This window comes from Lonchura striata, chromosome Z (assembly GCF_046129695.1).
Source record: "Lonchura striata isolate bLonStr1 chromosome Z, bLonStr1.mat, whole genome shotgun sequence".
Taxonomy (NCBI): Eukaryota; Metazoa; Chordata; class Aves; order Passeriformes; family Estrildidae; genus Lonchura; species Lonchura striata.
This window is the reverse complement of record NC_134642.1, coordinates 62,087,374-62,375,731: the sequence shown is the minus strand read 5'-3', so window position 1 is coordinate 62,375,731 and position 288,358 is coordinate 62,087,374. Positions and strand designations below refer to the sequence as shown.

The 288,358-nt window shown below is 41.0% G+C and overlaps 2 protein-coding genes across 5 annotated transcripts; both read left to right on the top strand.

Moving 5' to 3' along the window:
• The first annotated feature begins 62,677 nt into the window (after positions 1-62,677).
• LOC110467765 (paralemmin-1) lies at positions 62,678-149,348 on the top strand. 2 transcript variants are annotated; one of them, XM_021525040.3, is made up of 7 exons: positions 62,679-62,905; positions 63,091-63,171; positions 78,866-78,996; positions 125,150-125,264; positions 125,858-125,879; positions 133,629-133,730; positions 140,496-149,348. In XM_021525040.3, exons 1-7 carry the CDS (start codon positions 62,702-62,704, stop codon positions 141,242-141,244), a joined length of 1,404 nt encoding a protein of 467 aa, XP_021380715.3. In that variant the 5' UTR covers positions 62,679-62,701; the 3' UTR covers positions 141,245-149,348. The 2 variants fall into 2 exon arrangements, with proteins under 2 accessions (XP_031363372.1, XP_021380715.3); XM_031507512.2 differs by lacking the exon at positions 133,629-133,730 and having other exon boundaries at positions 62,678-62,905.
• Positions 141,184-287,768, top strand: LOC144245852 (PALM2-AKAP2 fusion protein-like). 3 transcript variants are annotated; one of them, XM_031507511.2, is made up of 6 exons: positions 141,184-141,200; positions 176,506-176,588; positions 265,900-268,294; positions 274,958-275,136; positions 278,282-278,320; positions 284,220-287,768. In XM_031507511.2, the coding sequence occupies exons 3-6, from the start codon at positions 266,008-266,010 to the stop codon at positions 284,310-284,312; spliced, it is 2,598 nt and encodes an 865-aa protein (XP_031363371.2). In that variant the 5' UTR covers positions 141,184-141,200; positions 176,506-176,588; positions 265,900-266,007; the 3' UTR covers positions 284,313-287,768. The 3 variants fall into 3 exon arrangements, with proteins under 3 accessions (XP_031363371.2, XP_021380721.2, XP_077646345.1); XM_021525046.3 differs by lacking the exons at positions 141,184-141,200; positions 176,506-176,588 and adding an exon at positions 189,454-189,581; XM_077790219.1 differs by lacking the exons at positions 141,184-141,200; positions 176,506-176,588; positions 278,282-278,320 and adding an exon at positions 189,454-189,581.
• Positions 287,769-288,358: the final 590 nt, after the last annotated feature.

The following is a 288,358-nucleotide window of genomic DNA, read 5'->3' as shown; positions in this document are numbered from 1 at the left end:
AGTAAATATTTTTGCGTTTTTCAAAGGAATATAATTTCAGCTATATGCTATATGTTGCGAATGATCAGAAAGCACAAGAACAGAAATAAGTATCACTAAAAGCAGTTTTCCTGTTGCAGTCTGAGTTGTTTGAAGAGACAGAAATGCCAGAACCTACAGGAACCAGTTTTTGGTTTTAAAATCTAAAGTGAAAAAATGCACACTTTTCCCTCTTTTTCTTGGCAGAATGAATAGCCAAGTCAGTTTTAAGGGACTGGAAGGGCAAGAGCCTCCTCTGTACCAGCATTACAGTTGTCAGGAACAATGAAACACAGTGCCACAAAAAGTTTCAAATGTGGTGGATACACAAAATTCTCAGCTCATTAACAGCTACAGAGAGATGCACAACTAAGGGGTGGTGACCTATTTCAGTGGCATAATTTTGCTGATAGAATTGAAATTCAACAAAAATTCCCTTTTTAGTGAAAAGAGTTGTCCTATTTACAGATATGTCTCTGTCCTGCACTGTAATGCTAGCAGTATTACTTGTTCTCATCATTTCTCTCTGCCTCAGGTGGATGTTGAATGTCAAGGGAGGCACTGAGAATATAAAGTGGAAGGTAAGGACAAATCAGGATTTTTTTTTTTTTTGGTCTAATTCAGAGACTACAGGAATTTGGGAAAAGTTGTCTAACATTTCTCCTCTGCAGGTCATCCAGTCCCACTCTGCTCCCCAGGAGCTGTCACTGGGCCAGTGAAAGAATCACAGAACCATCTAGGCTGGAAAAGATGTTTGAGGTCATCTAGTCCAACCTATTACTCTGTCAACTAAACCATGCCAGTATCTTTTTGGAATATCCAGTCTTTTCTTTAAGACCTTCAGGAAAGGCCTTCACCTCCTAGGGCAGTCCATTCCCATGTCCAGTCATTCTTTCTGTGAAGAACTTGTTCCAAATGTCCAGCCTAAACCTCCTCTGGCACAGTTTAAGAGACTCTGTCCTCTCATCCTGCCACTGGTCGCCTGGGAGAAGAGGTGATCCCTGCCTGGCTACAGCCTCTTTTCAGGAAATTGTTGAGAGTGATGAGGTCTCCCTTGAGCTTCCTTTTTTCCAAGCTAAACAACCCCAGCTCCCTCAGCTGCTCCTCACAGGGTTTGTGTTCCAAGCCCTTCACCAGCCTTGCTGCCCTTCTCTGGACATGCTCCAGCATCTCAATGTCCGTCCTGAATCAGAGTGCTCAGCATAGCACACAGCACTCAAGTTGTGGACTCACCAGTGCTGAGTACAGGGGAAGGGTGACCTCCCTGCTCCTGCTGGCCACGCTATTCCCGACACAGGCCAGGATGCCACTGGCCTTCTTGACCACCAGGGCACACTGCTGGCTCATGCTCAGCTGGCTGTCAGTACCCCCAGGTCCTTTTCTGCCTGGGCACTGTCCAGCCATTCTGTCCCAGCCTGTAGTGCTGCAGGGGTTATTTTGGCCAAAGTGTGAGACGTGGCATTTGGTCTTGTTAAATTTCATGTTGTTGGACTCAGCCGATCTACCCAGCCTGTCCAGCTCTTTCTGCAGAGCCCTTCTGCTCTCCAGCAGATCAACATTCCTGCCCAGCTCAGTATCATCTGCAAATTTGCTGATGGTGGACTCCATCCCCTCATCCAGATCATCAGTGAAGATGTTAAACAGAGCTGGCCCCAGCACAGACCCCTGAAGGACACCACTGGTGAGCAGCCCCAGCTGGATGCAGCACCCTTCACCATCACTCTGGGCCAGGCCATGCAGCCAGTTCCTAACCCAGCACAGAGCGCTCCTGTCCCAGCCGTGGGCTGCAGATTTTCCAAGAGTGTGCTGTGGGAAATGGTGTCCAAGGCTCTGCTGAAGTCCAGGCAGACACATCCACAGACTTCCCTGCATCCAGGTGGGTCAACTGGTCACAAAAGGAGGTCAGGTTGGTCAGGCAGGACCCGCTCCTCCTAAACCCATGTGGCTGGATCTGATCTCCTGTCTGTCCTGTACATCCCATTTGATCACATTCAAGACAATCTGTTCCATAACCTTGCCAGGCACTGAGGGCAGACTGACAGGTCTGTAGTTTCCCAGATCCTGCAGCTGGGTAAGCAAGTTGCAGTGTTAGCAGCCAGCACTGAAATCCCAAGAGGAGACAGACTGCTTCCTCCACCTGGGAATCTTCAAATAACCCAGCTACCTGATAAGGAAAAAAGGGAGAAAAGAGAAGTCCATACATAATTTCTTCTTCTTCCCTACTTCAAGGAAAGTCACAGAAAACAGCATCTTCAGGGCTGCTTATCTGAAGGCTTTGGCAAGGAATGCTCTGTGGCTCACTCCTTAAGTTACTGCCAAGGACATTAGTAGCTGCCAAGATACCACAAGGTGTTGAATAAACCTCAGGCTAGCATGAGGCTGTTTTAGTATGGTAGTGGGGTTGGCAAAACAACAGGTCTCAGAAAAACAATTGCTTCTAACTCTCATTCCAGCCAAATTACCTACAAGCAACTGTTTGTGGACAATAAACAATATTTGGCCAGATTTCTGGTCTGTGGAATCTCTCAAGGCCCCTTACCACTCCCAGCATCTGCTGATCTGTTGAGAAGAGGTATCATGAAGCTGCCATGACTAAATGGAGATCCTCTAGTCAGAGGACTTCTTAATGCTATCTTTGCATGGCTTCAGAATGAAACCAAGCAAATGTGGAAAACTTCATAGACTGCATTTATTAATAATTTATGGCTTACCCATTCATAAGCCTGCTGTCTTGGGAAGGTTTAAAATAAAGCCCTGTGCTCTAGCTTTTTGTTTTTTAAACAATACTGTCTCCTGCTGTATATGTTCCAACTCCGTGTCTTGATAGCAAGTTGCAAACAGAAAAAAAGAATAAAAGGGAAAAGGGAAGAAGAAATAATTTTGGTTACTCTAAGTTTGATTAAAAAAATATTTTCTATGAAGAAAGAATGATCTTGTGTGCTTATAAAACTGGACTCAGAGAGATAGGTTGAACTCTGCCACTGCTCTCTTGTTCAGCTTCAGACATGTAATTAATAGTTTCACCATCTGCATTTTCTAGGTATAAAGTGCTGTGAGGGATGGAGGGGAGATTTCCAAGCCTTTGCTTGTCCTCTCTCACAGACATGTTTTCCCACCACCCCAAACTGCTTGGGGTCTGTGTCCATGAAAACCCATGCAAGGGGGAATGGAGAATGAAGGAAGTATACTGGTGGTAGTGTCTGCTACTCTGCAGAAGGGTGAGGGCACATATCTGCGTGCTCAGCTGTTTACTTTCACCATTGCAAGTCATGTGTGACAACATATTGGGCACCTCCCTCCACCAGCCACACTGAGTGGGTGTGAAGGGCCTGGAGAACAGTCCCCATCATACAGCCACCACTTACTGGGTTAAAGTGTCCAGGCAGGGTGAAGACAAATGCCCTGGAGTGATGTCTCACTGGGGTGAGTGTCTCTGCAGCTCACAGGTGTGAATTCTAAGAGGCCCAAGCACAATCCTGGTGTTGTAGGCACTCCACACCCTCAGCACTCTGTCTGGGTAGAGGCAAGAGAAGGACAGGAAGAGGCTTTGGTGTGGTGAGGCAGAGAGCTACAATTAAAACTGCAGATGGAGTAGTCTCTCCTGGAAGTTTTGGATGGTGACACTGCCAGAAACTTTGAAGGGAATGTAGTGTGAGGCACAGTGTTTGAGGAAGTACAAAAAATGAGCATAGGTGATGAGTTCAGGTATCTAAAAGTTTATATTACCAGAGTAATAGTAATATTACTATTATATTTTAATATAGCCAGACCAGAGTCTGGCTATATTAAAATGTAAGGAAGGTAAAGAAAGATTAATCAAACCTCAGAATTTTGTCTTATAAAAAAAAAATATGGTTCAAACATGCTGTAGGCATGGATGCTTGACAATACTGAGGATGCCAGAGCAGTGTTAGTGCAGCACAATGCAACATGTTGGCGTGTGGTAATTTTAAGAGCCAGAAGTATCACCTCTTAAACAATCTGAAACGCTAATATGAAGCCTGTTTTTCCTCCTTGCTCTGTATTTTCCTGACAGCCACTTCCAGGATCCAACAAGTAACTTGTCACATCAAAAACACATTGATGCATTTGCAATGGCTGAGGTATTAATCCTGACTTTCATGTGTATGCACATGCCTTCCTTACGCAGTATTTAGGACAAACTCTGGTTTCTTAGACTAAATCAGTCTACCAACAGCCAGGAGGATGGAAAGCCAAAGGCTTCCTAAGGACAAGACTCCTATCATCATGGAGAAGGGTTCTTATAGTAAGCAGCACAATGGCAAAAAACAACCTGCTTGGCTTGACCAAAAACAGACACAAGCGATTTAAACTAGAACCTTTCCTAATCCAGTTCAGCTGCTTGGCAAGGACAAGAACCTGATTTTCACCACATAACTAACCTGTCTCGTTTAAATCAGGCTACACATAGCTCACAGTACTTTCAGGATCTTCTCCAGCACTGAACAGAGTATACAGATTGTTTCCTACACTCTTTCCCAAAGAAACAAAAATAAAAATCTGTTTTGCATGGAAATGGAATGCAATTCACACATTATTAGGATTTAGCAGTTCTTGCTCTTTTAAAAATTGCTGTGAAAAGAACAGCTTTTGAACTGACATTTGAAAAAATAAAAGGGACATTTTTTTCTTTCTTTCCATTTTTAGCTACTGAAAAAAGTATATTAAACCTGCTCTTATGTACTCTTCTGGAATCTCCTTTCTCCTACCTACACACTCCATTCTCTCTTTTTTTACTAGTGTCTTAAAATTTTGGAAATACTGCCCTGGTTTCATGCCTGAAAAGTATGAAGAAAATTGTTTAGAATTTAACAAAATTTCTTAATTTTTGAATTCAGGTCCCTTACCAAACTAGCAAAACATTTTGGAAACAAAATCTTAACCAATATGGATGAAATACATTTAAAAATGGACTGGGTAGATGCTTTGTTTTACTTAAAATGCTTTCACTAATTAAATGTCTTATAGGGGCTGTCTGCTGCAGACTCCATCACGGTGTAGTAAGTCACCTCATAGAGGTCATTTCAGCTCGGTGTGCTCTGTGAAATGCCTCGGTAAAGGATTTCAACCTCCTTGCATCACAGGCTTCAAGCTGTATGAGAGAAAGCTATATGTAGAGAAAAGTATAACTACATGTGGAGAAACTAGTGGCTTTTACTATTGCATGACTTGAAGCCTTTCCTCACTGCACATCAAGAGCAAAAAACTGCTCTGCTGCAGTTGCAGATGCAACCTCTATAATTCCTGTACAGTCACAAAGAGTCAGCAGACCTGATCCATGTTTCCTTGGCAAATTAAACTGAAGGTGTACACAGCCCTGCAGCATGTTTTATTGGGACCAGGAAGGCTGCAGCACTCACTAGGGATGCACCCTGCTTATCTTCTGCTGGCAACAAGCATTGCAGTTAAATTGGAGACAGGATAAATGAAGGGGGGGGGGGGGGAAGGGGGAGGGAGGGGGGGGGGGGTGTGAAGAGGATACAGAATACAGTGTCCAGCTCTGTACCAAAATTGGAATACATCCATTTTTATATATGACTGTCTGGAATGCACTTAAATATATGCTTAAATGTCTCCTTGACATGTCATGTCATATGAATGTGCATGCCATTTGGAAGGAAAGATGGAACAGCCTGAAGTGAAGGATGTTGCACACAACATTGGCAACATGTAATGCCACTACAGGTTGTAGCATGAACAGGCTGCCCATTCCAGCTTCAGTAAGCACTGGGGCATAACCCTTGTCTTTGCTGGATATAGCAGAATTCTTCCCCTAGGCAAGGCTTAACAGCAAAACATGAGAAGGGTATTGAAGGGATTTAATTGCATAGCTATCAAGCCTTAGTAGCAGTTGCCCATATATGTTCTCAGAGCACATGTGGGAGTAGAGATGTCTGGATCCTGTGTTGGGATGTTCCAAAACCAGCTGTAGTAATACAAGTAGCAATTCCTGGACCTTTACATGGTAATGAAAAATTAAAAAGAAAGATTTTGAAGAACAACAACAAGAGAGAGAGATCAAACAGGCCAGAGGGCAGCTGCTATTCCATAAATTACTCGAAGCTGGAAGACTGAAAGAGTATCCCAATACGAAGCCAAAATTGTTGCATTTTCCTTTGCTGTGTTCCCCCCATCGCCAACTTACTCATATTGCCTCACTTGAGAGATGGCAATAAAACTGCCTTTTGGCCACAGTGACTACTGGAATTATACAAGATTCTGTGAGTTTTCAGATGGAAAAGGACCTATTTCATGGAAGTCAAGCTAAGCAAGAAGTCACTTTGACATTCTGTCACAAGACAAGGAGAATGTACACCAGTAAAAAATGGGACCAGGAAGTGAAAACACCTGACAGAGCAGCTGCCTTGAAAAACAGCCTGCAGCAAGTAGCATGTTCTGGAACTGGAACAGGGATGGAGGTGGAGGTTGTCTGAGCAAGGAGACTGGGATGTGGAAAACTAAAATGCCAGGGTAGGTGGCCTTTGAAAGGGCAGGCACATGGGAAATAGGGTGACTTCCAGATTACTTCCTCTCAAGATAATGGAGTTTCCCTGTCTTAGCAGCAAGAGATTATCACATCAAGATTATATGCTGCAAAATGGACTTCTGCATGGCAGGAGATATGCAGAAGTGCATTCTGCAGCATATAATGCTCATGGCAGGACAGCCCCACAATGTCATGGTCAGCCCACCCACCATCTTGCATGGTGGTTGCCCTGGCTCAGACACCTTTCTTCCAGGGCAGCTCCATGTTTACCCGTGCAGTGGCACCATATGGGACAGAACTGCAAGGGAATGGGCGGGGGTGAGGGGGGGGGGGGGGGAGGGGAGGCTTCATTGCTGTCTTTGAAAAAAGGAAGCAGACAGACAATCATACAAGTAAAAATAAAAGTTTGAGGAGTTTGCATTCAAAACCAAAGCCAAGCTTGGAATCACGGGTACCCTTGTAATACTGGCTCAGGTGTCCCCTCTCTTCCTCACTTGCCTCCTTCTCCTCTATTTAGAACATTGGATTCCTCAGTGAAACTGTTTGTACACACAGCTTTATCACTTTCAATGTTTGATGTCAATACATACAATGCATGCAGGATGTGTGGACATCTTACTTATCCCTCCCCATCCAGATGCTCTTCATCACTTCTATTAAGGGCTGCCCTGCAGCAGCAGCATTTTGCAACGTGCCGTGTTACCACTGAACTCACAAGTGTCTGTGCAGCTCCCCCAGAGGCTGCGCTCTCCCTCCTCCTAGCAGCCCTGTCCTTTTCCTTATCCAAGCCTGCTTCAGCTGGGGCTGCAGCCGCCTGCGTGTCTGCCGCAGCTCCCCTCCCTGCGCCATGTGCAGCCACCGTCCTTCTCTGCGCGCTGCGCTGCTCACTAAGGACATGCTGTGGCACAGCTGTCTGCCTCCTCTGCTGCAGCCAGCCAGGTTTATATTACTGTGCACGCTGCTGATGTCGAGCTCCTGTCGTGACCCAGTACCCCATAGGAGGAGCAAATGAGCTGAGACGTCAACGCAAAAAATTATAGCCATGCGAGCTATCCCTTTGCTCTGCTGCTTGGAGAGTGCCTACATGGTTTGTGTGACAGCACCAGCACACAGAAGCAGCACTGAAATGCAGCTAGCAATACAGCTGGGAGACAGGCAGCCAGGCAGGCACTGGTCCAGTGACTAAAATGATCGTACCGTGAGCCAGCCTGCAGTGCCTCCAAAAGTGGCTGACTGCTACACAGGAGCTCGGTTTTCTTTGCCATCACTCCAGTTTCCCCCCGCTGACTGCAGTGTGCGCTCCGTTTCGGTTTTGTTTGCCTTTTTGTTTCTCCCTCCCACCCACCGGTCTCCCTCTCTCTTCTCCCGTGTCCTTCTCTCCAGGATGGCGGAAGCAGAGTTGCACAAGGAAAGGCTCCAAGCAATAGCAGTAAGTCAGTTTGCTTTTACTTGCTCTTTTGTCCTTAGCTGTGGGTTGTTGGACGGAAGGGGGGATTCCAGCACAGTGGCTGGGAAGCACACGGAGAGCCTGGCTTGTGCAAAGTTGTGTGTGGAATTCCCTGTTCGGGAAATGAGTGGTTAAAGCTTTGCAGGATTTGGCGGAGAAAGAGGGCTCTGAGGAAGAGCGTTGAGCTGACACGTGCAGAAAGAAAAATGTGAACGCACAGTGGCATGCTTAAAAGATTGATGATAGAGAAGAAAAGAAGGAATAAATAGGGAGGAGAGGAGGTTGCAGGAGAAAATCAGTACTCTGCTGAATATATTTTTTTTTCACAGCTGGAGGTTTTGCTTAGCTGATGAAGTCAAGCAAAATTATCTGCTTCAGGATGGCTTTTAGTGCAGAAAATAATTGTGATATTGCTAGTTTTAAGACAATGGAACACAAACACTGCATTGTCAAAACTGTGTAATTGTTTGATCTACTAGTTAAACTGTCATCTCAGCTCCATAGCTGAGCACATGATTTCAGAAAAATTTCCTGCTGAGCTGCATTGCACCAGGAAAAAATATAGGCAGGATTGAGCCCCATTTTAGTGATAATTTTTGTTTTCATATTTAGTAGAGTATTAGGATTGAGCAATGAGCTCAGCTGGTGCAGACCTTGGAAGAACGTGTGTAGTGACACCTGGTGAGGAAGGGTGTTTAGGATCCACCATCATTTTGGCATACAGAAACTGCCAGCTCATCTTCTAGCATGTCACAGGCACTGTGTCAAAAGGCCTGTGTTTCCATGGGCACTGCCTGTCGGACAGCCCCACACAGCCTGCCCTTGTTCAAGTGACACCCAGCTCTTCTTCCCCATGGCTGAGATGTGGATGCAGCTGTGCAGTCCCAGATGGATGGCATGGCCCATGCCGGGGACTGCACACCTGGAGGTCTGAAGGGAAACAGAAGATGGTAGAGTCCACATGGATTTCAGTTCTCTTCCCCAGTTCCCCTAGTGATCAACAGATGCTACATTTCCTGTAGTCGACACAGGTTACAGATTTCTTTTGTAGTGTAACAGGAATGGCTGCTGCTGCTTCTGCTGCTGCTGCTTCTGCTACTGCTGTTGTTCCAAGATACTTTTCTTTAGTCCACTACTCTGCTGATAGATCAATGAAAAGTTAAAATAACTATATTTAAAAGAAATAGATAGGGAATTTTCTCTCTAAAATATTAACCATAAAAGTGCAAGTGGTATAATTTGATAGGGGAGGGGGGAAGTTGTAACCACTTAGTTTTCAGGCAATGGAAAGCAGATGCACATTTTTAAGATGGTTCTCAGTTTTCTGTCAATATAGACATTGCCATATCTCAAGTGGAAACATCAGGAATATTCCCCTAGAGGCAAACCTCACCAAAGCCAGTGATTTGGGACTCCTTTAAGGCTGAACTGTACTGCAGAGCTGTTATGTGCTATGCTGCAGTACATAGCTCTGAAACACTTATGTCTCCACATTAAAAAAAAAAAAAAAAAAAAAGTTTACATTATTGTTGCTTCTTTCAACTGCTATATAACAGAACATCAGACAACACTCATTTTCACATGATGTACTGAAAGCTTTCACCAAAATAGATTGAGTCTTCTTCTTAGTGCCCTGCATCTCAACCAATGAGGCCATTATGGATTTAATATTATCACTTGGTGTATTGCAGCTTTTAGAGTAGGTTTATGCTGGCATAATAGAAGGCCTTGAGAGTCTGAACCTTCACTTGCTATACATATTTCCTTTTTGGTTTCTATTTCTGGTAATTCATAAAACATAGTAAGCAATGTATACAGTTAATTAGATTGAAAGATTTTTACTTCCACATAAAAAAATATTCCATATTTTAAGTGTTAGTGTGGGTCCATGATCCAGCTTGCTTGCTTAGCACTCTGCAGAGCAACAGGTTTTCCATATAAGCTTGTTAGCTGATTTTTCTCCTATGCTTGGTGTGCTGCGAATGCTTGTCAGAATGCAGAGGAGTTAATTTCTAGCTTTGCTCCATCTGAATGAATGACATGACACAAGTTAGGCATTTCCCACCTGCCACTAATAAGATCAATTCTCAAATGCTGTATGGCCTTGTCAGATGAAGAAAGAGATGTCGTTTCAGGTCAGCTTGGTGTTTCATCTGTTTGAACCTGCTGCAGTATCTCTCTGAGATGAGCAGAAGCTTACTCCAGCATTCTGCAATCACACTGGTTGAATGCTAGACTTAAAGAAAGAAATCCAGTCACCAATGGGTCCTCTACACACTGTTCTCTGTACATTTGCTTCTATCACCATGGTAAATGAGTTTACAGGGAAATTTGCAGAGTAAATTTTACATGTGCATCACTGAATATGTAAAGAAAACAAATAAAAAAACAGAAATAAGAACTTTGACCAGAAAGCTGACTGGTTTTGAAACATTTGATTTTATACTTTGTTGCCTTGACTTATAACAGTTTTAATATATACTTCTCTGGCAGAGAGCCAAGTGTCATAGGAAGATGAAAAGAAGCAGTCTACTGTTAGGACATTATTCTAAACCTCAGTGAATGTGATTTAGCCACTTGTTTTGTCTGCAGCAAATATGTAGCTTTTCTGTGCATTAATGTTCTATCTGTAAACTGTAAATAATAGACTTTGCCCTTGTCTTAAAGAGGTCTTAGGGATGCATGCAAGATTGAGCTGTACTCAGATGCCATGGTTTACTTGGGCAAGAAATATCTAAACACATCTTTAAAATAGAATTTGTGATTCTAAAACTAGATGTCATTGAAATGTTTAAACTGTGACTTTCAGATCTTTCTGAAGTCCATAAAATTCACACACTGACTATATCAAGACTCAGAGCACTGTGCAAATCTGGTTTGAGAAGCAGAAAGATGTGAGACAGGTACTAAAAAGTGGAACCCAGTTCTCCCTGCCTGGGAGGAAAACAAACTCTGTATCATAGAACCTCTGGAGATGTTCTATGATGACTAGGAGCGATTGGTTTTCTGATCCTTACTTGAGTACATCACATCCTCCAACTTGGATGTCATGTGTGCTATAGACAGATAGTGCTAAAGTTTTCTGGCCTGAGCCTGAACCTGATTCACCACAGCATCCATCTGCTGCCCTACCAGCAATGGAGCTGAGTGGTGCTGCTCTTAATACTGTAGCAAGAGGCCTTCAGCAGGCATGCAGGAGGTTAAAAGAGGAGGTCAGAAGCCATCGTCTCTCTGGACTTGTTCCTGTATAGAGCACTTCAGTGTTTGCATCTGCTTATTTCCCAAAGGAGATTGGTGGCTAAAATTTTGGGTGAAAAAGGAAGAATTTTTGCGGCTTTTAAAAATATGCTGGCTTCAAGTTGCTCAGGAGTTGGGAATGTAAATAGTATCAGACTCAGTGGCCTGGGGACAGGTGAGCTGACTTAATTTATCTTATTTTGGGTAAATAATGTGTGTGGCCCCAAAATTTGTTATAGGGCCCCTCCTCTATGACTGTAGGGAACCTCAGAAAATAGCGATCTTAATACAGACAAGCATTTACAAAACCTAAGTCTTTTCTGTCCCTTCCCTAGCAATCACAAAGCTGGGAAGTGGGGTGTTGGTTATCAGTTTGTACATCTGGGATATGAATGCACATATGATACAGTGAACATGTGTTATCCATACATCAAGTGAATTAAAAACAATAATTGAGGGGCAGCACTGAGAAGAAATTGTCAATTAAAGCAACAACCAGTGTAAGAGTTGGAGAAGGTTTCCAGGTTGAAGAGATGTCCAGCCTACAGATTCAAGTGGGGAGTTACTACACTGATTCCTTAGCAAATAAAAACAACAACGATGGTCCCTTACTTACAAGTGTCCAGCTCAGAGACCCAGTAACTCAAAGTGTCACTGACATTCAATTAGCCACACCAAAAATACCTCCTGTCAAGCAAGACCATTCTTGCTTTTTGTATGAGATGATGAATTCAGTGAGCTGAATCCAGCATTACCTGATGTCATCAGGGGGCTGACCTAATATGGCAGGATAGTGGTGTTTAAAAATAGCCCCCTCCTGTATCAGTGTGGCCTTACATGAATTAAGCACTGGCTTTCTGACAGGTCTCAAAAAGTTGCTATTTGTGAGGGAGACTGCTGTTCCTTGAGAGGAAAGGCAGGGGAGAACTTACAGGAAGCAGCTTTTCAAGATTTGAAGGCATTCCCAAGTTGTAATTTGATGTAAATTGAGATTGCTGGTGTACAGGTAATGAGTGGCAGAGGAGTTGGATATACTACATAAAGAGAGCAAGTTGGATTATTTGGTAAACTGGATCTTCCATTTAAAGAAATACTTCCTGTGTACACCTGTTTGCAGCTGGCATTGAGAGAGGACAGTATTGGTTTGTGCATGCGGATTTAAGGTCGTATAGGGTTAGCACCACAGAACAGGGCTCTGCAGTCTGAGCAACTGACTTTGAAAGGAACAAGAACTAATTTGGGAAGTAATTCAACAGGGACAAAGAGAAGGTCCTTGTCCTGCACAGGAGATTAATTTCTTACCAGTTAAACCTTCACCAGGTGAGATTTTAAAGTCCTCCCAAACAGGAGCTATGTGCGTTCATGTTTACATGTAGCACTGCGCTGATTTTTCAATAGGTGTTTGATAACACTAATGCAATAGTTGTTACTCCACAAAATGAAAACCCATGACTAGTACATTGTATCCAGGATCATTTTACTATAACACTGCTCTACAATTTTTTGTGAATCCTTCCAGAGGTCATTGTAATGAAAATTATGTGAGCAATTAGTTGTTGAGAACAATTTAGAAAGATGTGGCAAATTGATTTAATCAACAGTTTACTATTGTTGTGATGGCTTAATACATTTGTTTCCAATGCCTTAATTTAGGAAATAATGCTTTTGTCCTTCAAGTTAAGCATGGGATCAAATCCATCTGAATCTAGCTGTCTTCAGACCTAAAGACTACAGGGAAAAACAAAAATTAAGGAAGGTATGGGAAAAAAAGTCAGCTTTCTCCTTGGAAAACAGGTGAATGAGAAGAATCTGCAGAAGGAAGCAGTGTTGTGGAAAGAGAGGATAAATACTACTTACATGTTTTGGCACAAGGATTAGTAGGTATCTAAGGAAGGTAATAGTTGTGGACAAAACAAACACAAAAAAATGTTCTCCCTGTAATGAGTTGTTAAACTGTAGAGCCCAGCTCTCCAGGACGTGTTGGATGCTGAAGAGTGCACTTGGGCTTGAGAACAAACCAGGTATGCTCATAGAAGTGGAATCCATAAAGGACTTTCTCATTAGAAGCAATTTTTGAGTTGCAAATTACTAGAGGCTGGCAGAGAAGTTTTTTATCTGTTTGCCATGCTCCTAGTTCTTCTTTAAGAACTATGAAGCATGACCTAGATGTCCTGATGAAGTGCAGCCATAATGTGTACTTAAACAATTCAAATTTCTGGAATAGCCTAATCTGGAAGTTTTGACACTAAAGAAAGCCCCCGTTGCAATACTTACTTGTATTCAAACCTATTTGAATATTGCTATGTAGTTTAATCCAATTTTCCCTTTCCCATTTCCCCCTCATTATCTTATTCGCTCATCATATTTATCATATTTAACATAGCTTACTTATCATATTGATGGCTCTGATTAATCACAACCATTCCTCTGCCATCACATTCCAACATCCAATCACCTGAAATAGAAAAAAGACTTCTGTAGCCCTCCTCTTTTTACATTCTGAGCTAAAAGACTTGAGGGCTAGTGAGACCTTGTCATAATTCCAGAGTACTCTGGTGAGGAAGACCTGGCAGAGTTGAGTCTGCATCCTGCTGCAAATATTTCCAGGGGTGGATTCAGCAGGCATAAACTAGGGGTTAGCACAGACTAAATCTAAATTAGATCTACAGTGTGAGCATGACATGAATCTGTGAGATTCCTGTGAACTTCAGTGCAAATCAGCCAGAGGAGAGAAATTATATTTACATTGCTGTAAAGGATGAAGAGAGGTTTCCCTGCACACAGATCTGCAGCCCTACCCTGGACTGCAGCAATACCATGAGTCAGCTTCATGGCAGACCTTACACAGAGAAATACATGCAAGAAAGATTTGAATCTTTCATTTACTTCTGGAACATATAAAGCACTTAGAGATCATGTATGAAATGTTGGTCTTTGCCCATACTAAGACAAAAATCAAGCAAAAGTGCCTAAAATACCTGAAAACTAAAATTACCTTCTTAAGTTTTATTTGTATTTTTGCTTTAGGAATGTTTAGATGACAGCAAGAGAAGCAAAAATATGAGAAAAAAAAATTCTGTCAAAGTATCTGTGAAAACTAGGTAAAAAAACTAGAGAAACAGAAACCAATTTGCTCTTGAGAAATTTCTAGATAGTTTCCAGACTTACCCAAACTCAACTGTTTAAATTTAGAATTGTTTCCACAGCACATTCCTAGCCCTTAACACATCACCAACATCTCTTGAGCACAGACAAGAAGCCTGAGATACTGGATTTTACTTTGTGCCTTTCAAATTATATTTCTAAAAAGAAGCTGAAAATGGGTGAAAAGGTTTTGTGATTTTTTTTGTTTTGAAGACTCTGGTTAAATAAAAGAGTTGTGAAAGATCTACATTTTTGGAAACTATTGAACAGCTCCAGGCTGGAATGTAACTTTAAGGACAGATTTCCTATACTGTGGCATTAACGGGGTAGCTGTTAGTCTGAGGTCAGACTGTGGGATTTACATGCCATGCTTAAAGCAATGGCTAGCTGGATAGCTAGGCTGAAGGTGGGATAGGTCTGAAAGGGGTTCCACAGTCATATTCAGCCTCTCCTGGAGCAGTCCTACTCTTTTCAGGAAACACTTCTTTTATATATATCTAACTCCTTACCTGCTTCACGTATACTGTTTTATTCTTGCACAGAATGAAGTGTATCCTTCTTACAAAGTACTGTCACCAGCAAGATGGTTCATCTGCTAAGTGTATTTGGTAAAGTATAGGACTATGCACCTCTAGTAAATTATTAATTATTACCTTGCCCTCTCTCAAATGGCACAGGAGCATGTGATGATCCTGTGTGTGCTGAGGCACTGGTTGGATTGAGGATGCCTTTCAGAAGCAGGACTCAGGATCAAAGGGATGCTACACCTGCCCCTGGCCCTAATTTCCTAGAGTTAAAAAGCATTTTCTGTTGCAAATTCTGATCAGAGAAAGCCACATGGTTGCAAGAGTTAACATCACCCAACAAGTCGGGTGGCAGTGAAATGGGTATGGCCTATTGGCAGTTGCGCACCAGACCTGTGTAGTTCTTGACACACAGATGCTTTTTGTTACTTAGTTGACTTCCAGTGAGCTTAGATGCTGGAGGCGTGTAAAGCTTTCTTCCTCTTTGCCAGTAAAAACAAATACTCTCTGTGCACAAAAAAAGGCCAGCAACCAGTGCAGTTCAGAAAGCTCTTTTTGGAAGGAAACAGACCTGCCCTCATCTATGAGTTGCTGCCCCTTCCAGACAGCATATGGCTCAGGTTGTTGATTTAGGCAGCTCTCAGACTGCTTTAATTTGAGCTGCTAGCCTAATTTGTCAGGATCCAGAGACAACATCAGGGTGGTGTTCAAACCCTCTGCAGTTCCTAATAATAGCAGTCACTGGCAATCAACTGGAGATTTGGGACAGCAGAGATGTGTTCAGATATTTCAAACAAATCACAAACCTTGAAAGACGGCCCTCAATTTACCATTAGAGAACTTAATAAGAGGTGCTTTCCAGTTTTTTGAGGCTATGTCATTGTCAGCTCCTCAGCTTCAGCCATGATTCCTTTGCCATGCAGAGTTGCAAGCAGCACTGAAGTAGAGGGAAGTAACCTGGATAAGTGATGGCTGAGGAGACCCTTTTAAGAGGCTGAATATTGCAGACAGAAATTAGAAGCCAGGTTGCCGTGTAATTTACTGCTCGAGGAGGCAGCCCTGAGCAGCCTCACCCAGCTGCAGTCTCCCTATGGCATGGCCACAGCAGGAACGAGCACAGGGCTGAGATATTGGAGCGGGTGCGAACACCTGGCCATTAATTAACCAGATGAGTGCCACTGTGGAATGACTGGCCTTTCCCAAAAGGAAAGAGTATACAAGCACATACACAACCACTTCTTGTTAACCTCTCAAGAAACAGCTCTGTTCTCCACCACATGCCAGGTCCTTGGAAGAGCTCCTGCTGACAACGTTTTTTTTAAGGATCCCTAGTCATCCAACTGTTTCCCATTTGGAGCATAAAGCAAGCATTTGGTATTCAAGGTGTCACTAAATTTATGATAACTGCAGTACAGGGGACTGGATTGTCTCATGTGCTGGCATTGGTACAAAATTGCTATCATGAGTGTGTTGGCCAATCCTGGCAGCTCTGTGCAGGCAATATTTGAGAGTTAATCCCTTATCTCTTGAATCCTTAACTACATTGAAATAGAAGGTAAGGCTCAGTTGTTAGTCATGTATTTTTTCTTAATAAATATCAGCATGTGCAAGCACTTGCAGCATGTCAGAGAAATAGGCTCCAACAGAAGTCTGATTCAGCACTGAAAGCTGCATCTTTAAGATTGCTCTTTGTGGTAGGGATACCTGCTGTATTAGGAATGTACATAAACTCATCCTAGCATCACCAAGATCTTAGCAAATTGTTCTGGTTAAGGAAGTAACTTCTAATCAGACAGTAAAAGAACCGCTAGTTAAAAAAAAAATAAAATCCAGAATAGCCTAAATGTAACACTTTTAAGAACTGTGTCCCTGCATCAATAACACACTGAGAAGTACCAGTTCTTTGTGCTAAATTTATGGTTGTTATTGCTCAAGTTTCAAAATGTACAAGATTTAGACTAAAATACAATGTAGACTATAGGATGTGGACTATACAGGATGTCTGAAACTCATCTGTGAAACAGAGACCTGTTCACACTTTTCATGCTTTAACTTTAGATTATCAGATTGCCAACTTCCTGGTTTCTTCAGGAAAAATAATAGATTTGAAGTGGTTTATGCGTATTCTTTTCCTTAGCATGTGTGGCATTGCTTATGATGCTGATGTAAGACTTTGGTGAGACTAATGTGTCACAGATCTCCTCCTCACTTCACACTGTTCCAGAGTTGTTCCAGGATCAATAAGGCTTAAAACACAGGCAACTCTTTACTTTTTTTCCCCCTGGGATTTTAATATAATATAATAATTCATAATTCCGAAAGCAAGATGTTTTCAAAGATTATTCCACTTTTGAGAAGAAGCAGATGGAAAATCCTGCTGAACTGGAGAAAGCTGGTAGGAGTCTAATTTTACAACTCTGCTGCAAATCTCAGAGCTTCAGGGGTAAATTCCCTTCTGGATTTGGCTCCTGTATCTCTGCCTGCAAGCTTGCTGCCCATGAAAGCAGCCCTGAAAAACAGATCTAAGGAAAAAAACAGGTATTTTGGTGGTCCAAGTAGCTCCAGCTACAGTTCCTGCTAGGTTTTTGGTCTGTGACACTTAGGGGAAGCCACTGTCCTGTCTTAGACATATAAGTAAACAAAATAGTCTTTTGGTCCCTGTTAGTTTGAAAACACATGCTCATTGGTAAAATAAATCCAATTTACCTTGAACTGAATAACAGTAACAATGAGACTCTGGGCAAGTCATAGATGACTTGTGGCAAGGTGGCTATTTACTTTTACTATCTGTATGGATTGGAGAGTGGTTTTACCAGGCTCCTCATCCGTGTGCCACTGAAGTGAAAAAGAGTTTAAAATGATACTGACATATTACTGGCCTTTTTCACATGGTGATTGTGTCTTCAATACAAGAACCTAGTACTTACCAACAGCTGTATAGCAGTTCTGAAGAAAGAGTGATAGTGGATAATGCTGTGAACATTACACAGTAGTCTCATCTCAGTCTCACATATTGTAGAAAAGGCATTGTGAGTGTATATATGTGTGTATGTGTGTGTGTGTATATATATATATATATATATATATATATATATATATATATATATATGTGTGTGTGTGTGTGTGTGTGGTGATAGATTAGACAGATAGATAGATAGATAGATAGATAGATAGATAGATAGATAGATAGACAGACACACACGGACACACACAAACATAAAAGTTTAGTATATATTCTGGAATGCTGTCTGTTAGGCACGTGGAATGCTGTTTCAGTTGGACCCATGATGGGTGTTAGTCTCCAAGAAATCCATGGACACAATGGAGAAGAATCTAAGACAGTCAGGAATGTTCAAAAGTGGAAGAAAAGTACTGCTGAGGCAAGACAAAATTGTCTGGCCCAGTGAAGAAAGTACAAATGTTTAGCTGATCTTGTAGAAAAATTTTCAGTATTCTTTCTAGGTTGTATCACCAGTATTTTTGCCTGTTCTTAGATGCTTCTCAGTCAGCCACTGGTAACTAGTCTGCATATAAAGGGTTCTTCTGCAGCCAGTCAGTTTCTTTGCAATGCCAAGCACACTCCTTCCCAGAGATTTGGCAGCTGACGTATGGATGCATGCAGACCCAGAAGAACAATTTAACCCAATTGCAGTGACAGAAATCTGAAGTTGGGTTGGTTTATTTTGCGTTTTGAATAGGGTAAGTGTGTGAGTAATCAAGCACTGTAATTCAGATATGTTGGGCAACCTGATCATGTTTGAGAACATAAAATTACCTTTCTTCCTGTAGGAGAACTACCAGTCCCTATTCTCTTCTTCAGCAGGACCCTCTTCTAATCGAGTTTATAGGAATTCTGCTTCTAGTTTCTGTGGTGAGCAGGAACAGATCCATAGTATCCCCATAAATATTCATACCATTTCAAACTCTATCACCACAAAAAAAAAAAAAAAAAAAAAAAAAAAAATTTCTTCAGATCTGTGCCAAATCAGACCTATAAATCAGACTTTCCAGGAGGAAGTATAAGGATGAGGATGAATACAGAAATTCAGATTCACTATTTGTCTAACCTTGAGAATTGCATGCTTTGCCATTTGTCAAATGCTCTTATCAGCTGTACAGAGGAACAGTTAGAAAGTGCCAACACTCAATTATCAAAAGTTCAGGTCTTTATGTAAAAAAAATTACTGGATTTTAAACTCCACATGTTCTTGTTCACCCACAGGAGAAAGCCAGTTTTGACAGCTTGGTTCTCATAATGCCTACCCACTTCTCTTGACTTCTTCCCTTTTATGTGTACAGATATACCTTAGGTGGAAAAAGCTTCCCATGCTTTAACTGAGCTTCACAAGGATCTACTTTTTCAGTACAATTTTTTTCAACAGTTTTTTTCTCTTGGTGGAAATGTTATAAAGGAGAGCAGGGGACAAAGGGATTTGGAATAAAGAAAAAAAATGGGAATTATAGTACCATCTCTTTTTTCTGTTCAGGCAGGAGGTAGAGAAAAAATTTTCAAAGAAGATATATTTTCAGTTTCAATGAAACCAGGTTTGTGCTTTCTTTGTTAATCCAGGAAGGTGTAAAAATGTGAAGGCTCAGCAAACTGAAATTTCCTTAAGGCTCTATCCAAAAATCAAAGGGGGATGAGAACCCTACACTTCAGGCTGTGCAAACAAAATTAAAGCATCAATACTGTGATTGAAATTCATTGTTTTTCTTTTTATCCAACACAAGTTGGTTTTGAGTTGCCTTTGCAAAACAACACAAAACTTTGCATTGAAACTTTGAAGTCAGTCTTTAGGACCTGTGTGGGGACTAGAAAACAAATAGTGCATAATCTGTAGGGCAAATAAATTGTCAAAGGCCTCCAGAAAGCTCAATTTCAGGCAGATTTCTTTGCAGCTACATCTTAACCGATATGTACTGAAAGCCTCACAGCATGCATTAAGGTAAAGCAGATTATAACAGATTATATTCTCAGATTATAACATCCTTACAGACATATCTTTCTCTACTCTGATATTTTAAGACAGCTCATGTCATATTTAAGAAACTGATTAGAGAGAGCCTTCACAGTTGATGTTCCATTAATATTGCTCTCCATTTGTCTTGGTTTGAAAAACAGGTGTCTGCTAAGGAAGGCAGGAGCTTCCCTTGGAAGGGAAAATGCAGCCCGTCCTGTGCCAAGGCTGCACTGGTGCAGTGCAGGGGCTGTCAGTGAAAATACAGCTCTCCTGTGCCAAGGCTGCACTGGTGCCGTTCCGGCGCTGTCAGTGCAAATGCAGCTCTCCTGTGCCAAGGCTGCACTGGTGCCGTGCAGGGGCTGTCAGTGCACATGCAGCTATCCTGTGCCAAGGCTGCACTGGTGCCGTGCAGGGGCTGTCAGTGCAAATGCAGCTCTCCTGTGCCAAGGCTGCACTGGTGCCGTGCAGGGGCTGTCAGTGCAAATGCAGCTCTCCTGTGCCAAGGCTGCACTGGTGCCGTGCAGGGGCTGTCAGTGCACATGCAGCTATCCTGTGCCAAGGCTGCACTGGTGCCGTGCAGGGGCTGTCAGTGCACATGCAGCTCTCCTGTTCAAAGGCTGCACTGGAGCCGTGCAGGGGCTGTCAGTGCAAATGCAGCTCTCCTGTGCCAAGGCTGCACTGGTGCCGTGCAGGGGCTGTCAGTGCACATGCAGCTCTCCTGTGCCAAGGCTGCACTGGTGCTGTGCAGGGGCTGTCAGTGCACATGCAGCTCTCCTGTGCCAAGGCTGCACTGGTGCCGTGCAGGGGCTGTCAGTGCACATGCAGCTCTCCTGTGCCAAGGCTGCACTGGTGCCGTGCCGGCGCTATCAGTGCACATGCAGCTCTCCTGTGCCGAGGCTGCACTGGTGGCTCCGGCGTTGTCAGTGCAAATGCAGCTCTCCTGTGCAAAGGCTGCACTGGTGCCGTGCAGGGGCTGTCAGTGCACATGCAGCTCTCCTGTGCCAAGGCTGCACTGGTGCCGTGCAGGGGCTGTCAGTGCAAATGCAGCTCTCCTGATCAAAGGCTGCACTGGTGCCGTGCAGAGGCTGTCAGTGCAAATGCAGCTCTCCTGTGCCAAGGCTGCACTGGTGCCGTGCAGGGGCTGTCAGTACAAATGCAGCTCTCCTGATCAAAGGCTGCACTGGTGCCGTGCAGGGGCTGTCAGTGCACATGCAGCTCTCCTGTGCCAAGGCTGCACTGGTGCCGTGCAGGGGCTGTCAGTGCAAATGCAGCTCTCCTGTGCCAAGGCTGCACAGGTGGCTCCGGCGCTGTCAGTGCACATGCAGCTCTCCTGTGCCGAGGATGCACTGGTGCCGTGCAGGGGCTGTCAGTGCACATGCAGCTCTCCTGATCAAAGGCTGCACTGGTGCCGTGCAGGGGCTGTCAGTGCACATGCAGCTCTCCTGTGCCAAGGCTGCACTGGTGCCGTGCAGGGGCTGTCAGTGCACATGCAGCTCTCCTGTGCCAAGGCTGCACTGGTGCCGTGCAGGGGCTGTCAGTGCACATGCAGCTCTCCTGTGCCGAGGCTGCACTGGTGGCTCCGGCGCTGTCAGTGCAAATGCAGCTCTCCTGTGCCAAGGCTGCACTGGTGCCGTGCAGGGGCTGTCAGTGCAAATGCAGCTCTCCTGTGCCAAGGCTGCACTGGTGCCATGCCGGCGCTGTAAGTGCACATGCAGATCTCCTGTGCAAAGGCTGCACTGGTGCCGTGCAGGGGCTGTCAGTGCACATGCAGCTCTCCTGTGCCAAGGCTGCACTGGTGGCTCCGGCGCTGTCAGTGCACATGCAGCTCTCCTGTGCCGAGGCTGCACTGGTGCCGTGCAGGGGCTGTCAGTGCACATGCAGCTCTCCTGTGCCAAGGCTGCACTGGTGCCGTGCTGGCGCTGTCAGTGCACATGCAGCTCTCCTGTGCCAAGGCTGCACTGGTGCCGTGCAGGGGCTGTCAGTGCACATGCAGCTCTCCTGTGCCAAGGCTGCACTGGTGCCGTGCAGGGGCTGTCAGTGCACATGCAGCTCTCCTGTGCCAAGGCTGCACTGGTGCCGTGCAGGGGCTGTCAGTGCACATGCAGCTCTCCTGTGCCAAGGCTGCACTGGTGCCGTGCCGGCGCTGTCAGTGCACATGCAGATCTCCTGTGAAAAGGCTGCACTGGTGCCGTGCAGGGGCTGTCAGTGCACATGCAGCTCTCCTGTGCCAAGGCTGCACTGGTGCCGTGCAGGGGCTGTCAGTGCACATGCAGCTCTCCTGTGCAAAGGCTGCACTGGTGCCGTGCAGGGGCTGTCAGTGCACATGCAGCTCTCCTGTGCCAAGGCTGCACTGGTGCCGTGCAGGGGCTGTCAGTGCACATGCAGCTCTCCTGTGCCAAGGCTGCACTGGTGGCTCCGGCGCTGTCAGTGCACATGCAGCTCTCCTGTGCCAAGGCTGCACTGGTGCCGTGCAGGCGCTGTCAGTGCACATGCAGCTCTCCTGTGCCAAGGCTGCACTGGTGCCGTGCAGGGGCTGTCAGTGCACATGCAGCTCTCCTGTGCCAAGGCTGCACTGGTGCCGTGCAGGCGCTGTCAGTGCACATGCAGCTCTCCTGTGCCAAGGCTGCACTGGTGCCGTGCAGGGGCTGTCAGTGCACATGCAGCTCTCCTGTGCCAAGGCTGCACTGGTGGCTCCGGCGCTGTCAGTGCACATGCAGCTCTCCTGTGCCAAGGCTGCACTGGTGGCTCTGGCGCTGTCAGTGCACATGCAGCTCTCCTGTGCCAAGGCTGCACTGGTGGCTCCGGCGCTGTCAGTGCACATGCAGCTCTCCTGTGCCAAGGCTGCACTGGTGCCGTGCAGGGGCTGTCAGTGCACATGCAGCTCTCCTGATCAAAGGCTGCACTGGTGCCGTGCAGGGGCTGTCAGTGCACATGCAGCTCTCCTGTGCCAAGGCTGCACTGGTGGCTCCGGCGCTGTCAGTGCACATGCAGCTCTCCTGTGCCAAGGCTGCACTGGTGCCGTGCAGGGGCTGTCAGTGCACATGCAGCTCTCCTGTGCCAAGGCTGCACTGGTGCCGTGCAGGGGCTGTCAGTGCACATGCAGCTCCCCTGTGCCAAGGCTGCACTGGTGCCGTGCAGGGGCTGTCAGTGCACATGCAGCTCTCCTGTGCCAAGGCTGCACTGGTGCCGTGCAGGGGCTGTCAGTGCACATGCAGCTCTCCTGTGCCAAGGCTGCACTGGTGGCTCCGGCGCTGGGCCCGAGCAGGGCCCGGGCCGGGCCCGGCCTCCCTCCGCTGCAGCGCCGGGCGCGGCCGGCAGGGGCGCTGCTGTCGCGGCGGGCGGGGCCGCCCCGCGGCCGCAGGGGGCGCTGCGGGCGGGCGCGGCAGCGCGCGGCGATGGCGGCGATGGCGGCGCGGCCCTCACGGGCGGGGGCGGAGGAGAGGCTGCGCCTCACAAACCCCGGGGCAGCCGGCCCGCTGCCGGGCAGCGCCCTCGGGATCACCACGCTGGGCTGGCAGGGATGAGCAAAATTCTCAGGGCAGTGGACGGGATGTATCAAACTCCACAGCTGTAGCAGGAACCACAGGAATTCTGGGCAGGCAGGGTGTGCGGGTACATGTGCAAAACCTTGGAGCAGAGGCAAAGGAGCGGCGGGGATGAGGCAGCAGCGTCCTGGCTCTGAACTGAACGCGGAATAAATAAATAGACTCCACAACTTGGGGTAGTTATGAAGTGGGTATGTATTGTCAGTGCTCGACACAAGTGAGATCGCTCTCCAAGACTTGTGCACTGAGCTTTGGTCTGACCCACACCTTTATTCACAAAGGTGTTCCACATGTAATAAATACACTGCACAACTTTTCTGTGCATATTCAACCCCTGGCCCCGCCTGTCTTCGCCTCTCATGCTAAATAGGTCCATGCCTTTCTGGGCATGCGTGGCTTGCCCTGGTGGTCCTGCGGGGGTCTCTGGTGGTCTCTTGAGGCTGAAGATTGTGGTCTTCTTCCTGGTTGAACTTTGGAACTTTTCTCCTGTGCGCGTGCGCTTTCAGTCCTTCGGTGCATGTCTGTCAGTTTTGATAGGCTTGGAGACAGGAGCTTCTTTTTCTGGGTTCTTTGTGTCCCTTAATATTGTTTTTTATGCAAGAAGCTTCAGAAATTTTCATTTTTTTATGCCCCTTGTACCATGGCAGAGGTTTCTTAAGTAAAAGGTTAAAATTCAACACATAATTTTACAAGCTAAAATTTAAATGCTTAATTCATTTTGTTAACTTAAGTGAACTCCAAAAATCTCTATTTCAGAGCAAGGCAGGGAAAGGTGGGCTCAGGATCCTGAGGTTTTTGCCCTGAGGCACCCAAGCAGATGGTGAAATGTCAGACTCTGTGGTATTGATGATTATGAGACTGTAAAAAGTCTCTGTCTTTCAGCCCTGTTGCCAAATAAGAAGTCATAATTCGTCTTTGCTGGTTTCAAGGTTGTTTATTCTTGCTTATCTATAACATGTTCTGCTGCCCTGCTGCAGGTTTGTCCTGCAGGACAGCATTTGGGGCTCTGCCCTCAGTGGGATGTTACAAACATTAAATACCAGAAACTACGTGTCCTATATTTACAATAATGTGCCAATATCTATTATCTACGTTGAACAGTGTGTCCCCAGTCTAAAACAACAGAAAAACGCCAACACTACAGTGAAACATGGAGGGCATGAAGAAGAAGCAAAAGGACAAGACACACCCAATTTCCTGCATCTTCTCCCCTTTGAACCCCTAATCTAGAATCCTAAAATTTTACTTTTGCACCTGTGCCACTCTTAATTATTACTTATATCAAACACTCAGAGCTTGTAATTAATCCTGAAATTAACAGGGTCTATGCCTTTATTAATGTTCAGCTCTTTATTAAAAAGATCAGCTGGGCAGGGCACTCGACACGGAGCTCGCCCCCGCTGTTGCAGCTTTCCCGGTAGCCGAAGGGTGAGAAGGGGTGCAGAGTCTGTCCCTGGAGACTACGTGGCACACTGGTAGCTGGAGGTGAAGAGGTGTCCAGTCTGTATCTGAAGTCCCAGCAGACCATCCTCTCTCCTGTCCTCTCTCCTGTCCTCCTGGCACACTGGTAGCCAAAGGGTGAGGGGATATGCAGTGCCTGCTGCCAAAGTCAAGCAGCAGCTACCCCTCTCCTTCCCTCCTGCTAACACCAGGAAGAGTATCTGTTCCTTTGTGCCTGCCTCCCACAGCCCCGTCCAGTCTGGTCCTCTGCAGGTTATGGTGACAGGTCAAACCCCTTTGTGGTTCCCCTTTCTCCAACCAGCACACCCATCCAGCCCCCTCCACTGTGCCCAGCCTTCCATTTAGGGGTGTTTTCATCCCCAAAACCCCCTCCCATGATTCCACTGGTCTCCCTATTTTGCATCCCAGTCCTAGAATGGTAGTGAGGGTGGGGCGGTAGGTGATTCCAGGAGCAATTAGCTAATTAACATTTCAATGTCAGTACTTAGTTTGAGCCAAGTGTCCCAGGCAGGCTGTTTTGTTCATAACAATCCTGTAAGATTGAAAACTCTTTTCCATGGACAGAGATCCTGACCCCCTGCCAGGGTCCCAGACCTTCCAGGGCAGCCAGAGGGAAGCCCTGGATTCCTACAGTGCAAAGTCCCTTTTTTAGTGAGTTAGGGTTTTAATAAAGTCCCAGTGCAGTGGCTGCTCTGATGAGCGGAGCTCACTCACGGTAGAAGAGAAGCAGCAGAAGACAGAACCTCACAGTGGTGATGTATTCTCCCCAGAGCAACCTCAGCCTCTCTCCCCTCCGAATGCTGACAGCACAAGAGAGATATGGACTGCACCGAAATCTGTTTTCCCAGTCCAAATCTCCACAGTATCTCTGCCCTCTACCAAACCTCAGGTAAAGACAGTAGCCAGCTGCACCCCTCCCCTTAGCTGTGATAACTTCTTTTGTCTCTCTTAAATATCCCGTTATTGTCTCCTAGCAACACACATGGGGAAATATGAGAGATATATTTAAGAGACCAAAAAACCCCCAAAAAACCCAAAAGGAGAATTCCCAAATCCCAACACCATTTCAACACACATGGGGAAATATTCCTTAAGAGACAAAAAAACCCCAAAAAAACCCCAAAAGGAGAATTCCTAAATCCCAAAACCATTTCAAGCTGTTTGTCCTTTTTTAGCAGAATTTTTAAATCTTAATAAAGCCCCACTTAAATCATGAACAATAAGCAATTGGTTTATGTGTGGATATATTGCTGAAGCATGTTTCCAGGTGCAATTCAGAATTGCAGCTATTCAGTACTTAAAAGAGACTAAAGGTGGCAAAGCTGGTGACAGCCTCTTACTCTGTTGTAGTAGAAATTTCCACCTGAGTTTTACAGTGTTACAACTATCCCATTGGTGTGTGACTTGGAAACTCTACTCCATCTTTACACACCAGTTCTTCTCACTTTAACAAACTGAACGAAACATTCTTTTGGGTACCTGAGAAATAGCAACAGTGGGTTTGGCTGGTCCAAGATTTGGGCTTTTTTTTACTGTGAAGAACATAACTTTCCAAAAAGTCACTAAGTGGCATTCAGCTTTCAAATTATATTGTTTTTCAAAAGTTAATATAGAGTATCTCATCTACAAAATGTTGGAAATATTTTCCTTGCTGAAAGACATCAAAAGAATAATTATGATCATTTGCAGCATATCTAAGTTATACACTGCAGTACCTACATTTGTACAAAGATGCACATCTGGCTTTTAGGTCTGCTAGGTATCCAAAACCTGTCCTCTTAATAACAAATCAGATTACTGGAATGGATGTACAACAGATATCAAGGGTAATGGAAACAAGCTGGTAACTTGCTCCAAGATCAGCAGTTGAGAGAAGCAGAGAGCACTTAGGATGAGCACAGCTGCCTCTGCACTGTAATGTGGTGTATGGCATCCATTATCTCCCCATCTGACTCAAAAATATGTGCCAATGAGTAAACTCAGCATGAAGTCTAAACTTTTGTTTCAGAAAAGAGGCAATACAGTCATTTATTATTCTTCTTAGTGTCCTTACTCAGACATCTTTTTCCAACCAACCACCATCACAAACTTGAGTTATTACTTTTTTTCCCTGTTGTACAGACAAGGACTAGCTATTTACCCTCTTTTTTCCTGACATATGAGTAAGAGCAATATTGTCAAAAGTATTCAGTGACTCTTGACTCAGCCTGAGACTTTTCAAAGCCTGCATTTTTCAGAAGGTAGGTTGTTATGTAATGCTTCATATACTCATAATATTGTTGTATTGATCTGAGAGACATTGTGGGACTTTAGTGCATCTGACTTTCGCATCTGCTAGAAATCCAAAGTAAATCTTTATTCTGACAATTTCACAAGTGGCAAATTGAACAGCAGCACACAGTGATAGGAAAACCTCAAGCTTGCTTAGCCTTTTTACATTGATTGCATCCTTGGTCTTGACTTTTAAAACAATATTTATTTGTTTCACCTTCTCCTTCTTCAGGTAAAAGGAAGGAGAGAAACTAACTTTACTAACTAGTAAGGAATAAAAGGTATGCCATTGGAGGTAACAGCATTGCTGCAAAAAACAAAAACAAAAACAAACAAAAAAAACCCCTATCAAAATCCCCTTTCAAATAGTTTTGGTTTGTTACAGAGTTACAGGTTTTTTCATGCCACCTGAACTTGTGACCCCATCCTTCCCTACACAATGTGGGTTGTGATACTTACTATCGCACAGAAGTAGTGCAAAAACCATTTACATAAGTCTTAAAAGTCTCATCTTTGAAGATGGAACTTCAGGCACAATTGCTTCCCAGACCTTTATTATTCTGTATCCAGCAGCTGATGAAGCTTGATGCTATAAAGGAGGCCAACAAAATGCCATTGAACACCTCCTGAATAGTTTCAGAGTAGTTTTCTTTCTGTTTTGGAATGTAGAAGATGAATCTCTCTTGTTCATTACTGGCATTAGAGCAATCTGGTCTACAGCTCAGGTCTACACCCCATCATGCCAGCAAAACAGCAAACATGCCCAGTGTCAACCTCCAACAGAGCATAGAGCAGGGAAGATGAGAAATGAGCACAAAAAGGTGAAATCATTTACCCAAGACATTCAAGAAGCAGCTGAACTCTCTTTTCACTCATCTAGTAGCAGGCTCCACACTGAGCTCCACTGCCCATGTCCATGTTAACTACTGTGGTCAAAGGTTCCCATCCTACACTGAAAGACACAGTCCATTGACCTGCTTCTATTTAGGGTGCTGAAAGATCCTATGTGGGCACAGGCATCTTGTCTGCAGGATGCTCTGATCCTTTAGTGCCCAAGATCTGCACCACCTCCATAGGCCATGCCTGCAAGGCCTTCAGCAGAGCTGTTTCTGTAGAGCCTTCATGCATTTTAAATAGCTGGCATCAATGGACTGAACCTTCCTACATGCACTGCACTGCTGCCATGTGATGTGTATTCTGTGACTACAGCATGTGTGATCAATTAACCCATCAGTTTTCTTCCTTACTCTTACCATGCATGTGAGTAGCCATACCAATAACACACTTTCAGAGATCCTTCAGAGATGTCTGAGGACCAGAATTTTGCATTAAATGTCTGCCTGGTGGCTTCAGTACAGAGACACCTGGTGGAAAGAGGAAACCTTGATCCAGCCTACTGACGTGGATTTTCTCCCTCTTGTTGATGTTTATGATCACTATAATTGTTTGCCTACTCTAATTTGGTGGGCCTAGGGGCAGGTTTTGTTAGTATCTCTGCAATAAGGGATGGAGTTAAGAAGCTGATAAGTCCTCATAAAATATGTATTACATAGCATTGGCTATGACCTACTGTCCTAATTTAGGGCAAATCTGGGAGAAAAGCCTCTGGAAAGAGCCCCCAGAAAACAAACTCCCATGGCCCCTCCCCACCCACCTGGTTCAGGAAGAATTTTCTCAGAGACAAGTGGTTAAGAACCTGTTTATTTAACAAACAAAACACTCCTCAGGACCAAAAAAAATTGACAACACCAGATGACAACAAAACTCTTTCACCACTCTGAAGAGATGACAAATCCAGAAAGTCTTTCCTGGGAGTGGTCACTCAGGTTTGGTTGCTGGGGATTGCTCTCTGGCACTGGGAATGGCTGCTGCAGATCACAAAGCGCAGGTTCTCGGTGCTCCTCGGTGTTTCCCAGGTCCCAGTCTGGAGCAGGTTGGAGTGATATTCAAGAAAGGAAAAGGAAAAAAAAACAGTCCAGGGAAAAAATTTACTGCTTAGCTAAACTGACTAACACGCAAAAGCAAAGGCAAAAGCAGAAGCAAGCAAGCAAAGCAAGCAAGTGAAAGCCAGCAAGCAAAGCAAAGCAAGCCAGCCAGCACTAGCCTCTTCTAGGCAACAGACCATGGAGAGAGGTGAACCAGCTGATAACAAGGCAAAACAAACCTTCGCTTTCAGAGTCAGTTCTGAAAGCACAGAACAGAATATCAAACATAAACAGAACATATGATTGGGGATACCAGCATCATAACGTCACCCCATGAACCTGCACATGTGTTGGAACAATCCCAAGGACAAGTACAGGCTGGGCAGAGGATGGATTGAGAGCAGTCTCTGTGAGAAGGACTTGGCAGTGCTGGTGGGTCAGAGGCTGGACATGATCTGTCAATGTGCACTCAGAGCCAGAAAGCCACATGTGGCCTGGGCTGCATCTAAAACAGCAAGGCCAGCAAAGTGAGGGAAGGCATTCTGCCTCTCTCCTCCTCTCTGATGAGCCCATGTGGAGTGCTGCATCCAGCCCTGGGGCCCCCAACATAAAAAAGACATGAAACAAATTGTTAGATTGAGTCCAGGGGAAGCCATGAAGAGGGCTGAAGCACCATGGAGACTGAAGCACCTCTCCCATAAAGACAGGTAAGAGAGAATTCAGGGTGTTCAGCCAGGAGAAAGAGACTTTGTAGCACCTTCCAGTACCTAACAGGGAAGAGAGATGGGGAGGGAGTTTTTACCAAGGTATGTAGTGATAGGACAAGTATAGCTTTGAACTGAAAGAGGGTAGGTTTAGATTAGATATAAGGAATAGATTCTTTACTGTGAGAGTGGTAACACACCCACACAGGTTGCCCCAAGAAAATGATGGATGTGCCATTCCCGGTGTATTCAAGGCCAAGTTGGGTGAGCAGCCTGGTGTAGTGAAAGATGCCCTTGCACTTGGTGCAGCGATTGGAGTTAGATCATCTAAAAGGTCCCTTCCAACCCAAACAGTTTCTATGATTCTCTTAATACCATGTTTCTTTATTTTTAGGGAAGCAAAGCAAGGACATCCCCACTCAGTGTAACATGACCTAGGAAACTTGCCTTTCCATCTGTGCAGCAGCAGCAGCTATGGATCTAGCTTGATTTCTGTCTTTTTCTATTTTGGTTTACAGACATAATCAAAGGTACTGCCCCACGGCAAGTAATCACCCTTTGAAAGAAAAAAAAATCATTTTGGCTCTGAGTAAAGAATGACTTTAGGAAGGAAAAGAAGAGGCAGAAATATTTTCAGCTGTATAGAACTGTTCTGTCCAAGTCATTACAATGACATAACTGTGGCATATATTTTCAAAAATCTTAGCAGTGGAATGGATAACTTTTGCCTCTGGCTTTCAAGCTGTGATCTTGGACAGGTGGGAGATTTTGAGGGTTTTGAGGTTGTTAAGATTCAGAGAGGAAAACCAAAAAACCAAAAAGGTGAAAGTGTTGGCACTAGTTTCCTTGCAGTCGTCATGGCAGGAAGAGAGTGTTTTCAAGCACCTACATTTATCAGGACTGCCAGCCAGCTAGCTGCTCAACAAGGATGCAACCTTATGATAAGCAGTGGTAAAAGAATCTTATTTTATTAATATGTGTATCTTCTCTGAATGCCAATTGTTCAGCACAGGACAGCAGAAAAGATCATTGCAGCAGAGTTTTACTTGGCAAAAGTTGCATCAGAAAATAAGATTTTTTTTCTGTATCTCTTTCTGTTACAGAGAATTTTTTATAAATGGAAGAGAGAAGTATTACTGCCACTCCCACTGAATACTCCCTGTGGGCTAAGACGTGCTCTTAACAGTTTGTTTAGAAAAGTATTTCTAAATCTTCTTCCTTTTCAATTAATCCATACAGATTTAGTCTTTGTTCTCTACTTGATATATCATTGCCAGGCACCAGAGATTTAACTGTTTGCAGATTTGACTGAACTTGTGTTTTTTCATTATCAAACTGACTTCATCCAATTTTTTTCTGCTTATCTTCTTTACTTTTGACATTGTCATGTTTTTGAACTAAGCACTGTAGTTGTCCAGTGGCATGCCCTAGTATGGCAACTGACTGTAATGGAGACAAATCATCTTTTGCAAGTATTACTTTGATAGTTCAAGCCTTGTCCTGTTTGGATGGCAATCAAGACCCAGCTTGATGAAGGAACAAAAAAAAAAAAAAAACCAGCCAGTAGCAATGTACACTGGTCAAAAGATACCTTATCATAGAAAAAATCCATTGTTTAGAGCCATGCTTTCTTTAAGGGTTTTTTCCTTCCCCTTGATAGAGAACTGAAGAGCTTGTATAGCTCCTGTTTCATCCTCTCTATGGCTGTACTTGCACATTTCTAACATCCTTACTGTTTGTCATGTTTCTTTTATTCCCCCATAATCAATGTGAACTGAATAATTTTATTCACCTATGATCAACCTGAATTGAAGTTTTTCTGCAGAATGCAAATTCTTGACCAGATTAGCAGAAGAATTCAGCATTCAGCATACAATAGGAAAGGGTTTAAATTAAAGATACAACTTCGAAAATACAGACTCTATTGTGCCCCCACTCCTTTATATTTCTCTATCGGATGGGTTATATTTTCATAATATATCTCTAAATGTAGTGAACATGGCTACATAAACTCCTGGTGGGTGGATCCCATCTGTTTCCACACTATAAGAAAATGTTTTAGAAACCTAAAGGAAAGGAAAGTTATAAATGTACCCATCCTTACAACCTATCCCAGCTTCTAATTTTCTTGTTCTCTTTGATGTCTGTCTATGCAAATGCCAAGACTGAAATTCAGCTCTTTTCCTAAATCTTTAACTCAAAACCTAACTTTCTTATTTCTCTTACCAGCATTTGAAACTTTGTCTCTCAGTTTTCCTTTGGAAGAGAGTAAATGAGATGCATTGGTTATGTACTTACTTGCCATTAAAATTTTTACCCCCAGTAATTCAGTCTCTTCAGATTACTCTGTTTCTGAACAATCAGCTACAAGACACAAGAACCATCTATAGCAATTACCAGATAAATCTTCCTCATACCACACTTTAGAGGAAATTATTCCAAAAGGAAATTCTTGGCAAGCTCACGATTTTATAAGTACTACTTAAAGTTATAGGGAAAAGAGAGGGGAGAGAAAGCTTTGTAGGAACTACTGTTTTTTCCACCTTTAGATTGTAAAATGATGCAGAGGACTTGTAAAAATTCTATGGACGTTTGAAAATCATGTATATCTGAGCAAGAGTTAAGATTTAATTTGCATTCAGTCACTTCCTTGGCAATTCTATTGCTTTAAACTTATCATCCTTGTTTCCTGATGACAATGTGTTACTGACATCAACTTAAGCTGATGGCAAATATATTTAAAAAATGAAGTGTCATCTTATCAAAATGATCTGCCTGTGACACTGTGATGCACACCAAGGCGCTCAGCTGGAGCTGTGGAGTCATAACATTACCATTACATAGGGGAACAAAAGGATCACAGTGCAGTAAAAGAAGGATGTTCATTCTTACTAGTTTGCATGGAAGAATATGGTTATATGTTGACTCCATAATGAAGTGGAGATACGGCTTGTAAAATACAGATAATAAAAAAATTCCAAAATTTATATAGTTTTAAAATTGTTTTCCACAGTTCAATCATACTTCCATCTCTTCTTCTCTGCATTCATAAGGACTCCCAAATTCCTTTTGAAATATGAAAGCTAAAATTCCCACATGGTCATATAACTGTACAGCTAAGGTTTAAGGAAAAATAAGAAATTTTTTTGAAACTTGTTACAAAATCACAAGAGTTGGCAAAACAAGTTTTGAATATGGTTTTGATATTCCCCCTTTGCATAGGCCACAGTGACATTTAAGACTTTTACTAGTAGATCTACAGAGGATGTGATCTGCTTTTAGCAAGGAGAAGTTTTACTTTAGTTAAGTATCAGGAACTTACCCTTTGAGACCTAAACTGAGAGCAGAGGCAAAGTTAAGATGGAGAGCCTATAACTGCAATTAACTAAAGACTCCTTTCATAGTGACCACACCTTAAAAAATAACTTTTGCAGGATAAAATACAATTGAATTGCAGAATGATGGAGGTTACATATGAGTAAAGATTGCTGTATGTTTTCAGGTGGAAATCTGATAGTTGCTATAATTTAATCTGGAGTTTTATCTCCTCATCTGGGGCTTCTTGGTATTACTGTAGTGCAGATGGAAGTATGTAATACTCCTAAGCTTAATTGTTGCTTTAGAGTAATTCAGAATTTCAAGATGCAAAATAAAAAATTTGTTTCTCTTCTATAGCAACTAAAAGACAATAAGTGATGATAAGTTTGATTATAAAAATTAGCAGTGCCCTATTAAGCTAATATATCTGCCCTTTGCTCCCTGCTCCAATTTGTCATCTCATAACAGGTTAAATTCACTGTTCTTTATTTAGCATAAAAAAGTATGATTTTGCTCGCACTATGAGTTGGAAAATAGCTGTTGTGATGCCACATTACATGTGAGACTCTTCACAGGGGACTTCAGGAACATGCATAGGATAAAGAAGAACTGGAGAATTGATATCTACCTACAAAAAATCAGATAGCTTTGTGTGTCTGCAGACCGAACGCAGAGTAGTGACTACTTTTCATGTGTGATGCAGGAAGAATTTACTCTTTCCTGGTGTAGCACATGATTGTTCCCCATGAAAAGTCACAAAAATGTTGTTTGAATATTGAGATAGGAAGGTTTTCCAAGTTTGCATCTGTGACAATACCATTTGACATCTCTTTATTCAAGAAGGGAGATCAAGGCGGTAGGAATAAACATTGTCTTTTCACCCGTCCCATAAAAAAATCACAACTCTCCTTTCTAAAACCAGAACAAATTTTGGTCTAAATGCTCTTCGACATTGCAAATATTGCTTCATTGCTTTTAGGGGGCCTCTAGAAAAGTACAATGTGCTGTCTGTATGAAATTTTAGGTAACTAGGCCGTTTTGTTTTCTGGTTTTGAGATTCCTCTGACCATTGCTGTAATGCAGAATGGTGAAATATAAAAACTGCGACAACTTCTAACCAAAGAGTGTTTCAGAGCTTTCCTGTGGAGACTGGTACCATCTCCAGTCTCCAGGATTTGACAGAACAGAGGGCACAGTACAGAGACAGGCAGAAATTGTGATATTTTGATTTATCCAAGATAAAAAGGAGGGAGATGGTATAGAGGAAATGCTCAGGTATAAATTTTACGTGAAGCACCAGTGGTCAAAGAGGTAACATTCTTTGTTGGGCAACATATTACTCAAGTCAAAGACAACTGTGTTAGGGAGGTGTTATCTAAGATTTCAAGTGAGTTTTGCTATCCTCAGTGTTCCCCTCCCTGTCTGAGTTTGGTAGCACTAGGTCAGTGACATCAAGATTGTAGGTACACTGTGTTGGAAGGAGAGATTCTCAAGATTTGGAAATTGCTGGGCATTAAGAGCAACTCACCCTTGTGTGTATGCATTCATATAAATTCATATCCAGCTCCACAAAGGACTCATGGCTGTTCCTACTGGAAATGGTGGGCACCAGCACTTAACTTCCTGTGCAGAACGTAAGACCCTGTTGCTTAAAGGCTAGACCATTCTTATGAACTATCTGTCACACAAAATTGAAGTGACCGACTGCTCATCTACCCTGAGAATACTCAAAGGACAGCCTAAAAATCCTCTAGGAGCACTTCTTTTGACTGGCTACTAGTACAGAGCCAAGGTGGGCTGCTCCTTCAGTAAAAAACCTCATTGTGCCAAATGCAAGAGATCGACCACTTGTGCTGATTTGGACACATCCTAGGTTTTTATAGCAGGGTAAAGCCACAGAAATGGATTGTGTGAGAAACTGATGGGAACATTCATCAAGTCCAGCAAAGCTGATCTCTTATAGGTCTGAAGATGGACATGCCATGGCCCAATTAGAGAGGTTGGTAGCGCCTCTGTGATGACATATGTAAGAAGGAAATCAAGACAACATGCAGTGAGTTTTTCCAGGAGTGGTGAGCTGTTGCCACCATTTTGGCATGGCCTGTGGTGATCTTTACCTGCTTGGCCACCTCTAGCCAACTGTGCTGCAGGTAGGAGGGCAGGGATGCTGGCCATGGCTTGTCCTTCTGGGCACCCCACATGAAGACTGGCATTAAATAGCACCAGCATGACTCATGAAGTGGTGTGGGAGGCCACGTGGCTAGTGGCAGAAGCATGGTGAGAAATTTCCTGGCACAGACCCTGGATGAGATTGACCTCTCAGCACTGCGAGACATTGCAAGAATCTTTTAATTGGTGAAACTTGTTGACAATGGTACCTATGAGCAGCAATTTTTCTTTTAGTCAGAGAAAGAGGAGAAAGTGAGAATATGTGGAGAAAGACAGCATGGCAGCATGAAGGTTCAGTGAAAAGAAAGAGGCAGAGGAGGTCCTCTGAACGTCAGAGTCAAAATTCTTCTGCAAGACCTGATGAGGACAGTAGTGAAACAAACCCTCCCCCTGTTATCCATGAAGTCCACAGGGAGTGCAGAAGTCCACTTGCAGCCCATGGGAAAGTTGCCGATGCCAGAGCGAGTGGAGGTCAAAAAGAGCTGTAATTGGAAATTGCTGTACACTGGGAGACCGGAAGAGAGAGAGAAGGCCCCAGCCCCTTCTTCCAGAAACAGAGAAAAAGGGCCCTTGCTGTTCCTTTTTGCCCATGTGAGGTACTCCCAGCATAGTAAAGAGAAGCCTTCTCTCCCTGAACAAACTGAATAGATATGGGGTAATGAGCTGATCAACCCCCTTCTTCCCCACATCCTGTCTCCCTTTGCAGTGGGTAGGAAGAAGGGAGGCACTGGGCAAAAAAGGTGTTTTAAAGGCTTATTTTATTCCTCATTATCCTCCTCTGACTCTGTTAATAATAAATTTGCTTTACACCTTTAAATTTGAGCCTATTTTGCCCTTAAAATGTTTTCTCCCAGTCTTTATCTTAGTTCACAATCCCTTTGGTTTATTTCTCCCTCCTCTGCTTAACTATAGTAGAGGAGAATGAGTGAACAGTTTTCATGAGTGCCCAGTATTTGGCCAGTGTCAAACTATGGCACCACTGCAAACTGACTCTTGGCTGAGGAATCCTGCCATCAGCAACCTCTTCCAGCCACCTTTGTTGTCATCCCCATCATACGACTCCTGCAAGTACCAAGGAGTTTTGCTAAGGTATCTGTGCTGGGCATGGACGTCTTGCAAAGCCTGAGGGACTATTACAAGGGCATGCAGTCATGGCACAAAAATATGTAACATGTAGTTCAGAAAATTTGACTGTTGGGGTTGTTTTGTTTTTTGTTGAACCAGTTAAGTCACTACCATTCACAGCTGGCTGACTAGGTTTTAGAAGCCGCCATAAGAAAATATTAGCAATGCACAAACAGCCAAGTTATCTGTTAGAAGGCAAAGAAAGGTTTCTGTGGAGAAGAATGTAAAAAAGAAAAAAATTTCTAATTTGTTGGGGGAAAAAAAATTAGTGCATTCTGAGAATCTGTAGAAAAATGAATTAATTATTCTTTGCAGTTCATTTTATTATTCTGTGCAGTTGCAGGAAAGAGCTGTGTAATTTAAATGCCTTCTTGAACTAAACTGTGTGGTCTGGTGACTAGACATGGTAAGACAACAAGAATTCCTCTCACTCCACAGGATTTCAAAAACTTTGCAGTGTCCTTTAAAAAATGAAGAAGAAACATTTTATCCAAAAACTAAAAGTTCATCATTCTTTTTAATCTGATGAAATATTTTACTATTTCAATAATTTCATTATTTCTAATTAATATTTGAGCAGTGTTCATTATATGTGAAACACAAACATGCCTTATGGAATAGCATAAAAATTAAAATGTTAAAGTTCCTACAGTGGTCCCCACCTAGGTCATACTGTGTGTTCATTAATAGCTCTTCACTGCCAGCCTATCTTATAAAATGGACACAAAGGTAATTGCCCTACTGTGAAAGAACCCTATGATGAAATGGAAGATTGGATTTGTAGGCTGCATATCACCCACAGATCATTTTGTTTTGCAGGTCTGCTGTAGCAGGTGTCCCTTAAAGGAGACACAGATTCTAAAACAGACCTTAAAAGTAGCATGTAGCTGCACATAACTATCTCATAGCCCAATGAGATCCATCATGTATGATGAAGAAGTTGCTCATCATGACTCTGGCCAGTCGTGAGCAATGATGGGTCAGAATGGCATAGGAACCCCTCAACGAATGATGTTTCATATACCAGTGACATTGTAGGTCCGAAACTGTCCTTTTCCAATGTAATTTTGCTTTCCTGATAGACAGGAACTGGCAGTTGCAAAAAAAGCATGGCAGACAGGAAAGAGCCTTTTATGAATCCCACACCATAATAAAGATAAAATTTGCTTCATTTTTGATAGGATCAGACTGGAATGCTAATAGAGGAAAGCCCAATTATTTTAAGTCTGGAGTATTCATTAAGAAATAACAGACTTGCCATTTTATGGTATCCGAGGGTCTGTTGTCTGAAAATGTATTTAGAGATCTCATCTGCATTTTGGCTAGCCAGAAGCTGTGCAGTGTATGCCCACACCCTGCTACTGCTGGAGCTGCTGACACACATGGTGTCAGATCTCCAGTTTGTTTCAGAAGGCTTCTGCAAGACACCAGGAGCAGGCACCTGTTGGCTGGCCAGCTGTTATTTTCGTGATTAGTTGAGTACACTATGCAAACACTCAAAAGGGACAGTGAGGACAGGGAAACAGCAAGCCTCTTTTGTACACTGGAAAACCATGCCTTGAACAGTGGTACACTTCTGTGCTGTAAAGGAGACTCTAATATTGCTTAGTTACTGATTGAAGATCATATTTTCTGTGCTCATATTGCACTGTAGAAGAGTTAATTAGAAAAACTTAATGCAGATTAAGATCTTTATGGCTGAATGAAATTGGAGAAAATTCATACATAAGTAGTAGGTCCAGCAGACCCACAAAGAGACGTGAGGACTGGATTAAGATCAACAATTTCAAGAATGCCTCATGTACTGCTTCTATATCATGTTACACAAATGCAACTGAAGTGTTTAGGAGTGGAAACATATAGTCAGGTGCTCCAGGACCAGCTGAAGCCCTGAGGAAGTGGCAGCAGCCACTGTTCTGGACAGTATTTTGCAAGAGCCTCCCCAGGTGGTGGAATGAGAAAGCCATCTTCTCCATTTATAACAAGGAGGCTGAGTTTCCACAGAAAAAGACACCTCAGAGCAGATGCACAACTGCAGATCAAAGAAGGCAGTTGCAAGCAGCTGGAAAGCAGTAATTGTTGCAACAGTGAAGTCCTTTGGAAAGCAAATACATGTCTGTGCTTACATTCACTTAGTTTTTAAGTGATCATTGCTTTGGAAGGTGAGAACTGAGATTCCAGGCAAAATGTATCTGGAATATTCTGTATTTACTGCATAAATTTTCATAAAATCTTCTGACAAATTTCATTTTTAAAAAGTAAACTCTTTGATAGGTAACATTTGTTCCTATATAACAAATTGAAAAGAAGGAGATGATAAACTTGATGATAACTGTAAGATAACTACATATAGGAAAGAAGTATTTTTCTTTTCTGTGGGATACTATCAGTATATCTGTGAATAAAATAGAGTTCAAATGATTGCTGAAGGTTTTGTGGATCCATCATCCCTCTTCATGACTGCTTTTACCCAACATAACACGAATAACAAAACTTAATAGGAGAATAGGAAGTGGACAAATTAAAGTGTTAATTTGACTAGAAACATCTGGAAAACAGAAGGTAGTGTTCCACAGACTTGTCTTTTGATTGATTGCTGGAAATTACTTGCAAAGCTAAACCAGTGCAAGAAGTTTGATACAGAAGATAAAAAAATATCCTTTCTTTGCAGTAGCTGCACTAATTTGTTGTCATTTTTAAGATCTGGGACTTAGGTTGAATAGCAGAAAGAGCTTTGTGGTTTTCATTATGCATAGAGAAATGTGCTTCATGCACAGATAGGTGTTAGACATCTTTGGTATATGTGGAAAAACTATTGGTCTGTCAGCCTACTGTCTAGTTCAAGGCTTTCTGATTCCACATGGCTGCCCCTGATCACAGAATCATAGAATGAATAAAAATGAAAGGGACCACTGGAGGTCATCTAGTCCTGCCTTCCTGCTTAAGAAGGGTCCACTTGAGCAAATTGCACAAGATTGCGTCCAGATAACACTTGAGTGTTTCCAGTGTGGGAGACTCAACAACCTCTCTGGACAACCTATTCCAAGTCTCAGTCACCCACACAGTAAAGGGGTTCTTCTGCATGTTCTTCCTCTTTTTGCCTCTCACCCTATTGCATGGCATCACTGAGCAGAGCCTGGCTCCATCCTCTTGACATCCTGCCCTCAGATATTTATAGATGTTGGTGAGATCCTTTCTGGGTTGGCTCTTCTCCAAGCAGGAGAGGCCTCATTCTCTCTGCATTTCTGCATAAGAGAAATACTCCAATCCTCTCACCATCTTTGTAACTTTATGCTGGATTCACTCCAGGAACATCACATGTAATAACTCTGTTTAGCTCATCTGTACATCCCCTTATGCAAAAACCTCCAAGTCTGTGTCAGTTAATTCCTAGTCACAGAGAAATTAAGTTAAAAGAAATCTCTTTATATGTTTTCATTTGTGAAGCAACTAAAAAGAAGGGTCTGGGGTTTTTATTATTCCAAAATCAATGAATATATTTTAAAAGGTCTATTTTCAGAAAAGTCTTCAAACCTGGCTGTGGTAAAAAGCACAAGGCCTATCTGCAAAGTTTTGCTGTCACATGTTGGGATGTACAAACAGCTATAGCAGTGTGTGAAAGGCACAGAGGAAAAAGCCTTCAAGTTCATCTTTAGGTATGTAACCTACTAGCACATGTGTAACTTCTTGTTGGAAGATAAACCAGTTATATCCCTCATGAGCTTAGTGGGGCATAGAGATGGATATCCTGTTTTGGGAAATGACCAGAAAGCAGTTGTTTATCTTCGGAGTAAAATATGAGCTTCCCTTGGCACTACAACATTCTAAGTTAGATTTTGGGTTTGTGCCACATCTACAGCACATGCCTGTGACAGTAATCCCAAAGCTGAATTTCTGTCTGGACCCTTCCAGCAGAGATGGCAATGGCTCGGCTGCCTTAAGGAAACCCTTAGCTGACCTTAATGTGGGGAATGAATGTTCCTTGGAATAAACAGTTTGCAAAAGGAGGATGATAATAGCAAAACCTCAAAGGCTTTTGCACAACTTCAGAAGGAGGAAGCTGGTGCTTTTGATTTTTCCCAACTTTGAGTCTTCTGTGAGAAATTCAATAAAGAACCTGTTGACATCTACACTCAGAGTGGCTCATGACGTACTCCTGGTGGGAAAAAATTACATTCTTGGTTTCATAGTCACTTCTAGAAGCTTTTTATAGTTGGTAGAATTTGTCTTACGTGATTCTAGTTAGAAGTAGACTACTGTATCACATCAGGAATAGAGCTAAGGTCTTAAGAGCTCAAAGGAGGAGCCTCCAGCCTTCAATCTGATGCAGAAGTTTAAAATGCTCTGTTTTCTCCACTGCACAAGCAATGACTTTTGTGTCTGAGGCACAGTTACTGTTCTCTGTTACTATTTTTCATTTATCATCTCAGACAACAAATGCAAACACAGGGAGCTTGCTTTTGGATTTGGTGCCACTGTATTTTATAGACAATGTCCCCATTTTTTGCAGCAGCCAGATACCTATCTCAGGGAGACAAGAGGGACTCAGTGTCTTGGTTTCAAAAGACAGATGTCTGCTAAGGAAGGTAGAACACCCCTCCCCCTCTTAAATGGGAAATGTAATCCCCCTCCCTCCAAATTGTTGTAATTTTGAAATTAAGGGGGGTTCTCAGGCAAAGATATGGGAGCAGGAATAACAGTTCTTTATTAGGGAAGAAAATAAAAATAAAATAAACAATTCTGTAATACAAAACGACACTGACAGAGTCAGAATACAGCCTGACACCCTGTGGGTCAGGGTGTTGGTAGCAGTCCAATTGAAATGGTGGCTGCAGTCCTCCTGGAGTGGCAGATGTGGTTCTGTTGAAGCAGTGATCCTGTAGAAGGGTGTGGTCTTCCTCTGAAGGTCCAGTGGTGGTGTAGATGGGCCTGGTCTTCCTCTGGGAATCCAATGGCAAAAGGTTCTCTGGTGTTCCAAGCTTCAGATTATATCCAGGTAGGAATGCTTGGCTTCTCCCTCTGGATGGAGCATCTCACAATGGGATGATGTAATTTTGATCAGTCCTGCATTGACACTCAATGGCCCAGGAACAGCAGATGTCTCCCCAGGAGGGAGGACTGGTTTGTGGAAGAAATAAAGAAAACTGCCCAATTAATAGAAGATAACTGCTACACCTCTAACAGATGACAAATAGAATACACACATTGCCTTGCAATCTCGGACACTGACACAAATGCACAAGAGCTTCCTCAAGTGGGGCACAAACAGCAGGGTACTTTTTGTTAAGAGCTTTTGAACTCATAATCATGCCATCTTATCTCAGTACATTTCAATTATAATCACAGGAAGGACGAAATAAGAAACAGAGATATTGACATGAATGTGTGGGCCAAGAAAAGTGTGAGAAAGTTGTAATGATGTTAATTGTGTGTGGTTTTCAGGAGGTTATACAATAATTCATCAGGTGGGTAGGGAAGGAAGAGACAGAAAACTATATAGAACCAGGTTTGAAACTGTGAGCTTAAGAAAATGACAGGCAGAGTGGGCTCAAGCCCACTGATGTTAAAGTGTTAAAGGTTGTCAATCGTTCCAGCTTATTTTCCAGACAGCTTTAATACTCTCATCTTTGCTTTCAATTTCCTGCCTGAAATGTTTCTGGTCTGTCCTCAAAATCAGATTTTGGGGTGTTACTCCAAGACTTTTTCCTGTTAATCCCTTGAAAACAGAGCAGCTGAGTCTGCCTACTGTATTACGCATGACAGCCTGTCTCAGGACGCACGAGGCTGCAGGGAACTAATGGATTTTTTATGATCATTTTTACGGGCATCAGAGAAAAGGGCCATTCAGTCCATCCAGTCTGTTGTACCATCCTGATAGTAACAAAAGCATTACGGCATTTCCCCAGTGCCCTACCTTCTAGGGGAATACAGTGCAGCTGTAAACCAGCTGTGCTTCATTTGCACTCTGCAACAGAGCCCTTTTGTCTATTTTAACTGCTATTTACCATCTTCTCTTTCACCATTCCTTCTGCCCCTACGTTTCACTCTTTATAGGCAAAGTGGTTCCTGAAAGACAATTTAAATCTGTTTGAAATATAGCAATTTCTGTATTTAGCATCAATTTTGATAATATTAAATCTAAGACAACTTTCCCTACTTGTGATATGAAGGAAAATGAAGAATGACTCCTGTTGAGTGAGTACAAAAGGATGGCATATTGCTGCCCTGGCTCCTGTTTCATTGGAAATAATGGATTTCTCACAGAGCTTTAAGAACTTGACACATGCCCTGATCTGTTGACATACTGAAGCAAGTTTTCCATTCAGCCACGGCTGCTTTGCAGACACCACATTTTAAATTGTTTCTATTTGTTGGTCCTTGAAAAGAGATGTTCCAGTTGTAGTGTCTCCAGTGTGTCTCCAGTGTTGCAGGGTATAAAACAAATTTGAAAATCCATTTCCCATTTTATGTCTAAATTGATGGCAAAGATGAGTCAGACAACAAGCACCTTTCCTAAGCCAAAATACTGAAATGAAAGTATAAATACCTCATTCTTCAAATCCAAGTGAGAGTTTGCTCTAAGCACCTCCATCAACATCACTGAGACCATGGGCAGCATCAGGCTGCTTGTCTTACTTTAGTCCAACATAATTTCATCACATTCCAATGTCATCCTTGCTTACAAAAAAACTCCACAGGATTTGATCTAAGCACGAATATAGCAGTAGCATGTAGACCATGTCTATTGTATGTATAAAAAGAAGAAAGTGACATGTTACTTTCATTTATTCCCTGCTCTCCTAACTCAGTGCACAGGGAGTTACATGTATCCAACATCTAAGCAGAATTAATCAATTTCTTAATAAGTTTACAAGTATAGCAGTATGATCAGAAAGATTTTTTGCAGCTCAAATTTCTGCTGTGCAGCTGTGGCAAACAATGGAGTGACATATTTTGCAGTGGTTTACATCACTTTTCCTGTGACCTGTGCAATTTCAGCAGACATAGATGTAGTGTTGCCAGGTGCCAAGGGACTGTTGTTTCAACTGTTTTGGTTTTTAAAAGTCAATGTCTTGGTTTTGGTGAAACAAAGGGTGGGCTGGCAGTGGTATTTTGGATACTAGTGCCATCCAGCGGCCCACAAAGAATGCCATAATACCGTTCAGTGTCCTCAAGGAACACTAACACATTGCATTTTCAGCCAAAGTAGGGCTATGATGAAAATACATGACAGAAAAAGTAAAAGCCTTGAGTTTTAGAGCTCCATATTTTATTATTTCACGTACTGTGGGTGCAAGCTTATTTGCAAAAAAGGGATGAAGTCTTTGGCTGTGTTTGGTTCAATTCAGAGGTCTCTGAGCAAAGGTGGGTACTCAGAAGTCAGCACACTTATTTTCTATTGCAGACTGTTAATCATGCTTCTCAGCATTTAAAGTGGATTATCAGGGATTAATACTGTTCATATGAAAAATGGAAAGAAGAGCTGATATTATGGTGTGGTATAGGTGGACAATAGTTCTACAATTTAGCAAAAGGACTTTTGTGACATCTGCATATTGGTTCATAAACATATATACATCCATATGACAGTAGGAAATGAGGCAAAGTTTATTAGACCTGTTCATGCTTCTGGGGACAAAATAAGCAAACAAGAAAAAATACAGGCAAGACCTTATTCAGGTAAAAGGAGAAGGAAGGAAAAGGAAGTGGTAAGCTTCAGGCTACACAGGAACCATTACCCTGAATTGTGTTACTGAGATAAACACCGAAAAGGAATTTTAGTTTAAAGAAAGGAATTATAGCATGGGCCAATGGAAAAATTGAAGGGTACTGTGAAATCTGCCATGTCTTGATCAGTTCTTCATGCAGTGTTCTTGCATCCTGCTCTTCAAAGCCAGTATGGCTTTGTCCATGGTAATTTTTCTTCAATTAGTAAGCTTTATTAGGGAAAGAGATTTCCTGAAGAGTAGGAGGAGGTATAGACTGAGGAAAAATATTATTTTGATATGTGAGTTATAAAGCAGATGTTTGTTATCCAAGAGTATTTGACAGTCTTTTTTGTCTATACTGACTCTTTTGTTTTTGAAATTGCTTTAATATTCACCATCTTACCATTTGCAAAATTTGAAGGCCCTCAAACACAAAAAAACATAAAATAGACATCTACTAAGATAAGCAGAGCAGGACCAAGATTTTTTTGCCTAAGAAAATTTTTATTTGAGATTGCTGCTGAAAATTGCAGCTCACAAAATGACTTCCAGGAGGAATGTGAGCCACATGATCTATAGAATAACCAAGCTCTGACCACAGCTAGTTACAGGAAAACAAACAAGCATCTACCAGCAAAGTACATACTTGAGGCATAAACCTTGGCAACAGAATTAAAATGTGATATGCATGGTCTAAGAGTCTAGCCTGATCCCTTAAATGTCTCACACAAATAGATTAAATTGTTGATAACAAACAGAAAACATGCATTGCAGAGAACTTTGCCTCATACTGGCTTGGATGTGGTCATTCTTGTGACATTAATATGACTAGACTGATTCACTATTTGTATCCCTGCCTAGAAGATGGTATCTTTATCAAAACATATTTCCAGTAGTCAGAATAGTGTTAAAAAATAGAATTGATAAACCAACAGCAGGAACCAGACTCTATGGATCATCATTTACTCTAACCTATTTAATTACGTTGGTTTCTAAAAAATAATAATATGGGGAAGGACTGAAAAGAAATTATGCTTGGTTTTTTTCTGGATGTATTATGTTTGTTAACATACAACCTTATAATGCAAGAAACAGCATAGCATTGTGCAGCTCCCAAGGCAGACCAGAAAAGAAGTCATGACCCCAGGAATCAGAATTTTCTTTTAAAAAAATTTTAGGGGATCAAATGCAGCCAGTGATTCCCCTTCATAGTTAAAATTCTCTTTAGTGTTGAAAGGATATTTTCCTTCAGCCTTGCTGCTCTATGATGAAAAGGTTTCAGCAAGGTCCTCAGCAGCTCTTCTCACTGTTTGCAACTTCCCAATAAAAGAATAACTTGTGCAAAAAAGCAGAGAACCCTTAATCTCTTACTTCTTCGCTTTCAATGTGATGGCAGCCTGGCAAGGTATTAGCTAGAACTAAATGACCAGTTGTGCTATGGGGTACATTCCTGCTCCAGAGAAGGGACATGGGATTGAGCTGCTGCTACCAGCTACCATGCCAGAAAAATTTTCTGTAATTCATGCCTGAAAGACTGGAGCAAAGGTGTGATTTATGAAAAACAATTCCTCTGTATTCTCCCTTGGCTATTTGCCATTGAAGTAGAAGTTCCTGAAGAAAAGGAGTAGATTATGGCAAGCAAACTATATATTCTGTGAGTGGCGAACAAGATTGTGTTGTGTTCCAGCTGCCTGATACTCTTCTACACAGTTGTTAGGGACAAATGACTGACTTACTACATGCTTTGCAGAGTTATGATGAATAAGTACCTTTCCTTTGTAAGTAAGGGTCGTGACAACCATTTCTAACAAGTTCTGGAGGAAGAGGTCCTGTAAGAGAGCCTGTGTGGCTGTGTAGCATTGCTTTGGCAGAAAGAAATATACAAGGAAAGGTCTTGCTTTTTTTCATGCTTACCACAGTACAGAACAGAGCAAATCTTGGGCCTGGGGCCACCTGGTGAAAAATTGCTGGTTTCCTAGCCTTTGGTTGAAAATCTTCCTTCTATGACATGTACCTTTTTTTCTGGCATTTGGTGGTTTTTCCATTCTTTCCACAAAAGTGCTTTATCAATGGTGGTTTTGGGTGCTTTTGCTCACCATAAGGGTGAGCAGGCTTATATAAAGTTGTAGAACCACAAACCAGATTTTGTGTAGAAATACCTTGAAATAGCTTCTTGATATTATGATGCTTTCTATGATGTCTGGCAAAAGTAGACTCAAAGATATTTTTCTCTTCAGACTCTTCCTTCAGGTCATACTTAGTACAAGCCTAAATTACAAATTGCATTTTGCCTACATAGCACAATAATTAAGTGGAATATGATTATTTATGTTTTGTTTTCACTAGCAAAAGCTACATAGAAGGTAGTTTGTTTGGATTGTTTGGAGAGTGGCAAGATATTGGGTGTTCTTCTTCCCACCAAACCCAGACACAGAAAATGTAGCCATCTGCAGACAAAACACATTATCCTCTAGTGGAGCCCACTAGAGTTTGCCACTTCAGACATTAGAATACTGAAAGAGCTTGTAATGCTACTGATTGTTACCACCACATCCTACCCCCAGTCATGCTTGTAGAATCAAAGAGTCATAGAATGACTTCGTTTGGAAGAGACCTTAAAGACCATCTCATCCCAACCACCATGACAGGGCACTTTTCACCAAACCAGGTTTCTCAGAGCCCCATCCAGCCTGACCTTGGACACTCCCAGGGATGGGACATCCAGAACTTCAAGACAGCCTCTCACAGTAAAGAATATCTTCCTAACATCTAATCTAAAGCTACTCTCTTTTGGTTTGAAATAATTCCCTCTTGTCCTGTCTCTACATGCTTTTGTCAGAAGTTGCTCTCAGTGGTTCTTGTAGAGTTCCATAAGGTACAGGTAGGCTGTGATTAGGTCACCCTGCAGCCTTCTCTTTTCCGAGGTGAACAATCCCAATTGCCTCAGCCTTTTCCTATAAGAGAGGTGCTCCATCCCTCTCAACATCTTGGTGGCGTCCTCTGGAGTCAGTCTAACAGGTCCATGTCCTTCCTGTGCTGGGATCCCAAAGCTGGATGCAGGGTTTCAGGTGGAGCAGAATCTCCTTCCTCCCTGTCCTGCTGTCCATGCTGCTTTGGATGCAGCCCAGGACACGTTTGGCTTTCTGGGTTGTGACTGCTCATGGCTGGGTCACATCCAGCCTCCCAGCCACCAGCTTCCAGCAGGTCTGCTCTCAATCCATTCATCCCCCACCTTGTATTGATACTGGGAATGTCCTGACCCATATGCAGCACTTTCAATGTGGTGTTGTTAAACCTCATGAGATTCTCATGGGCCCACTTTTTGAGCTTATCAAGGTCCCTCTGGATGGCATCCTGACCTTCAGGTGTCCATGTTGCAAGCTCTTATAGGCTCTCTGCTAAGCAAAAAAGGGCCCAGGTCTCCCTCTTCCCATCTCTCCTTGGCAGTAGGCAGTTTCGTACATTTGATTTTCAGAGGACTGTGGAGAGCACATGTAGAGTGGCTCGTACTGATCAGTAACACCTCCCCGTCAGGCTGCATATTTCACTTCGCAGAGCAACCTGCTTGGCTGTGAATTCACTGTAATCTACAGGCTGGAGAATTTCTGTCAATTCATCCTTCCTTGACTGGAGGGGTGCCTAAGGAACACTCAGCATTTCAGGGACAGGAGTTTCAATAGTGTCACTACTAGCTGGCTTGCTGTGATCTGATTTTAGTGGCACTGTGCATGCTATGTCAAGCAAAACTCAGCTTGCTGTAAGACCTTAGTGTTGTGCCTTCTTTTCTTTGTGGTATGTATCCAATCTTGCAGTTTGTCATCTTTAACATTTTGGTTGCTATGATGGGGAAAATCTGTTATTTCTAGGGCTATCCAGAGCAGTGATTTTGCAGGCAAGCTGACCCTTGTCAAAAGTAGATTACAGATTATTTCAGTGGTACAGGAGACAGATGCTTGACAGATCAGTGTAGGCTGTAAAGTTTATTCTGATGCACTGGAAGAGCATGAACTAGGGATGTGCATATAGTGACCTCATTCTGTTCATATTAGAAGTAATGGGTGAAGCCATTTGAAAATCCTGGTAATAATATTCTCAAAGTTTTCTTTTTCTTTAGCAGTTATACTGAGAGTTTGGTAGTGTGTCAAACTCATGTCTTTCAACAGAGAAAAAAACAAACAAACAAAAACAAACAAACAAACAAACACAAACTTGAATCATTTGAACAAGTTATAAATACTGAGTAGCCCTTTGTGGAAAGTCATTTGTCCTTGCCAAGAAGCTTTATGCCTGACAGTTACAAAGCATACTGAATTTGTGTGTTCATCTATAGAACAGTTGAATACAGTTTGTGCTTAATGACAAGCATTATGTGCTCTTCCTTGAGTTTCCAGTGCACTTGTACTTACATAGTGAAAGGTGACAGGAGGCAAAGTTGAGGTAAGTTCCATTTGTTCCTGCCTAGAGAAGCATGACACTGCATCTGTGCAACATGCCTGTCAGAGGATCTGAGGTACAAAAATTCACAAAATGCAAGTTTTCAATATGTCCAGACTCAGGATTTGGAAATCTATATAGTTTGCACAGAATTCCTGTACACGGTGCTTACATCTGTCTGTGAGACTGTTTCTGTCATAACATAACAATCCCAGGCAGGTATGAGTACCTCTTTCTGTTAGATTTTGTGCAATTACAGAACAGAGGGACTGTATTTGCCACAAAGAGCTTGCAGTCTAAATAACGTTTCCTGTCTCTGGTGGCAGACCAGTTGGAAGCTCAGTCAATATACAGTGGGTTGTGTTGCCTTGCCATGGACTGAGAGATTAAGAGAGACCACCAAACAAACAGTAGTGATCATCAGGAGTGGTCAAGGATGGAGATGCTTCTCTTGTTAAATGATCTTACAAAAAGTGAATATTTTAATATTTTTCTGGAGCCAAATCCTGATTTGCCAAGCTGTGAGCAAAAACTAAAATGTCTTTCTGACCAGACTTTACTGAGGCTTCCAAGTCCTTTCTTCATTTTAACTATTTGGTCCCTTCATGTTGGAGATTTGCAGCCAAATGTGGTGCTGACTTGAGCTATGGGAAATGGATTTTGTATAGAACTCTGCAGCTACTGTCTCTGCAGGATGACTGGTACACTAACATCCAGGCCATGATAAACTTCTCTTGAACTTCTTTATAGTGAGGGGTTACTGATTATATATCACATAAGTGCTAATGTGCAGAGGAGAGGGATTTCTCAACATCTCTTGTGTACCAGGAAATAAATTTCAAGCACTCCTTCTAGACTCTCCTTCCATCCCTGGAAAGGTCTTGTGTATGTCTTATTGGACCTTGGGTGTTAGCTTTACATGCTCTACTGCAGGTCCCTGCAAGGACAAGTGACTCAGTTGTGTGCTGCATCATACCCAAGCCTGTAATTGTATCCCATCTGGGCTCTGCAGTGGTCCAGTTTTTCAGGTAGCAGCACAACCATTAAGGTGAAAACAGATTTGTGTGGAAGGTGTTAGTAGTTGAATGGAGAGCGAGTTGTTCTCTTTAAAAAGTGAAGAAAGGTTTAAAAAGCTAATTTTAGCTTGGTTTGAAACAAATAAAAATAGGAGGTTTAGTTTTACCTTACTCTGGAAAATTCCTTCACAATCCAGGTGGGGAGCTGTTGTCTCTTGATTTCTCTCCTTTTCACTTTACTTCTAGGCAAAAAATGAGACACTATAATCACTCTATCAGTGAAATACAGAATCTCTGACCACCTTTGCCAGTACCATATCCAGAAGTTACATGTCTCTGTACATAACCTGTTAGAGTTATTTCTGGTAGGGCAAAGACAGCATCACCTCAGAAACCATGGAGCAGTCTGGTCAGGAAGGGCAGAACCTATTAATCATAATTTATAGAACAAGAAAGCTTTTTACTTCCAGATGTAATATAGAGAGAGTACAGAGAATGGTTGTTGATATAGTTTAGTGCAAGCATGGAGCAAATATTCTGCTGAATTCTCACGATGTAGCAGTACACTGTGCCATGAGAGGCAGGTGCTTCAATTTAAGTTGTGCATTGCATCACTTTTGGCCAATGTACTTTTGCCTTTTGAGCACTTTTCTTAAGGCCTTTCCATATGAAAGGTCAGAGATCTCACTTCTGGTGCCTTCCAGGTAGAAGAGAGTCTACAGGCCAAGGTAGAGGTGTACACTCCTTGAAACCTGCTGCTCTGCTGAAAGCTGTCATGGCTTCTATCATGGTTTCAACAATGCAGCCAGCTTGGAAATTGAGACAAGCTTTTTTCCTACAAGCTCCTGCAGGAAATCAGAGTTTACAAACTATAACAACTTGCTATATTTTTCACCTTTATCCAGTTACTGAGTAAAGAGAAACATACATTTCACATAGACCTGAATTAAGGAAGATCCTTCAACAGGGACACCTACAGGGATGTGCACAGCCATGTGTTGAAGACTGCAGCAGGTGACGACTATTCACTGGCTTTGTTGTCTGAATCCCTGGAGGTGACTAAGCTACCCATTTTAAAAAGACAAAGCTTTAAGGAAGTGAGCTAAGCCTTCTGAGGCAGCTGCAGAGAAGGATCTGACCTTCCTCAAGGAAGAATAACCTGACCTTCCTTAAGGACGTTCATGTGTGCAAAATTATGTGTTCTACTATGTCTGGATGGAGCAATGGTAGAAGGAATAAGGAATATAACTTTTGGGAAGAGATGTGCCTGCAGTTGCATCTTCTCCTACCTCTAGCTTCATAGAAAGACTTGCTGCAGAGATGCATTTTCAAGTTAACAGAAAAACAAAACTGACAGAAATGCTCCATGGAACAAGGAGAAGGAATGATTTCAAATTCTAATGTTATAGAATAGTAAGGTCTCCTTTATGCAGAGGTCTGCAGAACACCCAGATAAAGACAGAGGAGTTGCACAGGAGTAGTTAAGCAGGACCTGCATGACATCTTGTGGATGTCATTCAGTAGAAGAAGCCACATTACTCTGACTGGAGGAAGCAGGCAGGAAGAGGCAGGAATCCTGCCTGAAGCTTCTTCCATCCCTGAAGCTTCTTCTGTTAGTTGCATGGGTTTTTTGGTACACTCATTGCTATTTAATAAGCTGTTCAATTGGTTTACAGTTTTATAAACCTGTTATGTGTGTGTGTCAGATAAGTGTGAAATTCCTCTAAATTATACAGGCTCTGCTGTTTCAGATCTCCACAAACCATGAGTATCTGGACATACAAACCTGCACAAACTACACAGCAGGGCATATGGGTCACTGAGATGACCTTGGAGCTGTGAATTCCCAGGTACACTTCACAGCAGAGATGCAAGTCACAGGAAAATGCAGGCAGTTTTCTGAAGGAGATAAACCTTTGATGGCACAGCAAAAATTTGCCATCTCTACCTGGATTTGGGTTCTGGAGCCAAGCATCAAGGGAGTGAGATCCAGGCTGTGTTTTCCTGTTGCTGTGCCTAGGGTCTCCCCCATCAGTACAGCAGGATGACACTGTGTACTCCTCTGCAGCCTGCCAGTGGCCTGCAGTCATGAGCATCCTACCTTGAGGATCTCCAGCTAATCCGCTCCTGGAGAGCAGTCAGGCACTTGTCACAGGTTTTGTGTGCTTACCAGTTCCTCCTTACTTGATGTGACCAGATGGTGATGAAAAGCTGCATTGGAGGTCTCTTTGTATTGCCAGGATCAGGGTGGTCTTTGCCTTTGATGGTGAAGAGAGAAGGCCAGCAGATGAATTTGTTGGGCAATATGTAGTGTAATGTCCCAGCTGTTCCTATTCACATAGAGAGCATTGAGATGCCTGACCTAAAGGAATGACATAGCAGTAATTCCTCCCACATACTGCTTAAGGTTCATTGTTGAGGCATGTGATCTTACACCTGTCAGACTAAATAAGCTTTCCAGAAGTAATCTGGCTGGAGATGAAGCCAGTTCTTTTATGTGTTACAAAGGCAAGATGCCAAGGCCTAGGCTGGGTAGGATTTTTAGCATACTTGGATTACAGCATGCTTTTCTACCAAGCACATGCATGTATCTACTCTCCCAGTCATGATTGAGTTCTTCATTTATGGTCAATGGTGTCTCTGTGTTGTCTGTTGGAGTAATGTGACTCCCCTGACTGGCTGTGGAAAGGAGGCAGAATGTCCATCAGCTCCACCAGTCTCTGTGACAGCCATGGAGTTACCCTCTAAGTGAAGAGGGACACACGTGCCTTCTCAGACCTGTGTGGGTCTGCACAAGGTGCAAATGTATAAGGTCTCCAGAGCTGGTCAAAAAGCAAGAGGAAGCCAACCCTCCACAGTTGCTTCAGGAAGAAAGGAAAACTTAGCCAGAATGTTGGTTTGTGAACTGGTGTGTTTTCTCATTAGCATCACCAGGTGATTGGAAGGGTACTGGCAGACAAAAGGTGACAAGTCCCAGACTTGGAATTGCATCACACTGTGTTCATAAGGAAGGTTCTCTCCCTCTTTCCTTTCTGTGTAAAACCAGGCATGAATGTAGAATTACATTGCTCCTGAATGTAGAAGTTAGGACTCAAAGTAGTTATGACACTAACAAATGCCATGTATATTAGCAGATCTCTGAGCATCAGACAATCTAAGTACCCTTAGCTAATGATCTGGATTGGACAAAAGCTTAAAGAAAGGGGTTTGAGCTAATAATTTTATCTCACAAATGAGAAGTGCTTTTCAGCAGCAGAGGATCCCTGCACAGTACAACTGCCAAGGATAGACCTGTGACATGAGGAGATGGGGTAGGATGCCACATAGGTCAGTGATGAAAGCCTTGGGGCCAGCAGGCAAGCTGCCACACAGAGGAAGCCTCAGTAAGAATATTTTGATGTGAGGCATTGAGACTCTGAAACAATTTTCCAATCCAGCCAGAATGCAAGGACAAAGCCCAGCTCTATGTATTAATTCTTTCATTTGGGTCTTTTCTACCAGTGCTTTGAAAATAACAAGCAAAAAGCTGGATATTATTCAAGTACCAGAATTAGCACTGGTAGCCCTGTGGATCCTGGCCATTGCTCCATGCTAACCAGCCAGACCAGTTCATTCTCTTTCCACCGCAGAAAATCCAATCTCCTCTTCCCACTTCATATGCTATGTCTTGGGGAAGTTTTATATATCTTGAGGTGAACTTGCCTGTCATATCTGCAATTAAAATGTATAAAGAGGGAAAACAAATTCTGCTGAAATCCCAGTCTTGGTAATTCTAATCTAAGTTCTTACCAAGTGAAAAACAATGCATGGAGATCCTTAACAGACATTTGCTTATGGGGAAACCAGCATTAGAAGCCATAGCTTCAGCTTGGATGCCTTAAAATCTTTGTGATTTATTTTTCATTTCTAGATAAACCTTGTATAGGTGTTTCTCTGCACATTCAGCTGTGATCAGAGGTGTTTCCACCTTTACAGTGAGGCTTTACAACAGCCTTGTTGGCAGTATAAAGAGGTATTTAAGGAGTGTATGGGGCATGAGGGTAAACAAGAGACTTTTTTTTGAAGCTGTGGAAATGTAATTAAATTATGCCCACAGACCAAATCCTGGCTTTCTTTTTTTCAGCAGCAGACAGTGAAAAACATTGAATGGCATGGATTTAAACCAAAGCCAGTTAGTATCAACATGAGAGTAGGGAAAGTTAATGAACTGATTTTCTACAAATAGTCTACTTGGGCTAAAGAAACTCCCTAGTGTATACTTTTTTGAATGAGAATTTCTTATCCAAAATATATTTTTAATAAAAAATACAGAGAAAAAATACTTTATTAAAACATAGCTTATTTAAGAATTTTGCTGGTTGTCTAGAGAAAATAGAAGTTTCAGAATTTCTTCTGTGTGGCATAATCTAGAAAATTCACCTTATTTTTAGACAGAAAGGCATTTTGCTAGATGAAGACAGGTCAGTGCTAGAAAGCTATACATATAATCTTGGAGGTTAGCTGTAGTAGGCACTAGGTGGTGAAGTGCAGTTGCCTGTCATTTTTATAATTTCTATTAAGGATTATGTAGAATAATGGATAAATAATTTCATTATTTACATTAATAGGCTTTATACATTTTTTTTGAGCACTTTCCAGAAATAATTGGTGTTGAAGAGAAGGTTGCTTCTGTACTCAGTTGACCCTGAGCTCTTACCCATTTTCAGGGTTAGTGTAAAAACTTCAAAGTTCTGGAAGATATGCTGAAGTGAAATTAATAGAGGGTGAGAATCTGAGATTTATATGGTAACTGTTTGCTTCATTGTTGCATCTCAAAGAAAAGATCCTCAGACCCCAAATGACCCTGGTCACCTCTCAGCAGCCATTAAAGAGCCTGATACTCACAATCAAATTGTAAATGCATAAGAAAGTGAGACTATTTTTTTCCTGTCAGCAACTGAAGGGAAGCACCATCTGTGGATGTCAGCCCATGTTCACTTCATAAGTGGGAAGAAAGAAAGGAAGTTCACTAAAACTTTTCTTACTTCAAGGATTCATTATGGTGGTGGCCCAGTTAAAAATGCTCATGGATTGCATTAGACTGAGGCTGCTTCTACTGACCCAGTAGCATTCAGTGAAAGGAAGATTTGCACATAATATCCGAGTTGCATGAAAGTGGGAGTTACTGCTCCATCAAAGTGGGGATTTCCCTATGAGATACCAGAGGAATGATGTTTTGTCCTCAAATAACTTTACTTCATCCTTTCAATGAGACATTTTTCCATTATGTCCCCTTTCAAAATTGCTAATGAGGGAATTTTTGAAAACGAAATTCCTTCTTGTGTTCATCAGTTTTTGGTAAGGGCTGTTGTTCTGGGAGCAGTGCCATCCTTTTATTTGTTGTTTGAGATGCATGATGATTTTAATTAAGCAGTCATTTGTCTGTGTGCATCAAAGTGGCTGCCTTCAGTGACCAGAGAGCTATAATTACAAGCCCACAGGGCAGCTGAAATATTTGTTGCAGCCCTTTAGAGATTTGTGGGAATTTCTGTCTTCACCAAAGATGATCCCTTCTCCTCCTGGACAGTATTGACTTGGATGATCTCAGCTATTACATTGGCAGTGGGTTTGTGGCGGTCAGGAAATGTTCATCATTCAGAAGCCCTGAGCCGCAGTTAGTGTTACAGGTTTACAAATTCCTCCTCTGATATCCCAAACATACCAGTTGATTATTTCAGGTCTCCTGCTCATACACTGTGTTGAGGGCAATACACATGTGGAAGCAGAGCTATTCTATGTGCTTTAGCAAGTCAGCACAGGAGAGCCCCATCCTTTGACACAGTGCAAGAGCAGCCTAACTCTTAGATGAAACGGACCAAATAAATTTTACAAGAACTGTTATTCTGCATGCAGGTGACAAAAATCATCAATAAAGGGGGCTGCAGACCAGAAATATTTGTTCTTTTACTGGGAGAGCATTTAGGATGGTTTCTGGGACCCATGTCTCTTTACCTCCCAAACCACCCTTGCATTGTGCATAAGCAAGTAACTTCTCTGACTCTCACTAGTAGGGAAAAGAGATGCAAAGTTGCAGTGAAAGCCAGTGTATTCCCACCTGACAACACGTTATTTCTTCACTTTGAGGATCACCTTATTGCAAGTAATTGTGCCTTACCTTTAGCAAATTCAGTATATACTTCCTGTTCAATGTATGAAAAACAAAGCATTTCCATAACTTCCAGACTCTTCTAGTTACTCCCTTACCCACTTCTGACTCAGTGAATTAAATTAATTCTGTTTCCAATACAAACATGCCAAGTCATTTTGTGCATGCTGTGGCAAGCTGTCTGGGTAATGGGAATCAACCCTTGCGACAATAATCTCCATTTTATACCAGTTTCACAAGAGAGGAGGTGAAGGGCATAGCTGATCATGAATTGTTCACCTTGTGTCCAATCTCAGCTTTGCTTCCTGCTGTGTATACAACCATGGAAAGAGCAGGCATGAGGAAGGCAGCTAAACACAGCCCTTACCTTTTAAGTGGATTTCACTTGCTCCCCTCAGGCATTTATCTGCTGCAACTGTGCAGTTGGGAACTCCTGTTGTGTATTCCTCGATAACCCATCTGCTTCTTGCTTGGAGTAATGGAAATGGACACAGCTTTATCATAAATTATGTGGGTATGTGGAAGATAATGAAAATCATTGCAGCAGCAGGCTGTACTCCTGCTATCCCTGCATCCCATCTAGAACTTTCCAACATACAACTTGCTTCTATTATGCATCAAGGAGGTCCAGTAAGGTGGGCTACCAAGGTCTTAGACACCTAGGACACTTGAAATAATGACTCTGTGTTTTCAGAAATAAGCCTTCTGAACAGGAGAACTGTGAGTGAAGAAGGTTGTCAGTCTCTTAGATGCTACATAGAAGCAGAGAGTGCACTTGTCTTAAGTTCAGAAGCTGTATTCCAGTATACATGTGCAGGGAAGTTGTCCCTTGCTCATGTTGTGAGTGAAACAAAACTTAGGGAGGTAGCCATGGGATTTCAAGGAACTGGGGCAGAGGGTCTTGCAGGAAAATGCCTAAGGGAGTAAAGCCAGTAGCATAGATTTATGTCTTATTGATGGTGTAATTGCACAGAAAAAAATGGATCTCAAGAGAAGCATAGGCTTGACTGTGCTTGGAGCATGGTAAGAGAGGAGCTGCAGGAAGAGTCATTTCCCTTAAGTGGAAACAAAATATTTTTTTTTCCCAGTGCTCAAAACTGGAGACTAGACAAGTGCCGAGCTTGCAATTACAGAGTCTGCATGGCTACCCAAAACAACAGGATTTTCACCAAGAATAGTAATGCAAGACAATTGGCAGCAAGTAATGAAAGTGGGCATTGATGATCCAAAAGGAGCAGGCATCTTGCCACCATCCTTAAAGGTGTGTTTATTCTGATGTAAGGATGTCACTGCTTCAGTTCTGCATCCTGCTTGTTCTGGTGCTATGATTTGTGCTGCCTGCTGTTCACAACAGCAGATAACATTCAGAGCTGGAGTCTGCAAAGTGCTGCCAATACTGGGCTGCATCATTGCAACTGCTAGGAATGGCTGGTCTCAAGAGAGTTTCCTGCTTTCAGACGCAAGAGGAAAATAAAGAGGTGACCTGACCTGAATGAAGAAGGACGAGGGGGAGGGGGAGGGGGACAAACAGAAGAGAAAAAGAGAGGAAAGTAGCCTGTCTCTCTCAATATTTTCTTTTCTGTGAACCATTGCTCCAAACAGCAAAAGAGGAAACAAATATACAGATTTGATTTCACATATGAGAGACATGTAGTCACCACAGTGAAAATTGTCATTTAAAAAACCACTCTGTGAAAGTTTCAGTTTCCCTGAGGCCTGGATATTTGGGATTATGAGAACTGTGGGTTGAAATTTTTTACAGAACCCAGAGTGTTCTGCCAAATGTTTGGGTGTCTCTGAAATGGCAAGAGAAAAATGAGAGATCAGGAGCTCTTTTTCTTGGTTGTTTTTTTTTTTTTCCTTCACTTCCTGCCCTAAAAATATCTGAGTTTTAAATACAGGGGGAATAATATATACCGACTGGGTAGAGTTCCTTGCTTTGAAGCAGACTATAGTTCTCCTCCAGTTGTGCCATTTTTAGGTGTGCTTATTTTGCATTGTTACAACAGGCAAACACTGTCACAACGTTTGCATTGTCACAGCCTTTGTGTCAAGCTGGACACTTGCTTGGCATGCAGGACGATTTTAATGGGAAAGCTGTGACATTACTGATGGTAGCCCCTCCAGTGATGTGCCACCCTTCTCCTCAAGGTTCACATAACCTATGCTGGATTTTCTGTTGAGTTTGGGATGTTTGCTATTATCCCAGCATGTTCTTTTGGATACTTGTACCATGAGCCTGACATCAATTTCAAGCATGTATTTTCACAGTGAGGTCAATCAAATAGTGCTTAGCTTCTGTGCTGCTTCATGGTGTACTTTCTCCACAGGTCTGAGCTGGCTTTAAAGCAAAGAAATCAGATTATTCTGCCAGAGCAAGTAGATCAAAGGATTTTACCAGCTCTTTCCTGCCCAAGTATTGGTAGAGGTGCATGTTTCTCCACAGACAGCTATGGCTTGATGAGCTGAGTCATCTCTGTATCACTTCCCCGCGCTCTGCAGGCAGATTTCTAAACAAGAACAAAAATTATTTTGTAATGGAAAAATTCTCTGACTATAGTATCACAGGGATTAGTTTTGGTATAACTTGTTTTCTTCAAGTTATACTTGCTTTGGGTTTGAGTTTTTTGTAATTGATGGCAGTGGTTTGTGGTTGCTGGAGTTGTTTTGACTGGAACAGTTTGACAAGCGTGATACTAAACTCTAGGTTGTTTTGACCAATGTAACACACTACTCAGACAAAAAAGTCAGTAGTTGTTAAGAAATAACAATACAAGAAATACAAAATCATTACAAAACTTAGCAGAAGACCTTAAAATCATGTGGTTCAGGGGCTTCCTGAACCAGACATATTTCAGCTTCTGTAGTAACTGTCCCCACAATATTCCTTCTCTTTGACTGTCCCCTGGCTCCCCTGGAACATCCATCACATTCTAGAACCCACAGCATCCTGAGACATGGATTTCCACAGCAGACCATTGCATTGGCTTCAAACCTGTCCTATCCCATTTCACACAATGGCTCTTTTTTTCCTTCCTGTGGAAAACAGAGTGAGCAGAGACATCCACTGGCTATTTCCATGATTTTACAGACCTCTATTTGATCCTCCCAATGCCTCTTGTTCTTCCAAGTGGTTTTTACTGAGTATCTGATATATTTTGTTTTTAGCATTAAGAAGATGGCACTGACCAGCTTTAGTGCTAAGAATTTCATCCTTTCCAAATCTAGTTTCTTGCAAATAAATTTATGGCTAACATGTTGTACATCCACGTATGAATGCCTGAATACAAATCGCATTTTTCCACAACATGAGTCACCTTCCTGTTTGATCTATATTCTTTTCCCATCCTGTAGAACTGAGTGAAAAAAAAAAATTATTTTAACTTTCCCATTTTCCTTGTAATTTGTTGAAGGGAGAGATGCAAAGGTTAAATCCTGCTTAGCTCATTAATATCTCAAATATTCAGAGTACCTTGAGACTACCTCCCAAATGGAACTCCTCTACTATTTTGGAAGGGTAACTATCTGTGATTATCTGAATTCTTACAAAAGCAGCACAGATAGATAGACAAAAAAATCTTAGAAAGACAAAAAAGTTTTCCTTTAGACATGCTACAATCACAATAAAACTAGTTCTAGTCTTTTCCACCTCTCTTCAATCCAGTTTCTGGAGTAAACTTCTTTGTTTAAAGCAAGCACTTTATTTTCTTTGTACCAGGACCGTTAGAAATTTGTTGTTTAGCAGGAATACTTGGAAAAAAGTAGATTAACATAGTAATGAGGAAGATTTATTAGCTTACACGTAAAAAGTGCCTTAACAAATGCTCAAGTTAAGCATGCGCTTCAAATCCCATGTTTTCAGTAAAGTACTGAATTAGAGAATTGTTTAAGTGGAGAATGGCATGATGTCTAAAAACCTTGACATGATGGTTTTGGTAGGATTTTTGTCATCCAGTCCTGTCTTCTACTGTACCAAAACCTGCTTACATAAATCAGGTACACATATAGCCCTAAACTTCAGCAGGTTCAATATATACTTCCTGTACAATATATGAAAAATAAAGCATTTCCATAACTTCCAGGCTCTTCTAGTTACTCCCTTACCCACTTCTGACTCAGTGAATTAATTTTATTCTCTTTCCAGTACAAACATGCGAAGTCATTGTGACTAGGATAAACCTAAATGGAATGTGATATAGTGACCTGAAGGCAGATTGTGCTGATAGCTGATTCGCACAGTCTTTAGGAAAAAAAAAGAAAAAGAGTACTTTTGTTATCATTTTCCTCAGCCATAGGTTATACAAAATCTGATGGTAAAGGCATACACACTTAGGCTGCCTGAATGCCAGTGAAATGGAAACATGAGCAATATTCCAATTTAACTCCACAGAAATCCACTAGTTAGTAAGTAGTTCAAGTATTTTAGTGTCTGCTGTATTGCTGCCTACAGGGAAAATACTCTTAAGTGCTTTCTTTTTCTCAAAAAGAAAAGGAGTTTTCATGTATCTTTTATAAGGCTTTCTTGTCGCATCCATTATACAGCATGACACAAACAGTCAAAGGATATATTGTGGTGGTTTCTATTACGTGTTTTAGTGACAAGGTTTTTGTGGATGGTAGAATATATGCATATATACATGTTTGTGTGTATATATATGTATATATATGTATATATATGTGTGTATGTGTGTGTGTGCATACAAACATATATAAACATATGTATATATATATATGTAGATGCATTTATCAATCTAGATCACTTAGCAGTGAAGATGTATATCCCTTATGTTGGCCTATGAAGTGTCAAATGTGGGGTGTTAATGCATACATATATGAAATCCAACATTTTTTCACCTGGCCAGCTTGACACAAACAGGCAGAATTATTCTAAGAATATTAAGCCATTAACTGGAACAGCTTTCAGAACTACTTTATTCTTGTCCATGTCTGACCAGCTATTTGAGAACAAAACAAAAAACAAATTCTGGTTTTATACAGAGTCCATGTACACTGTTAGTATCACAAATGGAAAAAAAAGGCAAGAGATGTCCCTGAATAATATTTGGGTTTTAACCCTATAATCATATAATACCCTATTCACTTCAAGAATGGAAAGGGCTAATGCACATTGGAGGATAGGAGTGATGATGCACAGATCATAGTTCTATATCAGAAGGATTTCTAAAGATGCACACAAATTCTGTATGCCGGTATGTTTGTAAATGAAAACTTCTGTGTGCGGAGACCAGTGAGACATCAAGATAGGCACTGTTTGTGACATTTTAGTTACTGGAAATTTAGATTTTCTTACTCCGTAACAACTTCAGCAGACCTGTTGGAGCAAGAGGAGAATGATTAGAGAAATGGAGTACCTCTCCTAGGAAATGGCTGAGAGATTTGGGATTGCTCAGCTTGAAAAAGAGAAGGGGTGACCTGATTGTAGGGTACCTGAAGGGATCCTACAAGAAACACAGAGAGAGAATTTTGACAAGAGCATGCAGATACAGGACAAGGGGGAATGGCTTCAAACTGAAAGAAAGTAGCTTTAGATTAGATGTTAGGAAGAAATTCTTTACTGTGGGGGTGGTGAGGCACTAGAACAGGTTGCCTGAAAGGTTTGGATGTCCTGGGAATGTTCAAGGTCAGGCTGAATGGGGCCCTGAGCAACCTGTTCTGGTGAAAAGTGACCTTGCCCTTGGCAGGTTTTTTGGAACAAGATGGTCTTATAGGTCCCTTCCAACCCAGACCATTCAGTGATTCTAGGATTCTATTCTCTGAGGATATATTTGTTCAGCAGTAGTCTTACATATTGCAGACAATGGGGACTGTGTGTAAATGTAGATGTATGTGAATAATCAGCACATAAGAGTGCAAAACATTACAGAACTGCTTGATGTATGCAACATATAGCTACTTTGCTTCTTCTAGGTCCACTACTCCAGCTTTTCCATCACAATTCTGACATCTAGCTCTTCAGCAGAAGTGGTTCAAGCAGTTTTCTACCTCCATGTTTTGTTTTGTTTTCAGTGAGCTTGACATTAACTAATAATTTTTTTAGAGTTTCCCGATCTTCCTTGTAAACTGTAAATGCAATGTTTTCCTCCCAAAATGCCTTGTTTGATGATTAATTCTGCATAGGCAGAATCTTATCATATACTCTTAAGGATGAGGCATGAAAGTTTGAAATCCTTGGAAAGCAGAGAATTCCCAGAGCATCAGTAAGGCACCTAGAAATAGGTAAGAAAAACTATTTTGTGGATGTAAAGAATCCCCAAATATCTTCAAACTCAACCTTACAGCTACTTATATTTAATATTTAAATAGAAAAAAAAAAGAAGAAAAAAAAAGTTTTGCAGATAAGAAATAAAAACCATTGTTCCAGTAAAAACAGAGGCTGACTGCCTTCATTTATTACTCATTATTTCTGTCTTGGCTACAAAAATGAGAGGGAACCTGGTCCAGGATGGTGATGGATGGATGGATGGATGGATGGATGGATGGATGGATGGATGGATGGACGGATGGATGAGGAGAAATGCTCCCAAGAAGGTGCAGAAGGCTGACAAAGGCAAACAGTTTACCTGCTTAAGAAGAAGGTGTTGCACGGGGAAAAGCAGGTCATTCTCCTCTTGAAACACCTGAGAGAGTCTGCTGCCTGCTGAAGGGAGCAGCCTGGGCACAGGCGAGCAGCAATGAACGGGACTGTAGCAACTCAGCTGTGGAAGGGACTGTGCTGTCCTTGCCACCACTTGGTCACTCCAGCTTCAGGGACCTGGTAAGGGCCAGCTGCTGGCATATGCTGGTTACTTGAATGTTAAACACAGATAGCTGGATGTTGCCAATCCCATTTACTTTGTATGTAAATCCCATGCAATCTCGCTGGAACATCTTCTCCCCATTGAGCCCAGGGAAAACCTTACCACCAACCCTGCTGGAGGAAAAAGAGGTCTGCAGTCTGCTCTCTTCCTCCCTGCTTTTGTGACACTTTGCTGTCACACGACTGCACCACACTATCCATGGGTTTGGTGCCAGCATCTCAAATGCAAAATCACATCTTTGTCCCTTTAACTTCTCTCTCAACTGTTATGCCTGTTTTCTCCCCTCCTCTGGGACTGTGCACTGTTGCTGCTCCGGCTGCTGGGAGCAACCGAGGAGAATTTCTCCTACTGGCAAGTAACCAGCCAGTCTGGGGCTGGCATCTTCCCAGGACAGTGCCGTTTGCATACCAGCAGGCAGAGGAGCAGGTGAAATGGGACTGGTGTAATCTGTACAGATGTGTTTGACTGCTTACATGCTGTTACGAATCTGCTACCCTTAAAGCCTCCATTTCTCTGACGAGATCTCTCTCTCTCTCTCTCTCTCTCTTCCCCCATCTCTCCCTCTCTCTCTCTCTCTCTCTCTCTCTTTCTCTCAAAATTATTTTTCCAAGGAGAAAAGGAAAAGGCAGACAGAAATAGAAGGCAAGAGACAACAGCTTGAGGACCAGATACTTCAGCTGCAGCATTTCAAGGTAAGGGACTGATGCCAGAAATGATGGATTGACTAAATCTGTTCATTATTAGACATGCAGATCACACATCTGAAAGCTGGGAAAAGCCCACTCTGACATGAAGCAGCTTTCACTGCCGGAGCCTGTCTCTTGCAGTGATCATGTCCTGCCTGCTTTTCATTCCATGTGTTTCATGCACAGGACCATGTTTAAACAGTTTAGGAGCATGGAGCAGGAGGGTGTGAGTGCAGGCAGAAGAGCAGTGCTGTTATTATTAAATGTTGTTATTTATTATACATAATGATGAGACACCAATCGCTGCAGCTTGGGTGTGCACTGCATGGCTTCAGCCAGCACTTTCTGCCTGCAGAGCTGCGTTGGATTTCTCTGGTGCTGTCATTAGGTTTTGTGTGTGTGCATTGCAGAAGGAGTGTTAGCATGCATCTGTGTATGTGTGTAAAGATTTTGTTGTAGAATGAAGTTATTAGGTGTGCATGGCATAATAAAATGGGCATGTATGTACATGCAGGGAAGGTGTTGATGCATATGTGTGTGTCTACATGGAGAAACGCCTTGATATTTAACAGGGTGCCGAGCAATCCCAGTCCCTGTTGGTCTCCATGACAGCTGCAGATAGCATCATTTGAAAGCCATCCTTGCTGTTTCTGTTGCTTATTCCTCCTGTCAGGAGCATATTTGTGCATAGCAAAGATAAGAACAAAAACATAAATGTGATCTTTTTGTAACTGGTGAGAATTTATGGGTCAGATCTTGCTATATTAATTCAGTTGGGGAGTCTGAGGAATTACAGTGATTAAAATATTGGAGAAAGATTATTAGAACTGGGCAGTTTATCCTCACAGCAAGTGAGCTGAGCTGTATTTTTAAAATTAAGATATTTAGGTTGCTTGTGGAATAAGTGTGTGTGTGTGTGTGTGTGTGTGTGTGTGTGTTTGAACAGTGCACCTGCATCAGGCGATGATGTGCAGAATATCTCTGTGCACACATGCACTTGTAGACCACAATGCAAGTTATGCTATAGGCAGGATCTTTCTCCTGCCTTTCCAAGACCCTGCAGTCATGTTCTGCAAATTATTCCTCTTTTTCTGGTAAACACAATGCAGTTAAGTCCAAGTAATTGATATCAGCCTACACAAATGCCCCAATCAAGTTTACGACCAATCTGTGGATGTCAAACATTGGTGTTTCCAGTCAAATATGTAATTGCATTTCTGTGGGGCAACAGAAATTGCCATTTTGTTCAGGCTTCCACTGAGTATAGGCAGGGGAGTATTTCTTTTGATAACTATAGGTGCTGCAGCAGAGCAGTAAGGTACTGTTCCAGCACCTTCATGATGCTTGTTTTTTTCCTTTTTGCTACCATGCTGATGACTCCTTTTAGCATGTTAACTGTTTCCAAGCTAACTACATTACGATTCTTCAAGAAATTCTTTTAAGTAGAGCCTTTTGGATAGATTATTCTGTCAATTTTATGCTTCACCTGTTTTACTTTGATATAGCTGTTGCTATGTTTTATCATCACCCATAGGAAAAGCAAAACCCCTTAAGGTGGTGCAGTGGGATCAGCCCCTCAGCTGATGTAGACTGGCTATGCTATGTTGATTGCCACTAGAGGAGATTCAGTTTTGCTGCATGGATTTTTTCAGAGCACACATGAAAAATAGCTGTGTTCTTTTTTTTTTTAACCCACAGGCTGGAGTAAGAGCAGTAATCATGCAGGAAGCTAACAGGAGATGAGGGCACAGAAATTTAATGGCAGAGACATTTAAAATGGCAGCTTTTTCAGCTAAAATCACAGTCAGACTTAAGGTCTGCAATGCTGTGTGCAAGGGTGAGCATCAGGAGATGATAAAATCTTCACTACCTCTCCATTCAGTGTCATCACTTGTCACCAGAGGAAAACTGTGCTGCTTTTATAGGAGTGGTCATGGTGACTGCTGCTCTATGAGATGCCTGTACCACCAAGCAACTGTGTGCTGGGAGACCTGAATGAGGTGATAGCAGAGGTCTAAGTGAGGTTGCATATTTCATCCCCATTGCTGCTAGAATCTTCCTAAAATTAAAATAATAAACATGTTTAAAAATGGACAGAGAGGCAGTGGCTGGTAGTGTTTCTGTTTCTCTTTGGAGACAGATGAAGAAAAGTGCATTTTTGTTTCATACATCATTCAGTGTTCTGGTTGCTTAGTGAAGTGCTGACCAACATTTCATTTCTCCTGCCAGTTTGATTTGCTCATTTGCAAAAATGCGCATCCCCCTGCCACCTCCTTAGTGCTTTCCCTCACCTCATCCTGCTTGTCCTCAGCCTCTCCAAGTCAGGGGCTCCAAGTCTGATATGAATAGAGTCCCACAGTCTGAGATGGCTCCCCAGTCTGACACACCAGACCAAAATAAGTGCATCTATTTTCCCTTGGAGTGCTAAGTAGAACATGATTCATATCCTGAATTATGTGGATTTTATCTAATTCTGTGCAAGGCATACATCCAGGTTAAAAGACCAGACTTCCCTGAGAAGCTCTTGCATTTACTCAAAATTCTGTGTGGCTGTTGATGTCCATATACAGTGTAAGAATTTCATATCAGTGTTCATTAAAATCTGCTGTGAAGAAACCTTTGAAAGTGAAATCTGGGTTAATCCTGTGTCTGCAGTATCTGGGCTGATCCCACAAGCATAACAGCTTGAATTCACACAAAGACATTCATGCCAGTATTCAATGGGTTTGCTTCATTTTTGTGCAATGTCAGAGTAATTTTCTTTTTAAAATGCACTGTGTAAAATAGCATGTTTGGTTACCTAATAAAGGTTCTGGAAGCTACAGGGTTTCTGTTAATTTCAGAAAATTTTATTCACATTGGAAAAATATCTAATAGAAATAATTTATTGCAAATGTTTGTGCTGATTACCTGCAGTTTTCAAGTTGCTGATGCCAATTAGACCCCTGAAAAAATTACTTTACTACCAGTTCATTCATTTTTTTGCTTTTTACACATCTGGCTGAAAATAAGGCAGCAGCAGGTGCTGTCCCACTGCTTTAGGCAGAGCAACCCTGCAAACACCAGATCTAGTGAAAGTCAGCACTGAATGTAAACTAGGGTTAGCAACACATTTTACAAAGACTCCTGAGTATGAGGCCAGTGCTGAGGACACTGGAGCAAAGGTGTAGCTCAGCTATTAATGGTCTATATGAGATTCAGTGTTAATCAAGTGAAACCTTTCAAATGTGAAAATCTGAAGCAGTAGATAATCTAGAGAGGTATAGGCTCTAAAAGCTGAATTCCCTTTTGCTGACAGTGAAACCATATCCTCTCTTCTGTGAATCACTGCAAAGTAAGGACATTGGTGGGGACAGATTCTCTGTGTAGTACCTCAGGGGCATTGGGGCTCTCTGTTGAAGGCAGGAGGTGTATTTGTCTACATTAAAATCAGATGTCTTCATTGGAAAGGACCTAGGTGTTGGAACAGATATAAAGATGCTTTGAAGCCCCATTTTTTGAGGTTGAACATGCTCTTTTGCTCTAATAAGAGTCAATTTACAACAGGTCTCCTAACTTCATTCCAGTCCTTAATATGAAAATATTAAAATAGGAAAATATGAAAATATTAAAATAATTTTTTTCTTCCATATAACACAAGACTGACAGAGAGAGTTGTAATTTTGTTGTTATTTTTTAATGATAGATAGAGTTTAAACTTCATACCTCAGCAACTTCTTGGCCATACACCTACAAAAGGGGCATCCTCATCCATGGGAACTGGAGGTGTTACCAGGTTCTATCTTTTAAAATTGGAGAAGTGGTCAAAATTTGCCTTACATCAAACATATTCTTTGCAGTATCTATCAAAATTATTTGGTTTCTGGAGAAAGACTGAGATTTATTTTGATTGATTAGTTGAACTGTGGAATACAACCTACAAGCAACAAATCATTGTTTTAAGAACTTGTCCAGCTAGGCAGCAATTGGGCAGACCTGTTTTAAAAAGATTTACTATTTTGAATAAACTCCAGAATAGCAATATTTCTTCCCAAATCCGCCTGCCTCTGTAATTAGTTGAAAAGAATTTCTGTTATTGTTCAATGAGCTCTGTTTGGTGGCCAAGGGTAATAAAATAAACAGAATAAACAAAACCTCCTCATTGAATATAAAAATACTATGCTGTTATTTCAAGTATTACAATTAAAATAAATCCATTTTCCACAGTTATATTAGTTCTGGAGTGGTATAAATATTAGGGACCTATTTCTTTTAACATCTGATTCTTAAAGACTGCAGTTCATGAGCACAATCTAAAGCATAATTACATCTTTACTCTCAAGAAAAGGAAAATCTTTTCACATTCCTATAGAGATTTTGTTAGGGTATGATTTTAGCTGAAACTATCTTATCTATAAATAAATTTTAATTTTATAGTTCCAGTTATATCACTGTCCCAAATTTAATCTATTCTTAAAAGAATTGCTGTCGGAAAATATAAATAGATATGTCTGTCTCTCTCTCAATATATGTACAACATTGTGGGAAAAAAAAAAGATAACTTTTGCAAATGAAGGAACTTTTTTATTTCTTTATAGTGAAACCCTTTATGATTTTCAAGTAAATTAATCCTTAAACCAAATGGCATCTCAGCCAAGCACACAAAAAATGTTTGATGGTGTCATACAGTCTCCATTCCCTACACAGTCAGTGCAATATTCTCCAAAACCTAGTTCAGAGATAAGGATGTCATGTAGAACAGTGTTAAACGCCTTGCACAAGCCCAGGAAGATGACATCAGTTGCTCTTCCCTTATCCACCAATGATTTATGGCTTCATCGTACAAGGCCACCAAATCTGTCAGGTATTATTTGCCCTTAATGAGGCCATGTTAGCTGTCACAAATCATTTTATTTTTTATGTGGCTTCACATAATTTCCAGAAGGATCCTGTTCCATGATTTTGCCAGGCACTGAGGTAGATGGGGCTGATTGGCCTGTCATTGCACAGGCCTTCCTTTTTTTCCTTTTAAAAGGCAGAGGATATCTTCCCACTTTTCCAGTCACTGGCAACTACCAGTCTTCCATAATTTCTCAAGTAAAATTAATAACAACTTACCCCCCTCTTCAACCAGCTCTCTCATCGGGTCCCGTGGACTTGTGCATCTTCAAATTCCTTAGATGGTCTTGAACTTCATGTTCTACTACAGAGAGTAGTTCTACATTCTCCCAGTCCCTGCCTTTGCCTTCTGCATCTCAGGCAGTCTGCTTGGAGCACTTGCTGGTGAAGGCTGAGGCAAAAAAGTCATCAAGTACTTCAGCCTTCTCCATGTCCTAAGTAACCATGTGTCCTTTTTCTTTCCCTAATTTTGCGTTTATCACCAATATATCTCTAGAAGCGTTTTTTGTCACCTCTGATATCTCTGCCCATATTTAAGCCCATTAGGGCTTTAGCTTTCCTGACCTGATCCCTGCCTGCTTGAACAATCCCTTTGTATTCCTCACCTTGAGGAATTGCTTTCACTTGTCCTTGCTTTCACCCTCCACAGGCTTTCTTTTCATGTCTTACTTTGTCCAGGAGATCTCTGTTCATCCACACAGACCTCCTGGTATATTTGACAAGCTTCCTCCTCATAGGGATAATCACTCCTGAGCTTGGAGAAGGCGATCCTTGAATACCAACCAGCTTTTCTGGGCACCTCTACCCTGCAGGGTTTTATTCTATAGTACTCAACCAAGCAGATCCCTGAGGACGCCAAAGTCTGCTTTCCTGAAGTCCAGGGTAGTGAGCTTTCTGTGCACCTTCCTTGCTGCCCTAAGGATCTCAAACTCCATTTCATGGCCCTTGCAGTCCAAGCTGCCCTTGAGCTTCACATCTCCCACCACCTCCTCCTTGCTGGCAAGCACAAGATCTAGCACACCACCTCTTCTCCTTGGGTCCTCTATCACTTGAAGAGGAAGTGATCATCACTGCATTCCAGGAACCTCCTGGACTGGTTATGCCCTGCTGTTGTCCCTCCAAAAGGTGTTGGGGTTGTTGAAGTCCCCCATGAGGAACAGGGCTTGTGAGCATAAATTCATTTTTAACTGTCTGTAAAAAGCCTCATCAGCACTTTTGGGACATGGAGAGGTTAAGAACTAATTCAGAGAGAAATTTCCAATTTGAGAGCACAGGGCACACAGGCCCCTCTTTGTCCCATTCTGTGTACTAGCACCTTTGGGCCAATGTCCACCTTGTCCTGAGAAGTTTGTCTCACACCAGGATTTAAACTGAGAATTAAGAGGCTCTCTTCCAGATCATAAAACTAAGTAACTATCCCCATTTAAAATCTTTCAGTAATAAAAAAATAGAATTTTAAAAATATAATCATTTATCCAGGCCAGCTACACATATTGTTTACCATAGAGAGATGAGAGCTTTAGTCCTTTAACTCATGTTCCTTATCTGCTTGCATGCCATTGAAACACAGACATAATTATTCTGTATGATCCCTCTATGACTTGTGCTTTTATTTAGGAGAAATATTGTGTGTGAGTTGTTCTTTGAACTGGGGCAGAATTCTCCTGGGATGATCATGTAAATAAACATACCATATAGGCAGGACTTCCTTGAAATGCGTTGAAATTAGCAGTCAGGTTTCAAGCAATAGCAAGGTCCTTTGAGCACCTCATGGCTACTCCAGCAGATTTTGTTTTAGCCAGCCTATGTTGATGTAGCTCTCTGCAACCTCAGCTCCTCCTGATGGCCTGAAACATGTTCAAAATCAAATTTACATCACATGAATCTATCTTTTTAAAATAATGAGTATAAGAAATTTTAAGACTAGAAAAGAGTCTCTGAAACATAACTTTTCCTTTTGCCTCTTTTGACTGATGTGTGTATGTGTGAAGGAGTAATAAACTGAAGCCAAGGAGAGACTAAATATAGAGGGAAAATATTCTTTTGGGAGACAAAAACAACTGTGGCTCTCTAGAAATGATAATTTGCAAAACTTATTTGTTTTGAGGGGAGAGGTTTGAAGATTTTTGAAATCTCAGATGGTAAGCTATTCTAAAAAAGTTTATCTTTTTATTAATTTTTACTCGTCTCACAACTACACTTTACTTCCTTTGTAAACATGGAGTGAGTACCCACAGGGAAAAACAAAGCATACCTAAATTTCTGGCGCCAGGAGGCAAAACCGTGGTCCTTCTTTTCACATGTGTATCTTTAAGAAGGTGTCTTATTCAGTCTTCAGCCCAACCACATGAAGGCCAGAAACTTCAGATAGTTTGCCAGTGTTTTTTATTCTAGCTCCAAAATTCCCTGGGAATCAGATATGTTCTCATGGAGTTAAAAAGCAATTTATGTGCCAACAGGAGCACGTTCATCTCATGCAAAACTTCATCCCAATATACTTGGATTCTTGACAGGACAGAATCCTATGACACACCCCCAGGACACTTTCTCCCAAGCTGGTTCATATGGGACCTCATTGTAGCATCCCCTTTTGCAAGCTGTGTCCCTGAGGGTGCCTGCCTGCTGGGGCAGCCAAGTCTCCTCATCCCTTCCCTCACCTCTGCTGCAGCCACTGGCACTTGTTTATAGTTTATTCTCATTATGGTGCTTAACCTTGCCACAAGTGAAATATTAAACAATTGAACAGAACCATCATTATCATCCTGCAATGAAAAATCTGAAATTTTACACAGAGTTCCTAAGGAGAGACACAGAAAAATAAACCCTAACTCTCCAACATAAAACACAACTCTTCAGAAGGGGTATCTTCCGGTTACTTCAGGCAGAACTTTCTGATAGACCGGATGTTTAGGAAATAAATGTAGAAAAGAAGCTGTGTTTGACTTAACTGTAATCTTAGTGTTTGTTTTGTTTCATCTCCATGTCATCTAAAGTCTTTAACAAATGTTAGAAACACTTACCTTGTATTGGGCCATACCTGTGATCTCGGTCAGTGAAACTAATCTATACAGGAAAGCTCTCTGTAGCTGATGAATGATCTGAATGAGAGAGATACAAACTTTGTGTCTGCTCTTGTAGAGTCTTGACAATGTCTCTTGCTGTGGTGGGTTTCCTTTGAAGCTAAAAGAGCTTAGGTTTTAATTTGTCCTCTTCATCTTTGACTGGAAACAACTGTCTACTTGATTGACAATGTTAAATAAATGGGACCTGAACAATTTAAAAACAATATACTCAGAAAGTTTACACTGGTGATTTTGCTAATGAATGGGAAGAGGATATAAACCAGTTGTTTATGTCAGGTCATTTGCTGGAAACAACTGTCTACTTGATTGACAATGTTAAATAAATGGGACCTGAACAATTTAAAAACAATATACTCAGAAAGTTTACACTGGTGATTTTGCTAATGAATGGGAAGAGGATATAAACCAGTTGTTTATGTCAGGTCATTTGCCATAGATATTCCTTCTCCTTGCATCCGCAGCTCCAGCTGCACGTGGCTCACACTGAGGACGTACCTTGTCATGCAGGCACCCAGCTAAGATGCAGCCCTTCCCAAAGTGAGCACAAATCATGCCAGTTATGTCAGTCTTCCTTCACATGTTTCTGCAGACATGTGGCACTGTGTTACATGTTCCTGATTGCTCTGTTGCTGTGTTGAATCTTTGCTTTGAGAAAAAGCAGTGACTATGTAAATACTCAGAAGAGCTGAAGGGCATCCAAATGGACCTGCTACAGCAAGAAAACAAGGGGGAAAGATAATCTCTGCAAAGTCTTTTGGCTGTCATGATTCCAGGTGGGGTTTATAATAGTGTCCATTGTTTATTTTTATTTCTTTATTTACTTTCTTCTTTTATTATTTATTTTTTCATCTCCTCACATGTACCCCCATTATGCCCACAGCCTGGTGCCTCACTGGTGCTGTATCAAAATTCTGTTACTCCAGGAGTTGTAGGGAAAGAGGAGACATGCTTTTTGGAGACAGGCAGAACACTGGTCCCTTTGGTGACCCAACTGCCCTCGAGATCCTGGCCTCAGTAGTCCACTGCAGTAAGGATTTTTATGAAAAGGAGAAACTCAGGTAAATTACCCATACCTGTGTGGCTGAGAAGAAACATAAGAAGAGGTTATTCCATCAGTCTCCAATGCCTCATCACAAAAGGTTGTCAATTACAGTGGACAGGTCTAAAAGTGATGGGAAAAGTTAAGTTAATGTGTTTTAATGTTCTGTGTCATGAATACACATTAACTGACTTCTATACACCTTTGCAACTCTTGGACTAAACGTAACCTCCTTAAAAAAATTTGAAGACATCACTTCCTTAAGATATTTCTAAGAAATGTTTTGCTCATTTCCTGAACAAAGAATAACAGCAACAAACTGGCAACTCTAAAGTATAATGTTTACTCTTTATAAACATGCTGTTTGCTCTTGAGCTGGCTAAGCTTCACCAAGTAGGACATTTTTGGGGGCTTTTTTGTTGCATCATACATATGAAAGCTATGACAATGTGATTCAAGTAAAGACTACAATAAAGCTGCAAGTTTTTCAGCTTGGCTTAATTCTCTAGTCTGAGCAATGCTTGAATCATATCCATCTATCATGCAGACATGCTCCTTGGACTAAAGCAAGTGTCTTAGATGGAAAGGCAACAAAAGGTTTTGCTATTATATAAAACCAGATCACTTGCTTGTCCGGTCCAGGGACAGTCATACCATACAAGGCCACATCCATCTTGAGCAGAACAGAGTAGAAGCTCCTGTGTTTGCTGAGGACCACACCTCTCCTTTGTTCTGCAAGATTCTCACACAGTGAAAACCCACATAGGAAAATTCTGCATCACTCTGAGCATAGGCAGATTGTTTCATTTGCCTAATGGAAAATTAAATACTACAGCATCACTCAGGAATACCTTCTGGGAAGCTGCTGATTTCCAGATGGACTTACCTATCATACAGCTCGTGTCTATAGCCCCTCTCTGTATTTGCATATTTATGCACAAATGGTTAAGGGCATCTAACATGAACATGCCTACTCACACTACAGCCATGTATTTTTTCCATTTTTTTTTAAAGGCAAGAGAAGGCCTGCTGGCAAAGGAACAAGTCTTTCTAGAATCTCAGTACCTCATGTCCCAGTGACCTCTTTGCTAATGCTGGCAACAGGGCTGTGCATCAGAAGGCCAAACCCTGACATGCTGGGTGGCCTGTACTAGGTGGGTTAGAGCCAGGTGGATGCTTGAGAAGTGGCACAAGGATACAACAGCAAGAAATGCAGAAATGCTGTGTTTGGGGAGAAAAAAGGGTAGACAGGACAAAGGAGCAATTCCAGAGCATTTTTGACAACAGCCGTTCTTGCACTTGTGTCCCTTACAAACTCAATTTTATCAACCCAGGCAGATGCTTGGGAGCATGCACAAACAGAACAGGCTTTGCTGCTCTGGGAAGCTTTCCCTCTTGTAGCTGGTCCACTGGGTGATGGGGGGGGGGCTCCAGGTAGCTGCCAAACAGCAAACTTAGACTCATTGCTGCCTCCAGAGCTCCACACCAGCCTAAAAACCACACCCTTTTTGTACCAAAGTAACTTTTTGCAATGCAGAGAATGAATCTGAAATGCAGCCAGTTACGCTAGCATCCCAGTGGGAGAGTTTGGGGGTAACATCTGATTCACAGATGTGGTGCACAAAAAATGTTCATTGCACTCTTTTAGTAGTCATGGACTGGTTATATGTAGATTTAAAGAGCCAACCTTTTGTGTGCCATGGCACAAATATTGAATGGATAAAGGGAGAAAATAATTTCATATTAATAAACAACTTCATCTCTAAAATGTTAATGTCTCATAGTCTTCAAGCCTCAAAATGCAAAGACTTCTGGCAAAAAACTTCAATTTGACAAAGTTACTTGATTTCAGTGGAATTACACCAGGGATCATTAGTGGCTGTTTTCTAGGGCACAGAAGACCAAAATTACCCAGAACAGTCCATATCCAGAAGTGTTTCACAAGAACAGGCATATTTTACTGGAGGCTGTCTTGGGTCAACTTTTGACCTTTGTTTCTTCTCAGGATTATCATCTTCCTGAACTCTGGAGACAGAGGAGTGCTCCACTTCAGCAAGCACTGCTTTTAAGGAGAGATAGTACTGATTGCCCCCTAAACATCTGCAAGTACGAAAAACACACGAAGGCTTAAGGGACTACCTCAAGGGTAGCAGCACAGCAAGGACTGGGTCTCTTCTCTTGTCATAAAAAATCATAACAAGTCTGGAAAATGCATGTGGGCCTCAGATTAAGACACTGTCACACGGGTATGTAGGACTGCAAATTATTATTCTTCTGAAAAAAGTCTATGGAATTTGTTTCAAAATTGGCAGGACTCATGGTTAGAAATAATTGACTTTCACAAAGCAGGGAGTGCAGAGGTGGCATGGAACAGGCATAATGATTTATGAAAAGGATGCTAAAAGGTTTATTTGCTGTAATAAAATATCCTCTGGTACTTAAACTTTTGATGCAACATTAAAGCAAAATGAGCACTAACAGTAAAGGTTTTCTTTGCATATACAGTATTAATTCTACTGTGTGCATTTGAGAAGCTATGCATTATTTCCTTGCTAGCACTAAATGTAAACAACTTAAAACCCTCAGGCTTCACTGTCCTGAAGCATGCAAGTGGAATAAATGGAAGCATGTAATAAATGTTAGCATGTAAGTTTGCAGTGCACCACTGCATTGGCCATCACTGTGTCTGCTTCATTCAGACATTTGGCACAATTTCTTTCTGTCCTGTCCAACAGTTGTTCACTTACTTATGTCCTCACTATCGTCTGTTCACATAACTGTGACCTGTTTTTTTCAGTTTTTGCATGGTGCAGATGTCAGTTGGATTTCCTATGCTTGAACAAACTAAGCAAAGTGAAGCTGCAAGTTATTTCTACAATCCCAATCCTCAATTCTGTGCAGACAAGCAAAATCACCTGAGAGCAGTGGCAACCTAGAGAATCCCAAGCCCAGTGTCCTTTCTACTTCAGTAACAGGAAACCTTTCTAATGATATAATCTAATTTCTGCTGAAGGATTTAGCCCTGAAGAAACTATTCTCCTGCCATAAATGAAGGAATGCTTATACCAGACAGTACATAGCATAGCTGCTGCTCTGTCAGTAAAGGGTTTCCTTCTGAAAGTACAGCATATTCACAATATTCTCATATTCCAGTATGGTAATGAGGAGTACAAATACCCATATATTTACAGTAGTTATGTGGCCACTCTCAGAGCTCTTTATCATTTGGACAATATCTAATAATACAGCACAACTGTAGTGCATAAAGGAGATTTAAAATGCAGAGAAGAGTTAAAGCTCATAGCAGATAATGAAGGAGAATGCTGAAATACTATTTTATGGCTGTTTTAATCACAGCCTGTTAAGCAAATGCACAATATTTTTGAACAGATATGTATTTTTGGGTTCTATCCTCATGCAAACCTTATTTTAGCACACTTGGGAAACACCTCCTATTCTTCCTGGGATAAGATTTTGCAAGATTTTTTTAAGAAGCATAACTCAAATTTCATATCTATGGAGGACAGATGACAGCAAACTCTCTTTTGTTTCCAGTCTGCATCTGGCTCTGTTTTGCATCTGTTTGGGTTGCTTTGGTGTGGGCTGTCTTATATCCAGGAGCTGTGCCTGAGTACCCAGCACAGCTCTACCACTGCCTCATTACCCACCCTTGGTTTCTTCATATGAACCAAGGCCTTCCCCACGTGTTTGTGATGAAAATGCCTCCTCGGGAAATGTTTGCTCAAAGCAGGTGAGAGATTTTTCCATCCCTGCCCACTCCTACACCAGGTACCTGGCCGGGGAGAAAATGCTTCCTGCACAGCAGATGTGTGACCAGCATCCCCTGGTGTATGCCTGCCTGTAAGCCTATTGCATCTGCAGTGAGTGCATAAATACACACAACCTCAGCAGCTTGGCAAATAGACTCTTTGCAGTTTAAGAAAAACACTTATAAATGTTTCCATTTCTTATCCCTCTTGTCTGAATTCCTCAGCATAGTATTTAACAAATGTCTTAATTTTCATCTGAAAAAGAGAGCCAGAAACATCAAAGCTTTCAGTTTTCCTGTTTCAGATAAAATATGCTGACATTTCACCAAAGAGGGGGGATTTTTAGTAGATCATAGCATTCTTGTCTCTAAATATGTCTTTTTAAAAGCCCATTGGTGCTTTCCAGTTTCAAATTCATGCTATTAATAGGTTTAAAATAATAAAAAAAAAGGTTTTAGGGGAAAAGAAACCATGTGATCTTGTAGCTTAAGTGTTTCATATAAGCAAAGATCAAAACAAAGGCTGTACAAAATACCTTAATTTTAGTGTACAGTAGTTGTACAGAAGGGACTGGCTTCTCCTTGTGTGAGCATCAGCATGGAGGCTCTGTAAAAGCACATTGTGAAAAGCTTCAATTTTATCTGTCCTCCTGGAGTAGGAGAAAAGCAACTGTTAATGTCTTCAGTGCCAGTGCTGTCCAAGCAGCACTTTGTCAAAGCTTTTATTTTTTTTTTTTTTTTTTGCTGGAACCATATCTGAACCAGGTTTAAAGCAGAGAAGTCTGTCTTCATGTTTAGAATTTGGTCTTTAGAAGCTTAGGGTTTTTTTCCCAAGTGAGTGTCATTCAAGACTTCAAATTCAAGAGCACAGCTGAGTAAGATGCGTGCAACATAGTTCCTTGTGCAGCTGGTCCACATTTGAAAGATAAGGCAACAATTTGCTAGAAAGAAGTCAGCCCTCGCTAGGCTTTTTGCTGGATCTAGCCCAGCAGGTACCCACTGAGCTGTGCTATTGAGACTTTAAAGGCCAAAGCACAGGTTGTTAAATTTTAGCCCCTCAAGACCTGTAAATCCATCTTTGTCTCACTTTGTTTCTTTGTACACATGATGACAAGAGAGTCCTCTGCTGAAGGGACATTTCTGTACGATGGTGAGTCTGAATGAGGTGATGGAAATTCTTGCTGGTAATCAGCTTGGCTGATCACAATAATTTCACTACCAGTACATGAAGTGTGGCAGAAAGCACTAATAGATGGTAGTGTCAGGACAAGGAGTAGCAAACTGCAGAAACTGTGTCTGAAGATAGCCACTTATACTGTTTTGGCAACTAACAACTTGGAAGCCATGAGCAAAGCTGAGTTCATTGAGATAAAGTATGTCACCAGCATCAGCAAGTCTAACTTTTAAACATGGCTGCATAAGGCAAGAGCATGAGACCTTTTCTGTTATGCAGAAGTCCTAATTCACATAGAAATCACTTTAAATCCACCTAGACATCCTCTCATGCACAGCACAGTTAGGACCAGTGAAAGCTTGAGTAACTTATAAAGTATAATTCTTGTGTACATTTTGTGTTGCTTTATGTCTGCTGCCTCACTAAAATCTAATTGCCTGACATCAAATAGGTCATGGAGTAACAAAAATAGTTTGTGCATAGATACTATGTCTATATATATACACAAGGCAAGAAAGCCTTGTCTGTCATGTCAAAAATGTTTCTATTTTGGGCAAGGTTTGAAGCTTGCTGTTGGTGGTAAATGTTTTCCCTTTATATTTAGTTTGCACAAGTCAGATTTCATTCCAGCAGCAAGCATGGCATTTATAAGACACATATGGTATGTTTGGGCTGCCTCTGGAATCCAGTTTCCTTGAACTGATGGTTTCCTGATTAACTCCTCTTTGCAGAAAGGAGCTGGTTCCTTGAACTAGCATTGCCAATAACTTTGCAACTCTGCCCTTTACCGATCAATGCAAGGGAAAGTTGGGTTAGTCTTCTGGCTGACCATTTTTTTCCACCAGCTCAATTTCCTTCTTGCCAAGGGGCAAAGTCCTGTTTAGCTTTGAGCTCCTGGTGTTCCTCATCCTATCTGCTGCATCCCTCTGTTGGATTTGGACCAGACAAGGAATATAGGCGTGTATGCTGTGTAAAGAATGGCTTTCAACCAGTCCACCTCCACTGGTGAATTACTCTGGATAAGCTGCAGCTGCATTAAACAGGAACAAGTGAGGTTGTAGCCACATTTTCAGTGTAGATAACACAACAATACTCCCAGGAATAATTCTGTTGGTGAAGGATATTGATGATTTTTGCAACAGTGTTGCTGTGTCCTGGCAACCCTTCCACATCTTCTGGAAGAATTTTGTTAATTTGTTCTAATTTGTGTATGCCCACAAGATGATTTGCATGTTCATGTTTATGTATACTTGTGTCTGTCTGCCTGTAAATATGTGAAAACATATCTGTTTTATAAACAAAAACATCTTTGATTGATTTAATAGGAGATTAATTTTACACTCCATGAAAAACATTACATTTAGAGTACACAGATCTTTTGTTTTTGAAGCTTTAAAAAGTTTATAACTTTAGTCCTTCTAGCACATGCCTTATTAGTTACAAGAAATACACACTTCAAAAATTTCAGTTCTTACAGGACTTGATAATTTGCTAATTTTAAACTCTTGGTTTTATTAGGAACCAGAAAGAACTTCATATTAAGGCATTGATGGTAAATAAACTGTATACTGTGAAACTGACACTCCTCGATGTGAAAGACCTGACATCTAAATAAACAGCTGATTGTTTGGCTGTTAGCAACTGCCTGAAGCAGTAAGCAGAAATTCAGTGGGGACAAGCAAAGACAGCTTCTTCTCAATCTTCAGATCATTTTTGTTCAGTCTATACCTAAGATATGGGATTTTTTTACATTGCAGTCAAAAGCTCTTCGGGAAAAATGGCTGCTACAGGGAATTCCTGCTGGCTCTGCAGAAGAGGAAGAAGCCAGAAGGAAGCAGTCAGAAGAGGATGATCTGAAGGTGAAAAAGCTGGAAGAAAACATACACAGGTAGGGACAGCTTCTTTTAGCTCTGCCTAAGAACAGTCACTCCCATGAAGGCTGGAGGTTTTCCTTGCCCAGGTCCCCATCTCTGGCAGCAGCTGATGGCAGCTGCCCAGGCAAGACTGTAAAAGGCAGTCACGCATACAGCCAAATTCACCCAGCACTTGTCTTTTAAATGTCCATGTTGTTCAAGATAGAGACACTGTGTTATCTTTGTGTTTAATGGACTTTTATGGATTTCTTTCATGAGATAGCTAAACCGAAGGCCAAGTTCCCTCTTCAGATGCATGTGTATGACTTGATCAACACCCAAGAGATTCTCCATTCCTTTACACCTCCTACAGCCAAAATGAGTTCAAAGACGGAGAGCATCCTTTTGCACTCACTTCACTGGTGCAAATGACTTTTTGAAATGCAACAGCCAATGCCACCACCAGATCAAATACTTACTGCTTTCAGAAGCGAGGTTTGGGTGTCAGAGTGATTTCCTTTTATCAGTTTCCCATTGCAGTCTGAGTTGACATTTGTCCTCTTTTTTGTGTTTTTCCTTGTTTTGTTGCAAACTAAGGGCTCTAAAGGAATAAAAGGTTCATAAGGAAAGTGCTTTTAATCCTCATAGGGCAAATTCCAGAGCTTCTTCTACCATTTAGGTTATGTAAATTTAGATTTTTTTCAGCTCGCAAAAGCTGGTGAAACTTGGCAACACAAGTTTTACAAATATGTCAGCTGAGGCTACAACAGGAAAAGGGAATAGGACCAGTAGTCCAAAGGTTGAGGTATTAACTTAGCATCTGGTGCACTCAATTTGCCTTATGGCAGGTTTCTTGAGAAATTTCTTGGAGAAGTCAATGAAAATGTTTCTTTGGGGATACAGACAAGCAGACCTACCCTAAGCCTGGACAATGTTAAATAACTACTATGTGAAAGATATTGATCAGCATGAATGTATGAGTTACCTCATGCTACTAGTCTTTGTCCTGATTCATGTTAATTGAAACTTTTTATATTTCATATGATATCTGATGTTTTACTTCATAAATTAATATTGTATATGGAAAGAATACATGGACTGTGCTTCAGAAACATGTACTGTAATACGTATTTCATCTAGTGCTGAAAGATGTTAAGAGCCCTGACCCCATCCAGCAAAACATGTCAGAGAGTGGCTAATTTCAGCTATATGAGTTCCACCACTGAAGGGAGTGAAACCTCTTTGTTTTATTAGTTCAAAGTGTAGGATGAAGGAAGGACTGTGTAAAACCTTTGCTCCTATGATTTGCTTTTCTGCTTCCTTAACTGCAGCCATGAAATCAAAAATTGGATATTCGAAAGTAACGGAACTCTCTTCTTCTGTGACCACTTATCTGTCAAATGACAGGTTAGCTGCTTTCTCCCAAATTGAGGTGGCATTTGTGTCAAAATCTTACTAACATACTTAATTTCCCTGTTGTCTTTCTAAGGGAATTCCAAAACCAGTAAAAAAGTAATTTAATTTAAATGAGAAAATATTATATGAGACAATATTACATCTGAACTGTAGAGATTAGACAGCAGAGGTTGAGGTCATTAGTCTAATTACTATTTACATCCATGACAATATGACATATCCAGAGCCCATCAAGATAGGCTAAGAAGGTAAATGGCTGTAGAAGGGGCAAGAAGAAAGGAGGCATCAAGCACATTATCCTGAGGAATGGAGTAGCATGGATTTATTGTGAAAGTATTTTTATTGCTGTCTATGCACTACATTTTCCTTCCAAATTCCCAGGAACGACTCAAAGGGGAGAATTACAGGGAGATTGTTCATCTGTTCATGTTTGCAGGGAATCAATGGCCCTTTGAAAGTCCACTCTGTACTGTTCAGGGGAACCCTGGGAAAAAAACCTCTCAACAAAGGTAACAGAGGACAGACTAAGCTGATTCATTAGGAGGATAGAAAATTACCTCAAAACCAGCCCTAAGGCTGATACCACAGGACCCTAAAACCACTGTGCCATGCATCTTGCATATTCATTATTGTCGCACTGCATCATATGTGCAAGCATAGAGCAGTTGCAGTATCAATATATCTGTGAAAAAGTATTGGGACATACATGCTGGAAAAAAATATATAAAAATACATAATATATTATTAAAAATTAATGCTCTGCATTTTTTCTCGGGTTAGGGTGGAGCTTACGTGTGAGGAACAATGTCCAATGCCTGCTGGTAGCCAGTACCCATGACCCTGCTTTAAGGATGGGAAGTCATCCCTTTTCTCTTGCAGCAGAGCATCCCATCATCATGACAGAGAGCACCATTCCTTCTACACACACTGAAGCACTCAAAAAGGTTCCTTTCTCATATCCCTGCTTTTACTACATGAACAACTACGGTACAAAAGAAGTATCCATCGCTATTTACAGGCCAGCTGTAACCAGTAGGTCTGAGAAGCTCAGTGAACTGTGGCCCTTAGAACAGAAAACTGAGAATGTTTGAGGCCAGACTAGCATTCCTAAATAAGGATGTAGCCTCATGTAAGTGGGTTCATGTAGCTCATAAGGATGTGTGCTATCCAGAAAAGACCAATACCTTTGAAAATACCTTGAGAAACAGTAAAGTTAGCACTGGGTTTGAGGATGGTCTTTAAGGCCTTTCACATCACACAAATTCTTTGGTTGGGTATTGCTCGCTCTAGTTCAGTTTTAAGTTACTTTCTTACTAAAAAAATACATTTCATAAGATGTAAACATGGTTCTAATGCTTATTCTTAAGCTAGTGTAACCAGATCTCCTTTGTGTGGGAAGTGCTTAATTTCAGCTAAGGCAGTAAAAATACATAAGAGTACAGACTGATTCTTATTTATTAGACTTCTGTATTATTTTATCATGATACAGGAAATCATATATTCAGCTTGTAGCTTGTAAGCATATGTGCATGACTCAGCTTAGACATGTGTAAATGTAATGATTTAATGAGCTTCCTCATGTGCAAAAGCATTTCGAAGACAAATGCCTACATTACTCAGCATTTTTGTGCAATTAATGAGGAAAATATCAGCATCAAAAAAAGAGGAATAAAGCAGAAAAAATAATGCAATGCAAATAATTTAATGCTATTATAATGCTAGTTTCCATCAGGAGGGTATAGAACTACATGATGTACATAGATAAAAAACAAGGAATGTAAGATTAGGACAAGATGCAGGCATATGAATGGTGTAATTCTGTGGATTCTGTAAAATTCTGCAAAAACTGTGGATTACAGGCAGAATAGTGATTTGATAACTGGGATTAGTTTAATATGTTTAGAACCCTTGTAAACCAAGAATGCAAAATGAAAATCAAGCAGTTAAAAGAGCTGAATTATTTTGGTCCTGGATTTCCAGCACTCTTGCTTGCCTGACTTCAGTCTTCAAAATAACACAAGATGCCTCATGTAAAAATCCTTTTCCTCTTGCATTTCTTTTAAAAAAGTGGTTGGTCCAATGGACTTAACAGAATTTAGGAAGACTGAATCCCTTATTCAACATTCATGGAGTCTTTAGTGGATTGGTTGTCTGTCAGTAGTGGAATAATCTTGTTAAATGTTTGAAACCTGGCTGGAAGACTAGTGCAGCATTGTGTCACTGTCAGAGTGAAGCCAGACATAGATATCTCTTCACACAAACTTTAAATAACTTAGGTTTTTTATGTTCATGTAAAGATCCTGAGTCAGTGGTAGAGGAAGGCAGACATTTCTGAGTATCTTTCCCATTGTTACAAAGTACAAAAGTGATTTCCTGTTTTTTGCAGCTACCTTAAATTTGAGTAAATTATAATAAAGGAGTCAAAAATGAATGAAAAGCATTTCCCCTCCCCTAAACTTGTTCTCCAAATCACAGACCTGAAAGAAATTATTTGGGATAGCATTGATAGAGATTCCCAATCAACTTCCACAGACATAGTTGTGACAGTGTGTTGTAGGTGAAACAAATGCTGCAATGTGTTGCATGCCTCCCATGGTTGTGTTTTTGTTGTTGGTTTTTTTTTGTTTTTTTTTTACCACATGGTAGTCTGGGTGTTTTGCAGCAATGAATGAAAAGTTGGCATTTGACATCTAAATATGATACAGGTAATATTCACAGAACAGAGCTGCCCACCCAAAGCCTGCTAATCTTCCACAGCATTTCAAATGCTCCCAAAATTATTGTGTTATATTAAATTAAATTATAGTTCATAGATGGTGGCTTCTGTTTTCTACAAAAAGTGAAGGGTTTTTGTTGTTCTGAAACTTTTGGTTAGCACAGAAACAAAAAATATTCTATATCTCCCTGCTTGATGATGAACACCTGCCCAAAGTACCAGGACTGGACTTATTGTAATTCCTGGAGTAAAGAAAACCAGTGAAATAAATGTTCAGCAAAGTGGCATATCCCTCCAGTAATCAACATATCCAATCAGTAATCAAGGTGAATTTGTTCACCTTGGATGAGGACGTGCCAAACAACTCCAAGGAGTGACTAATTATTATTTTAGCCATTTTGGACATGTGGACTAGGCAGACAATTTAAACCAGTGGATTCTGGATCCCCAAAATGTACACGCAAGAGCCACTAGTGGCACTTCAGCACTGTGATGGCTCTTGCAGGTGAAGCAGTGCAGGACACAGGCCGAGGAGTAAGTGCTCTTTGCTCTTTGCTCAGGACTACTCAGCTGTCAGCACATCCAAGGTACTAATGCTTGCTAAAGCCCTTTGGGGTTGTGAAATGCTTCACCTTTCTGCATGCTGGTGATAAGCCTTTGCTGTATCACCTCTAAGAGAAAACTTTTCCATTGTGGTCCAGCATGGAGGGAGAGCTCCAGTGTTAAAAATGGGAAGGTCTGTGCTTTGGCCCATAGGGCATGAGCTCTTTCCTGGGGCAAGCACATCCTTGATGGTTATTGCTGTCTTGCTGATGTGGGCAGTATCACTTGCCAGGGGTCTATGTACAAATCATGAATGGGACGGGACTGCTGAGGAACATGTCTTGAGCTATTTTATTTTATAGCATCAGTCTCATTACATGCTTATGACAATGGGAAGATGCCAGCAGCTCACATCCCCTGCAGCAGACAAAGAACTTAATGTTACAATTTACTTTAAATTTTTTTGACCAATCACACAAAGCAAAAGTATCTTGACAATAGTTCCTTCCAACCACTACAAACACATGTACCTTTTGTTAAAGCAATGCTTGCTTATTTAGAATACAATACCTGCTTGTAAGCCTTAAAACACAATGCACAGAGCTCCATTATTAAGCTTATAACTTCCTAATACCTTGCTAGATATACTTTTCTGTAGCTTAGGGAGTTATTCTGTCCAAGCATTAATAGACAGACCATTGTTCTATTTGTCCTTACTTTTCTACTTCTTATATAACTTTTCTGCTGACAAATCTTATGGCTACTGCTTAGCTCTAACCACAGTTCTGCTGCCTCTGAGGCCTGCCTTTTGCAGCTTTCCCAAAAAGCTCTGATTTTAAGGGTTCGCCTTCTCGGTTCAACTAAAAAGAAACTGTCATAACTGTGTCATTTATTAACTAGCCTGCTTTACTACAACATATTTGTTTATTTCTTGCTTCAAGCATGCTTTTTTCTTGCATTAAGCATTGCTATATTACAACACAGAAATTTTAATGCTGTGAAACTTTATTGAGTTTAAAGGGCATAAGTCATTCGATATTAATTAAAAGTTGTTGTTCGAAAGTCTTGCTAGTTCTAAGGTCTTAATTCAAAACCTTCTTCCATGTCTATACATTCATCCACTATCTCTGTAAGATTTAGAGAAGTCTCTGTGACTCCATGTTCTACCTCTCTGTTGTATAATAAACACTTCTTTGATAGTTTTGTCCATCATTTGTTGTACAAACCGAAGTATGCAAGGTATCACTACTTGTATCACCACTAAAACACCCAATACATATAAACCTATTTTAAAAAGTTCCCTTAGCTAAGGTACAAAGCTTCATTCTTTTCAGGAGCTAATTTTTGGCAAAAGATCCTCTCATATATATAATTTTAAAAACTTTTCTTTTGACCTTTAATAAAAATTTCACCTTTGAAAATCCAATAGAGGATTTCTATAACATAACAAAACAAAAAGCACACTTTTGCCAAAAATTAGCTCTACAAAAGCAACAATTGACATATTTATAAATATCATAAAATCAGAGCTTGCAGGTTCCACCGATGAACAAGGAGCATCAGGCGTGACCTGTGATCTCTCACATCTGCATACTTGCTGCTACAGTCTCAGACTCTTCAACACGTTCTTGGGTGTGATATGCTGTGAAGATTTTTGCTGGGACCCACTTAATTCCTGCACCTGTAGAGACAGAAACTAACCTTTGCCCCAAGTGAAGAATTGGAATAGACCTTCCATTTGTCCTGTCTCAGGGTTTCTAATTAAAACAGGGGGGGTTTCTTTCAGTTTTGCCTGTGTGCTCTTTGAAAAATGCCTAAAAAATGGTGGATCTGGTTCTGCAACAGAGCTGTTCAAGAAATTAAAAACATATAAAGCTTTGTTCAACCTCATCTGTAGTGTGACCTCTACTCATAGAACAAACCATTGTTCTATTTGTCCTTACTTTCTACTTCTTATGTAATGTTTCTACTAATAAATCTTATGGCCACCACTTAGCTCTAATCTCAGTTCTTCTGTCTCTGAGGCCTGCCTTTTACAGCTTTCCCAAAAACTCTCTAATTGTAAAGATTCCCACAGGCAGTTAGAAAATGTACGCAAAAAATCTCTCCCTCCCAGCAATTCCCATCTCAGAGTGCTGAACTGAAAGATGCCTAATAAAATGAAGTGCAGAAGAAGCACAGCTTCCAAGAAAAACACTTAACCTGAGAGACCAAAACAGATGCTGACTGTAAGCTTACATGATGCAAAATAGATGGTGAATGTAAGCTCAATATAAGCTTATCACCTCTCCCAAGAAAAAGGTGCCTTAGTTGTGCACTCTGTTGTTATACTGTCTTTCATCTCTGCTTACTGGTATTAGACATAAGTCCAAATCTAAGTGGAAGCAGATGCAAAATATGGTAGAACACCTTCAAATTTGACAGAAATACTGTCTTCTACCATTACTGCAATTGAATTTTACAGGTAAATGCTTAGATTTGAGTTCTCTCAGAGAAGCTGGGCTAGGCCATGAGAAGAAAACCCTCCCCAGGCTGATTTGATAAGGAGAAAATTAAATATATATTTCTACATCCTATTAATAGACTATGAATTCCTCACAGACCTGTGATGCTAGATGGGGTCTGTGCTAAAATCTCTTCTCACTGAAGAGTCCAGCATGGTTCATCTAAGGTTGTTGCAGCTGCTGCACCTTCAGCATTTTCTCTTCTTCAGGCATCCATTTTTTCATTTCTTTCTGATGCCAGTGTTTGTTTCCTGCATCATCTTTCCATGATAAAAACCTAGTATGTTTCAGACTGTGAACTTTGATTCTAATTTAGTCTATCTTGCACTGTCACCTACAGTTTTTGCATGACAGAGAGTGAGAGAGAGCTTAGATAGATGCAACTGCACTCCTTCAAGAGAAGGATCATCTGATGTCAAAACCAGCTCCCCAAACCTCTCCCTTGTAGCAGACAGTATAAGCTGGGACCAGAGATGCCATAAATTTCTCCCAGGTCTGAGCCATTTTCCTTCAGTCTTAACCTCCAGAGAGATATAAGCAGTTCCTGAAATTATGCTAGTGCAGAGAACAGTGTGTCTTATTTTGCAACTTCACACTGATAGCAGATGGAGAAAATTATCAGGAACATTGCTTATTCAGTGTGTTGGGCTTTAACCTGGAATGCCAGATGCAGATGCAGGCAAGCCTTCATTTGCTTCCCATCTGACCAGTTCTGTTGGGTGAGCTCTGTAAGAGTGAACTTGCAGGAATGTCTCCTCATGGCCATGCAGTCTTCAAATTCTGCTCACCTAGTGAGGGAATATCAAGCTTTCTTCACAGGAACAGCTGTTCATCCCCAACCCTTTTGTCTAGTTCTCCACTACGACTGATCAACACCAGTTCTCATGTGCTGCAGGTCTGCAGATTCAAATGTCAGCAATCCCTTGGAACAGTGGTTTACAAAAGAGCACAACCTTCACCTCCCAATATGCTCTTGATGGGGCTTATTTATTATATGTGATATATTTCTTAGAAAAACAGAGACCAAAACAAAACCAGACAAAAAGCCAGGAAACTACAGATTTTCAAAGGAACCTGCTCTGCAGTGTGATTAGAGAATTTCTTAGAACTTGCATGATGATGTAAGAAAAGCAATGAGCTAGGGGTTGCTGGGTGGCAATGGATTTGAAGTTTTTTCATATGGTATAATATATTCAGACATAACACTTAAAAAAGAGAAACAAGAAGCCAACACTAAAAATAAAAACAGAGCTTCCTACTTCAGCTCTGAAACTCAACTCAAAATAGCAGGATGACATGCCAGTGCCTTAATAGTTGCTTGAATGCTGGTGTTCTTGGTTTAATAGTAGCAGTCTCTGGCTCTTCCACAACTCCTAGGCATTGCTAGCTTGTAATAATGTAATTATTCTTATGCATCTTACAGAATGGAAAAAAGGATAGACTCTTCAACTGGAGTACAGATTCCCTCCACATCACCTATGTCTGCTCTCCTTAAATATGTGTAACATATATGGACCTTGATAAAGACATACATTTGCCTAATTTGAGAGCCAGACATAAAAGAAATCACAAAACTCTGCCTGTACATAGCAAAGCATTTTCCTCCTCTAGTGCCTCTGACACTTCCACCCATGTCAGTGTGCTATAGATTAAGAGATATTTTCCTTGAGAATAGAAGCAGGTTGCAAAGGTGTCCTGGCTTCAGTTAGGGTGGAGTTAATTTCTTCCTATAGTGTTTCATCTCCAGCTGGGCTAAAACCATCACACAAGGATGCATCTCTTAGGCAAGATAAGACTTGTAAAATGCCATCAGTTTCTATATCAGTTAATACATGCTTCACGCTCTTGTGAAAGGGGCAATACCTCTAGGTCAGGTTCAGCAAGAAAAATGCAATTTCAATAACTGCAGCCTTTGCAATAAAATGGACCTTTTGTGCAAGGCTGGGTTTCTGCTGCCATACTAGATGAGATTTAGTGAAATATTATCCAATTAAAAACTCCTGAGTCTCCTTAGCTTTAACACTTCAAAGTTAAAAAGTACACATCTCTTAGTATGATGGGGTTAGCCAGATGGGGAATCTCTTCCTTACATATGTATTATCTTATGCATTGAATCACCACCAGTGCAAAGCCATCTAGGATCCTCACACCTCTTTTAAGCCTAGTAGAATTGACAGGGGTTTCCTGAAGCAGTGAACTGTATTATAACACAATGTGTGGGAAACTGTTGAACTTCATTACGTCCAAATTAAATATTAATCACCATCCAAATGAGATAGTTGCCTGGAATAAAACAAAACTGACTGGAGTCCATTCCGTTCCTTGTTATGCTTACTTTTGTTGGGGTTGTCTTGTTGGTTTGCTTTCCGTGCATGCCAGCCCTAACACAGGGTAGTACAGGTGAAACAGCTCCTTACAGCACTTGGTAGATGACAAAAAATAAAGTAGTGGAAAATCTATAACAGGAAGACACGTTTGTGTGAAAGTAACCTACATGTGCACAATCTTGTGTGAAAGTAACCTACATGTGCACAATCTTGAAAGACATGAGTGTATTTAGAAAGAGAAGGCAGAGCATTAGGCAACAACATGAATTTGTTTTATTGCTTACAGAATTAGCCTCTCTCCAAATAAAATCTGAGGACTTCTCTCTTCCCTGCCAAACCACTCTTTATGTGCTGAACATAGAGTCCAGAACATGCAGGGAGTGGGGGGTGTGTGTATGCAGATAAAATTCTGAGGTCGGGACATGCAGTGTACATGCACACATGCTCACATGCATGGTCACAGAGCCAGGGAAGACACAGCTGCAATTCTGGTCCTCAATATTCCCTTCTCCCAATGGGTCAGATTCATCCTGTTGAGACGTGGGAGCTTAAATAAGTCACCTACATCGAATCATCATCTCATTTGGTTCCCCCCATGCAGCCGGTGAGGGAGCAGCATCACCTTTGTGGCCTATGTAAGCCTCTCTCTCTCTTGACTTCAGGCACTTCGGTTAAGTGCCTCAAGGGCAATGTGTGGAATTTAAGCCTTGATGTTTCTTCCTGCACAGGCACAGTTTACTGTGCCTCTGGGCACTACCGTGATGCAAATATTCATCAATAACGATTACTTATGTGTCTGATGCACCAACTGCTTATGACCCCAGGCTCTGCCCTGTCACTCTTGCTGATCTCCAGCACTGACACGTTCTTCTGCAGAGCTGGGCTGGCACTGAGTAGGTGGAGATGGGGCAAGGTGCAGTGTCTGGAGCCACCCAGTGGGCACTGGCAGGCTGAGCCTCGATTTTTAAAAATCCACAGTCTGAAAAGCATGTCACCTTCCCTGTAGGCTATTTTAACTTCTGCAGTACTTGAATCCTAAGACAAAAAATAAAGCAAATCCCCCTCGATGGTGTATTGACGGTAAAGAAGGACCGGATGTGCAGTAAGGAATCCTAATTGATAAGAACAGAACACATGTAATGAATTCAAATGAGAATTTGCAGTTAAAGAAAAAAATCCCAAGGCATGTTCACACACGTTCAGGAACAGACAGTAACCTGCTTGCACATGTATCATGGTCTCACTTCAGAAATGCCAACAACCTGTAACAGAGAAGCTCAATGCATTCAGAAAAAACTATAGACATCCAAGAATACAATTGATGTGGTCAAAGTAACAACAGGGGCCATTCAGAGCACTTGGACCAGCATGTTACAAAGGTAAAACATGCTCATTGCCATGTACAAACACAGGCTTGTAGGCTGAAATGGTATATGGCTCTCTGGTGAAAGATACTGAGGAATCAGGCCCCAGCACCAGATTGCTATAAGAAGTCAAAGTACAGAACTGACTTGGTATAACATGTGCACAGAGGCAGCAAAACCTATTGAGGAGAGATAAGGACTAATAAGTGGAGGCAGTAAGAGACTTTATACAACATATCCACATGAATTAAAATAATTTCAAAGTAAGACTTGCATGGCATTTGCTGTGACTTATTGTGGCCACAGGGGAAAAAGGACTTAACAAAGGTGTCAGGAGAACTTTCAAGCAACAGAGGCAGGGGAAGATAGGGAGGAAAGAAGGAAAACTCAAGAATTGGTTTATGTTGCAAAGCCAACAACATAAAACATTAGTTCAAGGTCAGATAAAGCAGAGCTTTTCCAGGGATTTCCATGTAATCAATACCCAGATCTGCAGTTAAGATTTCTGAACAAACCATATTGTGTGGTGCAAAGTTTGGTCAGCAAGGTCGAGCAACTGGAGTAGTGCATTATGACTTTAGAACATCACTAATGTCTTAAAAGACTATTTGGAGTGAAAGGTAAATTCCAGTTTACCAGTCAGGCTTGGACAGTGTTCATGCTTCTTTTTTGAAGTCCTTCAGCCAGTGAATACTAATTGATATGCAAGGAGTTGTAGCTATGAGACAGTGGAAGAGAGGTATATACTGAAATTGTTCCTTCTAGGTGCTACCCGTGTAAAAGAATCTGTGGACAAGGATCTCATATGCTCTAGGTGCCAGCAGAGCACCTTCTGGACCTTCTGGGGCTTAAATGGGGATCTGTTCTCCCCTCTCTGTAGCTGTCAGTCTACCTCAGGACAAATTCACCTAAATACAGAGTCTAAAGAAGGCAAGTAAATTCAAAAACAAAATGCCTGCCGAGGAAAAGGCTATCTGAAACAGATGAAGATGATTCTGAATAACTGGATCACTGGTGAAACTTTAAAAAAGCTGTAAAAATATTTTTTAGATTGTAAATAATCTGAAAGATCTGGCAGAGCAATATCATGTTCATGCTTTCCATTCCTAGGTAAATACAGTTAGTCTTCCATGTGAAAGTTTGTTAAATTATTCTAACTCTATACTAGAATATTTTTACTAATGCAGCTAAGCAAGCAAAGCTTCCCTTTGTGGACTAATGTTTTTACCAGCAAAAAGTATGGCCACTTAAATAGAGTGGCTTCTGTAGGCAGAGGTTATTGTACCCATGTACTTACCTGTCTACTAGAATACATACTGAAATAAAATGTTTTTAATAATAACCTACTCTCTAGGCAAAACCAGCACATAAATGGGAAAGTTTGCAGTCATTGCTAGTGGAGAGAGTCACAGGGACTTTGTATCCTGTATTTGTCGAGACAATGTAGGTGCTGCAGAATATTTCTCTGGAAATTGCCTCTAGGAAAGAAATCACCCATGAGAGGTTGAAGTGCAGAAGTACCCCTGGGCTAAACCCTTACCTCTACCAAAGATTTCTTGCATTATTTGAAGTAAGAGACTTTAGCAGTTCCTCCACATCTTGTATTCCAAGTTCACTTGTGCAATTATCTTTCTCACACATTCAGTATGATGTGGACTGAGCTCTTTGGTACAGGAATGAATGAAGAGAATTTCATTGGTGCCCCTTAGAATACCAAGTGAAATTTTGCTGTTCAGAATTCTGCACGTTTTTCTCCTATTTTGCAGTGGCAGCTGAGATATCGTGTTTCTGAAGACATAAGATGTCTCAGGCCCATGCTGTGACACCTGCATAATTTAAATAGCTTTTGTTGGTAATTCTTAAAGGAATTCTATTTTCTATTAGAAATTCTAATTCCTAAAGGAGTTATATTTTTTAATTCAGCTGTCAAAATCCAGTTCCCAGCAACTGATGAATTTCTTTAACATGATAGTGGTTTTATCTTTGCCCATTAACCACTGGGCTTGTTTTATTTCTTCTTTTTCTCCTGCTGTCATTCTATATGCAGTGAGTCAGGAATCCAGGATTCCTACTGGATCTCTGGGGGGTTGCATGACCCCACCCCATTTTATTGCTCTGTGCTGTGCACAGTAGTAAATACTCTCTGCTGCAAAGATTTTAGATGCATGCCATCAAGGCAAGCAATGACTAGAAAAGGAAATGGGGACCACAAGCCTGGACTACAACCTGGATTTCCCAAGCCTGAGTGATCTCTCAAGCAGATAAGTAAGTCTATAACCAACTGATGGACTCAAATTGTAACACAGATCTTTAACACCAGAAGAAATGTTTGTTGTCTGCAGATACCAGAGAGAGAAAGCAATCCTGGCTCAGACCCTGACATCTTTCATTGTAGGTCAGGGAAATTTTCCTAAATGGTGGAGTCCTTGCTGGGTTATTTAAAGAAATTTTTGTTTTTAGGAAACCCACTTGGAAAACATGAACTTGCCTACAGAACCTTAACTGCACAAAGTGTGAATAAATGGATATTCCCAGTAATCATGGATTACTGGTAATATGTAAGCATATGATAAGGGAGCACATAACACTCATGTGAAATAAGTGACAGAGAAAATAACTTATAATTAAATCTTGGAGCCCTAGGCATACATTAGAAGTTTTCAATTCAGTTTTAATCTTGTACATATTAAAAAACATACTTAGAAAACTGTAAGTACTGTTTCCTAGTATGAGTCCATTTTTGGCCTCATTTCTGCTTTTTACATGTAAGGTACTCATTAATCAGAATAGTGAATTTCATACAAGTGATCCTTCCAAGAATCCATACTGCAATCAGGATGTGGGCGGAAAGTCTGGTTTTCAGAAAGATGTTTTTCTGTAGGACCATTAGATAAAGGAGCAGTCTTAGTAACCCAGGTAATGTTTGTTGAGACTTTCAGTTGAACATAAAGCTCTTAGCTCCAAAGAATAGAAGGGCAATATGAAATACTACTAAATTACAGCAAAATATTAAATATTTTCTGACTTGTCTGATGACCTCTGAGCCCTGTGATTCGGCACACCTGGAATAATCCCATATAGGGTTCCTAAATTTAGAAATGCATTCCAACATCAGCTGCTGCAGAGCAACAATGTGTCACCAGAAAAACAGGGTATGTAAATCTCATCTTGCTTACCGCACCCAGGTGGGGAAACCAAAGTAGCCTGTTCACCCTCCAAACATTATTCCAGAGGGTTTGTACAGGACTAGCCACAGATTTTGTCCTGCAAGACAGCCCAGCTCACTGTCAGAAGTTACACCCAGCAATAAGACATCACTTCTGATATGGGGGAGTGGTTCATATTTGTTAAACTGGTAGTCCAGTTTTGATGCCATAGGATTTTCAGCCAAGAAAATAAATAAAAGGCAAAATAGCATCATTCTGAATTCAGGAAATGTTGCAGCAGGAGAAAACAATGAAAATGCCACAGGATTTACATGTGTACCCTGTTTATGCCCCAGAACATGCAAGGGAAATGCCTCATGCCTTTGAGCTGTTACCCCATTGATATCACCTTTTGTGGAGAGCTGTGGAGAACTGCAGGGTGTCATCATGCCAAGAACACAATGATCCTAAGCTCTGTTTTCTTCTTGTGAAATCACTTACTTTTTGTACTTTCACTTAGGCACAATCTAAAATTTCCTGCCTGCCAAAGGCTGGAAGTAACCACCACATCAGATGTAACTGGCTGTGTCACACATATGGTCATTGAAAACCCAGCTTTCAGGCTGTGGGCAGTGTTTTGTAATCTTCCAGACAGGCAAGCCAACTCTCCCTTTATCATCTTTTAGACAAGTAATTTCAGAAGCAACCACCCTACATTCAAAACCCCCATGTTATTCTCTGCTCTTTGCTACTTAAAAGCAGCTTTACAATTATATTGAGGCTATGTCACAGAAAAATCATCCTGTTTTCCTAGCCCTGTTAGGGCTGCTGGGGAGATTATTTCATGGATGTCTAATATCAGAGGTCAGGTCTTCAGTCCAGCCTGGTCTGGACAGCAGTCACTGAAAATGGTGTTGATTCTCTGGAAGAATAAATTGAAAACAAGTTCCAGTAATTGAAGTCTTCTTTGCACAAACAAGTTTTGAGAACTTGTTTTCTTCTTACCAGCTATTTTTTTCCTAAATGTTTGTAGTACATTGTTTCTACCCAGAGACCTTCAATTATCAGGGATTGGTACAGTCAAAATGATACTACCTAAGGCAATACACCTCAGTTGTAGCATAGAGATGCTATGTTACTCTGGTTTGTTAAATGCTTTTATTTAAAATTTACAGTACATGAACAGAAAATATGAACAAATCAGACCAATGTCCACCATGTAAACTTTTCATACATGCCTCAACTTTTTCCTCTCTACAGAATGGGAATGTAATAGCTAACAAACACTTTGATAACCTGCAAACAATTAGCAGAACGCATGAGAGCTACATCCTGATGTCCTGGCTTATAGTGTCCAAGGCAACTGTGGATCCCAGGACCAAACAGATTTCTTGCCTGCAGTATAAGTGGCTACACATTACTTTTTGCAAGGCTGCTATTGCATGGTGTTTCGTAGGCACTCATTCCACTCTTCAGGCATTTCAAAGAAGAAAGGAGAATGTAACATCTACAATTCCTCCCTCTTGAATTCATATGGAGGCCAGAAGAATGCACTGTGGTTCTTGGGAAGTGAAAACTCCTGTTTAAATGGAGTGTGTGACGAATGGAGACATTTAATGCACAGGATGACTCTTACAGGTGGCTCCTTAGTGGAGCTGTGCTTTGTCAGGACTTCCACCAAGCACCACCAGAACTCTCTTGGGCACCAGGTTCGCTTTATGTGGCACTGGAGTGCTGTTGGATTTGCACAGTTAAATCACAAATTTGCTTACTTCAGTGGAGTTGTTCTTGACTCGCCTCAATTGCAAACAAGAAAATACAGCTTTTCTTTTGGAAGATTACCAGATCAGCAATGTCTGTGAAACATGATGCAAGCAAAGCAGGGTGTCTGACATTCCTTCCTTATTTCCAGTGCTTATTTTGTCATATGAAATGTGTGTAGGGCAAATTTGCAAAATTAATTATCCTGACAATGTCTTTTTTCTTGTTAAGAGTGCTGCTATTTAATAATTTCCCAACTTCACTAGGTGGCTTTTCTTACCATTTACTGCATCAGTACAGACTGCATCATACTGGCATCTTGAATAAGATGAGTAATACATTGATATTTTTCCATCTTAGCAGCCCCCGCTGAGCCACCTCATCTCCCAAAAGAGAAGACATTTGAAAAACCTGATGCAATGACCCAGCATTTCTGAAAGGTGATTCCTTCCTCATTAGTCTTTGCTTACCTGCTGCTGAGCAGAGAAGGATTCAGTGCAATAAGGGAAAGAAATACTGATAGCTTGTGTTTGGTTAGAGAAGAGGTGGATTGTGCTTAGTGATCTCTGACTGTACTGCTTGTAGCTTTGTTAGTTATACACATACCTGAAAGTACTGTGCATGAACAAAGGTGAAAATGGGTTGCAAGTGGGTTTTCACATTCCTTTCTCTAAATATGAATAAACTTTGTTAAAAAAACAATCCTTATGGAAGCGACATATACTACAGATACATGAAATTTTTCATTCAGAAATTAAATATGTTACTTTTTTTGTTGACACAAAAATTATATGGAGATATTTTTAGAAGCTGTGGTAGCCTGTAATTTTGCCCCTAGATATTTGGGACAAGTTAACCATAATACAAATCTATGTTGGATTAATCTGATAATTTTTTTTTTAATTTGTAATTGAAGCTTTTCTAGATAGCAACTAGACACTAAAACAGGATATGGAACATCTTGGTTTTACCTAATTTTCTTGTGTAACGATTTTACTGGCAGAATGTTCATGCTGTTCTATGTACTGAGAACAATTTGTAGTGGTGAATATTTATGAAGGAATGATTTCTTTAATCTGACCCACATGTCTTTTGAAAATAGTCCAATCTTATGTAATTTTTTGAAGGATTTCCTTCATAGGAAAGTGTCTTCCAAAAAAAATAGTAGTGTTTTATGTCTACCATGGGAGGAATGATATCTGGGAAATAGCCCAGAGTGTACAAAATGTGTTAATGTGCCTGTTTGCCCCCAGGATGCTGAATCATGTGTTTGTGAGAGTATTCTGAGAGGGTATGCATAATAAGGGGTTTGAAAGATCCATTTTCTCCGGCTTTTCATGTAGAACAAGGGTCCAGTTTTTGCTGGATGAAAACTTTAATAAAGAGCTGGGAAAACTTGGCAGGCAGAGAAGATAGCTTCCCAAGGAGAATCAAGGTGAAACGATAAAGCATCACCTTCAAAATCACCAAAAGTACTCCAGCAGCTCTCATTGCTGTTGTTTTTTTGTTTTTTTTTTTTTAATAAAGTAGCTCCTTTCTAGTGGTTAGCTGAACTTTTAATTTCATACAGCATATATTGTTTGTGAGAAATATTAGCCTAAGGACCATGCACTAGTTATTCATTTGATGATAAAATATTAATTGTGCCTCTTGTCCCCCATCAGCTAGAACAAATGAAAGGGAGGGGAACCAACAGAGAAGCATACGTTTTCTGCTGCAGCTAGGTGGACTTTGTTGATAGAATGACTTGTAAGGATTTAAAACTGTCATGGCTATTAAAGTTGCTGGAGTTTAACTGTTCCCACAGTTTTCTCTTAAATGCTGTTCATATCTATCTTTTCCTTCTGCCAAGCCTCTAGTTTTATTTAATTGTTTTATTCTTAAGAATTTGTTAACTTCTTCAACATGGTTTCCAGGAAACAACAATTTTCTGCAAATTCCTCTCCTGTCGCATCTCAGTAAAGTGACCTACCTTACAGACAGTCTTCAGGGCAGGCAGCCAGGTCTATAGGCAACATTTGGGTTCCCATTCTCCTCTTTTGTCACCAAATTCCCTTTCAACTCTGAACAGCAATGTGGGGTGTCTCCATGATGAAACTGTCTTTTCCTCTGCACTCATCAGTGGTATGGTCCTTACTACCTGCTTCTCTCTAGGGCAGTGACAGGAATGCTGTTACCACTCCAGCACAGAGGGAGCTGGGGAGTACCAAAAACTTTTCCACACTTTAGCCTTCGTTTCTTTGCCTCCTTTCATCCTAGGGGCTGCAAATGGGAGGATTTGCAAACCCACACATTTTTACTCAGTGGTATCATGGACCCCTGTCAGCTGTGCCATCCATGCTCAGTGAGCAGGGGCCCTGATGGTCCTCCAGCATTGCTCAGCCTGTGTGAACACAGCTAGAGAGGGCTGGTCAATCCTACCAACCCGGAAAAAATAGGTTATAGTGTGATGGTGTGATTATTTAATTCCAGAAGGAATCAGGAAATGTCAAAATTATGCCTTCTGTTTCAGTACAGGTTCTCCTCTGATTCTCACTACTTCTGCTGCCTGGTTTTCTCTTTTTCCTCATTATTCTCCTAGGAAGACTATTTTTTAATTAAGTAGGAGGGTAGATTTGCAGAAGAGAGGGATAATGTTTGTTCTTTGTGTCCCACATTGATTATCATTCCTGTAGCTTCACTGTTTGCTTAGCTAAAAAAACCCTGTGATTTGACTGAAGGAAAAATAGCTTGTGCATATTAATTTTCTCCTAAGCAAGAGCATCTAGGTTATCCTAATGATACTGGGAAAATTCTAAGATTCAATCACCACTCTCAGATTCATTTAACTAGTAGCATTCCCTGACAAGTTCAGCAGAAGAAACAAGAGAAAGTCATTTAAAAACTACACTTATTTTAAAAATAGTATTAATCATATTAACCTCATCTGCACAGGGAAGCAAATCTTTGGAGCATGAATACCTCTTCCAGCTAATTGTTCAGAATGAGAAATTTCTGTAAAGTGGTTAGTCTGTGTTGAGACCCCTCAAAATATAAAGGTTAGGGACAAGGATGACCATGAAATTGTGAAGTCTGTGACTTACAAATGGAAAAGTAAATTAAAAATAATGGATTTGGGGTAGGCAGATTACAATAAACTCAAGATTTCATAACTGAAAGCTTTGATGGTTAGAGGAGTTACACAGAGTGAATGACCATAAAAGCACCAACTATCCAGGGAAAAGATAGGAGGTGTAGGACTAGACTCACTATACTAAATCATTGGCTTTTCCCTGGCATTAGGCAAAGACAAAAGGTCACAGAAAATGGAAATCAGTTCAGATTGCTAAGCATAACTTGAAAGACTTGCAAAATCAGGTGAGAACAAAAGCCAAAAAGGCAGAGACATAATGTGATCTGTACCATAATAGGAAATTATTCTGTGGTAGTGCTACTGGTAGACAGAAAGCAAAGGAAAATGCTTATCTCCTGTTTCACAGAGAGGAAAAATGACATTGTGAGTCTTATTTTGTTCTTCAGTCTTCACTGAAAAGGTGTGCTGGAACTGGGCTAGATGTGCATTTGCACCAGGAACTTATCTGAAGCAGAATCAGGAAAAACAAGTTGAAGACTACTGAGGCAAATCAGGCTGGTTTCAGATCATCTGAGCATGGTGAAATTTATCCCTGAACTGGACATCTGGCTGAAACCATCTCAGAGTCCTGTCCCTTTGATGTCTTCAAGGGAGGCATTCATAAGAAAATCAAATACCATGCTTAACTCTACCAAGTGGGCAGAGAAAAGAAGAGTTAGGGGATAACAACCTAATTGCATTCCTTAGAGGAGTACATGTGGTTGTCTAGGAGAAGATACAGTGATTCATAAACAACTTTAATTTATCAAATATGGCCTGCCAAGGTACCCAGCTTACTTGACAGGCATCTAGCAGACCATGTCAGCTGGGGATGCCATTTACCTTAACAGTAAAGGATCTTTGATAATTTTATAATTCAGTAGGTAGAAATATGATTTGGACAAAACTTGTCGAAGACAGAGAAAATACTAGTAAGAAACTATTCCATCCAAATTGAAGGGAAAAGTTTTTATGGACTCTATGCTGGTTCTTAGATTATTTCATCTTCTCATAATACCATAGATTATGAGAATGTTTATGAGTAGATGGTCTATTTATTAAACTTGAGGACAACATCAAACATGGGGGCACATGGTGAAAAACAGTATGGTAATTGCAAATCAGAGATGATCCTAAAAATGCAATAGAAGGAAATTGCAAAATTTTATCTTTGGGCATGCATAGCCAACTGTGCAGCCAGCCAGCTGTGGCTGTCAGCCCAGGTCTCTCAAAAGCATGTGTGAACTAGGGTGAATAAGAAGCTGGACATGAGTCAAGGATTTTGGGCTGTAAGGACGTTTTGGTATGTAGTAATGAAACATAAATAATATTCTCTGATCGTTAGCAAGGCCTCACTTGGGTTAATGTGCAGTTGAAAGTACAATTGCACAGAAAGTAAAGTTCAGGTTACCAGAAAGGAGGGGAAGATGCAAGTGGTTGGGGTATATGGTCTTCAAGGAAAGAGTGCTCAGTCTAATGCAGAGAGTAGGTGTTCAAAAATGTCATCAGCCACTGCAATGGCAAGAAATAATGGGTTCTTTGTGTATGTGGTAGAAGGGACCACAACTACTGAAATTAAATATTGGCAATGGAAATTCATTAGGGAAATCCTTCCATCAATCAAGGACAGTGAAACACTAGAGAGGCCATGGAGGGACCATCATTTCAGGTCTGTGAGATGAGGTCAGAGACAATCAGCAGGAGCAATGTTAGTTCAGCCAACACAGTCTGCAATCAAGAACCTTCCTGGACCCCTTCCCCTGGTCCACTGGGGTTCAGTGCTTGCTTCCAGCCAGTCAGAGACTTATACCCCTCTTCCTCATAAAAAAAATCCAAAACTTGCAGAAGAAAACTATTTTGGGAAAAGAAAGTTGAACAGGGATGTGATAATGTCTTCAACTAGTCTGAAAATAGCTATAAAGATGAGGGAAATAAATTTCAAACACAAGAGAAATGGGATTAATATTCCAGAAAGCCAGACCTTGAAGAAAATAATCAAATATTTCTCCTGCAGATCTTTTTCAAGAGTGAGCATGTTGAAATACTGAAGTAGATTGTCAGTTGCTACTGGGTATCTCTGCTCCTGCACAGTTTTAGGATGAAGCTTGACCAGTTTGTTGAGATACTCAGTGTAAGAGGGAGGGCTGCACTATTTATGTTTCTGTAATTCTCTTGGAAAAGGGAAGTATTAAGTATGTATGGAAATGAAACAGAGAAGTGAGATCAGAAACTGCTTTTCACCAGAGCAAATGACAGATTGTGAAACCCAAACCAAGAAATTAAAAATGTGGATATGGGGGAACCCAAGATTTTTTTGCATTATGAACAGTCATCTTGTTGCACTTGTAAACACATACAGTGGTGTATTTTGGAAAATACTGTAATGAGTCCCCAGAGATTCACAGACTAAGTTGGTGCTTAGGACAGGCCATTGGCTCTTGCAGTGTATAACAGAGCCAGCTTCTTGCATTTTGAATAAGAAAGAAACATTCCTATATGCAAGTCAACACTGAATTTTTGGTCTGTTTCCATGAAATATCTAGAAACAGCTAATGCCAGGCACAGAACTGGATAGACTGTCATTGCAAAGCAGCCAGCCAACTCCCAGTACAAATGCTTGAAATCATGATTGAATTTTCTTTCCACTCTTCTTCTTCTCACTAGCTGGCAAAATATTTCTCTGTTGGAGTCACTTGTTTCAGAGTTTTTTTTGAAGGCATAAATATATCTTCTGGTTTGAATTCAGAGTTTCAGTTTTGCTCTCCGAATAATTTAACATTGTTTCACTAGTCTGAAATAGACTCTGTATTTTCATACTTTGTTATTAGAGTCGGAATAGGCATCTGTGAAGAGGAACAGAAGGCATAAATTTTATACTCTGTGCACCCTGGAGAACAGGATTATGAGAATCTGAAGCTATAAAAGAAGCTGTAGCATAAAGGGATGACTTGAATGGCTCATAACTAGAAATTTCTATCATAGACAAAATTCTGAGACTTTGAAATTTCAGCAGTGCCTCAAAGACAGAGAAAAAAATAAGTTTATCAAAAATGTTAGGAAAGAGAGGAAATATTATTTGTCTGACCTCCTGAAAACATCTATTTTGATAAGACTAAAACATTCTCAACACTGAGATTGTAACACTTTTATCTGTTTTTTATCTGTCGACTGATAAAAAGCAAATATTTCTGTTTTATGGAAACAAAATATTGAGATAATTTCTCATCAGATTTATTATGAAATAGATAAAATCCTGAAAATATTTTATATTTAATTAAGTCAGTGTTCTCTAGAGGAGTAATACTTCTCAGAGAAATCATCAACCATATGCCATAATTTTTGAGTGTCCTTTAACCCCCACAAATGTCAAAATGGTATATACTTCTAAGCAAAGACAGAAAAATAATCTATGGTTGGAGAAATAAAAGGTCATCACAAGGGGGAAACAAAACAAATGCTCAATACTGCATATAAATACTTCATAATTGCCTAACAATTATTTACCATATTGTATCTACAAGGAGAATCAAACATATATCACAGCAGTTGCTCAATACAAGGGGGTCTTAAGAGTATTGTACTTCCCTTCAGTGGTCTGTTACATCTCTTTATTTCATATCTTCCAGATTTCTGCTAAGAATTGCTAAAAGCATCTAACAATCTCTGCTACTGATACAGTATGTTAAACATCTGAGGCAACAGGGAACTCATTAAACTACCTTCCAAGCTTATAAGACATCACTAATCTTGTCACAGGGAACCTGTGGTTCCCTTCCTTCCCTGCTTTGTGCTGTCACACAGCTGTGCTGCTGTACCCATCCTCTAGGCATGCAGCACCGTGGTCCCGCCCTGGGGCCTTTCACTGGTGCACACAGCACAGCCACCTGGTGGAAAGGGACCAGGAGGCATCAGTACTGGAGCCAGGAGGGGAGTCCTGCCCTCCTGCTGCTGCTGTTGCCACAGACCATGGTGGTTCTTTGCTGGTCTGTTCTCTGTCCTTTTAGCAATAGTGTGGCTGTGATTGATCTCATCAATCATCAGCAGCATGGAGACATGAAACTGCCTTCTCTGCTCCTGTTCCTTCTTGCCCTTATTCATTCCCTCACTAGGCTGCCTTCCAGTTCCCAAACAGATGTTTGGCATTCCCAGCTTGGTAGTGTGACAGCACTGTGGTCTCCAGAAGCACACAGGATCACTCAGCAGCTACTCAAGCAAGGCAAGGCTTTGTTCCTCCAGAGAAGTCATCTTCATTGGATTGGTCTTCAGCAATTTCTGCTTCCTGTTGTGTCCTGTCTCAAAAGCAGAACATAGAACTCTCCTGCCATGTTGCATGTTCAGCATGAGGAGAAGCAGTGTGAGAATGTGTAGTGTCCCAGACAGGAAAAAAGGAGGTGCTGATTTTCAAGGCTGTGTCCCACCATCTGCAAGCCAGCAGGCGAGAATGCTGGCAAGACTGGGCATTTACTCTGCTGGGATGGTGTCGGCTTTCTCTAGAGGCCTCTGTCCTAAGTGTTAGGTCACCTTTCCTCTGAGCACCACTGCCTGACTCTGTCTTACATATCTTTATTTATTTCTGCATAGTGGTTTTCTATCTAAATGCATCACCCTCCATCCCCGCTCATTTTAAGTCAAGAGCATTTCTTGTATGGAACACCAGGTTTCTCACTACAGCCCTTCTGAGGACATGTGGAAAGGGCCAGCATCAGCCTGACTGCTTCCCAATAGAAATGTATTCATAAGGTCCAAGCATATATTCTTTGCATGATTTTTTATATTTGTTTTTTTTTTTTTTAATATGATACCCTGAACTGTCCAAAATAGAAACAGCTAACTAAAATACTTAGGCTTATATGACCAAGTCTTCATGAAATAATGTCAAGATCCCATCCCACCCAGAGAGTGGACAGCTGTTTACAGCCATTAGGAATTATCCCTGGGAAGGCTCAATTTTACCACAGAAAATGAGTTTTACATCCCTCTCTTCCTCAGTCAGAACTGGAAACAGCTTGTATATTGCATCTATTTTTGAATGTGGGACACACAGGTCAGCTACTGGTCAGTGTGGCATGGGAAAAGCTGCAGTGATATGCTGAGCATCCAAACTCACCCAAAACCACTTCTGGTCCCTCCCTGAGGGAGAAGACAGTGCCCTGGTGACACACCCCACTTCCTGGCAGCCAGCAGGGACCACACCAGCCTGGAGTGCTGCACATGGCCCCAGGTCAAGAGGCAACATCAGCACAAGTTTCTGCCAGGCTTAAACATATTTTAAATTCATCCCTTAATTTAAAATGTTCTTAATGATCCAAGACAACATGACTAGTCCACAACTAAAATTGCCTGTATTAAGGTACTTCCTTAAGCTATCCAGAATCACATCCATCTTTAAAAATAGTGTAACTATACTCAAGATAAAAGTGGTGGAAATCAGGGACCAGAATGTCAACAAACATTGCACTGAAATGTGTTCAACAGAGCTCTTTTTGGCAGACTGCTAGAAATGTGTTGTATTCAATGTATCCCTTTAAAATTCTCATTAATAAACATTTCCTTCCATCCGCTGGGGAATCACCATGACCCCACAATTCATCAGCCCTGCAGCAGGCTAGGGTTTCACATCATCACTGTAACCTTCTTCTTAATGTCTCTGCCTTAACACGAGCTCTCTGCCTACTGTGCATCATACCCAGTGGTCTTGACCCTCACAGCCCAAGGCTGTCTCCTAGATGACTGACCGTGGGAGAGTTAACTCCCAGAAGGCACAGATTGCCAGCTCAGAGGCTAACTCCATCCACATCTGGAACAGCTTCTTCCCTATGCTAACATTTACAGCTGCAAGGGTCATTGTCATATTTTAGACTGCGTGATTAGCTTTGATGGGAGTTATTATAGCTACCTGTTTGCCATAGGATACCAATGTATGATCTGTCTAGTTGTTTTTAAACCAAGGAGAGATTGGTAAGAACTGGAAGTACAAGAGATGTAAAAATTGCCATTTTCATCATATTTTCCATGGCATCATGTGAGAAGTCATCCCAACTGAGGTTGTCCTGATGCCACACTCAGTGGAAATATTTTAGTTTTGTAACCTGCAGAAGTCATAAGGATGATCTGCTAGCTGGATAGTAAAGAAAGCTCTACTGACCTTGTCAGGCATATTCAGCTGCACCACAAAGTGAGGGCTTAGTGTCTTCTCTTCAGTTTGGTGAAACACAAAGGCAGCTGGCATCTCACTAAGATTATAGAAGATGCCATTAGTTTATCAAGTAATTTATATTTTCATATTTCCAAAGTATCCACAAAGAGGTACTTCAGGGGAGAAAGTTCAGGGGTTGTAACTTGGAAAGTGAAACCATGGACTTTCTCTTTTTGCCATATTTTAAAGGAAAATGTCTTCTTTGACAGGCAAAAGCTGATGTATGCATGGACTGCAGGAGAAAGCTTTGGGTGGATACATGTTAAAGGTTATTTGTTGAACAGTGCAAATATATGACCCTAAAGACCACATTTTATGCATCCTTTGTTTCTGGAGTGATAGCAAAGTGGCTTGCGCTTGTTTATCTTACAATAAATAATAGCAAGAGAAGTATTAAGAAGACATACTTATCTGGAATAAAAAATAATTTTCTTAAAATTACAGTAGCGTTGCCAAAGAGATCTGTATTCCTAAAATCTGCCACCAAGTTTTTATGTCCATGTGTGTCCATTTATTGGGGGTTATTGTCAGATGTGTATGATAATAGTATCCCAGACATTTATATTCAGGAATTGTGGGCATTCAGACTCCTAAAGAAGCAGAAAACTTTTTTCTGCTTAAGGAACTGACACATTGCCTGGAAGATTTTAAGCAATAAAGCATTCTGAGTGAAAAAAAAAAATAAAAAGTGAAAGAAGAAGAAAATAATTTTGAGGAAAAAATATGGATTTTATTTACATGGAAATATTACTACTGTTATATCATAGTTTCCAGTCTTTTATCTTGAAACAAGATATATCCATCTTTCATTGAAATAACCCAAAGACTGGCAGTGTTACAAAGGATACATTCTTTTGTATACTAGAAATGTTTGAATGAATGAAGTACTAGAATGTTGCTTTCATGTAACAAATGCTACCATAATAACAAGCACAGAACAGTGAATCATTATGTAAGGAAAACCTCCATAAGAAATTTTTGGTGCATCCATATGTTGCCTTAGGTTTTTGAAATATCAGCCTGATGTTGACATGTGACTAGCCTTTTTGTATGAGTTGGCACACCTGAAAGTCTCACATTTGTGTAACATGCTCCCTAGGCTGAGGATGCTGTAAGGAGTAGGAAATGAGATCTTTAATTCAAGCCAAGCCATTGTTTTCCATAATATGAAAAACAGTACAGCAAAACCATCTGCTGAATTCAATAGACAGAAAAATATAGACTTTTTCAGGACTCTGAGATGTTATATTTTAACACTTAACTTTGCAATTTCAAAATACCTTGTTTTTCTAAAAAATTATGGTAATTTTGGAAGTGAAAGTGCAGGGAACCATAATTTTAAAAGAATAGAATCTATTAAATAAAACAAGCATTTTTAAGTGAACTATAGCTAAAAAGCTGTATTTTGCCTCTCTCCTGAAAGGCTTTCTATTTCTTTATGTAATGCCCTCTAGTTTCCTCCTCCCCTACCCACTGGCGCTTTCCTCCATCTATTCCCTAGTACTCTGGTTTAGACCTAGACACAGCATCACAGTGTTCAGGTTGGTCTGCTCTTTCTCCTGTAGGCTGAAAAAATGTGTGCTGCCACATTCAGTGCATTAAACTCATACAAGCTGTTGTATTGTTATAGCATTTGGGATTTTTTTAAAAATCTGGGGCTTAGAAAATTATTTCTGTCCTTAAATTAGGATATATTAGCTCTTGAAAATAAATTCTTTCAAAATATGCTACCCAAAGTTCCATCTAATCAAAGAAAAGGAAAACAAAAACAAAAATTAAACCAAAACAAAAACAGAACAACAAAATAAGACCACAGAAAAGACAGTATAGTGCACAAATCACTGAGCTGGGAAATAGCTAGGCATCCATTTCCCATCTACAGTGTGATGAAGTTGCAATTAATTAATTGTCAGGAGGAAAAATAAGCAGACTTCTTATCCAAAGCAAAAACTTTGTTGTTAAGGTAAAAAAAAATCTTACCAATATAATTACTGACTTGTTTTTAGTATCAGTCAAAATATTATAGGAGGAGAAAGAAGAACAGTATTATATAAAAAGTCTGCAGAGTAATAGTTACAACTGTTATGTGTCCTATCACTTGCCCTTTTCTGTGTTCTTAGAGTTACTCTTCCACAACCTCTCTGGATCCATCCCAGGCATAGTTAAAATATATGTCAAGTTATCAGCATCTCAAACTCTTCATTAAGGTGAACATTTTGAGGGTTTCTTCCATTTTCCAAGGCAAATGTGATGTAGACATTGGTGGTTTACTTCTCCTCAACTTGGAGTACACTTGGAACAATTCTTATTTTTTTTCTAAGAGCGTTTATACCTTGGTCCTTCTTCATGGGTCTGTAATTCCATGTCAAATTTGCTATATATGTATTGCATATTTTAAACAATCATGGAAGCACAGAATAATTTGGGTTGAAAGGGACCTTTGAAATTCATCCAGTCCAAACCCCCTGCAATAAGAAGTGACATCTTCAGCTTAGGTCAGGTTGCTCAGACCTCAATCCAGCCTGGCTTTGAACAATTAGAATGATGAGGCATCCACAGATTATCTTGGAAATCTATTCCAGTTTCTCTCTAACCACACCATAACAAAAAATTCTTCCTTATATCTATATTAAATCTACCCTCTTCTAGTTTGGCCCCTGTCCTATGGATATAAGGACTTTGAAAAAAAGTCTGTCCCCATCTTTCTGATAAACCTCCCTTAGGAATTTAGCAACGTCTCCGAGAGCCTTCTCTTTTCCAGGCTGAGCAACCATAGCTCTCTTAGCTTTTCCTTACAGGACTGATGTTCCATCCCACTGATGATTTCCATGGCCCTCCACTAGACTTGCTCCAGCAGGTACACATCTTTTTGAAGCTGCAGCCCACAGAGCTGGATGTGGTGCTCAGGTGCAGATGAGTGGTCACCTGCCTTGATCTGCTGGCTGGGCTTCTTTTGATACTTGTTCTCTTCTTGGCTTGCTGCTTCTAGAGTTGTTTTATCCTGTTCTTTGTCTTTATCTGACCATTGTGAAATTGCTCATTGCTCATTGCCTGTGTCATCATCCCACCTCATCCTCCTGCTCACAGTACACTGCACCTCTCTTTCCAGCCTTCAGCTGTGGCATCAAGACCATCTTTGTCTGCATGGAATGACTGCAGTGGGTTCATATGCATTTCCTTCCACGGAACAAACTACTTGGTATTGCTGTCTGTAGATCACAGCTATACCATACAGTTATATAGACATGCAGAAGACAAAAAGGGCATGTACAGCGGGACCGTGACAAGTTCTAAAGTCCTTACAAAGCTTGGGATCTGTAACTAGCAATGGTGCTACTGTATATTCTGGGTGACACTGCAACAAAATTAATTATATTTTGTTTCTCCCAGCTATAGCCTATGTAGATACATACAAACTTATTGAAATAGCAAAGGTTTCCAGTTGTGAAGGCTTATTTGCACTGGGACTAACAATTTCATACTTAAAGTTAATTTGGTGTCCTAAAATTTGCAGATCAAGGCTTCAGTGACAATTCAAAAGAATGTGGAACAATTTGTAATTATTACAATTACCAAGCTCCAGATTTATAGCTCTTCCAGAGATAGACTGGTGAGCATGAAGAGTTCCCCACTGAGGAAGGTCCAAGCAGGTCAAACAATTTTTCAAGAGATGAGCAAGTGAATGTATTCAGTCAGCTGAAGACAGAAAAACTGGTGAACTGTGTGCTCACCTGCTCCCAACATTTCATGAGATTAAACTAATGTTTACTAGGTGAGGATCTTCCAGTCTTTTCCTTCCAGTTTTCTGAGGTACTTCTAATGCAACAGAGCAAACTTGCTATGAACACTTGTGCCTATGCTAAAAGTGGAAAATGTCACCACGGAGGCAGGAATCACATGCTGGCACTTGAAATGTTGAAATACCATCCTGTGCTCACATCCTCCAGCACTGTACCCCGGGTTGAGCAATCATAGTTTGTACCAGGACAGTGTGACAATGGCTGTGGGTTTTGGAGTCAGACATGGATTCAGGTATGTTCAAGGGCTCTCTGAGCAGCCACAAAAAGCTATCAAAATCCCAGATATTTATTGTTGTTCTCATAACCTGGCAACCTCATGTGGAATGCAGAGGAGTGGATGGGCAGTGAATTTGTTCATGTGTTCAACCCCAGGCAACCAGTGGTCTGCTCAGAGGCAAACACCAGGACAGGACTCAGAGGTATGATTCTTTACAATGCTGCAGTTTCCCTTCCAGGACTGCCAGTTTAGTATCCTATAAAATACAAGTATCAACTCTCTGAGAACTTGAAATTATTGTAGCACATCACTTTCCCATTTCCTTGACTCTTAGCAGTTTTTTCAGGGAAGACATCCCATAATACTGAGCAGCCTATATCTTACAGCTCCTGGCAAAGTTTTCTCAGCACTCCAGTTGCTGTGGTGCCCTCCAGCTGAGCACTTCCCTTTGTCATCCTCAGCTGTGCAGCTGAGGACAGGATTCAGTGGAAAGTTGCACACAACGTTGTCCTTCCACTGCCGGTGTGACTGGATTTCTAACTTTCCATAAAAACCTACATGCCAAGCTTCCTGACATCTGCCACATCCTTTCTATTGTCACACTCTTCTCCTGCAGAGGTTTTTCTCCTTTCACCTTGCTGTGAAGAATATTGTTGAATATCTGTGTGCATACCTGGCTGACAGCTGGCATGTGAAGTGTTCTGGACAGGGATCAGGACAAAATGCCATGAAAAAAGCTGAGCTGTTACAATGCCTGAGCTCACTAGATGGCCTCATACACTGCAGAGAAGCTCTTCCTCCAGCAATCCCCTCTTGTAAATTCTGTTTATACATGCAGCAATAGGGACATTTTAATTATTATTTTCCCATCTTTTTCATTTACTATCTGGACCTGGATCCCTCTTCTTGATTCTTGCTGCTTTCATAGACCTTTTTCTGTCTCCTGGGCCATGGCAGTCAGTTTGTAGAGCAATTTCCAATTATCAAAGCAAGCCACACAGCATGCAGCAGGAATGGGAAACAGAAAAGAAAGTTAATATGTGACCTTCATAATAATAATAAACCACAATAGTACAAGGTGGTGAAGGTTCATAAGCATTAAGTTTAGCATTTGGTGCCTTTCTGCAGTGCTTCCTGGGTCCATAGATGTATATTTAGCACATCTCTCATATTTAGCATGAAGGTTTGTTGTATTATACATATTAGGTGCACTTTCAACTGCCAAACAAGCATTTCCTACATGGTGATGTGTGACTCCACAGCCTTATTATGGGAAGAGCATGAGGGAGGGATAAGGGGAAATGAGAAAAGATAAATAGGTGTGCAAAAGGCACTGGATATTTTGCAACGTGTAAAAAAACTTGCATTTTTCTGCAATATTCTCTTGGTCTCCCTGGCCACAGTTTTTGAGAGCACTACTATTGAGCAGATATTTACCAAAACACTAATTTCAGCAGTGGGCATTGGAAACAAAAAGAAAAGAAGGGCTCAAACTCACAGTCAGATCAGCAGATTGCATCACCTAGATGAGCTGTGATAATGGACTACCATCCACCAGCAGCCCTCTGCAAATGTGGAGTAAAGCACAGCTTCAGCCACTTTCACTAGGATATTTAGTGACCATATTCATCTGCTGGTTCTTGGCTGAGAGGTTGGCTGGACAAGATCCAACAGCTAAACTTAGTTTTGGGTGAAAATTACCTATCCATGATTACCTACATCACATGCACAGACATAATAAACTGAACATAGCTCTTTCCAACTTTTGCTGATGTGCTGTTGGCAAAAACCATTCTGATCCTTTGTCCTGCATCTTTTTTCTACTTAATGTTGGGCATTTTGATATTTGCAATTGTACTGCCCAAAAGCAGTAGGACCCCTCTACTTTCTTTCCCAGCAGACTGTAGGACCAAGAAAACAGTGGCAAGGCAGTCTACCTGGTACCTTTGAAAACAGTTTCTACTTTCTGTCTCAATGACACCCACCTGAGACAGTCATAGACAGAATGACAGCGAAAGCTGTGCTTGTGCTTCAGGGCCAGGCAGGAACCATCCTCTGCAAGACCTTGGGTTCAAATGTCAAGCAATCCAAAAGTGGCCCAAATCAGGCAGCTCCAGTTTCACCTTCTAAACTGAGGTTTGTGTCTTTTACAAAACAATCTGTGCTGAACGTTTTGAACTCAGCATAAAGTCATTTGCTTATTTCCCAGCAGTTTTTTAAAGACTTCTTGGCCTCAAGACTTTGGTACTTCCCAAAGACATGTCAGTGAAGAGGACAGAAGCATGTAAATGTAGGACAACTTTCAACTAAGATTTCTTGGTTTTGGTGCTGTAAGTCCCAAACACATAGCAGGAGGCACACATGGGGTGATGAGCAGAGACCAGAGGAGTTCTGTAGCCAGAAGGCCACAAGACCACTCAGTGTGGATTTGGATCACGAGGGAGAAGCCAGAGGTGCTTAAAAGCACAGCTGCTTTGGGCACAAAGTGGCATCTCTACATGGTCCTATTTGCCATTCTTAAAATAGCATAATGTGGAAAATACCAGCAGTCCTGTACCAATATCAGAAAATGTCTCTTTGTAAGTTATTGCAATAGCTGGCATGAAAATGAGAAGTGGGCGGGAAAAAAAAAAGTAAAGGAGGGTGGAATGAAATGGTGATGTGGATGTTCCACAGCACAAATGAAGCAAAATTTGTTGGAGGAGGGCATGACCAGAAAACCCACAGCTCCTTCAGGGACTGTCGTGCTGAGAGGAGCTTGCATGCTGCCTGCAGGGTGTATACCAAGGCGGCTGCCAACACCAGACCTGAGAACTGCAGGCAGAGCCAGGGAGCTCAGCCACAACTGAGGCCAATTACAAATGCGGGAGAAATCATTTAGACAGTTGGTTTTGTCCATCTGGCACTTAGTGACTAACCAGCCAGCCCTTTAGCCAGTCATCTTGACAGCCTTTCCAACTGCCCTTGTGTGATGGTAGACATAATGTATTCGATGGCATTCCAGCACCCAGAATATTGTTGTTGTTCTCAATTTTTATGCCAGATTTCAAATAAGACCTTTTTAGTTTGATTTTATTTTCAGTCTGCCCATTTCAAAGCACTGGGAAAATTTTTCCTGATTTTGAGCTATCACATTAATGTGATTACTCTTTAAGTATTGAGTTAGAGATACACTTCAACATTGGCTGATATCCAAGTGTTCATCTATTCAAAGCGCTGGAACCACATACATGCCTACAGTTTGAGACCTGTTTATTTCTCTTGTTTAAATTCAAGGCTTTGAGTACTGGTCTTTCATCTACTGCATGATTACTTCAACTATAAATGTTCATAGATGAAGAACCTGTAGGGAAGGCTGTGCTCCAGGATGGCTTTGATGAATGGAGATGAGAGATCTCTGAAGGCTGGTCTTAGGATATCAGGTTTATTAGGGATGGTGAGAGGTCTTGTTTGGAGCTGCAAAACACAGCATGTGGTGAGGCCTGAGGGGATGGGGGAGGGGAGAGACAAGGAGTAGGAGAGGGTGGAAGTTCTAAGAGAGCAGGGATTCCAAGAGAGGGGAAGATCCAAGAGGGCATCTGGCCCCTCGGAGACCCCTTATCAGGGGGCTTCAAGGTGGGCTGGAACAAGGCTTGGGCCAATGGGGTTACAGGCACTTGATGTTTTAGGGGAGGGTGAACCATACATTTTGGGGGTTGAGATGGAACAGTCCATTTGACTTTTGGACCTATCTGTAGGTAAGGGCATTGTCCAGCCAGTGGGGGGATTGTTTTCATCCTGGCTGTACTATTGTGAATCTTTTGCCAGGCAATTATATTTATCCATCCTTTCCAACAGAACCTTCAAGCAATAAAGCTGGAAAAGTGTTCACAACTATACATCAATTGGCATGGATATCGCAGGAGACAAGCTTTCAAAAGTACCTGCCTCCCATTTTCAAGCGCATCTTTACTACTTCTAAGCTGTTTTTGTACATCTCAGATGGCACCTACAGATATCTCCTGCAACCTGCAACTGGCCAGTAATTTCTTAACTTCCCATGTCCTTAACGTGTGCACACTTGCTTATATGAAGTAAACTGAGAAATGGCCTCCAGCCTTCCAAATAGTATGGACATCTGTGAAGTCTTTGCCCTTGATCTCATGTTTTAGAACGAAGCAAATTAAAATGATCCGTTAGTGTTGTAAATCAGATTTTTGCAATGGTCTCATGTTTATTATTACTCATTCTAACAAGAACTTACTTTGAGTGCCTTGTTCAAATACCAACATAAAAAGCATAGTAGGCACAGAAAAGAGACAAAGGGGTCAATTGTACATATAAGACCAAGAATATTCATGGTTTTGCCAAAACTCAGCAGAGGTTTTCTCTCATCCAGGATCCCTGAGCATTAGGAAGACCATAAGACTCAAAACCAGAAAAAATTAACCACTTAGACTTTAGGAAATCTCTGCAAAACTTTAGCCTTTTTTCTCAAGTTACATAGCAGAAATTTCCAGAGATGTGACATGGACCATCTCCCCTTGCTAGCCAATCCCTCAATACCATCATTCCAGGTATAGAGATGGTTTGCACAGTCAAGCAGACCTGTATGAGGGAGGTTCATCATAACCCTGGGATTCACTGAAACCACAGGAAGTGGACTAGCTTTTCATGACCAGCTAGCCCTGGGATCACAACCAGGAGCCCATCAGGCTATATTTGGCTTTCTTCAGCTCACTGCAGAAAGGATAATGAACCAGCTGCCAAGTCATTTATTAGGAAGTAGGGGGTTACCTCACTGCTAGATGCTTAGAGGTTCTCCTCTTTGATATTTATCCTTAGAAAGGCAGCCCTGTGCCATCTCCCTGCTATGATCAGCTTGAGGTCAGCCATCAAAACACAGACTCTGGCACAGTTTTAGAAGTTCTCTTAAAAAGATTTATAATCCTTTTAAAACCCATCTCATTCTACAGATACTCTACTGGCTGCTTTTAGTGCCACTGAACCAAATCAATCCCAATGTCTGCATTATCCTGATTCTGAAACTCTGCAGCTCTTGGGAAGTCCAGGGTCAAGAATTTCACCCCTCTGAGACCCACGCAGGCAGGAAGTCATCAGCTGACTCCTACCACAAACATGCAGCACAAAGTCAAGGCAAACTTTGCAGCATTCCACTGTTAAAACTGTATTTCATTCCAAGTTTTCATGAGCCAGCAAGGCGGACTAGAAAGGCATTGTCACATTATTAAACATGATCTACTGTTTTTTTTATTTTGAGTTCCAGCACTGTGAAAGTTCAGATAGCAACAGCTCAGATCTGGCTGATCTGGGTTAGGAAATGTGGAGCAAAGGGCTGGAAAACGGAGCCTCAAGTAATATCAAAGCAATTATGCCCACTCATTTCTTCATTCACACAGCTCTGTAGTTGACTCTATTCACCAATATAGTAAAGCAATAACATTACACTTCCAGGGATCTCTCTACAGATTTATAGATGCTGTCCAAGAACAAACTTAATTTTACAATCTGTCCACAGCACAGAAAGTTGTTTTAGACTGTACATGAAATCCAAAGATGTGCTCATGATTGCCTGAGCAGCCGGGATGGTCTAGTTACTGGTAAGCTGTGATTTCCAGTTAAGACTGAAACAGCACCTAAAGGAGTGAAGCATCCAGGTCTTTTGTCCTTCATGCTGCTGGTAGATACTTGTGAGAGGCGTCTGAAATAAAAAAAAATAATAATGAAATTCAGAGAGTTAAAAAATGAGATACAGGCATTGTGTGTGGAAGGCCTGGATAGTTATAGCTCTTCTGGTCCTCTAGTGGTGTGGTGGCGTTAGATCATTGCAGATGAAATCCTGTACCCTTGGAAAGTGAAAGCCAGGCTTTGCATAACAGAGATAAAACTAGAGCCATTCATGTTTAGCATACAGTCAGTATTTCCTCAGCTCTCTACATTGATCCCAGGATGCTGTGGACTTGCTGCTTTCACCTGCTCACCCACCTTCTCCTTCTCCAGGGGCAGTAAGCAACGTCTTGAGCTGGAATTCATTTATTAATATGGTGTGATTTCATTCTTACCCAACTGAAAACAGACAGTGGGAAAAGGAACTGTGCTTTGCACATTGAGATGTAGTCACTGCCACAGGACCACCTTCCCTGAACTTATATGCCAGAAATTAGTGCTGGGAGTGTGTGAAAGGAATGGCACAGAGCTCTCCATGTGCCCAAGAGGACCAGAGGCCTCCCCTGCCAGTAGCAGCAGCACCACCCACCAGCCCAGTGAACACTCAAAGAAAATGACAAGAACAATAGCAGGAAATGTCTAAGGGTGGAAACAACAAACCGAACACGGCCCAAGTTTCTGGGGGCTTCCTGATTGGCTTGATTTGCCTCAGCAGGAGCACTTGGATAACCTTGGAGCTACCTCACCAGGGCAAAACCAGTGAAGCTGTGTTTGTTCCAGTGGCTTTCTGGGACACGGGGATGTTTGGTGCCCAGCACTAACTAATAAACACTATACAAAAGCACTAAGGTAGATCAGATGGAGGAAGCAGGATCAAGACACTGCAGTCATCATACTCAGGGTGGCAGCAGCTTGATACATCTCTCATTGCTCCCAGTGTGAAATCCCTCTGTTCCCATGGGGCATGTTCCTTGCCTTGCGTCAGCCTTCACTGTGGAAAAATGAACTGTGAGTTCCTGCAAGTGAATGACAGCAGAGGACAGATTTGCAAAGCTCAGATCCAAGAAATTGTTTGTATCAAGAAACAAACAAAACAAGTTATGTATCCTACTGGGTGTTCCCCTTCCTGCTGCTCTTTTTCTGTCCTTATTGGCAAGCAGTGCAGGAGAATGGATCTGTGTATTTTTGAGGGTCATGTAATATGGGGATTTTTTAAAGGGACCTAATAAAGTTCAGTGCCTGATGCATACAGACTGTCAGCTGCACATACCATCTAGTTCCTTTGTCAAGGACTGCTGAGGGCATTTACAAGTTTAGACATTCATGACAAAAGCACAACACAAAAGGCCAGGAAAAGTATGTTCAAAAATGTCGAAGGGAGGCAGATGGGATCCCCGTCAGTCGCAGCTTTTTATAGTGGTTATGCTTTAAAAGCCACAGGAGAGTAGAATAATCCCACCATTATAAAACTTTGATTGGGTTTTTATGAATTTTCTGGGGTTCATTTTCATTTCTGTTCTCAGACTAAATTCAGCTAATCACATGGTGTACCTCAGGTCAGAATGCTAGATGCTGGGCAATGCTTTTTGCACAAACAAGTAAGCTTATAAGCCCCATTTTCCTTGATACAGCCCTTTTAAGCCACCACAACAGGAAGCAAATTGATAATCCCTTGTTTGCACCAGAAGTCTATTACAAAGTTCCATGCAGTTCTTAGTAGCAAATATGAGTCAAGTCAAACCAAAACCATGGAAATCTCACATGTACAGTGAGTATAATTAACAATACCAGCTAAGGCATCTATTAGGGATAAACATGGACTGAAGTATAATTGGACTCTATAGGCTTGGCTGAATGTATTGGATCAAGATAGGGGAATAGAGGCAAAATTATTTGCTGGACATGACAGCAAGGATGCAAATAGATAGCTATGGCCCATAATTGCTGTTTTTGCCAATCCTGCTTTCCTAGTTAATAACTGCAACATCTTTTCATTGCCATATGAAAGACTCATTTGCATGTGCTTCTGTACTGTTAAATGTTAAACATGGTGGGGGCAGGGAGGGATTCCAAACAGCCCAATGGGAATTCTTCTAGGAGTGTAGTCCTGATTCCCAGCAACAGAAAACACACTGCCACTGACTTTGGATGGAGGTAGTGCTCTGTCTAAACACAAAAAAAAAGATTCAGCAGAAGTTTGAGTGGAAATAACCTCTGCAGGAATTTAAGGAAGAAAAGGAGGGGAAGGGAGAGAAAGGGAAGGAGCCTGTACTAGGAAAAGGTTTGTCTTTTGCTCTAGGTGTGCTCTTGAGTTCTGCCAGGCACAACTCTTGAACTGTGCTCTTTGCCCCTGCCCTTCACTGCAGCAGCCCATGGGTGACTGAGAAGCATGACTCTCTGCAAGAATTGCTGTGCATGACCCTCATGAGCTCCCTGCAAAGAACAGATGGGAGCACAGAGAGCACCTCTCCAAGTCTCACAGGCAGACAAGACAGATAGTTGAGGAAAAAGTTGCAGGGACCTGAGGTCGAGACAGAAGACAACATACCATCTTCAGTCCTAGCTAACAATGTTTCCTTTAAAACCAGTCTCCCATGTGTTTTGCTTTTCAATACAGCACTACCTGCACTCTGAGCTTGCAGAATTTTATGACATTTCTGCTGTAGCCTCTTCAGGAGAATGTCCCTAAGCACCATAGCTACATGTCTTTTGAACTCTTGCAGGAGCAGTGCATGCAGCACTTCTGTGGTCAGCCTGTTCCAAGGCTTGGCAGCCCTTTTGGTGAAGAATGTTCTCCCTAATATTTCTCCTAATAAGGATAAAAATATGTTAAGAATAAAATATTTTGACAATATTTTCCCTAATCCTCTGGCACAATATGGGGACATTTCTTGCCTTGTAACTTGCTACCTGGAAGAAAAACTGATCTCTAACATCCCTTCAGGTAGTTGTGTAGAGCAGTGAGATCTCCCCTGAGCCTCCTTCTAGAGTCTTCCCCAGCTTTGTTGCCCTTCTCTGGACGTGCTCCAGAAACTGGATGCCTTTCTTGGAGTGAGAGGCTCAAAACTCAGCACAAGACTCGATGTGTGGCCTTATCAGTGTCAACGAGAAGGGGAGAGCCACTGCCCTGGGCCTGCTGGCCATGCTATTCTTGATACAGGCCAGGATGCCATTAGCAGCCTTGGCTCTCTGGGCACACCACTGGCTCATGTTCAGGTGGCTGTTGACCAGGTGGGCTCTGATGGGAGGTTGACCAGCACTCCCAGTTAATTTTATGCAGGGCATCTTTGTCTTGCTTGTGTTCTGTTGTGAGCACCCCATGAGCCCTAGCAGCTCATTTCTCATCTGATACTGTAAATCAGAGACAAAAGGCATATCCCCAGTTTGTACATAGGAGGCTGGAATCTCTTCAGAGAAAATACTCTAAGTCTAGTTTTTCTGTTTAGTTTCCCTTCACTTAAAAAGCTGATGGAGATTTTCCAGGCCTCCTGCCTGTCCTATAAATGCTTCTAGGTAACTCAGTGTGTATCTCCAGTATACCAGTATGTATAAGATTTGCAGAAAAATATCCTCCTTCCTTGGCAGCTTGTAGTGTGGGTACTGCATTAAGGTCATGCATTCATTTTGGTTGTACGTCTGCACTAACCTTGGGTAACTGCAGCAGCTAGCACTGCTGCATGATGGAAGAATGAGCACTCAGCCATCATCCCCCAATTGCTCTCCCTCTATTTCTTGGATCTCTCCCAAGATATAAATAACACAATCGACTGTACAGCTGAACTGCTGGCATCTGTTGCTAAACCGAAATGAATTTCATGTGCATAGCTGCTACAAGCCAACAAGCTGTTTTTCACAGGGCTGGCCACACCTGTGTCACTTTTTAAGTTTCTGGGTGCGTGCTGCTGTGTACAGGGATTCTGTGCTGGGGAAAATTGTGCTTGCAACCCTCCTTCACCCAGACCACATCTTGCAACACAAAAAAATTTTATGATCAAAACCCACACTGGTGTGATAGCCCCTTGCACTCTTGTGTGTTCTTGGACATCCCAGGATATCTGTCCTGGTGCTCATCCTGCCAATTTTACTTAAAGCCATGGGAAACCAAGCAGGTTTCTGCAGGACTCAGTGTCTTTTCTGAGTCATGGTACTTTCACCTTTCAATTGCAAAGTACAGCACGTATCATCTCTCAAATGGCTGTTTTATCTTCCTTGCCTTTCTTCTGCCATCCCAGTGAGTACCAAACAATGAACCACAGAATGAACTTCTGTACTTGCAGTGTAAGTCCTATCTGTTTTCTGATGTGACAACCTGTCTGCCTAGACACAAAGATTTGCATGTCTGGTTCTATGCAGGCCAAGCATTTTATATCAGTTGTGGCTCTCACTTCGTTTGCCTTAATATTTTGTACACTGGCCTGTGAAGCTCCAGAGGCAGGAGGCCTGGATCTGGGAGGAAAGAAGAAAATGAAAGTAATGATAAAGAAGAGAGAGAAAACCTAGATTCACCAGGAAGAGCCTAAATAACCATTTTCATCTTACCAGGCTGGGCCAAGAAACCAGAACATTTCTGCCATTTGTTTAAATACAAGTGGTCCAGAGGCTGGATGAATCAGGAGCTAAATGCTACCAGGGCAGGTTAAGGTATCAGGGTGTTTACTTGACTGATCAGGGACTTGGTCAGATCTGCCAGGTTCTGTCTGGAGCCAGTTAAGGATCACAAACAGGAGCTTCCTGATACAAACAGTGTTATAAGCACACAGAGAAAATAAGTAGACTCTGCTCTTTCACCTCTTTGATCACTGGCCACTGGACTGGGTTCAGAACAGATCTTTTTTTAAACTTTTTTCCCCCTCCATTCCCAAAGGAAGGTCTAGCCATGTACTCCTCTGCTCTAAGGGCAAGCATCCAAGGCATAGTGATTCACTGATTTCCAGGCAGTGGTCTGCCATCTCCTGAGCCAGTTGGAAGCTTTTAAGGTTGCAGTCTCACCCAGGCTGGAGACATCTCCCATTTGAAGAATACTGGAAGAACTGTGCTTAGAAAGATTTACACAAGTAAAAGTCCAAAAACAAATGTGGGCTATAAGTGCCATGAGGGCAAAAATTTTGTGTTACAGTGATATAAGGAAATATCTAGGCTGAGGTAATATTTTAAGAAGAGAAAACACAGCTCATGAAAAAGTAGTTTCAGTTAGAGGAAGAGTCACAACAGAGTGCTGAAGGCTCCCATATTTGAGAGATTTAATGCTTTATCAGGCAAACCTGATAGGCAAAACTTAATATGCAAACATTGTTGATTTGGCAAGGATAGGGCTCCATTGTTTAACTTCTTCAATTCCAGGCCAAAAATTTACATTATATTAGGTCTTCTACATCCAGAGCAGGCAACACTGTAGTAGTTAAATCAAAGTAATGGTTGTTGTGTTTTCCACCTCATCCTGCTTAGCTCAAGAAGTCCTGTGGCCAATTCTTGACTTGGTCACCTTGGTTTGTCTAGCATGAATTAACCTCATCCTACACCAAGCAGATGCAGAATATCATTATCCTGCTCTTTCTGTGTATGTCTGTATACACATTTACTTCAGATAGCAAAGTGAATTGTGGAGTTCTACTTCTCAAGTTCCTCAGACAGTAGTGGGATGCAGCTTTTTCTGTGTGGAGGGTTTCTCTTCTCATGTGTCCAGAAAAATTGATGTGGACTACCAGAGCCTGAATCTCATGCCTGAATCATGCCTGAATCTCATATCCAAGCACTGGATGGCAATGAGGGATTCCCAGTTTTTCAAGTCATGGAGGTTTTGCCTTTTCAAAGATATTAATTAAGTTTGCAGCTCTTGAATTTCAACTGTACTCTGTAAACAACAGTCTGTTCAAAACGTACAGAGAGAGTGTAGAGATCAGTTTCTTCCATGAAGCACTGTTATCCATAAACTTGGTGTTTAATTCTCTATTCAGTAAATATCAGGGGTTTGTTGCAATGTACTACTTGTAACTCTGCCATTTTAATAGCACCTGTAACACCTCACGATGCTCAGCTCTGAGAGACCTGATACTGATTACTGTCTTATTTGTGGGCTTTATATCAATTTGATTTATAGTATCAGTCAAGCAGTAGCAAAACAATCAGTTAAAGCTGAACCATCCCCCACTCCACGTATGCATCCGTCACCTTTCCCCTTCAAGTGTTTACTGTGATTAGGTCTTTCCTGTTTTTCTCTTCAGTTCTGAATACTCATATACTTCCCTTGTTAGTCCTGAAGAATGTTCTTTTTTCCCACTGACATGCCAGTGTGTATGCTGCAGACATATTTTTTATTACATTTCTGTTTTCACTGCAGAAATTGCATTATTTCTCAGGTACAACCCCATATGCACAATTCACACGGGTTAAAGAAACTGATCCGTAAACGTGCAGCTGTTCTCCCTGTTTATAATGATGTTACCTTCCTACCCTGAAAAACAAAACACTGCTAAGCCAAATGTAGTTATCTCTAGAAGTCTGCTAGAGTTAATTAGCTGGATAGAGAAGGCTGTTTTCTTCAGACGTAGTTCTGCTGACTTAGGATTTGTGTGTTCAAACCAGTGTGACTGTACTTCAGCATCTGCATTCACTCTGTGAATGCCCTGCAGGACCCTACTCAGGGTCTCTCCTAGGGATGAGGAAAGGCATCTTGGGCCAAAACAGCCTCTCCTTTTAAGTGAAGAGGAAAATGATAGGCCAAGTTTGTGGATTTCAGCATCTCAGTGGGGGAAACAGAAGAAACAGAGGAAATCCTTCACCTGAGAAAGTACATTCAGCACCTTCAGAGCACAAAGCAGAATCCTGTATCCAAGTACAATATTTGCTGGGGTACCGAGTGCTAAATGTAAATGCACATGTACACATACCACAGTTCCAAACCTTGCTTTCTGCCTCTTCACCTCTTAGATCTCCCTGCTTAACTCCCCTTATTATCACCTAAAACACAGTATTCTGTCCTACCTAACAGCTCCTGTGGTCCATATCCCTGCATCTCTTCAGGAGAATTCATGTGCTGTTTCTGCCTCTGGTCTTCTCAGAAGCTTCACTGTCTGCCTTGTCCGCACTCATATAGTGCCCAGTTAGGTCAAAATCCCACCAAAACCACAGAGCAGGCTTCCTTTATCAGGTCTGGTACATCTCCTTCCCCTGCAGTACTGTAAGGTTCTGGCCTGAATTTTGTAGGTCTTGGCAGCAACAGGGTCTAAAAGAAAAGGCCTGTAAGTAGCTTTATAATATATTTTCCCCCCATCATTCAGGAGTTTCAAGACCCAACTGGAAGAAGCCATGATCACTGGCCTGATCACAGCTGGCTCTGTTGTGAACAGGAGGTTGGGCTAGAGACATCCCAAAGTCATTTCCAGCTGTTATTATCCTAGAAGCCTGTATTCTTACTAACTGAGGAATCTGGGTCACCCAAATGACAACAAAATGCTGTCCAAAATACAGCATCCTTTTAGCTGTGTATGGTTCCTTCCTCTTCAAAGCAGGGCAGCACTGTTAGTATGAGATGGAAAGTCACTCGGCTCCTAGCTTATACAAACAGCCTACCCTGAAAATCCTCTTACACTCTTGGATGCTTATAGCAGCCATCCATTAGAGAAAGCTGCAGGACAGACAAGCAGCAAGGCAGGTTTGGCTTTCTGAGTGACAAAATTTCCCATCTGTTTTTGTGGTATTTAGGAAAATAGGACTTTAATACAATCACAGAAACAAAACCCTTGTCCATGCCACAGCAACCCAAGATCCTCTGAGCCTGTTTTCTTCTTATAGAAACAGTTTAGCAAATCTCAATGATCAAGTAGTTGCCTGGGCCAGTGAAGCAGAAATAGTAACAGTCTGCTTTATCTTCTGCCTTATCTGAATCTGCATTTTCTCTCTTACTTTTCTTCCCTAAAACACTTCAGATATTGTAGTTGTTTATATAACTGACTATCTTTCAAAGGCCAGCCCAAAATCTGCTAAGAAGTCTGCTGAGGAAGAAGGGAATTACAGGGTTTCCTTGCCAGGTGTCAAATGACTTTTCAAACTGGGCTAGAAGAAAAGGACATTCTTTGATATTTAACGGGTTGACACAGAAATAATGTAAGGCCTTTGTATATATATGTATGTGTACATGTGCACTCTGAATGAACTTATTACTGTTTAAGAGATTATACATGTTGCTCAAAACAGATGCTAGTGCATTTATTTTTCAGACCAAATTTACATGACTCTTTTGTGTGTTGCTATCAAAAAATCAGGCACTTCTCTTTACCATTGAGCAATTCTGATTATGTGAAACAAACTAACTCATGCAAAAGAACCTTCAATTTGCATGATTTAAATTTTTGCATTGCTGAACCATAAGTAAAAAGACAGCCCAAATAAGTGGTGAGGGTTCTACATCCAAATTTTCCAGAGAGACCTGTGGTACCCAAGTGGTTTACTAAAGAATATACACAACAGTTCACGCAGAAACTCTGATCTGAGTATTTACACTGCCTCAGCAGAGGTGCCTCAACCCTTAGGCCGAGAGAGCACAAATTAGAGTGATATAAATTTAGCAGCAATGTAAAAAGCAACCTCCTGTGGATATCGATGTCTGGTATATGACCCCTGAGCTATGTAACAGGTATATTCTAGTGAATGATCTGCATTTTTCCTACCATTTTTCTGCATTGTATGTAGAGCCTGGGGTGACTCTCAGTCTACCTATACTGATTTCAGTGAGGAAAAGGCAACTGCCTCGATACGATGAGTTTTGTGCATCCTTCAGTGTCACACAGAAGTTCTCTAACTACTTCATCCATGTTTCTAAATCCTGGTGGCTCTGTCTCCATCCTTATCATCTTCAGCAAATTGTTGTCAGTATCACTTCTAAAAGAAAGTAAAGAAGGGATTCAGAAGAAAAAAACAAAAACACTGAGAACAAAAATCAGAACAACTAGATATCTTGTCAAAACAGTGTAATGTAATATCTCATCTGCCCAGCTCATGTTAATGGTGAGGGTTGGCTGGCACAAAGCAACTGAGGAAGTGAACCAGGAGGTGTAAAACCAAAAGAGCAAGCAGTCAGAAAGTAAGGAAATATAGATCGAATCAGTTGCTATCTGTGCATGTCCAAGTGCACATGTGCATTTGTTAGAAGCAAACTTTCTCTGCAAGACCAAACAATTAATGACCTTCTCCAATCTGAGCTGGTATATGAAACATAAGTGACTTGTGATGACCCCCAAAGGGCAGGGAATTTACTTGCTTATAGCCATGCATCAAACGAGTTGCCTCATATACTCAGTTATCATTGTCATAAACTACTAACTAATGTCCAGTTCATTTAAAAAAAAAAAAAAAAAGGCTTCTTTCCTCTCCCTATATTTCATTATTGCTGACTTCTACACACTCCCATTTTTCAGTTTCTTTCCACATAAAATAGCAAGCAAAATGTACTAGTTTACAGATATATGCATCCTGAAAATATCAGTCCTGAATATGCTTAGAGACTCACTGGGAAAGAAGTGAAATATACCAGTAAACCCTGACTTACCCAGCCACACAATATATTTTCACCAGACAGCACAGCAGAATATTTCAGATGTCTTTTGTACCTTTACAAATGTATGTGAATCTACAAATCATTCCAAGGGATAGAGAAGGAAAAAGTGTTGCCTAGCTGGGGATTTCTAAGTTCTTTAATTTATCAAGAGTGTGGCAAATGCCTGACCTGAGTGACAAATTAATTTTTCACATCACTAGTCATTTTTTAAAATTGAGATAGAAAAGTCAATATAGAAGAGGATATTTTGAAAAATTTCTTCCTGAATTACATCATGAGGGGGAATAGTCATCTTGGATCAAACTGTTCCATTGCAGTAGAACAAAAAACTTAGTTATTTTTTTTTATCTATTATGTTTTGTATTATTTTGGAGGAAAGAGTAAATGGATTGAAGCATTACTTTCCAACAGTTCATTTTAAAATTATTGCAATTAATCCTTTCAACTTAGTGATTGAGGGTATTACCTTCAATGGCAGTTCAACAAATCACCATGAATCCGCGACTATTAAGTATTCACACACTTTAGGAGAGTAAAATCTGTTTTTTTCCATCTGCAACAACTTAAGCCTCTAATACTTTTCCCTCCCTCTAATGAAAAGCATTATCAGTAAGGGCCACAAATCTTTCATCATCATACAATTAAAAAGTGGGGAAAAATTTGCCAGGTGGGTGCCTAAAGTTAGACTCTTGCATCTATATTTGAACACAAGAATTTCATAAGAAACTCAGCTTGTCAGATCTGTCAAAGAAGCAGTTCCTCCTTAACTCCTCCCTACATCACCTTGTCCCTGCTCTCTGCCTTGTGATTCAGCAAGCATTAGTGGAGTCCTGAGCTGATCAAGGCTGGAAAGGAGCAAAAATGTTAAAATTGAACCACCAGCATGTGGATCAGTGTCCTTATCCTTCATTTGACAAGTGACAGAAAGGCAGTGGTCACATTCAAGGAAATATGGTTCAGCAAGCTATGAGCAGCTGCAGATTGTTTGGTAGACAAAGGAAGTTTTAGGTAACTGCCCCTGTCCAAATGTATTAATCTTGGCTTATTTTACAGATCTTTTTTTTCAAAAGTGAGAAAACAAACACAGTGGTGCACATAAAAGGAGGAGAATGGGGAGAAAGAGGGAATATTCCTGCATTTGCATAAATCCTGTCAATTAAAGGAGGTTTGAGTTAAAGTAATGGAGAATCTAAGCTCTATAAAAGTGTGTTCCAAATCATAAATCAACTCATCTTAAGGTGTGAGATCTCAGCCATTAGGTCTTGACAAGACAAATGAGAGTGCTGAGTGTTTACTGCCTAGTAGAGTAAATTTATTTTCTAAACAGTCTATGTATTTTATTAGCCAAAGTCTCTGGGGACCCCAGTGTCACGCAGTAACAGTAGAAAGCACAGATAACTATCCCAAAGGAGAGTGGGAAATGTATGGGTTCAAGAGAAGCTTCTATCACAACTGGTTGACTGCCATCTTTCTAAAACTATTTCCAGTTTTATTGTCTGAAGTATAGAAACATTAGAATACATTTGTTACTTACTACATATTCATAGTTACATCCTGCACTGTGATTTCTAAAATGAAAGAAAAAATCAGAGATGTTATAGAATTGGAATGAAGTGATACTGAAGTATATTTTTAGTTAATCTGTATATGCTTTTGCAGAAGTGTAAATAAATGTTTGTTTCACAAATAATTCATGGGCCCTCCACGTATTAGGAAATCAGTTGTGAATAATAAAAGACAAAATTGTTTCTGATGACATTTGAAATTCTAGGAAATACATTTGTATATCTAGGAAATGCTCTCTCATTGAACTGATTTTTACATTTTATTTTTGTGTGTATGTGCATTTCTGTATGTCTTCCACAGACTGGAACAAGAAATACAGAAATTAGAAAGTGAAGAATCACAAATATCTGCCAAAGAACAAATAATTTTGGAGAAACTAAAGGAGACTGAGAAATCCTTTGACAACTTGCAAAAGGTATTAAAAAAAAAGAAGACACTTGGGTGCAGATTGAAACCAAAGTGTACTCTTAGCTCCATTTGGGAGGTCACGCACTTAAGGAAAGAGTGAGGGTAGTTTCAGAGCACCTAGCTTAAACCAGTATAAGCAAGACTAGAAAAGACACAGTGGCATCAGGTCTATTCTGGTTGGGTTTGTTGGGTTTTCCCTTCCATCCCAGCCTTTTTTGGAGAGGGATTTCAGAGGCTATCTCCTATTGGCAGGGGGAAAGCACACAAGGTTTAAGGGGGCTTTCAGCCCCCCTTAAGGATCCTGAGAGTATGTAAAACTTCCCTGCTCTCATGCCATCCTTACGTAGTAGCATTTGTTACAAATGCCACTTCATAACATTACAACCTGCAACAAAAAGCAGAGCTCTTAATCTAGTTGCACCATGTCCCACTCCCCCAGTCTATGATGGCACCTAAATCCAAGGAGCAACAATCACAGACACCCATTAACATTTCCAAAGAACCATAAAAGCAAGTCTAGCATAAATATCAAGATGTAAAACAAATTAAACCTGAAATATTAAAGGTTTAACCAATCATTTTATTTTTTTCCCTTCACAGAGTTTCTCCCACCAGGATGGTGGTAAGTGCCTTTTTATTATTGTATAACTTTGGGTTTAATATGAGTTGTTACTATAGTTTTGTTGCAAAGGGTTAAAAAGTGGGTTTCTTTCCTTCATTGTGTGTTTCTGATTTCTTGCTAGAACCATTACCTTTTTCTTTGATATTTCTATAATCCAAGCACAAATGTCACTGTTGTGGTAAAACAGTATTGCATTGGCAGAGTTCCACCTCTTATACTCACACAAAGGGAAAGAACAGCATGAATAACTTAAAGCAGACATCATACAATTTCTGTGTTATTGACCCCTTTCACCATGTAATAGCTCTGCACTGCAGACTCCTTCTCACCTCTCTGTGGTCAGTCTTCTCCGTTGTATGTGCTCATGCTCTGTTCATAACCAGCTAAGTTCTATGAGGACTATTCCTAATACAGAGGAACAACTATTAAAAACAGATTTCACTGATGAACAATATTCTCCATATGATGATTCTTGCAGAAGGAAAACCTCACTTGGTTGGAGGAGGATGTAGTGATCCCTAGCTTATTAACTCAACGTCATGCAAAGTGTGATCTATACAAAGTGTGAGCTTTAGGTGTCTGAATGAATAAATAATATGCACAATTCCAGGAAGCTGGAGAGACCCTTGTAGGGTCCTTAGGCTCCTTAGGACCCTGGAAGGATGTCATGCTAAGGCACTTGCAGATAAATGTGAGTACCAAATACTCATTCTCAGTACATGTCTTTGAAGTGACAAAATAATGAGGTTAAGACTACCTCCTCCAGCTGCTGTCACTGTGTTGTGACTGTAGATGAGGAACATGTAGGATGATCCCAACATGAAAACAATGGGATCCAATGGAAGTTACTATGTAGCATTTGAGTTGACTTGGACCTGTCTTTTCCAGGTGATTAAAATTACTAACTAAAAAGGGCATTTTTTAAGTCAAATACCTAGTTCAGAATTTTTCATTCCTACTAAGAATATAATCCAAGTTTTTTATTAAATGCTATTGTCAAAAAAAAAAAAAAAAAAAAAAAAAAATCCCAGATAGTATGGTCCTTTGTACGGACTTAGTCTTCCTTCTCTCTGGAGGATTTGAATTTGGTTACTGCAAAGTGGTAATTGAAAATATTTTGTACCTATGCAGAGTTATTAGTTTCTTAAGTAGGAACTGTGCCTCCTCTCCTCTCCTCTCCTCTCCTCTCCTCTCCTCTCCTCTCCTCTCCTCTCCTCTCCTCTCCTCTCCTCTCCTCTCCTCTCCTCTCCTCTCCTCTCCTCTCCTCTCCTCTCCTCTCCTCTCCTCTCCTCTCCTCTCCTCTCCTCTCCTCTCCTCTCCTCTCCTCTCCTCTCCTCTCCTCTCCTCTCCTCTCCTCTCCTCTCCTCTCCTCTCCTCTCCTCTCCTCTCCTCTCCTCTCCTCTCCTCTCCTCTCCTCTCCTCTCCTCTCCTCTGAAAAAAGGTAGGAGCCACTGGACAACACAGGAATGCCGCATAAAACACGGACACAAACCAACAACAACCTGTCTGGGCAATTTCTTCAGCTGCTGTCACTTCATGAATGACTCCCATGTCCATACATCCCATGTTTCTTTGTTCTTTGTCCCTTTTTTGTAAATGCAGTGACAGTACAAAAATTTTTTAATCTCACCTTTGTGTTCCTGTGCATAATTATGTGGTGACAGATATTTTGAGTGTGCAGGAAGCACTACTAGAAGATGTTCAGAGCCCAGAGGGGTCCAAGCAAAGGCTATAAGGAAAGGGGAGAATGAGAAGTGCTGGTGAGCACCAGTGACTAATCAGATGATGCTCTGTGTCCTTCAATGTTTTCATAAAAAATAAAAAAATAAAAAAAAAAATTTAAAAAAGCTATGTTTGGCAGTGAGAATCTCTGAGCTTGAAATTATCCAGGCACAATTAACACAAATTCCACATTTTTCAGGGTACAAACACACTGCCTTCATAAATCACTGTGTAAGAGAAAGTAGAGCAGAAATGCTGAGGCTAGGAGCTGCGGCCCTGTCACCTTCAGTTGTGACTGCCATCTCTGTGGTGGCTTACAGCTCTATTAAAAAAAGTCTGAGATTATGCCAGGCATTGCATCATTTGTTGGTTCTCATGTCGGAAGTCAAAACCAAGCATGCTGCAGTGCTATGCTGCATGCACATCATGAACAAATGGAGAGAGCTCTTGCTCCATGTGTGTATGTTTATTTCTCAATGTATATATAAAATAAAAGGCACATGAAGATCTGATGTAACTCCCTTATCTGACGAATTTGCCTCAGAGGTAAGTGCATCCCCTGCAATATTTGGCGGTTTGTGTGCAAATTATTTGCTACCACTTCAGCCAACATACAGATGCCACAATTACAGTAATTGGACAGTTTGCACAAACCTCTGTTTGAATTTTGCATGTATTAGCATATATTTGGCCAAGAAGTGGTCTAGAAAATATGACCTGAATTATTTAGTACCCAGAATATTGTTTAGAGACTCTTCTGGATTTCTGTCCTCTGATCTTGACAAACTGTGCGACCCAAGAGCAAAACAAACAAGTATGCCCTCAGAGGAGTCAAGTATAGCTCTTTAAAGAATTCTTCCCACATGTCCGGTAAAAATTCATCAGAAATTGACTTTCAGTTGTAGGCTTTTGATAACTTTTAAATTCAGTCTCCATCTAGAGCTGCCACAATTACAGCACCTCTAGCTACCTGAGTAAAACCCATTTATCACCACCCTTGGAGTGTGACATGAGTCAGCTTCCTACCTATCATACACATAAATCTTGGCCAGGAGAATAGTGTGGGAAACAGTGCCAAAAGCTTTGCTGAAGTCTAAATAAACATCATCCACTGCTGTCCCCATGTCAATGGAAGATGTTTTTACTGTATTTTACTGTAGAAGGTGATTAATTTAATCTGACATTATTTGTCCTTGGTAAATCCATGATGGCTTGTCCCAGTCATCTGTATTGTTTGGTTTGTAATGGTTTCTAGAAGGACTCATTCTGTCACTTGCCATGGGGACAAAGTAAGACCATTGTGCCTCCAGTTTCCTGGGTCCTCTTTTGGTCCATTCCTGTGGTATGACATTTTTGCCTCTTCTAGTCATCAAGGACATCCACTGAACAGTGTATATTTCAAATATTAGAGACAGTCTCCTTACAAAAATGTCAGGCATTTTCTTAATGCTCTAGGATGTGGACGTATGCATTTATGGACAAAAAAGGAGAAAACTGCCTTGTTACCATTGTTAGTGAGTAGCTTTCCTGAACTACTTAAGCAGTGGTCTTGTGTCTTTCCTTCTGCTTACTGCTCACAAATACTGAAGAACCCTTTCTTCCTGACATGTTTTGCCAACTTTAGTCCTAGCTCATCCTTAGCCTTCCTGACTGCATCTCCGCATGCCCCTAGCAAGGTGCTTGTAGTGCCCAGTGGCTAACTGGCTGCCTTTCCACAACCAGTACGTTACCTTTTCTTCTTTTAATTACACCTAACACTTCATTGTTATGCCAGGGAAATCTTTTGTTTAGATTTCTTCCTTTGCTTTTGTAAAGAATAGATCATTCTTGTGATTTCAGTAGGCACTTTCAAATAGCACTCACAAACTCCTTTGACTTTCTTGGATGTTTAGAATGGAAACTCCCAAAGCTAGGCTCTTGGCATATTAAAAATGTCTCTTCCAGAGTTTAAGGTCTTCCTACTACTGTCTTCAGTGTTCTAAGCAGAACCTTAAACTCCACAATGTTTGCTCACTGTATCCAAAGTGTCTTTTGTTACCAGTGGAAGTCAAATAAATATTCTTGGTTTGCAAGCAGTAAATCCAGCAATGTGCTACTCCTAGTCAGCATGTCCAGCATCTATGGGAACAGGGAGTCCCTAAGACATTCCACAGACCTGACGGATGGCATGTGCAGTTTTGGTTGTTTTTTTTCCCAACCAGTATGGGGGTAATTGAAGCCACTCATGAAGACTGGGCTCAGTTGGCCCAAGACTTCACTGGGTAGCCACAGTAAGGTTTTGTTGGCTTCATCCTGACAGGAAGGTCAGTGCATAACACCCTCCTTAGTGATGAGCCCACTAATCATGATCCTAAGGCATTAGTTAAATAGAAATGGCATGTTTTCCACAGCTCTCCTCTATATATACAAATATCTGTAACATAAAGTGCAACTCCACTTCCTCTTCTTCCTTTCTTATCTTTCTGAAAATATTTGTAGCCATCCATTGTAATCTCCTCATCACGTGAGTTTTCCCACCAAGTTTCTGTGATTCTTCAGGTATCTCTCACACTCTCACACATGGTTCTAGTTCCTCCTGCTTGTTACATATATTGGTATACATGCACTTGAGATGGCTCCCTGTAGGCATCTTGCCTTCAGAAAGGGCTGGTTCAGCATTTCTCACTGCTCTGATAGATGAACTCATCCACCATGTTGTTTATGGATGTACAAGTGTCAGCTGTGGACCCTAACCCCCAAGCTTGTTTAAGGCACGATTCAGTAAGTCAGAGCCAGACTATTCAACTTCCAGCAAAAGCCTCCACTGATGTTCTTACAAACATGGTGGGAGGGCCAAAACCACTGTTCTTCTTGATGCAGTCCCATGCAGTCCCAAAGAGCTTTGTAGGTGGAAAAGCCCTGCCCTGGGAGTCAGTATTTGCAGAAGACCTGCCATTAATTTTAGTGGTATGGGACTTTTTAAAGAGACTCCATCCCTTGAAAAATTAGCTCTCCATGTGGGAGCTATTCTGCGCAGCTCTGAAGGTTTAGCTTTGTGTTAGCACCCTTGAAGGATCACCTTGCCCCATATGTTTTGCCAAGCACTTGTCTGTCTGTTAATCCAGAAGAGTGCCATACTTCTAAAATGCATTTTGAGGCAAGTAGTAAAAAAGACACAGAACTAGTTTTATGTCATCCTTAGATATTAGTAACTTATCAAAGACTGAGGTTAAGATATTGATGGCAGTCTGTTTAAATGTTATTTACGTTCTGTCTTCTCATGTGAACAAAGTGCTAATTTGTGTCTCATCCATTCCTTGTAAAATTATCTCTTATATCCTTCTAAAGATGCTAAATGAAAGAGAGATAAAGGGAAATGGCAGTGAGATAAAGGGAAATGAGCATATTTGCTTTGTTTGGAGTCTGGGTGGGGAAGGCAGCAACACAAGACAGGATCTGGCAGAAACAACCAACCCCAACTTGTATCCAAATATCCTATTTCTGACATGTGGCACCACCACTAGCTTCAGAAGGAAGTATAGGAGAATTGCACTGCCCTCTCAGCATTCCCTGCTCACGACAAGGACAGACTGGAGCCCTGAATCTAATTTTGAAAACATTTTATTATAATTAACATACAGAGAAGTTTCTAAACTAATTCAATACTAGCAGCATCTAACACTTACTGTCTCCTAAAGCAGGAGGCAAGGGGAAAAAGTAAACTAAGAGCTTACTAAGGTCCACAGACATCTACCACATCAAAGTGAGAGTTTCACCATCAAGCTGTACAACTGACTTTCCCTACTGCTAGATGTCAGCAATACTCAGTTCCCCTATAAGCACGGGGGTAAAAATAAAAATTTGAAAATAATTTTGCCTCCTGCAAATGCCCTTGCAGTGAGAACTGTACCCTAGCCACGCCTATTGATCCTCATGAACTGCAAAAGGAGTAAGGATGATTAGTTAAGGAGTTCAAGTCTCCATTGATTATGACATGCAACACATGTGACACATCTGTCACTCAGTCACTGGATAAGTGTGTACTGAAACTACTGTTCTGAAAGGACACTCTGTGGGATGAATAATTATTAAGCTTGTGCTATTTCCAGAAAAAAAGTGCCTTCTTTTCCTGGACCAGAAACACAGTCCCCACTTCTTTGTTCTGAGAAATTACTTCAGTTTTCAATAACAGCATACTCATTTGCTGGTGATATTTCCCAAAGCAACAGCACCAAGCATTGTACTAATTTCTCATTAGTGGCAAGTGACCCTGCAAAAGAAGGCAGCTGTTGCTGGCCAGTGCTCAGTCAGCTGTGTGTCTTAAACAATTATTTTTCCTAGGTTCTACTGCTAAAAATACAAAACTTGAGATACAGTATGCAATGAAATTATAAAAGTCCATTTGCCAAGTCTGCCATTGAAATATGAAAAAATTTACCATTTGCCTGTACAGGCTTGGGGAGTTTTTCCAATTCATCTGATACAAACTGAACGCATTTATATACTAAATTTGTGGGGGGTTTAAATGAATTTGCACTGTGCCTCTGTGCCTTACTTTTCTGACACCAGAAGGGAGGAAAGAGGACTCCTTACCTGAATTACCTACAGTGGTCTGCAGAGAGATGGAGTTTTATCCTGGGGTCTTATTTTTCTCCGTCCAGTGTCAATGGTGGCCACCACTGACTGTTATGGGAGTAAAACCATTTCAGTAATATCAGGCTCAGTTTTCCTGCCCAAAAAGCTTTGTATTAGAGGTGGCATATCATGTCCTTCCTGAGGACACTACCAGGCATAGGTATTTTTTCTGGGATGGGTGTTAGCTCATAGGGAATATGATGAAAGTATCTCCCTTAACCAGATGCAGTTAAGCACACATTTCATTTTCTCTCTCATTTCACCAGTTCCCTTTTATGGTTTTCACTGGTCAACCTCTCTCAGCTGCTTGCTGGTCAAAATCTCCCACCTTGAAGCAACAAGAGGCTTCAAGGAAGGGAGATTTTGTCTCCTACCCTCATACATGGACTAGGCACTACCAAGGCCTTGACAAATTTTACATTGAACTGGCAAAATACCCTTGGAGGAAAAAGAATGGTCTGTTTCAGACCAAATAGTATTTTATATTTAAACATAAATTTAGCCATTTCCAAACACAGCTGAAAACATTTCCAGTTGATAGGAAAGAATATAATTTTAATTATATTTTTCTTTTTTGTCTTGGTCTGGTGCCTGAACCTTAAATCAGTTATTGCACATCTCTCCTCTGAACTCTGCTCTTAGCTCAGCCACTAAATTCAAGCAGAACAATAAATGTTAGTTATATTTAACCCAGCCACAAAATATATCCAAAGAAATACTTTTTAATTTATTAATAAATCTTTTAAAGTACAGATTTAGCTTATGATAAGCAGCCATAATCTCAAATGTAAAACACGTCAATCATTTAAGATAGCTTTCTGCTAATTCAGGATTTATTCATGACTGATGGTATTGCAGCACTGACAGGAGCATAATACTTACTGAGGACAAAACCAGGTATCCTATCAATATCTATATGAGATTTCATAATTAGCTAAATTTCAGCTTTAAGAACAAAGAGTCAAATTCTGATTCAACAATATTGGAAACAACTGGTACAAAAGAGCTCATTTCTTATCCTATTCAGTCAACACTAGCATTTTTAAGCTTTTATACTTCTATTTGAAATGTCATGTATTCTAGGTATTGCATTGGGTTTGGTTCTCACCTTTCCCACCCCACTCCCCATTTTAAAGCTCACTGACTTGATAAATCCAGAACCTCCTGACACATAATTTTATGTGTTCATCTAACATAAGGTTTGAGTCATCTGGACCCATTCCCTCCTGCCTCAGCTAGTCTATTGAACACCAATCACAGGACAGTGACTTTGCACTTTGTTTGCTTTGATCCAATTATCTAGTACAAAGCTCCAGTGACTATTGTCAGGGCTGACAACACTCTGCTGTCTAAGCAATGAAGGCACTGGGGCTCATAGCACAAATCTAACTGTTTCCTGTTCTCTGACACCAGATGCAGTAAATTACATTTACTCCCAGATCCCTGAACTCCCAACCCTCTATTCACGAACAGCAGAGCCAGTTCCTGGGTGGGACGGATCAAGCAGAGTAGCTGGTAAGTCTCAAGGAACAAAGTATTATAATACCAGTCCAATAGCCATGAACTCTTTTTGTTATATTACTTTAATGACTCTGGTGTTCTGATATCATTTAAATGCCAGGAAATACTGATTGGTGTATATTCTTGAAAATAAGTCAAGGCTTTTTGAGCTGCAGTGAGTATTCTCTGAACAAGGTAGCTGAACTATATAAAAGTACCATAGGAAACACCCTTTTTTTTTTTTTTTTTAAACATGGAAACATTCAGTTCTTTCCATTTCTGCTGGTACAAATACAAGGCCAAGATTTTGTGTCCTCTCTTGTACCCATGCAACTCCAGACAGGCACTCACAAGACCACATAAATTCTTCAAATATTTATGTCATTTATACTTCTTTGTATGCCATTCTTTCTTTTTGGGAAAAGATGGGCTTGTTTTGTGTTTGACGTCATACAGAGAATTTTCTAACACTTATTTTTCAGATTACGTGTGTGTCTTAAATGTAACAATAAAATTATTAGAAGCTGTACATTTCTATTGTTTTCAAAATTCTTGTTTTCTAAACAATGTACTCCCTATGTCAAGACTGAATTGCTGGTGGCTATTTAATTGGTGTCCCAAGGAAAGGGGTAAAAGGTGGCTTACTTGAGAAATGGATTAACCAGCATAGCAAAGCAAGGTCTGCAGCTAAGGCACTGTGCACAGCTATGAAATGTGTAATTTTTTCCATAAGTTCTGTTGCAAGCCATTCCAAAATCTTGCCTTCCACCAGTGCTTACCCTGATATGTCTTTAAAGCAAGCTCTTCTGTGTGTTTTGTGCCATTTTGTTGACAACAAGAAAGTAATAATTTCTTTCATATTTTGGATAACTCAGAAGCATTATTAATGTAGTCCTTGATAAATGTATTGTGTGTGTGCAATAGGTGTTCTTAAAGGTCAGCTGTAACCATCCATCTTAAAACAGGCTCAAAGTGTAAGCGAATTTTTTTTTAAAGAAAAGCCTCTGAATCCACAAAACAGTCAGAATCTAGATTCTTCTGTTGGCACATTGGTCTCTTGTCTTGAAGTGCTGCATCATGCTTCACTGTAATTAAGACTTCTGCAGAAACTTGTGAATACTGGTTGTCATCTTCAAGTACTGTTTTCAATTCCAACTCTATTGTCACGTAGTTTTATATTCTCTTGGTAGATCACATATTGCAGTAAATATGCTTTGGTTAAATACATTTTAGCATCAACATTAGTTCATTTTGCAACTACTTTGACAAGCTGGGCTGCTAGGTTTTCTCACAGAGAGCAAGTATTATGCACACAGGCAGATAAGCAAGACTCTGTTATTCACTTCTCTCATGGCAGTGCCTTTTACTGTTCTAAGAAATTCACGTATATTTATGCATTTACTTAGCCAAGCACCTGTAATATGGTCCCTGAGCTGGTCATAAACCACACGTTATGCCAATATCTAAAAACACTGCAGTACAATCACAGTAGAAGACATGAAAATAAAATGTTGACAGAGTCAAAAGCTTAAGCAAATTAGTCAGGGTTGAAATACAAAAGGATCACTCCTGTTAACTTTCTAGGACATCATCCTTGAAGGAGTGCTATTACTTGTTGCAGAAGTCTCCCTAATTAATGGGACATTTTTACATTACATTACTCCATACCATAGATAAAAATATGTATCTTGCAACCTTCTTAAATATAGAACCATATAATTTTAGATTTTGGTTGGAAGGAACTTTAAAGATAATCTAATTCCAACTGCCCTGCCATGGCCAGGGATGCCATTCACTAGATCAGGTTGCTCAGGGCACCATCCAGCCTGGCCTTCAAAACCTTGCTGGGATGGGGCATCAACAGCTTCTCTGGGCAACCTGTTCCATGCCTCACCACCCATGAATATGTCCTCTTTCAGTTTGGATCATTGCCCCTTGTCCTGTCTCTAGCTGCCCTTATAAAGTCACTCTCCCTCATTTTTATAAGCCTCCTAATGGTACTGGAAGGCTGCAATAAGGTGACCACAAAGTTTTCTGTTCTCCAGGCTGGACAATCTCTGTCTTCACAAGAGAGGTGCTCCATCCCTCTGATGATCTTCATGGCTCTCCTCTGAATCTGCTCCAAAAATGCTCATGTCTGTCTTGTGCTGAGAATCACAGACCTGGATGCAGTGCTCCAGGAGGATAGAGTAAGGGCAGAGTAGAGGGGGATAATCTCCTCCCTCAGGCTGCTGGCCACAGTTCTTTAGATGCAGCCCAGGATACAACTGGCTCTCTGGGCTGCCAGGGCACACTGCTGCCCCATATCCAGCTTTTCATCCCTGAGAACCCGCAAGTCCTTCCCCTCAGGGCTGCTCTCAAAGGCTCCTTCTCCCAGCCTGTCCTCACGTTTGGAATTGCCTCGATCCAGGTGCAGCTCTGCACTTTCACTTGCTGGACTTCATAAGATTCTCATGGGCCCACTTCTCTGGTTTGTCCAGGTTCCCCCTGGATGTCATCCCTTCCATCTTTTGTGCCATCTGCACTGCTCAGCTTTGTGCCATCTGCAGATTTGCTGAGGGTGCCCTGGATCTCACTGTCCATGTCATTTATAATGATACTGAAGAGCACCAGTCCCAGGAGAGAGCCCTGAGGAAAACCACTCATTCCTGGCCTTCACCTGGATAAAGAGCCATTGACTACAACTCTGTGGCTCAAACGAGCCAGCCAATTCTTTATCTAACAAATAATCCATCAATTTAATCTATTTCTCTCCAATTTGGAGACAAGGATGTCATGGGGGACTGTATCAATGGCCTTACAGAAGTCTGGATAGATGATGTCTGTTGGTCTTCCTTTGGTGACCATTGCCATTATTCCATCACAGAAGACCCCCAGATTAGTCAAGCATGATTTTCCATTAGCAAAGCCATGATAGCTGCCTCAGATAACCTCCTTATCTTTTATGTGCCTTAGCATATTGTCTAGGACCATCTTCTCCATGATCTTCCTAGGCACAAAGGTGAAGCTCACTGGTCAATAGTTTCCCAATTCTTCCTTTCTACCCTTTTAAAAAATGTGGGCACTGTTCCCCTTTTTTAAATCAATGGGGACTTCACTCGACTGCTATGACTTTTCAAATATGATGGAGAGTAGCTTGGCAACAGCACAGCATTAAAGAATCATTGACTAGTTTGGGTTGGAAGGGAACTTAAAGATCATCTCATTCCCTCAACCTGTCTGCTAGGGGCAGGGATACCTTCCACTAGACCAGGTTGCTCAGACCTCCATCCAGCTTGGCCGTGAATATCAGATAGTTCCCTTGGGACTCTGGGATGCATATCATCCAGTCCCATGGACTTGTGGCTATTCAGCTTCATCAAGGGATCCCAGACATGTTTTTTACTTGCAGTGGGAGGATATTCACTTCCCCTACGCATACCCAGAGGATCAGGTACTTCAGAGAATTGGGAAGTCTGACTCCAGTGAAGATTGAGGAAAAATAACTCATTGAGTACTTCAGCCTCCTCTATATCAGTTATCACCAGTTCTCCCTTCTTGTTTGCAAGGAGATACAAGTAGGTAGATTTTCCTTGGCCTTTTTTTTCTAACCTGTGTACTTACAGAATTCCTTGTTGCTCTTCATGTGCCTTGCCAAGTCCTATTCCAGCTTAACCTTGGCTTTCCTGACCCCTGACCCTATATTACTGTACTCTCCCCAGGTCACTGTCTCTGCTTCCACTGGAAGATGTCGCTTTCTTACTCCTTGATTTGAGGAGGTGCTTTAGCTCAGCCCTGTGCTGGTTTCCAGCCTACCTTGTTTATTTCCTACACACAGGGACAGAGAGCTCTTCGATGCCAGGAAAAGTGGTCTCAAAGCCTTGTCAGCTCTGGTCAGCCCCTCAGTTCTTAAGGACAATTTCCCAGGGGGTCTCATTCACCAACTCCTTGAACAGTTGAAAGTTCTCTCTTGTAAAGTTCAGGAGTTTGTCTTTGCTTCTTGTCAGGATCATGCTGCTCAAGGTCACAAACACAAATACAGTCAGGCCCACATAATTTAACTATCAGATTTTTGCTATCTGCTTTGCAATTCATTCCCACTGTACAAGTCTTCTTTTAATGAACAATACTGACCTAAATTTGTGCATCACAGCAGGGAGGGTCTGGGAGATTGCATGCTCTTCTGCACTGCAAATACATGGTACTCAGCTATTTCACATGAAAATCACCAGTCTGTAATGAAAAGCCATGCATCAGATAATATTTTTAATTTTCAAAGAAAAAGCACAGGAGCTCTAGGGGAGCTCAAGGTGCTGCTTCTCTCTAAGAAGGTAACAGGCAGGCAGTTGACAAGCAGGTGGTGCCCTCTCTTTTAAGTTGTGGTGCTCAGGACAAATCAGGAACTTCTGCCCATCAGAGATGATTTTCTGAATGTGCTGTTGCTGCCTCATGGTTCAGCTTAGCTTCAGTTCAGCTGGCCACTCAGAAACCCGACAGTTTTAGGATCTTCACCACAGACAAGCCAGCCTCTATTTTTACCTTTGTAATGTTGAAAGTTATTGAACAATATCTGCCTGAGCAGATCTGGTGAGGTCAAACGATATTCAGAGCCCACTTCCCCAAGCCCTAGGCACCAAGCCAATAAAAAAAATTCTTCTTCCTTTCTTCTTCCCCCTCAAGAAACTGCACCTAGAAAATTCTAGAGTGTTAGTGTTGGAACCTGCAACTCTTTGTTCAGTTATCACTATAAATTGGATTAAAGGCTTCACAGCAGAGGCACTTGGGTAAGACATAAAGGGCACTTGCACACCAGTTCCTGGGCTTGGGACAGTCCAGAGCAAGTGATCCATTCTAAGTGGTCTCTGAGGTTCAATATGCTGCTGTCTGCCACAGTTTCTCAGAGTAATTGCTTTGTAGCTTAATTGCTACCAGCCCTGGGGCAATAGTTTCTTCTTTATTTCCAGCCTTAATTTCCTGTTTTCAGCCATGCCAGCTGCCTCGCAGTCTCCACCTGCACACCTCAGAGCTCAGCTCTCAGCCTTGCAGCTTTCTTCTGGCTTTCCAGGCTGCTGTGGGATGACCAGGCATGAAAATGCCAGCACAGGAGGGATATGAAAAAACTATAAGCCCTACTTTAGCATGGAAATGGGCATCCTGTGCCTAGGGTCATAACAGCTATGGACACAACTAGTCCAAAAACCTCCTGAAGCAGTGGTAAAACACAATCCTTAGGGATAGTCTGCTAGGTTGCAATGATCGAGGGGAGAATGGTGCTTCTGCATAGCATGATGAACAGACCCAACCATTTTGCTCACCAGACTGCACTCCTGGGGACAAAGGAGATCATGTCATGAACAGCATGCACATGGTCACCAACACATTAGTTTTCTATCTAGCACTATAGGCAGTGTAATGATGCATGTCATGACAAATTTCCAATTGATGATTAAATACTTTGCTTTAAGGTTACAGGAAAAGTAGTTCTACTGTGTGTGAATAAAAAGACTGGGAAAATATATTAAAGTGACAATAAATTTTTATTTTAATTTTTTTTTTAAATACAAACATACCAAGCTGCATTTATTCTTGGGGCAAGGATATTCTGTACTCACTTGAAAGTAAGTCAGGTAAAAAAGCAAACATTCCAGTTTGTGATATTCCCAGGAAAGATAAATTATGTTTATACCATTGAGGTTCGTTGTTGAAAGTGATCATAGAAAGTTTCACAAACACTTGTCACTGCCTGTGGTAATTTGTAATTAAGTGTCTGTGGATGTCTGTCCAGGAGCCAAATGTCTTCATATGCATAACAAGGAATGCTTAAACAAATGAACACTTTGGAAAGTCTGAGATGTCTTTGCACGTTTTTTCTTTTAAAAGCTGTCTAGTGGTATGTCATCATATCTCAGAATGGGTGTAGGAGCAGAGTAGACTGCTCATCTATTCCTACTATGTGGTTTACACTTTTCATCTCATTACTACATCCTTAACTGCTAGAAAACCTTTGCTATTCTAAAGCAACAGCCCTCACACATGTTTTTACCTGTTGTTTCATGACTTTGAAAATCAGTTTTTTCTTCAACTTTCACAATGGTGCTTAATGCTTATTTCACATAAACGAAGGAGCACTTTTGGCTATTAGTGCATTCTCTTAACCTGGAAGCAGAGGTCACAGTTGTTGTTGGTGTGGAAGCTGAGAGAGCTGCCCTGCCACAAACCTGTGGGAGAAGTTGTCCCATTCCCATGTGATTTTGTTTTCCCACATGCAGAACAGAGATAAATAATATTTCTTCACCCTTCTAAAATGTTTTGAGTGCTATGAATGGAAGAATTAATCAAGGATAAGTATTGATAATTAAATGGTCTGGGTGTTGCAGCAAACAAAACTTGTTACCAACTAACTGGCAGTTTGATGGCAGAAAAGAGAGTAGAAGAGTCTCTCTGAATTTGGAGGCAAGTTCAGAATGAAAAGTTAGAGGGAAACCTGCATGCTATCACCTTCCCTTGCCTAAATTACACCTAACCTCTTGGCGCTCCTAGTTGACCAAAGACAGCTCCATGTGTCGTGAGCTGGAAGAGAAGGTCTGTTTGCCGCAGATACGCCCAGCCTCCACCGACATAAAAGCCATAGTGTAACAGTGTCCAAAGCGTTACACCCCACCGCTAACGTAGAACGCTTAGCTCTTTAGAAGCAGGAGATAGGAAAAAGGGGCACCATAGTTTTCTTTGTCTGTTTGGCAATTAACCATTCACTGGCTTTTTTTGTTGTAACATGCACTTCCTCTCTTGTTTTCATTCAAGCTTTGTGCACCATGGAAATTAATGTGGAGAAAGACAAACAGACAGGAGAGACCAAGATTGTCTCTGCTTCACCTGTTGGCCCAGATGAGGCCCATCAAAGAGGATTCAAAGTCTATGATGATGGTTCCAAGGTAGTCTATGAGGTTCACTGTGGTGGCACAGTGGTAGAAAATGGAGTACATAAATTAAGCTCAAAGGACGTAGATGAACTTATGCAAAAAGCTGGACAATCAAGTGTAAAAGGAGGGTATGAAACAATGACTGTGTCAGACAAAAATGTGGTAGTCGATGGAAACCTTAGCCATATGAAGGAGCAAATGCTCTTCAAAGAGGCAAAGCTAGAAATGGTACATAAATCCAGCAAAGGACGTGCTGTGAACCCTCAGACACAAGACAAACCCTGTGGTGGTGAAACCCCAGAGCCCAGTGCAGATCAGCCAGTGACAATGATATTTATGGGCTACCAGAACATCGATGATGAAGAGGAGACAAAGAAAGTGCTGGGCTACGATGAGACCATCAAGGCAGAGCTTGTGCTGATCGATGAAGACGACGAGAAGTCACTGCGGGAGAAGACAGTGACTGATGTTTCCACCATGGATGGGAACGCTGCAGAGTTGGTCTCTGGCAGGCCCCTGTCGGACACGACAGAGCCCTCCTCTCCTGAGGGGAAGGAAGAGAGCCTGCCCTTGGAAGCTGCCCCAGGTACACAAAAGAAAAAGCGCTGTCAATGCTGTATTGTCATGTGAACACCTCCTCCTTCCCTGCTCCAGGCAGCTCCTGCTCCATCACTTACCTAGACCTCACTGTACTTCTAACTGCAATACTGTGAACTGGAAGTGAATGCCTCCATTGCCTTGCAGTTGGGTTGCTTTTCTTTCTAGTTCTTCCAGAAGAGGAACGCATGGTTATTTTCCCATCAGGCATACTATTTGGTGTTGGGGAGGGGTTGGGAGCTTTTGGCTTCTTTTTTTCTTTGTGTTGTTGGTGGTGGTGTTTTGTTTTGTTTTTTTTTTCCTTAATACTGCAGAGTGAGAGATAAATGAGAAATGGAACATATGTTTTCATATTTATTTGATTTTTATATATATTTTTATATATATAATGAAAGCACTTTTTATGTTTTTTTTTAAGTATCTGGCAGGCTTGATCAGATTCCTAGGATTTTGTGGGAGTCTGAATTTCATAGCCACCAGATATGACAGCCTTAAAAAAATGTTACTTCTCCATTTTAAGAAAAATCACATTAAGCATTATTTTATGTATCATATTTTTTATTTCTTGGTGGAAGGCTCAGATCACTTTACTGGTTTGATTTGCTAAAATCAGACAAGCCTTTCCCAAAAAATGGCATAATTTTCATTTTAGTAGCTTTCCAGTTTAGTTTGCAGTGTCAGAAAAACCCATTAGCCATTTCCACTTATTGGTGATACCAGAAGTGGACCTTAATTATTCTTTCTAGAAAATGTATGAATGATCATTTTGCCTTATATAAATCTTCCAGATTACAGTATTGTATATGCATTTCAACTCCCCAAATTACAGTTGAAATTGACATGAAAAAAAATGCAGCTGTCACATCAACAGAAATGGAGTCACTCATCAGAGTTACTTTTAGTGACTCTGACAAAGTTTATACATTAAATTTTCCTGCTGAACTCCAGTAGAAGAGGGATGCTGCTTTCTATTTCCCTAGAATATAAATGAACTTTTCTGACAGTCTGACCCTGTTCCTACTGGGTTCAGTGGCAAAATTCTCAGTACTGGGAATGGGGGCAGGGTCAGAGTTTTCTTTTGTAGTTCTTACAGAAATGTAATTTCTCAGAGTGTACCTCCAGTGCACCTACACAGTGACAGGCAGTTTGGTCTGATGCTGCCCTGCTTGTCCAGGTAAAACTCGTGTGGAAGCCCACTGGAGTTTTGTCAGAGCAGCTGTTTTGGGAGATCCTGTTGCCACAAGACTAATATTTTCAAAAACTGCTGGTGGTTTTGGATGCTTCAATTTCTAACATGGGGCACTAAAAGATGCCTGATTTCCAGTGCATTTTTCTTCATCTGACCTCTAAAAGTCAGGCCTCTTAAAAACAACTCAAGATGAAAATGTAAAAATGTGAAGGCATCCAAAATCAATAGGTCTTTCTTTTTTTCTTGTTCCTTGATTCTTCTAAATGAGAAAGCAGCTGGCTTTTTCATGGTGAGTTATTATGAGCCTAATTCTTGTATCACACTGGTTTGGCTTAAGTTTAATTTCACTCACTGTAGTGGAGTTACTCTGGCATTGTAACTACATGAGTGAGATTAAAAATCAGGTTTTATATTTTCTGATAGTGTGAACAAGTACTCAAGATTATTTTGAAGTGTCTTTGAAACTATCAGACTTTAAAAATTAATAACAGCAACTGAGAAAAAAGTAAAAAAAAAAAAAAAAAAAAAAAACAAAACAAAACAAAAGCCTCTTTTCAGTCTGAGGTGGTTCCTGTGATATTTATCTTCTTTCTTGGATGGTGCTTTTACTGCATTAATTGTTAGTCCAGAGCATCTGATTGAACACAGTTCTTGCTCTGTACTCTTTTCTTTCTGTGCCAGTAAAAAAAGACACTTGTCCAGTGGCAGTGATATGAGGCACACTGAAAATCTACATATACAAGAAAGCAAAAGGTAATTCCCATGTTAGGTCATTCAGCTGTCACTATGGAACTGGTCAATGAAACTTCTCACTACTGCCCAGGTGACTGTCAGACAAAAAACCCAAAAAAGTAGTAAAAAACCAAGAGTAGTAAAAGACGGTCTCACCTCTTTGACACCTGCAGAAATTTTGCTGACCTCCATATCAGCTGGAGTGGCAGAAATGAATAGACTTCCACATGCTCCCTTTGCCTCACCTGGGGGCTTTTCGTTGGGAGAAGGACCAAACTCACCCAGAGGAAGCTCTGCATATCATTCTTTGACTCAGGCTTAGGTGGTTAAGTTTTATCACAGTGTGGAAGGGCCACAGAGCCTCCCTCATATTGCAACAAAAGGTCTGGTGGCTGCTTGTTAGAAACTAGCAGCCTGTGTGTGGTTTTGACTGAGTTGTATGGAATTTTGGGATTTTTATGGTTAGTGGTTGGTGGTGGTTGGGTGTTGTTTTTTTTTCCCTTTCTCTCTTTTCCCAGAAATGCTGAGCATTTACAAACTTACACATTTCTTAAAACAAGAGACTAAGTTGCGATCCCAATATGGCAGGTGAGGCTGTCCCCAGGCATGTTTAGGAGCACTGCAACACAAAGGGTGAAGCCCTTTCTGTTTTGCAGCTACCTGTGAAAGATGTGGGAGCCCAGCATGCTGTGCAATAGTTCTGTCACGCTGGGGCCTGCTTACCTCACCAGTAATACTCGGAAAAAGATCTCCCAGCCAACTCTTCCTGGCCTGGCCAGCCATCTTGTTGCTCACCATCTTTTCCTCTCTAGGTGTGATGCCGCCTTCAAAGCCACTCTGGCCTCATGGTGTCTTCACAGTCTAATCTTTTTTCCCCTGCCACTCTTGTCCTCATATGAACATTTTTTTTTCAAAACTCCCAAACTGAAAAATTTGGGGTATCATACTAATCTAACCCATTCTGTCTCTGCATCTCTTGAGCCATGTGCTCCCCTGTCAGACAACCTTCTGGTTCAGCACCAACTCAGCATTTTGGGGATGACTCCCTTAGCAGCCAGCTTTGGGAGATGCTTGCTGATGCTGGGACCAGAACATGTCTGAGACCACTGCACCATCTGAGGCACAGTACGGTGGGAAGATGGTGGCACACCACAGTCCAGAAGTGGCCCTTTAGTGGTTAGAAGTAGAGCACAAGCCTTAAACCTTAAACCTCTCAAATACCTACTGCTCAGTACTTGTAGCTAACATTGAGTGCCTAGGAAGGCCAGTAGTTTTTATCTGTTCACATTAACTCCATGGTTAACAGGACCCAGGAGCTCCAGGAAAGCTAAAGGTTCACCTGCATAGGGTTGGTCTTTTAAGGTCAAAGGCAGTTCCCCATGTGAGGTCAGGAAAAACATGAAATAGAAGCTAATGAGTCTGAAATCACAGGGGCTTAGCTGAAACACACTCCAATCATCCTCCTCCATAAGGGCAGCAGCCGTGCCTGGACATTGCCTTGTCCCTTCTAGCCATTAGCCTGAAGCCAAGTTACAGGGAAATTCAGATGCATTAGGCCAGGCTGATGAATGTAAACTGGTTTTTCAGGGATGGTTTGGGCTTTGAAAAGGTTGGTTTTCCCCTTACCCTTGGATAGGAGGCTGCCTGTGATAATCCATACATAATCGGCACAAGGAAAGCAGCCTGCTCTGTGGTCAAGCAGAGAGAGACTTTTATAAGGATCACTATGGTATGTTTTTTTTAATATTGTTTTAAGCAAAATCCCTGTCTGTTTAACTTATGCCATCACATGTACATTTTCAGTTTCAGCATGAGGGGATACAAAAAGTAGAGTCAGAAACTGGTTCAGTAATAGCATTTTGCAACAACAAACTGCTTGCCTTAATTTTTGTAAGAAAAACAAAGAAAAACCTCTTTTCAGTGTATTTTTTCCTAGACTGGGAAAAAAGTAAACTAGGAAACTTTTTTATATTTTGTATTTTCTAAGTTTCTATAAACCCACTCTCCATGTCGTCCCTTGTCTGCATTCAGGGACCATTTCTTTTGCAAACCACTGCATTTAACTTCCATTCTTTTTTTTTTTTTTTACAGAAAAACATACAAATCAAAACCCACAGCACTATGATTAGTGGCTAGGCAATCTATTTCAATTACTAGAATATCAATACAGAAAGAAAAGAATTACAGGGTTGTTTTCTTTTTTTAATTTCTTGTGGCTGATGTACTGTATGGTATATGTTTACAGAACTCCTCTGGTCTGCCTTTGTGATGTTATCTAAATGAATTACAAAGTAGGTATGATGTGCCATTTGACAGTTTGCCTTAGCACTCTTGGGTTTCCTTCTTCTTTTTTGTATCTTTCGTTTCCTTTTTTTTTTTTTTTTTCCAAAAAGTGCAGGCTGTATTCCAAAGCTGTATAAACACAACATTATCTTTCAATCCCCAGCAAGAGAAGTGTGCATAAGCCCTTCTCTGAGAAGTGTACCTCTACCAGTGCAGTAGGAGACTTCAGTTCTGCAAACAAAAACATGCATGCCTAATTCTGCTGTGTGTAAACCTGTTTCAGTCAACAGGACTCCTCAAAGGAAGAACATTGTAGGAGTCTGCAAGATCCGGGCATGAATGACCGATACAGAGTTTGGGTGTTCCTTATGTTCCTATACAGATTTTATACACTGCTGAGTTTGCTCAAGGTGGTGTGGTCAGAGAGGCTAACTCTAAGCATTGTACTTCTACTGAGAAAAATACAAAACTAAATGGTGCTTAGCATCCGGTAGGATCAGGTCCTGAGTCAGCATTGCTACCATCCATGAACAAAAAATTCAGAGGGGCTTCCCTGACACCTAACATATTAGTCCCCTGCCATTGTACCTAACTTCACTACTGATTCTTCACTCTCCAATTATTAAGATTCCACAGACTAATCTGAGCAAAAAGATAGCATAGAGAGTTGCTAGAGAAATAAAAGGTATTCTACCTTTTAATTTAGTCAAACATCCAAATGGCATACTTGGAAAGTAAGCGGGGATATAATAGAAAAGGTAGTATTTTACATTTGTGTATTTTTTTAAGGAATAAATATTTTTGTAATGAGATACAAACCCTAGATGGGTATTGAGTTTTGGAATATCATCCTTCCCATGACATTGAGCCTTTCAACATTTTCATACATTTATGACAATGCCCAAATTCTTGGGATTTTTTGTAGACCTAACCAAATTTTTTTCCAGGAAGAAGGATCACAATACTTTTTAAAGAGCCAAGTTAGAAGAGTAGAATCCAATATAACTGCTATAGACACAGCTAAATAATTAAACATGTTTCACAGAAAAAGGTGGACCTACACCTTCTATAGCTAGACAAATTTCTTTACCTAGAAAGCCAACATAGTAGGCAAAAGCTAACTACTTTCGGCAGAGTGGTATGGCTAATAGGGGAAATACATGTTTTGTCATATTTTATCCAGCAATAGATTTCAAAGTGCAAGAGATGGTGCCACTGGAAAGAGTTGAACAAAATATTTTAGACAATATTTTGAGTTGAACAAAATATTTTAGGCAAATATTTCCACATGCTGAGGCATGGGCGCTTTCTTTTTTCTAAATTCACTAAGTTTTGACCAGTTCTTGCTGTCTGTTGGAAAGTTTAGGATTTGCTCAGATTGTGTTTCTTGAGCCTTCTGAGCAGCAAGAGTAAATTTTCGTTCTGAGCTTAATAACTGCAGACTATGACAATATTCAAAAAAAATATAGACTGTAATGTTTGTATGTAAAAAAATAAATTCTATAAAATGGCTGAATTTATTCAGTTTAGAATATAAATGGATTGTCACCTAGTCCAAACAATATAAATCAAACTTGTAATATAAACCTCTATTAACTTTGCTTGTAAATAGTGACAAGGGTGCATGAAGTTCTTTAAAATGTCCCACTTGTATTTAAAATTAAACAATTATGAAACAGAGCCTTTTTCCTTGTGGGTTCAAAGAGTCTTGCAAAATCTATAGCTTTTTTACCTGTGATGGTTCCACTTAGGCTGTTCAGTGGATTAAGAATAGGCCACTTCTCTTAAAGGCAAACTGGTGAAGAATTCTGAGCCCCTTCCTTCAGTTTGCAAAAGCTTCTCTTACTTTGCAGGGCTTTGCTGCTATTGTATTTCAAGTCTTTCCTGCAATTGTTTCCCAAATTCTTCTCAAAGGTATATTTAGGGATTTGTTCTAAGAATTAATATAATTCAGAAATTGAATTTAAAAACCCTTAATTAATTTTTTAGAATTAGCTAAGTAACTCAAGCTCACCAGTTTTGGTATATTTATACATTTTTAACTTGCACTGATATGTTAGTGACTTGTACCAAAATTTAGACCTTGCATATGTATTCATAGGGTCTGTAAGACCTAAAGATTTGACCATAAGCATAAAATCAAGCATTCAAGTAGTCCTTTTTAATAGGATGATCCAGACAAGTAAAATTAAACACATGCACAAATATGTAGAGGATCTGGTCTTTAAGCAATATGCTGCAGGCAAGGTTTATGCTGCTTTAACTGTGTCTTCTTATTAGTTTAATTAGAATTTTAAATGGTGTTGTGAAACTGGTGCACTTTTCTACAGAGGGTTTTAGAGCATGATCTCCTTGCTGACTGTGTTTGAGGAGATAAACACCCTCCAAGAACTCTCAAAATCCCACTTCCTGGAGACACAGAGGACAGAGGGGTAAACTTTACACCTCCACATAAACACAACAGAAAAGAGGCAGTGTAACTTTTATTTTCAGATTTCCCTCTCTGCACATCTCTGCCCCAGATTCTGTCTGTCCTCTCTCTCTGTGCCTGTTCTCATTCTGGACACTGTGGCTCAAATGATCCCTTTCTCTTCATCCATCTGCTTCCCTTTTTGTGGTGTCCTAGAAAAAAGAGGGGCAAGAAAGGAGAGACCAGATTTATAAAACTCACCCTAGGCCTGCTGGTGTCAGTTCTAAGAAATTATGATATCTTGTCCTCACTATTTGGACATTTTCCCTTATTTTCTTAGATTCTTCAGACATATTTGATATTAGAGGAGCACTCTCCCTCTCTATTCATCTGGCATCCTATGGGTTGCCCAAACAGCAAGTTCCATTAAAATCTCACTATTTAGGTAAATCTGCTGTCTCTCTTACTATTCCTTTGGAACACACTATGCCCCTTGAACTCACATGAGCCAGATGTGTCCAGGTACATAAAATAATGGCATCTAGAAAGCAGTTCTTACAGCAACAGAAGGCAATCCACTCCTCTGTATGTCAGGTTGCTATTAGCAGGGATAAAAAAGCCTGGAGAAAATATGAACTTCCCCATAGACTGATCCAGCATGCAAAGGCTTTCTCAGTAAAATTAGCTGCCAAGAATCTACTGGTATCCCTCCAAGATAATATGCCTGTTAAAGAGAGGCAAACTCCAAAATTAAGATGGTTTTGTGCAACCATATGATGTCCCAGTTGAATATGGTGCTTGAGCAACACTAACTTTAAGCACACAATTGAAGTGTAACACATACTATGCAGGTTAGGGATAGCCTTGAGGATGTGTGAAGATCAGCCAGTACTTAGGATTAAGGTCTCACTGATGATGGTCTCAAATGTTGTACCTGTTATTCCTGTTATTTTGCAAGGAACTACTTAGAGGCAGATACAAGAGAAATAATCAGTCTGAAAGCTTTTTCTTTTCCATTGACCAATGGAATCTGACTGCAGCAAAGGTAGCCAAGAAAGAGCAGGTCAGAACAAATGCAAAGAACACACTTCTGAAGGTCTTCTGCCCCTCCCACCTACATTCACTCTAGGCAAAGAATGAGTCTTTTTAGGGGTTCAAGAAAATGTTGTGTAAAATGCAGCTTTTACGGTGAATGTAGATTGTGGTTGAGATTTATTTTAAGCTTTAGTCTCCCACTTTCTTTGTGAGCTAATGTAAATAAAATCCCATTTTGTTGGGGAAAATCTGCTGTGCTAACACTGGATTAGAATTGCTGGGGATAGCTGCTGTACTTTGTAACCTGAAGTGTACTTTTTTGACTGTTATGTTTTTTTCTTCAGATTAAAAAAATGAGTATGAAAAAAAAAACCAAAATAAAAAAACCAAGAACACTGCCAGCAACAGCCATGCTGTAACTGTGGCTTCTCTTTCTTTTTCCCTGTACAGTATTACTAGTAAATAAATCTGCCTTTTCACTGCGCCTATTTCTGTGTCTTTTTAGTGTGTTTCTCTTTATCTACCACTGTTCAAGATATGCTGTGATCTCAAGGACATACTGCACTGGAGCTACCTCTCTCACTAAAAGAATTAAAGTACTAATTCCAGAGTTTTGGGGTTTTTTTCCCCTTTCCTCCACTGCTATGCCCTGTTGCTGTTATTTTTATTAAATCCTTCATACATATTAACTCATCGTACCTGTTACTGTCTCGTTTCCTTTTTCCTTTCCTTCTTCTGTGATACTTTGCCAAGCATATTATGGACCCTGTTGCTCTAAGATCACATGGCACATTTTCATATTTGCAGAAGAAAAAAAGGATTTGGTTTAGCTAGCAAAGCAGTATGTTCTGCATGAACTTATTTCCTGACTGAGGGAAGTATTCCCTACAGCATATAGATTTTGTGAGAAAAGAGCACTGAATTATTTGAGGACCAATAAAGTAAATAGTATGCAATTTTCTTTCAGGGTTTATCACAGATAATATCCTCTCTATGTCAGGACTGGAAGAACTTCACCATAGTCTGACTTGCAAGGGAAAAAAAAAAAGAAAAAACCCTCAAGTAGTTTTGTTTGTTGTTGTTGTTTTTGGGGTTTTTTTTGCCTGAAATGCTGTGTTTACCTAAGGTTAGAACTATGATAGGATGGATAACATAGCTAGGCATCCCATGCCTCCTTCTCTGAAATTTAAAAATTCATCTTAAACTCTGACATTTAAGAAATGCACCACAAATTGCCCATTGCTACTCAAGTACCCACCTTCTTCTCCTTTCATCCAGAAACCATACAGATAAAATGTATATGCATACACACACACAGAGACCTTTGCAATATGGTACATTTTAGCATCACAGAAGGGAAAATGACCCTGCATTTCTGTTTTATAATTTAGTCCTGAAAGTTTTACAGTAGGCGGGCCTTCAAATTGATTATTTTCCTACTTGTTGTGTTCACTGAGAGGAAGTCAATTTGGCTGTCCAAGAAAGTGAATGCTGGGAGAACTGGCATGGCTTTGTCATCAAAGGACTAAAATTGACTCAGCTGAGAGAAATTATTATAATTGTCTCAATCTCTTTGATTTTGCAAATACCTTCCTAATCCAGAATGTGTGTCAAAATGACAAAAGGAGGGATCATGAACTTGAGTTAGCAGTAGTGTCTGTGAGAAGACCATGAATTGACAAGGGCCTTATGTGCAACTAACTTAGTTCTTGGATGCTTGGATCAGGTACATATTACGTCTCTTAGTGCATACCATGGCCTGTGATATACTCTTTTTTTCATTCCACCTCACTTAATTCCATAGCCAGGAGAAAACTTTCAACTGATAATTCCTCTGCTGTACAGAACTGAGTCATCCAAGTAAACACCGAAAACAGACTAGACAATTTTAATATTTCTGCTGTTACTAAGGTTTCAGAAACAAGGTATTTCTGTGCATTTCCCCTTTTAAAATTTCCAAGAAAAAAAAGGGGGGTTGTAATATCTTTAATAAAATATTTTACAGCTGGTCAGATAGCATGACACTCCCCTGAAGCTCATCTGGAGCAGTTCGAAGGTAGTGACTTCACAGAGTAAGGGCATATTCAGCATGCAGGAGGCCTCTCAGGTTTTCTTTCCTTTTCACTTATTTTAATATCTCTGTATCCCTCTGGTAGCAGAAGGAAAATAGGTGCTTACTCTCAGAGTTCGATACTTGAGGTGTTTCAGTAATTGGACGGGTGGTGGGAAGGAAATGGAGTAGCACATTTCCAGAGAGCCTCTTGCTTTTCTGCAAGACCCTCACCACTTGCCCAACTCATACCAGCCCTGCAATTATTCTTACTTCACACTATAATATTTTCAAGGTTACATGAAGAAAGCTTTAAGGCTAGTAACTGTAAGAATGAATAATAAAAAAGGGTCAAGAAATTAATTACAGTTTTTGCTGTTCCAAGACCTCCATTTGCAGTTCTCATGTGCTACTCAGATGTCCATTACACTATGCATGAATTTGCTGTAACTGCTCTGGGGAAATCCAGGTTGGTCTCTGGAGCAGTTTGCAGAACACAGCATTTTGCACAGCCATGCAGAACATCCTCCATATTTACCTGTAACAGAAAAAAACACCTGCTTTATTGTCACAAGAGTCTAGTTGACACAGATCACCTTCTCAGATGAAACAAGGAAGGAGATACTTGTATAGAAAATAGAGTTTGCTATAACAGACTTGGAGGAGGCCATTTCCTAAAATATAACTCAAAATAAGAATTAAGGGGAAAATTAGCTGGCTGAGAGAGATTGGGTCACTCCAAATATGGGCAGGGAGGCGTTGTGTCGGTGTACAGACACTGGCATGCAAACCTACAAACTTGGTTGCCACAGAAAGAAGGGAATTTGCACCTGTTTTTATATACAGCAATTCTTCCTGGTGTAAGGAAGTAAGGTCTCTGGACTCACTGAGCATTAATAAAGATGCTGGCTCAGTTCTTGGCAAACATCATTTCCAATTGCTGCTGTTCTGAGTGGCTCAGCATGACCTCACAAAAAGTCTCTCATCTGCAGAGCTACAAAGGTATGTAGAGACAACATCATCTGCTTAATTTAGATGGGAAGAGCAGGTACCTAATATCCTCTGTGAGCCCTAAGTTTTACGTGTTTTACATCTGCAATTTAGGATGTTTAGCACTATCCTGCCTTGTGCAGCTGTGGTGATGTGGCTGTTGGTATCTGTCACAAGACTACAGGAATATGGGGCATGCAGTAGGCACACTGGCTCAGAAGGTATCTTCTCACTGCTACAGTTTTGGGGTGGTTCTGCTTCTTACAGCATTGTCAAATCAGAAAAAAATATAGGTTGTATTATAATCAAACCCAGACAGTATGTGCTGGGAAAGATTGATTTCCATGAATTACGAGAAAAAGGATAGAACTGTAGCACATTTGGTGGCTTGTAGGTAGGAAAACAAAGGGAAAAGAATAGGTGAAGGGAAAAAAGGAGACATGCACAAATGGGTCACTTTCTCAGACACGACAAATCAGTTCAGCTTCCTTTTTGAGTATTTCCACAGTATGTAATGCATCACTGGCTACACAATCCCTCTGGCTATGGGTGAGTCTGCTCCAGCAATGTCAGCAATATGGTAGCTCTTCTGGGCAGGGAGGGGGGCAGATGAGCTAATCAGCCCTGCTGTAAAAGTGGTTATCTATTCACTTGAGCTAAAATGACTGTACAGTGGTTACCTCTAGACATCATTTCATTGTGGTTTGTAAGCATCCTGTGGCTTAAAAGGAAGGTACTTCTTAGTACCATCAGGTTTTGATCATTGTATTTCACTAAAGTGATTTATCATTTATCATTAATTTTAAAGCAAATGAGATCACTTAGCCCTGACAAATTTTTAAGTAGATTGTTGCTGCTCATTTTTTTGTTGCATTGTAAGATGTTTTTTCTTAACATGCTGTGCTAAATTATAGAAGCATCTTTATTGCTTCAGAAATAAGGGTTTATAGACAAATGTGGGGTGCTTCCTTCTATTGACCAACTTAGGCAATTTTATATTGTTTATGGTTGAGTTACCAGATGAGATGGGGTAAAGTGATGAATCTGTTGAATACCACATGCAGTTGCACACTGAGAACAGGGCTGACATCTGGAAAGTCTCCACTGCTGCTATTTCAGACTGCAACTTTTTTTTACAGAAACTGGAGGTCACCAAGGGGTTAGTAAACTGGGAGAGTTAACTAAGACAGATACCACCCTGGGATGAAAACAGCCCTTCACTTAACAGGAGAGAAGTAATTTCTGGTTTTACTTCTACAATTTATGCTGAAATTCTAGTGCTTTTTTTCTGAATCTCCAGCTCATGGAGTCAAATAATTCGAGGTGAGTCTTTGCTGCAATTTAAAAAAACAAAACAAAAAAACAAAAACAAACTAAAAGCCACAAAAACAACACAAAACAAAACAAAGAAAACACAAAAAAAAAACCAAAACCAAAACAAACAAACAACCCCCCCAAAAAAAAAAAAAAAAAAAAAAAAAAAAAAAAAAAAACCCTACACACATACGAAAAAGAAACAGTAGTTTCTGGATTCCCAGCTAAGGATGAAAACTGGAAAATACTTGCTCTAGCTGAATGTACAAGTTCTGCAGGTCTGTGATACTCTATTTTCTGAGCCCTTTTCTGTGGCATTTATGAGACCACAATATTCTTAAGTGCTCTTGAATGCAATGAGGAAATGAGACTACAACAAATGGGCAAGCTACTGAAATAGTACACACAGTTTAGTTTCTTCACTGATTTTATACATCAGGATTTTGAATTCACAGAGCTGGAAATACCGAGATTAATTTATTGATATATCTTTACAATGTCCTAAACATTTGCTAAATATGAGCATATCCAGGACCTGTCATGGAGGCTGTTACCTGCCTGTCTCCATTTTCTTCATACATTTTAAGTCCTGCAGAGGAAACACTGGGGCTTAAAGCTGTAAACAGTGTTGGCAGTATTTAAAAGTTTTAATTGAAAGTGAAAATAAAAGGAAACAAGTTATTTTTCTCTCATCCAGCACCAAAAAGAGTTTTCCTCTAATCCATAGACTAAAAAGTAGTAAACCCAGTTTGATATAAAAGGACAGCTTTCACAATTTAACAGCTGCAAATATTAGCAGCAGGGCCATCAAGTCCCTTAGAAGAAAGTCTACATGTGATTTCTGGGTCAGAACCTTATCACAAGCCCAGCCAGTGAACTCAGAGTGCCTATGTGGGAAGTCAAAGCAGACTTTTGTCACAGAGCACTAGAAATAAAAGAAAGTATTGAAATTGGTTTGGAAAACCCTCTCTGGTGCAATAATATTTTTAGAGCTAGGTTCCTGAGAGATTGCAAGATTTTAATAACCAGTTCCAGAAAACAAAATTCAGGGAGGGGAACACAGGCTTCAATTGCATACCCAGCTTACTGTGAAGAAGTGCACTACCTGTCACCATCAGCACCTGAGAAGCAACTGTTTTTTCTTTTATAAAGAAAATAAGTGGCACAAAATCAAAGTGTTTTCACAAAGGGCTCTGCTGTGTGCAGAATTTAAAAAAGCAGATCTCTTTACAGCAGCAAAGCAGGGTTGACCCTGCAGTTACACTGCCTGGAGTTCCTGGTATAGTCCAATATTACCCACTATAAAAGCACATGACTCACTGCCTAAGTTACAGCCTTAATTTTCATCCGATGTGTTTAGCCATTTTCCATTATGTACAATTATGTTAAGAAAAGTTTGCCCAGAAGAGTTTATAGAAAAGCTATAAGGTTTTTAATAGTAAGCAGTCAGGTTAGTACGTTACTGTGATACAGGCTGCTGAAAGCCATGTTATTCAAATAGGTAATTAAAAAAAATGTCCAACAGGAAATCAAATAAACTACTTTTAGAGAACAGACCTGTAAAAGATATGTTGGAGAATAATTTAACCCTCCTACTAGTCTTTGAATCCTCACAAATGTTTTTTGTCAAAACAGAAAATGTAGCCATGTACTTGAATTTAATAACATGGGTAGCCAAATTTATTTCCATGGATCTGCTTGTACCACCTCATTTCATTAGAGACTTCATCACAAAACAAAGATAATTGGAAGCAACAGAAGATATGAACCACCTGTAAAGAACACCTTTTTTTGGAGAACAGGATTGTTAAATAGTGCTGGGCAGGAGAGTGAGATAATTATGGAATAGGTTCAAGTTGAAAGCCAAAAATTTTAGGTTAGATATACAGAAGAAATTCTTTGCTGTGAGGATGGTAAGGTTGTGACACAACTCCACAGTAAAGCACTGGAACAGCTTGCTTGGAGAGAAGTTGTAGACGTCCAGTCCTAGTCATTGTTCCAAGCAACGTTGGATGGGGCTTTGAGAAACCAGATCTAGTTGGAGTCATAGCAGGGGAGTTGGAACTAAGTAACCTTTAAGGTTCTTTCCCAGCCAAACTGTTCTATGGACTGCAATTAAGTGCCTTAAATGAACTGGTCTGTCTCAACCTGAAGTCATGAAGGTCTTGCCTTCTGTGTACTAACCCCCTTTTCTTTTAAGATCTCTGTTTTGCAGAAATACCTTCTTGATTCTCCACTGCTAGTGGGCATGGAAGCCCACCACATATGGTCTCTACAAAGAATGGGCTGCAGGGATGGTGCTGAGCAGAGAATGAGGAGGCAGAAACTTGTTGTGTGGTGTTCTGTTTTAAGGAGGCTGAGAACACTCTCAGCATTGGAGAAGAATAAATAATGCTGTTTCATTTCAGTAGTGAAAACTAACAAATAAAAACAGATTAAAAGGGAATTCTACCAGGCTGATCTCAAAGTGAAACTTTGAGAAATGACCAGTTGTTAAAAAACACAGTTTGAAGGAAGGGAAAAAAAAAAGTAATAATATCTCCAATGGAGTAAAATTATTGCTATGACATTACCAGAACATTCCCTTCAGATTTTCCATCCAAAATTATTATTAGTGATTTTAATTATTATTAGTGAATTCTGTGTGATTTTGCTCTTTCAGAGATCTATTTTTTCCCAGAAACTTTGTTGTTCAGAGTCAAAGGGAATATTTTCTTGGCTTCTATGTGAAGCCTGCAGGGCTGACATTACAATTTCAAGTCAAGTGTGTCTAATAAGGAAGCTAGCTATGGGCAAGAGACCCACAGCTGTACATTGTCTTCCTTTTCCTGCTGACTGTGGCCAGCTCTCTGATTTTCCCTTCCCTCCTGAGTGCTACCTTTTCCCCCTCAGCTGCCTGCACATTTGCACAGCACTCATTTGCGCACTGATGCACCACATGGATGTCTCTGAAACAGAGACACAGTTTGATACTGCTGTCAGAAAGGAAGACTCTGGTCTAGTCATGTTTTGTCATGCATATGAAGGCTAGCACACCTGTTTGACAGATGCTAAAGTTTGTTTCCAAGAACAAAGATGGGGAGTGATTGCTTTTCCTGGATTCATCATCCCCTGTACACAAATCTTCCAGTGTCATTTGCATCTTGAAACCCTTAGACAATACTGATGTTTGTAGGACTTACATCCAGATATAATGTCCGATCCCAAAACAAATCTTCCCTTTCTCACTTCCACTACATAAAATAAACAAAACTCAAATCAGGTAGTAAAGGTTGGGGCAAGAATATAACATGTTTTTGCCAGAAAGATCTGAGAAAAAAAATGTCTTGTAGACTCCCTAGCTCTTCAGAAAAGTCTCAGAACTGGGAAGCAATAAGCAAGTAAAACACAACCTTGAAGCCAGAAGGTTGCAAACTCTACAAATCTGGTCACTGCTCAAAGCCATGGTCTCTGCATTCCTTACTCAAGTCACCTGAGCTCTCTACCTCAGCCTATCTGCTTTCTAATTTTTCAGATGAAGACACTTTTCATCTTAAGATGAAATGTGAGTGCTAATTAGTGATTATAGGGACTATCACCATTAGGCTGTACAGCAGTTTTGGTGGCTTCTGCCTGTTTCAGTAGCAATAATTAACATTAATTATAACTGAGTCACCAAGACAAAATTGCTAGCTCCATTCAGTTAATTTTGTCTTTAAAAGTAATCCTCTCTTGAATAAAATCTATGTGTTTTGGTAGAGGTAAACTGGCATTCTGTCCATATAATCACATGGTGGTTTTTAAGTGTCAATATTAGTGCAAGCTAGTTCAGGATGCTAGTGTATTAAGAGGATAGATTGGAAAATTGCCCCAGCACAGTCAGGGAACAGGAATTCCCTCTCTATTGAAGCAAATTGGCACCAGTACTCCCAAGCAGGTGGTCGGATGAGTGAGTTTTTTGTAGTTCAGCATATATTCCCACTCTGACTCTTGAAGTGGGTGTCAGACAAAGACAGACAAGTGCCTAACTGGACAAGCCATGGAAGATCTCCCAGCTGAGTTGAAGGGAAGCTGATCAAGGAAAAAAGAGACTTCTAGACTTCTGGTGCAAGGGAGTCCTGTGAAAAGAGAATAAGATGAATACTTGCAGGTTTTCTCAGTCTGAGGAGATACAGGGAAGCACTACAAAGCACAATAAATTGCATGTGGACAAAACATCAGTTTTTCACAGCACTCATGCTGAACATGAGGTTTAGGCTCCAGTCTGCTTAGTGGTCCACCAGGGAGTCTTCATACTAGTTACAAGTCAGTGTCTTTATTTCCCGGAAGCAACCAACATGTCACCTAGTCTATAATTAAAGAAAAACTCAACAGGCAAGAGTAAACTTGGACAGCACTTTTGATAGTTTTCTGAGGTTTGCTGCAGCCCACAGAAAGCATTCCAAGTCAGAACTACCACATCCAAAGATGTCCCTGTAATTCAGAACAGAGAGGATCATAGGCCTCAAAGATCAGAAGCTAGGCAAACTTCAGGGCTAGGCAAAGTACAAGTTTTACACAAGGGTGACAGACAGCCATATGATTTAGAGATGGACAGAGGTCCAGGCTTTCCCAGAAAATAGATGAGCCAGCACCTGTGGTTTGATGTCCATCCATTAATGTCATTTGTGCAGAGATCTGCTGTACAGGGCATTATGTCCACATCAGACCATACCAGACCTGAAGACAAATCTGAAATGTCTCCCTAATACTAACCTCAAAGACAATCCAACCTCAACCTTGACAAATTCTCAGACCTGAAAGATCAGCTTCAGCCAGAAAAAATAAGCATGTTCAGGCCTCCAAACATTAACTTCCCTTTCATTTTCTATTTAGATTTTCAAAAAAGTTCTCTGTGGAGAATGGTTGCTGTAGCAGCCCTTGTCAGTTCTGTCTTGAAGAGTTTAGTCAGTCTCAAAGATTACATTGGCTTTATGCCGGACTTGGAACTGGCCTGAGCTTGACCAAGGCTTCATAGTCATTAACAGTTTTATACGTCAAGAAATGAATGGGGTAGGGGCTTATGTGTGTTCATGTATGTGCTGAAAACATACCCTGACACAACAAATATAGGCTTAAGTTTATGAAAAATATTTGGTATTAATTCTAAACAGTGTATCCTTTCCTTATTATTTGCCGTTGGGTTTTTCAATTTTATCAAATCTCAAGTTCACTGAGACAGGACTCACCTTTTTTGGTGGTGGTGTTGCTGTCAATGTAACACAAGTATCCTAGAACATGGCAAGAACAGGGCAAAGGTGAAATATTTCTGATGTCTTATGTCAAAAAACTGGGCTCACACCCTATATTTTACAAAATATGATAAACCTTCAGCTGTGCAATACTGCCTGCTCTGAAAGCAACAGCTGGAGTCCTGGCTCCACTGCAATCAAAGGGAGTCTTGTTTCTGATTTCCTGGGACCAGAATACACAATGAATTTCTGTGTGTAAATCTTTGCAGGCCTGATTGTAAAAAAATTACGTGAAAGGATGTACTACTTTCCATAAGCCATAAATTTAGATCAATATATTAATATTAAAAATACCAGTTTTCCATGCAGTTAAGTTTAAAGAAAAAGCATTCTACTGCCAGAAAGTCCAGAATGTATCGTAAAGCTTCCCACTGTAAAAAAAAAATATTTATAATTGTGTTATTACTGTCACTGTAATCAATCCCATCTATTTCCTTTAGTAAAGAGATGTAAGACTTCAGTCTGGATATCAAATATTTATGAAAGACATATTAAAAGAAAGATCTTCTAACTGAGCCATGAGGGACATCGTACTGAAGTTATGCAGAAAAGATTACTTGGTATTTGTTTACATCTTAAAACTCTGCTTACACATACTTCAGCCTGTGTGACTCCTTGACTCACCTTCAAGATTTTGCACAGCCCACTGTGAATACCTAGCTTTGATATTAGCAAGCTCACACTCCAAAGTTTTTGAAAATACAAATCATCCAAAGAAAATTTACACCGACATTTGGATTAGTTAGTATTACCAGCAAAGCTATGTGGCTCAGTTTAAGTAGTTCTTCTTTTATAGTTCATCTTTTCGATTTCTACCTGAGTCAAAACTGTCATTTGTACAGTACTGCAAGTTAATGTAGATAGAGGGTAATGTAGTCTGAACTGTAAGGTATATAGATCATAAGTTAAAGATTTACATCTAGCAAAATAGGTGATTGATGTATTACACAAAGTGGAGCTGCTGGTAGAAGTGCACTTAAGGGGCTATAGGGTAAATAAAAATACCAGAACTGTTCCCAGAAATTGTTTAATCAAAAACTATTACTATCATGAAAATGGCCATATTTTTGAAATAATATGTATGTCCATGAGACTATATGTTTTGTTTTCAGATAACGTGATAAATCCAATGTGGTTGCACACATGAGCCTTGGCTTGGCAGCTGACATAATGTAAAGTTAGGCCCCCCTCAAGAATCATAACTAGTTTCATGGCAACATGATTATGCTAATAGCAAAGTGATAGCATGTGTGGCTTGTGCAACTGACTTGGTACACTAGGTTTTACTGAAGTACCAAATATCCTAAGTATTTGTGGAATATCTTTTATTATTTCCAGGCAGTAAGTGAAGAATTTAATGGAAGTGGTCTTTAGCAATTGAAGTGCAAAAGATGCTGTAAGCTATATTTTGGCATTTATTGTGTATTTTAAAATGTCAGCATCCTATTAAGGCAGAGAAGCGCTATTGTTATTATATGAAAAATGAGGAACTAAGACAGGAGATAATTAAGTGACTGCCTACAATGTGGTAGCTCAGCCATTTCCTCAGAAAAAAGATTTTTCTGATGCCAGTATGTTTCTTCACTGTTACTATGCATGCACATTTGATCTGCACAGAGGATAAGTCATAAACTGAAGAGCTACCAGGCAGGTAAATCTGTTTCACAGCAGCAAGGAGCCCTGTTAGAAACCCTTCAGGGTGCTTCAGCGCCCAAGGTTGGGAATGATTACAGCCCCTGTACGTACAGTTATTGCTGATGTATCCCATCAGCTAATGTTCTGTGCACAACATGCTGGCAACCATCATAAGGAAAGCTTCTGCTGCCCTTGGAGGTGTGCATCATTGGCATGGAGAGCTGTTAGCTACAGAGCCAGGTCTTGTTATGTATTAGACCAGACTGTTTTGCAGGGTGTGCTAAAGGCAAGGAAAGATTACCTGCCCTTGCTTTATGTCAATGCAGTGGTACAGGAAATGCCATGGCATTACATAGGACAAACAGGACTGCTTCCATCATGGGTGCATCTTTTGCTGCTTCCTTGTATAACCAGTGCTCTGACAATGTTCTTGGAGGGCAGAAAAATATCTCTACAAGAAGAGAAATGTTTTGTTTTCCTTTCTCTTTTGCCTTGCTTTTCCAAATTTCTGCAGCATTCTGGTTTCTCAGTCTCAACTAAGCTACAATTTTCTAGTAAGGATTTCCCAAATCACTGATTTTTAATAAGAGCAGCCTGAAAAAAAGTGGGTGGGGTAGACAGATGTAATTACATAGCAGCAAATGCAAAATAATATCCCATTTTACTAGGATAAGATATATCTTCTAATTTTATAGCCAAAATAAAATAAATAAGTATAAATCAGAAGCTCTTGGTACTGGTTTATTGAAAAGGAGAAGACAAAGGGAGACTAATGTTAACCAGTTAGTCTCTCAGCATTGTTTCTGAGATTGCCCAGAGCTAAACTGAAGCCAAAAGACACCTAGACAGAAGGAAATGCAGAAATGGTAAACTGCTAGAGTCCAGTGCTCCTTCTGAAATATTCACTTACACAATGAATATGCTTCCCATTCTAACTCTAAGAAGAGTTGGGTACCCTGTAGCAACTCTTGTAGAAACTCAAAAAGAGACCAACCTGAGAGTGAGGGAAGGATTCATAGTCCCATTTAAGTTAGGCTGCACAGAGCAAGCCTCTGCTTGTGTCTCCATCTGTTTGCTTCTATTACATATATACAAAGCCTTAGGCCAGACACTGTCTTTCAACTACATTTGCATTATGCAGGAAACATCTCTGCTCATTAAATCTATTGGGTTTTAAAGTGCAAGCTTTGGGATAGCACCAAAATATTTGTATGATCATTAGCTTAAAAAAACCCCAAATTTTAGAAAACCCCTCAAACACCTATTTGAAGTCAACTAATTCACCTCCTTCTGCAAAATACAGGGAAACAAATTCAGCCCTGATACAAATATGTAAACATCTCACTGACTTCATTGGCCATTCAGCTTAGCTGTGTCAAATCTGAATTAGGCCTTAGGTCCCAAACTGTCTTGTCTGCTCTTGCCATCTGTCTTCCTTTGCTAACCTAATTCCTTATTAAATAGTGTGTCCTTACTGAGTGTGAACCTATTCTGCTGATCCTTTCTATGCAACAAACACTGCTAGAGGCTAAAATTCCTGAAAGTTATGACTACTTTGACTGCCTCTGCCTCTAGATACTATGAGAGCTTCCTTTAAGGTGGTCTGAAATTCAGATGGTGAATTAAAAATTCCTGAGCATTCAATCTTTTTGCTGTTATATCTTAGATATTTAAACTTACTAAGCTGTTTAACAAGCCATAATTTATAACAGTTCAGTTCTTGGGCTCTCTGTCATGGTAGTTCACACATGTGCAGATGATGAAGGTGTTACACAGAAGAAAAAAAATAAACAAACAAGACCAACAAAAAAAAAAAAAAAAAAAAAAAAAAAAAAAAAAAAAACAAAACCAGACAGACAAATGTCTCCATGTTAACAAACCAATGGATAATAGATTTAGAAAATATATTAAAGGGACAAGGCAGAGGCACATTAAGTGACATCCCTGATCTAGTAATTGTGATACTGGAGGAACTACAGGGGATACAGACTGCTACAGCCATCCTCCCTATGTGAAGCTTTTCCCTGCTGCTGTCAAAAAGTTTTTCCAGTCCAGTAGGGCATTTCTTGTGTTCTTAGAAACTGTCTTTTACTCATGATATTCTCAGAAAATAATTGTGGATAATCCAAACAACCTACATGTAACTGTTAAAATAAATTAAGCATGACAGTTATTTTTATCTGTTTCTTGGTACACATTGTGAAGAGACTATTTGAATAGCCTGAATAAGGGAAGAGGCAGTCAGTCACAAAGTTCCTTTATATTCAGGCTGAACTATTCACAAATTGAGAGCTGAGGATCAAGTAATTTGATTGTTATTTAAAGAGGAAGAAAAATAAAAAAAAGAGAAAAAGCAACCAACAAACAAAACCCAAAATCATCAAGCATCATCTCTTTTCTTTATTCTTTATGCTGCACAATATCATGTTCCATGCAAGACTTAATATTAAAGTACAGTGGTTCTTTCAAAAAGAGGCTTTCTAACACACTTCTAATTTCTAAAATCTCACAAGAAATGTAGGTTGCTACATTTCAGCAGGAATGGTTTAAATAAGCAGCCTGACATTTGGGGGCTTACCCTGAAACCTTCTGAAATTTCCTGCTCTTTGTTTGTTTTCAGAGCTGGATTTTCTGTCTACAGGGCAGGCTGCCTCTTTAAGGTGTTATTTTTAAATTCTTATAAAAGTAAGTAATAACTCTAGCACTGAAGCAATAAGTATTTGAGTTACAGGTAATACAAAAGGTAATTGAAACCCTGATGTAATTTTATGCCTTCTTCATGCTCTATTCCACTGCTATTACAGGTTTATTGTCAAGATGGGAGCTGCACAAAATTATTATTGCTACTCTAGTACAGGCTTTATGCTGCTTTTTCCTCAAGATGATAGCTAATTCACTTAGGAAGCCACTTTACTCAATCAACACTATTTGGTGTTCATGCTAAGGAAGAAGGGAGGGAACAAAAGGAACAGGACAGGTAAAGAGACATGAAATTACAGTACAAAATCTACATTTTAAAAGAAGGTGAGTTTTGCTCATTACAACCCTTGAATACCCCCAGCTAGGCTCAGGGCTTGAGCTCTGGAAAAACTCCATAGTTGCATATATTGTTCATGCATCAGTTTCCAGTTTGGTGCAGCCTGCACAGATGGACTGCCTCATTATGCAGGGAAACCTCTCACACCATGGACCTGCCTTGCATGTGACTTCTGGGCCAGCAGGCAATGTGGGTGCTGTAAATTAATGTGACTCTAAAAACATTAAAACCAAGCATAGCTATCCATAGTGAAGCATCAGCCTTTACTGTGTTTTGATATACTCTTGAATGCAAGTGCTTAAAGACTTTCATTACCTTAGAAATATTTTTAATTTTGAATTTAGACAATGCATGTCATAGGACAGATAAACAGCTGAGAGGGAATAAGTAGAACTGAGCTGATCATTTCCACAGGCCTGCAGAAGAAAACCAGATTTTTCCTACTGACTTTGGATTGTGCCGTAGCTGTTTCTTCTACGCTTGACAAGCTATGTTTAGCATACCACAGTCACAAGAGTCAGAGTTTTTGAATTGCATCAGCAGGGCACATTTTAAGGAGCACATGTTGTGACTTTGAAGAAGTGAGAGAGGACAAAGCCCATCTGGAATACATGGCTGGCCTATGCACCTTTAGGAAGTGCAGAAAGAAAGCACCCATTTAATCTCCCGTATGTTTGCTTATCTGGAGGCTTAAAGGTTTGACTAATGTGCAGGGCTTCTGTTTCTGGATGATGCCTTTGCATAAGTTCTCTAAGCATGGGACAATCTGGAAAGTTATATCAAGTTAGCCCATCTGTCTGCAAAGGGACTTAAAGTAACAGGAGGGTTAGAATGTATGGAGCTCACAGTTGGTAATGGCCCAGCTGACAGCCTCTGGATGAGAACAAAGGGACAGACAAATAATGTGGATGTCAATGTGGGAATCTTCTATAGACCTCCTAGCCAGGACAATAATGCAACAAATTATTTGAGGAACTAAGGGACAATTCCAAGTCAACTGCTTTTGTTCTTTCATGGCAACTTCAATTTGCCAAAAGTTAACTGAGAGCTTCATACAGGTTGTACAACTCAGGCTGGAGGATTCCTAGAAAACCTAGATAACAACTATATGGAGCAGATCCTAAGGGAAGTAACTCAAAGATGCCTTCCTGCGTCTGCTGCTTGTCAACAGAGGGGATCTCATGAGCAAAGTGGAGTTGAGTGGCCGTCTTGGCCACAATGATTATGAAGCATCTAGTTGCTGTCATGAGGAAAAGTGCCAGCAAAACCTCAGCTCTGGACATGAGGAGAACAAACTTCAGGCTGCTTAGGGCACTAGTGGATAAAGTCCCCAGGGAAAATGCTTTTGCTGGTGCCCGGGTCTATCAGTACTGATGACTTTTCAAACATCACCCCCTAAGGGCATAAAAGAGGCAATTCCCAAATGCTGGAAGTCAAGCAGAAAAGGCAGAAGGCCAGCTTGCCTGAACAGGTATCTTTTGAAAATAAGGCAAAAGAAGAATGTATATACACAGTGGAAGCAAAGTCAGGTGATATGAGAACAGAGGTGTGTTGTTTGCCACTGTAGGGACAAAATTTGTATGGCCAAAGCCCAAATGGAGTTGAATCTGGCCAGAAATGTGGGTAGGAATAAAAAGAGTTTTAACAAATATATTAATGGCAAAAGGCAGTGTAGAAATAACATTGCCCCTTTACAGAATGAGAATGGTCACCTCATCAGTGTCAACAGTGACATAGACAAGGCAGAGGTGTTTAATGCATTCTTTGCTTCTGTCTTCAACATGTGAAGGACCAAGAGGGTCTCAATGCCTGGAGGACCATAACTGAGAGAATGTTCAACTCCCAGTCAAACCTGAAATTGTGCAGGATCTGCTGCTCCAGCTGAATCCCTACAAATCAACGGGGCCTGACGACATTCATCCAAGAATCCTCAGAGTACTGGCTGATGTAATTTCAAAAACTTTCTTGTTGATTTTTGAGCAGTCTTGGGAATCCAGAAAGATTCCAGCTGACTGGAGTTGATGAATGTTGTTCGAATTATCAAGAAAAAGGACCCCCAAAACTACAGACTTGTCAGTCTCACTTCAATGCCTGGTAAAGTTGTGGAAAAGATTGTTCTGGGAAGTATTGAAAAAAATACCTGAAGAACAGTGCAGTCACTGGTCACAGCCAGTATGGCTTCATGAGGGGAAAGTCCTGCTTCTAAAACCTGATTTCCTTTCATGACAAGATAACCCAACTAGCTGATCAAGGGAAGCCAGCTGATGTAATCTCTCTGGATTTCAGTAAAGCCTTTGATGCTGCCTCTCCCAGGATCCTTCTGCCCAAACTGTCCAGCTCGTGGCTGGATAAACAAATTATGTGGTGGGTGAGCAGCTGGCTCAGGGGTCAGGCACAAAGGGTTACAGTGAATGGGGGGACATCAGACTGGTGACCTGTCACTGGGGGGATTCCACAGGGCTCCATCCTCAGCCCTGTGCTCTTTGTCTTCATAAATGGCTTGGACTCAGGACTGGAAGGGATACTGAGTTCACAGATGATACAAAACTGGGAGGAGCAGCTGACTCCCTCAAAGGCAGGCAGGCCCTGCAGAGACACCTTGACAAATGAGGGGACTGGGCAGGCACCAGCTCTATGAAATTCAACAAGGGAAAGTGCTGGATTCTGTATCTGGGATGGGGCAACCCTGGGTGTACAGACAGACAAACAAACGACAGGCTGGAAAGCAGAAATGAGTGCAGGAAAGGAACCTGGGGTCCTGGTAGAAGCTGAACATGAGCCAGCAGTGCCCTGGCAGCCAAGAAGCCCAAACATGTCCTGGGGTGCATCAGGCACAGCATCACAGCCAGGAAAGGGAGGGATTGTCCTGCTCTGCTCTGCACTGGGGCAGCCTCACCTCCAGTGCTGGGGGCAGTTCTGGGTGCCACAACACAAAAAAGACATTGATCTGTTCCAGAGTGACTCTAGGAGGGTCACAAGGATGGTGAAGGGTCTGGAGGTGAAGCCGTGTGAGGAGTGACTGAGGTCACTTGGTCTGTTCAGCCTGGAGAAGAGGAGACTTAAGGGAGACCTCACTGCAGATACAGCTTCTTGTGAGGGTAAGAGGAGAGGCAGCACTGATCTCTTCTCTGTGGTGACAGTGACAGGACCCAAGGGAATGGCCTGAATCTGTGTTAGGGGAGGTTTGGGTTGGATATTAGGATAAGGTTCATCACCAGGGTGTTAGGGCACTGGAAGAGGCTCCCCAGGAAACTGGTCACAGTCCAGCCTGACAGAGCTCAAGAAGTTTGGACAATGCTCTCAGGCATGTGATATGACTCTTGGGAAGGGAGCTGTGCAGGGCCAGGAGTTGGAGTCAATGACCCTTGTGGATCTCTGTCGTCCAGCTTTTTTGAACATTTTAAAGTTCTTCTAAAAGTTTTCTATGCCTTCTTACATTTGCATATTTCTACAAGAGTACTCATGCACTATCATAGAAATAATGATTGGTTTGTATTCTTCTTTGTGGGAGGAGAGAATTGATAGACTGTTGGTTTGACCAGTGTGCTTGGAGAGGTAGCAATTTCATCCTCCAATCCACTGTCATTTTTGGAATTCTATATATTGTGGAGTCAGACATAAACTTCCTCTTTTTTCCCTCTTTTGCATCTAGTGTGCATGCTTGAGTTATTTCGTGTTGTAGTGTGACAGATCCCTTCCAACTCAGCTTATTCTGTGATTCTGTGAAGTGTTGGTTATTGCATATTTCTCATAATGCCCTAAGTATTATCTGGAAGGTGATGGATATGACATACTTTGACATAACACATTAAATTATGCTCAGTCCTGAAATATTAAAACTTCTACATGAAAATCCTAGCCCAATATCATGAAACCAAAATCATAATTTATTTTCTTTTTAGTTTGTCTTTTGCTTTTAAAGCACTTGATCTCTTCCTTTAGTAGAGAGTCAAGAAATCCTTTACTGAACTCTCTAAAAGCGTATGGCTTTAATAAGAAACATGACTGGAGTTTTGACCAGCAAGTCATGCCTCTTTTGAATGCTGTGGCTGGGAAATTAAACATTTCACTAGCTATTTTAACTGGGGAGTTGATCTGTGAATAACTGAGAAGGATATACCATATCTGGGTATTATGTTTACTAGTGAAAACAAGTAGTACTTTGAAAGCAAACATTATAATTTTTTCTAATTATATATAATTTTCTAAGATTATCCACAGAGGCCAGATGTTGTGCATCTTCTCTAATTGAGTAGTAACTTACTCTGTAAGTACCCCCTCTGAAATCACTGAAACTGATTACCACGTGGCACAGCTAAGCTTAGGTGAAGACATGTATCTTCGTCCTTTTATGTCTGGATCTTATCTCTGATGCCCTTTTGTCAAAAGTCAGATTATATTAACCTTACATCATCAGTGATTTTAGTTTGATTACACATTTACTAATTCTGTTCAGTGCTCTGGATCTCTTCTTGTAGATAGTAGATCTACCCTCAAATTTGGGCGAACAAATACATGGCCTGAAAGGGTACACTCTCCTGGACTTCATGGCTTTCCAGCACTGTTATGGCTCATGCCATGATGACACCAATTCACCTGCACCTTTCAACTCTCATGTGCCAGGTCTAGCAAGATTTGACTCTACCATTGCAGAATTTACAGGTTTTGCATTAACATGTGTGCCTAGTACAAATGTGGGATTGGATGGGATTCTTTCGTATCTTCACCACAAAAGAAGACAGTGACAAGGCATTAATTAATACCATTTCCTATCAAGCAAAACTGGTAGTTTGACTTTGCCATAAGCTATGGATACAAACTTTTCTATCAGAAAAAATGCACATTTCTTCAAAACAACTGACAGTACAATCTTAACTCAAAAGTATGCAAAACTGGAGATCAAACATTAGACCACTCCAGATAGTCTGGGCTACATCTGCCTCACTGCAGTCTGGCCCTTAACCACCACAAAATAATTGGGCATATAAACCCACTCTCAGTGTTCTCAGGGGTTTTCCTATTGCTTTGTCAAAAACTGAACTAGTTCTTCATGGTTTTATGCTATAAACCTCCTTGTTTTACTAGTTTAACTCATGGATAACTGTGAAAATCTGGGAATATGACATTTTTTTTACCAGCATGGAACAGGGCTGCTCAGAATAAGTTATACCTGTTTATTCCTAAATCCACAGGTGGATGCATGCAGTTCAATCACTTGTAGTCACCTTAAGAGAGCCTGACATTTTTACAAGATCTCCAAATGCAAACCAGATTCAAAATGTCACCTCCTAGGAGACCATGAGGTGTGAAAGGGAAATTGATGGCAGTAGTCTCTCTCATATACACTCTATTAGCTGCAGCTAAATGTCAGCAGAGTATGTTTGTCCCATCCCCTCTGCAGTTATGCCATCTGATATATATAAGGTTTACCCTCTTGAGTCAAACTGGTTTTTCACAGGAAAAAGTAGATAAGCATAATTGGAAAATAATCTAAAGACATAGTTAGCTGAAAAATGGAGATTGCTTTCCTGCCCTTCCCAGGAGGTGCACTGCAAAGACACAGATATTTACTTCAGAAGTACTATCCGATACTAGTGGGGAATGTCCTGTCTGTTGCTAAAAGTCAGCAAAGAGAAAAGTAGGTTTAACTGCACATGTCATTTTTGACTATTGCAGATGCATCCACAACATCTTTTGCAAACATATGAAGCATTCCCAACCACTGGTAGATACAACTACAGATCTAATTAAGGAAATCTAAAAAATAATCACAAAAATATGCCTTGTCTACATCAGAAGAATGCAAGCTAATCATTTATATGACAGTGCATGAGAACTCCAGCAGAAATATATAAACATAAGTAGGCAAGGTCAGGATGAGGAAAAGAGGAGATAAGCTGTCTGACTTAGCAGCTAAAGGAATTTGACATAGCTTCTGCAGTCCTTTCTGTTGGCTATGATGAGAAGATTAGAACCTTGTCTTCATGGTTATTTACACACATGCATTTCTTGGGGCTAAGAAGTCCTTTATACAGGTGCAGCAAGGTTAGCATCACAAGCTTTCTCCTCCCCTGCACTACAGATGCTCTTTCAGTGCTGTTTCTGTAAGTGGTGGCTTTTCTTTCTCCTCATAGGGAATGGTTATCAATAGCGGATAATCTTTCTGCTACCTTCTGCTTTCTTTCTGTGGTTAGCTTTAAGATATCATGATTAAAAAGAACTTGCATTACATCACTTGTGCTTCCTTGCTTCATATCATTCAAGGAGTTCTCTGCTAATTTTAAACTCTTGTACAAGGCAATGAATTCATCATTTGGCTGCACTTCTGTCACACACAGGAACTAACTCTAAACAAAGCTGGGAGCCTATCTGTTCTTTTAATGATAGAATATCACTCTTCTTACCTGGTAATTCCAAAGAAAGGAATGCATTCCAAGGTAAATTATTACAAGCAAGAGAAACAGAATTCACAGTTTTTTCCCCCTTATCCATGCTTCCAAATTCATATCAGAGTTTTAGCCTGTGTTTTGCAGACATTTTCTCTGTCAAAAATTTTAGTGGTTCTCAGTCACTTCCATCAAAAGTTCTTCATGGTGATCAAGATTGCTGGGACTGGGAGCTATTTTCTAAGCAACATTACAATCTTATTCTCCTAGAATAGCTTTAAATTTAGAGCTGGTCTATACTTAAGGTTTCTTTTCAAAATATATGTAGATTATGGTTCTGAGGGCATTTTGATTGCTTCGTAGCAGAAATTATGAACTTCATTGCACACTTGCAGCTATTTTGTGGTGCTAGAACTATTAAATGTTTTTTTCCCACAGAGCTAAATCTATGAGAAAATGCACACAAGATCTGAACCAACAGTAGTCCATCACAGTTGGTCACTAGAAACTATGTTTGTAGGTAGAAAATCCTTGTTAAAAGAAGTAAGGGACAGGTATTGAGACTGGTATTGCATGACCTTGTAGTGAATAGCTGAAGATATAACTGGTCTTCCAAGCCACCATCACTTCCCCCACAACTGAAACATGCAAAAACCATGTCAAGAGTATGGTGAGGCTGGGCTAGTTCAAATCACTCCTGAAACCCTGAGTTGAAGGGAGCTAATCCATCTCAGTGATGGAGATCTGTGCAATAGCTTTAATTGCTCAGCCGGATGAAAGTCTTCTTAGGTGTTTTCTAAAATGGTGCCAGACATCTGCATCTAAAACATGCGCCTGAATTTTGCAGATTGAGACTTTGACATTTATTCTTAGTACAGATGCAGCACAGTGTTTCCGGAATGGTCACAAACCAACCAGCAATCTGGTGGATGGATGTCACTCTGGAAGGATGTCACCAGCCAAGGCTCCTTTTTCTTGGTGCATAAGTAACTGTGATTTCCCTCCTCCTAGTACAAGTAGGGAGATTTTTGTCTTATTTGCATTTAAGTACAAAATACATCACAGTGTAAAAGCTGAAAAAAGGGAAACCATTTAGAAAGGAAAAGCAAATCAGCAAAAAAGAATTATGTTATTAGCTCTATAACCTGGGCATTCAACCCAGTTAATAAAATGACAATCAGATACAGAAAAACACATTACGTGAGCTAGTATGCTTCAGACAATTGCTATGAGACACGTCAAAAAGAAGTGGTACCTACAGCACTCTCTGCAATAGTTTTTCTAAGACTGAAGTTTTTGTGAAATAGAGTATAAATTTTTTTCTTAACTCTTAGAGCCCTCAAAACATGATTAAACGGGTAAGAAATTTTCCCTACTATTGTTTCAAAATATAGCAAGCATGCAATGACTCAACATAGCATTAATTGAAGTGCAAAAAACAGATAAATGAGTGGTTTTCTTCACCACTGACGTTGTGCCTTTTTCTTCCTGTGACCTCTCACAATCTGAACGCCAGGAAACCACCAAGCCATTTAGTGGTTTAATAAATAAACATGTCAGCACTCTTGCTAAAAGATTTTTCCTAGACTGCCTTTTTTTCTCTCCCTCTTCTTTTTTGAGGATTTTATTTTTCTGAAGACCTATTAATCACAGGAATCAATGGTGACAAACTCTGCTTTGTAGTGCAACATGGCATCTTCCTGCTGGCTGAGCTGGGCACTGCCAAGACATCAACATGAGAATATAGTCAATCATTCATCTTAAATGACAAGTCCTTGGTAGCTGAAAGAAAGCAGACTGAGATACAGTAGGAATTCCTGTGATCCAAGTCAAATGAAAATAGTTGCTCTAATAAATTGCCTCCCTGACCTGTTCAAAACCAAGTTAAATGTTGATCCAGGACTTATGCAGTTTGAGCTAATCTGTTCCCTTCCAGTCTGAACAGTGCAGGAGAAACTCTGGTGAACAGCAGATTGGCCAGTAGATCTGGGATACAAGCACCCTGTAAAGGGGAGAAAAGAACAATCTAGGAGTAATAGCTTTTGCTTTTGGGACACGTATACGATGTTCCTTAGCTTTGAAAATTACTAGAAATGTTCCCACAAGCAAACTGTCTCAGTGAAAAAGAATAAACTGATTCATCTGCATGCAAGCAGATGATTTATTTGGTCAGACAAAAATTACTATACTGGGAGAAATGAAGAAAGCTTGATTTCATTTTCCTGGTGAATATTCTTAAGTACTTTATCTGCCTTTCCTTGGAGGAGACGCATATTTGCACTAAAACTGTTCTCTGATTCAGCTTCTGTTACACTACAACCTGTTGTGGCGCGGCATGCGCTCCTCTCGCCGCGGCACTCCGAGCCGTGCCGGGCTGGGCGGTGAGGGAAGAGAACGGGCAGCCGCTTCCCCCTGCAAGCTCTGCAGTTCAGTTCGTGGCGCGCGGGGACAGACGAGGGCGGCACGGGACTTGGGGGTGAACGGGATGGTTTTATTCAGTGAGCCCCAAGACCCCCTCGGGGGCGGGAGCAGAGGTTTTATACAGAACTCAGGAGGACGGGTGTAGGAACAGCAACCACTAAGGGAATAGCAGGGGAGGAGTTTAGGGCAGAACTAACATATCACAAACCTATCAGGGGAAACAGGGGAGTGGAATAGTACAAATGGATCAATAGAGTGTTGAGCCTCACTAAATAGACAGGGAAAGGTCTGGAAGCTGAGGAGGGGGCTAGGATGAATGACAGGGAAGGTTCCAGGGAAAGGGGCAGGGAAAGGGAGGATTGACCACTTGGAGATGAGGGGGTTAGGGGAGAGCTAGGGAAGACTGACACTGGGGAGAGGAGGAGATTGGGGGGTTGGGGGGGGGGAACAAATATTAAACAAATATTAAATGAAAGAAAAACACACCACCGCAACAACCTGCTCCTTTACTGAATCAATTCCTTTGACAGGAGAATGTAGTCTGCCAGATTTTGGATGGATAGAGACTGCATCAGTGTTAATGGCTGTATGGCATAGATTTGGAGTTGTTTCCTGACAGTTTGACAACACAGCAATGGAGTCTGTATGCTGAAAACACAGAGCTCTCTGTCACTAAAACAAATACCAAAACTAAAATCCTAAGTCTGTAGTTCCTGGATTTTCTAAGAGTTTTGGGTCACTGCAGAAGTTTACATACTTTAGTAGCTGAATTGCACCTTAAAGTTTCCCTTCTCTTCTATCTTCTGTGGAAGTAGAACAGAAACTCAAAGTGCTTGGGAGACTGAGACTCTGGAGCAAGGATCCTTGAGATGAGTGTGGTGCCCCCAAGCAAAAGCTAGCCCAATCAGAGTTGCTTCCCTGTAGTCACAGTGCTAACCATCAAGAACTGTGATTCAGGAGCAGGCAGATAAAATGTTCCCTTTTTTGTTGAGAGCAATGAGTGAGTGTGCACAGCAGTTTTCCAGAATCCTCATCAGTTCCTTTCTTTTCCATCCATATTTTGCACATTCACTGCCAAATAATCATCAGGAATTACTGGACTTTTTCACAAATTTCATCCATCCTGTCTTGACTATATCTGTTCCTTTCTCTACTAGCTGATGCTATTAATTTGAGAGCCCAAATTAATTCTAATTATCCTCACCTTGATTTCTCTCCCAAATCTGCAGGAATATATCACTTAAGGAAAAACTTTTAGCTCAGCTTCATTCCTGTAGTATTATTTGGTCCTCTTTATCGCAAAACTCCTGTCATCTATCAAACCCTATTCACAGTTGAAATTAACAGCAAATAAAAGGAAACAAAGAAGTCAGCACAGTGCTGCACAGAAGTGGAACTAACATGTGCAGAGATGGATGAAAAGCCACTGAGCCCCAGGAGTGCTGATGGAGCTGCCCTGCAGCTGTTCTGGTTGAGTTACTTCATCACTGTTGTACAGATGATTACAAATGTAAAGACTTAGCTGTGCTAATGGCAGCAAGGAACTGGTACTATCTAGGCTTTTATAACGTATCCATGGATGTGAACAAGCCTGGATATTTATTTTTTTAATCCAAGGGTGATTATGAAGTTGCTATGTCCTTCACGTAAATCAAGTCTGAAGTCAATGCTGTAGCAGATATGGCCTGTCACCAAAAACAGTGAGGGATGAAGTCTATTCATGATACTTATTTCTTTTATGAGATGTGTAGGAACTATGTAATTTCCCTATACATGTTAATTTCTCAGACTTTCATGACTTTTTTCTAGCAAGGTACATTTATTACCACTGTAATACTCTCTCCTTAATCTTTCAAGTGTGCTACATTAATGGGGAATATGTCTTACAAGTGGAGAACTTGAGACAATACCAGTGCTTTCCAAGGGGCATGCAGAATGCTAGTTGTGGCACAAGTGTGAAATTAGGTAACCCACATTTCCACTGAGCATCCTAGTCACGAGGCTACACTTTCTTGCTGGGCTTAGGCTGCACATACATCAGCATTTCATTACAAAGGAGTAGTATGGTTTTTAGTGAACTCTTCCCTCTCTCCTCTACCACATTTGCAGTTGGTTCAGATACAGAGTGATTCACACTACAGATGTACTGTTGACTCACATTCAAGAGTGCTTTTGGAGGAAACCAAACCAGAAACTTTGCTGCAGGGTCATATTAAATACTTTTCAAACCATAGTGTAAACATAAATATTCAAATTAAGTAGTATTCCTTATGACAGTATGGTAACATTCACTCCAAGGAATTGGACTAAATCTAGCCTGACATTAAATCCTGGAAGTATTTATAGTATAGACTTAGATATTTCAGCACCAACTGCTCCCATCCTCTGATCCAGTCTGACAGCTACAAGGTAATGTGGAGGCATCTATTCAAGGAAACGTGAAAGGGTTTCACAATTCCAAATACATTGCAGAAAAAGATTCACAGAAGCTTGGATATGAAGGGAAGTTTTAGTGAAACAATAAAAAAAGGTACACAGATCTCTTTCACATCTGGTTTTGGAAACCAGGAGAGCATACAGTTATCGGCAGACAATCAAAAACCCATTATGCTGTAATGTTATATATAGATATATAAAAAGGAGGCTCTGTTTGGCCTGAGATTAACATGAATTAAGCTGTCAAAGAGAACTGGAAAGAAAAAAAATCAGAAAAATATAGCTCAGAGCAGAATAAACTAGTTGCTTTTTCTGCAGCCTCATTTCCAAAGCAGCAGTGTTCTATGGGAACCCCTTAGAGGACAGAGATGAATGAAAGAAGGGATCAACCCTGTGGTAAAGTCAAAGGATTAGAGTTCTGGCTTTTTTGATTGTTTCAGAGTGTAGGGAACACAAGAAAAAAGATCTCAATTCCATTACCACTCACATTGGTTTTAATGCAGTTCTCAAGCCTTCCTGAGTGCTGTCTATTGGCTCTGTGGACTACATGGTAAACATAGCTCAGCAGATAGGAAGAGGAAGGGTCAGCTCCAGAGAACCTGTGCTGGAAAAAGTTAAAAGCATTTTCAGGATTTTTTTTGGCACTTAAGTTCCACTGGCACTTTTTAATATTCTTCTCCCAGAGCAAAAGAAGTCTAACTGAAGCTGCAACCAGCCAATATTGTTAGAAGAAAAGATGAAGGTCTGTAGTGAAAGTCTCTCTCAACTACAGCTCAAGCTAACACTGTTAACATGTGTCACTGTCCACTGGAGCAACAAATAGGCAAAGGGTTATCTCTGAAACACAGATCCTTTTTGCATAAGTAATCATAACACAACGGTGGTGTATACACAAACAGTAGTGAGTTGAAGACACACACTCAAAATTATAGACTCAAGTAGCAGTAGAGGACAGGAATAACTATCCTTGTATTAACCAAGGGCTACAGAGCCATTTCAAGATGTATAAGTACATGAGAGACCTATTTCAAATTTAGTAGGCATGCACTGTGCTGTGGTAGCATAAGGAACTTTATTCGATGTACTCTCTGTGTAAATGTGTACCTTCAGCAGAGCTACTGGATATGATACAGAAATCCTTACACATCTTGCTTCTCTATGAAGGAGATCATGTAACCTCTATAATTTAATTTCACAACTTAGAAAATATTCACTGACTTAATCTAACTCTAACCCAACATTATTTAATTATTGTGATTGCTATGGAAATTCTGAAAGCAATCAAGCATCTATCTGTAGCTAGCTATGCTTAAACAAGATTGTCCCTGAAAGTGAGATCAGTGGATATGTTCTTACTTTCTTCAAGGTCTAGGCTTGAAGCAGAAATAAAAGTGCAGAGGTTCTCCCAGAAAGGCTGCCCACACCACACACTGTGAGCTGTGCTTGTGACCTGACATGACCCAATAAGCAGTGGTAACTACTGTCTGCATGACAAAACAGCATTCTCTAATGACATACTCTTAGTTAGGGGTCCAGATGCTCTTATTTGTCCTGCCCTTTGGATGCACAGAAGTGATGAAAAGTTCTCTGGCTTCTCCTAGAGACAGGACAAGCTCATACAGGGTGCGAGCACAGGCACACCTTCAGCTCAGCAACACGGGTGAGCACAGAGCAACCCGTGTCTAGGGAGCTGCCTGGGGGTGGAAAGACTGGAGCTCCCTGGGTGTGACAAGGGCCATCCCACCACCCCACCAGGAACCAGGGCAACAGTGCCACTGGGAAAAACCCTAGAGAGAGGATGGCCACTGAGTGGTCTGAAATAGAGTATGTTCTTCCTGAACCATGGCACACTGTGTCAACACTAAGCACCCATTGCATTTTCCCCAAAGAGGCAGCTGCCTCTATGCAGCACACAGAGCTGTCTCCAGCTGGCAAAGATATTTGTCAGTCACAGTTTTTGTAGCCTTTCTATGTTTCATTAGCAACAATAACAAAACACCAGGCTGGTGACAGAGCGTGCTGGGCAGGAATGGATCCAATCAAAGCAAAGCAACCTCTCAGCCATGCGTTTTCTCCCATGGACAATAAATGTCTTTGGTTTTGTAGGTGCAGGAGGATTGGCTGTGCTGCTGAGGGACCCATCGGGACCATGCTCCTGTGAAAGTTCTGAAGCCAAGGAGGGTGCAGGGGTAAGTCTCCTCTCACCATGACCTTGTGGGAGGCACAGGGATCTGCACAGTACTCAAATATAATTCTTGATGGACCCCACACTCAGTGGAATGTAACACATCTTCAGCTGCAAGGACCTTGTCATGCTGGGAATAGTTTTCCACAGAAGTCCCCATTGGTGTAAACTGTATTCACTTGGCTTCCACGGGGCCTCTTTCGAGATATTTACAAGTCTGGTGCAAATGTTAGGTTTAGGAGGATTTTCAACAAAAGTGAATCTATTGAAAAGTTTGGTTAAATAATCCTGGTGGTTCATGGAAGATGGTGTCAAACCAATGCTCTATCCTTCCTCACTGACAGTCAGTCTCCCACACATCTTCCCTTGCAGGTTCTATTCTTTTCTTTCTCAGGCTCCCCTGCAAATACTGTTACCCCACCTCCTTTTTGTTCAGGGCAGCTTCCTGTGAGCAGCCTGTCAGCATGAGGAGGGCAAGTGTCTGAGAGTCTTTGCCAAGTGTCTTTCCTGGTAGCCTGGCGTAGTGGGGTGCTACATGGAAACTGTTTTGCTGGAAAAGCCATGACAGGAATACTCATTTGTCTTTGTCATTCTCACTGTGGTCATGCGCAGTCATGTGTTTTCAACAGCAGCAAACAAAATTGTCAGTAAGATAAAAAGTGGAAAGGCAGTGAATGAACAGTGAATTACTGCAGGGCCATGATATTAATCTTCAGGGTGGCTAACATTGCTGAAGAAGTTTTTGTCTAAAGTCAAAAACAACCATGTTAAAAACTAGAGAGAGGTGTCTCCAAAAATTTTACACTGTAGACTAGACATTTTTTAAAAATACAAACTTGAGTATACATCGGCCATATCAATACCTGAGTTTATTTTAATATTTCACATGCTTTAAATTAAACAGCAGTCTAGGCTCTTAAATAGGTTCATATGAGACTGATTAAGCATATTTCATACATGTGCTATAAAAGTAGATTTGAATTGGGATTTTTTAATGACAGTTAGTTAAATATCTTTAGAGAAGCATTTATAGATAAAATGCAGCACATTTGTGTCTTCTAGTCTGTGAGTGAAAACCAGTGTGAGAAGCTCGCATCAGCTACCTTTAAGATCTTAAAGACCATGGTGAATAATCAGCTCAAGCCAGCATCTGCATAACTTCTTTTTTTGAATTAGGAAAATGTAAACACAAAACACATTTTGATTTTTCTTACAATATTTACTTCTTTCTTTTATTAGTGATAAAAAAAAAATCTCAAAATCCAGATTTCCTACAGGCTTTATTTTTTTTATTTTCTACAGTGCTGATAAAATCCAAATGGTGCTTGAACAAGATTATGATTAAAAAATACCAAAACCAAACAGATCTACTAATAACAAATACGAATCTGACTACATGTACTAAATTCTAAATTAACAATTTAGAACAGACAACATAACACAGAATTTCCCAATCCTGGGTATCAAAAACAATGACCAAATATAAGGTTAAATCTATGTAAAGCAGCAAGTCAATGCAACCTCAGAGATACCAGTCAATAATAAACTACTTTTCATTAGGAAAATAATTTATAACGCAAGCAATAAAAGTAAGGTCTAAATTGATAATGCAAATAAGTAAAAATTAAACCCCTTCATGTTTTGGTTAAATCAGATATTAAAATTATTCTGATTGGAGCTGGAGCATGGACTTGGACAGGCATTCCCAGACATTGTGCCCTGGCTGCTCTCAGTGCTCTGCTCAGTGGAGCTGCTTTGTGGCAGCTCTAATGTCACAAGAAGGACCTCTAGGGCTGCTGGGAAAGCCCTCGGCTGGAGTTTAATCAGCTTGTAACATTCTCTAGCTTAAGTTAAGGTCATACTTAAGAAAGAGGGGGAAAATGTTCAGTGATAGTGGAATGCAATTTGTTTTAAAGTACAGTACCTCCAATGCTTGGAGGTGTAGCATCACACAGAACAAAATCTGACTTAGCATTGCTTCCTCCTTGCTTTTGAAAAAGAGGTGTCGCTTTTTCAATAAAGATCCTCTGCTGGAGGAAGAGGTTTAATGGCATAATTTTGCAAAAGGGAGGCTGACTCAGTGTTGCTAGTAATATAGTGTGAGCAGAATCAGCAAAATGCTAGCACAGGAAAGTCAATAAAGTCCACAAGAGTATCCTTATCAACATGGAAAAAAGATTAATTTAGTAATAGAAAATGACAAAGAGCTAAATTTTCCTTAATAAATTGATAACAATTTGTGGAAGGGACAATCCTGTGTTTGAGGCAAAGATTGAATAGAGCAGTTGGTTATAAACTCTTCCAAGTTTGCCAAGAGAGGTATCTAAAATTATAGTCCTTTCTGTTGTTAAAATGTCAAATGGCCAATGCTATTTTCATATAAGAAAACTCTCAGTTCTAGATCCGCTCCAAAAATAATCTATGCAGACATAGTTGCAGTATTGTTTCAATAATATTTTCAATTAATAGAAACAAGAAAGTGAAATCCTCATATCTGTGTTATTTTCAACAAACAACTCACTCCAAGCAGAGGCCTGGGCCACCATGAAGTTCCCTTCCCTTTAGGGAACTATTAACAAAGAAGCAACAAGCTGCACTTAGGTCCTGACTGTGCTATTGGCTGTACAGTTCAAGGAAATGGTAATTAGTATAGCTTTCAATTAAGTGTAGAAAATTCTTACATCAAATAGTATTTGAGTTACCAATATAGGGAACGGGACATGCGTTGGCTTGTCTGGCCCCTGCTGCTGGACCAAATGGTGGCCACCGTGGTGTTCCATCCCAGGACACTTTTGGCTGGCTGGATGTTGCAGCTGGGCACATGGGGACAACCCAGGCAAGGCGGGGCTCAGGTGGCAGCGGGATGGAGCTTCCCCCGCAGGGGCTGCGCTCCTCAGGTTTCCCTCTGGTGGAGAAGCCTTTAAGGCTATGGTGAAGGACAGGAGTCGGTTCTGATGGAGGGTTTGATCCAGAGTTCTTATTCTGGCCCCCAGGCCTCTGAATGTAGCAGCAGCTCCAAGCAGAACTCTCAGACCATGTGGTTCCCTCTCTTTTACCTGGGTGAGGGGAGGGGGGAAGGGACAGGGAGCCACCAACCAGGTATGGGAGAGGAGGTCTCAGGGGACAAAGGACACCTGGATGGCCCAATGGCCCCGGGGGTGGAGGGCATCTTTTGAACCTGCCCAATCACTCAATGCCCTTCTGGAATGCCAGGAGTGACAGACAGTGCTGGCAGGGGTCAGGGTGGGCAAAGGAGGAGTGATGGACACACCTGGGAGGACACCTTCAGGGGAGGAACCAGGGTTCGGGGGTCAACCATGAAATCACAGTGCAACAAAATAGATAATGATGTTTATAACCAGTGAAGACAGGATATGGATCAGTAAACAAGTGCTGCACTTGGAATACTCTCCCTCACCAGAAGGGGAATTTGTAGTCTTCCCTAAGAGCCATATAACATGTTCTGAACAAGCCCAATTAGACCTGTTGTTGAACAAGACAAAGTTTGTGAGTAATCTTGGAGGTCTTTTTTGTTTTTTCTCACATTTCTAAATAGCAAAATCCTGCCTCTTCATTGTTGCATTGTTGCATCCCATTATGCCTCCAGCTCTCTTTAGAGTGTAAGTTCAGTTCTTTATTACTGAACCATTCTTGCAGCTTTTGCTCAAAAAATATGTGTATGTGGGAGTAACATAAACTGTAGCTGGTTGTCTTTATTTATTATTTATTTATTTATTATCACCATTATTGATGCTGACTGATATCAAGGAAGAAGATGTACATGAACAACATTTGTTTTTTCTGTAATACTGCTGTACAGGAGATTGAGAGGTTATCTTAGTGGAAAACTTCTAATTCCAACAAAACTTTTAGGACCATGGAAAAGATCAGCAGTAAGCTGAATTTATCTTTCAGTGCTAATATTTTGGAGTCATATTTTATCAGAAATAGAACACTAATTTTCTTTTTCATTGGTGTTATAAAATACTATATCAGCAAAGAACCTGAGTCCAGAAGTTTATGGAAAACATAATTAATTTCATTATGCAGCTGCTTAAAAAGAAACAAACAATGCAAGTAGATGTAGGATATGCCCCTTCCCTCATCCTCCTTCTTGTCCTGCTGCCATAAATGCGTTGTGGATGAAAGCTTTCCACAGAACTCAAAATGGGAGAAACTTTGATATTTTCAGTACTCTGGATCACTTTATAATGGAAATGCTTTTTCTGCACAGTACAAGTATCTGAAGATTGTGAGCCCAAACAGCAAAAATCCCTGTCATCTGGCATGACTGGGATTTTTCAAAGCATAAGCCTGCATGGCCTTATATCCCCTTCTTCCTGACTCTTCAGGCAGTTTCAGGTATATCTCGCTTCTATGCCCACCATGATCAGGTACTTCTGAAATTCAGTCATAGTATGCAGCAAAACACCAAGGCAAGGTACCAGCCAACTTCAAAGAGCAAAGTAGTTTATTTTCTGCAACTGGTACTTTTCCCAGCTGTCTCTCACCTGCCCTCATCATTGCTTTCCCAGGCAGCACTGTCCATCTCTGGTCCTGTCCAAAGCTTACCTCAGCACAGCACAGCTAGGCAGTGTGATGGAGAAGAGAATTCATCTGAGTTACTGAACTGCATTTCACAGCACACATCTAAGAGTTCACTCCCAGTTATTTCTGCTAATTGCTCTCGAGTGCATCTTTGTATCATCATGGAGGCAGGAAACAGTGCTTAGGGAAACCAGGGACTTAGCAGTCATTCAAAGTGATCAAACATTATGTTTGACCCCCGGCATTGTAATTTTGTTTTTGTGACTCTGCATGAAAACTGTCTAAGCTGAGAAACAACACTGTCAAGCTGTGGCACTTATGTAAAACATGCCCCCCTACCTCCATATCCAAAGACAAGTAAGATTGCTTGCTCCAACAGTGAGTTAGACATTAAAATGCATATCCGTTTTGTAGTGCAGAGCTTGATTTCATAATGCAGAGTGTGTATTTAATCAGCAGACCTATTATCAGGCTATTATCAGGTTCTCATATCATCTATAATAATAGCTCATATCAGCTATAATAATAGCTTCATTTTGCCTGATTGCACTTCTGATGATTGGAAAACACAGTGAAGTTAAGACCTCAGCTTAATGCAGGACAGCCAATCTTTCAGCTGACCATAGGTTTGGTCACTGTGCCTGTTTCCTTTCTAATTCAAGAAATTTATTTGAGGGGAAAATCATATTCTTAGTTATGAGACAAAAATGTCTTCTTTGAAACTATTATCCACTTGTCTCTGATTTTCTGAGAACCTCTAGCTAGTCTTGGTTTTCTGTCATTTCTAGTGTTGCCATCCACTCTGCAGCAGACTACACGTTCCAGTTGGAGGCATTTAACACCATTTCAGAAGGAATAAGCATCCAGCTTTTCTCTTTCAAGGGCCTGGTAAAGTGTGTTGAAAAGGCAGCTTAACTGCTGAAGATTAGCACTTCAATGTGCAAAACTCAGAAGATTGAAAGGTACAAAATTTGCAGGACCATTCACTAAGACTGTAGCAACATAAAGGTGAAAATGTTAGGAGTATGGGAAGAGGGTCCTGATGTTGTGTAGTAGGGATTTCAGTCACTGGAGGCTGACACAGTTCCCCATGTAGGAGTAAAAGCAAAGGGAGAAGGATTTATTTTCTTCATTATTGTCAGAGTACATCAGTGGTAATGCTCCAGGAAAAGATGTCATGGCAAAATGTGCCTTTCTCCATTTATTTCATATTTGGAACAGAAGTGACTACTGTGTTGGCTTTTCCTAGCAATTAGATGTACAGAATTTTAAAAAACTGACCTGTTTTGCAGGCTGCTAGGAACATTGCAATATGAGCAGGTAAAGTTTAAATGTTATTGTTATTAAAAATTATAGAAGTTGCTTAGTGTAGTATTAGTCATCATCTTTTGATTCTCTTTTTCCTTTCCTGGTTAAAGTTTCATGTAATGCCCTTTTCTGCTCATCACATTTTCTTGCCCCAGACACTAATATTTCCTCAAATTCCACTGAGAGTTCTTTCAAAATCCACCTTGTTTCTCTCCACATACTCATTTGAAGGTCTTTTTTTGCTGTGACTTCAATCTATTCTAATCAGGCTTCTTTTCCAATTTCTACTTTCTACATAAATCCATGCAGGTGTTTCAAAAACACACTTTTCATTCTTTCTCTATCATACTTTTCACTCTTTCTCTCTCACTAGATTGTTTCACAAGACCTACAGAGGCCTATTGAAAGCCTCTGATTACATTCTCTTCATATTGTTTCTCTGCTGCAAGTCCCAGGTTTCCACCCTGCTTAGTTTCTGCTAAAGCTCAATTTCTGCTAATTGTTTCTCTTGTTTGCTGTCACTTTTACTTTAGTCCACTATCCTATATCTCCCATAGTTGCTTATCTTCCTTATCAGACTCTTTTTCCTGGGGTGTTTCTGCCTCCAATTTTTCCTGCAGGGGCAGGAGAGGTCTCTGCACATCAGCATCCATTATCACCTGCATTTTGATAACATCATGGGCCATATAAGTAATCAATATGTTGAATGTGATAAACTTATTAAAGGAAAGCCTCTATCAAGACCAGGTCTCAGTAACCACTTCGAATCCCTCTAAAAGCTATGTCATAAAAAAACTTCCAGCTCCTTCTTCCATCACAGTTTTGTTCATTAACAGCAACAAATTATTTCTGTGTTATCTTAGCTTGAACTACAGGAACTACTACATTTCTGGTCTGTACATTTTGTGAATTGCCTATATAATCAATTTGACCAGCTCTACAGTACTTTCTTTTAACTGTAGAGCCTAATGTATTTAAGCCGTTGCAGGATAAGACTGCTTTATCCTCTGTAGACAACTTTATTCTTTGTCTTGTTGTTTTTATTGTTCCACTGGTAGTGAATAAAAGACTGCATCTGTTCCTCAGGAAGGACTTAATCCAAAGTTTATTGAATACATTGGAAGAGTCTCCATTGGGCTTTGGATCAAGCTTTTTAGTTCACAAACAATTGCTTTTTGTGAGAATGTGCTATTCAAGTATTAGAAGAGTTACAGAGGTTCTCTATATCTAAATAATGATTGTTCTTTAAACCATTTTTTGTTGTGCCCGCTCTATCGCAGGAACAATATGCAACGGTACATAATTGTTCCAGTACTGTAGTCTATGTTTATCATGCCCCACCAGTTGATGTAAGTGTAGAATATATAATGCTGTGGTAACAAGTTGTGCTATATTTATATAGCTCTTCCTATGGAGATAGTAATTTGAAAAATATAGAGATTCACTGACTGGACTGAGGATGATATGGCTCAATCAGGCAAGCTGGACATGGCAAAACATCTCTGAGGCCTGCCTTGTATTGGTGTTATTAATGAAGCTGAGTTGAAAGAGGGGTTTGTAGAATAAAAGAGGGATACTACTGAATGGAATTTTTTTCCTACCCTTAGGAAAAGGAGCAGACTGAAAGGAGTCACAAAGGGGAAGTCACAATAGGGGAAACAGGGGCTATTGTGGGCAAGAGTACAATGAGACAAAGATAAGATAAGGCAGAAGGAATCAAAGCAGCAACACTAGCTGGAACAAGACTGTAAAGAACTTTAAATGAAACTTTACAGCTCCAGGTTTCATCCATTAGGTTTGCAATGACTGCATTTTCCTCAAGGAGGGAAGATCCATGAGTTGGTTATGCAGTGGCATTCCTGAAAGCTGCAATAAAATAGATTTTCTTCTTACAATGCTAGAGGTATCGAATGTTTATTTGGATTTCTTGTGAAGGGAAACTAACAATTCCCGTGCATTGAAGAGAACATGATCCAGTGAAGCTTGGCTGGTTTTCAATTGCAGAACAGGGTAACTGTTTAATGTGGGTGTAGGTGACAGAAACAGTTACTGCTGGGTATGGTATTATTCCTGTGACAGAGTTGCTTGCAGTAAAACACAATTGTGTGGTAATGCTTGCAGGGTTGCACACATAGTTTGTATGCTGATGGTGACTCAGAGAGTTTATGGAGCCAATACCAAAACATTGCTCACTCAAGGAGTCACATTTAAACCAATGAGATTACTCATTTAGTGAGTGACTGATAGAGATCTTGCCAAGCTATTCCACTACATAATAGATATGTGTAAATGAGCCTGTTAATCAGGTGAATAACTTCAGAAAGGAATTTTTAAGTTCATTCTAAGTATGAACTTCTTCTATTTGAACTCCCTAACCACAGCTGAAGTCCTATTACATTTTGCCAGCTCCCACTAACCAGCAGTCCCTATCCTAAATCTCATCAACCCATACAGACAAATAAGGGAAAGCCATTTGCTTTCACTTACACCACAAGTCAACAGCAATGACAGAAATAGAACAGGGATCTCCAGTCAGTTCTCTATCAGCAGCTCCCTGCCTCTGTAATTCACAACATTTAATCCCTGCACTGAATATAAAGCATTTATGAATGTGACCCCTAAACTTCCTACAGCTCTTCTGCTAACTGCCTGTTGGATCTCTGCATTCATTAGCTTTATAAATGCACAGAGAATACACTGAAGTACCATTTTCATCTCACACACATCATTACAAATTGGTGCGTTCCCTCATCCAGCTCATCTCCATGCTCTTCTGCAGAGAAATAACCAGAACCACAAGAAAAGGAAAATTAATCTAATCACAAAATTTCTGACAGCTAGTCTAAGACACTTAAAAATCTGCATCCCAAGCAAAGTTCATTTTTCATATTCAGTAGAATTCAGTGTGGAGGCTACCATAGCAAACATCACCTTTCAGGACTGAATTTTGTTTAATAAACATTATAAAAATTACTGGCATATTCAGCATCATTACCACAGTATTTTCCTTCCTTTCTTTGTTCTGGATTGCTCTCAGCATCTTTTAGAGCTCATAGAGAACACAAATAGTGTGCTGGGCTGTAAAGAGCAGCCTGAAAAAATTTATAATAGGAAGAGGTATCCTCTTTGAATTATTCTCCATTTGAAGGTTCACTGCATAACAATAAAAAAATCTGCCTCACTGAAACCAGGCTCTCCTATATTGACAAGGTCCAAAAGCAGAGTAACTCCTCTGTCTCCTGAATAAAGGAAGAGCAGCAGAAACTGATACAGCTTCACTCTTTTCTCTCCCTCTTTCTCTCTCCTCTCCTCCAAACATTTTTGTCTTTCATTTCCTTCTCTTTATCTCCCCATCCTGAGCCGCCCTGTCTCTTCCCCTTTCTAACTCCAGGCACTCTTTGTTGGCAATGGTTCCATCCTCTTTCTGTCCATGGAAGAGTACACATCTGTGCAGATGCAGATTGCAAACTAGGTCAGTTTATATGGCAGAAATAAAAAGAGCAGGAATAAGAGCCTTTTTGTATAATAACAAGGTCTCACATAAGCACATGGCCTGGTTGTCAGAGATGTTGAGCATCTGCTGTTGCCACTGACTTCAGTGACACTAGTCCTCATGTTCACAGGCTGCAGATGTAGAAAAACATCCTCAGTTTTGCAGTCTCCTACAAGCAGAAGTTCAGATACACAGTTGAAGTTCCTTGATGTTCCCCAAGACTCCACATTAACCTCAGGACCTGTTTTTGTCAATTTTTTCAACATGTTCAGCACAGTCTTGGGATGTAAATTGGTCAGTCATTGAAGGAGGAATGAGGTGATACTGGATATAACACCTTTTCAGTTCACAAGAACATAAAACAGGCCTGAAATGACAAGTGAGGAAGTGTCACATGAGTGTTAAAAATAGCTATCTTTCTTGACAAATATTTGGTTAATGCAGCTATCTTTATATTCTTCCTCCTTTCAGATTTTTTAGGACAATACCAACCGATCTTGCAATTCACTATTTAGGTAAAGGTATTTTAAGGTATTACATTAAAAGTAAGGGAAGACTGCATTCTGGCAAAGATTAATTGCTCCTTCCCCCTACCCAAAGCTGTGTAATGCTGTAAAAAAATTATGGAGCATTAACAAACTGCATTAGTCTCATTTGTGATATTGCTTTACCTAATGGAAGAAAATCTGTGCTGTAGTCACATGCCTCAGTCCAGTCTTGTATGAGTCCAGATAGCAGGAAAGGCAAGTGTTAGAACAATAAGATAGAGGTGTTTGAATCCAAGAAGAGGAGCTCTGAAATTCCCCATTTGACAACGTAACATCATTGGTTTCCACAGATTTTTCTCCACTACTGCTAATCTCCAAAACTTGGGGCCTTTAGAAAGCATGACACTTCACAATGCTTATTTTAATTATGATTCTAAGGCCTGTAGGAGATCCTTCTGCGTGGTTCTGAAGGTGTCTGCAAGCAAAAACCACTAATTTATTTCCCTTCCTCCCTTCTGTTAACTGCCTTATTCTGTTTCTAGCAGCTGAAGTTCCTAAAAACCAAATAAAGGGTGGTCAGGCCTGTGAAACATACAAAAAGGATACAACTCCCATGCTCCTTTCCTCTTTCCTCCACATCCCCATATTGCCATTTGGATGGCATGCCGATCTGTGGGAGTACAGACTCTTATGCCTGCAGGGCAGGATCAGCAATGCATATCCATGCACAGGTGCAGCTTTCCTTTTCTCCCTGTCTGCTCTCTGCAAATAGGCTGACTGAGGATGTGCTGTGATTCTAGCACCTTATCCTAGAAGGACAAAGGCTAGGAGTCCTGTCTGTGGCCAGGTAACTGCATTCCAGACATTCCTGGGGACATTCCTAGATGGTGCAGATGAAACACCCCTGTTCAGAACTGATCGCTCTTCCTCCTTCCTGTGGTCCATGCTAGTGGCAAGTAAAAAATGTTCATTAAAAAGCCCATCCTTTGTCCAGAGAATTTACAACAAAGTCTGAAAAAGAGAAAATAGGTGTCTGCCAGTAGGAAGAATGGCAGACAGTTCCCTGGTCAAACGCCTTGGTGGGGTTTTGTCTGTACCATACTCTTGCATGCTTTTAGACACATATATTTGCAAAGAGGGCTGTGGCCCTGTGTTGATTATTAGGATAGCTTCTTATTTACATTAATAGCACCAGCTTACATGTCTGCACTTACACGTCTATGGCTCAGTTTCCTTATACCATTGACTTTTATTATAAACTATTTTCATTATCACACAGTGTTCAGGTAGCAACGATGCCTCTGTGTGAGCATCTGTGTCTTTGAGCTCTCAACAGAGAATGCATCAGCTGAATTGTCAACAGCAGCATGTAACCTCCAATTTAAAACACTGGCAGCTGAAGAGTGGAGGGTGGAAAACGTGACACTAAACATCAATACAGACTGAAGAGCTGGAGGTTTGCAAACCTCAGAGATGCTAATCGGGTTAGAACTAAAGGACACTTACTGCAATCTATCTGCGAAGAGTCAACATTGCTGCTGTAAAGTCCTGCCTTAAACAAACCTTTTGGAGGTCTCTGAAAAGGTCAACAGAAACGTGGATAAGAGTGATCTAATTTCCATATCAGACTGGGTGTCTAAAAGGTTCTTGACAAAGGCTTTTAAGGAGACTAAGCAGAGAAAACAAGAGGGAAAGCCCTGGTATAGCTCAGTAATTGTTTAGAAGATAAAATTCAAAGTACAGGAATAAATCACCAGTTCTCACAATGGAGGGAGGTGCTGGATGGTGTAGAGTTCTGCAAGAATCAAGTGTTGCAATGTGTGCTGTTCAATGTACTTATGCCTTACCTGGGAATGGAATCAAAAAGCAGGGTTCATCAAAATGCATTTATTTGGCAGTAATAAGAGGAAAGATTGTGAAGAATTATACCTGGACATTATGAGACTGAATGTTCCTATCAGAAATACAGTACAGATGAATGTAAAATAACACGCATAGACAAACAGTCATTAAAATTGTGGGCTCTGAGTGGCATGAGTAAAATCTCAGGGTTATGACAGACCATAGAAACATCACCTCTTGTGCTCAAAAGATCCTCATTAAGTATTGTGAAGGAAAAACATTGCTGTGCCACTGTATGAATCCATGGTTTGATCACATCTTAAATCCTGTGTATTTCTTGAACTCTAATTTAGATCTGCTAGATCAGGGTCATGCTCAGGAGTGCATCAAGGACGGTAAGATGGGCAGAACAGTGTGGACAAAGGTCCCGGTGAGAGCTACTTACACTTCAGGCAGGAAATGTAATGATGTACAGAGATTACTGTGGAGATCTACAAACACATGAGCAGGTCTAAGAGAGAGTTAATTGTTCTCCTCTCCAGCTCAAAAAAAAGGGTTAGTTGTTCCTCATCTCCAGCACAAGAGCTGAGGGGATAATTAAGGTTGTATTGAAACCAAAAATAAAAGGCAGAGCTTCTTGACAGGAAGGATAGCACAATAATGGGAATCCTTTCAAGCATATTTGGGTTCTAGCAACATTGAACAAAGTGCAGGACAGCAGCACTACCTATTAAAAAAAAAAAAAAAAAGAAGAAGAAGAAGAAGAAAAAAGAAAAAAGAAACCACACCAATAAAGAAAATCAAAACCGAACAAAAAGAAAACAGCCCGAAACCCGCGGCTTGGAAACCCCCGGAGCTGGCGGCGGAGTGAAACTCCCGCCCTGTGCGCTTCCCGGAGGCACGAACGGGGCCGCGTTCCTTTCCTTCTCGACGGGGCTCGGCCCCCCCGGTCCCGGCTCCCTCTCCTCCCGCCCGCCGCGGGCATCGTAACAGGAGAGGCTCGCAGGAGGAGGGTAACCCGAGCGCGGCAGGGCGGGGGCCGCAGGCGGCCGCGGAGCCTCCGCACGGAGCGCTTCGCTCCGCAGGACGGGACGGGCGCGGCGGGACGAGGCGGGGCGGGGCGGAGTGGGACGAGGCGGGCGGCGGCTTTGCCCCCCTCTTTTGGCGTCGGCGAAGGGGGCGGGCGGGGAGGGAAGTGGGGGAGGAGGAAGAGGAGGAGGAAGAGGAGGAGGAGGAAGACGGACCCGACGTGCCGGCGCTGCTCGCGGAGCTGGCAGCGCACGCTGCGAGCCGGAGGAGCGGGAGCGGTTTGGATAAGGTACCTCCGAGCGCCGGGATGCGCGGGTCCGTGCGGCGTCTGCCTGCCTCCATGTGTGTGTGTGTGTTGGGGTGTGTGTGTGTGTGTGTGTGTGTGTGTGTGTGTGTGTGTGTGTGTGTGTGAGCGCGGCTCCCAGCGCGGAGGGAAGGGAGGTGGCGGTGGCTGCGTCTCCGGCGAGCTGGCCCTCGGCGGGTTGCGGGCGGGAAAGGGGAGAGGAGGGTAGCCAGGGCGAGGCGGGGGAGGTAAGGGGGTGTCGGTAGAGGCAAGGGAAAAGCGAGGAGAGAAGATGGAATCGTGGGCAGGGAGAGAGGAGAAGAGGAAAGGAGAATGCAGATGCGCTGAGGGGAAGGGAAGAGGCCAGGAGGAAAGAGGGGATGCCGAAGGGGAACATTTCTACCCTTGCCCCCTGCAGCCCCGCGGGATCCCCCGGCGTGGGAAGGGGGAGGCGCGGACCGCCGGGAGCGGGGGGCCGCGTCACGAAGCCGGGTCCGTGCGCGCATCCCCTCGGTGTCCGCGGGCTGGGGGCGGTGTCCCCGCCCCGGCTGCGGCCCGGGGCGCCGGGGGTCTCCGCCGCCCTCCCCGCGGCGGCCGCGGTGCGTGGGCCGGGCTGCGGGCACGGAGGGGGCGTGTGGAGGGGGTTCAGCAAGATCCTGAGAAACCTGTGACGTAATTATTTTTTAATCAGTATGTGTTTTTCATGGCGGTCTCAAATTTTCCCGGACTCCCCTTTTTGAACAGAAAAGCCCCTGTATCTTTTTTCCGCGCATTTCTATTTTTAGATTCCTCTGTAACAGCAAAGCGAGTTAATGAGTTTTAAATATTTTATTTCTTTTTTATTTGGCCTCTGCTGAGGACCACTGCAGTGTAAACTTCTGAAACACTGGTGTGTCTTTCAAAAAAGTTATTGGAATTATTACTGAGGTGAGCAGGCCGGCAGCTATTGTGGGTATACCAGTGTTTGAGTTCCTGATGACATTAATCATTTGCCTTAAAAAGCAGTCATCATACTGAAGTTAGGTTTTTATCTTAAGATTAATTGCCTGTCAGGTCTCAGAGGATGTCCATTAGGTGCAAGTACCAGCCTGCTATTAGAAGACCTATAGCATATTCCCCCAGTTGTGATTTTGCCAGTGAAATAAATACGTTGTTTTATTATGAGTGGTGATTAACAGTTCAACGTTGTAATGATATTCTCTGATTCTAGCATTGTCTCATAGCTCTGGTATGTCAATTTGTATTCATGCTGTGTAAGTCTTTTGCAGAGGTTTTGCCTATCTGGCAGGGATTTATTTCAATTTATTTCAATTTTTTTTTCTGACCTCAGCAGCCTCAGGTACCCAAAGAAGTTGTGTGTGTGTGTGTATATATATATCAGTATCTGTTATAGTGTGTGACTTTTTTTTTCCTAAGAAAGTTTTTTCATGTCGTTTGATCAGTTTTTATGTCTCTGCACAATGCAGAAGTTACAGCTGAAATTGTATTCATTTAAGTGTATTCATAGCAAGCATTTCTGACCACTCAGTATTGAGTGTTTTTTATCGATTTATCTTCATTTTATATTTGAATGCCAGTCCATTTTATTCCCTGCCATAGCCTCTGCCAAAATAAATGTTCAGAAATTTAAAATGTTACATACAGATATTGGCTTTTGAGAACTGATACCTTGATCTTGTATTAGTTTTCCTAGCTGTCCAAAGAGTACAAGTCTCAGGTGAGCTCTTAAGTAAATTAAGCCATATTTATAGATATTTTGTAATAGTGCCAGTAAAAAATAGATCTTGTGGCAACTGATGGTTGTATTTCCCTTCAGTGTGGATGTGCAGCTTCTGTAGGAAGTGGTGTGTGCAGTCCTTTTAAATTACTCCAAACTCCTGTTGACTTCAGCCAGAGTTTTGGCTAAGTTAAGAACACAGTATCGTATGACTTGCAGTGTGAAAAGTACAGCCAGCAGAATCCTGAGCAGTTTGATGTATACTTTGATCATAAGATAATTTGATTCATGCCTGGTTTGTCTAAACTGCAAAATTCACTTTTGCTACTGGAAACTCTTGCTGATTTAGCAACTGCTATTGATACTCCATTATTGAAAGACAAGAAGAGCTACATAAAGCAACATCTAGAACTGTCCCTATTGTTACTATTCACAGTGTGATTTTTCTCTCGTTGATGTGCTGCTGTACTGATTCAAAGGCAGTTCTGACTTCAACTGATGGGCAGTACATTTATGGTTGTGGGATAAAGAGGGTTGTCCAAGCTGCCAAAATAATCTCTCTTTCTTCCTCCTATCCCCCTTTAAAAAATGAAAAGCTGTGGCAGCCGTCTCTCCTAGCAGACTGTGCTGAAGGGTCAGATCTTTGTTCTCATGTGTGCCCTGTTTCTTGGATGCCTAGAGTTCAACCTGAATTCTGTGTTATTTTGATACAATTTTTATTGCATATTTCCCATTTTTAAGTGGATTTTAAAAAATTTGTTTCAATGTGAAAACTTCATGAAGGTTCCCTAGGAAATTATGGACAGATAATTCATTGAGGAAAAGTCTTTTCCAATACTCCGACCCACTAGAACCAAGTCCATTGAAGTTGATCGGATAGGCTTGGCATTCAAATTATGGTGGAAAAAAACAGTTGGCCTGTAAATTGATGATGATGCTGGCTTACCTAAATATTACATTGGTCCTGTAGAGAAATGTTCTTTAATTGATTCCTGTCCTAGACCACTAGAGTACAGTTCTATAAAACTAAATTTAATTTTGAAATATAGCAGCAGCACTGAATGAATGCTACTAGATGCAGTTATAGCTATAATTTATTTGTTTTCTTTGAGTCATATGTCAAAATGGTGCTCTTTTTCTTCTACATCTCCAAAATCTAAAGTCTTATCTACTTAACTAACTGTAAGGCTTTGGCATGCATTGCTCCAGTAAATTAGCAAAGTCCATATTCTGAACTCTCCTATCTGGGAATCTTCTGCTGCTAAGAATGTATCTCATAGTACAGCTTGACGGGGAGGCACCTGGAGAATGATTCTTGCTCCAGTGAGGAAGCAAACCTTGCAGTCTTCCTCTTGGGGTAAGTTACTTAGGGAGAGTTCCATCTCAGCCATCTGACAATGATAGATGTCCAGTTGTAGATGGTAACATTAACTATCCCCATATTATGCCAAATGGGAAAGACTTTTATAGAGCCACATCAGGAATTTTGGGGGTTTTTAAATACCTTATGGCAACCTGTCATCATAGTCATTGTAGCTGACTGCAGGAATGTAGATGTTGATTAAGATGGCATCTCAAGGCCTTTCTAGTATTTTCTGTCATCAGTTAAGAGCCATGGTTATTAAGTACTGAAATGTGTACAAAGCTTTAAAAAATATAAGTTGTACACAATAGCTTCAGGAGACCACATATGTATCTCACTCCATCCCAAAAAACAAGTGTGAATCATCAGTGCTGAAGTTTTTTACCTGTAAAGAGAATTCTTGTTTCTTCTTCTCTACATTGGACAATCTTTTCCAAGAGCTTTTCCATAATTTTTGCTCAAACACACTAAGTTGAAACTGTAAATTCAGCTGCTACTACAGGTTTGTTTCCCAAGTAATAACATTCACAGTGCTTGCCTTTTCTGGTATTATGACACAATAAACAAAAAAAAAGATACATATTAAAATTCTGGGTTATCAGCACAAATTTTTATTCTTATTTTTGGTGGTGAATAACCTTTATTAATCCAATATAACTGTAAATCATGCCATCCTTAAGTTTAAAAATAGATTGTTTAATTTAAGTTTATAATTAATGAGAGGTCAGAGTTCACTTTTTGTTTATTTGATGACAGTAAAATACTGGATTTCCAGAAGAAAAGAGAACTGTATCCTCAGAATAATTCCTCAGAAATGTTATTAAAATACTGTATTGTAACAAGACTCAAATGTTGCATTGCTCAATGTGAGACTAGTAGTAGTAGTAGTAGTATGAAAGTAGTATGAAAGTGAGAGTTTTCCCTGGGTATTATACTGGCAGATAATTATTTATTTCATCCCATATTAATAACAGAGAAAAACAGTATTGTATTTAAAATAAATCAGATTTCCTCCAAAACATATCTACATGTATTAGAAAGGTTAGGAATATTGCTTTAAAAGACATGCACAAGCTCTAGGGAAAAATTTGGTATGTGCTACTGAATCATGACAGTGTATCCTGTTCATTTTGAAATTTTCTTCCATCTTTATCTAATTGACTAAAGAGATGAATCATGATCCAGGGGGAAATAATGCTTCCAAAGCTCTGGATTTTTTTTCTCCAGAATCTGTTAGTTACAATGATTTATTCTGGGCTCTGGGCATCATAATTTTCCTGTTATCCCATGTTTCTGGATTTAAAAGGGGAAAAGAGCAGAAAACTGTGTGTATAAATTAGTACATTCACATCATCATATGTACCCCAGAAGGGGGTTCTCTGTGTTTTACCAGCTTTATTCTACATGTTTTTGTGTTACTTTATGCAACATCTGTTAGTATAATTCATGCATGAATCAGGAAAAGTTTTTAAGGGTATACTGGGTGTAGTACTGGCAGGAAAGGGTGACTTTTATGCATCTCAGTTCTTCCCTTTCTAGCCACTAAAGTTGACCACTTCAACAAAATAGTGCAAAAAAAATCTCCAGCCATAGCAATTTTCAAATTCCTTTAAACTGGTGGCATGTTAGGATTATACTCACTTAAACACACACACAGAAACACACACCCCCCAGAACAAACAAGCAAACAAAACCAATCAAGCAGATAAATAAACACCACCAAGCCCACAAACACCACTGCTTCAATCACTGAGTTACTAAGTAGGTATGACTGTTGACAGGGACTGGGTGCAAATGCACCTGAGGACATATGCAGCTTCCTTCCTAGCAGTTCTTTTCAGGGACTGATACTTGAAAACAGAGATGTTATTTTTTAACCATTAAACCCAAGAATTCAAGTGGACATCTTATGCCTCATTGTCTGGGACAGTGACATCAGCTTTGTTTGAGCTGAGCTTAACAACAGCCATTTTTTCCCCAGCACTCCAGGGAAAAATACAGCTCCATCTGTATGCATGCTTGGAGTGCCCTATTTCCGTATCTCATTAAATGTGGAGCAAGTTTAGTAGTGCCAGTTGAGAAGAATTCCCTAAAAAAACTGCTAATATAGAAACCAGATCCACCCATCTTTGAAAAACTTTCACTTTTAAGAAGTTTTCTTCCCTTTTTTTTTTTTTTTCCTAATTGCTCTTCTAGGGCATGTTTCAGAAAAATAGCAGACCAGAAAAAGGAATCAGATGAAATGTACACACCTGTATTAGCATCCTGCACCAAACTCTACTGGCAAACTAATTAAATAGATGTACATATATTAATAAAGCTTGCACAAGTAAAGAAGTAAAGATTGTTTTTGTTAAAGTCTGTGAGTTGGTTTGTACAGATCTTTTGTCTCTCTAATTCTGTTCTATTAGGAGCGTATCACACTGCTCCTGTAGCCTTGTAAGGAAGACAGTGTGAAGCCAGTCTCAAACTTTAAATATTATTCTATCAGCTTTCCTCAGAAATAGGTCATTTATTTCCAATTTTAGAGTTCCCTATTAGCTGCTACTCTGCCCCAAGAGTGAGTGCAAGAAGAGGTTTTTGCTGCCAGTGCTCTTGAGAACCCGCATGCTGGTGTGGGAGCTACTATCAATAAATCTATAGAGTCATTTAACCTGATTTTAAAACTTAAGTATATGCAAAGTGAACAAACTGTTGTGGTTTGTGCCACGGTTTGATGTTCTGGCTGTCTCTATGTTTTCAAGACATGTTTTACTGGCACAGCTCACTTGTACTTAGGAGAGGATGACTGTGGCCAAAATATCAAGGAAGATCTGGAGGACCGGGTGCATTGGTATGAAAAGTAGCCATGAGAGTTGAAACCCATTCAGGCCTCAACACCAGGTTGTGCACAACGCGTGGCTGAGACAGGACACACCAGGGCATGTTCCCAGCAGCACCGTTCTGGCATGGCTTGGCTCAGCTTGGCAGAGCAGAGACTGAGCCAGTTCTTCATTGTTCCTTGTTCCTGCTGCTGGTTGTGATCACTAAAAAGGGAAATTGAGCCAAAGTTATGGTCTGACTTTTCCATTTGATTGCATTTTTGCAGTATTATAATGGAGTCATATATTCATTTAGTTTGGAAAAGGCCCTTAGAACAGCAACGGTAAAACTATGTATGACAATTCTGCATTTTTCTGTTGTGAAAGCAGTAGATGCACTGAACACACTGGTCAGTGTATCACTGGAAACTGGCTTAAACAAATGAACCATTTTGATAATTTAGTTAGATCTAAAGAGTGGCACAAAAGAACCTGTACTGGCTTTAGACGCTGTTCTTTGATTTGATAGGTGCCTGAGCCTGTCCTGCATTCTTTTGATATTCCCAGTCTCCACAATGCTTCCTTCCATCATTACATTATAATGTGTACTTTCACTAACATTCTTCTGTTTCAATTCCTGGCTTTGTTTAATTTAAAAATGTCAAACAGAGACATATTAGCTTCCTCTTACATTACTGCCAATGAAAGCTTGTTCTTCCTCTCTGATTCTCAAGTCCATATGAGTCCCCTCTGAACTCTGTCATACAGCAGCTCTGAGGAAGGAAAGCAGCAGCCACACTTCTGGGGAGTTCTTTGAAATTTGAAATGTACTTTGAAAGAGGAACCAACATAGACTGAAGAAGTGCCCATTCACTTTCTGAAAATGAGACATTTTAACAGCATTTTAACAGCCCAGGTTTATACTAATTTTGATGTATAAAAGGTGCTTATCAACTTGGTTAATGAGAACAGAAGTGGCATGGCACAGCAGCTCAGAGTGTGTATTGACAGACTTCTAGTGAATAGTTCTCTCTTCAAATTAAAAATATCTTTTAATTAGTTGACATTTTTGGCATTTTGGGATATATTTTAAGCCCTTGAACTTCTTGAAAAATCTTTTTCCATCTAATTAACTTAGAGATAGCTCAGGTAATTTTGAAATTTCTAGGAGGATAACTCTTAGGGGAAAAAAAATCACATTTGGAGCTGTCACTGGAAAGCTGACAACACCTACTGGCATATTTAGATGTCCTGAAGCCAGTTTGTGATAAGATCAGCATATAAGTAGCACTCCCCAGAATTTAGCTTTGAGTGGCAGTTAATTCCACTGACTTTTTTTTTTATTTCTTGGGGCTGGGTGCTGGTGGTCAGCAGTAGAGTTGGATTCCAAATATTTGGTGACTGAGCCAAACTAGCTTTCAGGATGAAGTGTGCTGAAAAGAAGAGACTACAATAGAATTAATGTTTCTTGTGGGGAAATTCTTTGCTCTTGTCTTTTTGTAAGATGTCATTTTCAAATGAACTTCTGCTCTGAATAAAATGTTTTTAGGCTATTCTGCCTGTCATTCATTCCCCAGGCTTCTCCATTATGCAGGGATTTCATCTGTATAGCAGCAACAGTTAAACAGCAAAATTGCTTTATTCTTCTATGGTTCTAGTGGGATGTGTGGAAAATGCAGAAGTTCAGATGCTGGGTACGCCTTGTCTACTGTTCTTGTTGCCTCTGGCAAGTCATCTTGCTGTATCTTGCTGGCCTGATTGAGGGATGTGACTTCGCTGTGGAGAGCTGGGTAGGGCTTCTATTAAACTATGTCCTGCTGGAAACCTGCTTTTTTTCTGGAAGAAAAGGATGATAGGACTGTTCTCTCGCATGCTCCAAGACTCTGTTTTATCCAAGCTTTCTGAAGAGAAATCAAGCCAACTCCCCAAGTTCTTGGCAGAGTGAACTGTCAAAAAAGGGACTTTTCCAATGGGATATTAACAACTGATCACCAGCTGCCTAGGGTGTAGGTCCTTGGGAGCAGAGGATCATGTACATGGTATTTCTAAGCATTCCCCTTCCCATGCCTTTGGGATGTGTTTCTGCAGAAAGAAAAATAAAACTGGAATCCTGCAGGTGCAGATGGTAACATGTGATTGTGTCTGTCATCATGTTAGATACTGGTAAGAAACCCAGAGATAAAAAAGAAAAAGAGTACATAAGTTTTTGTCACATAAACTGCTCAGTTTCTATTAAAAATGGTGGTGAATGTGAAAGAAAGAGAAATGAGGTTCCTTATGCCAGTATTCAGTTGTTCTGGTTTGAAAGCAAAACGAGTGAGAGACTCCAAGTCAGAGATACAATTTATTGGGAAAAGGGAAAAGATACAAAATACATGCAGTGATACAAAAAGGAAGACCACAGACAAAGTCAGAATACAACGTGACACCCCTTTGGCCATCATGTTGGCAGCAGTACAAATTGGAGTGGCTGCAGTCCTGGAGTGACAGATGTGGTTTCTGTTTGTGCAGTGGTCCTGTAGAAAAGGTCCAGTGGAAACCCCAGCTTTGTCCTCTTGGAAACCTGTGGGAAGGTTGCTTCTCTGTCTAAAAATCCCAGAATACATCTAGGTGGGGATGCTCATCTCCTCCCCCCTGGGCAGAGCGTCTCACAATGGGCTGATGTCTTTTGAGTCATACGGTGGGTCCTTGCTCACCTGCTAAACAGAACTGGCTCCTGGAGGAGTTATCTCCCCAAGTCATGGAAGGGCCCATTAACAGGAGATAAGGAAAACTGCCCGGAGGACAACTGCTACACAGATGGCAATAGAAAACGTCCTGCTTCTCAATCTCGGACATCTGTAAATTGAGAGCAAGATGGCATTTAAAGCTGTGGCAAAGTTACATTGGCCAGAAGTGTTCATCTGCAGATGCAGTGGATCTGAGATAATTAAAGTCTAGAGCGCTTCTACGAGTATAACCTATGCCCTCTTTTACTCTGTGTCAGCCTGTGACACATGTACAGTGCTCATGCTACGGTGCATGACCTCTGAAGAACAGCAGGGCTGGGCTGAGGTTGAGCCCCACTCAATTTTGCGTGAAGAATTGGTTCTTCAGTGTTCCACTCATTGCAGAGGTTGATGCTTCTGCAAAAAATGTAAAAGGTCAGGCCAGAGTTCACTGCTCATACTTTTTTGAGGGTTTATATCTTCCAGGCACAGATGCAACTGCTGGTCCAGACTGGGGGAGTCAACATTAGACATCTGAACACCAAAATGCCAAGTTATCTCTGCAGGTTCTTACCAGCTCTTTAGCTGTGCATTCTTAAGTAGTGAGGACTTGGAAGTTTAGTAGGATCGTAGCAGCAGGACACAGGGGTATTTTATGGATGGGGGCTGACTCTGTAGTTGAAAGGCACACATGTACATGGGTGCTTTGTCCAATATCCCATTGGCATTAGTCATCTGCCAGAGTGTAGCTGCATTGGGAAATGCATCATGCAGTTTAAATTATCTTTCTAGCTGCTGGATCTAATGAATAATTTCCTTTGGAGGCAAAAGAGAGAGGAATAAATGAAAACAGACATGCTGAAGGACTTGCAGTTTTTATTGTAGCAAATGTGAACTTGAAATAATGTGCCTGACTTTTTTAAAGAAGAAAAGGGGACCCAGTTTCACAGCAGGAGACTTTCACTTTGCTAGGCACGATGCCAAGATTTTATAGTGGCTAGACGGTTTCATTCCTCAAGAACATGGCAGTGGGCTCCAGCAACAATGGACCTCCACTGCAGAGGGTCATGATCACAAAATTTCTCAGGTTCTTCCTAGTCAGGCAGGACTTCAGGCATTTTAAATAGCTGGGCAGTATGAAAACAAGCCTCTGCTACATTTCATATATGGGACTAGATTCTGGGTGATACAGTTTGCATTGGTTTGGAGAAACAGATTTTGTATGTATATTCTGTTGTTGGAGATCAGTTAAGTCATGCTGTTGAACAATATTTGAAATTTTCTAGTTAATTCATATTTACTTTGATTATGTGGGCTTGATATGGAGCTTACCATAGATGATAGAAAAAATATCACAAGAGACTAAAACATTATTTTTCTCTCCTGTGGTTTTCAGGAATCAATGTAAAATCCTCTTTTACATAACTATAGACCATCTTCACTGATAACAAATTTGGGCTTGTTAACTGTATTTTTTAATATATATATTCAAAGTTTTAAAACATTTCCTGGGCTGCAGAGCTAAAAACTAGCAAAAACGTTTAGATTCAGAGTGTGTTGTAAAGACCTGACAAGTATGAAAGAATGACTTCTCTGGGACTTTTGTTTTTCTTGTTCAGATACTAGACTTATAACCTTCTCTGAAAAGCTCTGAAATAAGCTACTCCTCCTCCAAATCCAAATCCTTCAAACCCAAGGCCCAAGCTTTCAGTTAATGCAAATGGACATGAATTTGCAGAGAAGACCCTATGATTTTCCTATGTGCTAACACAAATAACATAGAAGCATGTTACTAGTCTCTCGGTGTTTCCCGCTGTCTGTGACAGTGTTGCAGGAGTTTCTTTAGTTTGGCTGTTAAAAGGTAACAGCCTCTGAGTGGCAGGGCGGGATTCCATGATGGGAAGGAGATGGTGGGTAACATCATTGCCCTGGAACAGGCAGCTCTGCCCAAGGGACTGACCAAGCAAGTCAGCTTGGCCAGGGTAATGGTGTTAGCTTAGACCCTTGTTCAGTGGGAGAAGCAACTCTTGTATTTTCCAGTCTGCATTGCATTTACAATGTCTATCCACTTCTGAATTTCTGGGTTTTTGTTCTTCAGGGCAACCTGTGTCCTCCCTCCACCTTTAGCCTGTTTCTTGTTTGCCTCTCTTCTTTTGGTGTTACCTGAGGGATTTTTCTAAGTGTTTGTTGGCACTGGGTGTCAAGACCCTAAATAAGAGGTAAAGTGTACATATCCTAACTTTTTCTCAGCTCTGATCACTCTTTGATTTGTATAGGTTGAGAGGAAGGTTGGGTCATTTTCTTCAGGGAAGAGATCTGAGTGTTCAACTGATACTGTCAGTTCCTTTCTCACACAGAGCTGTGTCTTTTAAAAGAAGTGTGATGTATGATAGTAGTGGTGGAAGCATACAGAAGAACCTTGTCATCTGAACCAAGTTCTCCTGCCAGCTGTGCACCAGGCAATCTGTAGCTGCCTCAGCTGCTGGAGAGTTAATACAGATGTGGTGGTGTGACGGAGTAAAAGATTTGACCCTTATCACCATGACAGTCCTTCACTCTGATTCACGGTTCACACTATACCTTGGGCAGCTTGACTGAATTATATTTTTGCTCCTAAGATATTGCCTACATTTTACAAAGGCCTTCCTGAAATGCATTTAACAGGCAAGCCTTTTCACTTTGCTGACTATACCCCCTTGTATCCGCTTTTCAGCATCAGAGAGGTATACATGGCATGCATAACCCTCCTCCAGAACAGGAAGCCTGGAGGACACCTTGAAGGCTATGTCTTACTACTGATCTTTTCCCAGAGTGCTGCTTCCCCTTTCCAAAGGATAGACTAGGAGCAGAGCCCTGGTTTTGGGGAGTAAAGCCCCAGGATGCCATTTGACAAAAGCTTATTTAGAGGTTGCTTTAAACAGCCAAAAAGCACAATTCAACCATGCCTGTTTCCTTCTACAATATAACCTTCTCAAACAGCTGTGTGTTACTGTGTTACTGTTGATTCTTTCAAGGAAAGATCAGAGCTTTACATGGAAGAGCAGCAATTGGCTTGGATTCTGTCAGGAAAAGCTGCATCAGAAATAGCTTTTCAAAAGAGAAAAACTAGAAAACTCTTAAAGAAACTACTAAGAGTAAAAGTTTAATTTTTGCTCTGGAATTCTTGTTCTTTTCAGTTGCAGTATTGTTGCTGCAGACCAAGTAGGTTATTCACAAGACCTTTAAACAAACAAAATTAAAAAGGTATTTACAAAGTCTGGTTAGTCCTAGCATAAAGTGGGAATGCTGTTATTCTTCCTTCTGGTGCTCTGGTCTTGTGTTTATACATTGCTTGGATCTTCTGTGAGCATTGTGTAGATTCTTTTACTGAGGTTTTTGGGATTTCTGATTTCTTATGTGATCATAGCTTTTGCCTTTCCTTTGCCTTGTTTTCTTTATAAAATTAAGTCAACCTTCTGTGATTAAACTCATTGCATAGAAGGAAAAAATGTGAGATGTTTCCTGCAAACAATTGATGACAAATTCATTGTACTAAGCTTGTTGAAAAGGAACTTTTTTTTGGAAGGTGAGAATAAAGGAATTTCCTCCTCCACCCTTCTGTTGTTCAGCTGTGAACTGATATTGTTGAGAGGGAAAAAAGTTGATTTAGTTTTCCTCAGGATATTATTGTGCGATCTTAGTGAAAACTTTTAAAGATACAAATGTCACTCCACATGTTTTGGTTCCTTGCAGAATTGAAAAATTAGTTCCTGATTTGTTTTTAATTTAAAGCATAGTCAGTTCAGTTAATTTTCACAAAAGACATCCCTTTCTGAAGGTTCAGTGATTCCTCGGGTTAACTTTACAGTTCACGGAGAATGAAATCTCTTTTATGGCACTCTATGAAACAGTTTGATAATTACTCCAGCAGACAGATTAGTTTGCACTGGCAAAACAGTGAAGCCACACAGACCAAAGTAATGGTATTTTTTTCAGAGGATCATGACTACAACTTGGTTTTGTTAGTCACTAGCAATTATATATTCATCATTTTGATTTTTTTATTAGAGGCTTCATAACCAAGTGTCACTGGGATATGACACCTGGTGCAAGATGTTAATTTCTGATCCAGCCTGACTGCCATTGAGAGAATGGGAAAATGCTTTTTAAGGGTGGTAGTGGAGTACAGTGTATTCCATTTCTGTATTGTATCAGGCAAGATGCCTAAACAAGGGTTTGACACTACCCTCTTTTAGTTTGTGTTGAAGTCACTTTCATAGAAACACATGCTCAGCATCAGGGTGTGAGTCCTATGATGTCCTGTGTGTGAATTTTACTTTATCAGACTGTAAGTAGGCTCACTGTCACACCTTTTTCTGATTCCTTGGGTTCTCCTGTAGACACAAGCAGTACAGATCCCAAGCTCTTGTTCTGCCATTTCTCTCAAAATTCAAATTGTGCTTAAGTTATTTCCCTGATGGTCTAGTTCCCGTTATCATTCAAGTGAAAGAGCAGGGATAGATTAATGCTGCTCTGAATATTATTAATAGTTCTTTGTTACATCCTTAATTAGGATTGGAAATAGCATTTAAACCTGTTATAAGATACAGTTTCTGTCCCAAAATCTCAAGTAGACAAAAGAGAATAAAGACAGCAGATAGAGCTCATTGCTCAGTAGACAGCATTGCTACTGGTAAACTCCACAGAGCTCACAAGTACTAGCAAATAACAATTACCTTATCTCTGTATACTGCTTCCAGTAAAATTCAACCCTAAAACCTTTTCAATGGTTGTGATTGACAGGCTGAAGTTTCTACAAGTCTTGGTTTAACTCTAGGTAACCAGTCACCTACTCCTCCATGCATGAAGAGCAGAAAGATGTAAAATGTGGGGTAGATCCTTTAACTGCAACCTCCTAGGTTAACTCTTACTTTTGTGGCTATACTTTTAAAAGTCAGCTGTGTCCCTGCCTGCAGGACCAGCCAGTCCTAGGAGATAAAAGAAGCCTTCAAAGATTTGCAGCTTTCTTTTCTTTTTCCCTATTGCAGCACGGGAGGATCAAGCATACTGCTTATTGCTTATTCAGACATGGTAGAATTAGGTATTCCTTGGCTCCTGGTGGAACAGGTATTCATAGTTTTAAACATACAGCCTTTTTGGTTGTTCTGGACTTCAATTATTCTACCCCAAAACTGTCACAAGATGAAACCTGGGAAATGGAGGAAAACAGTGAGGCAAAGGCAGGGTGAAAGGAAGCTCTTATGGTCTGGGGCTGGGATGATGTCAGGAAGAATAATTGTTTTGTACTCTTAATTGCTAGCTTTACTCATGCAGCCTGAATTGACATGGGTGGAGAGAATGTGGTGTGCCACATCTGCATTGACTCATGGGACAGTAGTCACCTGCCCCCTAAATTATTTTTGGCTTGCTGTGAAAGACTCAAGGATGACATAAGCAGGCAGAGTGAGATCCAAAGTCCTTAATTTTGTTAGCTTGGACTGTGGCTCTGTCACCAAATTTAGTGATAATCAAAGCAGAATGGGAGTATGAGGCTTTTTTTCTAGTTTAAGTGGAGATGTGGTAAGGCAAGCTTTCACATGAGGCACATGATAGCAAATGACTTAACATTACCTTGTACTTGGACCTTAGGCTTTCATAAAGCGTGTCTGTTGTCTACCAATTGCTCTGATCTGTTGAAGAGGTGTTTAAAGAAATATGGTGCATTAAGTTCAAAGATGTTGGTTTTAGTATAGAAGTCGTAGGACATCACTTGTATCTTGCAAAAATATGAACATATACAAGTAGAAATAACCAAAAGTTAGCCCTTTTTATCTATGCTATTTTCTCAAGTTGTATTTGAGTTATCTTATTTGAGTGTGTCATGGTTTAACCTCCACCAGTAATCAGGCAGTTGCTCACTCATCCCCACACCAGCAGGGTTGAGGAGTGAATTGAAAGGGTAAGAGCTGGAAAACTCATGGGTTGAGGTCAAAACTGTTCAGTAAAAAAAGCAAAAGCCACACATACAAGCAAAACAAAACAAGAAATTATTTTACTGTTTCCTGTGGTAGGCATGTGTTCAGCCATCTCCAGGAGAGGAGAGCCCCATTATGTATAACAGTTACTTGCATAGAAAAACACCATCACTCCAAATACTGCCCTCCTTCCTCCTTCACCCCACCTTCATGTCCTGAGCATGATGTCACATGGTCTGGAAATCCCTTTCATCAGTTGGGGTCACCTGTCCCAGCTGTGTCTCCTCCCAGCCTCTCATGCAGTCCCAACTTCCTCACCAGCATGCAAGAACAAACAGCAGAAAAGGCCTTGGTTCTGTGTAAGCCCTGCTGAACAATAACAAAGAAAAATCTCTGTATTATCAACCTTGTGTTCAGCACAAATACAAAATACAGCCCCATACCAGTCACTGTGAAGAAAGTTAATTCTGCCCCGGCCAAATGCAGTACCACAGTTCAACTAAAATAGACTCTATACTGAAGCAAGGGGATTTTGAGGCTGAATCAGACTCAGAAGATTTAGCAAGGACAGTTTGGGAGAGGTTCCTGTAGATGGAGAGTTATTTCATTTCAAAGTAAGTTCCCTGTAATTTCCTTGTTAGAGGTTAATTATCACAAAATGTGAATGGCTTCTGACTTTTTCTCACACATATGACTTCCATGTCAGCTCATTATCTTGATAAAGCAGACCTCATGAAGCAGATTTGCAAAGAGGTGTCCATATTAATGTAACTCTCTTCATATAGCTGTGTGTATACAACTCAATTAATATTTTAGTGCCTGCTGTTGAGTACTAGTTGTTCTTCTTTTTAATTGAAGAAATGTAGATGAGTATTTTTCATTGGAAAGTATGTGTGCATGGCACACAAATTTGTTTGATCTTCAGAGCACTCATGTAGTTGGAAAAGTTTGCATATGCCAAATAAGTGGTTATCAGCATTTATAGTTTCCTTGATTTAATACTAATTTCAACGTAGTCTTTAAAGCCTGTTCCATACTAAAGGAGAGTTGACTAACTGCATCCATGATAAGTCATACTCTGGAATACTTCCCAACAGTCTTGACAGACAGTGAGGGCTATGCAGGAACAGTGAAGCCAACAAGAACAGTTTTCTGTTGATTTCAGGTTGATTTAATTGTCTTTTTCCTACAGATGGCATGACTGATTTAATGTAAGAAGCTGAAACTGGTGCGAGAGGATGGAGGTCTAACATCTCATTAGGGCCACTCTGCTTTTGATCAATCTGCTGGTAACAATAGATAAAAAATAAGGTTGATCAAGTTTATAGGAAGATTCTAAAGCCAGGAGAAACTGTTGTGTTATATGACCCTTATGTTTTTAAGTCAATTAAGACACCTCACTGGAAAATTTTTGAAATTTCCCTGGTGATGTGTAACTGGGACACTGCTGAACATTCAGGGGGAAAAAATCTTGAAGGTTGACATCTGACAACAGAAATTAAATGGAAAATATGTGGGACAGCAGTGCACAAGTGATTGAAAATCCCTGGGGCACAACAGTGAACAACACAACTTTGAATTAGTAAGGGGTTGTAAACATGTAGATTTGGCAGTTAGCTTGATTAGGTGAATAAGGCAGTGATGGAGAGGATTCTAGTCAAATACAGTTTCACTTGGCTTGAAACTTAAGGCTTTTTATCTGCAGCTTCAAATCTTATTAGATTTAATCCTCAGCTTTTGGAAATTTCACCATTGTCAAGCACGCATTTTCCATCTTGCAATTTTATTAGCCTTTGATACCTCCATTACTTGTCAGTAGTTCTTCACAAATTTTCCAGATGGAAATTCTCCTTGAAATCAGATCTGAGTTTGTGTTCACTTGAATTTCAAATTGTTCTTCCTAGTTCAGTTGGTAAAGAATATCATGGTCAGAATCCATATGTAATAAAACCTTAATTTGACCTGATAACCATTAACTTGGAATCTTCATAATGGGGTAATTATCTTCTGTTGCTCATTTCTACACTGATTTCTTACCATATACACACTACAGCTTCATGTGGCAGCATTATTGTTTCTGATATAAGTCAAACCTGTCAGTGCTGCTGTAAAGCTAATATACTCATTGCTTAGACAGCTGATTAGCATGACGAGCAAGCTGCCTGAGGTCTCTGACTCTGAATTAACTCTCCTACACACACTGCTTAAAACTAGATAGTCACTGAAGTAGCAGTGTAGGGGTAGACATGAACAACTGGCTGACAGAGGCGAAGAGGTGGTCTAGGAGAAAGGCATTAGCAGAAAAGAAGCACTTTCTTGTTCAAGTCTGTTTTGAAAGAGAAAAATGAGTTGTTAGCTCTTCTCAAAATGTGCTTTGGTACTGTTGGTTGTCTGCAGAAGGCTGGAAGTAACATGTTGGCTGAGGTTATTCTTCCCTGGGCTTCTGTGCGCATTGAAAGTTTACCCCTCAGGTCCAGGATTACCCAGTTTTAATCCTTGGGACTGAGCATCACTCTTTTCTTCCACAAGCAGCTTTTGTCACTTCAGGCAGCCAAGGGATAGCTGACATCAATGAAAAATTACTTGCACAGTATGGGAGGGAATGTCACACACCTCAGATGAACTGTGTCTCCATGGGGAGAAAGGCAGTCAAACTCAAAGGAATGCAGGCTGAGCACACTGTCCAGCTTTACATCCATCAGAAATACTCACATACACTTCCTGGGGTGAAATGGATCAACAGATGGTCCCTAATCCATTCTCTACAAAAAACATCATATACCTCTCCTAATCCGTTAATAAGTGATAGTAACATGTCTCATTGACTGTTCATAGGACTATTAATTGCTACCCCCTATTATTTGCTGTCTCCGTCCATAAAACTCCAGACCTTGCTGCCTTTATACAAGGTCAGAACGGAAAGAGTTGATGTGCTCCATTAACAGAGACTGCTCTGAGAATCAACCAGAATCCCTTCTGCCACTTTGTCATACTTTTGTAAGTTTACAAGCATGCCATTTCTCACCTAAAGCACTCTCTGGGTCTTGTGGAACAGATAGGATTCTTTGCCATTTATAAAGAAGATTAATTTGTGTTAAATTTGCTGCTGGTTGGGCTGAAATTACTTAAGTCAGCATCCAGTCTTGTCACCCAAATTCAAGCAGCAGCCTTGCTAAGGAGGCACTGAGAGAAGCAGTATATAAGCAACATATTTTGTCATGAATGCAGCTGCAACAGCAATCATCCACATGGAAAACCACTGTTCCACCAGAATTTTGGTTTTTATCCTCTGTACACTTTAAGGGAAGCACTCATGAGTCTGTTTCACCTGGTTTTGACCATGAATAAATTATAGAATAAGAGTGTAAACCAGAAATGCTAGGGGAGACGAGAGCAGGTGGTTCATACCTGATGTGGTTTTTTCCTCCAAGTAGTTGGGAGTTTTCCTAATGTGTGAAGTTTCAGAGTGCCTAGATAGGAGAGAGAGGCAGAGTGAGAGGTCTGCAGCCTGCTGCTTCCTAAAGTGAGTTGGTACTAAGGCTTACTGCCAGCATTTGCTCATTTTCAGTGATATAATTACAATAGTTTGCATAGTTTAAAAAAAAAATAGGTGAAAGAAGTTCTGCATCCTTCAAGAACTGGAGATAGCATGCTCCCCTACTTGGCTTTTTTTTTTTTCTCTTGTTTCCAAATCAGTCCCTATATATATATTGCATGGTGTGTATTTTTAACTCCTTTTGGTGTGCTCATCTTTTTAAGATGTTCAGGTTCACCCTGGAAGCAATCTACTCTGCCTGCAGGAAAGTCTAGCACAAAGAGCTATGGGAGGCATAGCTGAGCATGGCAGTGGCCACAACAGGTAACTGAATGTAGACCACCATCTGGGGAGGAATGTCTGTGAGGAAGCTGGAGGAGGCATGGTTGCATTATGGCTGTGTGAGTTCTCACATGGTGCCTTTTTCCTCACTGGAAGAAACCAGCAAACTTTGGAAATAAGTTCTAGCTATCAATTATTTGGTTACAAGAACAGAGTGGGAAGATATGAAACTGTGGTCATGATGTGTAGGAGTTTCAAGAAGGATGTAGAAACAACCAGGGTTGACATTTGAGCTGGCAAAATCCAGAGCCAAGTCAAAAACCACAACCAGAGGCTTTCCTCTCACCATGGTGCAAAGAGCATCTCCCCACTCCAAACAGCCACTTCCATGAATGCAAAGGAAGAAGTTATTCCTGCTTCCTCCACCCCTGCTATGTCTTCTCTCCCCTGTGACTTAAGTTAGGGGGAAGCTTATTCAGCTGCTTGATGATGGAACAGAGTTTGAACTGCTGTCATAGCTTTCATCTGGTTTACTAATTTGTTGCTTAATTAAACCAATACTGTGTTCTGCATGAAGATGTGTCTGTGAAGTCATTGCTCAGCTAAGTTAGTATTTTGTCCTGCACCAAGGCTGTGGCTGTCCTGGTAGAACCAGCACTGTAACTGACAGAAAAAGCAAGGCACCAGTGGCTAAGGGGTTGAAACTGTGCCCAATATCTGTGTGAGTTCACCCTCAGACCTGGGAGATAGCCTCTTCCCAGACAGCCTTTTCATGACCTCATGCTGGGCTGTGCTCCCTGGGAATCCAGTGAGTCTTCTCCCACATCCCTGATGACCACTGGGGATGGGCTGGAGTTTGCTGAGTGGGAATTGAGCCTTCCTCCGCAGGGACACAGCTGCGTTCTCCATTTCACTTACTGGAATAGTTCACACCCTTGCCCCCAGTACTGCAGAGGTTCACACCCCAATGGGACCAATGGATGCTCCTCTAAAACTGCTGCTGTGTTGCCTGTGCAATGTTCTCCTTCCTGGCCTCCCGCATTTACCAGGCAGAGCAGGGCCTGGCCACCCATCTGTCCTTTCATTCTCCCTCTCTCTACAATCTCTTTGGCTCCTCAGCTGCAGGTGAAGCAAAGATTGAGCAACCAGAAAAGCCATTGAGAGCCCAATCTGTGTCTAATCATCTGCCATCTTTCACCTAGTTCAACCGTACATCCTTGCAAAGATCATGTACAGCAGTAGGTCAGACCTATGTTCCTTAATAAGTAGGAAATTTAAAGCAAACACATCTTGCCTCAGTTACTGGAAGCTTTAAAACAAAGATGCCCCAAATGTGATTTCATTTGTAAGTAGAACAATTTCATTATGCTTTTGGGATTGTTGCTGTGTTTGGGGTTTGATATTTTTTTAAGGAAGTAAATATTTAAACAGCTTCTCCATCTGAAGTAAAAATTTTATGACCATTATTAGCATGTGTGCAGTTTTGAGTAAACTCTATGTAAAAATAGGCAGCATTCCTCTCCCTGAGGTGGATTTAGTGGGCACAGCACTACTCAAGGTTACACCACCACTTCAGTGCATTTCCTGAGACCCAAGAAAAATGCTTCTAAATCATAAGTTTTAATTTATGCTATTTAAGGTATACAGATTTAAGCTGCCATTGTTGCCTCATAAAAAAGTTTTGTTCCCTTCTTCTAATTTTTTAATTAACTTGATTCACTTGTGGCAATGGCAAATTTTAATGAGATTTCTTTTTAATAAAAATGAGAACATGTGAATCCCAGAGGGTAAATCCTGCTTTTGTTGCAAACTCCTCTCATACAAATAGGATGCTGTTCCATTAACAGTGCTGCAAGAAAACAGATTTAAGGATTATCAGCAAAGCAGCTGATATCACAGTTCTAAAATGCTATAAAAATGTCTGAGATTGAGAGAGGCCCTTCTACATATTTATGTTCCTTTGATGAAAGAAGATAAAGGCAACTAAATATAGTGAGGACTGTACTATAGCCATTGACGAAGGAAGAATTAAAATTCAAGTTAATGATCTTTGTTTTTTAGGAGAACTTAAATGCTAGGATATCTTCTCAGTCCCAGACTAAAAGCAAACCTGTGTCAAGTCTGAGCCTTTTGTTTGAGTCCCCTGGACTTACATGTCTGTTTATGTGAAGTTGTAAAGTGTGAACTTCAGGACTGAGTGCTTAGAAAATGAGTTTTAAAAGGAAAATAACCCTCCCCCCTCCACCTTCCCCTGCTAAAAATATGATCACTCTATTTTGAAGAGGAAGAAATAGGTGAGTCTGGAGCTGGAGGAACCTTCCCAGCTTACTGGCTTTTGTGTCTCTGCCCTGCTGCACAGCCCTGGAGACCAACAGAAACACTGGGCAAAGCCCTCACTAATTAATTATCAGTTAATGGCACATACTGCATCAACTCCACAGCAACCACAATATCAGCTGTTGCCTTTCTCTGGATATTTTGTTGTTATTACCATGTGCCTTGATGGTGCTGCATGCTGCTTGTGTACATTGTTCATCTCCAATTCCCAGAAAGAACACTATTCTAAGCTTAAAAAAATGTTTTATTAGATAAAAGGGAAAAAAGCAGCTTACATATATGGGAAAATTCAAGATAAAAATTATCGAAGGAAATAATATTATATTTTTGTGAAGCTCCAAGAAATGTGTTTTTTGTATTGTGAAAACACAAAACAGTTTGGTTTCTTCCTGCACAGCTTGCCATCTTTTTTTGTTGTTATTTTTTTGGTTGGTTTTAATAAAGTTAGGACTTAAAACCAGCATGTTTTCTGGAACATTGTTATTTTGCTAGCTACAGATTAAATAAATCAGAAAATACTTATCTCAGGTGCCTTTTTTACTTGGACTCTGGCAAAGTTAAGAAGTACAGTGATTCACAATCTGATTTGCTGATTTGCTGCTGATAACAGCATCCCCATCAGAAGTCTCAAGTAGTTGTAAATTACTTTGATAGTGAAGTAAGTAAAGACAAGTCTGCCTGAACATCATCAATTTCAAGAGCTTGGTTAGGGAGGAAGAAAGATGAGAGATACTTAGGTTTTGATTTTTAAAAACTAAAATCCCATCTTTGTGAAAGTAAAATCAAATTTTCTTTTGTGTATCCCAATTTTCATTCAATAACAAAAACAAAATTAAAACCTTTACTAATTAGGTGTCTTTAGTAGTTTGGAGAATAGCAAGATCGAAGGGGTTTTTTATTTTTCCTTACTGTGACTATTCCCCATGCTGTAACATTCTCACTAATCTAAATTCCCTATACCTTCTTAACAAAAATGCCAGACAGTGATTAAAAAACATAAATTCCTTCCTTGATGGAAGGAGAAAATCAGTCCTTGCTGTGCCATGCCTCATTTTCCTGCAGTTCTACCTGCAAACCTGTTCTTACTAATCGAGCAAGAGAGACATGCATCTCAGCATGTTTAGACATTGGCACTGATGGAAATCTTTCATGTGCTACTGGGGTTTTTTATCAACATCTCTCTGCTGTGGTTAATGGCTTGGTTGGTGTTCACAGAAAACTCACAAAAGAGACACTGACTGAAGAATTTGACTTTTGGCCAGCTTGGCATGTTGTCGTAATTATTATTCTTTTAATATTGCTGTAATCAATCCAGCGTCATCTGCTGTGGAATCTAACCCAAGCAAGCAAAGTCACTGGCCAATATGGTCAATTAACTGCATACTGTAGCAGACTATCTATGAGCTTGCTGATGTTTCTTGGTGCTTGCAGAGAATGGGACACAGCATGGTCATTCCCACTCCAGCCCCAGAGAGCCCATATGCAATGGGAGACCCCAAGAAATGTGATGCATAGCCTTTTTGTGGCAGGTTTAGAAGAGATGGGTTTGGCATCTAATATACCCAAGCACCCTGAGATAACCAATCTGTGTCTGCCCTTCAGCTCTTGAAGAGGCTTCAGCATAACATGAGGAGAATCTTGGGGGAGTCACGAGTATAAAATTGGAATGGGAAAAATGCTGCAAAGCCATTAACCACAGGCTGAAATAAAAACAGACTTGAAGTTTTCATGCACTTGTGTGCATGAAGTATTTTTAACTTTCTTTGCATTCTTTTAGTGAAATACTAATTTGTCCTCTGGTTTCCAATGTCCCTCAAACAGATAAAAATAAACCATGCTCTTGATTCAAGGATGTATAAACTGAGGGCAACTTGTCACAAAGGCAAATGGTGAATATGTACTCAGGACTTCTGGTGTGCTTATAGAGCAAAATTCAGCAGTAAAATGTTATCCTGATGTTAGGCTATGATACAGACTTCCAAGATAACTCCTGTTCATTACCTCTGTCTTACTGAATTCAGGGAAAAGCTTTGTTAAAGCATTATGCTCCATTTAGAGGTGGGTCTTGCTGTTGGGATACTGTCAGTACAAGTCCTGTCATGAACATTTTGTATTGTTCTTTGAGGTAGGAAGACCTAGAGCTATGGCATATGTCTGAGACCTCACATTTACCAAAAGATACAGGCAGAAACGGTTCTTGAAACACGTTTGAGAACAAAAATATGTCAAGACAAAATGTTTTGCTTTTGGGTTTTCCATTAATAATTTAGTTGCATATTTTTAATATTATAAACCTGATTTTATTCCAGAAAATTACCTTTACACCTTCTGGCTTATGTTCTGCTTCTGCATATAACATTCTCATCTTCTATTAGCATACTTAAGGTTTGAAGGCCTCAACTTGGCCATACAGACCACTGTATCAACAAACAGTAGATTTCGGGGTGTTAATGAAGTAGGCTTGATGCACACAAAGATTCTTCCAATTTAAGGCATGCTAAAAGCATATGTCTTGCAGAAGATTTAATATCTGACTAGGCTCATACGGTGTATTTTTTAATAGAATGGATAACTTCTCACTGAGGTGACCTTAAAGACAAAACCCTCCTGCACTGTGTTGTACAAGGTAAGTTTGGACTCTTCATGTGGAACATGTTTTCTTAGTTCCTCTCTGTGTTCCCCCGGGATTTCTGACTGGATTACTACACTAGATCTGCACCTATGATTAAAGTGCATCAGATTGTTAAATATTCTTGTATTCTTACCTCACTTTAAAACTGCAACCATGGAAGTATCTCCTTTGGCAGGGTTTAATTGCCTGTGGGGTTGAGTTGCCTTTTTTTTTTTCTTTTCCCCAGAAGGGCTGGGAAAGGTGTCAGCGGTGTAAGCTCGTCTGGTGGGTCCTGTCCTGGGTGGATGTCCTGTAGTTGGTGGCCCCTCAGTTGCTTCTAGGTTAACCTTCTTTTCACATACTTTGAGCATATCTTGCGGGGTCGGTGGAGGTTCCATGGGCAGGCTCAGAATGGCAGCTTTACACTGTGCGTTCACATTGAGAACAGCAATCTCCTTTAATACCTCCTGGCGAGCCCACTCCTCCTTCACCTGCAGCTCCTGCAGCCCTGCAAAGTCTTTCTATGAATTCCATTAATGGCTCTGTGGGGGACTGCATTATCTTTAAATAATTTTGGACTTGACCCTTTGGTTTTAAAGTTAGGAACACCTTTTCCCCTGCTTTTGCTGATTCACAGATGCCCCCCAAGGCATCTCCGCAGCCTGCCTTGCCCCATCCGCGCATTCTGCCTGACCACAGAGGTGGTCGATGGAGAGCATGCCCCCACCCCTGCAGCACTGGCAGTGGCCGGGTTTTCCCAGAGTGTGAACAGGGCATCCCGGACCTCCTTCTGCCATTTTGCCTCTCGCAAAAATTCAGTTGGAGTTAACAGACAAGAGAACAGTTGGCGGAGATCTTTGGGGGTGAGGTCTGAGGAAAGGGTGGCCCTGAGAAGGTCTCTAAAGCATTCGCTCTCCCTCGTGAACTCCCACTACACTTTACACAGTTCTTTTGTAACCTGGTAAGGCAGCAGGGTCCACCGGGGGCGAAGGCCACCTTCAGCCTGGGGAACATAGGTGACGGGGGCTGCTGACAGGATTGGTGTGGGGTTGGCCGGTGGAGCATGGAAGGCGGGTGACTAATGTCCCCAGTCCCCTCCCATCCGGTCCCACCACAATGGGGACCGTGGGAACTGGAAACCTGGCCTAGATGGGAGGGGCCGGGAGAAGGGGCAGGACTGTGGGAGGAGGGAGCCCCCACCCTGGGGGCGTGTTCAGGGGCATGGGAAATAGGGGCATGGCTGTGGAGGGAGTTGAGGAGGAGGGCAGAGCAGGGCAAGGGGAGGAATTGGAGGATAGGAAGGGGTTGGCAGGGGACCGAAAGGGATTCCGGGGAGGAGAAGAGCAGGTGGCAGGAAAGCCCTCGTGGCACCCGCCATCTTGTCTCCCCCGGGCACCATTTTGTGATTCTGGGGAGTCAGGGATATTAAATGTAACAGAGGGTTTTCAGGACGGAGTTGTGCATTTTTGGGTAGTGTGGGGACTGGAAAGACCCTGAGGAATTGGGCCTGGACTCCCCAGGCAGGGGGATCTGGAATTCTGTGGGGAGACGGTGGCAGGCCCATGCTGAGTTGTGGGCTGCTCCCCTCAGAATGCCAGCTTTAGGAGTACTGGGAGAGGGAAGAGGGCTAGGAGGGGAGACAACTGGAGATGAACTCTGAAACTGTGACTCGTCCTCCACCTTCTGCTTTGATTTTAAATTTGCTCTAATTTGGAGGTTCCAGAATGTCATCTTTGTCATCTAACTACTCCCGGTTTTTCCTAAGAATGTTCATTTTTGGCCAACTGAATCACAAAATTCAATACTAGAAACCTTCTCAGGAGTAGTAACCTCTGGAAAGTGGAGGAAGACCCATTTTACTAGCTCTTTAATCTGGGTCTTTTGGACCCTAATACTCCCCCCCACAAGGATTCTCACAACCTGGAAAAAAGACCCCTTTCTGTTCAGTAGAGAGTTTAGCACCCATGATGAAAAAAACTTCGGAATAGTACAATCCCCACCCCAGAAGAGAAAATGGAAAAAGAAAGCAAACAGCCCACCTGGACTCCCACTCTCTCCCCCACTCACAAACCAGGTGAGAATAATCTCCCCCTGGCTTTTTAAGAAAGAAACAGGGGGAAATAAAAAAAGAGGTAGGGCTCAGCCTACTCAACCACACCCAGGGAGCAAAAGAAAAAGTCCGAGCCGTCGGGGAGAGACTTCTGCGCTGCTGAGCAGAAGCCACCTCTCCCATCCCCCTGGAGTGCCACTTGTAAAACCAAGTCTGCTCCCACTGTGGGTACCTTAATGTCTCAGAGACCGAGGCAGGATGATCCAAGGATGGGAAATCCAGGAATCAGCCCAAATGTCTCCTCCATAGGGTGTGGTGATCTCCTCAGGCCTCACATTGGGCACCAAGCTGCTGCAGCGTCTGTCCCTCACTCTGGCTTGCCCAGCACTGATTGACCCTGTGGGCAGCAGGGGCCACCTTCCCGGGCCACGGATGGTAGGGACGGTGGCTTGTAGGTCCAGAGCAACCAGACCTGGGGAGACGAATGGCAACAAAGACAGAGGCAAAGGAGTAATCCTCTCGGGGGGATCCACAATCCAAGTTTATTGGAAAACTCCAAGGAGTCACCTCAACTCAGGGAAGGACACCACCAAAAGGCCCTGAGTACCAGTGTGCAAGGGGTTATACTGGGGGGTGGTAACACAGGGTGGGGTTAACAAGAGACCAATGGGCTAGCAACAGGGTGTAACAACTGGGGTGACATACAGGGAAAAGATCCAATGGGGAGGGGAGGGAGGAGGGGACCCTGGAGACCAGGCTATCGCTTGAGGCCCTTGGTGGAACTTTCTAGGTGGGCAGGAGAGGCCTTCGAGTGACAGACAGGTCCCAGGGTGGGGTCAGGGGAATGACTCAGCAGGAATTAATTTGGGGTGAGAGGAGAGAGGGAGAATTGACAGGTGGAGGAGGAAGAGGAGAAGGAGGGCAGGACCGTCTTACATAAAGGGGGGAACAAGGAAACAACACCTGTTCATGACACACCAAGAGCAATACCTTTGTGGTGCTTGGTTCTAGAGGAATGGAACAGTTTTGAAAGGGCTCTTAATTCTTTACAAATTCAGGGTTGCCTAAATGCCATCCTAAATGCCAAATGCCATGCAGCTGCTAGTATAGTCTACAGAACCTACAGATGGCCTTTTCTGCAAAAGAGGAGGTTTACAGCAGTGGATTGTGGATTGAAGTGGATTGAATAGGGCGGGCTTGAATGTTCTGGTTTTCTGGGGAGGGTAAGTCCAGATTGCGCCCTTAAACACAGGTGTATTAAGGAATAGTGGTTTGTGATGGCTCCTTCAGAAGCAACACCCCACCCCCACCATCTTCAAGTGGGGAATGGCTGTAGCACTTTCTTCCCTGTGGGACCACAGCCCCTTTCCATGTCACACTTTTTAAGGCACACTGATCATAAAACAAAATGGAAGGATCCTATCTCTCTGCATGTCTGCCCCTTCAGTCTTTCAGGTTAGGTGATAGGAGATGCTTCTGGTGCCTTTCACATGCCCTGGTACATGTCCAAAATGTGTCAGGTGTAAGAATATAGTGAGAAGAGGAAAAAGAAACTGATTAAGGTGTGCAGCTTATTGTTTGTTGGTCACAAAAGGATCATACCCTGCCACATAACAAAAATTTAGGTGTCCTTTTTTTTAGAAGTAAATACGTATTTCCTCTGCATGCCAAAGCACATGTTTTGCGATGGATACAATCCTGGGCTGGTAAGTGAGGAGGGCTCAGGGCCAGCTGAGGCTAAAGGTTGTATTTTGTACTGTTTGTGTGGTGCATAGGTACACTGCAGCTGCATTGTACATAGAACACCCAAGACTGTGTGTTAACACCATGCCATGTGTTTACCAAACACTAAAGGTTCACACAGGACAAGCAGAAACACCAGAGACACCTATCGTTGCTTCAAATGGCCTTTGTAAAACTGGGTTTTGGTTGCCCATGCTTTGGCAAAGTGAGGGAACTATTATGGCAGGAATTGTTGGAAATTTACAGTTTTTAAAGTGAAGAGGCTTTGGGCTATGGTAGTTCACTGGGGAATTGTTCAATGTGTTAGAAGCACCACAACATAGATAAAGTGCTAACAGGGTCTAAAAGGACATGAAAAAACAACCACAAGTAAGATTCATGATATCATAACAGCTTAAGCAGTGCAAGATACATCAAGCTATGTATATATGTAATATCTGTCAAGTAAATTCAGTCATCTAAAGGGAGACCTGATGAGCTGGTGGGAACAGTGCTTTCTACAGACTACTTTCTACTTCTACAGGGGTTGGTACACTGGGCCTCCTCTGGATGCTTCTTCCAGAAAGACTAGTAGTGGAACAGACTCCTGGTGCACTGAAGTGGAATAGACTCCAGGTGCACAGGTATGTGAAGAGGCCAACATGCTGGCAGTGTTCCATCCAAAAAGAAGTTAGCTGAAGCAGGGTAACACCAGGTTAAAAACAGGGTTTTCATATTTAGAGTATAAGTTTTAGCTCATCTTCCCATATCTTGTGAAGATCAGACAGACAAGAACAATGCTGCTAATCAGACACTGAAATTTTATGAACTGTAAAAATACTTCCAGTTCTTGCCAGAGGGCTCGAGCAATAAAGAAGTGGAAAATTCTCTAGATGGCTTGATGCAACTTTTTAATTGCTTAGAATTTCTTCCATGAGCATCTTTAGCTTTCTTGTCATTGTCTATGTCTGTATGTAGATGTAGGTATATATATATATATTCTTTTTTTTTTTATATATTTTTTTTAAACTCAAGTGTAGGGAACTCTGGAAGAAGCTAAGTGAGACAAAAAAAAAAGCCTATTGGAATTATCAGGCTTTTCATTCATAGAGGATGGCCTTTTCCAGAGACATTTTCAGGCAACGCAGCCAGATCACAGCCAGCCAGACTTTCATTTCTGACTTTGTTCTCTTTTTGCATTTGAAGATTGTGATTCATCTGCACATTCATAAAAGCCCCTTTCCCTTGAAAATAATTGCACAGAAAATCAGGGAGTAAATGCTTTCCTTGTCTCATCCTGCAGGAAGGAGTTATTTACAAGCATCTGCATATGAACTAGCTGAGCAGCTGAGCTCCTGGTCAGGAGAAGAGGATGTGTCCTTCTTAGGCAAAATTTAAAAGTGCATTAAAAGTTAATTCACCTCCCTCTGAGTAAACTATTTGAATGTAAGTCCACAGAAGAACGAACAAAATCACTTACTGAAGATGCTTAAATAACAGCATGGAACTTTCAGAGACTCCTTGATTACCTTTACCTCCTTGAAAGGATCTTAAAAGAAAGGGAGACATGTTGAGGAACATAGATCAGTCCATTCCTGTGAATGTTCTTCTGAGACTTAAATATTTAGACTGTTCCTGTCTCACCCCATTCACTGAGAGGTGGTGCTGTGCTTCAGTCCCTCACTTCTGCTTCCCTTGCAGTTCCAAGTGATGTTATCCTTGAAGCAGACACACTGTCATCAAAGTGAATGGTCTAAGGCAGAAATTGTAAAATGAACAAGAAGAAAAATAAGGATAAAGAGTCAGCCAGTTGTTTCATGCCACTGTCATTTTCATCTTGGAAAAGAGTGGATGAAAAAACTCCAACAGGCAGGAAAGATCAGCAGTGCACTTCAAGGACAGGCAGAAGATCTCTCCTGCCATTTTTGGACTTGGAGTTACCTGTTTTTCCTAAGGCAGTGTTGCCAAGATAAGGATTGGAAGCGGGGCAGAAAAAATTAGATTAAGTTTCCTTCTATTCATGTACTATAGTGATATGACCCAAGAGAAGAAAACCAAGAGAGAAAAGATTCTCCTAACACATCTGGGAATTTGTGAGCAAGTGTGAACCTTGTTATTTAGCCTTCTTAACTGATTCAAAATCCTAACCATGTCTGGTAATATGCATGGGTTTTTCTGTAGAGTTACATCATTTCAATCTTACTGTTCTGTGTCTTCAAAGGAAGACATCTAAAGAAGATTAATCCTTTTCCTAGATTTATGGTGTGTTTATGAACCTTAATATAAACTTGAAGCTTCATATAAACAAAGTCACAGGTATTTATGCAGTTGTTCTTTTAAGAACTTTTTTCTAGTAACATTTACTTTGTGTAATTTTTCAATAATGTTTCCTTCTGTTTTCCTAACAATTATTCCACAGTATACATACTTTTAAAAACAAAATCCAACATATGCTTTTTCCTTGAAAGCACATGGGAAATGCCCTTTTTGACTAATATAACTGTTGAACTTCTTTAAATGGAGTTTAAGGAATCAGAGAGCATGCCAAAAGTAAAATGCAGTATGAGAATAGTTGAACATTTGTCAGTAAGGACAGCCCTTGTGTGAAATAACATTTCTTTTTAATTAACCTATTAAAATATTTTAATCACACTTAAAAGCTGTTTCCCCACTTTCTCTTGATCTCAGAGGCAGTCACACAGGTCAGTCATATGCCTGTGGATCAAGGGAAGGTTCACTTTGGGGATGCTTTGGGGAAAAATTAGCTTCATTTAGTATGAGGATGTGATGTGGGGAGGAACAACAAACCAAGACAACAAACCATGTGTCTGTGCTGCTATTTAACATGGATGGGCCTTTGTCCTGATCTTTAACATTAACCAAGAAGCATCCCCCCATGACTTGATCTCTGAAGGGATGTAGGGCAGGGGAGACAGGACTGCTACTTGGATCCACTCCTGCATTTTCTTACTGATCTTCAGGCATGGTTTTTAGAATCTTGCTTCAGGTATTCTTTTCATTTTGAAAAAAACACTGTGTGGACGTTCCCCAGGACTGCCACACATGCGCAGGAATTCATATTTCCTTTACCTGTTTCTCTTGTATAAAATGGACTGAGGATTTAGCAAAAATGCTTAGCATCTCAGCAGTGCCTTTGCTTTGTGCCCACTTACAGCACGTGAAGTTCTGTGCCCAGTTTCGGTGACATAAACTGTGACCCATCGATTAGGCAAAACTGACCAATATTGGTGCTTTTGAAAAGAATTGTTCTCACAGTGCTTCTAAGATACAGCAGACAGCATGCCTTAGGTCTGACAGGGAGAGTTCTGCCTAAGCAGTCAGAAAAGACAAGCATCAAAGGAGAAAATGGGGAGGGGCTGACAGGCCATCAGCAGGATTGGTTAGGAGTCCTGGGGCACAGCCTTTCGTGATTCTCCCTCAAATGGTTCTCAGTCACATCAGATACACCCAGACATTCCTGCTTAAGCTGGTGTTCGTGCTCACAATGGAACGTGCCTTCCAGCACCTCCAGCTGCTGTGTGTAAACATGGGACAGAGCCCCGAACCTTCATGCAGTGCAAATAACCAGCCTTCCCCGTGTGTGAACATTTCTTTAGTAATTGTCTTTTAGAGTAAAACAGAATAGCTTTCCTTTTGACTCACCAACAGACGTGCTTATGCTCAACAAGGAGTGGTAATACTCTATCATTCCATTGTGAGAATATGTCAAGTGCTGCCCAGGTCCTTCATCCTAATAAGCAAGTTGTGAAGAGTTAACAACGATGCAATAAATGGGAGGAATTGGAGGATTTATGTGTCCATACTTTGCAATTTTAAGTAGTTACTGCTCCTCCTAAACATGTGGCTGAGGTGCTTGTAAAGCATTTCATGCAGTCCCTGCCCTTTGTAGCATGATGGCCCAAGGCCATCCTTGAGCACAGAGCAGCTGCACCAGACACTGCCATTATTTGTGTACAGAGCATTAGCCACTGCTCAGAAAAGGATATGATCAAAACACATCCTGGCCCACTCTTCCCAATGAATTAACCATCTTAAAGAGCTTGACTTTGTCCTCTGAGCCTGCTCTAACATGGCCGCTTTGTTGCTGCACTTTGTTTCATGCAGTTGGGCAATGCACCATCCATCTCAGTGTGTACATGCTCAACGTTTGCATCAGCTCACTTAAGTCTCTTGAGCCATTTGCACATTCAGGCATCCACAAGGAACCAGGATACTCCAGAATGTCTGTCAGAAAAACTTATGAAACTCACAAATATGTACAGTTCAGTCAAAAAAAAAAACCAAAAAACAAAAAACAAACCAACCACAAAAAACAACAACAAAAAACATAGAGTGGAATATGTTCCCCATTTTCTTTTTGGTTTTAAGTTTTAGTTGCAGAATAGCAAATGCTTCTCTCCAGTTGTCAGGTGTTCTTCAATACACTAAGTGACAACTACATACCAAATAAATTTTATGTTACAACTGAATATTATGAATTCTGTATCTTAATTAGTCTTCTTGCTCCCTGTTTTCTTGCTTGTACACTTTTACAGTCTCAGTATCAGCCTTCACCTTTATCTCGGGAGGAAAGTTGTTGTGTCTGTTCCCTTTTGACTCTTACATGTATGTGCTACTTGCTCAAGTTTGAGCATCTTCCCTCTGCTTTCATTCTTTAATTAGGCCTCCGGTGAGATGCAGAGGAAGGTGTCACCACCACATCCACAGCATCATATTCCTTTGAAATTGTTCTGTCACAGACTAAGATAGATACTAACTTAAGAGGGGCCATTCTTGCAGCCTTTCTCCCCAGGAAGATTCCCATGCTTAGCCTACTAGAAATAAAGACATAAGTTAGGTTCAGTGACAGCCATGGAGAAGTGCTCCAAGAGAAGTTCAAACAGTGATTTTGTTTCATGTATTTTCCATTTCTTGCTTTTTGTCATCAGCACATTTCAAGGCAGACATGTTATTGCTAGACTGTAATAGAAACATGTTTCAGTTAACTACACAAAGAAACCTTGCACAAACATTTGCTGCACTTGATACAAAATTGCCTTTGCTACACTTGATACAAAAAGCACCAGAGTAAAAACACCAATAAAAACAAGCCACAACTCTTAAAGAATGAAGATGGAAACACAAATACAGTTTGGGCGAGATTTCTGTCTGAGGCTTTTAGCATACGTAAAATGTGGTTGGATGGTCCCTCAGAAAGGTTTCCTAAAATAGGGGAGAAGCCATTGAAGAAACATCAAAAGCTGGGAAATAACATTTAAGAACATGGTTTAGTGGTGTGCTTGGCAGTGCTAGGTTAATGATTGGACTCAATGGTCTTTGAGATGTTTTCCAACCTTAAATGGTTTTGTGGTCTCAGAGAGTGAATATGGTGTCAGTCAGGTAATGTCTCTAAAGATGCAGGTGGTTTCATGCTGCTTGCTGTTGTCTTCACAGGCTGGCACAGGTAACCTGACCAAGGTATTAAACCTCATTTCAGAGGATCTGCTTCCACCAGAGACCTGTTAAGCAACAGAAACATTTCATTTCTCCCAGGCCACATGTGGAGCACTAACAATACATGCTTCATATGAATAATACCTTACTGGAAGCAGTTTCTAGGGAGGAAAGCTGGTGACTTCCAGGCAGGGAACAGCAGTGAGTGGGGAAAGAGGGTGTGGAAATGTTGCTGTGCCTTCAGGATGGCCTTTGGGTGGGCTTTGCAAACCTCAGTCTTGGCCTATCCTTGCGTTCCACCCAGTGCTTTGGAGCAGTGCCCATGGAAATCCAGGGAGTGAGAAGGTCTCTTCAGATGAACTCCATGGATGGAGAGGCTTTCTCCCTCTGAGGTCTCACTGCCCTGTCCAGGCTTGCAGGGTCTGGTGCTGGCACCCTCTGTGTGTAAGAGCCCGGTGTGCAGGCTTTACAGGAGTACAGATTTGCACATACCTGCATAAAGCTCATTCACATAAGCTGTGTAGAAGTGAAAACTTCTACCCAAGCTGCATCTATTGCAGTAGATGGGTCTGGAAGCACAGGAGAGACCAATTTCGCAAGAGAAATTCCTTTGTGGGATTATATGCCCAGAAACTTGCTCAGGCTGCTGCATTTATCTTGTTTAGATGGTATTTTGTTTGGTGGTGCTCCTTAGAAACCAAGTGTCCATTTCCTTTCTGGCTTAACAAGGCACTTTTAAACAATGCTAATCAAAGAGTGTCAGGGTTTCCTTTTAAATGTTCTTTTGACTCTTAAGAGTTGGGCTGCCACTCACGGCCAGCACTCTGGCTGGTTACATCAAAAGGTGCTGCAGTTATACATACATGTTTCCACACAGCTTTGACTCTCACCTGTCCTTAGCTGCTGTTTGCAGATTACATGAGGTAGCAACTGTTGGTGTTTTGCTTTCCTTGACAACAGTAGGAGCACGCAGGACCCTCCCTTCTGCAGGAGGGCAGAAGTGTCTCTGATCTAGATTGAAAGCATGTAGGAACAACTTGCAAAACTGCAATGCTGCACTTAAGATTAAAGAAAAGAAATCAGTGAATTGACTATTTTTCTTCTTTGTAAACTTTCAATTGAAAACTACATTTTAAAACTAATACTTACTTCATTCTGTATCTGTGCTCAGTGATTATTGTATTAGCTACCGGATTTCAAAATGCATGTGTTTGGTTTCAAATTAGTGTAGCTGAATGATCAGCTGCAGTTATCTTAACGTTCATGGATTGATACATAAGCATTTGTTTATTCTTGGACCTTAAAAAATACTTTGAGGTGAAATGTAGGTATTCTCCAAGTGCTAGGGTTAGCTCCATATATAGCATTGTCAAAGTTGGATCTTGTCTGTGAAAGATAAGTTAGATCAGTCTCTCTGTCTAAATGGCTGTAACCTAGCACATCTTCATTCTGTTTGTGTCATGTACTTCACTGTGAATGGCAGCTGCAAGTCTGCAAACAGCATCATACCTCAGGCCAAAACTGTTGAATGGACAGAAACAGTATCTTGAACTGAATCTGAGATTTTAGACTCATTTTTCAGCACATCTCTTCACATGTGCTCTTAAGACATTTCAAGACATAAGAGACCTCTATGAAAGGCACAACTGGTCAGTGTCTTGAGTTAGAGGAGCATTTGTGGCTATGTAATGCATATTGTAATTCCTCATATGCATACAGCCCACTCAGCCAGATGGACTGAGGAATGGTGCAATAACCATACGGCTGTGAGTTCAATACAAGTTCAGTAGCAGGTATTTGTCTTAGTGCATGGTGGCTAATCACTGTGGGCAAAAAAACAGTATGTAACTAGTGATTCCAGAAAAGCATCACAGTATGGCATTAGTCAGGGAATTAGTCCCACTGCTGGGTTTGTAGGCAGTTGCAATGGATGGAGTGCTTTCAATCTTTGAAAACGCTCCATATCTTAAGTAAGATTCTTACACAATAGCAGCCTTCATCCATCCTGCCAGGGGCAAAGTGACATTTTGTGCAGCTATACAAAGTTACTGTTAACAATACAGCAGAAACCCACTTGTGGGTCCACACGCAGGAATATATATTCTCATACACCAGTATAGGCATACACACGTCTTTCTCTGTGTGTATGTGCAGTGTGAGCATTCAAAAAAAACTGTATATGTACCAAAGGAACCTTCTGCCTCCCCCTTCCTCTCCCAAACGTTATTTCCCTTAATTGTGCCCTGCAGCAGTCTCTGCCTGGTCTGGGCAGACATCGTTCAGCAGTTAACACCAAGAAGGGAAGACCTCAGTCGCCGTAAGGAAAACTCAGATTGTGCTGTGTGCTGGAAGCACGAAGTGGGTGTAGTTAGTGCAAGGGTCTCACAGCGTCTGTCAGCAGATGGGAGCAGGGAACCCTGCACAGATGTCCATACCTACTGCCAGAGAAAGTCTTTTAGTACAAAGCTTTCAGTGTAAGAAGAGTTCAAGAGGTAGTGCAGTAACTTTTCATAGCTTATATATAAATGTTTCTTTATTATAACTAATTAATTAACAGAAAATTAGGGGATTTGTACAAATCCTCTTGAAAAATTTAACCGTTTTTAAAGGGATTGGGCTAAAAGGGAGAAGAAAAGGAGCATTGTTTGGAGAATTAAGAGGAAAAGAGCGTGCCCAGGGGCAGCTGAGTGCTCGGCACATGATGGAAAGCTGTTGTGGCTGATGAGATTTATAAATGGAACAAGACTCTGTGAATTGATAAATTAAGGAATGACAAGGGTAGGTACAGTAATGCTGAGCATTCATCAAAACTCTACATAAAATACCTGACACACCTAGAGGGATATTTGACCAAAGTAAATGGAATATTTATTAATTGAAATGACAAGTAAGAATTTGACACAGCTGGAATTACATTGGTGTTTCTCTGGCTGCTTTTTACTTTTGTGACAAGCAAGCTACCAGGATCATGATGTTGTCATAGTATCTTTTCTTCTTGAGATGTATTTCTATATGCAGCCCTGTTATGGAGTGAATTCATGTATCTTGATTCTTCATCCACCAGTGGTTCTTCAGTGATCTTTATCTGAGGATGCAGTGCCTTAAATGTCCTTTGTAGACACAGCTTGTCTTCCAAAGACCTCAGCAGGGCACAAACCATCAGCTATGAGAGTTCACTGCTGAAAGGACAGAACCTAGATAGTAAAAGACATAGTTTTACAATAAAATGAAAGATCAAAACAAGGCAGGAAGAAGCCATGAAAGGAGAGATGTGGCTAATACACTGCAAGTTCCTAAAATTTTTGAATTGAGTGGAGCTGGTCTCCAGTCATCAGGCTTACCCAAGTTAGAAACGGTACTTTTTGTAGAAAGATGCAACATCTACCTACTGCAAGGAGAATTAGATAAGTTTCATGCTGAAGTTTTAACTGGCAGCTTTTTCTCCAGTGATTTTGTCATGTTAGACCTTATTTGGCACAAATATGTAAGGCATGACTCCTGTGGAAAAAAAGCAAATGTAAAAGCCATTGTAAAATCATGCCATATGGCTGGTGAACTTTCTCAGACAAGTTGGTGAGCAGGAATATTTTCATGTGGCTGAAGCTGGTGGGGGCTTTCTAGTCGGGACTTTTTCTTTCCATTTTCCCTCTTTCCATTGTAGTGCAAAAGTGGCACATATGAGACCTAGTAGGCTTTATGAGAAATTTTAGGAGGGAGGCTGAGAATTGAGTGAACAAAGAAGAGCAGAAGTTTTCCTCTATATCCAGCCATAGTTGAGAAGAGTTTGTGCCAAGAGTTCAACAACAGCAGTTCACAAGTTTACTGCTGTTCTGTAGCACTGAGATCCATGTACTGGTGTAAGGGTAACCTCTGTTAAACCTTCACAAGGCTGTGCAGCCTCAAAATCAGCCAGGCAGAGAGCCTCTGAATGCCTGCAGATAGTGCCAGCAGTGCCCCTGCCATGCTCAAGCATGTAGAAGAGGTGCTGGCAGAGGGTCCAGGGCACAGCAGGGAGTGGGGTGTGAAGAGAGATGGAACTGGTAGGGCCAGGGGGTGGAACTTGTAGCAGGGTGAGGGGTATGGTGTGTGATTCAGAGAGGTTTGGATCCATATATCTGAGAATTATTTATTGCATTCTGAAATTACTTGTGGCAGGGCAGTGCCATGGAACTGACAGTCTGATTTAATGGATGTGGTGGTGCTGGCTGCTCCCTCCAACACAAAGAGTTAGAGCATGGTGCAAAGGGAGAAGGGATTTTCTCTCTCAGTTCCCCACTGAGTTGCTGAAACTTTCTCTCCTGTAAAAAAAGTGGTTGCGTGAGCATCCTCAGTTTTGTTTTTCCCTTCTGATGCCATTTCGTGCGGAGGAAATGAGCTGCAAGTGTTTAGCTTGGGACTGTAACTTCGGTAATCGTATCCAGGGCATAGAGTAGCATGGGCTGGTGCTTAATCATTCACTCATTATCTCAGTGTCGGTTGAGCTTGGAAGACAATTAGAGGGTAAGAAATTGTGTCGGGCCGTCTGAGAGGAGCAGGTGTAAGACAGTCCATGAAGGACGACATACTTTTTGTATGTCTTGGTGCATTGACTCATTGCCATTTCAGCACAGCTGTTGCTGCTGCTACTGGTCTTGGAGAAAACATTTGTATTTGAAATGCCCATCTGCTTGCAGCTATTTTAATTGGTATAATCCTGTCAGACGAGGGAAGTACAATTGTGAGTGTTTCATGAGTGTCTCCTGCCCTGCCACCGACTGCCAGCACCTCCTGCGCCATGCACCTGTTTTTGCCCATACACTCTCTATATAAATACCTTCCTTATGTGTCCAGGGGTTTCCCTGAGGGCTGACTTTCCTTGTGGGGAAGTAGAAAGAGGATTTCTTCCCTCTTGGGCTATGATTACTTGCCAGTCAGGGCAAAAGGGATAGGGGCATGACTTGACACTGCAGTGGTTGCCTGGACAGCCAAGAGATCAAAGTGTGACATACAATTTGAGATCAAAGAAGCTTTACTTGTTTAGTCTTGAAAAAGGCAGACTGGTATATATCAAAAGTTTATATGTGCATCAGGGAGGGAAGCAAGAAGGGCAGTAGGTTACTAAATCAAATGGTCAGTACTGAAAAACAAAACAGAGATGACCTACATATTAGATGTCCACTAGAGACTAGAACCCAGCACTTGAGGATCAACTAGCACTGCCATGGCAACAGTAGGGACAAATTTTCTTTGCTTTTTTCTAAAGACAGAATTTTAATAATTTCATGAAGATGATAAATTGTCATGCTTTCCTGCCATAATAGGGGATGGGCCCAGATGACATAGGAAATCTTGTTTCCTTCTTCTGTAAGTCCATTTCATAACATGCATTTTTTAAAGTTCCTGAAGCAGTTTTGCAGTGGGGCCCTAAGATACTGCAAATGGAAAGCACATTTGTAGATTTGAACTGTACACAAACACTTCTTTAAACCGTGAGCTGAACAAATTTCACAGGATTAGGAGGGGAGAAGCTGAGCTTGTTTCTTGCTAGCTGACCACCCAATACCAATTTATGCTGCATAAGGTGTGTGTTTGTTCAGTTGGATTCTGAATTTAGGTATGAATCACTCTTCCCTTTCTTTTTACTGAGATTACTCTTCAGCCATATCATCAGACAGACAACCAAACCCAGCATGGCCAGGGCAGAGGTGAGCAGGATGACAGCAACTCCTTTGGCCTGGCTTGTTGCTGCCATGTGCCTCTGGCTGCCTACTGTCCTTGTGTCAGTATCAAAATCATAGTTCCAGCATCTTTCAAGTGCTGTTAGGCTAACGAAAACCTGTTTTTCCAGGTGACTTATACACGATCCCAGTTGTCATCTAAGTGCTTGTGATATTTTCTGCTAAGCCACAAGAAGCTGCAGGTTTGTGATTAGTGCATAATTCCTTTTGTAGAATGCCCAGGGATACACTTGGCATATTACCTGGACAGGGACACCCTAGAAAAGCTGAAAAGAATTGTTATGCAGTCACTCGGTATTTTCCAGGACAGACAATGTACATAAATCTCACTCTTATATTCTGTTCCTGTTGTTCCTTTTACACTGGTTGTCTCAGGATGATTTCTCCCTCTTCCCTCCACAGCAGTTTCAGTGAAGGTTTTAAGAGAGTTTCCCCTTCTACTATAGTTTCAGGATTTTTGTAATCTTTCCCATTTGTAAAAATGTTTGGCTTTTGGTCTTTCAGAGGTTGAAAGGTGGTCAAGCAGTAGTTGTATGTGTTTTGAAAAGAATATGAGTGAGAATTAGGAATTTCCTGCTTAGGGAGAGCCATGTGAATACCAGTGAATGAGGGAGCACAGTCTAAAGCTCCTTGCACTCTACAGGCAGATACCCACTTAAATTGTGTTGTGAGCCACGCCTTTGCAGCTGAACTAGAGAACCTAGAGCTGAACTGGAGATTGCATAATGTCTTCTTCCTGTGTTTTTGGTGGCGGGATTTGTTTGACAACATGCTAGGAAGCTGTTGGGTATCTTCACCAAGCCAAGTAGTTTCTGAACGATGTGAAAACCTCATTGATCATGCGTCAACATCACTAGTTGTTTGCAATGCAGTGTAAATTGATGTTTTCAAGGCAAGTTTTGCAATCAGCGACTGCTAAGATCTTACCCTTCATTATCTCATGCATTCCTTCTGAAAAATGCAGTCAGGAGACACATTCATGTATAGCTGCTGAGCTTTTGGACAAAATACCTTTTTCTTACACCCTTTCTTACTGCTTTTCCTTAAAGAAAGGAAAATTGTGCTAAAGGTAGAAAATTGTGCTCCTCAAGTTCCTTCTGTTTATCTCAATTCATCTTTCCAGATTGGGTCAATCCAGGCCATAGTCACCTATTTCACTTTAAAATACTCTAATCTTTTTTTTTTTTAATTGTGATGAAACAAGTTTTTCTAAGTATTGAGAAAACTCCTTGTGTATGCTCTTATTGAAATACTCCTTAAGTTATTTCTCATTTGAGCACCTAGTACTAGCTGCTGGTCCAATCACTACACATTCTTGTTTTCCCAGAAATAGCACTTTTATGTAAGGAAGATGAAAATTGAATATGAGTGACAGTATTGTATCCACAGAGGTTTATCAGAAAACAATGGAGATGGGTTATGTAGGAAGAAACAATTAGTTTTATTAGATTCGTTTGACTGAAAAAAAAGAGAAACAAACCAGTGTTTTGGGCTCAGCATCCAATCACTAGTACACCTGCATAATAATTTGACTTTCTTCCTCAAAGCAACAGGATGTTTTCTAGCTTTTCATTCTCCAGGTTTCACATATAGGGTCTGGACAAAACTTTGCTGCTTCTGTTTAAGCTTCTCCATTTGTTTATGAAAATTTGCTTAGATTTTGAGATACATGATTGGAAAAGACAGGCTTCTCATGTTGCTGATATTGCATGTTTTTGGTGTATTATCTGACATCTTCATATATAGTCTGATGATAAAGATAGCTTTGAATCTACTTTTTTGTCATATATAAAATGGGGGATAATGAAATGTTGTACAATAGAAGAGGTAAGATGAACAAAATGATAAATTTAATTCAGGAGATTTAGAGACTGGCTGCTTTAAAATTTCTATCTTACTCCTTTCCAACCTGGAAGCAGGAATGAAAAATTAGGGGTTTATACCTGTAGGAGAATTCTTGCTCTAGGAATGGAAGAGCAGCAGTATAGTAGTACCACATACTAAAAATACCTATCACTCTTTCTTGAGGAGCTCACCAGGCTGAATTCTTGGGCTTTCTTGTTGAATTCTGCAGTTTGTGTGTTTTCAATAAAGTGCTCATGACATTGAGTAATTACAGATGGATACTCATCAGGATTAGACTGCTGACTACTTTTGCCCAAATTTCATATTTCAAATTTCAAACTGTATTTTGCAATTGTCAAACCTTGTGATTATTTAAAGTCTTGAGTGCTCATGGCCAAGACTGAGAGAGCCTCTGGCTCCTATGTGTCAGTGTCCTTTGCCAGCCAGGCTGTGTTCTGTAGGAGAGGGATGAATTTTTCCCTTCCTTTTTTAAGGGAATGACAGAGCATGGTGGTGCCTTATTTCTCACACCACTTCTGTGTTTGTGTCCATGCATATAGCATGGACAAACACAAAGGCATTTCTGGAAATTTCAAGTTCCCCTGTGTCAATGATCAAGCACAGTGAGCAGAGGAAGGGAAGCAGAGGTCTTCCTCACATTTCTGGCACTGTATCTGCAATATGCTGTAGTGCATGAGCCTTTGCATTTCAGTGATGCACTGAGGACCAGGAAAATGTAATAAACCATTTTAATGGGCAATAAAAAGGAAAAAGAAAATTGAAAATATTTGGTACCTTTTCTTTTTGAGTTCTTTGGATACCAAAAGGAAAATACATTATATGGCTACTTACCTCATTCACTGATGTTATGTGAGATATTGTTCTGAAGTCTTCAAAGGAGATAAATTAGCAGGTGTCCTCATAAGCACACTCTTTGCGTACAATTCATAATATGCTATAGACACCTTTCTGATAAAAGACACTGAGATTAAATAATTTTTTTCCAAGATGTCAGAGCCTGGGATTGAATTTGATCTCATAAATTCCTATCTAATATTTTAGAGACATGCATTTTTCACAGCAGGATGTTTTATCTCTTTGATGCAGTGTCACATCTTCCTTACTTATGGACAACTGGAAGACAAACAACTTTTCATCATCTTGAATAAATTCTTAACCTTATCCTAAGGCTTTGTATTTATTGGGAAATAAAAGAAGGAGGAGTAGAAGGGCAGCACTAGCTTATACTGTGCTGTCAGACTCACAGGAAGTTGAATGACCCTTGTTTGAGAAACAAAAACCACAGAATGTAGGCGTGATACTTATTGGTACATGCTTTGCATTCTCCTCCAAGGACTGATCGCATTTTGCAGTGCTGCTGTAAATCCTGCCTACTTTTTCCAAGAAGATTTCAACACTAACTCTTCTGACAGCAAGCCGCTGGAAAGAAACACTGTGTTAGTATTTTGACTTCCGAGCCCTGGAAAGCTTTCCTCTGGTGTTAACGATTTTTGGTGAAAGGGAAGAATGATGGGCTTTCAGACACAGTGTGCATTCATTAGCATGTGCTCTCTGTTAATAGACCTGGCTTCGATGGCACAGTCATATCTCTGTGGCTTCCCTCTTAGTGTGCCTGTTTGTTCGGTGTTTCTCCCTGAAGACAAGTCAACGATTGTATTGACTTTCTGATCTTCTTTTGTGAATGTTTATATTAGCATCAGCGGCTCTGTGATCTCATTTAAAACTGGCTGTGGGCTGAAGCTGTTTTTGTCGTCTTGGTTTCTTTTGTAATTAAAAAGAAAGGGGGAAAAGCCTAGAATGAAAGGTACACAAGATTGCTTACTTTTGTAGAAAATAAGCAAATTACATGTGCAGGAATGTAGGATCATAAAAGTTCTGATTATGCGTTTCTAATTGTTCACTTGTGTGAATTCTTCTTAGTGCAAAAGATGTAAAAGCAGCTTCAATGTGTTGTTCACAGTTAATTAACTGTTCTAAATATGGCTGATATATCACAGTATATTACCTAGTTACGTTCTGAGCTGTTCAGTTCTTCCACTACAAAAATCAAAGATCAGAGGTCTTTTTAGTAAGCTTTTTTAATATTCTACATTAAGACAATACATTTTGTCATTAGTATTTTTCTGAAGATCTCCTGGGTTTCAGGTATTTTTGCAGACTTAGTTCACTGTCAAGTCTGGAGGATTGTATCTTGGTACTTAGGTTGATCCATTCTGTATCTAAATTTTCAATAATTTTAAATACTGTGGTGTTTAGAGTTAAATACTGTGGAACTTAAATACTGTGGTGTAGACTTCATTGTATAGGTAATGAGCAAGGCACACAGCATTTAACAAGAGAAAAAAAAATATTAAGAAGGTACAAGATGAAGATGCATGCAGACAGGCTCATTTCTTTGCCACATCATTTGTTTGCAAATCTGGCCATGGGAAGGTTCAAAGGATGTGTAGAATGACCATTTCTCACCAAAATCCACAGCCCTTGGCCATACTGAAGTAACTTAATGTTACTTTAGCAGAAAGGCAGCACTTCCTCTAACTTGTGTTCTAATCTAAGTTCTCCCCTAATGTGTGTTAGTCTAGACCTCAGGTGTGTTTGCTGTTTGCACAGTACATGGTGAAATCAGTGCTTTAGTCATGTCTAGGTATTTTTCTCGGCTGTTTGCCCCTCACTGTCAAGAAAGGCAAAATATGAGGAGGTACATTTTCTCAGAGAATTTTCTTATCAAAACAGTTGAGTGTGTGAATGCTTCTGCTGGTTTTTGTGCTCCAGTAGGGCTCCCCAAACACTGTTATGACTGTTTTTGGTACATGAGCTGAGGAAGGAGCAGTGCTCTGCACAGCCTCAGTTCTCTGGTAGGAGTAGCTATAGAGACAATTCTTGTACAGTTCTTCCTGCATCCCTGTAATTTATTTGGGTGGCACTGCTGCAGTATGAGTACTGATGATAAAATATTGAGGGTTCAGTGAGTCAGATTTGAGTAAATATAAATCGAAAATTACTTTTACCTCTGTCTAAGAAGCTAAAGAAAGAAACCAGGATAACCTAGTTGCTTGATCTGTTTGTGTGGGCTTACATCTGTGATGGTTTATTCTTACAAACAACTGCCTTAAAAGAAAAGCAGGCATGGTACTGGCGTATAGACAGCATCCCACTGGGCAGGAGTAGCATTCAGAAGTGCCTTTTTGGTTCATCACTGAAATAACATAAAAGTAGAAACTAACTGAGCTTTGCTCTTCTACCAGTTTAATGTCTTTGAGAATAGGCCTTATTCTCTAAATGAAAAAATATTATAATCCATTAAGAAAAATTTAACCACAAGCAAGGCTGCAGTATATCTTATTTCCAGTGTTGTGAAGACCTCATATTGGGGTATTTTGGAGGAAACCTTTTAGTCTTCTTTAGGGTGGTATTTTTTTTTAATGTGCTGATTGAAACATGGGAGTGATCATAGCAGCTTCTTTGTGAATTTATTATTTTTCATCATGCTGACTGAGAAGTAGAGGTCAGGATGCCAGAGATAGGGACAGGATGGAATTCCTCCTGACAGGAGGAAGAGTGAATTCCTTTCAGCCTGACTAAAAGGTAATAGTAAAAATAAAGAAAGTAAAGCTACAGATTATTTCTGATAGCTGCTTCTGGACTTGTAAAATAGAATTGCATGTCTGCAGTGGAAATACAAACTCAAGATGTGCAGGAGAAGTAGCAAGCCTGCCATGACATGCTGTCCACCATCCTCTCCTTCAAGAGGAGGAGTGGGAGGTTCAAGGTTATCATCCTATTTATGCTAATTGAGTTTGAGTTAAGCTCTTCCTAAGGAAAAAAAGCCTCTTACTGAATTAGTTATTCAGTTCCTCGGGGTGCAAGTGGAATGGCTGTAACACTGTCTTAGAGCCTGCTGGAGTGGCCCTTGAAGAGTACATCTGAAAGATTTTTCTTCATTCAAGCACTCGTCAGATGCAGAGCAGCACGAAGACCTGAGAGACTTGTGTGCCTTTGCTATTTGTCTGTCTTCAAAAGGGGCCAAACATGTTCAGGTACACAGCACCCTGGCAGGTCCTCTGCTTGTCCATGGAGCAGGGTTTGAGGGTAAGAATGATTTATTTTCGTAAACAGCCATAATTTGTAATTGTATGAATGGGCTCTGAAGGGGAGGCAGTGTTAGAGCTACACAGGAAATGAAGGAAATGTGTCTTGTTCATTCCTTCACTGCTTCCAAATTGCTGTAACTTCAGGGAGCAAGTAAGAAGTTTTGTGAAAACATGCTGTGTATGTTTATGTGTGTCTGCATTTGTATTCATACATCAAACATGCATCACTGTTTACCTCTCTGTAGGAAAATATTGTTAATAACTTTAATTTCCAAAATAAGGCCTTCCATTCTTAAGCTTTTGAAAGATTTATAGAGATAGATTAATTAATTAAACCTTATAGGAGTCTTAGGAGACACATGTTAATGTATGATTGCAGTCTGGATAAATTTTTATTCAAGTCATGTAGCAGGTCAGGAGCAGATAAGAGAACTAAATCCAGAACTTCTGATTCTAAGTCACTCTAGTTGGTTAATGATTGCTAGTTGTATTCTAAACTGCTTTTTTAGAAAACCTTTAGTGTTAAGCATTCATGAAAGTACCATTAAGTATAGCAGTAGAACAACTATGCTCAAGATTGAAATCTGAAAAGTGTAACCTTAAATTAATTTGGCTGTCATTATTTGTACACCTATTCTTGCAGTACATGGCAGTATTCATTTCCATGAAACCAGTCTACTAGTCTCTGATGGCATTTAATATGAAAGAGTTAGTTTGCAATTCAAAAATACCTATTGCATTTCCTGGCTCTTCTGATTTTATCACAACTCTTGAAATACTTGGTATGGGTTTTCTTTCCAAAAGTTCCAAATGGAGAAAGACCTTTACACTTTAAAAAAGTTGTATAGGTTCAGAAGTTGCAACAAAATACTGGAAATTATGGTTTCTAAATGAATCCTGATCTGTGTTTTTCTGTCTCCCTGCTTGAAAGAGGCAAATCAAAATTAAAATGTTATTTACACCATTTTATTCTTACATCTAGCAAGTCTTGTATCTCACTAGCTTTTTTAATTTTTGAAGATTGATTTTTTTTTTTTTTTTTATCAGTCTCTCTGGAAAGTACATGCTTAAAAACAGAATAAGCAAAACCTATGTGCATCTACATGAGGACAGTTTGCATGTGTTGCTAAGTCCATTTTGACTATTCTCTTTCTAATCCTTTTATCTTAAAGGACCCAGCTATACAGATTGTATAGATCACTTATCAGTCATTATGTAATCTTCTTTGGGGTGGAGGTGGGATTTTGTTCTGTAAAAAGGATAGCCCAGGCTTTCCAAAGGGTTGGTATTTCTGCAGATTTCCCCCCTGCAGCAGGTTCTTAGCTGGCTCTGAGGTCTCTTTCAGCAGAGACTTTAGTTTTGCAGCTATTCCTTACTATATCATAAACACTTACTTTTTGCTAATTACAAATCTGCGATGTATGGATTTCACAGTTAGCAGTTATCTAACCATAATTTCTGCAGAAGTTTCTCCCTTCCTTTTCCCACTGATGTCTTAAGCATCACTGAAAAAAAATACTCAGAAAGTCCATGGAGTGCTTTGTTTGTCCTGTTTCTATTTTGACATAGCTCCACAGTCATAAGTTACAGCATATCTGAGACACCCAATACATTACCAAAGCTACAGATGAAAAGAAAATTTGGCCATGTGTCCGGTGGGTCCCTGAAAGCATGACATTCTTCATTGAATTTTATGCTATACAGAGCTGTTCAAGTACTAGAGCAATGATAATAAATTTTGGATGTTTGTATCCAAATGCATTAAGGTGTCAGAAAGCAGAATGCCAGCTGCCAGCATTGGCTGCAGTTCAATCTCTGGGCTTCAGCTCAGATACTGCCTAAGCCAAAAATTAAATAGACTGCCTGGGGAACACTCACATCAAATGAAATCAAGTGTGTACTTGCTGTCAAAAAAAGGTTAAAAGATTAAATGCATTTACTGTCCTTGCAGTCCAATACTGTGGTTGTGGTACCAGCTCAGATAGGAATATGTGTATTTCTGTTCTAATTTAAATACCTCAGGAGGACAGGCACTTCATGGAAATGATGAAGTGATACTCTCAGTGATGCTCTGAGCTTTCTTTCCATAATTGTTTGCTTAAAATCAGCAAGAGATAGCTTCTCTCAAAAAAGTGATACTGCATCCCTATATGGATGAAGTTGCCTGTTATGACTGTGCCAGGCTATGAAGTCACAGCCTGCTGTCTGCATACCAGCCATTCATTATACATGTGCATGGACTACTATCCAGGATCACACTGGGAAGTGTTAGGTAGAGCTGTGCTCAGAAAGTCTGAATTCCAGAGGATTTTCTCTGAGTAATGCTGGAATGGTTTAAAACTTCAAGTGTGGCAACAGTGTGGAAGATGTCCATAGCCCCCCATGCACAAATCTGCCCTCTATGATTTTAAAATAAACAGTGCAGTTTAAGGTAAATATTTGGATTTGCTACTTATTTGCATTTCTCTATTGCAGTGAGGTAATCTAGTCAAGCCAGTGATAAGTTTCACATTACCTTTTGCCTATGCAGGTACTGTTGTACATTAATATTTATTAAATCATATTAATTAGACAGCTGATGAAAGCATACTGTAGTCGACCTTGCTGGAGGAAGGCTGCAGTAGTTCTTCTCTCTTGTGCCCAGCCAAAGTGACCATTTAGCACGTCATACTTGGAAGACTGTCCAGCTCACCTTTGCATGTGATCAGCATTCAGGCTTAACAACCTGAGTCTGCTGAAGTCCACAGCAAAACTCTCCTTGATTTAGACTAGCACAGGGTTGGGTGTAGCAAGATAATGTGACAAGTAGTTTGAAGGTACTATATATAGTGATCCCAAAAATGGAGAAGTTCTGCCAAAACATTATTGCTGGGGGCTTTGGAGTTAGCATAGGTATGATTAGTGAAGAGGCAGGGCCACCCCTAGTCTCCTGGTACATAGCAAAACTGTTTTGAGGCTCATTAGGGACACATCCAGGCAGTACAGCAGTGCAACACAGCAGTACTGGTAATTTGTTTTAATGAAAGCTGTAATCTGTGCAAAGCCCTTAGGAAGTAAGAAGGAACTGCAGGAACATAAATTCCCTAAAGAAGAGTCACAGTCTTTCCAGGTGTGTGACTAAAGGACATCATAATCTTTACAAGAAACAAATAATGGCTGTAAATCTTCAGAGTTCTGCAGTTGTTCCATGGAGTTTGGCATTCTGATTTTTACTGATCTGTTGAGACTGTATGGTTGCACTGAATTGTTTTGAATTAGATCAGAGAAAACCCCAGAAAGATCTTAATAGTAAAGGTATATATGATCCTTCAATATTGTTGAGGTGCTGAGTGTTGGCTGAACTTTTCTTTTACACATACATATGTTAGTCCTAGCATCTCTAGATTTTCATATTTGTCACATGATGTGATAAAGGCAAGATTTGGAAGAAATTCTCGTTATTATTACATGCAAATACTTTTCTACCACATATTAACTATGGCACTGAAAGCCAGTACATTTTCATATTTAACCAAAAGTGTTCTTAGTATGTCTCCAGTATTTCAGATGAATCAACTCACAGCTGTGTCTCTTCAGACTAAAGAGCTGATATGTCTCATGACATTTTTCAGGCAGGAGAAGCTTGCACATGGTATCTAACATAACTCCCCAGCCCTTATAAGAACCTGTGTTCCCCAGCAGATAAATAGCACTACACAGTGACAAACAATCCTCTTGTCTTACAACTGAAGTGGTGTTTTCAGACTGGTAATTCGTCTTGATAGCAAGTAAATACAGAAGCATCCTACAAGGAGTTGATTTGCATTTAACATAATGCAGCAGCAGCAGATGACTCCAGTTGCACAGACCTGGATCACATACTGCCTGTCCTCCTCTCATCATAAAAGGTCCTAGCAAATAACTTCAGTGTCCTATAAGGTAAACAGAAGAATGAGCCACAAATGTCCACCATGGCTGGATAGTACTTGGTTGCACAGAAGTGGTTCTATTCTCTCTATACTGCAACTCTTTTTGTTTTGAGTGTTGAAAATGAGCCTTTGCTGAAAGTCAGAGTTCATGGTACTGAAGCATCATAGAAGAATTTTTAAAGGGTAGCTATCTAATATCTAGAAGAATTATAGAAGAATTTTCAGAAGTAAAGAAAATATTCTAGCTTTTTCTGGTATCAGACAAAAGCTTGGAAAAAAGTCAGACTCACTGCTAAGAACTTAAGAACGTAAGGAAAATAAAAAGGGCTCTATAGCCACATTTTTGTGCTGGCAATTCTTGGCGTCCTGGGACTTTAATAATGACATCTGAGCAAATGGGGTTATTTTTATTGCTGTATGATTAGGGAGCTTTAATTCCATCAAGTGCCAGCAATACCAGTTTGTACGCATTGTTATAGTAACCTGGGTCATTTCATCTCTCTTGTTGCTGCACACTGCTGCACATTATGCTTAAACCACTTCTAGGCTGTTGTTTCTGTTCCTACGTGGTGCCCTTCTGCCTTCAAAAGTGTTCCCAGTTCTCTTCAACTTCTTTTTCCCTTCTTAGTTTCCAGTCTTTTAATGCTGACCCAATGGAACATGGTTGTGTTATCACTGCCCTTTGCTTTTCATATGACCAAGAGACTGGAGATTGCCAAAGAAAAGAATGAGATAAACTGGGAAAAGGAGTGATGATACTACCAGATTGCCTGACCTGTAAGGAGAAGCTGTCCAGCAGAAGTGTCTTAATCTGTTTTGAGCTGTCCACCATGTTCAGTGTCCTCATTCAGTGAGAAAGACTTTCAGGGCCCCTTATCAACTAACATTTGAGCTGCTGTGCACCTGCATTTCCATTTTCTGGCAGTAAATTAAAAAGTCTGATTATATGTTCATAAATTTATTCTGGGCCACTTTGGTACAAATTCTAAATAATTAAAACTTGACATCAGTTCCCATTATATCTTTGCACATATTGTGCTGGGAAAGCATACATGGGTATAAATACAAAAACATGGAGCTTTTGCTGAAGTCAATTTTTTAATCATAATTCCCGGAAAAAGAATTTGTCCAAGCCATGGAATCATCAGGGAAAAAGGTTCTTGACAAATTCACAGTAAAATATGTCATTAATCATAACCCACCCACATCTAGGCATCATATCACCACACACTTCACTGGAGGAAGGAACAGTACTGTTGATATTCATGACTCACTATATTCATGGGTTATAAGGTTTAAAGCATCAGCTGTGATCCCATTATGACTGGCATTGTGACACAGACTAGTGGATTTCCCCAAATGGACTTTTGTTTGGATTACAGTTTATCTTTTAGAAAAACATCCAGTTTTGATTCCACGTGTCCTATAAGGGAGCATTAATCACAGCCCTTAAATGAATTGTTCCATTCATTAATTATAATAAGTGCTAAGATATTCCTGTTAAAAAATAGGCATTTTTTTACTCGTGTCTCGCTGAACACTCCCCAGTGCAATCAGAAATGTCTTGTGCTCCTTCCTCTTCTGAGGAATAGGCTTTGCCTGAAGATTGCAGACTGATTGGGAGGATTTAATTTGTTTTTTACCTTGCATAACCTGAGAGGTTGGAAGAAGTTCTGGCTTATGGCTCTAATTACAATCTGTCTAACTATCTAAAAAACTTTGCCACTCTCTTCCTTCAAGTCTTACCCTTGTGGTGCCAGCACACACCTGTGGCTGAGAAGAGTAATGTTGATGGCATGTGCATGATCTTCATTTTTCATTCATACTACTTTCATCTTCTTATCACCTGATATTGCAGCCTGCCGTCATGTGTCCACCTCTTTGCTAAGCTCTCACTGGAGGTTGTGACCAGGTTCTTACTGCTGTTTTAAAACTAGGATATAACCTAGTATATTGAGGTCCCCATCTGAGCTGTGCTGAGAGCTTCTGAACATTAATCAGTTTTCCTGATGAAATAGCCAAGGTGAAGTGTCTTGGTTAAGAGTTCTTTTCACAGTTTCAGCATAGTTAAGGGCTATACATATATTACGATTTCCACTATAAAACTGGCATGTCCACTATGTCAACTGTCAGTGACATCAGACACATGCAGACTCAGGGTTGGATGAGGACCACTGCCAGCCACTCAGAGCAGTTCCAACATGAAGCCAGGATCCATGTGGACTCCAGCCTGTGTTACTAGGCCAGAAGGGTGCTTCTCCCAAACCCAGTAATGAGGTGTCTTTGTGCAAACCAGGGGTGGTGATGGGGGATGCAGCGCAGAGGTGTGAGTCTGGGTGAGCTCTGCTTGGAAGACATGCCCTTAATTAAGCTGCAGGTTTGGGCAGTGCTTTTGTAATGGTTAGTTGGCGAATCATCTCAGAAAGCTGTGATCTTTCGTTATACCTTTTGAGATGCTAATTGGTAACAAGAGATGTCGGTGCCAAGGCACTGATAGGCACATTAGCCACGTTGTTACTTAGTTGCTGAGATGTTCACGATTCCTTAATTGAAGACATTTATTTCCTTTGGGTAGTTTCTGTTTAGCTGACTTACTCACCAGTGCTTTGTCCACTTGTATTTCCTGAAATTATCAGCTGACATAATACAAAATACTGCTTTATACATGTTTGTACAGAGAACAAAGTCAGAAAGTGTAGCAAAGCATGATGGCTTCCACTGAGCAGAATAGCAGCATGCTATGAAGGGCGTTTCTGGCTAGAAAATCAAGAGCTTTTCCATGGCCTCATAGAACAACCCAGAGGTCCCTCTCTGGTCCTGCCTGGGTCGAGTTGAATTATCCTTTTGCAAGCTGTGTATTTTCCCTTGTAGTCAACAGTGTGAATAATGATGGACCTTGGTTATGAGAAATGTCAGCCCTTAGACTGTGGTGTGGGTGTTTTAGATTCAGCCACCAGCAAACTCTTGAAGTAGTTTTGGTAACTTTCCTATATAGGTTGTGATGAAAATTAAGTATACTTTATTCCTTTCTTTTCAGAATCTGAGATTCTTAAGGACTGGATGTTAAGTTGGTGATTGGATTTGTCTTCTAGTGTATGTTTCATTTTTCCTCTTGATAGAGCACTGACAACCCCAAATTTGCCATTTGTTGAAATTTAGCATTCAGATCTGAATGTATACACATCAGTAACATCTAGATCTGTCTGTCCCAGAAACAGGTGTCAAGAGCCACTTCTGGAACTTTCACTTTAAGCATCAGGATTCCAGCATTTTTCTTTTAAAGGCCTGGTCTGTAGTGTTTGTTGTTCCTAAAAGCAAATGAACTCTGCTTTCATTACATCTGGAGCTGGTCCAGATCTCTGCTGCTCTCCACGTGCAAACTGCTGCTCACTATTCCAGAAGAGAGGCCAATTCCCACGTTCATCCCACTTGCAAATAGCAAAACGACTTGTTTTTCTCTTCAAGTGGCTTTTTTTGCAGCAGAGGACTTTTTAATGGTACACTTGTATCCTTGCATTCACAGATTTTTCAAAGTTCATTGTGACTCTGAAGTGGTGCTGTGATTATGAGTTTAATTTTATTTACCTTTTAATACTGCTAAGAGGATTTTTTTTCACCTGTGATGTAAGAAATGTTAAATGCTATCTGATGAAAATACATTTGTTATTTATAGTTAAATCCAATTATTTAGTTAATGGATCTTAAAAATAGCTATAAGAACTGGTCATTCATATATTTGTGAACAACTGATTGCTATTTCCCTCCTGAAAAAATCTATTGTGATTGATTTTTGAGTATTCAGCTTTGTGAAAGCAAAGCCAGACCTGTTAGCATAGCTTTATCTTGCATGTCACAGAGAACAGACAAATCAGTGCTTATTGAGCCACCCTGTAATTGCATTAGTCTGTAAACTTCTGGCGGCCTGGTTTCCTCTCTTATTAAACGGAATGAGAAGGGTTGGAGACATGCTTGGATACTTGCACTTGTAGATTAGACATTTCCTTTTTTGGAGGTCAGCTTTACTGGCTTGGCTTTTTTTCCTTAAAAATGAGACATGGTTTTGGTCTGGTGTCATTTTTTGTTCTGCCAGAAAACTGTAATGCATTATGCAAAAATGTTCATTTGTTCTAAGCTAAGATTATTTATAGGTCAGGGTTCTCACATGGTGAATACTGCCAGCTTTAGGTCCTCATAAGGAATACAAATTCAGTTTTGAGACTAGCTGTTTTATTTCTTTTTCTAGTTACAATAACTAATTTAGGTCCCTGTCTCATTTTGAATGTATCAGTTTTGATAAATAATATTCACATCACAAAACTCTCCTGTCTGTCACTTTGTGAGATACAAAGTATGTAAAAAGAAACATAAAACACATTTTTATCTTCCTCATAAAAGTTATTTTTGGTCACAGAGTTCTTGTTAACCTGTCAGTCAGAAAGGGAAACCACCAAACAAACATGTCAGTCAGGGTGGGGAGTGGGGAGGGGGTAGGGGGCAGGCAGGGATTGCTGCAGTGTTTTTGTTGTACGAAAATCACACATTTTTCCTGGCACTCTGAGTTTCTAAGCTATCCTGTATTAGAACCAGAGAAGCCAAATGGGGACAATAAAATTAGACAGGTGCGTCAGCATTTTTTTAGGAGCCTAGAGCAAGGGGAAGGAGTTTTTATGGGAAGCCACAGGCATGTGTGGCTGCTTCAGCTGAGAGCTGCTACTCCCCCAGTCACTTCCCGGGGCCCTTTGGCTGCTCCCAGGAAAGTAAACAGCCAAGGTTTGCCCCAAATCCTCTGTGTCACCAGAGAATCCTGTTCAGACCAGAGATAGGCGAAGACCAAACCAATAGCTTGTACTCCAAACCTTAAGGCATTCAGTCTATAAGTAATTACAGTTCCAGTCCTTTTACAGTATGTATTAATAATGCAAGATAAATCTTGGTGTTAACTGTTTGCAGCAAGCTAAAGCCCTGATTACCACCCATTTGTTCAAAGAAGTGACAGTTAGAAATAAAAGTGAAGCTGATGCATCGCCTAATGCTGTGATCCTGGAAAAGCAGATGGTGTCCTTATGCTGTCCTTGGGTACCCCATGGTTACACTGTTGCCCTTTTCTAAGGGTTTCTGTTCAGCAGTAGATGGAAGAAGGATCAATACAAAACCCAAAGAAAAGACTGATTGCAGTGTGAGTGTTTAGTTTGGTGGATGACAGCATTTTGACAGCTGTCATAAGTAATTTCTCACAAGCCCCACACTGGTTTTTACTGACAAGCCATCATTGCCCTCCCTACAGTTGTGTGAAGAAGGGTTGTCTGTGACAGGGGACAAATGGACAAATTTGTCAGAATTTCATGCTAGAGCAACAGTCATATAACAGGAGGAGTCGCATAGTTTTTCCTGTTGTTGCTACCTTTCAGACAGTAATGCTCCGCAAGTAATTCACGAAGTGGTAATCCCGCTCTTCCTCCTAGAGTTTGAAGCTGCTCTGTTTTTCCTCCTGAACCATGTTAGGGTTTTGTGTGACATTTTGGACCAGTTTATGCCATATATTGGAGCAAAGGACAACTGCACTGGAGGGGTCACAGAACCATCCAGCAGCAGGTCCCGGGTAAAATCTCAGAGCCTTTAGAGCATCTTGGGTACATTGTCACCCTAAGGCATTAATGCACTGGCATCTAATTCACAAGTCTTGACATGAGTCAAATATTTGACGTGCTGCTTAATGCTTGTTATTTTTTCAAGTATTTCCCCAGTTTTAGGTTGTCCCAGTTTGATGACTGCCTTAACAGCTGAATGTCCGTGGTTTTGTAAAACAGACTAGAAGGGTGATATGCTACAGAAAATGTTTTTTTTAAATATTGATTGAGTATACTCTGTGAAATTAAGGTACTTTCCTAGGACATTATGAAACACATAGGTGCTTACAATTTGTGGTTAGAGGTATTTGTATGGTGGGACTAGAAATATGCAAGGTGTTGTTCTGCCCATCATCCCTGTAAAAAAATGTTAGAATGGCTTTATGGATTCCTTCTTGCCTGTACTTTCCAGATTGCATACTTTAATATATGAAACTGCAGTACCATCCCATGTTTCTCAGCTGCCTCTGTGCAATTTATCATACAGGAGTATAGGTAATAGTTCGAAGTGGGCAGCCTTTCCTTGGCTTAGAATTTGCCATGAGATAGCATATGTTGTTATGTGCATAGATTTATGTGCAAAAAACGCAGTGTAAAGTCATCCTCTGGCCCCACAGTTACCACAGTAGGAACTGCTTCCTATCTGTTTCCCTCTAGACATGTGGAAATAGATAGATAGATAGATAGATAGATAGATAGATAGATAGATAGATAGATAGATAGATAGATAGTGTGTATGCCAGAAAAAGGATGGGATGAGCTCATCTACATGCAGGTTTGATTACTGCAATTCCCAAGTGTATGCTGCAGCAGAGAGCCTCTCACTGCTCCTACAGACAGCTGTTGACAGGGGACACAGGCTAGAACAACAACATTTGCAATTACTTTCCAAAACCCTGCATTCTTGTCATTGTTAGAGCCCTAATTTGCTGAGCAGTTGACTTGAGCCCAGGAAATCATTATGGGCTGATTTTATTGTTGCTATTATTGTAAAAGGAGGAGGGAATTAAAAACAAATGCCTCAGTGCTGATGTTTGACTAGAGTGAGAGACAGATCTGTAAATGCCTGGAAAAAGCCAGGCAGGAGGACTGCTGGGCAGCTGATGAGCTGTGTTTCAGCATTATCTTCCAAGGGGATCCATACACAGAACCTCAGTGGAAGTGAACCTGAGCAGAGGCAAGGTGAATGGGCTCAAACCACAGAATGTTGCTATTACAAGATGCTACAGGGAAGGACTGCTGATTGATGTGCTTAGCATGATCTTTTTTATCACAATGCAAGTTGGTGGTGGATAGAAGAAGCCAGAGGAAGAAGAGGAACAGCTGACACTGAAGATAAAGCTTGAAGAAAATCAATGATCAACAGAAGGAAGAGAAAACATTCTGGGGAAAAAACTTGGAAAAGAGAAATTTCAGACACACAAGTTAACATAGGTAGTCAATTCCAAGTTCTCTAATCTCCAAGAGGCAGTCTGAAGTTTGTCTCTTAGCAGTGATGGAGCAAAGAAGGCCTCTGGCAGATGTGCCCCATGGGGCACTTGCAGTACTCAAGGCTGGCCAAGAGGAAAATCCTCTTAAGCGGCAGAAATGATGGGAGGCCTTGTGTCACTGATTGTTGTCTCAGGGTTGTCCACACAGTTGGCAAGTGGTGAACATCTTCATTAATCTGACTTGAAGGTGTAGCTTACAGCAGTGCACCAGTGCTCACGCCCCACGCAGATGGGGCAGAGCACTTGGAGGATGGGCTCCAGCAGCCAGGGAGCCACTGTATGTCTTCTCATCGGCTGGTTCAAGCTGTGCAGACTGCCACAGCTGCATTTGCTAGAGTCCTGCAAGCAGAGATAATGAGCCTTAGCAATATATGGAGAGCTTCATAATGTGTGTATACAAGACATGTTCACAGTATATTTACAGCTGTTGCAATGTCCTTTTTTCTTGGCAAAAGATGTAGGCAAGTCTTAGTGTGAAGGAAAATTGACTCCGGAAAAAAAAATAAAATTGAGGTCTTTGAGTACTTAACAGTTTGCACTGTCTATGCCCAGTGCCTAATTCATATGTTAAATCTCTAATGACAAGAAACTGACAAATATGGCAGCACCACCCAGTAGGCTCTCAGCAACAGTCCTAAAGGCTCTCTATTTCACACAAGAATACAGATTTACAGAGAGCTCTGCAGGAGAATAATTTTTAAAAATGCAAATAGTTTAATTAAGAAATAATGTAACATTCTTATCAACAAAAATAGGCTCTTAATCAGTTATCACACAAGTAAAAGATCTGTAGCCCTCTCTTTAACAAGGTTTTGGTATTACACATCTTTTGTTCAGGTTGACATTTAAAGTGCCCATGAGTTTCACAGTCTCAGACAGACTTCAAGGTTAGGTATGTGCAAACCTGTATGCACATATGTTGACTTTCAGAGTGCTTTACCTTTTCTTCCATGTTTGTGAACTTGGGCATCTGCCTTGTCCTAGGACAAATTGTGCTTCTTGGGAATGTCCTGTATTGATGAAGGTTTTTTGCCTCACTATGGTAAATCTCCTTCGGCATTCTTCTTCACCTCCCCTTCTAGAATGTGAAAGACAGTTCAGATGTTCAGAAATTTCAGGGGGATACTGAATTTCAGGGGAATCCATGTTGTTGTATGGCATTTCACTTGTTGAGAGAGAAATTAATTATTGTTAATTCTTCAATTATTTACTTGAAGAATGAGCTAAGTTTTAATACTGAATTGATGTAGGATATTACGTTGCAGTTGTATCTACACTTATTTGCACATTGCCATCAATTCCGTGAAGCTTAGTTTTATAGCAGGGAGCAGTAAAAGAAATTTATAATGACTTGGAAGATAAGCCAGTGCCTTGACATGAGCTTATCAGTAACACACTGCTAGAAAAAAATTAAGTAATTGCCTCTAAATGCTAGAAAACCACTGTAATCAGGGAATGCATGCTTGTGTTTCTCTTGTAGTAAAAGATGCCTAAACATGTCCTGAAATGGTGTTGCTCATTTGATTGAGCATCACAGTTCTTATCTTTGTTTGTGTGAAGTCCTGCTGGATGGCATAATTCTGTGTTGGCAATTGATGTATCTCTAAGACTTAAGCTGTGACCAGTAGATATCTTCCTTATATTTGCCTTTCCCACATCCTTGTGGTGTCATAGAAAAACAAGAATATGGATTTCTTGAAGGTTTTTATGAACTGAGCTTAAGCTGTGTTTTTAGACCAGGAATGGCCTGCCTGCACCCTCCTAAGGTGTGTTCAGCAGTTCTTCAAGGAGAGTGCAAAGCTCTGGTGAAGTTTAGCCTCAGAAGTTGCTGCCTGTCACAGGACATAACAACATCATTTGGCAAGTCAGCATCATCATGGTGCTATGCAGGCTTCCCTCTGAATACTCTTCTGGTGCTGGATGATGGTGAAGGGCAGGAGGTTCAGGGTTTGGGGTGAGAGGGAGGAAATCAGGGGAAAAAATCTGGTGAGTCTTTTCCCTGACATAAAGTAATTTTATTGCTGCTACTGTTGTTGTGGCATAAAGAGAGCTAACCTATTAAGAAAAAAAACCACCTAACTACCCTGTTAATGAAACAAATTAATTGTTATAGAACAAAGTTGGGTGTGTTTTGACCAATTTGGCAATATTAAGTGTAGAAGAAATAACAGCTGAGTAATTACACCAAAAGAAACATTAAATGCAACTTGAAATACACACATCTTTTCTAAGCTTGGGGATGTTCGACATTTTGTAGTGTTAATCTTGGTTTGTAATAGACTGGTCATAATCAATTTATGTTGGTAAGCTGTCCTGTGATTCTTATTGGTCTGCTTTAGGTAGATGGCAGATAGCAGTGGGTGCTGATGTTGCAAATAAATGTTTGGTTTTTGCCTAGACTGTTGAGATCTCTCCTTTCTAATTTTCTTTCTATGTGTTTAGTTAAAAGTACTGTGTCTATTCAAATTCCTGCATCTCTGCATTTGGAAGAACATCATATGGGAGAACGTTTGACTGCACTAAAGAAATTATGCTTCCCATAACTCTGAACATTCCTCTGTGTTTTGCCAGTGCAGGACATGTAACTCTGCAAGATGGCACCAGAGTTAAAAAGCTTTAGATTTTGTCTGAATTAATAGAAATTAACAAGCATAACTCCACCTTGCAAGACTGGGAGTCTGGGAGTTATCTAAACACTTTGTTCTGTTATAAAACAAACATTTTTCTATCAGCTTTTTCAAAATTCCTGAGGAACTTTGTTTCCAGCCACCTTATCTAAACAAATCAAAACAAACATTGTGCACAGGTTCCTTGCTACCACAATAAATTGCTTGTTTTAACTGTGGTGGTTGTGGACTGGTTTGTTTTTGGGTATTTTTCTTGTCTTTTGTGTTTGCCTGAGAAACAGCCTCAGCATGTAGGATGACAGGTCATCTGAAGTGCTAGCAACATTTAAAATCATTCCAGAGGAAGTTTCTTCAAATTACCTTGTGTTTAGGGAGAGGCAAGACCCTGCACAGGACCATTGCTGTTGGGCAGCTGATAGAGGACTGCTCAGTTACCCTTTTGTGTGCCCACATGGAGCATGGAGCAGCTAAAGATGATTTAGAAGCACACACCAGTTTCTTACTCCTACTGTAAGTGCAGGTCAAGCCAGCTTGGTTATCTCACCTTGAAGACTAAGGAGGCACTCATTTGCTTGCATACCCCTCCAGTGAGAGATGTTTAAGTAAGCTTTAGACTTTCAAAACCTCAGAAGAGCAGGTTTACTGTGAATTGAGTGTGAAATTACACTGGGTGCTGGCAGTGTTCACATGTGATATCAGAGGAGTTTTCACCCACCTCAATACCCACAACAAAGTGTGTGGGTAAGACTGCTTTTGAGAGGTAGTGAAAAAGTGGAGAAGAGATGAAAGGAAGTCTTTCCCCCACAAAGTGTCTTGCAGCAAACCTAAGTAATTTTTAATTTTAGATTCCTTGTCTGTGTGTGAGAGCAGGTAAGGAGATGAGTAACTCCTTAAATATTAACTGTCAGTATCTGAGGAAAAGAAGGAAGTGGGATTCTGTATGACCTTTCTTACTTTTTTTTCCTGCCCTCATCTTTTCATGGCACATAGTATTCTCAGCTGATTAACATTTATTGCTCCATCCCTAATAATTTTGACAAGGTATTTTATGTTTGCTGTGCTGGGATAATAAACATGCCATGTGCCATTTTTTTCTAAATAGAGAATGCCCCCAAAGCCCCAATTTCCAGAGCAGTCAAGTGCTCTGGAAATCAAGTAAACACATAATTTAAGTTTTACCTGTTCAATATGGAAATATGAATGAAGACCAGTTTTAGCATTGGAAATTAATTTCAATCCAAACAGCATCAAGAGAGGGCCTCCAGGTATTTGGATTGGGTTGAACACAAACTCTTAGTTTGCACCAGGGTTAAAGGTTTTCTACTTATGTTACCTAATGCAGCAGCCAGTGTGAGTAGACATTCAGATAAATACAAGTACATGCTGGAGATATTTTTTTCTCCAAAGAACCTGTAGTCATTTTCTGTTATAAGACACAGCCCTGACAGTAAGCAGCATCAGAGACTGGCACTGGACCCCTTCCCCTGTGAAAGTGGGCAGCAAAAAGCAACTGCATTGCACCTCCTTACTGCAAAATGCAAAGCACTAGTGAAATGTAAGAGCCCTCTGCTCCCCCATTAAGGTTTAATGTGACAATTTCCTATTGGAATTTATTTTGGTGGCCATCCTTGGGTGATTCATGCTGAGCATTTATTCGCCTGCTGCTAACAGCAGCAGTGAAGACTTTGTCTGAAATGTGAGTTTCAGGTGACGGGTACTCTCTGGAAAGGAGACCTTTGAGGTGTGAACTTGTTTTCCATACCACCTATCTCTGAAACTGGTTTTATTTCTGTCTCGTACTGGTTGTCTCATATTGTTCTTCTTTGTAAGAACAGGAGGCCTGGTTATAGCACCAGGGGAATTAAACTGACAGAGCAAATTTGTACTCACAAAATAAATAAAGCTGGCCTTTGGGTTTAAAGTGTGCCATTTCCTTGAAAGGAGGAGGAAGAACAATTAAGATTGTTCACCAGATTAAATTCTTTGTAATTGCTTGTTTTCAAATAGCCCCTTAAACATAAGGAAATATCTAAGAAAACTATTTATTTTTTAAAAGTTTTTGTTGCAAAAATAAATTCTGTCAAACTGCCTTCCCTTGCTGCTATGAGCTGTCTCTGCCAAAATTTGAAAATTAGGTTGTGAGACAGCATGCTTAGACTGGCATCACAGGTGGATGGGCACCTGCTCAGAAAACTACTTCCCCTCTTGTGAGGTGTGCTCCCTGCCTCTCTTCATCCTACTGGAACCATGCAGTGAGGTCAGAAATATTTTACCTGGGGAGAGAATATGGGGAATGGAGCAATTCACTTAAAACTGAAAAAGCACCAAACCAGCAAGTGACAGGCTTGCATTAAAAGTCTTACCATATGCCCTGTAACTTTGTTGTTTTACTCTGGTCCCTTACACAGGATGCCCTCAGATGTTCACCACCCATAATTAATCCTCCACTGGTTTGGTAAGCATAGATTTCTAGAGGAGGTTTTAAAAATGAGAAGGAGATCCTTAAAATGTTTAGCTAACTCTAGCAGTTGTAGGCTTAAGCGTCAGTTTTGCTTCAAGAAGACAGCCTTCTGGGGCACTCTTCATTTTACAGTCCCAGATAGAGATGTCTGTGGGGATTGTAGTTTAAAATTAATGTGCCAATATGGTGACTCTGGGCCCATTAGACCTTTCCTCATGTGCAGGCAGCTTTGCTGTCATACAGGGGAAAGGAATAACACTTCCTCCAGGGAGGTGTGTGTCGTGAAAAGACTGTTCATACAGAAGGAGGTAAGGGAAGAGTTCTAATACTTGTTTTTTCTTCTCCAATTGCACATCTTGTATGTTATAGTCATGTAAAGATGACATTCTAGTCCAACAGACTCAGAAAGTCAGGTAGGGTATTCACTCCCTGAACAGGAAAGGGATGCACAAGAGGATTTTTTTGGTTTATGTTAATTTACACTTGTGCATACTTTACATAAAAAGGAACATTTTTTCCCTCCCCCCCCCAACCTTTTTTTTCCCCCTTTTTTTTTTCTTTTTTTTTTCCCTTTTCCCATATGTTAAAAGAGCAGAGCTGTTTACGAGGTTGTAGCAATGACCCTGTGGTTGAAGTCATACAGTTAACCTCCAGTGTGGGAAGGTGCTTGGGCTTAAAAGCATCTGTGGCCTGAGGTAGCTGAAAGGGATTGTAAATGCTGTAATTTTGTTACTACTTAATCGGGAGATATAACACTGCAGATCACTGGTTCTGCCACATTTTTAAAGGAATTTGTTTTGAACCAAAACTGTAAGTTGAAAGCTCCTACTGAAATCTGGGATGGCCTCTTCCAGAAACACAGCTTAGGCTGTGCCCTGCCTTGTGTGCCTCATCACATATTGTGAACATTCTCAGAGGACTGTTTCAGATCAAAGAATTCTCCCATAGTGAAGGCCCTGGCAGAACAGGGTGCCACCTACATAATTTGTTTTGACTGGTTGAGCTCTTGCTTTATATACCTCATCTGCCTTTACAGGTGGCCTCTTGGCATGGGCAGAGCAGTCTTGGGGCCATTCAGCGCCAACATTCCATATGCTGCAGGCCTGAGAATCCTCAGATCTGCAGAAGTAAAATAGGAGTTGCCTGCTGACACTAAGATTGCATACACACAGATTTAGACATGAAACCCAGAATCCTTGGATATAATGTACATCTGTGCTGCAAATTTGGAAGATTAGGGTCTGAAGCAGGTAAATCACTTTATAAGGGTCCTTTTTTTCCCCAAATACTGAGGTCAGTGCTGTCTTTTGCAATCTTGCCCTTGATGTCTCTAGAGATAATAATTGTGATTGTTCAGTGGATCTCTGATACTAGTACAGACTCTTTATGAGAGGAAAACATTTCAACCTTTGTAGACTTACTTCATTTTAGTATGGCATGATGTAAGGGATCCAGAGGCATACCGCTTATAGTCATGTAGACAATTCTAAAATTCAGATTAAAATTCAGGTTAAAAATTCAGATAAGTCAAGAATCTTTGCACTTCAGGAAGTTAAAATGAATCATTTTGAAGTTAAAAGGAATAATTTTTAAGTATTCTTGGACCACTTTGATTTAGATTTATTAAATTTTATTTGTTTCGTGATCATTCAGCTGTTACGAGTTTCTGTTCAAATTTTTTGTTTCAACCAAGAACAGTACAATTTTCTTTATTTTTTTAAAATAAACTTTGGGTTCTTTTGGGTGGGACTGATGCTTTAAGGGAAAAAAAAAAAAGCCCAAACAACAAAAAATAATAAAAAACCTCAACTTACTTTAAGTTGATGGCAATGGTGAGTCTAAGTTCCTGAGGGGAGAAAGCTTGTTGGTTTATCTGAGGCCAGGTATAGCAGAAAAGGGTTTAGCAGGGTATATCTGCTGCCTTTGCTACTAAGCAACACACGTCATTATAATTAGGCCATTCATTCTTGCAATATACCAGTATATTTTCCAAAACTAGTTGGTATGAGAAGCAGGTAATTTTAAAAAAAGAAAAATTACATAGTGCAACTCCTTTAGGGTTCAGTGAAAACTGAGCATTTGCATGTCAGATGGACAATTCCCATGAGTCTCTATCAAACAAAGGTCTTGAGCTCCATCCTCCTGCACACCTGGGTAGTGCTCCAGTTACAGCTGTCCTCCAGTGACCTCCCAGGCATGTGGAGCTTTAGACACCTGGTGTCAGGGACAGTACAGAAGATAAATATCTTGTGACCTTCTGCTCCTTCAGTGACCACAAATGAGGCAAGGTTACTTAAACTTTGTATTTAATCAGTCATCAGCTACAGAAATTGTATTTTAAATATGTTTGCACTTTATTTAAATAGAGTATTTTGTTTCTCTGTGGGACACTTATCCCTCTTCATAATGTAAAATTCTAGGATGATCGAAGGGAATAAAATAGCTAACATCGTAAAATCTGTAAGTGTGTATTAAAATATCTATCCTTCTACTGTGCAGACAGTATGGGAAGTGTTACATGAAGATACACAGTATTTCCTGTCTCTTTAGGCTCACCAAAGGCACTCTTAGCTTAAGACAGGGATGTTGAGTGCCTTTTTTTTTTTTTTTTTTTTTTTTTTTTTTTTTTTTTTCTGGTGAGAATCTCATTTACATTCTCTTTTCATAGACTTATTCAGCAGGTGACAAAGAGTTTCTTACTACCTATTTTAAACATGTACAGGCTGGACGTGCCTCATTTAATGTGACTCTGGCAGGTTGTGGAGCATCTAGTGAAGTGAGCTACCACTGCCTTCAAGGGTTCTCCTATCAAAAATGTGACTTTCATCATTGTTGGTAAAGCATGGCTGTGCCTTCCCTTTGCTGATGCCCTAGCAGTAAGAAAGTAAGTCAATATATTATGTAATTCCTCAAGTGAGTAAAATTTGTTTGAGCTATGTAATTTTTAGCATCATGTGTGACCCTAAATTCAAGCCATTTTAACCCAAAGTCCAGGGGGCCTTTGCAGGGGATGTCTGGTCAGCACAGCTCATATTTTTACCTTAAACTATCAAGCTTCCAGGAAACTTAATCCAAGGGTTCTCAAATGTCACTAGCCCACAGTCAGCAGTAATGAACAGGTATGGTCCTGTTCAAAATGTGCTGCCTATTTTCTTCATCACCCTTCTAAATTTGCTGGGGTTTTCTTTGTTTGTTTGTGTTTTGAGGATTTTTTTTACATTCCTTGTATCCAGTTCTTTTCCATGTCGCTGGTACTTTCCATACAGGCTTGTGCACCCCTGCCCTGACTTAAGTCTTCTGAAACAGCTTACCAAAGGTGGCCTAAGTGCTTCCATTAACATTTTAGCCTCTCCTCTGGAAAGAATATAGTGAAGCCTTTTTTTGTTCCATGATAGGTAAAAATTACTGCTAATTACCACTTGGATCTTGTGTCTTTTACAGCAGCCTTTCATGTAATTGCTGTTCCTTAGTACTAAGCCAGACACATGCTGTGTTGTTGAGTTGTGGCTCTCCCTACCAGCCCTGTTTCAGCATCCCACCTCCCACCAGAAAAAAAACCAATCAAAACACCCAAATTAAAAAAAAAAAAATAGAAAAAGAAACAACAAAAACCAACAACCAAAAAAAGCCCCAAAAAACTAACTGACCAAAAAAACCCCCAAAAAAACAAATTTAAAAGAAAAAAACAAACAAAAACAACAACAACAAAAAAAACCAAACAGAACCCCCCCCCCAAAAAAAAAACCCACAAAAATACCAAACAAACCCACCCACAAAAAAACCTACAAAAGTAAACTCCTGCTTATGCTACCTGAAAATAAATCTCTTTCAACACGGTGCTTTTGAAAGTATCTCTAAGGCGGTGGCTCCCATACTGCTTAAGTGAAGTCATGATCTTCCTAAGTAGTGTGAGCTGGCATTTTCCTTGTAAAAGAGACTCTTTGTGTGAATGGACTGAGGTTATGGGCTTAATTTGTTTTTAAACCAGGTCTCCCTTAGCCTGTGACATCACAGTACTGTAATGACCTGGGGAAGGAATTTAATTTAACAAGCCAAATAAAAGCTAAGGCCTTTATGGAAAAGAACATGTTTGGAGTTTGCTTCAGAATTTACAGAAACAGAGACAAAGGGCAAGCTTAGGTTTCTGACCTGTCACAATTATCTATCACATTTAATCTTTATCTTTCTATACTGGGAGGAGTACCATTTTACAGGTGATACTTGTGGAATTCTTTGAATTGTAGCTGGTTTGTTCATTGTGAGCAGTAGTGAAATTTACATCTTTTTACTAGACATAATACAGGAGGATATTGATTCTAAGGAGAAAATAGACTTCTGTATACTTGTGCATGTGATAACTAGGAGAACCACCCAATACATTCAGTGTCCATATTCTTGCAGCACTTGCAAAGTTTTCTGGCTTCAGTTTTTAGTTGCTCTGAAGGGGTGTGTTGAATGTGTTACCCCTCTTGACGCTAAAGCAAATTTCAGTTCATGAAGATGCTTTCAGGATGTCAGTGCAGCTTCATCTTTTAGTTGTTTAACACTGGAGGAAATTAAATATAGTACTGTTAGCAGTCACATTTAACAGCAACAGCATTCCTGGGTTTTATGGCATTTGATGCATGCTGTGGTACTTAGTTGATACCTCTGTGCATGCATCAGGATAGCACATTCTTTAACTCCTGAGAAATAGGGAAGGGTATTTTAGGAGAAAGCATCTGGAAGCCAAGATGACTTGCTGTCCCCCACTAGACTGTACTTTGGCTTTTAATAGCTGAAGTCTCCTGTAGTCTGTTCAAATACTAAAAACCAAGCTACTGCTTGTGTTATATGCTAGTAAACAATACCCTTTTGAGAAGGTCTGCTCTTTCTCCCTCTCTAAAGCAATTTGATCTGGAATGTGTCAAACTTGTGTTTCTACAGAAATGGGAGGTGCTGCTTGCTGTTCAATGCCAAGCCTTTTCATGACTGTTTGAAATAGCTCCAAGCAAGCATTTCCTATCAAATATCAAATTGTCTGAGAAATACAGCAATTTCTAATATAACAGCTTTGTTGGTGATCTTGTTAACATTAAATGAATTGACATATGTTTATTTTAATTTTCTGTTTTTAAGTAAAAATGAACCCACAACTGAGGGACTGGACAATCTGAAGGAATTTTAAAGCAGAATAGTTTGAGCTGGAATAGCCAGAAGAGTTAATATTTTCCTCCACCATTATCTTAATTCTCCATGTGCCCAAAGAGAAAGCAATTAATGCCTTAATCAAATAATATCCTAATGTAGGCCAGATGTGCTGTATGCAGTTTTAATCAAGTCCTTTTCAGCAGGAAAAGAAGGAATAATGAGTTTTTGCTTGGAAGAAGCGAGGGAAGCAGGGGTAGAGGCACAGGAAGTGGTAGGTGCTGAAAGGAGATGTCCCAGAGATTTCTCAACTACCTTCCCCAAATAAGGAATTTAAAAAAAAACCAACCTATGCAAGTCTCACTTTCAATGAAATACTCCCCTGCAGGAAATAGTGAGATGACTGAAATGCACAGTTTTTGTAATGAGCAAATCATAGATTAAGTTGCTAACTGTTCACAATCCCAAACTCACATGGTATGTCATATTTATAGCCTAGGGACAGCAATGGCATGTGGAGAATTTAGCAACATCCTCCTTCTTACAGCCTGTACACACTTGGCCTCTCACTAGTAAAACTGTTTTGTAGACTCTGTAGTCTGACTTCTTGTTAAATATTGCTTATTTGCTGTATATTTGTTAAAATAGTGTGTCAAAGTCCACTGAAATGGTATGTCAAAGTCCAGCATCCTGGCTCTATTGGATTCATCATTTAATGATAGCAAGTTTCATTTTGTTGATATGTATCTTTGAAGTGGGGTTTTTCTATGTGCACTGTCCAGAAAATTAATTTACATGCATGCCCTTAGAGGGAGAACCCTGCAAATTGCACTCCACCAGAGTTACAAAGTTTTGGCTCTTGTATAAAATCTTCAGCTAAAGTCTTCAAATGCTGTTTTCTCCATGATCTGTTTCTGGAAAAAAGAACTAGGAGTGAAAGCATTTTTCTGTGGTAGTTTCCTGATGGACAGTGGGTACTGCTGTAGGAAGCATCTTCTCTTCCCAACTGTGTGTATAACACACCTAATGGCAGAGACTTGAGTTACATCCTTGGACCACCATCATATTTCCCCCCTCTTCACTTACATAATGTGATTTTTGAGCTAGTACTAGGATAGGTATCCTCTTTCTTCATGTCCTCTCAGTTTTCTTTTTATAATGTTCCAGTTATGGGCTTTTGCCTGAGTATGGAGGTAGCAGCCTAAAATACATTTTGGATGGAGCTAATTCTAAATAGGGACCTTTTTAAGCCACTACATGCTCTCTCTCAGTAGAGCATTTTAGAGGTCTTTAGCTTTTAAAAGAGTACCATTTCCTTGAAAAACTGGGAAGAAAGAAGTCCATAGGGTGCTTAATCCTGCTGGCTGGTTGAGACCTCAGACAATAACCTTCCCAAGACTCACTGCTTGCAGTGAATAAACATTGCCGTGTTCTTTGTGCTCCTGGCAGAGCAGGCTACCACTGCACCAAGCACATTTACATATACATATCTCCATTTAAGGAGATTTTGCTGTGATGGGTCTTAATCTAATGGATGAGAGCAGCTGTAACAAGTCCTACTGATAAAGACAAAACATCAACAATAATTCTTAACTTTCTTCAGCTGTCAGAGAAACAGATGTTTGGCCATACATTTCTGAGCATAATTTGTTCCTCTAGCCCAGCATAGCCCCTCTGGCAGTAGTCTTGTCAAACTCCAATAGGTATTGAACAGCCATGCCTTTCAGAAGTGCAAGCAAGCATCAGTTAGACTTTAGGAAATAGATAAAAGCACTATTACCTCAACTGTTAACATTTGTGAAACAGAGAATTGAAAGTAAAAAATCTTAGTCTTCATTGGCAAAGGTTTGTAGGTGATTGTTTCAGTTAAAGCATACAATTCCTACTCTATTGCCTTTGAAAGTAAGTGGTCAAAGAATTCCAGCATAGAGACCATGTATCTTTTTTCAGAAAATGCAGGTTAGGCTGCCATTTATGAAATATTTACTAAACTGTACCAGCTGCTGAAAGACTGTTTCCTCAGAAGACTTTAATACTAATACATCTCAGAAAATCTATTTGTTTGTTTAAAGCAGGTTAATCTCTGTTCCTTACATCTATTAAAGCAGGTTTTCCTAGCAATCAATACCTGTTCAGAGAGCAAGTGAACTACATGGCCTTCTGTCTCCATTTACTGCCTTCCTCCTGCTCCTGCCTAACACAAATTCCTTCCTCAGGAGGTCTCTTTCTTATTCACCAAAATGATTAACATGCCAATATTTTTCTCGAGCACTCTCATTTACATAGGAGTTGCAGATTCATTCTTTAGATGGAGCAGGAGCCCTGTGCCCCCGATGAAAAGACTAAGGAATTTTCCCCTTGTCTCTATTCTTTTTTGTGCAAGTGACCATAAAGGTCACTCTTTCCTTGTGCTGACATTATCTAGATGGGTTAGAGAGTATTAAGAGCAAGGCTTAGTTTAGCACCCTTTCCCCTCCCTGCTGGGATTAGGTCATGTTTTATCAGAGCAATTGTTCCATCCTTGACATGTGCAGCATTTTGTGAAACTGATTTTTCATGCATACATTCAGAAGTCATGTTCTGCTCAGCTGAGTATCAGTATTAGGCTCTGTTAAGCTGAACATTTCTCTTTCCTCATTCACCCAGGATTTCTCCTCTTTCATTTAATGTCAGACCAGAGGCTGAGTGTGAGAGAGTGTTACTAAACAAGAAAGCCCTTAGCTCAGCTCCACCAGCACCAGCTGAGAGGGGAGCCTAGCCAAGTGGACTCTGTAAGTGCAATGGTACAGGACCTCATTTGTGACCTTCTGTTGTAAAGCAGAAATTGTCCTGTTCCATAAGGATTTTATAATGAATTGAGTTGCCTGCCAGGTGTGGACAGTTTTCTAACTGTGCCACGTTCCTTACGTGTTAGTTGGATGGGATGCTCTTTGTTTCTCTACCAGACCATTGTGCTTCCTTAGGCAGCATTGGAGGCTGCTTCACAAGATCGTATTTACCAGTTTATGTGACTTACACCACAACCTCTTTAAATAAGTATCCCAGCTGTTGGAATTCAATCTTGTTTCAGCAAAAGCAGATTTTAGACACAACCCATGGAAAAATAAGCCTTAGGAAAAATGTGTAACAAAGTTAAAAAGTACTAACCATCTGTGGTGGTGCACTTGATTAACACGCTAATGTGGTTTGTATTGACCTTGAGTCCAGTGCTGTCCCTCAATGGCATTGGTTTGTTTCCCATGCCTGCACACAGACTGTGTCCTAAGGAACTGCATGAAGCAGCATGAGAAAAAGTAATACCTACTGGTGCATTTTAATTTGAGGTAGAAATAATTTTGCAAGTGAAAGGAGTATCCAAAGTGGGATTTGAACTGATGAGAGTGATGATAAAACCACTTTTCTGGATGAAATGCATTCTTTTGCACGCATTTACTGCTCTAATTCAGTTGCACTTTCCGGCTGACCTACATTACAAGAAGCCAACGGTGCAGATAACAGGAGAATGGCCTTTTGACTGCAGGTGCTGGTACCTGAAATCATTGCCAATTTACTGATCTTTTAGGTTCTTCAAGATCCTGGTTCTCCCTATGTGTAGCTGACTGAAAATGGGGTGTGGGTGTGGAGTGTGTCAGTACCAAACAGTGCTGCACTTTCTTTATGAGAGTATAATCACAGCTTCCTGTAATTTCAGATTTCCATCTTCATTATGTAAAAGTGAACAGAGCTTTCAGAGCAAAGCTAACCAGCCCCAGATAAAGTAGTATCTGCATCTACACCACTTGAATATATGTTGCTTTCCATACTACCAGCTGTGTATAACCATCATGCTCTAATAAACTCTGCATTGTTTTTTCTTAATCAGAGGTGATACTTCTTTTCACTCAGCAGTTAGCAGCCTTTTGTCTCTAAATATTAATTTCTGTATAAATCACTTTGTCCATAAGGTGCTTTGTGCAGTTTAATTCTTTACAGAAACTAAAATATTTTGTATAAAGAACTCAGCATTTAATTGTTGTTTTTTTACAACAGCTGCACAAGCATTAAAGGAAGATACTTATTTTCTTGCTGCTGTAGCACTGGTTGAAATCTAGTTACTAGGGTTGCAAATTTTTCATGGAGGGATGAGATCTGTGTTTTTAGAAAGCAAGAGAAAATAACTGGTGTACAAGACCAGCTGGTTTCCTATCAGTAGAATACCTCTTCAATTTATGTACCCTGGAATTAGTAGGAAATAGTAAGGTTTGTTACAAATTTGGATCCTGATTTACCCAGAAAAAAATTCACCTATTTGTTATTGAGGGCACAAAAAAAACCTGGAGCTACAGAGGCACATATGGAAAAATACAGTATCAAGTGAGTGTGTTCTCATCATTAAAATATTCTGTCACACAATATATGTTTATCATCAAAGTAGTCATAATTCTTGGGCCATTTTTATCCCTTTTTAATTTATTACAGTATCAAAAGAAGATTGGAGTTTGATTTGATAAAAGAGCTTTATTGTGTATCACATGGGGAAGCTGAAGAAAGAATATTGCAAACCCTTTCACATATTTTCTGAATGAATGCAGTCACTTCTTTGCTAAAACATGAAAAAAGGAAATAGGAAAACCACGTTTAAAAAGTCACACAGCAAGCTCTCCAAGTAAGCACTTTGTTTGGCACTGTATCCTCCCATCACTTATCACTGCCTGTAGTCCAAAAAAGCCCCTGACTGGTTCTTAGGAGGAGGTGATATGAAGTTGCATTAATTTTTCTTTGATTTGAATGTACTCTTGTGATTTCTGAAGTGTTTAGGAGACAAACCAGCATTTCACAAAGAAAATATTGTACTGTCTGGCTGCCTCAGAAAAGTCACAGAAGAGGGTAGAGAGCTGCTTGCAGAGAATGTCAGCGTGACACTCAACACTAACACATTTTAGTAACCAGATATTGTTTCAGTCTTTGTATTGAAGACACTGTATAATGCATTGTGAGAGGAACAGGCCAGGTTTTGCTTTTTGGGTGCAAGTAAGATTGTGTATGGAACAAGTCAAGGTAGTGTTAGCACGTGCCTGACATGTCTTAAATTCAAAATTTGGTGACAGATTTGAGGCTTTTTTTTTTTCCCCTGAAACTTGAATTTTATTTCCTTAAGAGAAAACCTCTAATTTTTTTTGGCAGCATTTCCCTTAATAGTTTAAAAACCTTTAGATATCAGTATAAAGTACTGTATGGAAAAGGAAGACCTGTTTGCAGGAAAGCAAGAAGACAACACTTTGGATTTGGATTTGGGATTTTTGTGTTTTGATTTGGGGTTTTTTAATCAAAGTATAGTTTCTGTAAGTAATGGGAGTATAAGCCCTTTCTTTCCTTGAGTTCCACATCATCATCATCTTCACCCCTTCCCCTCTCAATTTCTAGGATCTTTTTGAACATTTTTTTTCCTGCTACTGTTTTCTCTTAGTTCGCCCAAACAGGTAGTTTCCAAAACAGAAATGTTTGACCCATTTCTTTAGGCTGCTTTGTGCAAAGGCTCCCACTGTCACACTCTTCTTCCTCCAGTGTCAAAGGGACATTTTTGGAGTTAGATGGGGTGGCAGCTGCCCTTGCTGAGGGAAGGAGGGAGTGCAGAAGCCATTGTGAGACAGGAGCTGCCACAGTGGCTTGGGCTGTCATTCCCACCTGGGATGGGGTGGGATGGTGACCTGTCTGAGCACCTGTTGTGAGGGATAGATGCTATCACCTTTTAGTAGCTTTTCAGGTAAAAGGGTAGCTTTTCAGGTTCATTATGAACTGCAACACTTCAGGTCCTAAAGAAAATGAGTTCTGCAAAGACTTACTATCACTAGCGAGAATGGGGCAGTACCTCTGCTGGATAGGAGCTTTGTCTCTGGACTGCGTGTCTGTCTGGAACCATGGAGGTTCAGTTGACTTTTGTGTCTTTGCAGTGTTTGAGATTGGCTCCATCTGTTAATGCAGGTGGTGACTGTGTTCTTCAAAAGGGTGAGGTGAATGAAAGCAGCTGCTCTCTTGAAGGTTTGCCAGAGTCAATCTCCTAACAAATCTATCATTTGCTTCCTTCTTAATTGCAAATACACAATCAGAGAGGCAGGCCAGCCAAGACAGTAGGTGAAAAGGGAGAAGATGACTGACTTCAGTAAGAAGGTATGGATTAGCCAGTAAACCATCTGCAAATGAGGTTTTACTACTAAAACTGCTTTATGTATGGTTGGCCTGATAGATTGAAGAGAAGAGTCGAACAAAACATTAGTTCAGTGCTGAAGCAGGATGAGGAGGAGCAAATAAAGTACAGGACATCTCCAAAAGCATATGAAAACTGAAGAAATTGAAGGTTGACAGCACTAATGAAGCCAGTAGACCAACATCATCAAAAGCTGTATTGAAACTTGGCTGGAGTGATTGTAAAAGCCCACAATGAGGAAACTTACAGATTTTCTTAAACCGTGGAACTTCTTAGTTGTTTAATAATTTCCTCTCCCTTCCCACCACTGCCACTGATGCTTCAGAAGAATGTTGATCTGACTCAGAAGGATTTCCTCCCACTTGTTTCTGTAGGCATTTTTTGTTGCATCAAACAAAGGAAAGCACTGGCAGCATGTTTGTTGGGTCTTGCTAGTAGCACGCCCACATTTTACTCCTTCTAAAAGAACTGATTGCCCAAACACTTACACTTTTGTAGATGAAGAATTCAGCCAGAGAGAAAATATGCTAATAATTTTCTAAGCTGCTAATAACTATAGTTTGCTAAAGAGCAGCAGCTTTGTAGAAGTGACACTAATTGCCCTGTTGCATCTTGACTTAGACAGAAATGAATGCACATTCAGAGACTGTGTAAATGTAACAGCAACTTCTGGAAAATCTGGGTCTAGATGAGTGGTTTAAGAGCATCACTGTGAGTGCCATATGACTGACTACAATTAGGTTTGAATGCAGCCCTTTTCCCATTCACAGGTCTTTGTAATGGTGCAGGCTTTGAAAAGCCTTCCTGTAGGTGGCAAATACAAAGCTGCTGGTGCAGGCTTATCGAGGAGGAGCAGAAGCAGCCCCCTGGAAACTCACCTCCTTCCACCAAGCAGCTGAAGCATGGGGGTCTGTGTGCATCTATCCCACTGCCCACCTCCTCCCACCCATGGTGTCTCATCCCAACATGTGCCATTTTCCCACACCCAGTCAGTTGTCCTGGGCAGGTGTTGTGGACCTGTTTTGAAAAGCTTTATTTTGCCATCCTTAGCTATCTCAGGTCTCTTCTTCAAGTAATTCACCAGCAGATTGATTTCTCCTCCTCACAGGAGTGTCTGGAGCATACTTTTCATTGCCACAACTCACAAAGTTGTCTCCAGATTCTGGCAGAATGTTTTGAAATAAAATGGGTAGTTCTTTTAAATGTATTTTTTTCCTCTCCTAGCAATCCTCACTGGCTCCTCTGCCATGCTGGGAGTCTTTTTTCATGCTCGGTTACTAATCCCTAGCCCAGAAAGGCTCCTTCAATAAGAAGCACTGTTTTCTCATAGGTTTTACTGCATAATTGTCTGTTTTGCTACATAATTACATGTCCCACACTAATTGCATAGACACATGCACTTCCAGAATTACATGCTGTCACAAGTGCACGCCCTGATTAGGCTGTTACATGCATGTGCTTTAATTGTGAGTTGTGGATTGCAGCTATGGTGAGAGAGTGGGCTCTTACTTGCTAAGAGGTTTTGACAAAAAAAACTGCACCTGTGGTTCTCTTACTGAACTTGAATATCCAAATATTATGTGAACTGGAGTAATTCACAGATTAGAGCAGCAGTGAAAACTGAAATGAGCAGGGTCTATGCCTTTATTAATGTTCAGCTCTTTATTAAAAAGATCAGCTGGGCAGGGCACTCGACACGGAGCTCGCCCCCGCTGTTGCAGCTTTCCCGGTAGCCAAAGGGTGAGAAGGGGTGCAGAGTCTGTCCCTGGAGTCTCCATGGCACACTGGTAGCTGGAGGTGAAGAGGTGTCCAGTCTGTATCTGAAGTCCCAGCAGACCATCCTCTCTCCTGTCCTCTCTCCTGTCCTCCTGGCACACTGGTAGCCAAAGGGTGAGGGGATGTGCAGTGCCTGCTGCCAAAGTCAAGCAGCAGCTACCCCTCTCCTTCCCTCCTGCTAACACCAGGAAGAGTATCTGTTCCTTTGTGCCTGCCTCCCACAGCCCCGTCCAGTCTGGTCCTCTGCAGGTTATGGTGACAGGTCAAACCCAGACTAGAGATGTGGTTCCCCTTTCCCCAACCAGCACACCCATCCAGCCCCCTCCACTGTGCCCAGCCTTCCATTTAGGGGTGTTTTCATCCCCAAAACCCCCTCCCATGATTCCACTGGTCTCCCTATTTTGCATCCCAGTCCTAGAATGGTAGTGAGGGTGGGGCGGTAGGTGATTCCAGGAGCAATTAGCTAATTAACATTTCAATGTCAGTACTTAGTTTGAGCCAAGTGTCCCAGCCAGGCTGTTTTGCTCATAACAGAAACAGATGAGCTTTAGTGAAGGCAGTCTCTGTGACAATCATGTGTATTTCAAGCTCCATGGTGTGCCAGCTATGAGGAGCAAAGGACCTTTCAGCTCTGGCTTGGGTCTACAAGGAGATGTGTTTCGGTGGCAGGAGAGCACATCTTTATTAACTGATTTTCTGTCCATTCAAGATACGGTTTTGTAGCTACAGAGGACGTAGTTAACTACCAATGTCACTAGTGGCTTTGATCTGTCAGATTAGAAGCAAATATTAGTGGGAACACAATTGCAGACCCATGGTTTGTGTGAAAGGAGACAGTTAACAGTCCTGGACTTCTCACAGACTGCTCTAGGTGCCACCATACTCATTTTTGCACCAGCAAGTCAAGCAGGGAAGATGTAAGCCCAAATATAAAAAAGGTATTGCAGTCTTAAATCCTGTCATTGTGTTCCTGGAGCTCTGCCAGCAAATCAAGATAAATTCTTGCCCTTTCTGGTTAAAAGAAGCCTTTATCTATGATTCTTTCATTCCATCTATGCCTACTTTACAAAGTAAGCACTTTTTATATTTACTCTATATTTGTTTGCAGAGCATCTGATTTCTTGATATTTCATTAACAGGACTTGATATATATATATATATCATTAACAGCACTAAAGAAGAAACTGGCCACATTTAGATATTTAAATGATGAAAAATACTATATGTTTTAAGAAAAGAACTGCTATAAACTTCAGCTGGAATATTTATAAGTTCAACAGAAAGCGAAGAAGTGAAACAAGTAAAACCAGTGAAGTTTGTCAAGTAATATATGTAGACAAAAGCAGGTTGTTTGTTTTTAAAGATTTTTTTCCAGTGTTTAAGCACAATTAAGAAGAAAATATCAATATATAATGGCTGAAGCCATCATTGTCTTCAACTGTGTACAAATACATTATTAGACAGAAAGATCTCCAGAGTGTTTTTAGAAAGAGCTCTTCTGGGTACTTCCCAGACTGGCTGTAATTCCTTAAGATGTGTCAAATGCATTTAACTGCTGATACAAATCCAGCAACAATGTGATTGTTCAGGTCTCTGGTAAGTGCCATTGTACCAACAAGTGCCTTGTTGATCATCTGCTGTTGCAGTGTGTGTTAATAGCATGCTGGATATGGGACAGTAAGGCAGGGTGACTACTAGACAGTGGTGCTCTTGTTGGTGGCCACTGGGTTCATGGGGTTTGATCAATGACATTTGCTTTTGAAGTCAATGCCTCACACATAGAAACATATATGCAAAGCAGGACAGAGTTCTCAGATACCACCTTTCTGTTTTAAAAGGTGGGTCAAAGTGAATAATGTATCACTTTTGGTTTTCATGATTTAGGAAGTTAGTAAGTGCTTTTTGAAGAACCATGTTTAAAATGTCCTCTTTGGTTTTGGTGTTTTGGATTGTTTTGCCTTTTAGCAGTATAGAATTACAGAGAAGTTAATTGGTGTGTTAACAACTTAATGAGAAGTTCCTGAAGACTTTACTTTCAGTAAGTTCATTAGGCTGCGAGACCATTAAAATTTGCCTATATATGAGCAAAAATAGTATTTATGTCAATAACCTCCTTGTGACCAGAGGCATCACATCACATGAATCCAGTACATCTGCAGTAGAGATCAAAGCAGTGGGGGGGAGGGTAGCATTACTGTGGTCCCTGTCACGGTCTTTGTGATGTTCTTCATGCTATGGGAGTTGCAGATGCTTCCTGTCCCCAAAGTGCAATTGTGTGTGGGTTTCCATACAGGAGGGAGAAAGACCCCATATCTTTCCAGCACTGTGTTATTCCACTCCATGTTTGATGATCAGGATTGAACTATTGAGAACTAAACATTCCCTACATTGCCACATCATTTTTCCTAACTTGGTGTGACTCACCAACTTTTTTAACATATTAGCATCTGTTTCTACAAAGCACAGATAGCAATACTTTTCATCAGTAGAAGCATTATGAGATTTCCTTTAGGTGTGGAAAGCATTTTAGGGTACCAAGATGATAGGTATTGAGTACTGCATGTGAAAATCTTTGAGGAATCTAAACTGCCAAGTTACTGTTAACTTAGAAATTCAAAGCTTATTCTTAGTCACAGACCAAGACACAGATATGAAATAATGACAAAGTGGGGATGGTAAGCAAGTGGGAGATTCTTAAAAGAAAGTTGTTTTTGTTTTAGTATCTTTTTCAGCATATGGTAAGGTAACTTCCTATTTTTTGTGTTAATGGTTTGCCTTGCTTTCCCACATTCTGAGGGAATGCTTTAATCTCAACTTTAAGAAGTGCTAGGATTTGTTTTCCAGATGGTGTTTACTCTGTAAAAACTTAGGTGTTCATTTTTTATGACTTCATAATTTTTCTCTCTTTTATTTTAGAAATCTTCCAGAATCCCTGAGGATGACCTCAGGTTAAGAAAAAACAGAGACCAAAACTGTGCCAATTTCTTGGAGCCATCTACTGTGCTTGCTACAAAGGAAGAGAAAATGGAAATTGAAGTTCCAGTTTCTGAACATAAAAGCATCACCACTGTGGCTTCACCACATCCCATAGACAATCCAACCCACTTCTTTTCGCCTGCTTCAAGCCGAAATGGACTTAGGGACAGGCATGAATCTCTGGACAGTGAAGTTGCTAAAGAGATCAGATACCTAGATGAAGTGCTGGAGGCAAATTGTTGTGATTCTGCTGCAGACAGTACATTTAATGGCACATCCTCCCCTGAACCAAGTGCAGTCTCCATTATGGATGGTTCAGGAGCATCTGCTAATGTCAATAAAGAGTCAGTATCTAGTGAAAGGGAAGAAAATGTAGCAGACAAGCAGGTATCCTTGGAGGTTGAGCCATGTGAAACTAATATAACAGATGAGAATCTGAAATCTAATGGCCATTCCTTGAGTGGTCTGAAAGAAGTCACTAGGGAGAGTCTGAAGGTGCCAGGAAGTCCCACTTCTTCAAACAGTTCTAGAAGATCCTCTAAGGATGGAGAATCAACTCTTACAACCCTTAAGAAAGAGGCAAAGTTTGAACTACGGGCTTTCCATGAAGATAAAAAGCCATCAAAGCTGTTTGAAGATGAGGAAGAAAAGGAAAAATACAGAGTCCGAAAAGTGAGGCCATCAGAAGAAATGATGGAACTTGAAAAAGAAAGAAGGGAACTCATTAAAAGCCAGGCTGTCAAGAAAAATCCCAACATTGCTGCCAAATGGTGGAACCCTCCTCAGGAGAAGCCCCTGGAGGATCAACTGGATGAAGAGCATCTGGAGTCTCACAAGAAGTACAAGGAGCGCAAGGAGAGGCAGCAGCAGCAGCAAGGTGCGACAGCAACATCCCCCAAACAGGTCAGCTGCTCCTTTGTATCCCCAGAGCCAGTCAATATCAAGAAAGAAGATATTGTCACAGAGCAAATTGACTTCTCGGCTGCCAGGAAGCAGTTCCAGCTGATGGAGCACTCAGGTCCATCTCAGGGTCAGGCCCCACCAAGGCGATCAGTAACACCCAAAATGTTCTCTGTCAAACCCTTCTACAAAAGCCTCAATTCTCCATATGTGGACAGACCGATGTCCTCTGTGACAAGACCTGTTTCAGTGTGTGGGCAGAGTGGGGAGCTTGAGGGTAACAACGCTACCGTCGTCAAAGCACAGAAAGTCTCCTGTAGCTCAGAAGATGACAAAAGCGCTCAGACTACAACAGCTGACACAGCAAGAGAGTTACCTTGCAGTGATAGCCCCAGAGCTAGACCAGCCTCAAAACTTTGGGCAGAGGATGGAGAATTCATGAGTGCAAGGGCAGTCTTCACAATGGTGAAGGATGATGGACAGGGAATTCTAGATCACTTCCCAAAGTCAGGCAGTGCCTCTTCGCCGCCAGAGGAGCTTGACTCTGGTTTGGATGACTTGTCTGTCAGGTCTCAGGATACCACCATCTTGGAGACCCTTTCCAATGACTTCAGCATGGATAATGTGAGTGACAGCGGTGCCTCCAATGAGACCATGAGCGCCCTGCAGGAAAGTTCTCTAGCAGATTTCTCTCTGCCGCAGACCCCACAGGCTGAAACTCCAGCAGAGTGCAGGGCTGAAGGCATGTCCAAGTCTTTCAGTGACCCAGGCTGTGATTCGCCCTCCTCTGCCTTGGCAGACTCCATGCTGATGGATGACCAGCTGGACTACCACGCTGGCCTGCTGGTTCAAAATGCCATCCAACAAGCCATAGCTGAGCAGGTGGATAAAGGAAACCCGAAGGAAGAAGAAATCCCAGCAGAGAAAGAGGTCTCAGCCAAAGAGCAGCCAGCCAGCACTGGGCCAGCTCCAGCCTCTAAGGAGCATCAGAACCCAACGTTTGAGCCACCCCAGGTGTCTTCACCAGTTCAAGAAAAAAGGGACACCATACCAAAGACTTCAAAAGAGGAAGACTCAGGACTCAGGGAAGGGAAGGTTTCACAGCAGTCACCCATGTACTCAGCCAGCCAGCCATTCCTTGTGGAGGAAAACAGGCATGAGGTTAGCTATTTCAGCAAGTATTCAGAGGCAGCAGAGCTTCGGAGCACCGCCTCCATCCTGGCCACTCAGGAGCCTGAAGTGACTGTGGGCCCTTTCAAGTTACGGTCGAGGAAACAGCGGACTTTGTCAATGATCGAAGAAGAGATCAGAGCTGCCCAGGAGCGAGAAGAGGAGCTGAAGAGGCAGCGGCAAGGTCTGCAAATGGCGCCAAGCCCTGTTACAAAGAGTGCACCACCCATGCCCACCAGAACTGTGTCTTACAAAACTGCACCAGGTAAGAGCCCAAAGTGTCAGAGCAGAGGTAAAATGAGAGTGAAGGGTCAGGTATGGTTTTGTTTTATGTCATTTTTAATGAAAATATTGTTTTGCAAGGGGTGCAAGGGCAAATTACTTCATATGCCTGTAAACTGCATGGGACAACTTAATTTTCTAGTTGTGAGCACACCTGCAGAAGGTTCTGGTTTTTCACAAATACAGTGCAAAGATGCTGATCATCATTACTAAACCTTCTGTATTCACTCACTGCCACATTGTAGCATGACATGTCCATCGCTGTGCTGCTCAGACCACCCACTGAAATTTAGGATCATCTCAAGGAAGCACAGCAGCAGTTTTTACAGCTGTGTGGCTATTTGAAAGACAAACATCAAAGGCTGTCCTTAATAGGTTTCCTGTTCTCTTGTATGTCATTAAGGAAGTGCAAAATTAGTGTAGATGTGCAGATTTTGGGCTGTGAATCAGATATATTTTTCTGTGTGTTTTGCTTTCTGGTTTGAGGTCTTGGTCTTAATAAGCTTTGTCTTGTAAAACGATATACAGAGCTATAAGTTGCCATGTATTTTAGCTGGTGTTATTCACTACTGAACTAAAAGCAAGCAACAAATTGTTCAATAGATTCAGTGGAAGTCCTCGACTAATCAGTTTCTGGGTTTTTTTTGCTGACATTCACAGCAGTTACAGCATATCTGTCTCTCCCTTCCCCTTCTCAAGAAATAATGTCAAGCCCTGATGCCTTCTAAATATAATACAGAAAAAAAATACATTTGGAAAGAACCCAAAAACACACACCAGGCTTATTACTGTGTAGTGATTTTTATTAAGCCTATGCCTGCATATGCTTTGCAAGGGCTTGTAAGATTTATTAACAGTGGTCATTGTGAAAATGTATTCATTTTACCAAGAGTACTTAAATGCTGTCTTTATTTCCACTGGTGTAAACACAAGCCAGTGGTAGTCATTTTCTTTTGAAAGTCATGGTAAGCTTGAATTAGATGTAGACTTAGCCCATTACTCAATATGATTGTGAACTTGGAGTTTTATGGAGCACATATTTATGTGAATATGAGGATGAACTTAACATGTATTTTTTTAAAAAAAACCTAGCAAATACCAGTCTTTTCTTTGAAGTACTGTTGTTATAACTCCTTTAGTACAACATTTTTCGTAAGGATCCTCTCTAATCTCAGGTGCTCTGAGAAATTTCTGGCAAGACATGAGATACAGATGTTAGTTCAGAGGACTTGTTTCATAAAGGTGTGCTCATGACTGTGTTCAAAAACAGCATCATCTGTAGCTGAAAGTTCTCAAAATGGGGTAGTAATGATTGTATTTTTCTCAGAAGTGATGTTGGATGGGCTGCTGACACTAATACTTGTTTTAACAGAGCTTCTGGGAAAACAACGTACTTCTGCTTTCTCTACACAACAAGGCATTTACTTTGTGTCTGTAAAAATGTTTGCCATAAATTACATTCTAGAGAAAATTATAAACTTATGTTTATAATGAATCATTCCAGACAGTTTGCTTTAAATGTCTAACTGCCATATGTTCAAGAAAAAGAATTGGGATCTCTTAGCCAATGACTCAAGCTACTGCAATTTGCAGCCAGTGACAAGGCAAAGAAATAATTTCTAGGAAAAGCTGAATATGTGGCAGTGTTTAAGACTATTATTGATCAAAAAGCGCACAAAGAATGTTGCCAGAGTTCTTCTTAGTTCTATGTTTGGTGCTTGATGAACAGCAGATGTGCTCAGCATAACTCTCAGCTGCAGAACCCTTAGCATTGGAAGGTGTGTAAACCTCAGTTCATCTCTTCCTTGCTGTCCCTTTAGCCAGCTGCATTGCCATTAACACCTGCAGGCATCCTTAGAAATAGGGGAGAGGAATACTGTGTAATCCCTCATAAGATTGTGGCAACTTCCCTTTTCATAGTTACAGGATCTTTTCAATATTTGTGAAAAAAGACAAAATAATTTAGCAGAGGGACAAACATTGGGATGATAGGGTAAACAGAGCAGAGGTGACATACAGAGCAGAAAAGAAAATATGCTTCTGCTGGGCCCAGTAAGGAGTATGCTATAGAATATGTCTGGTACTGTAGTATGTATATCTAGTTTCACAAAGAAAAGTACTTCTGGTGATAATAATAATAAAGAAGAAGCAGGTATTTCTATTAGCAAATTGCCTTTTTCAAAGAAAGAATTGGCACTAACATCAGGATAACTTAGTAGAAAGGGATTAAGGAGTCAAGTATAAAGCTGAAAAATCTGTTTCTAATCCTTAAGTGTGGAAGTGCATACTTATGCTTTTGAGAAGGCATAAAAATAAACTTAATTAACAATGCCTGACAATCAGGCTGTATTTAGGTGGTGGTCTGGGCTGAGTTGTTTTATTAGGACTCCTGGTGTTCCCTATTTACTACTGTTGCTCCCCTTCACTGCTTTGAACCAGGTGGATCCTGACATAGGTAACAGAAAGACAAACCATGAAAAGGGACTGCAGTGAACTGGACTGTAATTTAACTGAAGTGTGGCAGATTAGCACAATTCATGTAAGTGCATATGTGCAGTAACTGCTAATTACTTTAGATAGCAAACAGGCTGGCTTTTCTCAGCCTGATATGCAACTTCATAGAACTGATAGTAACATTCATTTTGTCTGCCAATCACTCAGCACAATCCAAAAGGTCTCTTAGTAATAAACTTCTGTACTGCTAACAATTATCCTTTAAAATTGTTTGTTGATGCTTTGAAACAACCTTTTAACCCATCTCAGATCACTGAACTGAGACACAGAGTAATTTCAGTGGAACATGTACACTCTTCTCCAGGGCACTCTTGGAAAGGTGAAGAACTTTTTCCCAAAAAAGTTGTGTTTCCTGCATGAGGAGACTCAAGAAAGACCAAAGAAGTGCCAGAGTATGTTATCCATATGTATCCATACAGTTACAGTATGGATAATCACCGTGGATCCCAAAATATTTCTGGAGTCCTATTTAAATCTGAATGTTTCCTGTGTTGTTTTGTGTGCTGCAGCTCCTGCTGCACTTGGCATGGTGTGAGCAGCTGCACAGCAAGACAGTGGTTTCCTCCAACAATGTGGAGGAAAGATGGTACAGCATCTCTCCTAGGTAGAGCATTTGGGGCTGTCTGATAGTTTATTTGAGCAGGATGATGAGTGTGTGACATGAGAGGAATCCAGCATAAGCATGGTGATGTACTTCCCATGGTTTTTGTTACTTTTTAATTAGAAGTGACTTTGACTATGAAGGACTTATATCTAAGTTCCTGTAGTGCCTGGCTCTGAGTAATCCTGTTCCTCAAAAGGAGGTGTGAAAATCATTACAGGGGAGGTCTGGGTTCAGTGAAGGCTTTTCATCTAGAGCTAAACCCTTTGTCAATATCTGCTATCTCATGATGAGGGATGGGGAGAACCTAGCAGAAGAAGCCATTCCTGAGAGATACTTTGGGAGGCTGCCACACCTGCCTTTTTGGTGCTTGTCACTAAAGTATTGCCAGGTGAGGCATAAGGCACATTGTGCTTATGTGCAAACACTTGCACAAGCATCAAGGAGAACTGCCCACCATGCCCATCTTTTGTTGCCCTCAGCTGATGAACGAAATGAGAGAATTTCAGTGGGTGGTGTAAGCCTAGTGGGGAAGTTGCAGCTTAGAGATGCAAGCAGTCAGATACCTCTAAGCTGTAGGTAACTGAGGGATGTGTATGTGCTGTGCTTTTCTTTCTTCTCTCTACTTTCTTACCCTGAGTGGCAGCTGTGGAGCTTAAGCCTCCATTAGAGAAACTGCTTAGCCTCAAAACCATCTTCCACTTCAATTTTTCTCTAATAAAGACCTATGTTTAGGAAGCTTCTCAGGTTCAGCCTTAGCCTGAAAATATTTTTTGTGTGGTGGGAAGAGAAGCAGAAACTTTGGGGCAGGATATTTTGTGGTCATTGCAAAATTTTTAATGCCTTTTATGCATGTACAGAGCAAGGATCAGTTATAATACATATATATGAACTCCATTTTAAAATCAGAATTTTGAGACAGAGCTAGAGCAGAAATGTTCATGGAAGTTGCTCTTTCCTTACGCCTTTATAGGCACTGGTATGAAAAAAAGAAAGGTAATTTTTTCCAAGGATTCTCCTGGAGTGCTCATCAGTCATCCCCAGAATACTTCCAGGAGTGCCTTAACTACATACCAGCCCAGTTCATTTACCCTTTGCTTTCTTATTCCTTCCCTAGTGGAGGATGTCTATGAAGTGAGAATCTTTGTGACACACTTTATTTGCTATTTGCTTTTTTGTGGTTTTGCATATTTGTATTGCTCACCTGATGCTCAAGAAGAGCAAAGAAGCCCACATTTCACCTGGAGTGGTAATGAGGCTCTGTATTATTAGAGGGATCTTTTTTTTTATGTACTTCAGCAATCCCCTGAGTCCAGCACAGACTAGTTTCCTAAAACAGTCTGTCCTGCTGAAATACCTTATTTTGAAACTTTTTCTCTGCTATGCAGATGTCTTAAGAAAATTTTAACAGCATCTCTAAGTAAAAAGTAAATGTGTATTGTAGATTTGGGATGCTGTAGCCTTCATATAAATACACATATTTATACTATCAGTACATATACAGTATATGTGATTGATATATATATATATGTACACATGCAATACAATGCTTGAAGTCAATGATTTTGAAGGTCTCTTCCAACATTAATGTTTTTCTCATCTGTAATAATGAAAGTTGTTGGGTCTTGCATCCAGCGCGAACAGTCCTGCTTGAAGATATCCCCTTTCTTAAGTGGAAATCCCAAAACCTAGAATTTGCATTGTTTTCCAGGCAAAGGGGAGTGGAAGCATCTCTTTTCAGCAATTAGGCTTGTCCATAGATTTGGGCATCCTGTGGTGTGAGTGTAGCTGGAGAAGCTACAAGGTGGGCAGACATCTGAGAAGCTTCATTCTTCCCCCATTACGTACATCCATCCAAGGCAATTACTAGTGTAAGGATGAAGTCTTTAATCAGCAAATATCTGACCCTTAATCAGGCCTTTCATTTTCACCACACTTTTTTACCCACTGGGCCTAATTGGGAGGGTGTCAGTAGCTTCAAGTCTCTCCTGCTGAGCAGTCTAAGCTGTCACACATGGGTGCAGCTGGGCAGCTCAGGACCTACGTTTGGCCCCTGCTTTGGCAGCATGACTCCTGTTTATCTGTGGAGCAAGTCCTGATGCAACCCAGAGAAGAACCTGTGCTAGTAGAAACCCTCCCTTCAGTGTGTGGTAGGGTGTTATAAAGAGGATGGATTCCCAGCCTCATCATTGCCCACCTTAAATTAAGCTAAAATTAAGCATAAGTTAATGAGAAAGTTACCATGCTGGGTTTTTCAACACTGATCAGAAATGGAAAAGCCTGGCAAGGGAAATTCTTGTTAAAATACCTCTGCACTGTTGGCTCAATACTTCTTTCAAGAATAAATCATGTTGATTTTTACAGGAGATTTCAAGGCTGCTCTCTAGTGGCTGCAACTGTCATGATGGTTTTTGAAGGACCAGATAGGGTTTTCTTTTATTTCAGCAACAAGTTTCCTGAAAATCAACATGATCCTTCTGATTATTTCACTTATTTTTAAGGGATTTGAAGTGGGTATTTTTCTCTTTTCATGGTATTTTTTTTACATTCACTGAAGTGTCTTATTTCAAAGAGTTGATGATGGTCCCATGGAAAAGGAAATACGGTTTTGATTCAGCATTTCTTTCTCCTGTCAGAGCTGAGAACCCCCACATATCATTCCCATGACCTGCTACTGTCATCCTCATTCTTCCCAGCAGGACATGGTGAGTGGTTCACCCCAAGTTAGTGCCTGGTGATGAGAAAGGCAGGCTGTCCTTCCCAAAGAAGCATGAGTTGTCCACCTGTGAACCCTCCTGCAGCTTACAGCTGCTGTCTCTTGTCCTGGTGTGCCTTTTACCTACCTTTGGGGTCACTGTGCTCAAAACAGTGACCTTCCATGGAGTGCAATGGGCTCAGCCAGAGAGCAAAATGAGTTCTCTCTGGCTTTCCTTCAACCAGGAGGGAACTCAAAGGCCCTATGTGAACCAAGAGTTTATAGAACAGAGACCTGATCCTACTCCGACACAGGAGCACTCTGTGCAACCTGCAGGAAACTGCTGCAGGGAAGAGCAGGGCTGGTGACTGACCCAAAGCCTTTCTTGCTTACAAAGCAGACAAAAAGCACTGGAAAAAGAGAAGGCAGCTGTGTTTAACAAGATGCCTTCTTTGGATGTCTCATGCATGGCCCCTTTGTGTTGCATTGTCTGAGTGAAAAAAAAATCATCTTGTGGTTTTCCAGAATCTTACAAATATTTCCAAATTGCACAAATGTATCCTGTAGGAGGAAACGGGGTATTTCAAGCAGGTACTTTTGTAAACAGTGGTTTTGTAAAAAGATTTTGTAGTGTTTTGGTATAGTAGGTTACAGGAAGAGGGAGAATGCTGTTTAAAGTCCATGACCATCCTGATTTACCAGATTGTTTCATAGACTTCATTCCAAACTGTTTCTTCATTCAAAATTGGTGAAAATGCTTTTCCAGCTGTCTTCTTTGATAAACAATTTGTGAGTCCTCAGCTTAGAAAGGGTCATTCTTTTTCATGTCATTGCAGGGAAGATAGAGAAGATCAAGCCTCCTCCATCCCCCACCACAGAAGGCCCTGCCTCCCAGTTGGAGCCTCCACCTGAGGAGTCTGCAGGAGCCCAGCGACCCAAGAACCTGATGCAGACCCTTATGGAGGATTATGAAACACACAAAACCAAGAGACGAGAAAGGATGGACGACAGTGCGGTAAGCATGGTTCTTCTTCTCCCTTTTGCCCTGTGATAAGAGACTATGACTTGCAAGAACCAACAGGCACTCAAAAAGATTATTTCACCAGCATCTGATCAGGTCACCTTGCAAGTGGGTAAGGATTTTAACACACTGCAAGGGACAGGCGTTCAAAATAGAAGTATTCAGGCCAGTGAAGAGTGTGTCGCCGCAAATATTAAAGAAAACTCATATGATGTTTAACTTATCATTAATTATGTTAACTAATAATAAGAGCAGTGTGTAGCTGCCCTGTAATTGGCAGATTCTTTTAATTCATACATCACCAAGACCCTCCAATGGGTTATTTAAGTGTGGATCAAGCATGTATTCACACCTGTGAATACATGTGGTTTGTAGACCATCCCTCCACCCTGCAAAGTCCAATCTAAGTGTGATTAGTCTTCACTGTAAGTTGATAACTTCCCCAGAAACCACCAGTTGTGGAACTAAGCAGGGAGGGTCTCAGAAGTTAACTTGGATCCTTCAACAGCCAGCATGTTGTTGATAGATTTGTTGTCTTCCTTCCACACGAGCAGTAGTAGAGTTTATCTGAATTAAGGTGTTTTTTATTAGAGAAACTAATAAGAAGGGATTTTGTAAATGGAAGTATCAAAATTCAGGAAAATCTCTTCTTCCTAAGAGATCATGATCTGTGTCTTATTCAGAGTCATTATTACTGTGCAATGAGTGAAGAAGATAGTAAGATACAAGTTTGGTGTCAGACTCCTTAAATGGACACAGTGTTTGCTGAAGCAGCCAAAGTCCTCCAGACATTTCCCAAAGATGTCTGGACAATGCCAAGGATGCTCTAACAAACTGCTTTCTAGTAATGTTCACTAAAGGCAGGTTCTTATTAGGGGTATAGATGTAAATGAAGGTTTGTAACATGAATACTGCACCAGTATGGCAGCTTTTAATTACTACTTGTGAATATTGCACCATAAAAAAAGGCAGTAAAAATCGGAAGGAATGGACTGTGGGGGGGTCCTGTTGAACTTTTGTGGGCTAACTAAAAATGCAAATAGATTTGTTTCCAGTGCACACCAGAAAATTTAAGGTCCCTTATTCTACTGAGGCCACTGAAAAACAAGGTTCCATTGTCCATCAGACTTCTACAGCAGATAGAAAACCAGCTGGTGCACAGGAGCATGTCTTGTTCTGGCAGTGGCATCTTGGGGACCCATCTTAGGAAGGAGCCACTCTCTGGTTTTCTCTCCCTCCCCAAAGCAGGGTGGTCCCACCTGCTCTGGTGAGTGCTGTTTTCTGCCATCTTCCCAGCGCATCTGTCCCTGAAGGTCCTCGGAGCCTTTCAGGGCAATTCTCATGACCTTTGCAAAAGCTGAAAGGAACATTTTTAAAAAGAGTTGGGTATAAAATGCCCACTGTGTAAACCAGCACTAGAGTCCCACACTGAGACCATCAGCCTTGTAGCTGGAAACTTCAGAACAGGTGCTCTGCTAATTGGGTGGCACTCAGATTGTACTCACCCTGTGCTCTTTCTCTACCCCTGTTAAGAGTGAAGGTAGTCTGCCTAGCCTGTGAAGTGGTGGCTTGTGGCTGGAATCTTAGGTCCTGCTCATTTATTTACCTGTGCTCAGTTCCTCAAGTGCTTGCAGAGCTGCACACTTGCTCCCTGGAAGGTAGACTGGCCACAGTTGCCTGGTCTCTGCAGTTTGAAGTGATGTCCTGTCCAGAGTGCTGGTCACTGGTCTGGGCAGTATCTGACCACAGAGGTGTGTTCTGGGTGCCATCTCAGCTCTCCACTGCCACTAAAGCTGCCCAGGCACCGACGACCCAAAGATGCACTGCCAGAGCATTGGTACCACTCAGACAACCTGTGGGATAGATCTTTTTCTGGCATGAATTTTCAAGGTTTCAGTGAATTTGCAAAGTCCCAGTGCACGCCAGATTCCCACAGTGTTGAGGTTCATTGTCATTCTTCTCTTCTGTAAGCCCACTGTGTAAAGCCAAACAAGTTTTTTGCTGCTGCCCACCCAAAATCCTATTAGAGGTTTGTGTCCTGCAGAGCCCAAGGAGAACTTCCTGAAATCAGCAGGAGTGTTTTGTTTCTTTTCCCTGGCTTTTTCCACTCTCTTTGGTAAATAACTCTGCCATTGACAAGGGAAAGACAATTTTAATAAGAAGTGCTGCATTTGTACCACTGTCAGTTTGAGTGAATATTTTACAGTCCAGGCTAAGCAACTATTTATTTAAAAATCAAATAGCTTTCATTTGTCAGCAGAGAGCATTTTGAACAGTGTTCTCAGGAAAAAGGGTTTATGTAACTAAAGAAACAAAATAGCCAATCACTGCACTATTTTTAAAAATGCATTAAATACAGCAGGAGAAGGAGCATAACTAACAACTAGACAGGCAGCTGCTTCTTGGAGTATTATGTCAAGAGAGCTGAATGTGGTTCAGAATTGCTCTTTATGCGTGAGGAGAACCAGACACTTTCTCAAGTACTGGAAGTGGTCAGGGTGCCTGGCACAGCAGCCATGGTCTCCTGAATGGAGAGATTTCATGTCCATGGAAAAGTTTCATGTCCATGGGAACTCCCTTTCGTGCTGAGCACACCCACAGTACTGATGTACAGAGATCCACTTTTGCCCTGCATTAAACACAGCAAAAGACAGGAGGGTGGTTTCATTAGGGCATTTACCCTCTGTAGTCTCTCCTTCAGGCATCACCACCTTCTTTCATGTCTTTAGTGGCTTTAGTGGCTATAACGTGGCGTCTCTGGTCAAGGCTTGTGGGTTATGCCTTTCAGAAAGAGAGGGCAAATCCAGAACATCTTGGAAGAGCTGTGCTACTCAGGAAGGGTGTCAGTTTCTTCCAGAGGATGTGTTGAAGTACAGGTTTCAGCAGATGAGTGAAAGAGAAAAAACAGCAGCAAGGAAATGGGTCAAGCACTGATGGTAAACAAGACTGAGACTGGCCAAGCAACGTCATTAAAATAAGACTGGCTAATCTTTACTTTTTATTTTTTATAACATTAAGTTGCTTGAAGTTTTATACTGTGGAATATGCCAGTTCTTGGAATTTCTGTAATTTGTTCTTGTTTCCTAGTAATAACATGCTTGTTCAATGTACTAATGCTGGTCTTTTCCCTTTCTACCAGTACACCTGTAAATTACTGTCTAGCAAGGTTACTTCTGAGGTACTTTTCAAGTGCTTGTTTATTTTTGCTTCTTCTTGCATGATGATTCCAAATGCATGTTGCTGCGGTTGTCATTTTCATAGTGTGTGCCAGTGCCATTTCATTTTAAAAAATGTGTGTGTGTGTGATTTTCCCTTATATCTTTCATCAGCAATTATTTGTCTGGCTGGTTTTCTAGCCCTTGGATTCTAGTTACAATTTCTGCCATGGGAGGGGTCGTAATTAAAGGGATGGGAGCTGTTGCCTTGGGCTGGGGCATTCCTGAGGTGAGAAATGAGAACTTCCCCTTAGTCCCTCTTACCATTTAATTGGCAAAGGTAAACCTGGGATCCAAGCATCTTCAAATGCTGCATGAAACTTCTGTGGCTTTCCTTTTTCTCTGATTACAATGTATTTAATTCTATCAAAATCTCTAGTATCTTGTAAAATAAAAAAAACTGCACACCATCCTTTCATATGTGGAACAGTCAGATCCAAGTGCATGGCCTCAGTCTGTTTCATATTGTGAACCTCTCCTTGTCCCTGTCTGTTGTGATGTGTTGATTGATCACAGTCCCACAACTTATCATCAGTGTTTGTCTCAGGGTGGAATAAACCCAAATCTTCCAGGTAAAGGGTATTTACTGTGACATTTGGTATTTTAGCACTAAAAGTAGCAATTGGGACAGTCCTTATACCCACAAAGCTGGACTTTACCAAAGCAAGTAATTTTAAGAGCAGGTAGTTGATACTAACTACACTTCTGCAGTGTTTGTTAATGAGGTGCTCAGTCACATGTATATTTCAAATGCATGTCATTTTCTCTGTAGATTGTGGTAATGACTGATACTCATCAGCACTTATTTATAAACCTGAACCTTCAATTCTTTTCCTATTCCATACATCAGCTACCTCAAGACAAGTACATGAACATGTTCTGACCTGAGAGTAAAGCAAAGACAAGTCTATGCCATTTCCTAGTCACTCAATAATTTAAAGTGGGTTTTATCACACTGATACAAGCCAGTGATTTATCTTCGTGTATTTATGGATAGTTAAATGAGTGTAAGAGCAATGTGCTTTCAGTGTCCTGGTTTTAAACAGAGGTTGTGCCTTTTCTCCTCCATAATATATGCACAATATATTGTGTATGTAATCTAAGTCAAGATTTGTGAACAGCAAGTAGTTATCAGAGCGTTTGATGTTACGTGAGAGGCAGAAGTTCAGGTGTAGTTTTTACAGGCCTGGGCCATGGTCTTCTGCTGGGAAGAGTTTTCTGTCTACCTTGTGTTACGATAATGATACAAGGAGTAAGGAGCTGGAAAAGATTCTGTATGAATGGGAAAGGGCCTAGAAATAAAAAAGACTTTAAAACACAGCAATTCCTCATGCAGTTGAAGGAATGTTCTCTGGCTATTCCCCAGCATCCAGCCTCAGACTGAGGAAACCATGTGATTCTCACTGGAAATCTTCAGCTGAAACTAGGCAGGTTGTTTCAGAAGCAGCAGCAAGACTCAAGGCATGATATACCCCTACTCTCTACTAACCCCCCAGCTGACCTGTGTCTCCTGCTCACGAGAGCCTTCCAGAACACACTGTGGTGCAGGCAGGTGGCTCAGTTTTAATTGTTGGCAGCACAGTAGCTGTGCCAGCTGTGCTTGCACTGGCTTAGGAGCAGGGGCATCCATGCAGTCATCCTGAAAGCTCCACTCTGGTAAGGAGAAAACAGCATCCCAGCCAAGCACAGCAATAGCATCCTGCTTCATTAGGGTGATGTGTTGCATGTCCCCCAGATTCCTGCAGCCTGTACTAAAAGCACATCCCACTGCTATTTAAGGAGACCCATGTGCATGCCCCTGTATAGGATATTTTTATCCTCAAAACCTTCTGCTTTTAGCCTTACAGCTATACATATATTCAAATGTACAGGACATTAGCTTGAGTTTCTTTAACAACAGTCATGCTGTAAGCAGGTAACTGCAGTAAGGTGACATTTATGCAACATTAAAGGCTACTGCTGAAAGTTTTTGTGTCACATAACAGAAGATGAACATACTGGATTTGATGGCATGGGGCACATAGTTCATGTTTTAATAGTGAGAAGCAGCAGTTTAATACTGCCACTGTCTTGTTTCAGGTAAACACATTTTAATCTCAGATACCCAGCTCCTCACTGTGTTTACTAGCAGTTTGGGTATATCAGTAAACAGCATTAAGTGGGTACAGTAAAGAAAATACCTTCATGCTGGAGAAACAGATGTTGTCTCAGTAGTTCCAGTTTTATTTAAAGCATTTAGTTTATCATTCCTGAGCAGGAATGCTTATGTCTGCAGGAGCAGCCAGCCTGTTCCTTGCATTTGTGCTTCTATCTCTTCATGCACACTGTGCTCCATGAATGTGTTTTCTGCAGCAACTTTACCACGTTGTACTCACAGATTTAGACATGCAGACCTTTGTATTTTCTGTTTTCTTTTCTTCTTATAGTTCTTCCAGATTCAGATTGGAAGAATCAGTTAACTATTAAACCTCAGAAAAACTGTTTCATTTCCACATCAGTTTTACTACTACTGTTCAACAAAAGTTGTCATGTACTACATGGCAGTCAGTTTTATGACTACTCAAAAAACACCACTATTTCAGTGGTGTTAAATCTGATCATGGGAAACTCAGTATGATGATAGAAACTCTCCATCTCTAGGAGGGATAGAAAAATTATTCATACACCACCTAAAAGTGGCAGCTGTTTCAAATTATTTTTCCCCAAAATCCTCAAAAAATAAATTAAATCTTCAAGGAAAGAACCTTCTGCAATTCTTAGAGCCCTATATATCTTTTGTTTTTTATTCACACCTACTTCTGCTCTCCAATTTCTTCCTCTTCTACTACAACTGGTATTCAAATACCCTCTGCCAAATCAGACATTTTATGTAACGTTGCCTTTTTTCCCTAGTGTGGCTTTTTCATTAGGACATAGTGTACAAAAGGCTGAAAAAGTGTAAGCTTAAGTGAAGTTTCTGCTTCATGATTTTCCTGCTGTTTGAAGTTCTGGCTGTGGCTGCCTTAGGACAGACACTTGAGCATCAAGCCTGGCCCTGCCTGTACACACTCAGCTGATGCAGGGCATTATAAAGGAAGGTGCTTGTAAAGTTATTGAGATAGCATATTTGAGTTGCTGTGGAGAGCCTGGGTGTGCTGCATTTATTATGGGTCTAGAGTCAGCCCTGTTACCAACCAAATTTATTTTCAAATTGAGATAGTTGGCTATTTTTAGGCAAGAAGTTTCCTGGGTCATGATTTCAGTGCTCCATTGAGGAGTCCCAATTCCCCACTCAGTCATTCCAGTTGCATGTTATAATTATGCCACTGTTTCCTCTAGCAGGTCTAAAACTGTCACAGCCTGGTAAAAACACAAGTTGCTTTAGGTCAAACACTCTTTTCAAGAGATTAGAAGAATAATTCTGGAATAACTATTTAAAAGTCTCTTTAGTTTATATGCTCTACCATTTAGTCTTAATACTGAGCCAGACTTGCTTTCCTGCAAAGTGTTAAGTCCACATGCTGTCCCTCATGGTACCTCTGATATGAATAGAGTTTTGCTTGGAGAGCCAGCAGCATTTGTAGAAGCCAACAAACTTTGGGGTACATGTGCAGACCAGGTATAAATGGAAGAAACCCTGAAGACCAGGTATAAATGGAAGAAACTGCCATCTTTTAAGACAAATAGAAGCTGACTGACCTAAAGCAGGAATCTTCAAAGTTTAAGTGTCCTGTCTGTTGCAATCCATCACCAGAGATTCTCACAATACTGTGATGTCCAGCAAAGAAGCTGCTGTTCTAAATGATGTAAAATACATTTCATTTGCAGCTGGCATATTTTTGCAAGCCAAATTTCACAGACCTTATTTGAAAATGTAGTAGCAGTTTTAGCTTGAAATTTGAATGATGCACTGATACCCACTCCCAGTTTTGCGTCTCCATTGTTCAGTTTGGGGTGTCTTTTCTTGGTTTAGGCATTCTGCAGTGGGAATAACTCCAGTACACAGCTTACAGGCTGATGTCTCAGACCTATTTTTTCCTACTGATTTTTTCTTTTATTTACGTTTTTTAAAACTAATTGGTAGGTTTATGAGCACATTTGCCCCTCTGCTAGTAAAAATAGAAACCACTCAGCCCTGATCCCTCCTTCTGGTGGTTGTTTTGCAAAAAGAGGGAACATGATTTTGAGCGAAATTTCAGAACAAAATCCTTCTAGTGGACTTGGACTAACTTTGTAGCCATGGTCAGTGCTGAGAATGATATGGAGCTTTTGTTAAAATTCATCTCAGTTGGCCAGATTTTGTCTTTCATTCTTTGGCTTGTTCAGAGTCATAGCTAAAAGAAACTCTGAGGCCAAAGAAATACTAATACGGGCAAAACTATCTTCAGCTCCTATTTTCAGCTCCTGAATGAAGGTCTAGAGGTTATAACTGGCATAAATGCAATAGTGCATTCTCATTCCCATAAGCAAAGTTATGGTGGCCTGTAATTTCAGCTGGAGTTCAGACCTGATTTTCTAATACTGCCTGTACAGGAGCCTAGCACCTATGTACTCTTCTAACCACAGCCTGTGACAGGCTGAAGGAAGAATTTCTTTATGCTTAAATTATTTACTTTTGTTCTAGTCAAGGCTTAAATTCTCACTGCATGTGACTTTCTTCACAGAAGAATAAAATATCATCATACTATCTCAAAAGGTCATCTACTCTCCTGCAGTCAGGGAGTGTGCAGATCAGCTTGCAGGAAGCATTAGGGATGAGGGATGGCCAGTATTGCTTCAGTGAAGTCATTTGTTTTGGAATTTCTTTAAAATTACATAAAAAGCTTCAAAAGTTTGCTTCTTTGGGAGGGATGGTTAAAACACACTGAGGGCAATTGACATTGTCATCTGTGTGGTTTCATCATGGAGCTGTTATTCAGTGTTGGTCAGAAAATAACATTGTCATGTGCTTCTGGGAGAAGGCTCCAGACCCCTTTATATCTCGCTCTGCTGTGTGGAAAACACCCACAGCTATGCATTATTTGCTGAGGAGTACCTCAGACACATCACAATAATGCCTTTTGGTGTTGTCTTATTTTTGACTTTCTCAAAACTCATGTCAAAACTGTTTCTTAGATTTTTAGTTAATTGTTAATGTGTGTGTATATGTACAAAGAGATACACAGTCTGTGCATATACCTGGGTGTGTGATATGTGTGTATATGAAATACATTTAAATGTTTTGGGCCCATCGTGTACCAGGCTTTGTTGGCCTTCCTCATGTAAATCTCCTTTTGCATGTGTGTGGAGTGATTTTCCACTCCAGAAGCCCTTTGATCACAGTGTGCCGTAGCTGCAGCCCCAGGATGACAGGAAGGGGCAGGGTCAGTGGCTGGTGGCAGGCTCTGGCTAGTCCTGCCTGAGCGGGTGATGTGCTGAAATAGGCAGCTCTCCACTTCCTGGGCCCCATGTGCAGCTCCAGAGCAGCCTCTGGACAAAGCTGCAGGGAGGTTGCTGGCTTCTGGTACTGAAGGTGTGCAGTTTTAATTTGAAATTCAACTAAACTTGGGCCCTGGGGAGAGGGCAAAGACCTGGACAGGGCATGTGCAGCTGGGCTGGTAGAGGTCAGCTGGGGTTCCCTGCAGAGAGCTGGATGCTGCCGGACAACTTGTACTACTTCTGTCCTCCTGTGGTGTGGCTTTGCTCCTGTGTGCCACCCCCCCACTTCCACATCAGCGCGTGCTTCCATCGCATGTCTTCCCTTTCTGCACAGGGTGTGGCACTGAAGCCCCCTGGGGAGGGCTGGCCTGGCTGGTCCCTGCCCACCTGGGTGCACAGTGTGGGACACCCTGAGGGCACGTCCAGCTGAGTGACATCCTGTGCTTTCCTTTTCTCTCTGACCAGGTGCTCGAGGCAACCAGGGTGAACCGAAGGAAGAGTGCTCTGGCATTGCGCTGGGAAGCTGGCATTTATGCCAACCGAGAGGAGGACGAGTAAACACACTGCAGTGTGAAGACAGCAGCCAGGCGTGCCGGAACCAAAAAAAAAGAGAAAGGAAGAAAGAAGAAAAAAAAAAAGCAAACATAAAAACCCACCATGAAAGCAGCAGCATTTTAGTCCAATATTTATTAAATATACAACAAACTCGATGCACATAGACACAGAAATGATCCAGCAATCCTAAAACTACAGGAAAAACACACCTAGAAAACAGCCCCTTCTTCCCTCCATCTCCCCTCTGAAGTCATGCAATGGAGAGGGTGCAGGGGGTGGGAGCCCTTGGGGTGGGCACAAGAGGGTGACTATGCCCACGGACCAGATAGGCTGCAGGTGTGTGTCAGGAAGTCATTCGTGGAGGAGTCTGCAGCCAAGGCTCACACCTGTATTTCTCACTGACTGCATTGCCAGCCCTGCTTACCCCCAGGGCCATGGTCCACCCAGCAGCTCCCGCCAGAACCTCCTGCAGTTCCTTTGCCTCCCACAGCCGCTGCACAAGACCGTCAGCGTTAATTCGGCATCCTCTTATCCAGCCACAAAATACAAGGATAACTGCCCTCTGTTCTGTTTCTTTGAGGAGACTGAAGGGTTGGGTTTGGGATTGGGTTGGTTGTTTTGGGGGGGTGGGGGGAGGGGGGGCGGGCACGGGATGGATTCTGCTCCTCTTTCTAGTAATTTATCTGTTTAAAACAAGAAAAACCCAACAAACAGGGAGGCAGTTACTGCAAATGTACAATCCAGCAAACTCAGTCAAACAGTCCTTGTGTTGCAAACACAAGCCATCACAATTTAGGAGTGGAATAGATGGGGATGAGAGCTAAGCCAAATGGATTACCTTAGCTTTAGGATCCTATATGCTTGCAATATCACCTGAACTCCAGGTTCTCAGAGCATATTTACGCAACAAAGTTTCTAAGTAGAAAATCTGTATTTAGTGGATGACAACTATTTTTTGATGGTGGGGTGGGAAAGAATGGCATATGTGTAAAATCTTTGAAGATGGATAATTTGAAGTAGAAAGGTAGTGGGAAAGGGATACAAATAAAGGACATTTAATTTTTAAATGAGGCAATAAATGAACTAAGCCAGACTCTGGCCTAGAAAGAGGTATGAAATAAAGAAGAAAGAGAGTTATGTCTTCAACTATATTTATACAATTTAAAAAGCCTTTGAAGTAGAGTGCTTTGTGGAAGTCTTCACGTTTCCAGGCAACAAAAAAGCTAAAGGGCATAATGAGTTGGAAGGAATGAGCAAGGAAGAGCAGACAAGGGAAGAAAATATTATTTTAGCCGTTCAGCCAGTGTTTTCAGTGCTACAAGCAAACCATAGAGCCTTTAGTTATTGCTTAGGCTTGGGATCAGCAGCAGTGAAGGATTAGTGTGGGTGTGTGTGTGTGTGAGGGGGGGAGTGTGTGGGGGAGTGCATGAGGCTAGCATACCATAAAGTGTATGGCAGTGCGTGCACTGATTATTTTCTCCACAGCTGTTTACCAGCTATAGGGGTGAGTGCTATTTTTTTTTTTTTCTGAAAGGGGATATAAAAATAAGGCACTGAGTTAATGCAGTATTTGTGATATTAAAATTTGACCCAACATGATATTTGCATGAGTCACAATTTCAAAGTATTAACCAGTTTTGTAAGCTGACGATTAGGAAAAGAAATGTGGTATTTATTCTTGTGCTTTGTATTTCTATGTAGTATAGAGGCTGCAGATTTACTCCTTCTTATCACCAAGCAATACAATAGGAATATTTTACAACTGGGAACCATAATTTCTGGACTAGAAACTAAAAAGTTTGGGAGGTGATGGGAAAAAAGACACCAAACTTTTTTTCTCTTAAAAATATTTTTTTCTATAATCAGTTATTATTTCAGTATCTTTTAAAAAGTCATCAGTCAGGATACGGTGTCCTCCCTAAGCCTTTCCTTGGTTTTATGACCTGCTGTGCTGTTTTATCCTGAAACAGTGAGCTCATTTAAAATGAGTACAGATACTGTGAACATATTTCTGGTGCTTTTTTTAAACAAACACAGAGCTTGCAACCAAATTATTCACTACCACCACCATCCTTCATTTCCTCCAGCATGTGATTTCTGTCCATGGACACTTAGGATTTTCAGGCTTATTTTCAGGGAACTGTAGTAAATACATTTATATCTACCCATTGACTCAGTTCTTCCCCTTTACTCTGTAAGTGCTACTGAACTGAAGGAAACCTGCTGAACTGAGAGTTCCCTGTGATGAGGGCAGCAAGCTTATCTCTAGGGGAGGCACCATGGGGACATTCCATGCCTGTGAAAGAATTTTGTATCTAATAAAGTGGACCTGTTTTTCAGGCATGGTAATCACAGGTGAATCAAGTATAATTCCTGTATCAAGGTGGGGTGTTACCATTCAGCTGTAAGAAAAGCACCAGCACCAGTGCAGCAGTAGTGAGACCATATGTCACGTAGCTGCAGATGTGAGCTCCACACACCTGTGTCAAGAAGATTCCTGGCCTTTGGGGAGAGATTAAGAGAGACCAGGAAAAGAAGTTTTGTGAGAATAGGAGATGGCCTCTGTGGTGTGGTGGTCTTGCATTAAATGGCATTCATCAGCATTTCCCCCAATGTTTGCTCCTAAAAGTTGGGTCAGCCCTGAACTGCCTTCCCAGGAATTTGCATCTTTATTTTCTTTAGGCTATAAGCCTGTTTTCCCCTCCAGCTTTCTCACTGGGAGCTGCTGACAATAATCACCCATTATAAGACATCTTTTCATGCTTTGTTCTGCGTGATAGAAGCATTTGCTTTCAGCCCCTGCAAGAAAAGTATTTCAGTCCAGGACAGTTGGACTTTTCACCCAGCAGTTTTTCTCTTCCAGAAATTATGGACACTTATAGTCAGCAGTACATTTAGTGCTGTGGTAACAAGAGTGAGATGCAGTTTACTTGCCTCTGTAATTTCATTTGCATGCTACCAAGCTTAGGTGTTTATAAGTATACAGCAGTAATACATATCTATCTGTATATGACTATATCAAATGCAACAAAAGAGCACTATTGCAGAGTTAATTTGTCTCCACAAAAGAAATGCTCAGATCCTTTCCCGTGGCAAAGACTGGTTTTAATGAAACTGTGTATTGAAAAATAGTTAAGCATTAGCATTTGTGATTATAATCGGTTTGAGGTTACAGTGCAGGTTTTCTGAACAATTTGTTTTTAAAGTTGCCGATTCAGACTTCATCTTGTTCTATACTGACATTTCTGAGGGAAACTAGAGTAGTATTGACATGTTTGGCAACCAAAAGGCAGCATCTTTGTCATGACTTATCAACCACTTTCAACAATACCTAGCTTTCTGTATGTTAACCACTTAAATGTTATCCTGCTTCTGTTTTATAGTGACTGTGAGGCCTACAATGCAAGTATATAATTATTTTCTCATTAAAATAGAAACCTGTGTTGTGTTTCTATAAAACTGCCTGTTTCTTCATGTTATTGCAGGAAGGTGTGCCCCTGAAAGCTGCATGTAGCTGGAAGAAAGTGGCCTGTGTCCTACCTCCCATGGCAGTCAGTTGGTCTCTTCCCATGGTTCTTGATTTGGCATTTCTCTCTTTGTCTAGAGGTGGGGGAGATCTGTCCCTACTTGGTGGTGTCAAACTGCAGAAACAAAAGCATCCCTGCATATTTCTTTTCCACTATCATGCTTGTGGAGGTTTGCAGAGGCCCAATATGATGAATCTCATGACCTTTCTTTCCTTGCTTCCTTCATCCCCGCAGGAGCCCCACTGTCCTGCATGGCACAGCACACCCCTTCAGCCAGTTGTCCATTTATCACTCGCCTGGCTGCAGCAACCAGCTGCTTGTCCATTGGCCTTCACGCCCCCTTCATGGGCAGCCAGACAAGGGGAATCCCATCCCATCCCACACCCCTGCGAGGAAGCTGCTGCCAGCTTTTCTCTGCAAGAGCTGGGAGGTGCCAGAGCACTGGGTGCACCTCAGAAGGGTCACAGGGAGTTGTTGGGATCTAGGCAGGTTTGTGCCAGCCTCTGCCCCTCCCTGTGCTAG

What these genes read in the sequence shown, in the direction of transcription:
- LOC110467765 (XM_021525040.3), top strand. Translation starts at nt 62,702, where the DNA reads ATGCAAAATCACATCTTTGTCCCTTTAACTTCTCTCTCAACTGTTATG. An exon ending in TTTCTCCCACCAGGATGGTG is followed by an intron (nt 125,880 to 133,628) that starts GTAAGTGCCTTT and finishes CTCTGACACCAG; the next exon opens with ATGCAGTAAATTACATTTAC. An exon ending in CGGATCAAGCAGAGTAGCTG is followed by an intron (nt 133,731 to 140,495) that starts GTAAGTCTCAAG and finishes TTTTCATTCAAG; the next exon opens with CTTTGTGCACCATGGAAATT.
- LOC144245852 (XM_031507511.2), top strand. Translation starts at nt 266,008, where the DNA reads ATGGAAATTGAAGTTCCAGTTTCTGAACATAAAAGCATCACCACTGTG. An exon ending in AAAGGATGGACGACAGTGCG is followed by an intron (nt 275,137 to 278,281) that starts GTAAGCATGGTT and finishes CCTTTCTACCAG; the next exon opens with TACACCTGTAAATTACTGTC. An exon ending in CTAGCAAGGTTACTTCTGAG is followed by an intron (nt 278,321 to 284,219) that starts GTACTTTTCAAG and finishes CTCTCTGACCAG; the next exon opens with GTGCTCGAGGCAACCAGGGT.